Raw genomic sequence first — 230,606 nt, 5'->3', positions numbered from 1 at the left:
TTGGTGCACACTTTGAATCCCCATTGGTCTAATTTTAGAAGCTTCCCCTGAAGATGTCTTTCCAGTGCAAGGACGGAGTGTTATACATATTATTTGGAGATAATCAGACAATTTATCACCTCGCAGTGCTGTAAAAGTGGTCTATTATTTATGTAAACGGATACAATTAACATTTCTTTTTTTTAAAAATACATTCCTTTTTTTGGGAAGAATTATAATATTCTATCTTTTGAGAAACTGTAGTAATATCTGAGTCCACCGCTTGTAGTTCAATTCAGGACTATCATTGAACACTACAAGACAGTCAGTTACATGAGCTTTAAATAATGTTGCTTTGTCACAAGTGTGGCTTGTTCCAAAAATACTCCTCTGACTGGGTCCTGTGGATGGGGGCGTGTCTACATTATATAATTTATCAACAGTGGCTTTATTGTTCATGTCTGGTGGCATGCAAGCATTTCAGATAAGATTGAGGGTTGAACATTACCTTTTTAACATTTTCCTAAACAACACAGAGACACATGGTCAATGTGAATGGCTATTGAATGACATGCTTGTAGAGATGTACTACAACCCTCACATGCTGCCTGTGGTGTCAATAGATTTGCATTATTTCAGCGACGTTTTTCTTTTTCCACAAATCACTCATTATGCCATATATGTCCTCCGAGTACGCCAACACTTCTGGTCGGCATCCATGTCCCGGGAGACGAGAGCTGAAACCTGTGATAATATCATCAAGATGTTTTGTCAGAATCAAAGAGGAGCACTTGCGTTTTTATTTGTCTGAACATAAAACAGTGCGTAGCATCGAGAGAACATACCATAACATGAACATGCATTCATTGTCTTTGGTATCATGCACTGTTGTTGTATGAGCTTTGTCACAAATTAGATCTTTACAATCAAATCAATATCACCTTTGTTCATGGTGCCTTGCTTTTCATTTCCCAAGGTTGTAGTAATCTCCAGAGGGACAAGTATTCAGAAAATGTACGATATTGACACGTTAGGTTCACGTTAGCGGTGAAAACTTGAATGCAATCTTATTTTCTTACCACTTCAGAGTTACATATAGGCAATCTAATTCAATTCATTCTGTCTTTTAAAGTCTGATTAGTATAACGTTGTATTCCTCCTCTCTCGAGAGAACAATGTTCTTGAATGAACCACTTCCACAAATCACCAGCAACTATGAAATGAACTGTTCTCCCTTTAGGCTCAATTTGGAAGCCGTTGGTAACCACTCAATGCAACATCAAAATAATCAAAACTTTCTCTCCAGTTTTGGGTCTGTGTGTTTTTTTTAATCTTTCAACCGTCTCTTTTGGTGTGCCTCTGTGTCATAGTGGAAAAAAAACAGCAATTAGTGACACCATATGGCAGAGAACGCGGAGTCCGCTTTGAACACCTCCCAGCTTGAACTCCTCCATATGCTGTGGAATTCGCCTGTTTGTTGTCTCTCATTAATGAGAAAAGCAATGCACCGTTTTTGCCTATTTTCAATTTCTCACCTGTTTTCTCAGTCATGGGCGGCAGAGGCACGCGTTCCCTCCTACGCCTCCGGGTGTTACCGTCTGCTAGCTTATCAAGCAGACAACTTTGCTAAGTCCCATTGTGTTTGGGACACCTGGTTGAGTTTTCTGCGTGGAGGCTATGTGTTATTCTGTAATTGCAATTTGCTTTTGATCAAATAATTCGGAAGGAGATTGCAGCAGATTGAGTTTCTCAGTTAAGGCTGTGCATATTCAGTTGTTCCTGTCAAAGTGACTGCATTTAAGGAAATTCTGCACTATGGTAAATCATTTCTTAGAAGCACCTTTAATTTTTAATCCAGGAGGATGCCAGGCAGGAAGAAAGGTGAAAAAGAGGGTAAAGTAAAGAGCAAAGGCAACGTCAGTCAGCCGCATATTAGATGCATGAAATAGGGATGAGAGAGGCAGCCGGAAAAGCAAGAAAATGTCACTGGACAAGTGAGAGAGAGCCCACACACCCCTTTTTAAGCTTCTCGTTGCTGGTGGGACTGGCACAAATCCTCCGGTTGGCACAGATCCAAGGTGGCATCCTGTTGCCAGGGGCGACATTATGGTTCGGCCGCAGCCAAGGAAGGACCAAGCAGACGGTCACCTTGAGCCATGCCAGCCTCCTGTTTAGTTCTGACACCACCATTTATCGTCTGCGGCTCTGGGTACCACAGCATCACACACACACGTGCCCACGCTCACACAGAGACACTAAAACAAGCACTTGGTGTTAAAAATAGCAGCAATGCATCTCCACCCCTCCCTCCATCGGACTACTGGGAGTCAGCAGTTTAGCTAAATGGTTAACAGACATCTACGCGGCCGCTACCGTTCACATGAAGACATTGCTGTGTTGTGGCCTCAGAACGGTGGCAGAAGGACCGGTGTGGGATAGAGCTGCAGCATGAGTTATTCATTCTCTTGCTTCTTTCCGTCTTTCCAGATTGTGTTTTAGACGTGTTGCCATAGAAGCAGTCGCATGACCGCCAGCACAGGCTGTTTTTGCCCTGTGGGCTTATTGGCCATGTCTTGTCCAGCTTCTGTTACTGCAACAGGACAGTTTTGATGAAATGGTGTGTGTATTTGTGTGTGTGTCTATATACTAAGAGGTATTTAGTGTGTTAAGTCCATGCTGGTTTCTTGGTGACAGCTTCTATTGCAGATCAGATCAGTCAGTGAAGGTTTGAGTGACACATCACAAGATTAGGCCACTAGGGGGGTCTACCCATCCATTATGGAGGATGGACCCCCCCTTTATCTACTTTCAGCCCTCTTTTAAAGATCACACCTTCATGAAGGTCAAAGTGTATTCCAACAGTAGCTCAGCCAAGCAAAATATCAGTATTTTTAATTTCGCTGAACTTCACATGGCAGATTGACCAAAATGTTACGCTATACATGCAGTGTTTCAGATATAATGAAATACACTTTTACAGGCAATATAAGTTACTGTTGACCCAGTATGGACCACTATAGTGGAGCAAAAGTTACACCTTCAGGCCACACTGGTTCCATGATACACTTCTGCAGCATTTCTGTGACATCCCCGATTCTGTCAGATCGCGGCATCCGATAGTTTTGATGGACAAACAGAACAATGTCCTCACAGATAAAACCCTGACACCTCAGCCTGTGACCCCGAGACACCTTTTGCCTCTGTCTGTAATACTTTGAGTCTCATGCATGCTCTTTATCTTTCAACCACAGACACCTTTCTTTCTTTTTTTTCACTTGTCACAATGTGATTGGATAGTGGAAAATTCTGCCTCTGGCGGTCCATTTAGCGCTCAAAGATTTTTTAAATAGAGGTCAGATTGTGATGCCCTGACCTCTGAGAGGTCAGCTGGCCAGATAATGTGACGATATCAGCATACCTGAGTTAGTAGTGAAATCAGTCATTCCCAGCTTTTATTTAAATCAGCTTGAAGCACCAGATGGGTTTGGGATTATCACAGCTTTAAATAGTTTCAAATAATCTGTCTCTCAGTAGAGCATTTCCATTAAAAATACACTTAAGCTAGACTGAACCTTCCTTCAGTCATTTTAATATCCTTAATACAATCCAACTGTTGTTCTAAATATAGGTTTAAAATCAGGCATTTTCTCGAGCCTTTACTTATTTTGTGTCATTGTTTACTTCTACTGGATTCAGTTACAATGTCCCCAAGTTCCAGGAGGGAGGGAGGGAGTCTATAAAACCTTTTCATTTACCTTCAATGCGAAACAAAGCAATGGCGGTGCTCTGTCTATGAAATATGATTTCCTGTTGTGCTGCATGCAAACATCTTTCCCTCAGGGCCCTTTCTTACTCTGAGGCGTCCTGCTGCCGACACAAACAAAACCTGCCACCTGACACAACAAACCCTGTTTTCCTGCTTTTAATAATTCAAGAATGTTCTGTGAGAAAAAGTTAACATTCAGGCATTGTCAAGGGAATTTAAAGGAAATAAATAATGCCTCAACAGAATGGGATTACTTACTGGACAGGTGGTTGTTGTTAGAGTAAGAAAAAATGAATACATCTGCTGGTTGCAAAAATAATTCAAATTTACTTTCAGTAAAACAGAAAAATGGCCCCAGCTGGATACGAATAAATACACACAAGTGGTTGTGTGCAACAACAATTTGTAGATTAGTCTGGCTCTGTTCCAGTCAGTATTTTTTATTTCACAGCAAAGACAGGACTTCTAACTGAATTTACTGCTCCGGCCACAGGGATTTATTTAGTGTGCTGACGCCAGTCCTTTCACTTTCCTCGTCCCTGTGATGTGTGGCGGGCCACTGAACCTGGATAAAGAGCTTAGACTGTCTGACCCACTCCTGCACTCCCATGCACACAAAGCATCACATAGGCACACATGTACACACACACACACACACACACACACACACACACACACACACACACACACACACACATTCATAGAGAGAGCAGCAGAGAAACATCAAGCTGAAAATATTTTTTCAAAGCCAAATTGAGTCTCTGTAATGCTCTTAGTGCCACTGAGTGGCGTTTTGATATGACCCCTCGTACCTCCCGTTGAATAAATGCTTTGTATCAGCCGCATGTTCAGTCAGTTTTTGTATAGTATTAAAACGTGGTTTTGTTCAGCTGGATGTATTTACCTGATAAAAGAACCCCTGAAAGCATAGGATGAAAATTGCAAATCAAATCCAATAAGGCGCAATGTGATTTGCCACATCATAATATTTTATTTTCTGCAGCATCCCTGACAGAAATGAGTAAAATGTATCATTTAAATTTCTATATTCTTCAACCCGAGGTGATCATAGTTCATACGTTCAGATTTGATGTGGTATTTTTGTATTTTATTTAATGTTTTCTACAAATGTTTCTTTTTACATTATAAATACCTTTACTTTTTACACTTTCATTCATTGGCATGCTTATCTGTTTTATTGCTTTGTGTGTGCGTGCATGTCAGTACTGCAGGTGCTGAAATTACAGTATCAATGGCCTGGCTTTAATGAACACTGATATTTGGACATTTTTGTTGCTGACAATGTGCTTTCTATGCACATCTGGTGCTGAAAAGGGAGTAATGGTGCTTCAAAGAGGAAAGGGGTTGTTTTGATAATCACTTTGACTTGTTCCCCCCTTCTTACTCTCTTTAATGTGGTTCATTATTACTGAAATGTAATTAGCTATGCTAATAGGCTGGCATTTGGACTTCCGTCTCGGCACTTATGTTGGGACTGGTAAAAATGTGCTGTCAATGAAGTGGGATGGTGAATGGCGAGGCTGAATAGGCATGTATGGGTTGAGTGGATGTGCTGAGGGTGTGATAGAGGGTGTTATTGAGTGTTAGGGTGAAAGTACTCTGGCGGAAGTGCTGAGAAGGGTTTTTTAAATTAGGAATTGTTGGGGTGAAAGAGAAGAGCTGGAATCAGGAAGTGGATAAAGAAGCTTTTTTGGAGGAGTAGAGGGGCAGAAAAGCCACCAAAACCTGTTTAATCACTTTGTGTGTCAGTGCCGTGGACTTAAATGTGTTTCTGCATGTGTTGTGTTTGTGAATGTGTTTGTATGGAGCAATTACAAGCTACCTCTCTAGTACACAACAAAGACATCCATTTAGTGTATGATAGCTTTAACAGGCCTGTTCCATTACTGTTTTATTGCAAAAGAGAAGGCATTATGCCAAAAGATATATAACAGGCTCTTGTGTAGCAGCATGGTACCGATGCTGCCATTGTGTCTCTCTGCAGCTATTCATGCTTTCATGCTACTGCTTTTTGAATTTAAATGTCCACCAGCTTGAATAATATTAAGATCATCTAATTGAATTAATGCATTACTTAATTAATACTTGACAGCGGACTGTGTAACCTTGTCCGTGTGCAGTGCCAGTCTATTTCTGATAGATCAATCACGGCTGTTAGTTTTGGACTCATTAATAGATTAAAAGACATTGGAGATGTAGGAGGCTGCGTTGTAAAAGCGGAGTTAATGTTGAGTTTGTACATTATTTCTGTGTTGTCCGCTCGTCCCTTTGTACTGCAGACCAGAGACACTTACAAAGAGAACTTTACATACCTCAATCTTTACTTATCCACTAGGTGGTGCTGTGTCTCTGTAACCTCACAAGACTTGGCAGCTCAGAAAGAAAACCCAAATATCCTTGGGGTGAATAGATTACGATATGAGCAGAAACAGCGTTAGTCCACCCTCCAGTAGGCTGTTTGTTTTTTCTTTAACAGCTGAAAAGAGGCTGTTCCTCCTCTCCTCAGGAACCCCCACACCCCGCAGACATACCTGTGTGAGTGTCGGGCGCTGACCCACGTCCAACCTCGACAACCTCAGAGAGGGATCTGGTGCTTTGTTTGGCTGCCAGTGGCGCCATTAGGGATCAAGACCAGCTGAGGTTCAGTCTGTTTTAACCCTCCAACCAACCAACCAACCAACCCCCCTTTCTCTCTTGGAACACTCCTGAGGTCTGCAGCCTAAAGGAGTCTGTTGGTTTATTCTTGCACATACAGTAGACGAGAGAATGTTTCTGTTATCATTCAGCTTATTTTATTGTGTGTGTGCGTGTGTGTGTGTGTGTGTGTGTGTGCGCGTGTGTGTCTGTGAAGGAGAGAGAGTGCACCTGCCCGCCCTGCATTTCTTACAACTCCCATGGTGAAACCTAATAAGTCCCAAGATTCCTCACCATCTTGTCTTGATTTTGTCCCGGGGTTGTTTTTCTAAACAGTTTAGCTCACCAGGGAAGTTCAGCTTGCTAACTGGAAATAAATCTCTCAGCCGTACCGACAAAAACAGAAATGTTGTTTTTTATTCAACTATTTGGAGTCCCAGCATTTGTACAATTCATCTTAATTTTCTGTTGCTTCCATGTAAATTTACTGTATTAAACCAAATTCATTGTCACACTAAAATGATGCTCATTGACAGGTTCAGCACCTTGGATAGTTCCTTCTCCCAAAAGGAAGTGTAGCTCTTCAGAAATGATTTGTTAGATACAAAAACACCTTAAACGTGGAGACTTGTTGAGACTTTTTGCAAGGGATCATCGGTCAATAGAGCCTATTCCATTATTCAGAACATCGATATAGTGTGGGCTGCACAAACAACTACATAAAGAACATAGATTTCTGTCTATTTTTCTGGCTGTAGATTCACTCTTGCAGTAATATTATTGAGAAGGGATTGAGAGTGTGTGCCATGTGAATGTCCCATTGGATTCTGTTTGCTACCGGCATGAAATTCATTTTTCTAGTCTAGAGTGCGCAAATAACAGCTGTGTACTGTATATGTAAATATGAAAAACGGGACTGTGACTATTTCTTTGAACCCTTGCTCTGTCAATATATAATACCTGTACACACATACACACACTCAGGCACATACACAGTAATCATACTACACAGATATTTAAAACGGACAATCCTTTCAAAGACAGGTCGTTGGACTAGGCTCATGGTGGCGTTATGACGGCCAGTTTCAGGGCTGTTAACGGGAGGAGTGTCAGCAGAGTGATTATCAGCAGACAGATAGCAGATGACAGCTGCCATTGGTTATTGATGACTTTCATAATTAAAATCCCTTATGGGGGGAACCCAAAGAACAAAAGGGAAAATCACACAAATGATGAATGATCCTTTCATCTTTAAGGCTGATATAAGACCCATCAGGCTATTCGGCCTGAAAATTGCTTTTTCGAAAACTCTCTGAATATGGTTTCAAAGAAGAGCCAAATGTTTGTAACACTGCCATAGCTGTGTGTGTGTGTGTGTGTGTGTGTGTGTGTGTGTGTGTGTGTGTGTGATTGTGTGTGTGTGTGTGTGTGTGTGTGTGTGATTGTGTGTGGTGTGTGTGTGTGTGTGTGTGTGTGTGTGTGTGTGTGTGTGTGTGTGTGTGTGTGTGTGTGTGTGTGTGTGTGTTCAAGAATATAAGGACCAACATTTGAGAAAAAAAAGACAGAATAAGAGAGCTCATCGGTCAGACAGAAACAGTGGTAAAAATCAGACAGTGAAAAGAAGAAGAAGTCAGCGTACTGCAACACGTGCATTTTCTGATATAATTTTACTGCAGCAGTGAAGGGTGGGGGATTTTGGCCTGATCATTTCCTAGTAACAGAGCTTTAGTAAATATGTTGTTGTAGAGTGTCTCTTTCAAGGCTGAATTCAGAGTAGTTGGATGAACAATGCTGCCATTGTCTGCAGTGTATGATTTTCACTTGGTTTGATGCTGAAGTTTACAAGCAGCAGCACATTTTCCACTTCAATACAGATCACACATTCATAGCGAATAAAGGTTAAACCACTCTTAATATTGTTTTGTTTTATTCTGGACTTGCCTATAGTGTCTATAGACACTTAAAACACAGGCTTGTAGAGTATACAGTGTGTACTACCTTCTGTATATCACACAAACCTATCCTCAGATATTGTATTCACCTCTGTTGTATTCTGTTTAATACAGTACTCCCTCCCTGGGAGAAAACAAACAGATCGACTGTATGTGACTGTGGTTCGGATGAAAGCAGATCCTATTTGAAGAAGGTACAGTAGCAGATCAGACAGGAGGACTGCCGGCGGTGGTCTGCTCCTGCAGGCTCTAAAGAGTAGAGAACTGCAAGCCTCAAACACTGCATGGTGACTGTGTGGATGAGAGAGAGAGAGAGAGAGAGAGAGAGAGAGAGAGAGAGAGAGAGAGAGAGAGAGAGAGAGGAAGGGTAATAGAGTGCCAGTAACACTTAGGGAATTCCTGTATGTCTGTCCCAATATTGTGTTTGAACATATGTGTGCGATGATGTCAGAGTAGAGCTTGCACTTCCCTCCCTCCTAACCTGTTAAGTGATCCCCTTCAACCCACCCGCCACCCTCCTCACCAGTCAGTTCTCTCTCTCCACATCAGTACGGGGCTGCCGTGACATCATCCATTCCCACGCACTCTGATTGGCTGGCCAGTGGAGGGAAGTGGATCGTTCCCGCAGCCTACAGAAATTTAGAGCGAGAGAGAACGTGGGAGGGAAAGACAGCGATAGAGAGTGTGGAGAGAGGGAGAGAGGACGAGAGGGACTAAGCAAGAAAGATTGATGCGGAGGCAAGCCGACACCGCACTGCTCTCACTCACACACATACATACACACACACACACACAAACATCCTCACGCGTACACTCACATTACACTCCCAAGCTGCTTAACAGGCAGGAAAAGCACTGAGTCTGACTGAGTCGGCAGCCCGCTGCTGCAGGACAGGACAGCAAGACGAAAGGAGACCAGGAGGGTGAAACCTTCTTCACCGCTTTGCCTCAGAGCAAAACAGTTTCACCGCTGTCATCTCGGGAGGTCTAGTGCTCCAGGGAGCTCTTTCAAGACGCCTCCCCAAAAAAGGGGGAGAGGCAGCAAGGGCAGGAGCAAGGGCAAGTATTACCTCACCCGGAGGTTGCCCTGAATGTCCTCTCAACATCCTCATGAAAACAGGCAGGAATCGAGGTGTAGTCTGGGGTACAGGATGGCACGAAGAGTAGGGGGCGAGGGCTCCCCGAAAAAGAACACATCCCTCAACCTGGTGACGGGTTTCTTCCACTACCTCCGCGGTAAGTGGGACGAAGTGTGCATGAATGTGTGTCCCCTACGCTGAGATGGAGAGTGTGATCAAATTGTGCATAGTGTGTATGTTTTGAATCTGTGGTAAGGTATGCCGTGTGTGTGATTGAGCATGGCACTGCAGTATGGACTGGGACGTGCCTCTGCGAGGGTGTGCATTTTGCGGTGTAATTTCCTGACTAAATGTTCCCTGCAGGGGACATTTTTTTGGGGCTGTAGACGTGGTGTGCTGAGTAAAATGGGCAGAAATTCGAAGGGGGCGTTTCCACTTTGGTAGAGTGTGTGCGCAGAGGTTGCTGTGCTCGGAGCCTGCAGCAGGTGAAGCAAACATACCCAGCAGACGAGTAGCAGCTCACTGCATGTGTCATTGCACAGCGGGCAGACTGTCAAAATGTTTGATTTCTTATCTCTCTGTTTGACCCTGTGGTAGTCCGCCTGTCTGCTCATCTGTATTTGGATACCAGACCATGCATTCAGCATTCTGTCTCACTGTCTGATGGATTAGATTAGATTTCAAGAGACTTTATCAGAATAATCATACTAATAATAATTTTCTTTTGTATCTTTCCTTTTGGGAACTATAAAAGACTGTGTCGGACTGATTGCTTTACAATTTGTCTCTAGACACAGCCTATGAGAGAAAAAAAAATTGATTGTAATGATATTTCATTAAGGTCATCTTCACCGTGGGGGGTCAAAGTGGGAACTCAGGGGCTGCGGAAGAGACTAATGATGGTACAGACCAACACTAGCCGAGAAGGTAATCAAGTGTGTTAAAATGCTGCTGCGAGGCTTGGTTGCTGGGGACGGCTGTTTCCCTTTGTGATATTGAAAGAATGTGATTTGATGTGTGTGTGTGTGCGTGTGTGTGTGTGTGTGTGTGTGTGTGTGTGCTTAAGTGTGATTTTGTGTGCGTCAAGTTCAAAGTCACCTCGTCCCTGAGACTGAGCGGCGAGTACCCCGCTCGTGCAGACATGTTCTCTGTCACACATGTTCCTACTTCAGGATGAGAGGGGCTAAATCTTTCTTATTCTCATCCAATATTACCGCCCATCAATATTTGATTACTCCTGGACCCAATCAAAAGATTCATTTATAGAACGAGGACCTGCTCAGTGGCACGTATGACTTTGTGTGAATGTATCTGCATTATGTATGAACAGCCCACCCCTCCCTCCTTTCTGATGCACACACACCCCTTACTGTTCACGGCTGCACACACAGTACCTAGTGACACACTAACCAACTTGAGTGTAATCAAACCGTCAGCATATTTCATTAAGTAAAGCACTGTGTCAGACGTCTTCTCTCGCTGATAACATGCTTATCTGGAGGATATTGCTCTGCAGTGCAGACGGGACAGAAAAAAAGCATTGTCACATGTGTCAGTCACTGTACATGATTGGATCCTTAGAGTCCCAGGCAAACTATACATCTGGTTTGTGTACTTTATGATGAGATTCATGTGAGAGCTGCACATGAATTTGTCGATTACAGATGTAACCGTCAAAGCAGCCCCAATTATTATTGCATGGGCTTCAAGCAACAATGCATTTTGGAGTCAAAGGGGAATTGGGGAGGAAAGATTACAGCAGTAATACCTGCAGAATATAAGTATACAATTTTTGCTTGTGTGTGCGAGTTTGTATATGCACTATCACTATCATTTTGTTTGTGCACACGCGGTAAAGATAAGACTTGATTGATGTTGTCATTTAAGTTAAGTAGCTTTTTAGGGGACATTATCAGCCGACATCTATGCTATTGATTGTGCTTTTACTTAAGAGATTTGTATTACTGTAGCAGCCACAATGTCCTATCTTTATCTCTATATATATATCTATATATATATATATATATATATATAGGTAAATCAGTATGTTTCAAGTAGCTTTATGTGTGAGTATTGTAGCAACAGATTGCATGCTTGAACTGTGTTCAGAAATGAATAACACCTTCTTATAGATCATAGCAGAGATACATGTCATTGGATAGGAAGAACCATTGCCCTTTTATCATCGAAAAGGGCATTTTTGAGAGCAGGATTTCTATGAGGAGTCCAGCTACTGAAAATGTCATATTTAAATGTCAAATGCCTTTTCCTAAATCTTTCTTAAATCAGTGTGAGGTACGATGTGTTGCGAGTGCGTTCAGACACACGAGACAGACAGTAATAACATAAAAGTTAATTAGAGTTGCCATCCAGCTCTGCAAACCCAATCAACTCTCAAAACAATAGACAATGAGAAGATTGTGTTTTAATCCGCTCTTTGTTTAATTTTGCATGTGACTGATAGTGACGCTCTGGGCTCTGATTTACAGATGAGCAGGAGGCTGTGCAGAAAAGGACGTTCACAAAATGGATCAATTCCCACTTGGCAAAGGTAAGAAAATCCGGTTGATTCCAACTGCTGCCGCCAGCATTGTGTGTCTCCCACTTCTCAAACACTGGTGCTGGTGAGTGTGGGTTGAAAACTTATCCGTCTCATTGCTTTTCCACTTCCAATCACTTTGATCTTCTATACTCCATCCACTCTGCTCTCTGTGAACTTTGCTCCATTTCCAAATCACACTGTGGGATTGGTCATGGGACCTGCTGCGCTAGCTAAGACCACACTCACAGTCATTCTTACTTGCATGCCTTTCGTTTTCCTTTTTATTCCTTCAACCTCACATTGCTCGTAGCAAGGATTTACTCACACTCTAATTATGACTTTTACAATGCAGCATTTAATACAACTTATATCTATTTCCCCTGCAAGCTACTAAATAATTTAAGTCTTACTAACCTGTAAGCTCTATCTCAATATGGGCCAATTTAGATTGTTCAAGATAAGAGTTTCTCGTTAAGGACCGCCTGTCATTTGCCTCCTCAATGAGCTTGGACACCAGTATATCTGTCACTTATACTAAACAATTACACTTGGTGCAGCTGCATGCTGAGGGGCCATCGTATGCGTGTAATTTTTATATTATACTGCATTAGGTGCCACAATTTAACCCATCATTGCTTGAATAGTGTGTCGGTAACGGGTGGACAAGGTAAATATGGCACAGTGCAACACAATTACGCGTTATTTTAATCCGCAACGCTGCTTTCAGGGTTTCCTATTTGATTACGACAGCTGTGGAGGCCTTAAACCACGGTGACGTGGAGCAGAAAATTCATTTGAAAACCACTCAGGAGGGAATAAACCTTGACGTAATATTAAATATCATGTCTCAGGACTGTGCCAGCAGAAAATTACAAACAGCCAAATACTTAAATGCCTTACATTTTTTATAACATTTAGGTAAGCACATAGTTTATTTATTATTATACTTGAAGCAACAGATGCACAGTCCTTTTGCTATTTCATAGTCACTGAAAATGTTGGGTTTGAGTGATTAGGGAAAGATGATGAGGATTCAGAGGCCTATGAAGGAGAGAGATCCCCAACTCGTCTGGATTAAATAATGTCAAGGAGTAGTTCAACATTTTGCAAAATGCAATTATTCGCTATCTTGCTGAGCGTTAAATGAGAAGATTATTACCACTCTCACATCTGCATGGTAAACATGTAGATGGTTCCAGCATCTTAGCTGAGCCTATAGACTAAAAATGGGCGGGAAAGGACTTTTAATGCTTACTAATTAACACATTACATCTTGATAATTCATACAAAAATGACAATTTGTAGTTTGTTATGTGCCAAACTATTTCTTGGCTGGAGTCTCCTTTGTTTGCCCGGGAGTTGCTCCAAGCCGAGGAATAGTCTGGAACATCCGGTAAAACAGCAACATTTTCCCTTACGTTTTCGTGCCGATGAAACAAAGAAGATACAACATGCTAAATGGCGAGCTTTAGAAGTGCTGGCTGAAGGATTTGGTACTTTCAGACTAAGCCAGACAAATTCATTTCCACTGTTTCCATTGTTAATGCTAAAGTAAGCTAACCATCTGCTTGTCCCGGACTCCATATTTATCATGCAGCCATGGCATTGATCTTTTTATCTAACTTGCAGCAAGAAAGGAAAACAGCACACTAACTGAATCTCTAACTGTTTTAACTTAAGTTAGATGTGCTGAATTCAAAATTCCCAGGATATATATTGCCTCAACATGGGGCTGGCTTAGCTGGCAGGTCGCAGCTAACAGCGCTAACAGCGCTAACAGCTGCAACAATAGCAAAAGAGGAGGGTAGGTGCTTCGTATCTGCGTTGACTCCGGTCAGTGTTATGAGTTGTAACAGCTCAGTGCGATGGTCATGAGTTACCCAGTGGGGCACGCTCACATGCACTGTCATGCACTAAAAGCCATGTGCGCCGGCTCAGCTATGTCAACAGAGCTATGTCAAAAAGCTTGGATTATAACGCACACAGAAGGGGAGTGACGCCATTCTTTGCTCAAGTAGACATTGCTCCACTATATCTTAACATATCAAGTAGTTGTTTGATGCACAATAATGCTCTGAATATCGTGTGGAGAAACATTAACTTAAAGTGCGCTAATGTAATGCCTCATGGACCTTCAGTCCTGAAACTAAAGCCCAATTCTTGGTACAAAATCCCCAATAAACTGGTTGGCCAAAGATCCAGAAAATTTGACTAGAATTTAATTTAAACTCACTTTAATTAATTGAACAAATGAATAAATAAGTCATACTATCACACCTGTCCATCAGAAGAGATAGGGTGAGTATTTGCGCCCCATGCTTCTCTCTCTACGTTGTTGATCAAATTTCTTGCGCTCCTCCTCGACCAACTGCTTACCCTTTCACCTGATGCCTGACGTTTCCATAGTGACACTGATTGGCCTGTATTTGTCTTAAAAAATGTCTTCGTCGTCATGGCAGCTTGGTAAATGTTCAAGTCAAATCAGCAGGTGCAGAGGATCTGTTGTAATAAGGAGGTGCATTTCCTTCAAATGTCATTCTGTTAACTAGTAGGGGGAAAAAACGGCACCTTATGGGCTTGTCTCACAGGTGTAAATACTCCCATAGAGACCCATTTAAAAAGACCAAGATGTGTAAGAGAGACAGGAGGATAGAGAGAGCGAGGGAAGGAGCGTGGTCGAGCTTTGCTCTCAGAAGGATAGATCCTGCCCTTGGCTATGCAGATGATTAGGCCACTTCAGTTATCACAGGTCTTTAATTCAGCGCCTAAAGGTATGTGATTAATCGTTAGGTGAGTTGAAACGTAGCATGAGGGCTTCCTTTCACTATCACTCCCCTCCCCCTTACTTTTCCACTCCACAGGTATAACAAAAGAAGTCTTATGAGCTCTGACAAAGAGTTTCTAGGAGAAGAGGTATTGGTGCTAGTAATTTATACAGAAGATTAATGACTCTCATTACGAGAGGGTAGTTCACCAGATTAACTCACCAGTTATACACCAAAGGTCTCAACTAAAAGACAGCAGCAGCTCCTTTGTTGTTTCTTTACATAGGGAGGTATGTTGTTAAGATCTAGCGATTACGTTTATAGTGCATTGGAGGACATATTGCTAGAATTTGGCTTGAATGTTGGCTTTAAAGTTGCAGCCTGCACTGCAGTTGAGCAAAAAGGGAGGAGAATTCAGTGAGTGGGTCCCAAGTTTCCATTTTTACAAATCCTTTCTGAGAAGGTTAAAGCTTAATTATCAAATGACCAGTGGTGAGCGGCTAAGGTCTCATCGTCACTCAGGCGTTTTCCAAGCGAACCGTTTTAGTACAGTAATCAGTGGACCAAGTGTTTCTAGAGATTACACCAGCAGTAAAGTGAAGCTCCTCGCTACTCTTTTGAGATTTACTTCCCCTCCCCCTTTCCTTAGTGGGGCAAGAAGGGGATTGAGTGTATGACATACTCCATGCACACTAAATTCAAACCCAGCACACCATGATGCAGACGAGTATGTGCCTCAGCCAACTTAGCTGCAAAAATGTCTTCAAATTTTCAATTTGTCCAAGCTTATAGTTAAAAAATACCTGCAACTAGTGACATAACAACTAGCCTCAGCTGTACTTTGTGTTATCCACTTTTCCAGTATTCTATATTGTTCATATCTTAAGGACAATGTATTTATACTGTTTATTGTATTGACACATTGCAGTCCAGTCTTCCTTTGTTGCTGGGTTTGTCTGCATCCATTACATGTGAAGGTGTTCTCACTAACAGTCAAAAGTATTTAAAAGAGACATTCATCTCTCACCATTAGTTTCACTATGTTTTGCCAAAGTATAATCCACTTACTGTGATAAAAGTAATTTACACTGTTGCTTTAAACTTGCAAATAACTTTACCTTAGACAATAAGCATCTGGTGTCAATTATCCATTCAAACGGGATGTATTGCAATTCAAAATGAAACCTTTTCAGTCTTCTCTTCATCTCTGCCCCTCCTTCTGTCTTTCATGCTGTTGATCTTTTGGAATCCACTGAGTCAAGTGTACCAGGGGAATAACATGAGAGCACAGACAGACGCACATCCTGAAACTCCTCTTCACACAATCAATTATGGCCCAGACACTCATATGTAATTAGCTAATTAAGACCTTGATTCATTTTTTAGCTCATATGGCTGAGCAGAGGAAATGGATATTACTTTCTCATTTTGTAATTAGTCAGAAATTTACTCATTAGTATTTGAGATTATAATGAACAAATAGGTAAGTTTAACTTCAATTAGCTCATGGTTTAATCGATCCCTTTGAAGGATCTTTGTAAGTGTTTCTTCAGTCACTTTATGATAGAGGCACAAGTGCTGTCTAAAAATTCTAATATCCATGAAATGACATGAGAAGAGGAATTAGCAAGAAGAGCTGCTTTATTTGCTAATTAATTTTCAAAGACGTGAGGTTCTCTCTTTGCCTTCTATCATTTTTCTCGCTGCCACTCTCTCTACTCAATTATACCCCTCCCAGGAATCCACGATGTTGGGGGTTGTATAATTTTCTCGACCCCCCCCCCCCCCCCCCTCCACACACACACACACACACACACACACACACACACACAGACACTCCACTTGCACGTGCTACACAACCATACTCGTGCCTACATCTCTGCTTACGCGTTTCTCTCTTTCTCCTTCATTCCCTTTGCCGCTAATCTCCCTGTGAATGGCTCGCTCGTTTGAATACTCCCCCCCTCTAAACCTCTCCTCAGCCCCGGCATGTGACTGTGCTTTAAGAGAAATCCTTGATGTGGCGCTGGCAAGAAACAGAGATATGTGGATTTCTCCGAGTCTAGAAGTCTCTGTCGGGTCAGGGAAGAAGTCAATGGGAAGGATACAGTTTGAAATCATCAGCATATTTTAGGATTTGAGGACCCCATTCAGAGCCTGCTGAGCCTCTGCTTATGGCTGACTCTAGCTGTCAGTAATATTTGGGGCTTGAAGTACATTTTTTACGAGGATTTCCTTTTATCCAAGTTTCTCAAGTTGAAATTAACATCTTACAGTGTAATATATTTATCGTATTTTGGTTTATTTATGTGCCGTGCGACTTAGAGGAGGATAAAAACCGCCTCTTGCCTCATAGTTTCATGTACATTGCAAGCACTCTTAAGACCTAAATCCTGAGGTTTAGCATTCCGAGACAACTGAGAATTGTTTGTGTGAGTTTATGGCACTCAACATTTGCATGAACAGCAAGTTTATATAACTAATTATACCCATGGACCTAATTAGAGATGTCAGACTCTATTTAGAAATGTACTAAAAATTGCTCGTTGAAAGATTTGTTTTTGACAGGTTTAGGCATTCAGTTTTCAATATCAAAAGACGAAACCGTTTCATTTCCGTCGGGCACTACATCATTTCTACGTGGGCTTGTTTTAACATATTGTTTGAAAAAGTCACAAATGTTTTTCCAATAAAGTCTCTTGAACATGCTTGTTTTCTCGTGTAGCGTGTTCCACCGCTGGTGGTGACAGACCTGTTTGAGGACATCAAGGATGGCGTGATGCTCTTGGCCTTGCTGGAAGTCCTCTCTGGACAAAAACTGGTGAGTTTCAAAGGTCATTTCTACTGTGAGGGCTATAGAGCTCAAACACTTCATGTCTTTTAATCGCTTTGGATTTAATTTGTAATCATTCAATCATTTTTGGTTGTTTTTATTTACACAATAACAGACCGTGATGCTGCTTCTGCAAATCTCATAAGAGCTACAGACTTATTTGCAGTGCATGGGAACTGAGCCACAATTGCAATGGAAATGCATATTGATCTGCTTTTATTAGGATGTTTGAATTGAATGGAAAAGCCCAGATAACCATAGATGGATCATAGTTCACAACACAGACAAAGACAGTTTGAGGATTTGACTTGGCCCATGTTGCCTTAGGTCTAAGCTGTCTGTGTCCTATTGATCCAACTGTTTATAGTCAAACATGGCTCTGATTGGACCTCTTGGTGGTTCTCTCTTCATCAGCCAACACAAATACAGTTAAAAAGATTAAAGGAGAAAATCAGATATCTGAATCAAATGGTGTCCGTGTCGTACTGAGTGTGTGCTCTCCCACTATAATTCCCATACATGTGCAATATAACGTATCTTCTTTTCAACTGTACCATTTTGTTTTATCCACACTATCTTTCATCTTCTGGCTCTCTGTTTCTCTATTTCTTTCTTTCTATCTCCATTGTTCTTTTCCCCTCCAGCCATGTGAGCCAGGCAAGAAGCTGAAGAGGATCCACTGGGTCACCAACATCGGTACAGCTCTGAACTTCCTTGAGGGTAGGAAGGTAAGAGTTCAGGGCCTTCTTTTTATGTTTTTTCTTCTTTGTTTTACCCCTCCTGCTTCTCTCCCTGCTCAGCTGCTGCCCTGTGGTTGCAAACATTGAATCCTGACCTTGTGTGACCTGTTTCTCTCCACATCCCTCATTTATATCACACTAATGTGCTCTGTTTTGTCTTCATTGAATTAGCATTCATTTGTTTGTTTGCCTATAAATGATCAAAAAGTATATACAAATGTAGTGATTGGACCATGACCTTCATTTACACCGAAGCTGATCCACCGTATTTGCTGGTTCCACCACGCCACTTCGTGATATTATTACTCTCCAGTTTTCTTGCCTTTTCCCTGCTTCATTGGCAGAATTACAACCAAAAATACTTAATGTGGTTTTGGATGTAATCATTTAACTGCATCAACTGCCCCTCCGTGAGATTAGTTAAACATTCGAAAAGCTTCACCCAGCTCGTCCTTGGATATACATAAATAAAGCCATAAGTATGAGCTGGCGTCTGCAGGGACATTGATTTGTCTTCCTCAAGTGTGACAGGGTTAAAACCATAAACCCTACACCAGTAATCTGCAGTCTGGAGATGAGACGTCAGTGGGCGCTCTGCTGTCTGTGTGTGTGTGTGTGTGTGTGTGTGTGTGTGTGTGTGTGTATGAGACTATGTATGTAGAAAATTAAATGTAAATATGCTCTGTGTGTGAATCTGATTTATGTCTAGACCGTATTTACATTTTGCTTTAGAGGCCCAATCGCTTTATTGCCCGATGCGTGTTTCTCATAGAAAAGTGTGCAGTGTCATTATGATGTTTTACCATTTAATCTGTCATATTTGTTGAAACCCTGTATTATATGTATTTAGCTGGGAGTTTCAGACCCATAGCTGTAATGTCCACAAGGTTTGCAACTAAGAATTATTTGTATTATTGATAATTCTTTTGATATGTTTATTTAGTTTTTGATTGATCTATTAACCTCCTAATGACAGAACATATAGAAAACTCCATATTTCTTTGCAGCCAATGTGACGTTGTTAAAGTTAAGATGAAATTAAAAACTCTTCTGACTTCCGTTTCACCTGAACATTATTAAATGGCTTATTTTGTCTGAATAATTCCCCAAAACCTAAATATATTCACTGTTAAATTACATAAAACAAAACAAAAAACAGCAAATCTGCACTTTTAAGAAGCTTGAACTAGAAATGGTTGGCATTTTAGTTCGATAAATGACTGTTTGGAACTATACTGTGTTTTTTTATGCTGGCGTGTGCTGTCACACTGCATTCGCCGTGTTGAGTTGCTGGAAAGACCTGCTGTGTTTTCTAATATGAAACCGTGTCTTGCAAGTATTTTTATCAGCCACTATCACACGCTGCCCTTGCCTGCCCACAATCTCTTCTTCCATGCTTGTCCACATACGGAGCTGCTGATATTAACATGTCATAACCTGTTGTGCTGCAGCGCCTCCGTAATATAACCCTCTGTGTGATCATATAGAATACTTCCTCATATCAGAAGATACACACGTCCTTTTCATGCACCTCTCTCGCTCTCTCTCCCCGTATCACTATCCTTGTATCACTCTCTCTCTGCTGGATATAATCCCTGTTGCCTGTGTAGTGGTGATAGATCTCTCCTCTCAGCCAACCACTCAGGTTATCTCACCTCAGAGATGCTTTAGTATGTGATATCTCGCAGTCAATGAGGTGTCCTCCTTCAATCAAACGTATCAAAATGCTCTCTTGCTCTCATTCTCTTTCTTCCTCTTTTCTTATCTGCCCTCCAGTCTGCCTACAGAGGATCTCCGGTTAGTATTTACACCATTACTGCACTGTTTGTTCAGGACATAAGATAGATAGGGTCAGAATTATCTGCATCCAGTAGTACTGTGGATTATACTCACACTGTTACTTGTTCATTTTTGTACTAGACAGAATGATGGAAATTGTGTGTAGTTAATCCATAAAAATGAGATTATAGCAAATTGTAAGCAAATTAACTGGAATTGATTCCCATCTAGAATGATTCAGTCCTGTTATGGGATTAATTATTGGATATTGTGTTTTGACACAGATCAAGCTTGTGAACATCAACTCCACAGACATTGTTGATGGACGGCCGTCAATTGTATTGGGGTTGATGTGGACCATCATCCTTTATTTCCAGGTAACAGTTGCTTTAAATTGATTCACAGAAGTGCTATTTTTCAGATTAGAAAATGCAACGTACAGGATATTACTTTTTTTTAAATTAAACAATCAGAGAAGACAAGGAGTACTTCTTCACACTGATATTACTGAATTTCAGAGTTGTCAGCAGCCTCAGTTTCTTGGTAGTAGATTCTTGGTAGTAAATTAAAAAGTAGATTTTGTGTGTGCGTTGCAAAACATCCTAAATAACTGACCATATGGCTAGGCCAGAAATATATAAGTTAGATATTTATGCATTCACAAGACCTGTGTATAACTGAAGGACGTCGTCTTTATCCGTTGCAGAAAACAAACCCAAAAGACAATCATTACGTACCATTAAGTACTACTACAATGATTTAACAATAGAAGATAAAAAATAACGCTGGAGTAAATGTGTCGGTGTGATGTCCTGATTCCTTTCCTGGTGTCCTGCTCTCTCCAGATTGAAGAGTTAACGTGTAGCCTACCAGCACTTCAGGCCTTGTCCAGCAGCACTTCTTCCCTGGACAGCTCAACCAGCAGCACTGAGACCGCCAGCCCACCTGTCAAAAGAAAACCCCTCCCACCTCTGCAGGGCGGAGTCAGAAAGGCCCTACTAAGATGGGTCCAGCAGACAGCCACTAAGTATGTCGTCTCCCTTCCAAAAAGTATTGTTCTTCAAAACTAAATATGCAAAATGCATCACACCATTATTATCTGTACTGACACTGTGATGCTCTGTTCTTTGTAGACGTCTGGGGATTGAGGTAAAGGACTTTGGTCCCAGTTGGCGCACAGGGTTAGCATTCTTTGCAGTGATCCATGCCCTCCGGCCCAACCTAGTTGACATGGAGCGTGTATGGAGGAGGCCCAATCAAGAAAATCTGAAAGAAGCTTTCATATTGGCTGAGACAGAGCTCGGCGTTCCACAACTTCTGGACCCAGAGGGTAAATTACATTTTGACTTAAGTTGATAAAAACTGAACTGAAAAACTAAACATATATCTACAACATCATGTGATCAAATTCATTCTACATTAATTTGCCTTTTGTGACCTCTTCTTTTTCTCTTGGCTTTATTATTGTTCATAGAAAACAATACAACTTACAAAATGACTTATCTATTATTACCTAATATTTTTTTAATCCATAGATTTTGATCATATTGAGCTGTGAGTATTGATAGTGGGCATCTATCACGGCATCAGATGTGCACCTCAGTGTCACTTCCAAGCACCAGCTGTGCCCCTTCACGCCTGCCCTTCAGAATGAACTCTGACAAATCAAGCTTGACATCGATATAATTAAGGTCCATTAGGCCATGAGATTCAGCATGGTGGAACCTCCAAACAATACTTGGACACTGATCTGAGAGCTGAAGGTTGTTTTCGTTTAAGGTGGCAGTTGTCTGTTTCTGAATTGATCTGAATAGATAGTCAGTCAAACATTTAAAAAATAATTATTCTTCTCTATGAGAGAAACTGTGGTAGAGTTATCAGCTGGCCTCGACCTGATATGACTTCTGATTACATTCATTTTACTTCCTCAGATGTCGATGTAGACAAGCCAGATGAGAAATCTATCATGACATACATAGCCCAGTTCCTGAAGCATCATCCTGATCTAAAGCAGAGCGACTCAGGCGGACAGCAAGAAGAAGAGGTAAGAATCTGTCCAATTAACCACAGTCTGGATACGCCATTCATTCTCTTCTTTCAATCTGCATCCTTCTCTTCAGATGTCACAGTTAGTGTGTCAAACTTCTTCTGTGACATTTACATAATTTGTATTTGGTCTTTGTTAAGTCAGTGGCATGTGCACAGTTGGGTCTTTCTAAATAAATTGATACATTTATTTATTTAATATAAATGGGATGCTTGTTTTAACCAAAGTGCAAGGTGGGAGAGGCTTTTTTCCATGGCCAAGTTACTTCGCGCTGTTTAAAATGTTCTGATGCAGTAAGCACCAGCAATCTGCGATCCAACATAGGTTAAAACAAACATTCATAAATTCACTCGTCATGTGACTCAGGTCTGGCAGCGTCTTTCCTGTTTTTTTGTGTTTCCTTGTTGCACATCTTTCTCTTTACATCTCCTGTTTCTAGTGTTTTTGTGTGGTGACTTCTTGTCTGTGGTTGTTGTGCTGGCCTCTCTCCCACAGCATAGTCTTGCTCCTCTTGATATAGAGGAATTGTTGGAGGGTTATAGAGGAGCTTAAAAGTCCCAGGGGCAGGTTTCCCATCATTTTCCGCTGCTCAATGCAATTAGCACCCATGCACATTCATGGTTTCCATATAAATGTGATTGATGCTTATTTTCTTGTCTCTACTATTGGATTACAGTATCACTGCCGATTGTACAGCATATGAGTGAGATTAAACATTGTTTTCCCATGTAAAAATAAAGCCTATATTCTAATATTGGCTCTTTATCTTACCTGATGTGATGTTCCTGCTGCAGGGTTTCTGAGCCATGCTAACAAAAGGAAGTCCAGTATCATAAGACGTGATATTACCATTTATTAACGTTACCTCCCGCTATGGCTCCTGGTTCCATTAGCATGACAATGAAAGCCTCTGGCATTGGGAGTGTGCATTGATACAGCTTATTTGATGGAAAGCTTGTGAATTGAAGTTGCCTGTTTTTAAGGTTAACAGTGGCAAGAACAATGAGGTTCTTGAAAGCCACGCTAACCACTTGCTCTGTGTTTTGTTTTCTTACAACGCTGAGGAGGCTTTTGGTGGTGTAAATATTCTCTTACAATGAATGAAGGTCTATAGGCTGTGGTGTGTTCACAGTAAAAAACAAAAGCGTTATTTTATCAAATAAATAGCAAATGAAATGCTGGTTGTATAATTATTTTCAGTTGATGACAATATAACGGATACAAATCCGATTCAGCATTAGCTGAATTAATTTTAACTCTGTCATAACAAATAAAGTTTGAAATCCGTACAGGAGCTGAAGTGAAAAAACTGAAAAGACAATCTCACAAGCTTTTGCAGCAGCATAGTATTATCGTCATGGTTACTTAAAATCCAATGATATGTCAGCAGGGGGTCTCATACAAAGTACCCTGTTTAAGCTGAGTGGTTTTGGCAGCTGTGGGTTTTTTGACGTTTTGTCCAACAGGGAGACACAGAGGATTAAGAGAACACATGTTTAACAGTACATGGCCTCTCTTTCACCCTCTTCCTTTCATCCATCCCTCAAACATTCATTTGGTTAATCACTTCTTCTCTCTGTCTTTCTGTTTTCCCCCTCTCCATTACACTTCTCCGTCTTCTCTTTTACTCTCTTTTTCATTTCCCCATCGCGCTTCCCAATTTCCATGTCCATCTTTCCACCCGTTGTTCACCCCATCACCCCTCACCCAACCCGGCCTCCTAGAGAGAGCAGCGAAAGAGCCTGAGGGAGCTCAAAATGTGGCTCAACCAGCTGGAGAGAGACGCAATACAGGCTCAGGAGACAGAGGGCAATCTCGCTCAACAGTACCAGGTTAGTGTGTGTGTGTGTGTGTGTGTGTGTGTGTGTGTGTGTGTGTGTGTGTGTGTGTGTGTGTGTGTGTGTGTGTGTGCTTGTGTGTGCCTGGTTGCTTGTGTGTCTGGATGTTTGTGCAGTTTAAACTGGGAACACTGGGCACAGACGCTCTTATTATTAGCCTAATCAGTGGCATTACACTGTGGGGATCAGACAGCAGCCGTCATATTCTCAGTCAATCTGGCTTATTCCACCAAGCCTCGGGATACTTTCCATATTCAACAGCATGTGGGATATTCTCATTTCTTGCACATTATACGACAAACCTGTAACCAGAGAGAATAGCATTCAGAGGCAGTTAGCCACAGATTTGATGACGAGGTCTGATTGGGTATCATTGGGAAGACGGTGCGCTAGTTTTGACGTCTGCATCCTGTAACTTGAACATTTTTGGAGCTTTGAATTATGACCATATTAAACTTCTCTCTTTTTTTAGTTGTTCAAGAGTCTGCGTGTCCAGTTGGAGATGAAGAGGAAGCAGGTGGAGGGAGCTTTGCAGTCCACTCAGAAGGATGGGATGCTAACTGTGGATCAGGCTCTGGTCAAGCAGGCCTGGGAAAGAGTCTCTAACAAGGTGAGAGAAATGAGAAATGGGAGAAAGAGAAATGGGATTTCCAGACAGATTTGAACCAAGGATGTGATGGTTGCATGGTTGTTTTAGAGTGCCAGGGCAGCAGTCTGTCATAGCTTTAGCTGTTTGAAAAATAAATAATTGAATGACATTTTGTCTCCTCCTTGTTAATAATGTATGTGTGATAATGTAATGCTTACACATACAATGTACACAAATAGAAGCTAAATCAGTTTAATTGCCTGTTTATTTTTAGCTTGGGATTTCTATTGTGATTGTTTTATCTGTAGTGTACTTTAACTTTTTAATTGGCGTGATAAGGGGATTTTTTTTTCTGTTATTGTGCCGCGCAATGAGTTAGGCAATCACAATCACAGTGTTTCTCTGTCTCCTCAACTGTGTTTCTTATTTTAGCTCCTGGACTGGCATCTGCAGCTGGACAGGTGTCTGCCAGCTCCTCTGGATATTGTGGGGGCGTGGCTGCATGAGGCCGAAGGAGCCTTGCGACAAGAGATCGTCATACATCAGGCACACGACATGACAGCTAACGTTGTCCACAGGGCTCTTGAGCAGCACAAGGTTAGCATGAAGGCCGAGAGAGAGGAGGAAAAATGCAGAAGAAAAGGCGCTGGAGAGGGCGATGGCTTTGTTCAGTGAATATTTAATATGAAATCAGTACTATTTCCTGAACTAAGCAGAATCTAAGTTTTAAATATCCTCCTAACATTTAAAGATCTACAGTCATTGTCGTTATTTTAATTTGTTTTAAAATGTTCTCATTAGAAACCTTGTATTAAGTATTCATTATTTTTCTGTGTCCATGTGTATTTACACTTGCAGGATGTGTTGAAAAGCCTTGAAAGTCACCAGCAGGTCTTTCAGAGGATCCATAAAGACAGAAGTGTCGATGGAGTCTCTGTTCCCCCTGACCAGCTCCAAGACATGGCCGAGAGGTAATCAAATCAAACTCACAGAGCATGAATTAACATTCTGCTTTCAGAGGAGAAGCTGAATGTGCGGGTCAAGCTGTGACACGTCTGATATCCTTTGTAAACTTTGTGTTTTTTAGGATGAACTTTGTCTCTACATCTTCGAGCATCCACTTGTGTAGAATGGAATACCTGGAGAACAAACACCACATGCAGGCCTTCCTCTCTCTAGCCGAGTCCAAGCTCAAGTCCTGGATCATAAAATACGGCCGACAAGAGTCGGTGGAACTGATGCTCCACAACTACGTGGTAAGCTCAGTTTTCAATTCACTCTGTACATGATGTACTGAACTGTTAATTGGATCTTTACGGTTTGACTGCATATACTATATTGTATGCCTGCTGTATTTGCTTTATGATTCAAATGTGTTTATATTTTCCTCTTTGATTCTGTCTTCAACAGTTATTTGTGGAGAAGCAACATTTTTTTGAGAACTACGACGCATTGTTTCGGTCCTTGAAACAGTCAGCTGAGGCCTATGTCAATGCTGACAGCTCAGGTGAGAAATACAAATATTTATTATAAATGTATTATTTGATATGTAACACACAGTATAACTTTCTTGGATCAGGGGCGAGCTACTGATAAACGTTAAATAATTGTATTTAGCAGCCGCTCGTCCAGATAAAAATCCTCTGTGAAGGAAGTAATCTTACATTATAAGATACAGGACTGTCTGTTTTTGTCTATTCCAGCAAATTAAATACTTCGCTAATTAAGGTTATTTCAATGTCAAAATTACATACAAATATAAAACTGCAGCAGTCCTGCTCAGTGATGCAGTGATGTTATGCCATGTAATTGCCCACAATGGTCTCATACAATTAGAGAGATATTACAGGGATAAATATCTCTGTATACATGTTATGGTTGTTGTATACATTGTACACATAGCTCACCTTTATTGCGCCTTGTCAATAACTTATCAACCAATGAGACTTTCTCCTTCACTAGCTCAGTTTTTCCCCTGTCTGGTTTTACAGCTGGGTAGAAGGGGAGAGTCTGCAGGCTACAGCTAAATGAGGTTCCTCCATTCCCAGCTCTCAGTGGGGAATACAACCCCATTTGCTAGTTAGGCGCTGCTCCACTTCTGCAGGTCTCTGGGCGCAAACTGAGCTAGCTTGTTGGTTCCATTAAGTTTCAGGGTCGTGCTGCTTTAGGGTATGCAGAGCGGGGAAGTGAGGTATAGCGAGAAATCAGGACATTTGAGATTTGATTGGCCGCCCCCCACAAATGTATTACCCCCCGCTGTCACGATCATACCCACCGGAGGCTCGCTGTTAGTTAGCACCCCAGGGCTGTGATTGGCTGGATGAGAGATCCTTCAGATCTGTATAAAGGCCCACTTTATAAAGGTTACACTAAACTGAGTCCAAAGAGGAAAATAACCGGGTTGAAATGTAATGATCCACTATTTAAAGGCATGATACTATCTGATTGATGTCTATTTGAAACTTGATATTTGCTTTTGGTGGAACGATTGATCAGCTCGACACTGGCTGACAATAATTTGTGGTACAGGACTTGTGAGACCAGAGCGTTTGCACCAAAGAAATGGAACACACAAGCAAAGATACCACGTCTCCCTGTAGTGAGAGTTTTGAGGTCAGAGAGTTGTATTTGTAGCTTATCTGTCATGTGCCTTTCGTCTGGTGTCTGTATGAATATGTGCACCATATGTGCAGTGCCTCAAAAAGAACCTATGTAACTTTTGCTCAGCAGTGTTCATAAGTAACAATTATATAGTAACAGCCTAAATGTACATGCTAATAGTGGTATAAGTTAAACAAAGGGAGAGAAGAGTCCACAAGTCATCAAACAGACTTAATAAGTTAATAGTAAAAGTTACATGGCAATAGCTATCTGAACATTAGCTCACATTGTGTGCTCACATGTGCCAAAACAGACCAAGTGCGTAATCTCACTTAAACCGCAATAAAAATGCATATAAATTGACAAGGAATTCAATAATTAGTTTTAATTTTGAAGTAAGTTGACGGTACCTCCTACTAGTATAACTAGTATTGTTAGTAGCAGTTATTAGGAATAGTCGTAGCGGTTGCAGCAGTGCAAGCCAGTACTACTGCTCTTGTCGTTGTAGTTGTTGTTGTTAAAGTTGATGTGTCACTCCTCCAGTGGACGAGGGTGAGATGGGAGTGCGCAGGTTCATGCGGGAGGTGGTGACCCAGTGGAGGAGTCTGTCCATGGAGGTGCGCAGCGTGAAGAGCATGCTGGAGGAGGTGCTGTCCAACTGGGAGAGGCACAGCTCAACGGTGGCCTCCTTACAGGCCTGGCTGGAGGATGCAGAGGAAGCCCTGAGGCAGCCGGAAAACACTAAACGGGTTTGAGATTTAACTCTTAATATTGTCGGACACTCTAAGTTTTTATGTGAACAGATTAAGAGATTCTTCATACATGCGTTTATTTGATGGACTCAAATGCCTTCAGAGTAGTAGCAGTTAAATCCACGTCAGCCCAATTTCAAGCATTTGGTTTTTTAAGTGGAATCCTATTAGCGGTCTCCACTCGAGTATCAAATGATCTTCTTGACTTACAACAAGCCACGGAGGATATTACAGTTGTCACATCGCCATGGTTACCTCAGAGTCACATCCCCACCAAGGATTAGACAGCTAATTACCCCAGTTTCTTATTGTCCTTTCTTTGTTTCTTTCTTTGAATTCCTTTCTTTGTCTCTTTTTTGATTCGCTTTCTTTCTTCTTTTCTTTGGCACTCATTCTGTGTGTTCTTTGTTTCTCTTAATTTGTCTCTCATCCAGGAGTTTTTCAGGAATCTCAGCCACTGGATGGATCAGCATGCAGCCATGAACGACGCAGGGAATTTTCTCATTGAAACATGTGACGAGACCGTGTCGCTTGATCTCAAGCAGCAGCTGCTTCTTTTGAATGGACGATGGAGAGACCTCTTCCTCAAAGTTAAACAAGTAAGTCAAACAAATACGACTGTATGTCAGAGACAAGCCTGAAATGTACCTATTGTCTACCTAGGTGTGTATCTCAGTGCATTTTTTGTTTTTAGATGATTTAGTAACCAGATGGCAGTTTTAAGAAAGTTTCAGGTTTGGTACTATTTGACCTAAGCCTGATGAAAATACATCTCTCCATATTTCTCCAAATCAATCCTAATCTTTGTACCAACTTTTCTTTACTGCAGTATGCCTGTGCAGATGAGCTGGAGAAGTGGAGGAAAGACTATCTGAAGGCTGTATCTGCCCTTAAAGAGCTGCTGGACATAGCAGAGGCAAAGCTCAATGTTCCTGTCCAGGTGTCTTTCCTCAATGTTAGAGCCTTTCTGCAGGACGTGGAGGTGAGAAAATCAAACCTCTATTCTGTGTTTAAATCATTGGTGAAGGTTTTTGGATGATAAACCCTATTTTAAGATCTTTTAACAATAAACTAGAAACATAAAGACCAAAATATAATTGTCTGTCATGGGGATCACGTCAAGGAACTCCTCGGTGATCGGCTAGTTGACCAATATGTCGCGTAATATCAGTCTAATCGATTGCGAGTGTGTCTCAGTGGTTAGTATGCTCGTCTTTCAATCAAAGGATCGATGGTTTGAACCCCAGCTCTGCTAGTTTTAATTTTTTTTAAAAAGAGAGTTTTTTCCTGGTGAACTTGCACTCCCTAAACTTTTGATGAACATTCACTAAAAGCTTTTGTCACTGCTGTTTTGAAGTAAGAGCTGCACACAACCTTGTTTTGTTGTTGCCAAAAGCAGTTTTGATAGAAGTACGTTCAGTTTAAGGATGCTCAAGATGACCCTTCGCCTCCACGTCTCATCTCAGAATACCAAGCAAAAGGTTGTTGCCATGGAGACACAATACAAGTTGGCCGCCCGCAGTGCTCAGCTCCTCGCCAAGGACGCGCCGCATGACGAGGCTGCCAGGGTCATGGCGACTATGGCAGCAGCCAAAGGTCAGCTGAGTAAGGTACGTATCATTCAAGTCAGAAACACAAGAAGTTTTATGACATCAATCTCAAGTCTTTCTTTGAAAGCGAAAATAATTATATTTACTCTCCAGAAAGACTTTTTTAACAATATCCTCACATTGTTATTTACTATTTAATGGCCTCTGTTGTTTGTCTCCAGGTGAGAGAGCGCTGTCCCTCCCTTGTGAGGGAGTGTCATGTCCTTCTGCCGCTGCTGGAAGAGATGGAGAAACACATCACTGCTTTCTACCAAGCCCTGGAGCGGGCCAGTCGCATCACCTCGGCTGCCAGAGACCCAGACACACAGACCCAGACCCAGCAAAAACTAAAGTGGCAGGTTAGATATGATGACAGTGAACAGATTGAACTTAAATGGTTACAAAGTAGAAGCCTGACTAGTTAAAGGAAAAAATAATAACATTTTTTTTTTACAGCAAGGTGTCTGATTGTAGTAGAGTTCATTCTTAGTCTGCACACAATTAGTTTTACAGTACAATTAATATATATCATAGGTAGAATATCTGATGTTTAAATTAATATGTTATCATAAGCAAAAGCAATCTGGCAAAATCTACAAATATAAGACTTAAGGATATACCCACATCTGCTCTGTGGTGGGTCTATTATTTCATCTACACTATCCACAGCTCCTTGGAATCATATTAATCTACTTACAACATATTTGTACTATAACCTTTTTGTCGTATGGGAAGGGAATTGCTGATATATAAAAAAGAAATGTTGACATACTGGAATGCACCAATATGAACACTCTTTCATAACAAGTTGTCTTTGTTTCCTCAATCTCCTCAGGATTTGTTAAACCAGCAGCAAAGCTGTAAACGCTGTCTGTCAGTGATCGAGAGGAATCACCACACATTGCAGAAGGCTCTCTCCACGAGTAAGGTGCTTCGAAACGTTGACATGTCCCTGCTACAAAAGAGAGTGGCTGAAATACAGGGCTCGGCACAGGTTAGTGTTAAACTACCTGTACACGTTTACATACCGCATCGCTGATTGTATTAATTAGGTTACAAGAACATCAGAAGACCCAGGAGGCAAAAGTGTGCGTGCGCCTCATAAATAATGTAATTACACTCTATTACCGATGAGACCAGTTACAATCACCGCTGCCTACTGTCCGTCCTCTCAGGTTTTGCTGAAGGAGGTTGGGGAATGGAGAAGGCAGGAAGAGGCCAACAACTGTCTCAGGAGGAGGTTTGAGGAGTCAAGACAAGAGCTGGAGAGAGTGTTGAAAAAAGCCCACGGCTGTTTGAGAGAGACTGGAGATGCTGAGGAGTTACTGAAGAAACACCATGTAAGATTAAACCCATAACCTTCTGCTGGAGCTCATCCGTTGAAAAAGAACATGGCTGCTGAAGCTTTTCCTGACCGCAAAGACAAACAGTTACAGCGTGTAAACAGTAGCAAACAGAACTCAAAATACATCTGTATGTCATTCTGTTGTTTGGTCAAATCATACATTTTTATTCTGCACAGGATTTCTTTGGCCAACTGGACCAGCGGTTGCTGAGCGTGTTCTTGAAGGCATGTGACGAACTTACTGACATCCTACCACAGGAGGAGCAACAGGGGCTGCAAGAAACTGTCCGCAGACTCCACAAACACTGGAAGGTCAGGGGTTACTGCGCGTTAATACTCTCACTAATTACTATACATCCCTGGATGCGCTTAGCTGATACTTCATTAACGAAACCAGGAGGACCTATGGCTTTGGTTTAGTTCCCTCCAGTGTGTTTCTAATGAACTTGTACTAGCTATATTAAAATGTAACCCTCTTCAGTGTTTACTCACAGTCTCCTGAGAGGATATTTTTTGCCTTTGACAGTTTTGGGGATGATATAATGTGACACTGTTACTTATTTATGTCATAGTATATCTAATCTACTCTGTTCCTTCTGACTCTTTTCTACAGGACATCCAGAGCGAGATACCGTCTCACTTGCTTTGTCTGAAAGTGGAGGTGGAACAAAGTCGGGTAGCTGTGATCCTACAGGACTGCAGAGCAGAGCTGGACAGAGAAATACAAGCCCTCTCCGGTACCTGCACCAGTGAGCGCGTGATCAAAGAGCACAGAGTGAGCATCGGATTTGGTAGAGACTTAAAACAGATTAAACCAAGAGTGAGAGAAGGAGGAAGATAAAATCACTTAACGTCATCATCTTTCTTGAGCATTTTAAATTCAACATTTCCTTCTCTTTTATCTCCAGACTTTTTTCAGGGAACGTAAACCTTTGACTTTGTGTGAGAAGAGGATTAGAAATATGGAAGATCTGTGTCATAAATTGCCTGACAACGACCCGGCTTATCGAATGCTAGACTCCACAAGAAGGGCTGTAGAGGAGGTTACAGAGCAAATCAAAAGCACTCACCTCAAACTGGAGCATCACCCTGATAAGTGGAAAAAGTGGAATGAGAGGTAAAGGTTGATAAAAAATCAGTCCTCCAAAATGTCTCCAACTCCTTAAAGTCGGAAATCTTTTAATCACTGAAGAGGTTTCAAAGCAGTTGTTCCTTTTTCTAGGTTCTGTGAGATTTCTGATTGGCTCTCATCTCAGAGGAGGCAGGTGAGGCTCCTGAGAGAGACAGCAAGAAATTCCACCCATCAGGAGCAAGTTGATGCTGCTGTTCAGGTGAGCTAGCACATTATATTAGCTGCTGTCGGCACAAATAATAGCTGATGATTCAATGCAGCTTGGCCTCAGTAAACCTGCATTATCTTTTTTTGTGCTTCCACTATTTCCAGGCACTACAGGAAGCAGCAGATGCCCGAGAGGAGAGCCTGTTGTGGCTTAAGAGCCGTCTTGCTGGACTGTCTGAGGTTAGCTCTGAACTGGAGATCCAGAGACAGAGAACGGCCCTCGCCAAACTCTCAGCTGACCTGCGGGCACTCTTTTCTTCACTCTGTCAGGTATTCTGAGATAGTCCAAATGCTTTCAAATGTGTCTATGTCCTCTGTTATCTCAACAAAATCTGATCCATTGCCTTCCTCATTCACAGTGGGGTGAGGAGGGCTCTCCTATGTTCCAGTACGAGGAGCTGAGAGAGGAGGTGCATGGTGCTCTGGAAGAGGTTCTCAGAGTGCGAAGGGAGGCTGAGGAGCAGACCAGCAGGATCCTGGATGCTGAGGATCTGGAAGAGGCCAAGCAACTATATCTTATTCACCAGGTGTGTGTAGTGAGGCAGGAGAGAGGTGATGTCAACTCTGTGCAGGTATTTAATTAACAGAAGCTTGCATCAAAAGGAAACATCAGATGAAACTGCAATCAGTTGATGTTTCGTGTTCAAATAAAGCACTTTCTAGCCTCTTCAATCTCTCTATTCAAATGTCTTACCCTCAGTTTATTTTGTATCTTGTGAAGGAACACAAATTATTTTTGTTTGAGTTAATTGTTTTTCTAACTGGTTTAAGTAATATGAATCAAATGAAAGACATTTCACAAATATTTTGAAGAGTAACTTTGCCCCTCAAAGTCGTAGTTTTACTGACCTCCAGGGGTTTCACTTCTTTCAGTTATGTTCATGTACTCTAAGACCCTGCAACATCAATGTATACTTCCAATGTTACAAGATTTTTTTATTGTCATTGTACAATGGTTGCACAACAAAACGGTGTCGATAGATGCTACAAAGGACAGTCCCACTTCAATTATGCTAATTTTGCTGCAAAAAACACATTTGTCCTCTGACATGTTATTTTCTTTTCTATGTGTTTGTGATAGCACCACTTAAAGCGCCTTCACGCTAACAAGACGGAGGCGGAGCTTCTGGTGGCCCACTGCCACCAGCTGCAGAAAGGGGAGGGGCTCGACCAGTCTCTCCGGGAGCTGGAGGGAGCGTTCAGAGACGTCGACCACAAATCAGGAGCAAAAGAGCCCAACCTGCAGGTAGACCAAGTCACACATGTCAGTATGCTAATGTTTGCATGTGTAGTGGTCACACAGACCCCTGCAGACGTCATTGATTGGTCCATGTTAAACCTTAACAAGATATTGATTGTTATGCGGTATGTTTATTATGTTTGTGTCTGTTTTATTGGGATTTGGATACATCTATTATATCACTGTCTTCGAATTGATCAGAAAATCAACATGTGTCTGCATGAAAATTACAAAGATGTATGGAGTGAATAAGTAAATTATCAAGAGGAAAAACACTGCAAAATACCTTCAATCAAAACTCCAAGACATCAGAGATGAATGTTTAAGGTTTTGGTGTCTGTCCCTCTGAATAAATCAAAGTTAAAGATCCATTTTAGACAGATCTTATTACACCAGCATTAAATAATTAAAGAGAGAGAGAGAGAGAGAGAGAGAGAGAGAGAGAGAGAGAGAGAGAGAGAGAGAGAGAGAGAGAGAGAGAGAGAGAGAGAGAGAGAGAGAGAGATTGATGCAGTTGATCAGTATGCATTAAAAAAAGGCATTTTTGTTCTTTGTAATAATTTAGTTGGATAATCTAGAAAATTAAATGAGTATGAGGGAGTATTCTTTAAATGAAACCAAACTCGACCGTTCCCATTAACTCTGTGTGTACATATCTATTACATTTTCTGTATGAAACTTTATGCACTGACATTATATGTTGCTGTTTTTTCATCATCTCAAGGCAACTCTGAGCTCCTGGCAGAGTTTTGAAGCAGAAAGAGAAAAAATTTGGAGGTTTATCAGTCAAACCAGCAAAGAGCTGCACAAAGAACTTATTTTCAACACGCTGGACAGCCTAAAATCAGAACTGGAGCAGAACAAGGTGTGCATTTACAATAAGTGTGTGAGTACATGTATGTTGTGCATGCTCTGTGTTTGCTCAAACAATGTATTTATTTTTTTGTCTGTAGGAGCTCCTCACAAAGGTTGAGGATTGTTTTGTGCGGGCAGCTTTCCTCCTCGAGAAGGCAGAAGAAATTCAGCTCGGTCCGAAGAATCACACTCTTCTTCTCCAGCAGGCCGAGTCAACCAGGGAAGCCATCTCACAACTTCAAGACCACCTCAACAAGAAGTATGTCCCATCCTCATCCCAAGCTCCCCACCCAATTAAATCACACTGTAAAGTCCTCAAACTTCAAATCGTAATTTCCAGTTTGATAAAAAGTGTAGAAGCAGTTTTCATCATGTTAAATGGTATATTTGTTTCCCAGTTTGTTCTCATTCTTACTGAATATCTAGATATGCACGGAGTACAGTTAACACAATTGTTCTTGATTTAATCTTGTGTCTCCCAGTGTTGTCCAGCTGGAGATGATGTGTATGTGGTGGGAGCGCTTCGGCAGTGAATCAGAGACTTTCTCTCTATGGATCAGTGAAAAAGAGAAGGAGTTGGAGGCTGTCAACGCCACGTCGTCCATAGATCCTCTGGATAAACACATCAGCACAGTGGAAGTATGTTGTGTATCTCTTTACCTTGTTTTTTTAATATATAATACTGACTGCGTGCTGTATAGCTAAAAGAAATAACTCCACAGCTTCTTCAATCATCTTCAGATATTCATGAATAAATATACATCATCCACATGTTTCTTTAATCACTTCCAAGAAAAATCGTCAAATTGCCATCTGGCGTTTAGCCTGGAGTGTACAGTAGCCTGAGGGTTATTAAGATTAAGATGAAATAAGATTACATTTGAACGTCCCCCAAAGGGGAAATTGGGTCAGAGGAGCTGCAGCGGAGACTAGGATGTAGAAAATAAATTGATCATATTGAAAAAATATATAATCTTGGTTTTCCAGACCTCAGCCTTTAATCTCATGAAGGTAGAGAAGAAGAAAAAAACATGAGTTAAGAAATCCTGCGGCTGCCATTTGATTAGCTTTGAGTTTAAAAAAACATTTGCTTCTAGAAACAGCACAGTCAGTTTCCTTTTCAACCCAACAGCTGTGCTTGAATCTTTCTCGAACTTGTTAGCGTGTTTAAATTGGATGCTTGATGGAGCCCCCGGAAGAATTCAGCCGAACAACTTCTCTCGTTCTAGTAAATATATTATCTGATCACAAGCAAAGTATAAGCGCTGCATCTGCAAGAGCACTGAGGAATGAACAACTGCCCAACAACCGGAAGTTCGGGCCTTTCATACACAGGTTTCCATCACAGGTTTTGCACCATCCTGACATCTAATTGGCTGCCAGGGACAAGGAGGAGGAGAATCTTATCCCTCACCTTTTCTCACAAGACTGGGTCGTGCAATGGCCAGTCTGCTTCCCTTATGAAAACGTACTGATAACATGCAGGGGTGTTGTAGTGCGAGGCGTTTCCCAGACACAACTACAGCTTAATTATGTATAATTATATTATCAAACTCTATAAACATTAAGAGAGATTATTGTATCCATCATAGACAAATGAATTTATGGACAATAACACATAACATTGTCTGTTCTGTCTTATCTTATAGTTGCTTTTTTACAACTCATGCCTCCAATGTTTTTCCCTCTTGAATATTCCTCTGCTGTTACATCCTCACAGGCTGTGGCAGAAGGTTTAGAGGAGAGAAGGGCAGCCCTGGTCCACATGGAAGTGGACTGTGAAGCCCTGTCGGCGTTCGTGAGCCCTGGAGAGGCCGGACGTATCCGCACTCGATTTGCACAGATGAGACGCGACTGGGAAGCGTTGATGGGGAGAGTAGAGCAGCTGGGAGGACAGCTCAACCAGAGCGCCTCGTACCGGCAGAGATACAACGATAGCCTTGAACAGGTATACAGCAACACACAATAGTTTCATGCAGAAATTATTATTAAATTCTCGGCAGGGCCACTGGTTAAATATACTTTTAAATAATTGAAGCTGTTGTTATTATCAGGTCAAGAAAGCAATGGCTGACCTTAAAGAGAAGCTCGACTGTCCCGTCACATACTGCTCTTCTTCATCTGAGACCTACAAAAGCCTCCAGGATCATATGGTAAAAAAACAAAGAACACCATAATGCGACATCACTATGTGGATTTACAGTTTTAACTTTAAGGTTGACTACAAACTATAAACTCAGGACCTCTTCTTTGGGATTTTTCGTAAGTAAATGGTATTTTAATCAACTTATTCCTGATTCATTTTCAGGTTATACAGTCATATCAGTATGAGACTGTATGAAGTAATTTAGCACATTCTTACTTATCATTTTAGTCGGATTTATGTTCAAGAGTCAAGTTTTTAGCTATTGAGGTTGAACGTTCTCTGCAGAGCTGACAAGTACATATCCGTTTCCTCCAGGAGGTCTGCCAGGCTGTTGAGCAGCTGAACCCCAGGCTGATGTCTTTGTGCTCGGCCATGAAAAGGCTGGGAGAGGGCAGCCAGCTGCAGGAAGAGGTGGCTAACCTCCAGAAGCAACAGCGAGAACTTTTGGCAAAGGCAACAGAAAAGCAATCTACATTACAGAGCCTTCTAGCACTTTGGCAGAGGTAACGTTATATGTGTCTGTTTATTTTTTTTAAATTGGGGCATCAGCAAAAGAAGCTGTGGGAAAAAAATATGCATTTACATTTTTTTTGAAGAACATCAGTCTGTAATCTCATGTATCTCATGCTCTAGCTTTGCTCAGCAATTTTCTGAATATATTACTATTGAATACCCAGATATGAGCCATCCTATTCAGCTTTTAAGACCGAATAGTTGTCATAAGCTTGATTATATTTAGTATGTATTGCCAGCTGTTGTGATGCCCTGCTGGGCTGACGCTGTACATTTTAAGTGTGTCCCTGCAACAACTAGAAGAGGCGTGTTTGAATGTTTCAGGGATTTGCCTTATAAGACTGCTAAATTATTTTATTTTGAGTCAATGACTGCTGTCAGTTTTGGTCCGTGCGTCACACACATCTTATTCTGATCATAAAAATCATGCTGTTTCCCCTTTTATTTGTGCATATCTGTTATTTCTGCTGAATCCTCCTCTTTGTGCCAATTTCCTCTTTTATTCCTGGAATCATTCCCTCATACTAGTGTGATGAAGAGAAGCGAGATCTTGTCTTTCACTCAATCTGTCTGTCCTCCAGTCAGCCTGCGCCTTTCTATTCTCATAAAATGCTTTTCTTATCACTTGCTTTGATCACACAATAGACCTGGACAATAGACTGGAGCGATTGTTTCTCACTCTGTATTAGTCCCGTGGGAGCTGTTTATAGTCTCAACGCTTCTGTGCTTGTTTTATCGTGTTCATGCAGTCACTCACTCTTTTTAGTTTAATTACATTTTATTTTTGATAGTGACCTTCAACTGAGTTTACGTGTGTGTGTGTCAGTGTGTTTATGTGTGGCTCTCTGCAGTACAATCTTCTCCCCTGCAGGTGTATATACGAGGGATTACTTGGGTGCTCTGGCAAGATAGGTAGCCACATTATGACCCTGTCACTGATACTGCCGCTTGGTCAGATAATAACAAAATAATACACCGACTGTATCCCTGTGTGTGTGTGTGTGTGTGTGTGTGTGTGCGTGTGTGTGTGTGTGTGTGTGTGTGTGTGTGTGTGTGTGTGTCATCCCCTATGCTAATACTTTAAGATCACAGGTTACTAATACAGATATATTGTTCGATCAGTATTTATTCTATTTATTTTCAGAATAGTGCTGCATGAATTGTATTTTATTTGAATACTATTTTGTGCCCTTTGTATCTACAGATTTGAAAAGGAGAGTTCCTCTATGAAAAGCTGGCTGGGCAGGTGTGAGTCTGTTTGCTGTCCGGACTCAAACCTGCTTTCTGCAGACAAAATAAAGCTTAGGAATGAACTACTAAATGTACAGGTAAGTCATTTTAATATTATTGTTTCTCACTAACCTCCCCATTTGCATGTTGAATGTTTATATAAACTTCTCAGTTTTATTTTTTACCTCAACAGTTACTTGAGCTAATTGGCTATTTTTGTGTGGCATCATTTATAAAATATGTATTCACCTCACTAGGAAATGCAGAGGGAGACAGCATCCTATGAGGTTCTTCTGCAGGGCCTTGTGAATCTTGCGCTGTGTCTGTATCCCGCAACGACTGAAGCTCGTATCCAAGAGCTCAGCAATGATCTCGTACAACTGCAGGAAAGATGCACCTCTGTGAAGAACAGTGCATCACAAAGGCAATTCTCTTATTTGATGTATCATACAGATTATTCCACTTTATGTATCTCTCCATAAATGGCATCCGGAAATTGTGTGGTTCAGCTTTTGTTTGTTTTATTTAAATATACATCTGTCACAACAATAATCCATGTCCTGAATCCAAACTGCCTTTCCCCTCTCTTTTAGACTTGAGCTGCTGGAGTCACAGTTGTCACAGCTGGAGCAGTTTGATCAGGCATTGCTGACTCTGACCCAAAGTAGTGAAAAGTTCCTATCTGGTCTGAGAAGCTCTTCCCAGGTTGATATTGCTGATCTTGAGTCTGCAATTAGTCAGCTGAAGGTGAATAATCAGAATCAGCTTTAATGGCCATGTACATAATCAATACTTTGCTAACATTTATGTCCTTTACAGTTTTTTTGTACCTGGGATTTGTTATGTTAAGCACGCTTATATTGATTACTGTAGGAGCTTACATACATTTGTCTAATTGAACCATCGTATTGCAGGAGCATGAGGCGCAACTGGAGGGACATGCATCGCTGAGAGACACTCTTCATCAGAGAGAGTCCTCTCTGCTTCGCTGCTCCACCTCAGAGGCCCAACTGCAGCTCCAGGGCTGGAGAGAGGACTGCCTCCAGCCGCTCAATGAATCCCAGCGTCTCCTACTCCTCCGTACAGAGTGCCTAACTGAATTAAAAGCTTTTCTTCAGAAGTATGGAGCGGCAACTAGGGCTGTGCGCCACCTTCACGAGGCGGTGGAGGGCAGAGGGAGCTGGGACCGTTCAAAAGCTGAAGAGCTGCACCGTGGAATAGGGGAAGGGGCTAAAGACGTGGCCAGGCTTGAGGCTGAGGCAGTCGGGTTAGATGGGCAGCTAAGCAAAGCACACCTTAACCTGAGTGGTGCGGAGTGGCGGGGCTCCAAAGACGTGAGCCATCCTCAGGCGAGAACATCTTGCAGGGGGCAGGCAGTGGCCCTCACGATCGCTCTGGAGGAGGTGCAGAGGGGTGTGGGATGGAGGCAGAGTGAAGCAGACGCTCTGGGGGCATTATGGAGCTCCTTTAGGGAGAGAAGGGAAGAGGTGATGAAGAATTTAAAGAAACTGGAGGATGAAGCACGGACAGAGGGGGCCAGAGAGAGCTCTGTACAGGCTTTTCAAAACAGGTATGTAAATGGTAATCAGGCTCCCGGATCTATTTTTATGGTATATTTAATATCAGCATAGTTTGGATCAGCTGGTATGGAATTAATTGTTTGAAAAAGCAATATTGGTTTCAGCCTAAACTGAAGAATTACTTGATTTCCCTGCGCTGAAGTTCCCAGGCATTTTTTTAAATTACATTTAAATTACAATAAAACAATATCCCTGCATCTCCCTTATTTGAATTAAATTAAATTGACAAAACAAGATAACAGGCACGTGCTGTGTTATTGTTTTTGTGTAAGATATATGGTTGAATAAACTTTTAAATATGTGCACTGAGCTTTTCATTCAGAAACCTTCTGTGAGCCAAACTCTGAAAATATAATATATACAAAGGAAGCTAAACCATAGATTCAAATCCTTTTAAACTTGTTAATACTAGGAATTTTCATATATTATGTTTAAATCAGGCTAGTAATCCCCATTGTTTTCTTCTGCATCTATTTCTCCCAGGATGCGTTTTTTCGTCCAGCTGGATGATGAGCTCCAGTCCCTGCAGCATTCCCAGCAGTGGTTAGAGGAGAAGGGAAGCCAGCTGGCCCAAAGAGACAGTGAGCTGGCTGGGGAGGCTCTCAGGGAGGTAGCACTGGTGAAGACAGCCTGGGAGACCGTCAGGACTCTGATCTCCAACGGGTAGGGATGGATGACAACAAAGGGATTTTAACTTGTTTATCTCATTTAAATTCCTTAGCGCTGTTTGTTTTTGGTCCTATGTTGCAGAGGCAGGCAGTATAATGTCTTCACATTTGAATATAGAAACACAACAGTTGTACAGCGCTTGCACAGTGTTTTTTCATCATTTATTGTCGTGCCAAGTGATGTGCACAACAACAGTCTTGACTTTTTCACTTCTCTTTTCTCATGCAGTCAGGAACAGAGTGGAGTCGTGGTAGATCTTCTCCGTCAGTTCCACCACTTGAAGTCAACCCTCACCACTGTCGTTGAGAATGCTCAGGCGGTTGCTTACAATCTGCCCGACCACAACCACAACGCTCAGGAGGCCAAAAGGACTGTCACACGAGTCAGTACCTTTTTTGTTTTTCCCAGAAAATTACTAATAGTTACATTTTCTTTTCTTTTCAAATGATGCCCATGGCAAACACATGTTTGGGCTATGATTCATACATCAAAATACATACATTCTCCAGATTATTGGATATAATGTGTGTATATGCTGATATACCAGAGTTGAAGAGTCATAACTTTCACTGGGATGCTACAATGTTTTCCTTTTCGTAAAATGTCATTCTGCAGCTATATTTCTACATGTATCAGACAATGTGTATGTTTTTACAATAAACAATAAACTATCTCTTCCCCTCCTGTTTGTACAGTATCCCTCCCTCTAGTGGTGATCTGTTGTCATTCCCTCTGCACTCTTTTCTGTCCCTGCAGCATGACACGGTCCAAGCCGAGCTGAAAGAAAAACAGGAAGCGATGGACCAGCTCATCAGCACAGTGGAGGACTTGCAGAGAGAACTGACAAAGGTTCCCAACTCCGATGCAAGCTCCATCCAGAGAGACATGGAGATTTTGAGAGACCAGTGGCTGGAGGTGAGTGCTAGTTGATATACAGTAGCACATGCTGTGCCATGCCACTGTTTTGCTAAAGAAACCTTGGCAGCTGAAATGCGTGGGCTGTTTTTCTTTTAGATAAACGCACAATATATTGACATACTTGAACTAGCTGGTCAGACCTGGTGAAATAATACTTTTTGAGTGTTGTGACAGTAATGAATTGTTGTCATCCTGACACATGGCGCTTCATGGATTCTGTCTGAAGCTGAAACGTGATAACGACCATGAAGGGATTTGTGGTGTTGTTTTTTTGTGAAAATCAATTGTGAAGTCCACATTACAGCTCAGCCAAATACTTTTGCTGTTCCTCTTTTAATGATATTTATTTCTGCTTTTCCCTTTTCCCATTTTTTCCTCTTGAGAGGCTGTCACAAATGAGACAGAAATATAAACAAGTCTAGACACGTTATCTGCCCTTCTGTCTCTCTCACACTTCTCATCCTCAGATCTGTCAAACCAATTAAGTCTCGTTTTCCTTCCATCTCCCAGTAAAGAATACCGTCCCTTGTAACATAAAGAGAAAAGTAAACACAAAGAGGGAGAGAGATCCTACCTCCCCTCAGTCTCCTGTTGATTGAGACGTATCCTGTACTTAGATTGCTGCTCTGTGTTCCTTCAGGTCTCAGAGAGAATACAAACCAACACAGAGAGACTGAGCTACTGTGTCGCACTGTGGAACGACCTCAAGTCTATGGAGCAGGACATGAACCAATGGGCTGCCAACTCCATCGCTGATCTCACCGACAGTGTTACCAATCTTAGTGATAAAGAGCAGACAGAGGCCCTTCTTGCCACATTTCAGGTCAGAGCATGCTGGACAGTCTGCATGAAAAAGAAAAGTGCATGAATGATTATGGGGGTGTAATATTGAGAGTGAGTTCATAGTAGATGTGATTTAATTGAAATGTCCAGCGCTTTGACCTACAGGCTGAGGTTGAAAAGAGGGAGCAGAGGCTGGATACCCTGCAGGAGAGAGTAACAGAGCTGAAGGAGCGAGCCAAACTGCAAGAAACCCCAATACAAATGCAGGTGAATATGGTGGGGAGCAAAACTTGTCAGGATTTTGCTAAAATTATTACGACAAAAGATTATTTTTCCATTGACATTTAGGCCAATGATTTTAAATACTATTACAAAACTACTAATGGTGCAGAAATAAAACCACATACATGCACTTAAAAGGAACATGAAGAGAAATAAGCATTCAACGAAATATATAAAAGTACATAAAAAAAGTGGTTGATGAAATGCAAAACGTGTACAATTTATCACACATTTGTCAATTCACATATATGGATGGAATTATCTTTTTATTTGACTGATCGACTCATCGATTGAGATTGCAAGAGGCACAGATGAAAAATTATGAGAAAAGTGTAAGAAATGGACATTTTTCAGGACCCAAAATAGCAGCGAAGTAACAGTGGAAATTACACAATTTTGAGTCAAACGAAAACTTTGACTCCTAAACAGTTTTCTCAATCAGGTCCTGTATTTATTTCAATTTTAGTGTTGTTTGTTTACATGTTTATCTGTGATGTTTATACATGTTGAAATCATCACTATAGACTACAGTATAAAACTGATGAGGAGCACCTGAAAGTGCATGTGATTTTAGTTGTATGATGTTGTTTAATTTCTTTGTTGAACCAGGTTTTGGAGTCAGACTTGAGGAAAAAAATTGCCCAAGCGCAGGACGTGTACAACCAGGCCAAACACACTCTGACCTACTTCAGCTTCCAGAAGCAGCGATTGGAGGACCTCATGTCCCAGATGGCCGAGCGGCTGGTGGCAGTCGAGGGCTCCTTATCTGACCTCACTGAAGCTACTTCACCCGAAGACATGGGTACAGTTAAGGTATGACATTTTCCACAGTGTGATGCAAAAACACAATAATTTAATTCTCATACATATTTTACAGTGTATATAAACTAATACTAATGCCAAAAGTAACCAGACAGTCTTCCTCTACCTCCTCGTCAAAAGTTATCCCTGTTGCTTCATAGTTCTACCAACCATGCACTATATGACGACACACAATTACACAATATTTGATCGGTGATGCCTCAATTATTTAAATGGATTCCCTCAGAATTTATTTGTAAAGCACCTTTTAAACACAGAGGCTTTTTCATGTTCTTTACAATGTAATTCCGATAACTCACCTTGGGTATATTACTCTCCAAAGACCTATAAAGACACGCTGAGAGGCATAATGATGAGAACATTTTCGCTTGATACCTTATTGTTCCCCAAGGGTGAACGTCTGTCCTCATTTATGACCCTCTTTAGGAGATCAGAGGTCAGACTCCACATCAGAACATTCTCTAAGCTGGCAGTAATTCTAGCCGTGGCTCACATTTGCAAAGTGGATGCAGTACATGTCACCATCTCTGCCCTCTCCTCCACCCTGTAATCCCAATTATGAATATACATCCTCTTATTTCTCACTTTACATTTTCCAGGACCTGCAGAGCGTTGTGCAGCAACAGAGGGCAGACATGGACTCAGCTAGAGATGCGCTGAGTGCCCTGTGCAGGTCTCATCCCTCTCAGGAGCTGTCCTGCCTCTCCTCTGACCTCACCTCCATTGCCAAGCGAACAGAGGCTGTCGCCCAGCGCTGTGCCAAGACCAAGGGCAGCCTGCAGGATGGGCTACAGCTCCACTTCAACGGTAATAGATATTTATGTGCAGTTTGGATTTTGTGGAAGAACATTTTAATCTGGATCGTCTCTGTTTGATGCATTATTAAATTCTCTCCTGGATGACTTTTAGGTTATTTACCTCCATTAAATGCATAAAGTCAACAGTCTTTATAACTTCTTTCCTTATAAGGAGAAGTGTAGATTTTCATAGCATTTAAAATCTCATTATCACCCAATCAAACAGTGCACAACTACATGATGCAAAGTCATTTATTAGGTACAACAGATTTATTGTTGATTATCCTACATTTTTCCCCATGGAGCACTCAATCCGCCCACAACAGCCCACACGCCATTGACACACACTGTCTGGCACACTGGTGCGCTCTCATTGCTCAGACACACACCTGTGTCTCGGAGACTAATGTCGCTCTTGTCACATCTGGTCTCGAGGGAGTCATTTTGGGCTTGTTGCCAAGGCAACCCAGCACAGCGCAGCGTGGACACGCCCACTCCTACCATCTGCCTCCACACATCTCCTCTTCTTGCTCTCCTCCTTCGGATCCCTTCACCTTTACCTCTTCTGTGCCTTCATTTTAACACATCAGTGTTCCTCAACTTGTCACCATATATTTATTTAGCTTTTAGTTCACCTCTTCTTTCTGTTACTGTTGCAGAACTCGTCCAAGACTTTCACTCCCGGCTGACAGATCTGAAGTTGGAGCTGAAAGAATGTTCGAACCAATCGGGAGATGTTGCTGTCCTTGGAGCTAAGTTGCAGCGGTTAAAGGTATTGTTATTTGTCATGCTTCTGTCATGACTTTCTCTTGGTGCAGTTGTCAAAATTATGTTCAAGTCTCTCGGTCTTTAGTGGCTTCACTTGTTGATTCTAAAATGCTATCACACTTTGACACACCCAAATAGTTTTATATCGTAGTTAGAACAAAATTATTGGATTAAATAAGTTGTCATTATTTATAGTCACGATTAATTTTATATCTTCCATATAATTTACTCTATTATCTTCAACAAAATGGCATCATGAAAGACTGTACGTCATCATTAATGCTCTTTGAACCAAACTGAATCTGGGCTTGTGTTGAACAAACTACAGCGTCTTACTTGTAGGAATTGTGCTGTAAGTACAAATACCTCCCAGAGTTGATAACGTTTATACAGCTTCTTAGATTTCTTAAATTAGCAAGGATGTATAGCTTTTTATTGCCAACATGTTCCCTATACATCCACAGGTGTCAGTCGAGCGGGCATCTAAGGGTGAGGAGTGTTTTTCTAAGGTTTGTGAGGAAGCCGAGAGGCTTCAACTCCACCTGCCTAAAGCTGGAGCAGCACAGATCCGGGAGCATCTCTCCTCCTGCCAGAAAGAGTGGAGGAGCTACCTGGACTGCTGCTTTCAGAGCCAACGAGACTTGGAAGAGAGTATTGACCTTATGAAAAAGTAAGTACATTTTCTTGTTGTGTCTTGTGTTCATGCAAAGCAATTTGAATTAAATGGAAATGCACCTCCTCTCCAGCTTTAATGACTGTGTGGAGGGTGTAAGAGACTGCCTGAAGCAGATGGATCTCAGCCTCAAGAGAGAGCCTGTTCTTGGGGCAGAGTGCCAGCAAGGAGCCCTAGACACCACAGAAGAGCTGGAGAGGATAGAAAACCTCCACGAGGATCTGCTTGCAAGAAGGTGTGTGTTTGTGTTTGTGTGTGTGTGTGTGTGTGTGTGTGTGTGTGTGTGTGTGTGTGTGTGTGTGTGCGTGCGTGCGTGTGTGTGTGTGTGTGTGTGTGTGTGTGACGCCATATGTTATAGATGCCATAATGTGGGCTGTTAAATATTTGTAACAATAACATATCATTGTCTCTTGCAAGGGACTCCATCGAGCATCTTTGCCAGGAGGCGCAGTCTCTGTCTGAAGCAGGCCGGGGGTCAGGAGGGGAGGTCAGAGTGACAGGCCAGCTCCAGATGGAGCACCAGGCCCTGCTGAAGACAGCCAGGGAGAAGCTGCGAGGCTGCCAAGAGAGCCAGGCCTTTGGAGAGACCCTCCAAGGCGTTTGGGCCTGGCTGGAGGAGATCCAGGAGAGACTGGGTACAGTAGACAGCACCATGGGGACCAAAGAGCAGTTAGAGCAGAGGCTGGAGACTGTGCAGGTGAGAGGAGGTTTTGAGTAGTAGGCTATGTGTATCTGTAATTTACACAAATTATTTCACATGATAAAATAAAGGTGTGGAATCTTTAAGAACGCATACACTTATTTTGTTCTTTCGACACTTTGCATGTTTTTTTTCTATGACAGCCTACAGTCGTTTTGGTAAACACAAGAGGGAGCTGTTTGCTTGATAAAGTATTCATACACAATTGTGATGTCTAAATCAGTTCACTCTGACCCCTATCTGTCTGCACAGGACATCCTGCTTTTGAAGGGGGAGGGGGAGGTCAAGCTGAATATGGCGATGGGTAAGGGTGAGCTGGCCCTGCGCAGCTATGAAGCCACTGGACAGGAAGTGGTCCGCTCTCAGCTACAGGAAGTAGAGGATGCGTGGGCCACGCTTCTCGTGACTGCTATGAGCTGCCACAGGTAGACCGCTCACCTTGTTACATCACCTAACATATAATGTGATGGTGTAGTCCCCATGTGTGCAATTACAACCAAAAAAAACATTGCGTCATTATTTAATTGTATCATTGCATTGACAGAAACAAGACAAACTGCAGAACTGTGAACTGTAAACCATTCTGGATTTTTTTATTGTGACTATAAAACATTTAGCCCTGGATAGTTCGAGGGCATTTACCTGTGTGCCAAAAAAAGCCTCTCTTTGGACCAGGTTATTTTCACCATGATAGATTGATGTCTCCATGCCATTTATTACCATTAGGTTAAGTACATAATGAGCAGTATTTGTCTCATTTGGTAATTCTGATTGATGAATTTGATTTAGTGCAGGTTTTTTCGTGTCTGTACACGTGCATGGCCGCATGCAAATCCATCAGTTTTGTGCATGTTGGTGTTTAATTGAGTAATTATGGCCCCTCCAAAAAAAAAACCATCTCATTAGGGGATGGATGGTGGACGGCAAGCAGTGGGTCACACATGGGGTGTGTTTGTGTTTTAAGGTTAAGGGGATAACAGGAGGCATGGGGTAGCAGGTAAAACAGATGTGTGTGCGTGTGTGTGTGTGTGTGTGTGTGTGTGTGTGTGTGTGTGTGTGTGTGCGTGTGCATGTGCATGTGTGAGTGAGAGAGAGAGAGAGAGTGTACGGGTATTGGTGGTAATTGTAAATGCACCGATAACAGATGGCAAGGTAAATTGTGTGTATTTGCCCCCTGTGTGCACAAATACATTAAGAGGATAAAGGCATTAAGCCAGTATTAAAACCAGTATTTAGATTTCTTGGCCATATCATAAGTATGAAATATTTACTGTTCCTGTAGATGACAGTGAAAAGGTACACAGAAGAACATTATATGTTTAGCTTTTATGTCCCAAAATGATCTGAGTTTACAGCAACTAGACTACATACATATTTTTATATAATTAACTAATTTATTAATTAATCCAAAAAAGAAATACTATTATCACCAGCCGCAACAGTGAGGCTGGAATTGTATTCACTTTGTTAGTCTGTGAGTCGTCTACTGTACCAGGAAGATTTTGATTATTTTGCCAAGGTTTGAAGATGGATGTGGTTTGAGCAAGGGTGTCTGAAGAAGTGATGTAGGAAGTAGAGAAGGAGCCATTGGCCCCCCACCCCACTGTACAGCCCTGGTCCGATTTGGTATCGCAGCTGGTGGGACGCCATTGTCAGATGGTCCCTTGTTACTTTTTTCACAAAAAAAAGTTGTATACATCTGCATTTTGTATGCAAAATATCACTTACTGATCAAAGTATTTAAATAATTAAAAAATGTATAATCTTCTAAATTCTGTTATTGTTACAATTTAAAACATTTGTAATTCTTTGCAGTTTAAAAAATAAACTGCCAAAATATAGGATACCATCCGTGTTTGTTAAGATTCTCTCTGTTTATTCAAAATGTATATACCATACGGGCCAGTCACAAGCAATAACAAAATGATCTTATGTCGTTCCTGCAGTCGACTGGAGTGGACCGTGTCGCAGTGGGGAGGATACCTGGAGGGTGCTGCACAGCTGCGCTGCTGGATGGAGGCTGTAGAGAGAGAGGTGTGCGCCCCTCTCACGCCTCAGCCGGGGCCCCGAGAAAAGGCCTCCCAGCTCGAGAAACTCAGAGCTCTGCTGGCTGATCTGGAAGACCATCAGGTGGCTCTGTCCAGTCTCGAAGAAAAAGCCAGAGAACTGTTCAAGAAGACTGGCGATGCCAGCTTTAATCATGGTGCCCGCACCCAGCTGCAGGTGCAGTTTGATGACCTTACAGCCTTGGTGGAGGTATAACGTTACTTAATCTTTCATTATATTTGGTTAAAAACCTTGAAACCAATTTATTGTATTAATCTCACCAACTATTGTGAGTGCGTTGTTATTTTCGAGCCACTGTTGGCTGATTGTGTCCATTGTCTTTGTCTTTAGGAGAGAGTACGTCTAGCGCAGGCCGTTGTGTTGGAACACCAAGAATACCTGGAGGCTGTAAGGGAGCTCACTGATTGGCTGATGAGTACTGGAGAGGAGCTGCATCATTGGTCTGATACATCAGGAGACTCGGCCTCCATCAAAAAGAAGCTGTCAGAAGTGAGGGTAAGGCAGGAACAAATACAAAGAAATCCTTTTGTTGATGCCGGCTGACACTCCTTTTGTTTTCTTTGTTTACACTTTCGTCAAGAAATTTATTCCAAATTTGACAAATCCTGAAAACAAATTCTGCTCCATACGTTGACAGATAATAATGTGCCACATCCGACAGGTGACAAGCCTATTGTGCTGTAGGCATAGGTGTGCAGTCAACATAGTTTTTCATTATTTTAATCATCTTTAACTGAGGTAGAATTTTCCCAGTATCATGGGGATTGCAATAAAAACATTGTTTTGTATCACTTCCAAAGACGGAGTTTCAGCTGATTCATTCTACTTTAGACCTCATGTGTTGGCTAGCCCTTTTGTATGATGTATGATGTACTTGTATGATGTTATTAGGATGATTTTAATATTCACTAATTATTGTGTATTGAATTAGTAGCACACATCTGTATTCTGCACCATGGGTGTACTGTAATGCTGGATTACAGTATCTCTTTTTATATTGAATTCATATTCATATTCGTAAGCGATGTTTCTCTGAATTTACAACACAGCATGCCTTAAGGATGTGAATTGGTGAAACTACACCGAGTTGAAAAATGATATATATTATATATAACTGTTGCTAAGGTAACTGATTGCTTGAATTATCTGAACCTTAATGGCCTCCTGCTATAAAGGAGGGAAAACTATGTAGGGAATTGGAATTGGTTCTCAGTTTGTTCCCATATCACAGCCAAATATCTCGATCTCTCTTGGCATATTTTATCACCACTATGTTGGTCTATTACTGTGTTAAAAAGAAGGGAGAAGGGAAGAGATGTGCAATTAATGCTGGAGCTTTTCCCAATTCACTAATTCTGCAATTACAGAGAGAAAATATGTGAGGCGATATCGATTTGCATTTAAATTTCACACACGGGCCCTTATTATCACATTATGTTGTGTTGTGTTTGGAGAGTCATGGTGTGAATCATTTCAGTAGAGGGGGGAAGTGTAATTTGTTGTAGATACAAGCTAGTTGCTCCATTAAAATTCCCCATTCATGGTCTCAAGGTTAATGTTCATATCCTTCTACTCACACACAAAAATGATCAGCTGCCATTTCCCATCCCTTTTTAATCCTCCTAACTGCTCAGTGCTATTACATTACACTCAAGTGTTTTCTTTTCACACCCTCTGCTTTCCAAGTGCTACCTTTCTACACAGAATGAAAGATGGAGGGGGAGAGGGATGGAGGCGGAGAATGAAATCAGATGTAGTGAGAGAATACTGAGAGATCAAATGAAAATACAGGACATCATAACTGAAGCTTCAAAGACAGAATCAAAGAGATAACGTGATCGAGCAGGAGGCATAAGCTGCTTTAAATAGAATCGGAGGTTGCAGTTTCCGTAGCCACAGTTTCCGTAGCAACTTCGTCTCCTATCTACCTTCCCATCTCTTCAGGAGCGCGTGGAGTGTCAGCTACTGGAGGGCCGAGAGCGCCTCAGCAGGGTGCGGCGCAGTGCAGCGTCCACGGCGGAACACACGGCGGCGGGCGGCTGCGAGGCCATGGACCGACAGCTGGGGGCGCTGTCCCATGCTCTGGAGCAGTGGGAGGGGGCCGCCCTCAGGGCCAGGGACGACCTGGAGGGGGCCCTGGCTGCTGCTGCGGCCTCAGAGGAAGAATACCGCCGTCTGACCGCCCGGCTGGAGGAGGAGTTGAAGGAGTTGGATGGACGGCTGAGGGTGTGGAGCCAGGAGTTGATTAAAGCTGAAGGGCGGAGCAATGGCGAGGAAGCAGTGGAGGGATGGCAGCTGGCTAAGGTATGAGAGCACAACATTTCAATAAATGGCAGTTTACTGTCTAAATGATTCACTGTTCATCCGCTCACAATAGTTTATTTAAAAAATAATAGATAATAAAAACTCTGTTTGACTGAGATTTGGGTTGGCGAACTGTGAAACAAAACAGTGGCTGTGCAACACCTTGCAATGTTAATTTTAGAGAAGGTGATTAGCATTGTTTAATGGAAAGTACCCACTGCCATACATACACACACACACACACACACACACACACACACTCACACACACAAACACACACACACACACACCCTCCTTGTGCAGACATAGTCTATGTCCACTGCATTCAGCTACGTTTTCTCTGTCAGTAATTAACCATTCCATGTGTAAATCCTAAAAACAGATTAGTTTCTAAATCAGCTTTACTGGGATGAGGAAGGAGTGACAGCTACAATCCCATCAGTTTCTCTTGTTTTCTCCTCATTCTGTCTTCTGTCCCCTCTACCCCTCCCCTTTTTGTTGTTGTTTTAGCCATTATTTTCCCACTATCTCTCCTTTGCAAACATTCCCCTTTTCAATTCTTGCTCCTTTCCTCTTTCTGTACTCTGACGTGTTTGAACTCAAGTGTACAGTGATGTCTTTCCCGACTGCAGGGGTTGATTCCTCGATGCTCTTGCTCCTCACCTCCCCTGCTGCTCTGTTTCTAACATCCACAGGATGTTTACAGTGTGACAATTTCTCTGTATTGTCAAGGCCAATGCCAGCATGCACACCTTAATACTCCTCCCCTGCTTCTTCGTCCATGCCTTTCTCTGTTTTTTCTCAATTTGGGGCTGTCAAAGAACAGAGGAGGAGTCTTCCCCCTCCTCCGCTTCTCTCTCTCCTCCTCCTTCAGCCTGCTTCCTGTGTCCAGCCGTGTTTTCGTTACGCGCTCGTTTGTGTGCGTTTGAACCAATCCTGCATCTGTGAGGGCTGACAGCTGAATTCCACCGGGAGAGAGCGTGAGAGAGTGAGAAGGAGTGAAAATGTGTGAGAGGGAAAGAGTGCAAGGAGTGGGAGGAGGAAGAAAAAAAGAGGATAGAGGAGGGAAGAGAAAGTAGTAGAACATTGGGACGAGGGAAGGAGAAGAGAGCAACGAGTCCAGGAGAAGAGAGAAGGCGGGAGGGAGGGTTGTTTATAGGTAATACGTCAGAAAGAGAACAAGCAAGCGAGCGTCAGAGAGAGAGAGAGAGCGAGAGGGAGGGAGGGATTGGACCTGTACATATTTCATGGGACAGGATTTCATGACTGTGTAAGTGCAGAATGTGAGGCACGCTGAGGAAAGCGGGAGAACGCTATCCGCAGCTCCTTCCTGCCATAGCGCGAAGAACAGAAATGCTATTGTACAAGCAACACTGTGAGTATGTGTTGGAGTGAGTGTGTGTGTGTGTGTGTGTATGTGTGTGTGCGTGTATGTGTGAGAGAGAGGGGGGGAGGAGAGAGAGAGAGAGAGAGAGAGAGAGAGAGAGAGAGAGAGAGAGAGAGAAAGAGAGAGAGAGGGAGACTAGGAAGATGAAGCCAGGGTGTGAATAGGAATGTGAGTGCACTTATTGAAGGGTGTCATGCAGATCCATTGGGTGCTTGTTACTTGTTAACACACACACACACACACTCACACACACATACACACTGAGCCAGCTGGTGTCTGTTTTGTGTTGTTTAGGATACACTGGAGGGCTTGCAGAGCGCCGAGCCGATGGCGGAGAAGTTGAAAGGCCAACTTAACGACCTGGTGCGATACTCCAGGGACCTGGGCTCACAGTCAGACCGGGTCACCGCGCTTATCAAGCAGCACAACAGGTGAGAGAAGTCTTTCTGCTTTAGTAAACAGCGTGTGGTGGAAAATAATTTGGTGTTTATTTTCACTATGTGGATTTGGAGTCATACTGAACTCTGTTTGACCTCTGTGATGCATCATATTGTCATCCATGGATTTTGAACGGATTTATATCATTGTGATATGTTTTGACTCCTCGGGTTCAATAATTCAGATGAACTGTACTTCAAACCACCTTAATGTAAAGAAAAATAAGATTTTTGTTTCATCCTGGAAGAATTGTATGCTATATATATATATATATATATATATATATATATATATATATATATATATATATATGTATATATATATATATATATATATATATATATATCAATAGAACATTTCTGCTTTACATAATTCTGTAATTTATTTAGATGTTTATCCATATCCTAATATCAGACACTCTAAATATATATTTGCATAACATTAGGATAACGATTTTAACCATTTTGCCCAGCCCTGTTATAATCCTAATTGGGAGAGTGTCTTGCTCATAATAAGAAAATTGCACAAAACAGATCGTTAAGCGTGCATGTTTTCACAAGCTTATTTGTATTGTAGGCATGTGTTTGTGTGTGTGGCCATCTTTCACACTGAGTTGTGACATGTGTCAGCCGGGCTAAACGAAGTCTAAAGGTGACGGAGAGCACCAGATCCACTAGTTGCTATGCAACATTTAACTGCCTTCCCTTCATCTCTGCTTGTTCACTGTCTTTGTTTTGGTTTGTGTCTTTCTCCAGTTCAATTCTATGCAAGGCTGTGTGTGATTTGAGAGAAATCAGATACATTTGGATGCTCTTTTTTTCCTTGCACTCTTTTTGCCTGCTTTTGAGCCCATAAGTGAGCCTGTGTTCATGTAGTGGTTGTTTGTGAACATGCAATGCCTATTCACAAGAACACGCATGCATACAACAATAAAGTATGAGTATCTACAGTAACACAGATTATTCACTTAATTTGCATGGATGACATGTTGACTTTCTGCGACATTGCATGGTAGTGGGGGCGCAGTTTGTGAGGCACTGTGACCAACAATTATTGGCAGACAACCTGAGTGAGGTCAACTTGTTGGAGAGGCTTTGGCGGGTAATTGGCTTTGGCTGCTTATTGGCATAAACAGCACCCTTCCTCATTCCCTGGCTTTTTAGTCTGTAATAGACTTGGCCTGTGTGCTCTTTGCACCTGTCCCGCATTAAGCACTGCGTAAAAAAAGAGCAAGGAGCGAAAAAAAGAGCATCAGAGGAGTTGAGATGGGAGAGAAAAAGGTTGTTACTCCCCCATCCTTTTCATAGCACATGCCAGATTTTGTCTGGCACAGCAGAAAAAAGTGCCTCTTCCACTCTCATGCCATCCCCACTTTACTACCCTTTCATGCTCTCATCGCATCATTAAAACTCAAGGGTGTTTGTGTGCGTTAAAGTGTGTGTCGATAGATGGTTGTGTGTGCTTTTGCTTCGTTCATACATGGCTCCCTTTGGACAGTACCCCTTGCTTGAACAGCTGTGCACCTTGTTTCCCTGCTGTAATCCTTTCCATCCCTTCTTCCAATCAACCCTTTAACCTTCACCCACTGCCCGATATGTCTGAAACCCAATGGCTCTTTACCTTTGTTGCCCTCCCTCGTTTGAGTTGTGCGTTATGATTTTGCATACTAAATAAATGTTGTCTGTGCAATTAAGGTTCACATTTTGCCTGGGGTATTTTATCTCACTCATAAATTACACGGGCAGGTATCCCAAGACTGTCCTGTTCAGTTCTGAGCCAGTGCGGTGTGTCCTGTACAGCATCCAGTGAGGAAAAAAGAAAAGGTGTGAAGGTCGAGGTCGTGCATGTAATGTTTGACTTTTGACCTTATTCAGGAGACAGGGATTGGTGTCTCATCACAGACTTGCATTTAATAATGCTAATCTTTCCCTCAACGTGACCATTCTGAACCTGTAGTTGCCATGTGCAGATAATGTAGAAAGGCAGATTTTTTTTATAAACACAGCCATTAATACTTTAAAACATAAATACTTTTTTTCCAATTTCATTTTAGATTTGGCCAATATCAACACTGTTGTCTGTCAATTATTGATTGACCCTAAAATGTTGCTTACATTGTTGCAGTTCATCATTTTACGATCTTCCCTTATTCATTTATTCTGTCAGAAATGTTAGCTGTCACTAAAAGAATTGAACTTCAATATTTTAAATATCAGTTTCATTCAAGATGAAATGATTGTTATACTGTATATTAAATTGCCCTTCACTTTGATTCAAATCTCTCTTGTTGTCACACAGTCTGTATTGTTGCTGTAATCTGGGGTAGCAGATATAGATTGTGATGGATATATGAACAACACAAAGCATTTGATTAGTGCGTGGTGGTAAAATACAGCCTACTAAAATGTAAAATCATCCCTTTAATTTATCCCCCCTTACTGTAACCTCTCCTTAACAGACAGTATTTCTGCCAGATCCTTTCCATCTCACTCTTTTTCTTACAGCATCAATCTGTCAACCCTTGTTCTCTCCATCTTGTCGCCCCTGTGAACTCTTACCCCACTCATATGTTGCCTTTCAACCCCCTCCTAAGCAGTACCCCTTACCACCATCCCCCACTCCCCCTCGTTGCCCCAATGCTCATTCCTTCCACTTCACCCACTTTGCCATTTCTCCACCTGCCTGCTTCTCACTCCAGCTCATCTCCCAGGCTTCTCTTTCTCCTCCACATCATGTGACGACAGCATTTACAGTATCTGAGCATCTGCACACGCATCCTCTTTGTTTTGATGAGCACATGGACAGTAGACGGCAAACACTCCTCTGGTTGTAACTCCTCTCTTTCTTTGTTCATTTCTCAAGATGGATTTCAACCTGTAAACAACATGTTTAGTCAGTCCTACACTTGTCTTTCTGCCCCCCAGTCTCAGTCTTCGTGCGTCCAGGGAGTGTCAAAATAAGGAGCGATTGTTGGAGCAGAAGTTCCGTGCGGCCTTGAGAGACTTCCAGCAGTGGTCGGTCAATGCCAAAATCAGCACAGCCAAATGCTTTGATGTGCCACAGAGTGTCGCCGAGGCCTTCACCGCTCTGCAGAGGATCCAAGTAAGAGAATTATTTTTCTCAGCTCTTATTTAGAGTAGACATCTGTTAGATTCTTCCTATGTTCTTAAAACATTGGTGACATAAACTTGTGATCTTGTGCAGTCCTCACCATGGTGTTTTTGCACCATGGTGAGGACCATGTACGAGTGTTTCGCCTTTTCAGCTATTGCTGCTTACTTACCCATTTTTGATTATGTTTATTGCTTCTGTAAACATGAAGTGTATCACCTCCTGTGCTGCAGAGAAGCTTCCCTAGGGCAGAGCTACCAGACACCGAACAGTAAATAAACAGATTGAATCACATTTTGTGATGTTATTCAGGGATATAAAGTAGTATAATTTATATTTATTTGACTGAATATAACTTACAATTCTGCTTTTTTAGAAAGACATTACATTTCAAATATTTTTTGTTGCAGAATAGGTGGTGCTTCTCATGTCTGATTGCCACACAGAATGTCCTTATAGTTTCACGCTATTGCCCATTAACCAGCTGCAGTGAGACAGTAATGATGTCAGAGCAAGTAGCTGCTGATGGTGGAGTTACATGTGGGGAAAAGGGTAATATATTCACTTCCATAAACCAGAAATAATCAGCCTGTTGAGGAAAGGAAATCAACAATCTCCTTGTCATAAAAGTTATTGTTTTTGTTCTTCCACCTTTGGGCTTTAATGTATTTGCATGGACTGAGTAGGCTTCGCAATGACTGCTAACACAAAGTAATAGTTGAAAGGGAAATTGCGTAATTGTTGAAGAATCAATCCGCTTTCAATGGGAGATTACTCAAGGGGATGTCTGTATTGACATGCCGACTGTTGAGTGTCCTCTGTTGGGCTTGTTGGAGGGGACCTGCCGTTGGCTGCATCGGCTGAAAGTGGGCGTATAGCCACGAGGGATAAGAGAAAGCTCCACAGCGGGGTCTCTGTGCCACTCTCTTCAAAATAATCGGCATGTGTCTTTTTCTGAGAAGCTGGCATGTGTAACAGTCTGGCACTCGCTTTAGAGCACCCCAGGGCCCTGGCTAAGAGTGCTCTTCAGTTAAGGTAGTCCTCACATCTCTGCACCAGACAGTTAATTACCTGTCAGACACCTGACCATGTAAACCACTACTTTACCACCAAGGAACTGCGATACCATTATTGCTTAGCTGAGCTTATATAGTAAGAGGATAATTGTGCACCCATAAAGCACATGACTTATTATCTAATAATAATATGTGTTATCCAGTGCAAGTAAAACATGTGGAACTTAGATTATTTAATCAACAGTCACATGAAGAGTGTCAAATGCACATTATGTTACTTGAAGACATAATTTTCTAGAAGCATGTTAAAGAAGGGAAGTGCTGTGCTGGAGTTTTTCTGTGCTTTTTTGTGCATTAGAAGTTTCTAATGTAGCCGAGAGGATGAGCAGGAATGTCATAGAGAATATGGCAGTGAAGGAGAGATGAATAAAGAGGCAAAGCATGTTTTATTTATTATTGACTTGGTGAGGAATGTGGAACAATGTTTCCACATGGCTGACCTCTAGGAGGGCCAGGGAGGGGTGGGGGCATCCTTTGTGTCACGCTTAATTGGTGGTATATAGTAAGATTGGCAGGGAGAGAATGGTAGTAAGTGTGAAACAAAATATGAATGAACAAAGAAAAAAAAAAGAAAAGCAGAGATGAAGAAAGACTTTCTATGTTTGTGTGCGGTTTTACTTCACCAAATGTGTGTGTGTGCATGTGTGTTTTGAGGGGGCTGAAGCAGTAGTGTGTGTAAGTGATGTGCTGACTGCACAGATGGTGGAGCGGTCCCTGCTGCGCTACTGTCATCGACTCAGCTCTGAGGGAGGGTAGTGTGTGTGTGTGTATGTGTGTGTGTGTGTGTGTGTGTGTGTGTGTGTGTGTGTGTGTGTGTGTGTGTGTACACTTCTGTGAGCTATGTAAAAACCAACACATTTCAGCCTCCCTGTACTGTCCTTATCTGTGACTGCCTCCCCGGGTCAAGCCCTTCCTTCTGCCCACGCATATGGAATACATAATGGCTTGGTTTAATTACTGCTTTTGACAATGTAACTAGTTAGATCTGAAAATAAATATGTTCTCTACGAAGAGAATGGCAATATTGATTTCAGTTAACCATCAAGACAAAAATAAGTTTGGAATTGTCATTCAGCCGATTTCTTTTTGTTCTCTTCTGCTTTCACTTTCTCCTCCCTTTGTGTGGGTGCTGGTGTTAAATAGTCTGAGTTCCTTTGTCTTTGTCTGTGTATCCCCATAGGAGTTCTTGAGTGACAGGGAGCAGGGCCAGGCCAGGCTGAGTACAGTAGCAGCCAGTGGGGAGCTGCTGATGGCTGTGGTGTCCAAAGACAGAGTCGAGGGAATCAAGCCCAAGGTGGCAAACGCCAGAGAAGACTGGAAGAGTCTGATGAATAATCTGAAGATGAGGGAGGATGCACTCAAGGTTGGTCGACATTCACTTTTGTTTGGACGCTGTGAGTAAGGTTTCCATTGAAAGAGACCGGATCTCAGAGCGCTATATGTTGAATATAGATGAACTGTACAGTTTGGATTTAAGAATGAATGCAGACTATTTGTATGCAGTTCCCTGTTGTCTGCCTCTTTAACAGTTCACACAAATCTGTGTTATATACACAGTTATATTAACATGGATCTGATATGCATTTTAGACCTGGTGCCAGACGATATTAAATTCATTATTTAATTTTACTTTATCTAATAAACTGAGTTCTATCAGTTTGTGCAAATTAAATTTGAATGAAAACTTCTATAGTTGTATTAAATCTTGTATTTCCAGATCCTGCAGTCCCAGATGACGGAGTTTGAGGTCAGTGCCGAGCCTCTGCAGGACTGGCTGAACAGCACAGAGGTCAGAGTTCAGGAGAGCAGCGCTCGTCTCCACGACCTTCCAGCCAAGAAAAAGGAACTCAGCAAACTACAGGTATTGTAAAGTTATACACAGTTACACCAATCTACTCACCTCTCCTCCTCCATGTCTGTGTAAGTACTACATGTGCACATGATGTGAGCCTACACATGGCCCCCTCCCTTTCGGCCATTTAAGTCATAGCATTAGGTAGGTAGATTGTCTCTGAGACATAGCCTCTGAGAGGGTATGCAGGAATTATCTAGTGTATAGGAATTATCCATAGCCAAAAATAATACGAGTATGTTCCTACCGTCCACATGCAAATCTCTCTTAAAATTGAGTAACTCTATTTTTTACAGTGTTTAATAGCCATTCCTGAAGCAATAATATTTCACAATCTGGAATCCTTTTTCCGTTTAATTGCATTATGTCATACTGAGAGTGTGCCTTTTATAGTCCTCTTCTCGGCTGCTATCGCTGACATTCTCTTATTTCCTCTCCTAACTCAAGTAAGCCCCATCATTACACCATAAATTGAATATTAAGTTGATTTTCCAAGGATACTTAGTACTCGTAGCTCTCCATCAGATATGCATCCCTAAAGCACAATCTAAAATCAGCAAGGAAAAGAGAAGGAACTAATTACATTTGTGGAGCGCCACCGCATCAAAATAGAGCAGCGTCTTGACACAATAGTGAGAGGAAAAGTCCAGAAATCTAATTAATTCTCCTTCTGTCACAGCTGAAGCGCTGCGTGGCTAAAAGGCCCTTTTCAGGATGTGATAACAGCCTCTGCTGTGTCTGGCGGAGACAAAAAAGGGAGAGAGGCACTGAGCGTTAAAAAGATAAAACTGACAAAAGAGAAAAAATATATCAAGCCCATCTCAAAGCTCTGCTCTTATCGTTGTTGCTATTTTTGTATTTACTGTCGCCCACTGTTGCACCCCTCCTTGTTGCCTTTTGTCTGGCCCTGCAAGCAATTACATTTCTTCCCCCATCACCTGAAGTACCTACAATACATGCAGGCTTCAGTGTCTAAACCTGTGTGGAAAAAAAAAATCCTCTCTACCTTTTTACATACATATCCCTCTCCATTGCGCTTTTAAAGAGGCTTTTCTCCTTTTCCTGATCTGAACTGTGACGTCTAACCACATTTTTTTTTATAAAAAAGAACATCAAGAGAAATGATGCTGATGCTGTTTTTATGGTCCTTTCCCCCTGTCTTCATCCTTTTATTTTGATGTGCTGTTGTTGCACCGTCTCTTCTTGTGACATGTTAACCCAACTTCATTCCTCTGTTCCTCTCACACCTCCCTTTTCTGTCATCGTTGTCATGTGTTTTGTCATTTCATTTTCCCCTTGACTCAAAATGTGATGGTGCTTACATGCAATCATCCTCTCCATGTTACTTGAATTCTTCTCCTTCTCAACTGTGCTACTCTAATCCTCTTGCTCCTTTGTCTTAATTTATCCATCTCCATCTCCATCTCTTCCTCCTTCGTACTGGCCCAGTGTATACTGGAGGACAAGGCTAGTCGGGAAGCAGAGCTGGGCAGGCTGAGGGAAAGAGCTCATCGTCTCTGGGAGGGACAAGCAGCCGGCAAGGGCTTCGTCCACCGTGTATCCCAGCTGTCAGCACAGTACCTCGCCCTCAGCAACCTAACCAAGGTAACGCTGCCCGCCACCCTGTGCTCACCTTTCTTGTCCCTTTACTTCATCTCTGCTTCTGTCTGATAAATGCTGCAGCATGCAGCATTCAATCAAGCATGCCTTGCTTGATTCCTGTACTGTGTGAGCCTTGTCTCCAGCCATGTTATTTATTATTGTTCTCTTGTTATTTGCTGTGTCATGCATTTTTCTCCCAGTCGTAGTAATGGTTGCGGCAATCAGCTCTCGTCTTTGGTAAAATATGTTGTACAAAAGAGGCTCGGTATCAAGAGTAATTTGCCTGGGCATGAGCTATCTTTCTCCTCCAAAAGGACCACTCCCCTGCACTCTCATCAACAAAACAAATGGCCAATGGCTGTGGAGCTTTCCTTGTATACACTGAAGCACTTCTAAAATGCCAGAGCTGAGATGTGTCAGTGCTTGAGAATCTAACCTTTTTTGATGCTCTCATTAGACTGGTCACACTCCTATGATTAATGTGATGTACAGTGTAGAGCAAAGCACCATTCTCTTACCACAGGACAATGAGAGTGCCCCAAACAATGATGAATGAGATGTATGTACTTTGCACGCTAGCTAGTGGAGTTCTATTTTTAGGTCCTCTTCCCTACCAGACATGGAAACAGGAATAAAATCATTTAAAATTGCCACTAGAAGGTAGTTATTGTATCTCTGCCTCTCTTCACTCTACAGTTAAACAAAAGAGTTACGAGTGACGGGTGCTGTAATGTGGGGGCGGTATCGTCTCGAGAGATGTCTGTTAAGAAAAACAAGAATGTAATTTCAAACGCAAACAGAAATATATGAAGACACTGTTGTAACTGTTGACACTGTGCAACGGAAACATTTGTGTTCAACTCAGTACTGACCTGTTTCTCCCAACCAAAGGAGAGAGTGTTAACAGTGCTGTGCTCTGATCTCTGAAGGACAAGGCCTCCAGGATTGAACGTATTGTAGGGGAGCATCGCCTCTTCTCTCAGGGTCTTAAAGAGCTCCAGGATTGGGTGTGTGAAGCCCACAGGGTCCTCAAAACATGCATCTCCACCACCACTGACAAAAGTGTGTTAGAGGACCGGATGTTACAGCTGGAAGTAAGTAGTAACATGGTTGTGGCATCCCAAAAGGAATACACAACAATTTATTAGAGATTTGGCTATTGGTTGATTTTACTGGACAACTGTCGATGCTTCCTCAGCAAAACATTTCCTTCACTTCGTGCTGACATTTTCAGTGAAAGGGAACTAGAAGTGAAATAATCAGGTCTTGTAGAATATGGTAAACTATGGTTTTGTGTCCGATTTGAAGCCCAAACAAATTAAGTTAGGAGGGAAATCTGTCAGTAATAAACAGAGGAATAATTCAGTTAGGTTTTAGAGCGGTGCATCAGACCAAATGAACCTTGCTGGGAATACAACGATCTGGAAAACATTCTTTTAATTGTGTGGAAAACAGAAATATAGACATTTATTTCAGACTCCTGGCGATTATTTTCAGTCTGTCCCTTCACCTCTGTCTGTAGGCCTTACTGGCTGCTCGCCAGGAGAGGGAGATCCAGCTAAAGATGCTTCTGACGCGGGGAGAAGCGGTCCAGAGGAACACTTCAGCCGAGGGGGTCCCAGTAATTCGCAAACAGATCCAAGACCTCAAAGACTCATGGGACTCCTTGCTTTCTGCCTCCATTCAGTGTAAAAGGTTGTGATCATGAACCAATCAATCTGTCAGTCAGTTGATAAATGGGACTGGGAATTGTCTAGTTTAACTTGATGGATTTCAGTTGGTTGAAAGGTTACAGGGATAATTAGATTAAAATGTATGTGTGTCTTTTCGTGAAACGTTTGTTCACTGTGTGTTAACTTTGTAATGTTGATGTAACAGCCAGCTGGAGGGCGCATTGTCTCAATGGACCAGCTATCAGGAGGACGTGGGTCAGTTTGTGATGTGGATGGACCGGGTGGAGGAGACACTGAGCTGCTCAGACAGACAGTACTCTGAGATGAGAGACAAGACCGCCAACCTGGGAAAGACCCAGGTATCACATCTCACTCATGATGTCTAGCCTTGAAATGCCAGAATATGTTCTGTAAACTTACTTAAACAATACAAACCATACACTAAGTAATTAAGCATATGTTACTTTTGAAAAAACCTTTACCCTTTTTTTTTTACAGAATAACTGTGGTGTTTTCCATTTACTGCCACTTTTTGAATATCTACTTTTTTATTGAATGCCCTACTCAAAACACATGCAGTTACATACAGTAAATTCATACCCCAGAGCCTCCCAGTAGGGTTAGATGTACTACACTGAGTGTGTGTATGTGTTTTATTCCAGCTTCTCTATGAAGACGTACTAAGTCACAGCAGTCCTCTGGACACCATTGCCACAAAGGGGTCCAATATGCGGGAACACTACACTACCCAGCAGGAGGTGCAGCAGCTGCAGTGTAGATACAACACCCTCAAAGAAAAAACCAAGGTACTTAGAGAACACACAACATTTGGTGTAACTTTTTTCTCTGCAATATTGATATTCCCACAAACTATCTGTGAGTGACCTGTACTTTCAGCATTTTAGTCAATTATCTAATAATCATTTCAAATTCCTTACACATGTTTCACTGTTTATTTTAAAGATATAAAGACAAATACTGTATGTATAGTGTCAGAGTACATTACAAATGTGCTGCTCAGATAACATGTAGTTCAGTCGTTCCGTTTCAAACTGTTGTTTTAATTGTAATTTGGTTTTGTTCACTGCTCTTGGGATAGTGAATGAATACACGCCCCTTCTTTCCAGTAATATCTCCAAACCTTTGTTTTCAGAATGCAGTCAGTAAGGCCAAAGGGCTGGTGCTGGTCCATCAGGAATATCAAAGGGGGTTGCATGTGTTTGAGGACTGGCTGGAGCAGGAACAAGCCACTCTGGCTTCCTTGTCCCATCCAGAGGGAAACGTGGATACACTGGAGAAGACGCTGCAACAGCTACAGGTATTGATACTAAGGAGTCTTTTGCATAATGTCAATGTCATAAACAGAGAGTGTTCCTAGTAACATTGTTCACACATACACACAACTGACTTCACAGCCTGGATCAAGACTGGATTTAGGAATCTAAACCACTTCTAAACTCTTCAGTCACATAGTTTCTTTGTTCTTCCCTCTTTATTTCCCACACAGCTCCTGCAGGAAGGCTGCTCAAATGGCCAGTCTTTGCTCTCCTCTGTGCTGACCAGCAGAGAGAGAGTAATCCCGTGGGGTATACCTCAGATTGAGGACAGAGTGCTGGACACTGCTCAGCAGGAGTGGGGGGCCTACCAGGGCCGTCTGGAGGAGACTCAGACCCAGCTGAGCGCCACACTGAGCAGACTGAGGCAGATGGGCCAAAGGTTCCTGAGCCTGGCCCAGTGGCTGGAGGAGATGGAGAAGGTGGCAAGCATCAGAAGTCATCGGCGGTCAGACAGAGGCACCAAAGAGACTCAGCTGAAGAAACTCAAGGTCAGAGAAAGTTCACAGAAGATATGGGATTTCATTCAAGTGTCATTGATTTAAATTTCATAAGGAAGACAGCCCATTATTACATTTCTGCATCTGAAACACACATGTGCATGCACATTCTGAATTATTTATAATTTCTTTACTCATTATCCCCTTCTGTAATATTTTAAGCAAATATCCTTTTCTCTGTTCCTGCTATACAGTACCACATATATTCGGCCAGCAAACACCTGGTTAAACTGTAGATAACGTAAAATACTGTAGGCTTTAATTCAATATTGTGGACAACAGGAGAATACTAATTTTAAGCTCTTAGTAGCAAAGACCTACTTTAATCCTTTGAAAGAGCTTCTTTTTTTTTAAACAAAACAAAATCCAGCCACAATAATAGCAAAGCCAATAATAATATTGTGTCTTATGCAGCCCAGGGCCTTGTTCTACAATAAATCACACTTTTACAATCCACTCACAACATGTATTTGACAGAAAACAGCAGGGAACATGATATATCCCTACGGGATAACCTCCCTTTGGAGCAGGTTTCCTGCCAGTGTCAGAATGTCAGACATTCACAGTGTTTTCCCTGCCTGCATTTATAGGGATACACACACACACGCACGCGCACACGCACGCACGCACACACACGCACACACACGCACACACACACACGCACACACACACACACACACACACACACACACACACAAACACACACAAGAGACAGAACCCCTTGGCCCCATATGTTGTTTGCGAAGCAATTACAATTAAATCATCAATATCTTGACTGTATTGTTTGAGCATGTTGCTAATTATTCATTTCTCTGTGTCCCTTCTGAACAGGGGTGTCTTGAGGCAGTGCTTGCACGGCAGGGAGAAGTCGATGGTCTTTCCTCTTTGGCCCAACAGGTTCTGGAGGAAACCTACATCAGTAGTCGTGTCAGTGTTACTGCCACCCAGCTCACTGCCCGCTACCATTCCCTGCTGCTCAACATACAGGTAAGGCACGCTCTATTGTCTGCTATTTAATGACTTATACATCATATGTTCATCTATCTTTACGCCTTAGAGTTATACAGATGTCTGATCATAGTATAGTGTCCATGCTGAACAATATATTAATTGTGAATGAATATCTGGGTTAAAAAGCATCTGCTGGCTGGAAGTCCGTACACATACAATACCTAATTTCCTGTCCACTAGAAGATTTACCTGGAAGGTACCTGCTTGTCATTATGAGTTGATAATAGCAAAACATAATGACTTAATTGACTGGGTATTGGTTTAATCCCTTTTGTGTTATCCTGTTTCAATGGTAGAGAAAGAAAATGTGACGCTGTGTGTGTTGTCATTGGGGTCTCTGCCCGCAGTGAGCTTCTCACACGTGCTTATCTCTCACCATAGAAATTGCTCCAGTGAGAGTTTGGACTTTGTTTCTGTAACACCCCATTGAAGTTGCTTTGAGAGTGATGCCCGTGAGCCCAGCCTGTGTTGCTTTGTATACTCCACTATATTTGACTGCTCCTCTGGGGGGGGGGCTAAAGGAAAATCAATGGGGCTCCTCTGGTCTGTGGCTAAGGCCATAATTAAACGCTACAGAAGGCAATCTCACACTTGGCACCCGGAGTGGAAAAGCTTTGCCTGCACTACATTGATTTTTACACCTTCAGAAACACATCTGAGTCTGTGTGTGCGTGTCTCCCCCTCACTTTGTTCTATACCCACACCCCTTCATTCCTCTCTCAAAATTGACTAAAGTATGCATATACTCATGCCGGTACATACACATGACATCCTGCTCATACCAAAGATGCTTGTAATTATACCGTGTGAAGTGGGGGCCATATGGGCTTGAGGTGGGAAGCTGTTACCTCCGTCTAGTCGGAAAAGGTGTGCACTCAGCAATATCTGCTAATTGGAGCTTCTCGCAACACCACAGGATTTTAAAGTTGAGTGAATAACGTGTCAAACCTGCAAGGGACCCTCTCCATCCGCATGGTGCTATTGACTCAAAATCTCACTCAAGTGGATAATGCGTCAAAAACATAAAAACCTCTCTCCACCCTGTAGTGAAGCTATGGACATTCTGCAGATGAATGGAGGGGCTGAGGGTGGGGATGGGGGGGCAGATATTTTCTGTTTTGATGGTTGATCAGAGAGCTTTTGGTCCTTAGTGGCCAAGGTAAGACAGCTGAGGCACGTCTCATAGCTTAAAAGAAAGAGATACAGACCGTGTTTTCTGAATTGTTTCCTGGCCAAATAGAGTCTGAAGAGTCTTTACAACAATTCTAAATAAAACACAACAAAAGGGCAGCAGTTGTTGAAGTGAGTATTATCTACCTTTCTGTTAAAATTATGAAATATATTGTAAATGTGAGAGGGTAGCACTAGCACCTATAGTTTATCGCCAAACAAACAAATGAAGAATTTATTGAGCCAAAACAAACATTCTATTAAATGTAATTTTACTGTCGATATTCAGTCTTGTGATGCACAGCCACGAGGACAAAACCCGGTTGGAAATTTGGTGTTCATTACACATTGTATTTATAGTCAATTGGTCCTCAAACACAAAAGCATATGAAGTGAATTTCAATGTCATATGATGAGCCATCATGTTTTTTAAGGGTATAGGAAGTATGAAGCGATCTTGTTAAACTTAACTTTTGATTTTTCATCCAATCATTTTTCAGGACACCATCAAGCAGCTTCAGGAGGAGCTGAAGAGCATCGAAGAGGCTGAGAATCTTTGCACGTCCTTCACCGACTGGTTCGGCTCCACTCAGAAGAGCTTCACAGCGTTAACTGACACTTCTGAACCTCTTGACCGAGTCGCCATGGAGAAGAAGATGAAAAAACTAGAGGTAAGGATTTATTTACCAAAATCTGTGCTGTACTTGTGTACTTACATGGTTTCCCAGCCACTACTCTGAATCTCATTTTGTCAGTAAGGCATTTAGATACAAGGTGCAGTGAGGCACTTAATACACCTCTATGAACAGGTTGCAATAAATCAGCTCAGACGTTAGGTATTACTATGGAAAACTGATGAGTTAGCAAACCTCTGTTCGTAGTGGAGAATTTGAGCACAAACTCATATGAATCAAATATCAAAGCCAGCAAAAAATTCCTTCTGCAATCTTTTTTTCTGCCAAGTGACGTACAAACTTGTTTGGAGCATCCGTGTACAGATTCATTTGGCAGCTACAATATGCTCAGCCAGTAAAATATGCGGTTTCAAACCATTCAGTGTATCTATAATATTTGTACACATATATATATATATATATATATATATATATATATATATATATATATATATATATATATATATATATATATATATATATATATATATGTCTTTGTCTTTACATTCTTTTTGTCAAATGGACATTGGAGGAACGCAGCCCTGCTCAAACATGTACAGGCCGCAATAAAATCCCAACGGCAACATTGTTTGCTTGGCATAGTTCATATCGAGAGGATCAGATGAGTATGTGTGTATCGATCCGCTCTTTATGAAGACAAAGTGGGTGCCGCTTTAGAGGAAGCGTGGTAGCAGGGAGAGACCTCCCACTGTGAAGTAGAGGATGAAGAAGCGCCGGTGTCAGGAGCCTGCTGGCCCAGACACTGTAATTGATGCAGTGCCCTTACCGCTTCACATCTCTCTCTCTCACACACACACACACACACACACACACACACACACACACACACACACACACACACACACACACTTCTCTTCTCTTTCACTCGCTTCATATCACAAGATCCCTTCCAAAGTACTAATAAGCTGCAGAAAACTTTCTAACCCATGATTTCTCTGTGGTTTCACACATTTTTTCACTCTCTTTCTTTACATATCACTACATCACATCTCTCTTTGTCTTCCTCACACACACACACACACACACACACACACACACACACACACACACACACACACATATCCAGAAGCACACATAGACAATCACAATACATCATCTGGTGTGGGCTTTGCAGTAATCCCTGACTGGGATCGATGCTCTGTCTCTGCATCGGGACTGAAGACATGCTGTCACCACATGAGTCCTTCCAGCACTGCAGATAATACGCCAGAGCTCCCTCACTTACTCATTCTCCCGTAGTGAGAGCTACAGGGCTTTTCAGCGAGCTGTGATGATTATGCATTGACACAAAGACCAGTAGTCAATAGCCGTGTCAAGGGCCATTAGTTGGATGTAGACTTCATTTGATTCTGAGTTGTAACTGTAAAAGCAGGACTCATACAGTAGGAGTGTGGGCCCCAGTCATCTAGAAAGGTGTTGTAACTTCATTAAGAGCTCTGAAAATGAAAGTATTGAGATAATGCACCAATGTGAGACAAATGCTTTTCTGAAGGCATTTATTTCCCCCGGAACTCGGGAATTTCAGTAGTTTCTTGTAATTTAAATAAGACTAATCCTCACATTTTACACCTTTCCCTACTCTGTCCCCATCCAGTGTATCTTCACATTTCCTTTTAGTTAGATGTTTAAAAAAAATAGTTTATTCAGTAGTTTGTCCCCCTGAGTGCTCATAAGCATCATCTGTTCGCTGGTTCCCTCAAAAAATTGAATACAGGGCAATATGCAAAAATAATGCAAAAAATAGAAACTGGTTTCTCCTGCTCCTAATTAAGCCCCCTCACTGCCTTCCTCTGCAATATTTCTTATTTCACTGGCATTTCATAAATGTTAAAGGGCATTTTTCCCCAAGATTTCTTTCTGCCTGTACAGAATACAATATGATGCTTCTGTGCTGCAGTTGTCTACGGCCCATAAATTCAAAGCAGAGAGACAATTACAGCAGAGCTAACTGCTGCTCACAGGGTCTCACCTTATTAATGTCTCACTTGTGTTAGTACAAAATGGAACTGATGAACATGGTTGTTAGTGACACAGATGTATAATATAGTATATAATGGAGCTTGAGAACTGATCCAGAATGAGTAAAACCAGTGTACATCATTGACACCGGGTGCACAAGACACTTGACATAGATAATTGGGGCTGACATGATACAAGACAGCTACAGCATAAAGAGCACCCTGTGTTCTGTCGACTGTGTCAAAGTGTTAGAACAACTCAATGAGGCCTCCTACTTTCCTTCAGTGGAAAAGACCACTGAAATATTATTTTGTCCTTCCTGGAACAATTACATGCTGAACTGAAATGTGAGATTTTTTTCATTGAAACAGAATTTGCTTTATTGGCCATGTCTGTGTACACATACATAGAATTTGACTTTGGTTACACATAGCTCTCTTCGTACATATATACATATTATATACAATAAACAAGATAAATATTTAAAAAGACATTAAAGACATCAGAGTAGTGCAAGTAGTGATTCAAGATTAAAGATCATTCAGAGGTTTGGATGGTTCCTCAGACGGTCTTGAATATAAAATACACAATTTGGACCAATTCCAGGAACACTGGTAATGAAATGGTAATCTTGCAAGTTTGATTCAACATGTGGACAACCTGACTCGATGCCAGGTGTGCAGAGGCAGCAGATGTTTTAATATGAAGTGGAGGTAATGAGTCATACATCACAAAATCTACTGCAAATGACAATTACCGCAGACTTCCTTGTTTTAACTCACATGGCCAACCACACAGACTTGTACGTAATTGAGATGTATTGAGTGTCAGCTATGAAGGTCCTGAGGTAGGCACATCGGTGACTGGAGTGATGATCACGATGGACGCTTTGTATTAAGCAGCAAACAAGAACGTGCACGCTCAGGCACAGGTCTTGTTATATTACGTTATCAGCAGCAGTAGCTGGAGGTCTGGGGTTGAAGCTTCTCTCTACTCAAGCAATAATAGACTGATGATGAAAGCTAGATGGCGTCCCATTGAGTGGAGGTCCGTGTGTGGTGTGTTGTGGTTGCCCTGGAAACCCCCCGCAGCTACTGCTGCCTGTTAAGGGTCCATATAATTGGGTCCTCCTTTCATATTATTCACTGTGGTTCCACCACAACATGACTTCCAGGTCTTCTCCACATCTCGCCATGCAGGTGTCAGCCTACCTGATGGGTTCAAAGCGTCTCAAACACAATGCCAGGCTGATCTGGGTGACTGAGGCAGCAGTGGAGGTGAAGGACAAAGAAATCAGTGATACTGTGTTTGAACATCAACCTCAAAGTCAATAAAAACTATGGTAGAAGGATTCCCTTCTACAGTTTTGGTAGCTCCAGAGCAGAGAAGCAGTATTGTTTTCTTTAACTGAGCAGTGTGTAAAATGCCTTGTTTGCAGGTCATTACGTATAAAGCAATGGTGATGAAACTGTAGCAGAAGCCTTGCTGACTTGTATTTCTGCTTTCTCTTTCCCCTAGACTCTTCAGTCTGAGCTCCAACGCGGTCACTGTTTCCTGAAATCCCTCAGGGAGCGGGCCGAGCGGGCGGCAGACTTCCTGGACGAGGCTAGAGCTGAGATTTTAGGAGGTGAGGTAGAGGCTCGTCTTGCCCAGCTGGAGGAGCTCGCAGGTGGGCTGAGGAAGGAGCACAGCTTTTTACAGCGGGCGTTACTGCTAGCGAAGGAGTTTCAGGACCGCTATAAGGCTCAGGCCCAGTGGCTGGTGGAGACCAAGACTTTGCTCAAATCCCCTCTGGAGCCCAAGGCTGAACTGTACCAACGGAGAGCGCTGTTGGCCAAATATAAGGTACAGCAGCAACTATAATCTTCCTCAAACAAACTGTATTTGAATTTAAATCGTGTGTATAATATGTACATTTGTGCTGGTGGGTACAAATTGCAGCAAGATCTTATTGAATATTATTAGCTTAATGGACCACATGAGTGTCCTTGCTTGTCTTTATCCATTAACTCCAAAAATAGACACGCTTTACATAACTGCAGAGCATTTTCCTGAGTACACCACTGCTTTTTTTTAGCAATGTGTGCTTTGTAAAATTGACACTATAGTAGAAACCATTGGTAGTAAATTAGCTAAAAAATGTTAAAAACACTTGGGTTATCCTTTAATTTTGAGCAATGATCTAATACGACAATAGTAACTCCACATAACAAACTCACATTGTTGAATATGGTCTCTAATCAATATAAGATAAAACTAAAAATACATGTTGACCGTGTCCCCAGGCTGTGCTGCAGATGGTTCAGTCCCATGATGAATCTGTCAGGTCAGTGGTGGAGAAAGGAGACGCTCTTCTGGCCTCTGTGCACTACCCCTCCATCAGAGAGAAAATGAACAGGATGCAAAGGGACTACGCTGAACTCTGTCATACTGCCGCGGTGAGAACTGTGCTCGTATTACAGTAGTTTTGATACGCAGGGAGGAAAAAAATAATGTCCCTTTCCATGTAGGAGTTTGAAGATGAGTTGAGGCAAACATAAATATAGGGCATGTGATTCTGCTTCAGAAATGTGGTTTTAATACTTTGTTGCATATGCTGTTTCTAAATAGTATAATTAGGTATTATCCATATTGCCTGTGGATACTCACATTTTGTGAATTATGCGGCCCAGGCCCACGTGGAGAATCTGGAAGGCCAGGTGAAGGAGCAGGAAGCTTACCACAACGAGCTTCAGGAAGTGGAGCGCTGGCTGCTCCAGATGTCCAGCAGGATGGTGACTCCTGATCCCACTGTGGGCGGCAACCTGGAGGCAGCCACTCAACAGCTGTCCAGGCACAAGGTGAACAATCGCATCTCTGGATTTTTTGCCGTTTGACAGAGCTTGAGCAATAAGCTTTGATTAGACCACCTCCGCCTACGCAGAAACTTAAATTATTCAGACTGACGTTGTTATGATAATTGTTGATAACTGTTGCTGTAATTATATTGTATAAACAATCCTTTCAATCGAGTCAAACTTGTTACCGTAGCAGCATGTTTTAGCAAATCTACTCAAGCTCTAATGACATGCGATGTTGTTGTTTTTTGTCCTAATTAACTGAGGCCTTTATTAACACTTGTAAATGGCTGTGGCCATTCACAAATGTTCTTTGTCTTTAAAGTTCATCCCTTCGGTTCTGTGTAAAACCATAAGACATCACTGTTTGCTATCAGCCTGCTCTGACCTCCTGTGTCATTGTCAAGTGGACAGGCTCATTCTGTAATACGTCTCCACTGGAGACTCTTTCATACATGATTCTACGTTGGTACTTTGTCCTCCACAGGCCATCATGGAGGAAATAGCGGGCTTTGAGGATCGCTTGGCAGGCCTAAGGAAGCGCGGAGACCACCTGGTACAAGGCTGCAGTGACCGTGTGCAGAGCAGGCTGAGACAGCAGGTCCAGGCTCACCAGCAAGGCACCAGAGACAGCTACTCAGCCATCTGTAGCACAGCACAGAGAGTGAGTGAGGAGGAGGAGATGGAAAGAGGGAGGGAGGGGATGCAGAGGAGGAGTAGATGGAAAGAAGGAGGGAGGGGATGCGGAGCAGGAGGAGGAGGAGGGATGGATGGGGAACGGAGATGTATTTTGTATTTGAAGTAGTGAAATGGTTCTCACATATTTATAATGTAAGACATATCGGACTTATTGGTGCATTGGATACACACATTTGATTATGCATCAATGAATGTGACCACACACACATGCACAGTCACACAGTTCTACAAATCGGTGCTATTAATATTCCAACAGCCTCGGCATCCACTTAATCCTTACCCATTTTGACACGTAAACCCATTTCTCAAGACACCCTTTCACTGCCTGGGTAGAGGGCACGACCAATTAAGGCTGCCAAAGTGGAGCTCAACAGCAGCCATACTCCGACAGACCCCACCCGCCAAAATCACTAACTCAATCTACCCATATTAATCTCTGCATATCCCCTGTCAAGTCCACTATTTCATGACTGAGCCAAAAGTGGTCACACACCACTATTCAGTAGCTCTGGCGAGCCCTCTAATCCAGGCCCACTCTGTCATTTTGGCAACCTCTACTCTGTCATCATAGCTCACCTCCCAAGACACCACCTCTACCAGCACTCGCACATCCAATCTGGCATTGTGTGATCCAGCCACAATTTACCACTACGTTGCTGGCTTCTCTACAACTGCGCCTCCAGTGTTACGATGGCTGCCAACTGTGTCCCAGCACAACACTGCTCTAATATCCTGCCTGCCACTTGCCACCATGCCAACCTTCAAGCCTTCGCCAAATACACCGGGCCATCTGCCAATACATGCGCCCCTTCTTTCCCTCTTTTGGGCTTTCATATTAACACTGTCAATCAGACCTTTCTGTTTCGCGCTCTCCTGGAGGGCATGGACGCCTCCACATTCAACACCTGTCAAATACAACACTGCATAACTGCCTACTTGTTCAGGTTATAGACTTTAATGCCTCTTTATGTTTGGTCATGCTATACTGGCTTCAAAGCTATGCGTCAAGCTGTTTTTACCTATAGCATTTCTGCTTTCCTTCACTTTATATTTGTGCTCTGCTGTTTAAAAAAAAAGTTATTCTCCCTCCTATTTCCCTATGTATTGCACTGAAATATATCTATTTGTCTCTTATAGGTGTATCAGAGTCTGGACCATGAGTTACAGAGACATGTGAGTCTCCAAGACACACTGCTGCAGTGCCAGACATGGTTGACTTCTGTCTCAGAGGAACCAGAGCCTCCTGCACATCCTCCTCTCAGCCTGGAGGAGGCGCTACACCAGGTACAGCATTGCTTGCATTAATTTCTTTTTAACATGTTGTTGCCCACTGAAATTATGAATTGTTTAGTTAATAGTATTCATATAAATGGCATGTCATTTGGCAAACTCAGAGACAGTTTGCGTCATTGCATGTTTTTTGAGGGGGACTGAATTGCAGGCAATGATGTGTTGCAGATTGTTCTCAAGGGATAATATGATGAGACAATAAAACCATAGGACCGTTAACCAACTCTTTTTCGACAGGTGAAGCAGGAACGGGCTCTCCAGGAACAGGCCAACACTTACCTCCAGCTTGTGTGCTCAACATGTGACTTGTCCGAGCTGAGGGTCAGGGGGACCGGAGCAGCTATCCAGCAGGTCAAACTGCAGGTCAGTCAGCTTTAACACGCCTTTCTTTTGAAAATGTTGTTTGACAAAATGCTTGCGCAATAATTGTATCCATTGTGTTCTTGTGTCCAGATTGAGGAGCGCATGCTGCTCTGTGAGGAGGTCGCAGACAGCTGGAGGGACATTGAGGAGCAGAAGGCAGATTTGGAGGTCCAGCTGAGAGAGACAGAGCAGCAACTTCAGAACCTCATCAGAAGACCGGCGGAGCTGGAGCCTAAGATTGCACAGAACCAGCTGGACAAGGCACAGGTCTGTGTTTGGTAGACAATGCTGTATTGTTGAAAACAATGTGTGTGTCATGGTTGAGGCAAACTTTTAGACTACTTGACTAGAATTGAAAATCCATTATCTTTCCCACAGGAGTTCCTTCAGCAGATTAGGGAGAGGCAGACTGAGGTATCCCATTTAAATGACACCGTTGGTAAGATGACAGATGGACAGGTCTCTCCTGCCCTGGAGGAGATAAGGAGACTGAGGAGAAGCTGGATGGATCTGGGCCAGCGGGCAGAAGACCTGGAGTCTCAGCGGGGGGAGGACATGCAGCGAAGTGGAGAGTACCAGGAGATTGTTGTTGCTGTGGAGGAACTCTTCCACCAAGTATCAAGGGAATGGGACTACCTCGCAAGGTATCAATCTTTTCTGTCGGATTTTAAACATGCTGCCCATTTACAAGTGGATTTATTTATTTATTGACATGGCTATATATACTGTATTTGTTATATTTCCTCTGGTATCAGTCTTTTCTTTCTATTTATCTTGGCTAAGACAATTCCTATAGCTGAATTTCTATATCACTGTATGGACCTGATATCACAACCCGTGCCTGTGTGTACCTAGGGCTGACACAGAGAGTACTAGTGAGCATCTAGAGGCTCTGAGGAAGCTCTCCATTGACCTAGAAGAGCAGAAAGCAACTCTGGAAGACCTCAGAGAACAGAGACTAGCTATCCTGCCGCGACTCAGCCTGCTAGACAAGGATCTGATCAAGCAACAGGTGGAGCTTCATTCTTGTAGTTCTTCAGCTGCTTCTTAAGATGGAAAGTTGTGAACTTTAAGTATACAAGTATTGTGTGTATTTTAACCGGTGTTCTGCCTGTCACTAGGTTGGTCATCTGGAGCAGCGCTGGGCCCAGCTTGAAACCCTGATTCAACAAAAGATCCAGGACTCCTCACGGACACTAGAGGATTTAGCTCGAGTTGAAACCCAGCTAAAGGATGCCCGGGAGTGGGTGGAGGAGCAGCGGCCTGCTTTTACCTCTGCGCTGAAAACCAGCCCACCACCCGGTCTGGCCCAAAGTTTCTTGTTCGACCATCTGAGTGTGTGCGTCGAACTGGAGGCCCGTCAGCAGCTGCTGGGTCAGGCGGTGAGCGAGGCCCAGGCTGTGGCTTCCAGACTGGGGCTGAGTGAGAAGAGATTCTTACAGGAGCTCGTTGAACAAGCCCAGACTGAAGTGGAGAATCTGGGAGCTCGAGTGACGCAGAGAAGGAAGTACCTCAGTAAGGTAAACAGTTTGATTTTTGTATTGGATGCAAGAGGAATTTTAATCATCTCTTAAAGGACCTAAGTTTCATCAAAGCTGTTGGTCTGTGAAAAACCAGAAAATAGTTGGTCCAAGAAATAAACTGTAAAATAATAATACAATATTTAAGCTGTTACAACTTTATACATAATGAAATCTTTAATTCCATCTCTCTAGGCCTTCACAGAGAGGACACAGTTCCTTCATGGCCTGGGAAGAGCACTGTCTTGGATACAGCAACAGGAGAGGAGGGCTTTGATAGATGACCACATAGCCCTTCTACCTGATGACCTAGCCAAACAGGTTGCTGCTTGTCGAGGCGTCCAGTGTGGTTTGCGAGTGTACCAGAGGGAGCTGGCATCTCTCTGGATACAAGGGCGAGAAATAGAAAGAGATGCCACTGACAAAGAGAGAGCAGAAACTGTGGCGAGACTTGAGAAGCTGCAGGCAGTGTTTGAAACTGCTCTCCAGAAGACAAGCCAGCGTCTCACAGACTTAGAGAAAGCCTTGACCTCCAGAAAGTACTTCCAGGTCGACCTGGATAAGACTTGCCACTGGTTGAGACGAGCAGATGCCATCACTTTCCCTGAAATCAATTTCAGCAACATTGACGATAGCTCGGAGTTGCAAACACAACTGTCTAACTTTCAGAATGTCCTAGAACAAGCTTCAGAGTACGAGAACCTTCTTCTTATTGTCCAAAGAATAGGTCAGGAAATCCTCCCTACTCTGAACGAGATTGATCATTGCTACCTAGATGAGCGGCTCAATGCCTTGCCTCAGCAGTACAATGCCATCCTAGCTCTAGCCAAAGAGAAAAAGGACAGAGTCCAACAAGTAATCTTAGAGCGAAAAGAGTTCAGCACTTTCTTTGATATCACTCGTAATGCACTGGAGGAGCTTCAGGAACAGTTTGACAATCTGGAAAAGCAGACTATCAGTATAAGTGAGGAGGAACTCATTTTTTGTCTGATAAATGAATACAAAAATATTAAGGGTAGTTTATTCCATATCAGCCCCGCTGTGAGAGAACTTCACGGCAAAACGGAGGGGTTTCTCAGTTGGGGTCAGCAATTCAGAGCTGCAGAGACACTGCAGCTGGTCAATCTCCATAACACACTGAAAAGGATGAATGATCAGAAAATAAAACACTTAGAGGATTGCTTGAAACCACTACTTGAACACACCAAAATATCAACCAAGTTGGACTCAGAGTTTAAGTCTGTGGAAGAGAAGCTGGTCAGACTTAAGTCAGACACAGAGCAGGGTGCCATGGATAGAATCACAAGTCTTCACTCACTGCTTGAAAGGATGGATTGTGTTAGCTCTCAGGCTCAAGAATGTAACCAACAAACTAAAGGCCTCGGTCTGAAGTTTGACCCCAATGCCTTTAAGGAAACTAACCTGCAGCTGGAATCATTGCAGTCCTTACGGTGTGAAGTGAAACGTGTTATGGATGAAAGTGAAACAATCACAAAGAATGAGGATTTCACAGAAGAAACTGAGAAAATGTTGGAATGGCTCCGGACTATCAAGGATAAAGTGGAAGAACCGTTGATTCTTTCAGAGGTCAGAATTGAGAGGGTACATGAGGAAAAGCGCAAACTGAAGATCGTAGAGGAGGAAGAGAAAAGTAGATGTAGGATAGGAGATGCTTTAGGGAGCAGAGAAAAGCAAAAGTATGTTAGTCGGAAAAAAATGGTTCCTGCAAACATTGAAGCGAAACTACTGGAGCTGACAAAGCTGGGAGCTGAAGTTCAACAAGGAATTAGCAGAAAACAGGTATGTGTATATATTATTCAGAAATTACAGTCATTTTGTATTTCTTTATTTTTCTAATTGATACCCTGAACTCATCATTCAAGACTCTAACTTACTGAATATTATTTTCCATCTCTTGTTCTATTAATATTAATGGGCTTAGGGAAGCTGAAATATTTAAAAGACAGTTCAAGAGATCCGATGAAGTTTGAATAAGTACTTAAGATATTATTATTCTATAACTGTGGTTAAATAGCATATCCCAAAGATTCCATGTATTATGTGGAATAATAAGTGAAAGTTAGAATGACATAGCAGAGCAATTTCTAATCAGCAAAGTTTTACAAAAAAAATAAATTAATAACAATTTTGACCTTTGACATTTTGAGAGGAAGCTTGAATTCTAAAATTAGTTCCCTCAACATGTGACAACCCTTTTTATTGTGCATCATACACACAGTTAAAACTACTGAAGTTAAATTACTAAAACTTAAAGTAAAGCTCCGGAACAGGACATTTTCACACACAGATATAATGTACTGGCTGACAGGACCATGCTTGTTGAAAAGATTTCTTCAGGCATTTGTAAGAAATGAATGTGGGAAGAAGCAAAAAGGTTAATGAAATCACCTTCTGCATATTCTAGCTGGCTGTGGATCAAGTGCTTCCCCTGGTCCAGAGACACCACTTATCTCTGCAGTCCATGCAGAAATGTCTGGACTCTGCTGCAGCTTTACTCCAGAGGGCCAGCTCGGGGGTGGATCTTGAGAACCAAACAGATTGTGTGTGGGACGTTGAAGATATTTCAGCCCAAGAAAAGAACTTTACAACTGGTTTAGCGGAGCTGAGGACTTTGGATCCTCTGCTCGAGAATTTTATGAATGCAGAAGCGATGGGTGAATTCAGAGAAAAGGTTGGGGCAATGCTGCTGAGAAATACAGAAGTCAAACAGCAACTGGATGCTTACAGAGAGACACTGCAGAGGTGTGTATTACTGTTACTAGGGATCAAAGGAATGTTTTAATAATACACAGAAGAAATGGCATCAATGGCAGTCATAATTTGTATAATTTTCTCAGTTGCACAGCTCTATGGACCTCCTTCCAACATGAGAAAGAGACACTCGTTGAACAGATGAATGACGCAGAGGCCAAGATGGCCATGTTCACTACGGCCAAAGCCGTCAGTATCCAGCAAGCTGAGGAAAAGTGTCAGAGATATAAGGTGGGACACCATCTTACGCTCATGAAACAGAGATACTGTAGAAAAGGGTTATCTGATGTTCAAAGAAATTGTCTAAATTGCATGTGTTGTGTCCCGTGTGGCTGTCGTTTTAAATTCCAACATTTGTTCTTGTCATGGCAGCAGATGCACATTCATATTGAAACAGTCTTTCTGCATTATTCCTTGTACACTTGTGCGTCTGCCAAGTTGTTTCTTTTAAGGGGATCATTTTAGTTTTCCATTGTATAAATTGTTTCCTTACGCTGTATTTATGAAATAACTTGTATGTATCTGTTGTCCTCTTTTTGCTGTAGTCTCTCGTGGCTCACATCAATCTGCTCGAGGTGCCTCTAAATGCTTTGAAAGAGAATACAACAGAGTTGGAGCAGATCGTCTCTGAGTCCAGCAAAGCTGTCACCAGCCACTCAGTGTCATCACTGTGGCAACGGTGGACCCGGCTCCGCAGTGTGGCGCGAGCCCAGGAGAGGGCACTGGAGGACACCACGAGGGAGTGGAGGAACTTCACTGACAAGGTCTGAGGAGATACTGCACGTGTTGGTCATACTGTGCACGGTTCCCTGTGTGCTTGTGCACACACTGAAGTCCATATTGCCTGTATAGCGCATGTACAGTGTAAAACTATACGTGTGCCTGCAGTCCACAGCAGCTGTTTATACCCACATTTGCAGTTGACGAACATCTGGAATATTGTTCTTCCTCTCACAGATTTAGGTCAAACACAGCGACAACTCGATACCAGTTGGTGTGCTGTGATGTAACTACAGGCCCCAGGCCAGTTGGTTTCTGCTGCCAAAACACTGTCATGAAGCGTTTTCCCGCCTTTTGATCTATTTCAAATGTGTACACTGTCAGTAACTAAGTATTCCCACAAGGCAATGCTTCTAAAAGGGAAATTAGGTCAAACTGTAAGGAATGATGGCCACTTCCTCATTCTGTATATGGCACGTTTCCTGTTGTTCACCAATTTTCTATGGCTTCTTTGTTCAACTGGACATGATGTCATTCACTGCACTCTCTCTAGACTAATCTCTAGACTCTTGTTTCTCCCATTGAGTATCAGATTATCATAGTAATTACTATATAGTATAGATACGACTTTGAAGATTATTTGTAAAATTAAGTGACACATGGCGTCACAAGATATACAGTATATATACTGTATTTATACACAGATACATATTCAGGCCTCTCCATTTATCTCATCCCTTTAATCACGATGTGTACCTTTTAGATATATGTTTCACAGTACAACCAGAAGGCTAAAAAATAACCATTCTTTGACTTTTTATACTAAAATTCATAAACTCTATCTTTCAAATTGTCTCTTGGTTCCACAGAATAAGTTATTTTTCCCCCTCTACAACCATCTGCCCAAAACCACTAAGATTTATGGTGTTTACTTTTTCATTCAGCTGTTCCAATTCAACATTGAAAACATCCATGTTTACTAGCTGTAAAGAGTAAATAATTTACCCTAAATCTGCAGCATCAACTATTAAAGGCTTTATTTGATAAGGGGACAGTACCCATTAGTAAAAACATTTCAGCAAACTGTAGTCACCTGTTGTCCCGAGATGGCCTCAAGAACTGAACCTCAATCTTTGCACATAAACTTCCCTCAGATGGAGAAGGTGCGCTCCGTGTCCCAAGACCTTCACAGTCGTGTCCCAGACAGCACAGTTGAGAAGGCTGCCACCAGGGCAGCGCTCCAGAGCCTCCTGGAGTACCATGACTCTTTCGGCCTGGAGGTGGAGAGGGAGCAGTCCATCTTGGCCCTGCTGGGGCAACACACTCGCTGCCTCAGAGGAGAGGAGGAGGAGGCCACGGAGAAAAAGGCAGAGAATGGACTTGAAGAGACGCCTTGCCTACAACAGATTAGAAGCATGCAGGAGCAATACGACAGGTGAGTGACCCAGTGCTGTGGCTGCTCCAGCAAACCAGAACCAGGATCGACAGCATGACTTTGTATAAACTTAAAATGTACACTGTATTAACGGCTTCTAAAATGTTAAATGTTTTGCTTGTATTTTGTCTAGTCTTGTGTTGCGGGTGCGAGCCAGCAGGGCTCAGGTACACCAGGAGTTGAGGGAGAGAGAGGAGGTTGAGAAGGAGCTTGGCTTGGTCAAAGGCTGGATCCAAGATACGCGTGGTTTACTGTTGAGTCCCACTGCAGACCTGGAATCACTGCTGCAAGATCTAGAGGTAGGCCACTATATGCACGCACACACACAGCTAACACATACGGACAAACTGACATGTCCTCAGCGACTCGCTACAGAACTTCTCTGGCTTTTTTGGTCATAAATATAGTATCAGGTCATAAAAGAAAGGAAAAGTGATTTGCAGTCCTGTCATGTGACGATGTTTGTGTTGTAGACGGCACATGGTGAGGTCATCAGCAGGCGTCAGAGTGTGGAGCGCATGACAGAGCTGCAGCAGTCCAAGTACCAGGACCTCCAGGCCGGCCTCCCTTCTGAGCTCAGCATGCAGCTGGCTGAGGTGGCTCTGGCTCTGGGATCCGCTGAAGACCAGGTGACCTTTCGGCAGAAGTTTAACACTTTCTTATATGTAGTAGTTGTTTCATGAACTAATTAGGGCTGTCAAATGGGAACTTAGTAAAAAAAACTCTTAGTGAAATGCATCAAAAACACTGAACAGAAAATGAACCTTATGACAGTATGTACCATTGTAAACCCGTAACCACATAGCATTGTTAAAATGCGCATGTTAGTTTTTGAAATGTAGTATAATGTGTGTTTTTCTGCTTTAGGTCCAGGCGAGAGAAAGGGAGGTGCAGCAGACCAGAGATGTGAAAGAGGACTTCGGCTTTAGAGTCCAGGACATTGAGGCAAAGCTGAAGACCATCACTCTGAAATTGGAAGACAAGGGTGCCGACCTGGAGCAGGCAAAAGAAGAGACCAAAGTAATCAACTAGACAGATTGACTAATTAGCAAGCAATTAACCCCCGTTAAATTGGCTATTCATTTTGCAGATGTTGAGGTTAATGAATGTGGGAGAGTTGGAATGGCATGAACTGAATTCTGCCTTTAACGACCCACTTCTGAGAGGAGTGTCACAGATGGGAGACACGGCCCCTTCCTCCTGTTCTCCTTCTTGTCGACCCAACTTTTTTCCCTCTTTCCCTCCTTTCCATCTGTAGACCCACAAGGGATGGAGGGTGTGTAGTTAAAGACATTTATTTAACTATTCCGTCTACCAGCGCCTCTGTAGCTCTATAATTACTCACTGGTGTCCTGTAAAAACACAACTTGTTCCCTTTACAATTAGTTTTTCGTACAGATTAATTAAAAAATGTATAATGTATTAGATTAGTAAGCTTTAGAGGTACTGTTTGGATGATTTTGTGATCTTAAGACAGAGCCAGGTTAGCGGTTCCTCCTGTTTCCAGTCTTTATGCTAAGATCGGTTGCTGCTGACTGCAGATTAATGTTAATCATACAAACATATAAGTGCTATACATTTTCTTTTCTAAGACTGGGATTGAGCAAATATATTATTAATTTATAATTGAATTGTTTTGGTTAAACAAACATCTGCCACCTGTAAGATTCATTGATCACTTTTTAGTATAAGGACACTTACACTCCTCCTCTGTCCTCTCTTCTTGCCTCACCTTTATACTCACCTCTCCTCTCTTGCAGGCTCTTTGTGAAGAATGTCAATGCTGTGGTCGCTCTGTGGCAGAGTTAGGAATAGCAGTGCAGGAGTTTGGAGAGCAGAACCCTCTGCTGTGTAAGCAGCTGGGCGATGCTGTGGCCAAACTGACAGAGGTGCAACGGCACACCACGCAGCAGGTCCAGGACAGAGCCGACAGACTGAAGAAGGTGAGCTTTCCATTCAGTTCAGCATGTCATGAAGAGTTTCCTAAGTTCCCAATATTGCTTGCGTGAACAAACCTAAAATACATACATCTTTTTATATCATTGTCAGAATTCTGTGGCCAAAATCAGGGGAATGCATTGAGTTTTATTCATTTTCACGATTAAATTCTTCTGTCTTTCTCGTGTGCACAGGCAGAGAGACAGGTGGAGGAATATCGGGGTATGAAGGCATTCATTTTGGGCTGGACAGAAAAGGCAGAAGCTCTGGTCACTGGTTGTATCATCTGGGGGTCTGCGTCGCAGCTGCAGGAGCAAATCCGAGCACACCAGGTGAGTCTTAATGAGTCACACAGTGGGGATGGCTTTAAGATGTCTGAAAACTGCAAAAAAAAAGTATTGTTTTATTTTTGTGTGTCTGCAAAATTAAATATGAATATTCCCTGTATTAACCAAGTAAGTTTAAAGACGCCCCACAAATGAACCGCTAATTGGATTCCCTCACTGTTCAGTGTGTTTGCTGGCCTCAATTAGTATAATTGCACAACACAAAAGGCTCCTCTCTCTGATTTGTAATTCATGTTCCTATGCTGACAGGCACTGCTTCGGGAGTGTCGGGGTCTCCATGGTGACTTGGAGGCCATGGGGGAGAGGGAGGGGCAGCTGGGGGAGGTGTTGCAGACGGAAGGGTGGATCCAGCAGGTGAAACACCTCAGCAGACACACAGAGGAGCTGCAGCAAACTGCCAAGACTCGCCTCCAGAGTCTGCAGGATGCAGCCAAGGTAAACAACGGTTGCGTTCAGACAAGCAGTGAAGGAATCAGACATCCGTACTACGTCACCTCTAAATTGTTTTAGGTCTCTCTGATCCAATTATCTTCATTAAGAAACGGAGCTAATTTGATTTCTTTAATCAAAACATTTTGGTGGACAGCAAGACGTGCACATCCCTTTGGAGCTCCAACAGTGCCCCCCTATGGTCATTCATCCAGTACTACACCATCACACTGTTTTAGGTTGTGGCGCTGCAGTAAACTTTTACGGTAATCTGATTGTCAAACACCTGGTTCCCAGATGACAGTCTAGTGCTGATTGTCGCTACTAACATTATGTGTGAGTGTGAGTTTGGATTTCTGGATATGTAGAGTAGACATAGCACAACCTTTCTAACAACTAGTTATATCATGTATTTTCATATGGAAAATTTTGTTCAATTAGAAATTGCAAATTAAGACATTTGTGTTTTATTTATTGCACAAATGTAATTGAAAAAATACTTTTGCAGTCTGGCGTTTAAATATCTATTAATGTAAGCAGGTCCACATCTGAAATATGTGTTTTTGAAAAAACGTCTTTACTTTCTATGGAAAGAAGCTACTTCCTTAAATTGTTTTGTATCTGTCTGTTGTCTCTCCTCAGGACATGCTGCTTTTGGAGGCAGAGGTAAAGATCCTCCATGCTGCTGTGGACCAGATCCAGATCACACTTGCCTCACCAGACCTCAACAGGCTCAGCCTCAGAGAGCAGCTCACGCAGAGACAGGTGAACACACACATTTAAAATGGCAGAATTTAAACTTGGAGAAAACACTGCACATACACACAGTGCGCGTAGACAATTACAATTCATGAATTTATGTATTGCAACAATTTAAAAGCAACTATTCTCAACACAGCATTGCTTTATCACCCACCCACCAATTCCTCCATACTCTCTAACTACCCTGCATTCCCTCATCAGCGTCTGCTGGTGGAAATGGAGGGCTTCAAGCAGCAGGTGGCGGCAGTACAGCAGTGTCAGAGCGCCCTCCGGCTACCATTGGAGGTAGTGGCGGGCCTGCAGATCTGTCGCACAGCTCAGATTCTGCAGCAAGAAGCCAGCCAACTGCAGCACACCACCATCCAGCAGTGCAACATCCTGCAGGTAGAGGGCAGTCCTCATATTGCAAATATGTTAGAAGCATTTCTTTGTTTGTTTTTAGTTTTTTCCTAAAACTACCAAATTATCTGTCAAGGTACAAACTGTAGTATTGAAAACTGTAATGCCTCGAAGCAGTTCGGTGTATAATTTGTCACCCTGTTGGAGAAGTTGTAGGTCTACATCTACATTGTCTTGTCACTAGTTGCTCAAAATCCTGCTGCAGTGTCCCAACAGACCATGTCAGGAATGTTTGTGTTTTGGCTGAGCCCCCATCAGACCACTGTTATCCTCCTATCCTTTGGTTCTGGGCTGAATTTGCTTTTAAGCTAATTGTAGTGAAGATTATCCTTTGGCCCAAGAAGCAGGTGACCTTCTGTGACAATCTGGAGCACAAACAACTAAAGCATCTTAGCCATTTGACCAAACTAAAGATTTGGAACAATGAATCTGTCTGTCTGTATGAGATTAACTGCTTATATACATACTAACACAATAACTGCAATATTATAAATCGTATTTTCAAGGTTTTGCTTACATACATGTTAGAATCCCACAATGAACAGAATAAGTGTTTGAAACACTTCTTAGCTCTAATACCAGCAGATCTCAGATGACTTGATTTAGTATATTTGAAATAATGTGTTCATCCCTTTCTGTTCAATGTCACACTGGAATATACATGTTTTTACACGTAGTGATACTGTGCATATCCAAATCAATATCATAGAGGCATAGAGAGTGGATTACATTTCATCTAGAGGTGACACTAACCTTTAACCTCTCTGGCGGGTGAAAACCCAGTAATATCTGTCACATTTTATAATTGTTTGACAAAATATGCTGCTTCAACCTTTCTTTGTTCTGATTTCTCTTGCGCAGGAGGCTGTGGTGCAGTATGAACAGTATGAACAGGAAGTAAAGAACCTCCAGAGATTAATAGAAGAGGCTCACCGCATCATCCAGGACCGGCCCGTCTCCACGAATAACATACAGGAACTTCAGGCTCAAATACACCACCATGAGGTCAGAGAAAACATACCTCCTCTCCCTCATATATTTATTTAAATATAAGTCAAATACCCATATGTGATTTTTGTCATTCTAAACTATAATTAGCTGCTGTACCAGCCTTCGCTCTTCAAAGGACTTTCCCTAAACTGTTGCCACAAAGTTAAAAACTATTGTTTATAATATCATTGTATGCTGAAGCATGAGGATTTCCTTCAGTGGAAGTTAAGGCGCTTCAACTGAACCATGAATTATGAATAACACTTTTGCCCGTGGAGTGTACTTTAAGATTAGTCTTTATTCACATAATACACAGCTTGTTATGAAAAAATAATGTGTTAAATAACAGCAAAGCAACAAGGACAGAAAGAGCTTTTGGAGATTGACTGTACTGTAGAAGAGCATTACATCTTCAAAGAAGATATAGAAGAAGATATATATCGATAAGAATCTTACAAACCAGGATATTAGAGCAGAGGCCACGAGCCATTCAACATTCAAAGACGATAATATGCTGACGTCTAAACATTTTGTTTCTATTGAGGCCGACGTCAACATCAAAGAGCAGAAGTTTGAGTCATTATGTATTTCCTGTACTTTGTGACAGTGTGAGACATCGCAAAAAAGAAAAGTTGAGGCAACAGGAAATATTCTGTGTATCTTAAAGTAGTTGTGGTGCCCTTCTGCAATGTATTTATTATTTTATTTGCTATCCTTGCTCTACATATTGATTTGTTCCCCAATGTCTTGATTCGAAATTCAAATAATAGGGAATTATTTGATGCTTCTATAAAACCATTAATTCTGGAATAAATCACATGTCATCAGAGCAGTGCCATCACATACTCTGGTCTAGGAAAACATTGTGTTGGGCTCCTACAAGCCCAACACAATGCCCAAATCTGCATAGATTCATATTTGATGCAGTGTAGATGTTATCTTGTATCTGTTTTAGTCAGCCCTGTACTTTTTGTTGTGGTTTTGCTTTGCTGAGTAAGTGCATTTGATCTCCAATGCGGGAGAGAGAGATCGAAAAGGAGGGGGGGGGGTGGCAGCCTGAGAGAGGCAAAGACCTGCAGAGAAACAGAAAAAATCTGTCCAGAGCCAACACATTTATTATCACATTTTTACTTTCCTCGCTCGGTTCTGGCAGATTTTGTATCTACTTCTACAACTTGACGGGGAACATATGAACCCAGCTGTTTGTAGATATTTTCTTGTTACTGCAATCTCTCCGGTGCTGCACAGTGACTTGGCATGGCAGTGTGTTTATGTCTGAGTTTGATCTCTAAGCTGAGCAGAAAGCTGCAACTCCACTGGCCCAGTTAGTCACATGACCTGATTATCAGCGCATTGACCATCTGCGGGACAGGGAGGTTGGAGGGGGGGAGGAGTTGGACCCGGCCTGCCCGGCTCATGCCATAGCTGTAATTTGACACCCTCTCTGTCCTCCTCCTCCTCCCTTAACACTCCCTCTCTCCTTACGACTCTCTTTTGTTGAAAGGAATCTGTCTCAAGGATTGGTGGAGAAGGGAAGCGGCAGGCAGAGGAAGGGGGGGGCGCAGTCAATGAGATCACTTCCTGTTTTTCGTTGCCAATTGTGTATGTGTACAAGAGGGAGTGTCTGAGGGATTTTGAACTATTTCTGCGAGGGTCTCTCTCTCAACCAAACTTCCTGTCTGTTGGCTTCACCGCTGCTCTGAGTCACCCGCCTCTGTGCTGCTCTGATTGGCTAAGAGATACAGAAGCAAGAGAGAGAGAGAGAGAGAGAGAGAGAGAGAGAGAGAGAGAGAGAGAGAGAGAGGGAGAGGGGGGGGCAGTGCTATTTTCTTTCTAGTCCCACACACTGTGAAGCCAAAAGCAAGAGACTGGAGAGAGGAGAATGCGTCAACTCCACTTACTCCTCTCTAACCGGCATCACATTCAACGCTGAATCAGCTCTACCACCCCCCTTTTTTTCAGGATCCTTTCTAACCAGGAACTATTGATCTTCCACTGTGGACTGAACCACACTCTCCTGACCCTGGGGGTGCTGGTGTTTTCTTTTTGGGGTGGGATGTTTTGACAGGAGCTGGCCCAGAAGATCCGCGGCTACCAGGAGCAAATCGCCTCGCTCCACTCCAAGTGTAAGATGCTGACAGTCAAAGCCAAACACGCCACCATGCTGCTGACGGTCAACGAGGTGGACGGCCTCTCGGACGGCATGGACGAGCTGAGTGATGAGGAGCTGCCCGGTTCTGTGGCGACCACGAACGCCGCCGGCAACCAGCAGCTCCCAGCACACCCCTCTGTCGTCATGGTGAGTGGTGAAGCCTTTTTTGGGACACACACAATCACCCAGAAACTAACACATGATACACGGCATGGCTGTGTGCCTGTCAGCCCACTGTTTGTTTGTGTGTGTGCCTGTCAGTGTGTGTGTGTGTGTGTGTGTGTGTGTGTGTGTGTGTGTGTGTGTGTGTGTGTGTGTGTGTGTGTGTGTGTGTGTGTGTGTGTGTGTGTGTGTTTGCATGTGTAACTTCTATCCCTTCTCCCATTCTGTCCAGACCACTGCTTCTCAAAATTGCAAATCAGGGAACCTCAGGGACCTTTTAGGAGTTTCTAGATGGTGTTTACGGTTCATTTCACAATAATTGTAATTGGCTTAAAGTTATCCCAAATTAGAGGATGACAGTTATGATAATGTGTTACTATTTCCCAGTAACTGTGTACAAAGTTATGTTGGTGCAATTAAATTCCAAGTTAACGCGATGTGTACCCCCTGAGATGACATTTACGCTTAAATTGGGCAATAGGGCCTCATTTGTATCTATTCAGTGGTCCATGACCCGTAGATATCAAATGATTCATATTCATAATAGGCTTTTTCACTCTATTATTGTGTTCCTTATCTTTTCATTATATTTTTCGTTTTGTATTGCAAGAGTGATAAGTGAATTATTATTATAAATAATTATATTAATTAGTATTACTGCACTGATATTGTGCTGAGTCACTTCACTTCATATTACCCTGATTCTGTTTTCATATGTGGTCCCATCTAAATACATTCTCTTACTCTGTCTTTTGTTCGGAGTCATATTTCTTCTCCTTGCTCTGTTACTGCTGTTTGTGGTGTGCTTGGTCTCAACAGATCAGGAAACAGGATATCACTGCATGTGTGTGTGTGTTAGTATGTGAGCAGAGCCTGATAAGTTTGTGTGTGTGTGTGGCATAGATGGATTGCTTAGGACTGCTGATATCCTTGATTTGGTATAACATGAATAGTACTGTGTCACCGTTACCACAGTGTTGGCACTGCACTGCTCAGCTTCTAAGTAATCTCACTTTGTTAAACCACAAAGTTTTCCACTCGTGTTGGTGTGCTGATGCTCTTCGTTGCGTTGCATTGCATCATAAAGCCCGGGAAAAAAGTCTACCAAATAAAACAAGGTCCTGAGTCAGTTGGCCAAGTTCTGCATTAACTGCCAAATAGCAGCCCAGTAGGGCTTGGCTCACATTTCTGCTCTGCCTCTCTACTGAAGCATGCAGGCCCACAGATAACTGTGCCACTTCTAGGACAGCTGCTGCTGCTGTATTCTCGGTTAGCTCTGCGATGCTTTAGCTATACTTTACTTAAGTTTGGGCCTTCATATTCCTTTCGATTTCTCGTGTCTTCTTCTTACTGTTAATATAGTGTCACTAATGCCTATGCTCATGCATACAAGTGTATAAGTGGTTCTTTTCTAGTTCTCAAAGGAAAATAGCCTGCCATATACAGTAGATGTCTGTGTGCCATTTACAAGAGAGTTGTGTCTGCGATGGAAAGGAAATGACTGTGGTTTTGAAAAGGCATATATACAGTTTTTATGTGTGTGGTGCGACCGGTGTCAGTGTGTGTGTTTTTTGTGTCCTACTTACTGAATATGTGATTTTCAACTTCCTGGTAATAGTCATTCCTTTCCCCTGATGTATCCTGTATGGCTCATTCATTGCCAGAGAAATCTCGTGGCTTCAATACAGTGAAATATGTCTGAAAAATGCAGTGCTACGGCAAAAGTATTGCAGTGTTTGATGTCAATGGCAGTAATGTGGTCTGGTCTCCTCTCCGTATTATTTGATTCCTCACTGTCTAATTAATCATCAATGTACTCACTGCAATCTGGCTAATCTGCACTCCCCCATTAATTTTTCTTCTCTCTCTCTCTCTCTCTCTCTCTCTGTCTCCTCACTCCTCAAATCTGGGCGTTTTCTGTTTGATTCGCCTCCCGTTTCCTACACCTGCTTCTTTTGATGTGCGCGTTTGATGTGCGGTGTGTATGTGTGGTCAGATGACAGCCGGCCGCTGCCACACACTTCTCTCCCCTGTGACGGAGGAGTCAGGGGAGGAGGGCACCAACAGTGAGGTCTCCTCTCCCCCTGCCTGCCGCTCCCCTTCCCCAGGGGCTAATGCTGACGCTCCTCTTAGCCAGGTACTGCAAACCTCACCCTGGTTTCATTATCTGACCCGCCCAGCGCCCATACCACCACTGTCTTTTTTCAATTTTACACCTCAAATTCTCAGTCATTAGAAACCTTTCACCTTCGCAGCAACAACATCTCCATCTTAATGAGTCGCCAACCAAATATTTATTCTCAACATCTTCTGCTTCAATTGAAACAACAATGTGTCACTAGGGTGAGATTATTATACTGTTTTTCAATGCAGAAGAACATGTCTCAAAGAAGTTTTTTATCTAATTACAGTGCTGGATGCAAAGGTTTGCATTACGTATTTAATTTCAAGACACTGAAGATTTATGCAGCAAGTGAGCCTGCATTGGAATTATGAACTTTTGTCAGACTTTTTAGTTTTTGTTTCAATTGATATAAGATTTTAAGACAGAATATTAAACATGTGACTCTACGACTTGTTAAGATGGACATGCTCACTCATCCCATCACTCCCGTCTGATTCCACCACCAAACAATGACCTCCCCATCATCTCCACTATCAACTCAGTGGATGTTTGAAACAGCTGGAGAGTTGCTGTGATGTCCCTGCTTTCCCTTTTTTAATTAAGTTTGCAGATTTATCTTGCTAAAGAACATTTGTTTGCCGCATGCTTTTTTTGCTGAGAGTAAATGAGTGAATGAAAAAGTTGTCATTTTATCAACAGAGCTACTTTAGCATAACGTTACCTTTTTGTGTAATCGATGACTTGTAATGATGCAGCAGTGAAACCGAAGCTCTTTGTTGTTCTGAGAGAAACAGCAAAAGGTTTTCCATTGCGTGATGTAAATGCAGTGTTTGTCTTGTGATATGTCATGTGAGCCTAACTGTTGAAAGTAAACTAAAAGCAATGAGGCAGTTGGAAAGTGATTGAAGGAAATTATCATGGGAGACATTTTAAACTAATCTGATCGGCCTTCAGCCAACCAGAGCTTCTAATTCACCTTGTACTGGAACTGCCATGACCATGACCCCCTGGCATACAGAGAGTGTAGTTACTAATTTAATTAACTGCAAACCTTTCAATAAGAGAACTACAACAGGTTGGAGATGTTTTGATTTAACGCTGTGTGTTCTTCTACTCTACGTACCGCAGATGTGGGCATATTTCCTCCAAATGTGGCAATTCAAATTCATTGTTGCCAGTATGTTTGAGAGCATTTGAGAACCAGCACACCCTCTTCAACCACATATTTGACATCGCTCTCACACACTAGTGAGGCCTACACTCACTGTGTTGTTGTGCCACAGGGTCGAGGTGCCTTAAGTCGAGCGCCCCTCCGCGAGCTGTACGACCCGTCTATGGAGACCAGTGCTGCTAACCTGGATGACCTGCAGAGATCCTGGGAAACACTCAAGAACGTGGTACATCACATCATCAGCTACTATGAACTAAATGAATTAATCAAGAAATATATATATATATATATATATATATATATATATATATATATATATATATATATATATATATATATATATATATATATATATATGTTATGTTCCAATATGCCAACGGCTAGAAAAGTATGATGTAGATAGGAAAAAAACTGCTTTAAGAGATTTAAGAAACCCTTGTGGCTTACAGTGAACAATTCACAGGTAAAGTTTTAAGATTTTGGACACTTTTATCACAAAATCGGATCAGATCTTAAGCAAGAGTACATTGTTTAAAAGTATATTATTCCTCCTCGACCACACATCATAAGATAAATTATGATACAGTGGACTTCTTCTCCAGTTTACAATATTGATTTTGCTCTCTTTCATGAATTTCTTTCTCTTTGATCATAGATAAGCGAGAAGCAGAAGAGTCTGTACGAGGCTCTTGAGCGGCAGCAACACTATCAGGAGTCCCTCCAGTCCATTTCCACGAAGATGGAATCCATCGAGGGATCGCTCGGTGAGGGCCTGGAGCCGAGCAAGAGCCCCGAGAGCCAGATGGCTGCACACCAGGTGAGAGAGAGGCGGGACAGAGAGGTCTGGAGGAATTGGGGTTGTTGTGTTTGTGTATGTGTGATAGAGAAAGAGAGAAGAGGAGGTGAGTGCAGTATTGATAACGTTGAAAGTAGCAGTGCACGTTTAGACAGCCTGAAGAAAAAAACTCAAAGCCGACAAAAGACAAGCCTGCTCTGAGCAAACAGAGAATGATTGAGGGGTTTGATATTGCACCGGCCAGTGCGATGCACAGACTGTATGGCACTGTTCTCCGTTGCTATGCCAACTTCTCAGTGAAAGCAGTTACAGTCCCTTTTCGTCACGCCACTGTCATGTAATTTGGACAAACCCTATTTTAATGCCGCCTCTCATCATCTACTATTCCTTTTTCTAATTGCTTCTTCTTTAAAGTTCTTTTTTTTCCAAATCACGCTTTTTATTCCACCGCTCACACTTAAATAAATTAAATGTAGAGGGAGGGACGAAGGAGTATGACACACAACAACGTTCCTACTCAGAATTGGACCTAGGACGTTGCCGTTATATGTCCTCTCCCCTCTTGGCTACAGCACACTTCCTTTATCTCCACCAGGCTGTGATGGATGAGATCCTGATGCTGCAGGAAGAGATTGGTGAGCTGCAGACGTGTTTCTCTGAGGAGCTAGCGGACAGCGACAGCGATGGGGAGGCCGGTGACCAACTGGCCCTCCAGTCTACTCTCACTGTGCTGGGAGAGAGGATGGCCACCATTCGAATGAAGGCTTCTGGGAAAAGGCAGCTGCTGGAGGTGAGGCCCTTCTTAAAGATGGCATTCATTTACATCTCCCCAATTTGCATACTTTCATTCTTATTTATCAGAATAGTTTCACCTGTGGAATCTAAAATGTCTGTCTGCGTCCATTACAGGAAAAACTAAGTGAACAGCTGGAAGAGCAGCGACAGGAACAGGCGCTGCAGCGTTACCACAGTGAGGCCGAGGAGCTCGACCATTGGTTGCTCAGCACTCGTGCCACTTTAAGCTCTGCCCTTCAGCCCCAAAACGAGGACTTGGACATGGAGGAGCAGCTCATCGACTGTCAGGTGAGAATGACATTTCTGCTTTCATCAAAGGCTGGACTGACCGGTTGAAAGATATTGAGCTTGGTTTGTTTGGATTCCTAAGAATAACAACTGACACAGTCAAGAAAAACCTACCACTGCCTCAGGCACGCTTTGAAGAGTTTTATCAAGAGGGAGTTATCAAAGGCTAAAGTGAAGTATAAGGCTGCTTCACTCTGCCAGAAATAATGACTATCCATGGATTCATCCCCTCAGTATTACATTGCTGTTACTATTTTAGTCACACATAAACTGTTCACTTCATGCTTAAAACCCAAAGTAACTTGACAGAACCTGCTGTGAATATGTTTTAAAACAGAGCCGGATAAAAGTGCCCTGTTGTGCAATATAGTGACACTTTTTTTAGGATTAGGACATTGGTATTAAGATCGGGGGCTGACCCTTCGATCACCCTTCAACACTTCTTCCTCCAGGAACAAATGTTGTTCCCCCACTCATCCTGTTTGTTGGTAACATCTTTAAACTGAGGGGTAGTTAACATCCATGGCTTAATGGTCACAGGTCAAGGATCCACAACCAAAAACCTTCTGAAGGTTTTTCAGTGACCGTCTTCAACTTGTAGTGTCATCAGAAAAGTGAAGTGCTTTTTATTGCCTTAGCTGACGGTTATTTTGCGGAAGTGCACCGTGTCTTTTTGTGAAAGCGTATGACTTTTTGAAAGCAAAACTGATTTAAATAAATGTTTAAACATTCACCCTGTGATGCACCATAATTGGCTTCGCAGTAGTAATAATGTTAGTCATGTTACTCAGGCAAAGGAAATCAGTGTTGCGAGACAGCTGGGAGACAGTAAGCTGATTAATTCTCACATATGGCCCCTGTGGAGCTACGGATCGTCATCCTCAAGGGGTAAAAACTGTCTGCAAGCGTCTATTATCAGAGTATTGATTTACTAGATTGGTTATAGAAATGAAGTGATGGGAAGAAATAAAAACTCAGGACCAACTCAGGAAGAAGAGGAGCAGAACATCAACGAATGAAAGAACATATATAAAAGGCTTTGGTGAAAAATTATTTGTTTTTCAAATGTTTTATCGGATGAATTGGGTTTCTGCATTAGGATAGTATTGTTCTTTAGGTATTTTTGTTCCACAGTTTTGTGTGGCTGATTTACCTTTGCAGTAAACTCTTCACTGAACAGCCACAGTCTGTTCAGTCTTACACTACAAGAAAATCACCACACAGTAAGCAGCTCAGAAACCACTTAAGCGTAGCCTCTTACGGGTCAGTGCTTAATGAAATACTTTGCTGAGTCTAAACTTTCTGCCACACATTGTATCTCACCAGACTATATAAAACAACTCCCTTTGTCTTTTAACTGTATTAATCGCAGCAAAACTGCTCTCTGATTCTGGGCCAAACGGGAGGAATTTGAATTAGAATACCATAAAGAGGCTTTTTTTGTGGTAAGAAAATGTAGAGAGAACAGAGGTTCCCCACTTTCCCAGTGAAGGACACAATGACAGCACCGGATAGAGTGAAAAGAGTTGTATGACGGCACTCTGTTTTGTTGGGAATGATTCTGTGTGGGGAATTGGCTCTCTGTCTCTGTCAAGGGCTTTTGTATCCTCGTGTGAAGGATAGGAATTAGAGTTGTACCTCCCTTCTTGCATACACATTCACCACTTTTCACACAAAACCTGGGCAGCGAAAAAGGAGGGTCTCGTTTTTTGTTGTTTCCCTTGTTAGGAAATGTAAGAGGGATATCATGAAAAGGATTTAGTGGGAAACAACTTGAAAAGGTGATTGATAATGTATGTGATAATAACTGTATCTTATAAGGACAAGAAGAGGCAGAAAAACTAAGCATGCTGAAGGATGCTTCATGTGTACAGTGCATGTTTTGAAAAGCTTATAGGGTCTTTCATCATGTTTAGTGCAAGCTACTAAACCACTGGAATTATTGTATGATTTTACCTTTTTTTGGATTTAAAAATAGAATAAAGAAAAACTCTTTACTTTTACTGGTCTCATCTGGTGTTGAGGGGCAACAAGTAAAACTTAATTTTCATTAAGAAATGTTCAAGAAAAGCTCTTTTATCATGAACCGTAACTCGTCTTTCCAGAATATGCTGTTTGAGATCGAGCAGAAGGTGTCGTGTCTGTCAGAGCTGTCCGTGCACAGCGAGAGCTTACTGTTGGAGGGTCGAGCCGAGACCAAGGGAGAGGCGGAGCAACTCACCTTCAAGCTGCACTCCCTCAAAGACAGCCTGATGGAGCTGCAGAAGATGCTGCAGGACAAACAAGTTGGCATACAGGTGAGATCGGAGGTCATTTGTGGTCAATGGGCCTCGACGGTTCCACGCCTGCAGTCCCCTTCCCCTCCACATTACCACACATTTTTTCAATTGTCCACCTTTTCCTTCCTCCCTGCCTCTGTGTGACTTGTGTTGTGCTGTGTTGCATTATGTGACACTGTGCAACAGTATCAATGGTAGTATTGTGCAAATACTAAAGGTCGTGTCGCGCTCCTTCATAAAAGTCCACTGTTTTCCACTGTGGGACAATAAGAGCCTGTGTGTCTCACAATGGGGCTCAAACAACAGACAAAAAGATGCCATCTCATCACATGCTCACACTACTGTACTGCTGCAGGTGTGGTTCTGATGACACCACATTTTGTCTTTGGCCCCTTTGGAAAAAAAACTATTTTCTTTGTATGGTAAAAAAATATCTGAATTTTCACTGACAAATATTTTCCCCTAAAAGAAAAATCCCCTGTTGCTGACCTCCCTTAATGTTCTCTTTTAGTAAATACTGGTATCCATTCATTCACAAAATGACTCTACAATGCATAGGAACTACAATAGCTTAGTTATCTGAGTCTCAAAACGAAAGTGAAACGCTGGTTTGCAATCTTAACTGTAATACTTCAAAATACAGATTTATTGTTGAAGAGTCTCCTCTGGTACTGGTGCTTTATTCCGTTTCCTGTTCTACAAACTCACAAACCTTATCACCCTGCCTCAGAAAGAAAACTATTTTTCGTGTCCCTTTCTTTCCTGTTTAAGTTTTTGAGCATTTAAAAAGTGTTGACGTCCGTCTGTCTTTCCCCCAGGGTTCACTGCAGGAGCAGGAGGACAGTGAACCGGACTCATCTCTCTCCCAGAGTCCCAATGTCCAGGATTGGCTTTCGCAGGCCAGATCCACACGCACACAGCAGTACCATGACAACCTTCTTCGACAGAGGGTAAGGAAGATGAACTTTTATGTAGATTTCATCTTGATTGCCTGGAAGGCCAAACGGCTGTCATGTTTGGGGCAAATCAATTGAATTGAAGTGGATCTTCTAGATACATTTGCGATATAACTCTGACTCTTAATGACCTAAATGCTGTATGTTGACCTCTAAGGAGCTGCAGGAGCAAGTAGCTGAACAGAAAAGGCTGCTGCAGTCTTTAGCCAGCGTTGGAGAGGAGTTACTCAGCCAGCAGACCACACCCAATGGGGACAGGTACCTCCTCCCTCTATTCTTCTCACACTTACTTTGTTATTCCTTACACAGGTGGAACAAACATTACTGTGTTCTGCATTAATGAGATGCTTCTGGGATTCATTTTTTGTGTGATTTTTAATTTATGTTTATTTGGAATAGCAGGGTAAACCTTAAATTGCAGTGGAACTTAGAGGTAAAATACCACTTTAGAGGCCAATCTCTTACCACGACTCACCCCTCTACCTCCCACAGTGAGCTGTCCATCCCAGGAGGAGTGTTGCTGGAGTCTGAGACCTTGTCTCCTTGGGACCAGATGAGACAGCGCTGGGAAAACCTGAACAAAGATCAGAGCACAAAGCTGCAGCTCTCCCTCAACGCCATGGAACAGGATCAGCTCAGCCCGGTACACATGCCATACATCATGGAGTGGGATGTTTTTAATAAATAGTGTGAAGTCGACCCATGTTTTGAGTTGTCTAAAACTCCTTACTCAAGGCTGATTGCATTTTGAAGGTAATTTCACTTTGCTGCCAGTCAGACTTTCATATGTCTCTTGTGTCTCTTTTGTCATTCTTGTCACCAGGTCCTCCACCGGTCCCGCTTGTCCAGCCCCAGCGTGGTGTTTAGAGGCATCTCTGCCAGCCAAGACTCTCGCACTCCCAAAGCTTTATTTGAGGCCTGCAGTCAGACTCTTGAAAGAATGGCCAGCGAGGTAAAGCACAGATTTTCCACCTTTTTTTAAAATTCTTTTATTACTTTGTGTTTCCCTGTGAGAATGGTTTAGGTGTCTTTATTAAGAAACAAAAACATTGTTACTGACAGCTTCAGAGTAAATATTCTTTGTTCTTCTCCACAGACGGCGGATGGTGACAGCAAACTAGCAGCGTCTTTAGGAGGGACAGCAGTCCAGCAGGACCTGTACGCTGCAGTTTCAGCAGCTTCCTCCTGGTTGGATGCTGCTGAGAATCAGCTGCTCGCTGGTCCTGTGCTGCTGTCTGAAGACACAGAGACACAACTTTCCAATCTAGAGGTATTAACGACACGTGTATTGTTGTAATAGACACAAAATTAGGAAATAAACAGACAACACAATTAAAACTCTACTGGAAGGAACATGTTTGCCATGTTACTGACTTTTGCTCCTCTGTTCAGGGTCTGACTAAACAGCTGAAGGCGATGAGCTGGGAGGTAAACCAGTGCAGAGACCTTCTGGGTGGAGGAGCCGGCCGGCTGTGTGGAGGAGAGGAGCAAGCCCTGATGGAGGACACACTGGAGGGTCTGCAGGAGAGGATGGGGCTGCTAGACTCCACCCTGGACCAGCACTGTGATGCTATGAGGGACAGGCTGCAGGAATACTCAACCTTCCAGGTACAATGTCGATCCACCAGTCGGATTTTTATAAAACTTGTAAGTGTAAGAAGCATGTTTTTTTTGTGAATAAGAAACTTAACATTTCTTAACATTGTTTATGTTGTCCTTGACAGAATGAACTGAGAATGCTGTTTACTGCATTGAGTGAAAGTAAACACCTGCTGCTCCAGAAGATGGCTGGAACTGTGGACAGACCTGCGGCCAAACAAATAGAGGTATGATACCGACCATAGGCAGCTACACACATAATACAAAATTATAGAAATCCCACAGATGCAGTAAATTAGCAGTAGCTTCTGAGAAGGTGTGTTTATTAAATGTGTTGCATCTTTTGTAGACGTTAACAGAAGTAGAGGAGAGTCTGAGAGAGTTTGAGCAGAGAGTGACTGAGCTGAAAACAAGAGCAGAGGGACTACAATCTGACCAAATCTCCAACCAGGAACTTCTCAAACTACAGGTAATATCACATTCCCTATGAAGATCATTTATTTGTTCTTACACTTGCCCCTGTTGTGATAACATGTTGATGGTTTTGTGAAGGATGCCTATGAGGAGCTGGTTCTGATGGTGGGTTCCAGACGTAGCAGCCTGAACCACGGCTTGTCTCTCAAGTCTCAGTATGAAGCTGCACTTCATGACCTCACAGACCTGGTGGACACCGCCCAGGACAAGATGGCTGCCGATCAGAAGATGACGGTGGCTTCTGTCATCGAGGTCCAGATGTTACTAGACAAACACAAAGTAAGGAGGGTGGTAAAAATGGGTTGCAGTATATTTGTTGTTCACCTAGAGACATATTTCTTTCTTTTCTAACATGGTCTTTCCTTAAATACAGGAGTTTTTCCAGGGCCTTGAATGCCATATGATCCTCACCCAGGCCTTCTACAGTAAAGTGTCTGGTCTTGTGGCGCAGAGGGAAAGCCAGGTCCTGGAAGAGACTATGGCCTTAGCCCACAGTGTGCTCAAACAGGCACACAGGAGGGGAGTGGAGCTGGAGGGCATACTGGAGGTGGGAATGAGTGACGAAAGAAATTATAGCAAATAGGAATAGTTCAATTGAATGAAACATGTAGAATGAATTAACTTAGCCACTATCTTCTTCTTCTTCATTAACAGTCATGGAGTAGGCTTGTGGAAAACTACCAGGCTGTGTGTAGACAACTGGAGGCTGTTGAATGTAGCATCCCTACTGTCGGCCTGGTAGAAGAGACGGAGGAAAGACTTGTTGAAAGGATCAGTCTCTTCCAGGTTAGTACTTTAAACAGACTGGACACACATAGATGCACAAATACATGCATCTTGATACTGCATGACACTATCAAGACGTCATCCGACGTCCCCTGAAAGCTTAAACATGCTTGTTGTTATAGTATCAATTATCCCTCTGTCCTACAGCGTCTGAAGGCCAGCCTGACGGAGCATCAGTCCCAGCTGTACCAGGTCCTGGAGGAGGGCAAGAGGCTTCTTCTGTCTATTGGCTGCTCAGACTTGGAGAACCAGCTGACCCAGCTGGGAGATCACTGGCTCTCCTCCACTACCAAGGTCAACAAGGAGCTGCACCGCCTTGATTCCACGCTTAAACACTGGAGCAGGTCAGGAAGTTTGTTTTGTTTGGCAGTGTGCCAAGAATCAAATCAATGATGTAGCTTTGTGAGTCAGCGGTCCTGTTTGTGATACCATGAGTCTAGATACAGTAATAAATGTTTCTGTAATCGTTCAGAAGCTTTCAGAACAAAAAGATCATATTTGACCTGAGTATAAACTTCAGGTACCAGAGTGAGTCGGCAGAGTTGAGCCACTGGTTGCATTCGGCTCTGGATCAGCTGGAGTTCTGGACGACCCAGTCAGTGACAGTCCCTCAGGAGCTGGAGACCGTCAGAGACCACCTCTATGCCTTCCTGGTTAGTTTGGGCAGTGCACATTTAAAATAATAATATCTATATTATACATGAACGCATGCTCAGATACCAAGTTAACTCACTGTCATTTTGTTTCTAGGAGTTTTCCAAGGAAGTGGATGCAAAGTCGTCTTTGCGTTCATCTGTGCTCAGTACAGGAAACCAGCTTCTGCGATTGAAAAGAGTAGATACAGCTGGTCTCAGGACGGCATTGGGCCACATTGACACTCAGTGGGCTGAACTGTTGACCCGTATTCCTGTTGTACAAGAGAAGCTCCACCAGGTCTGAAAACAGCAGCTGTTGAACTTTAATTGTTACACATTTCTTTTCCAAGAGGTTTTGTCCTCGCTGGTACTGTATTTCGGCTACATGGTAATCCTTCTGTTCTTGCTCCTTAGTTGCAGATGGAGAAGCTGGCATCCCGCCACGCCATCACAGAGCTAATGAGCTGGATCTCTCTTTTGGAAAACCTCATACAGGAGGACCAGCACAAAATCATGGGAGCTGTGGGCTCAGTGTTGGTCCAGGACTTCTTACAGAAGTATAAGGTAAACAACTATTCAGGAGTTATGTATTTTATCTTTCCTCTGAGTCCCTCGTCCTCATCACAGTCGCATCATGTCTCATTTATGTTTCACAGGGTTTCCGCATAGATCTGACCTGTAAACAGTTGACTGTAGACTTTGTAAACCAGTCAGTGCTGCAGATCAGCAGTCAAGATGTGGAGGGGAAACGCAGTGACAAAACAGACTTTGCTGAGAAGCTGGGAGCTATGAACAGACGATGGCAGATACTACAGGGCCTCATTGGTGAAAAGGTAATGTTTCCGTTACAGTGCCACAGACCTGACTGTTTTCTTCTCATATTTTTAGTTTGCAGTTTCTGAGTTCCAAAATTGTTTATATTTTAGATTCAGCTGTTGGAAGGACTTTTGGAAGGTTGGTTGGAGCATGAAAATGGAGTTCAGGCCTTGAATACCTGGCTCACACTACAGGAGGATAAACTGAAGAAGAGACACAGGATAGAGGATGTATCATCTGTGCAGAATGCACTTAAAGACTGTCAGGTACATATACACACACCAATGCTGTGGATGCAGCACACAGTTTGAGTTTGATTTTTGAAGAAAGTTAAAACAATGGAGCTGTTTGTTGCAGGAGTTGGAGGAAATAGTGAAGGAAAAAGAGAAGGATCTAGAGAAAGCAGAGGAACGAGGAAATGCTCTCATCCAGGATAAGACAGGAGCAGCATGCTCTGTTTTCAAGGAGACCCTTAAAGGACTGAACCAATCCTGGGCTCATTTGGACCACATGGTGACTTTCTTAGAACTCTTACCCTCATGATTGTTGCCTAAAATTCCCCATTGTGCTTTAAGATACTTACACGTTTTGTCTCCCAACCTTCCCAACAGATAAGCCAGATGAAGGTGAGCCTGCGGTCGATGCTGGAGCAGTGGACGCTGTACCGGCGAGCTTCAGAGGAGATTAATGGTTACCTGATGGAGGGGAGGTACTCTGTGTCCAGGCTGCGTCTCCTAAACGGGTCTCTAGAGGCAGTACAGCAACAGGTGGAGAGTCTGGAGGTGAGCAGATGTGTCTAGAGTGGCACACCAATGAAAATACTTTGCATCGGTTATTAGTGCATAAAGTCTTGCTAGAGATAGTACTATAACTATTGCAGATCGTTGTGTGAATAAAAGCATTTCTGACCGAAAGACAGTTGGCAATGGTGTCTCATTTTGAGATAATAAATAGACTGTGTGAAGGACATTTTGCAAACTTTGAAGATGAAATACACTTTTCGTGTGCCTCTGTGTTCGTAAGAACCTGCAGTATGAGATGGATAAACAGGAGAGCAGCCTGAAGAAGTTTGGCTCTGTAACACACCAGCTACTTACAGAGTGCCACCCGTCTGTCGCTGAAACACTCAACACAGCCCTCCAGGACGTCAACATTAGGTAGGGATAACAAAAGCTTGTCCCTCGAGCGACTTCAAATCAAATTGCAGCAACTTCTGAGCTGAGGTCAACATGTAGCAATGTGTTTCTCCTCCTCTGCTATAGGTGGAACAGTCTGCTAGAGCAGATCTCAGAACAGCTAAGGAGCAGCAAGGCCCTGCTGGGCCTGTGGCAGCGCTACAGGTCATTAGGTGGCCAGTGTGTGACATTCGTTCAGAAACAAGAAGAACGTGCTGATCGCCTGCTGAAGAGCGCCACCGACAGGGAGATCACAGAGGAGGAGAGCAGCGCCTGGATAATGGACTGTGATGTGAGTAGAGATGGGACGGTGTAACACAGTCCACTGGATGACGTGAAACAAATTCTGTTAGCAGTTGAAGCTTACCCTCCTCCTTTCTGATATTTTGTGAATAAGCTCCAAAGCGGCTTGTCAGCTCACTATAAGGATTCACAAAGCCTCTATCCCCTCTGCAGAATACCAAATTGCACCCTGCTCTATTGTCTGCTTGAATGTAGATTCACAGCACAATGTAACAAAAGCCCTTTGAAAAGGAGATCGCAAAGGGAAAGACAGGGAGGCCCCTGATTTACACTGCAGGGGTCCCCCAATGTCACGCTGGGCCATGCTGAGCGAGGTCTGGAGACGGACTGTCCTAATAATGTATGCAGACCATTATTTTGACTGAGAATCTCTTATTTAAACTATTTTTATAGTAAACAATTAGAGGTGGATAACTGTTGTTTGTTTATGAGCTGTCCTTTCTGGAAAGCTTTTTCAAAGAAAGCTTTACACAAAGCCTTCAGCAAAAGGATCACTTGACCCTCTTTGGGACTAAAGCTCTTTAAAAACCCACTGAATAAACACCTAAATATAAGAACATGCAGCAATTTATTTTAAATTCAGACATTTTGGATATGTCATGGGGTCCTTGACTAAATCTTTTATTGCCTTTGCATTAAGAATACAGTCCTGTGGACCCTGTGTTATTAGTCTACACGTAAATACTATGTATATTTCCAACTTCTCAAAACATTTAGTCATTCTGTTCTTTCTGATGACATTACTGTTGCAGGCGTGCCTTGGTGACCAGGCCTCAGCGCAACAATCCCTCAAGCAGCTGCAGGCATTTGGCGAGCAGCTGAAGAGCCAAGTTGACGCCTCTTCTTCTGCGGCACTGCAGTCCGACCACCTGTCACTCACACAACGTCTAGCAACACTGGAGCATGCCCTTCACAGGCAGCAGGAAGTACTGCAGGTGGGATAGCAGGGATGTGTGGGCATAAAAAGAATGACATATACATCATGATTTTCTTTGTGAAACCTCATTATATGAATGTTAAGCCATCACTTCTGTTTGCAGGCTGGATCTCAGGCCTGTGAGGGTTTCAGAGAGCAGTTGGACACACTGATCCGTGAGGCAGAGGAGGCTGAGGAGGTGCTGAAGGAGTCGGACCCAGTTGGCTCACCAGGGCTCATTGTGGTCCAGACACGTATGGAAAAACTGAAGGTATAACAAATGTTGCTTACTTAGTTGTTGTGTTATTTGTGTTTAAACATCTGATGCATTTTTACAAAAAGGTCTGCGTACATCGATCATATAATACAAGTTTTTACTGTAAAACTTTACTGTAAATTCAATTTATTAGGTTATCTTTACCTTAATGGACAAATAGTTGTATGTTCCTTAGGTTGTCTGATTAAAAATGTGTCATATTGTCTTCCCAGGTTCATCTGTTGAAGCTGAGCAGTCTCTCTCCAGACCTGGAGCGTGTGAACGAGTCGGTGTACAGACTGCCAGTCAGCGACAGAGATGTTAAACGGCTGCAAGTTCTCAACAGAGCCTGGGCCACTCACTCCGCTCACCTCACTGAGAGGTTCAGGTACCTAAAACATTCAAATGTCACATGTTTTAAATAAGCTTTTAATATTTATATTGTTGAAACGTTTAAAAAAAACACTTAATTTTTACCTTCAGTCTATGAACAAAACTAGTAATGTGAGCTTTAGAGCTTTTTCTTGTCTGTATTTTTTTTTTTGTATAATTATAATGCTCAACGCTCAATTGTTGGCTAATAGTCTAGGCTTTAATCTAAAAACTTATCTTGTGTGATTTATAATATAGAGCTAATTTATTTAACAGACCATGATGAGCAGAAAAGTGTTTAGAACAAAGGATAGCACACAATGTCAGAAACACGCACATTTGAACATAAATATATTTTTACAAATACATGAATAAATCTGAATGAAGTCTGCAAACAACAAGTAGCCTGCAGATTGGATCTAACAGGATGTAGCTGTTTCTTTGACTTCCTGTCTATTCTTTGATGGCGGCTAGAAACATCCGACTTGACCGCAGTTTTTTTTTTAAACACCTGCTGCCGTTGCCGCCTGCTCTCGTCCTCTTTCCAGGCGAAGCGCAGCTGTACTTAAACGAGCCTTTAGTCACACTTGGCCTAGGCATCCGAAGAAATGTCATATGACATCCAACTCATGTAGTGATAATATCATGTAGACTACAGTGAGGGAGGGATTGAGGAAGGGCTCATTTCATTGGTCAACACTATGCCATGGTATTATTTTGGCAGGGTTTTTACCAACAACAAAAAAAAAAACAGCAGAGGAGACATCTTTAAGCACACATAGGCAGCCTGAGTGTGACGAGAAGGAGAAAAAAGCTGTAGCACAGGAAAGTTTGTGGAGAAGCACAGAAAAATCAAAATGCAAGCCGTGGGTCTTTGAATAAGAGGCTTAAAGGGGAACATTACAATTATATCAAAAAGTCATCATGTTCTCAAATAAAAAAAAAACATGCTCTTGAATATAGATAGGAAAAAGATAACTGTTTTTTTTTTACATTATTATATACAGTCCTGTATTTACAGGCCTGGGAGTCTTTGAAATTCAATGTTCGGACAATTTGTTTTTTGTATTTTGTAACTTTACAATGACATACATTTAAAAAAAAAGTGTAATTTGTCACTAAACCTTTTTTCCAAACGACTTCCCTCTGTCCCCGTCCAGTAAACTGCAGGCAGTGTTGCTCCAACAGCAGAGTTTCCTCCAGAAGTGTGAGGTGTGGATGGAGTTCCTGTCTCAGACCGAACAGAAGCTCGCCGCTGAGGTTTCAGGAAACTACCTGAATCTGCTGGAGCAGCAGAGAGACCACGAGGTCAGAGCAGCATTAAAAGAACATGTGTGCATCTAATGCTGTCTTTGTAGGTAGTGTATGCGCTATTTATATATGTATCTAAGCATGTTTGTGTACTGGCAGTTGTTCCAGGCAGAGATGTTTAGCAGGCAACAGATTCTCTACTCCATCATCAATGATGGCCATCATATGTTGGACCAGGGACAAGTAGATGACAGGTAAAGACACACATAGATACACACAATCCTATTTATATGAAAATGCCAATCTCATTCAAATGTATCCAGTGGGGAGGAGCTTACACGCTGCTCTCGCTCTCGTCCCCCGAACAGAGATGACTTCAGTGTGAAGCTGGCCTTGTTGGGCAATCAGTGGCAAGGTGTAGTGAGACGGGCTCAGCAACGAAGGGGCATTATTGATAGCCTGGTCCGTCAGTGGCAGAAGTACCAGGAGATGTCAGAGAAGCTGCTTCAATGGCTTCAGGAAGTGACGCGTGATCCAGATGAACATCAGCCAGGAGAACCAGTCGCCTTGCAGCAGGCCAGAAACCTATTAGATCAGATTCAGGTAAGTCCTTCACTTATCACCTAATCAAATTTCTAATCTTCTCTGAAATGACTTTTTCTAAAATATGTATGCTTTATTATCTCTGCAAGTTTTAATTCTAATTAATATTAATTTAAAGTACTCACTGACTCTCCCAACTAATTATTTCCCCTTAAAGCTTATTTAAGAAATGTTCTTTATTTATGAGGTCAATTGAAGAGGATTTTAAGATAATTGAAAGTTTTCTTTTTTCATCTACCTTTTCCACCTTTACAAACATGTATTCTATTTGAAAAAATAGTGTGAATAAAATGTGTTTTTGATTAATCAAAGATGATTAAAACCTGCTTTTATTCGAAAGCTGTGCTAAAAATATATTTTTCTGTCCGCTTGAAAAAAACTTCATATTTAACTTAGCACTAAATATCCTCTTCTCACTAACAAACCCTCACCTCTTCTCCAACCTTAGACTCCCTTAGTTAACCGTTATCCACTCTGCCCACTGTCCCTGTCTCTGCTCCTCCAGTTGAGGGAGCGGGTGCTGCAGAGGCAGCATGGAGGCTACATCCTGACGGTGGAGGCCGGCAGGAGCCTGCTGCTGACGGCCGATGCCAGGGCCGAGTCGACCCTGCAGACGGAGCTGATGGACATTCAGGAAAGGTGGAGGCACGCCCACCATCGGCTGGACCAGCAGAGAAGGGAGCTACACGGCCTGCTCAAGGTAAGAAAAAACTACAGCTGGAATAATAATGAACATCTTTTCATACTTTTTTTGGGGGGGGTCTTTTGCTTTCTTGATCTTTTCATGTCTAAACTACAGTAAAACATCACATAAATACGTCTTTTTTTAATGTAATCTTACCCTCATTTGTTCCACTTTCTGTTCTATATTTTGGTTTCTACACTCGATGTTAGAAAAGTTGATATATTTGTCATTATACAGACAGTAGATTGCAGCAAATGAAGAGAGAACAGTTCAGTGATGTATTGTGGGACATCCTGTACTATTGCAGGTTTTCATTTGAGCACAGTCTGTGTTGAAGGCAAGCACGGCTGTCTCTACCGTGCTGCTGTGAAGGGTGCTGAAGGGCATCTGAGCCCTTAATGAGCCGCTCGGTTGGACTTGCAGGACACTGGAACCAGGTCACCACATGAATTATGCAACGCTGTGTCTTCACTCCTGAAGAAGGACAGAGATGGAGCACACTTAATCCTGTCTTCAGATAAATTTGCATCTGCGCACATGTCAAAGCATGTGGCACAATACAGCCCAACATTGTCAGGCCAGAGCACACATCCACATAAACACAACCTGCCACACACACATGCACATGCAGAGTGCAGACACTGCACAGTGAGATGTAATGATTTGAACTTTGCGAGGTAAATTGCAGACTGTGATAGTGTCCTGTTTTGAATGGGACTGAGTGACGCACTATAAAAGATGTATCTGGAAATCTGGCTTTTTTGTTGAACATGGTTCTTTCCTTTCGTCTTCTTAATCTTATTCTCTTACGATCTCAGTTACTCTGTCTCTCCTCCTGGGATTACACTTAGAGAGCAGCAGGTACTTCCTTTACTTCCTGACTCTTGCTTCAGGTGTGCCACTCTGCTGCAGCATTTCTGACCCTGTTTCATCCTGAATTGAACCGTTCCTCAGGTTCTAAAAATAGCTTTAATCCGCCCTTTCGGAGCAAAACCTCTGAATGAAACTGTGTTAATTCTCATCTTTTGCCGTTGGATTTTTGCTGTATCACTCTTTTCATGGGGTTGCTACGGAGGTTCAGGGCTCCATGAGCTGTATACAGCATGACAGGTGATGTGACCTGACTCAAACCTTGTGAGTGAGTGTGTGTGTGCCTGTCTATTCTGCAGCTGCAGGAATAATTTAGCTCTCACAATGTGTGTGTGTTTTATGCTCTAATTCTTGCTGTGTGTGTTTGTGTGTGTCTATAGAACTGGGAGCGATGTGAGAAGGGCATAAATGCGTCACTGGAGAAGCTGAGGGCCTTTAAGAGGAAGCTGTCTGTGCCACTGCCTGACCACCATGAGGAGCTGCACTCAGAGCAGATCAGATGCAAGGTGAGAGAGTCTAATATACACATATTCAAATTGTGTTTTCTGTCTCGCTCTCTTTCACACATCCCCTTTGCTCTGAGGACAAACATGTAAACAGACAAACCAGAAGCAATCAAACACATGACTATCTATCCGCTGCTGTCACACTGTGTGACCTTGGTTGTCCTGTTTTTATACATTAAGTTATTTTTTCCTGCAGGGGGAAATCATTTTGAATCTTCAGCACATTTTAATGCACAATACTTGTTTTTTGTTGTCTTGTATCTGATCTGTTTCTCATAATATTTTTTCAAGCATTAGCCTGTCTTGGGTCAAGAAATATTATATTATATTATTATTCTGTCTGATGATGCGAAAATTCACATTCTGGTGATTTTCAGTTTGTCGTTAACCGCACACAGTCATGCTTCATGCTTGACATGTCCTGAGCTCCTCAGGGAGGAGGAGGAGGAGGGCTGTGAGAATAGCTGCATATAGTTAGCATCAGCTGAAAGAAAAGAGGGGGTGGGGCAAAAGAGAGAGAGGGAGAGAGAGGGAGAGAGAGGGAGAGAGAGAGAGGGAGAGAGAGAGAGAGAGAGAGAGAGAGAGAGCATGCGCATGAGAGTGAGAGAGAGACACAGCATCCCTGCTTGCAGTGGGGGTATATTTTTGTATGTGTGTGTGCTTCCTTTTGTGCGTATTGCATAATGGAGACATTCTCCAGGTCAACAAATGATTACACCGCTGCAAAACCGTCACAATGACGGAAGAGGAGGCGACACAAGGTTTGATGCGTCCGTTACTTTATATTGCGCTTTAGTCTTCAATGGATCTGATTTGTATTAATATGTGACTCTAACATGTTACTCTTTTTTATTTTAATTTTCTGAAAAACTAAATCATTTAGTAGGAATTGTGTATCTTTCTGAGGAACGTTTTGCTGTACTATTTATAGACAGTTTTCTGTTTTGCTTCTCTTCATCACTATTTATGAGGGTGCAGCCGCTGCAGTTCAGCTTCAGTTATTCTGTTTTGTGGTTTTCCTGCTTTAGACTTTGGCTGTTGGTGAGCAGGCTAATCTGAGTGTCACACGTTTAAGATTATGGGTCACCACTTTTGTAAATCATTTCTTTTCATGTGGATGCAGGAGTTGGAAAGCAGTGTGGAGGGCTGGACCGATGACCTCACTTCCTTGTTCCTGCTGAGGGACTCCTTGGAGGGCGTGGTCAGTGCAGATGACATCACAGTCCTACAGGAACGCCTCCAGCTGCTCCAGCGCCAGTGGGGGGAGGTTTGCCACCAGGTAGATTCACACAGACGCATGGATCATATCTTAGACCAGGATATTATTTTCATTTTTTTGTTGGGTGTTTTGAAAGGCTGATACTGGTCTATTTTAAATTTTCTCTGTGTAATCTCAGACTTATTTGTGTTACAATCTGCAGTGTCTTCCTCAATTTGTGGATTTAATTACCAGAACTGGGCATAGTCTCGTTGATGCTTAAGTATTTTTTTGTGCATAAAATGTTTAATCATCTATTTTATTAATTATTTCTTTAAGTTTATCTTGCGTCAATTCTGTGCTTTCCGTTTAATCTTTGTTAACCACCAAAGCGTCACGTGTTTTTCATATTTTGACTCTTTTTGCCCCTTCAGCTTTCTCTACGCAGGCAGCAAGTGAGCGAGAAGTTGAACGAGTGGGCGGTGTTCAATGAGAAAAACAAGGAGCTATGCGAGTGGCTCACGCAGATGGAGAGCAAGGTCTCTCAGAATGGAGACATCAGCATTGAAGAGATGATCGAAAAGCTCCGCAAGGTGATTTAACGCAACAGAAAACATACCTCAAATGTACAAATTAATGAAACGCAACACTATTCATGAAGACGTTCACTCGGCACAACAAACTGAGCCCAGATAGTTTTGACATTCCCAAATCTTGGCCACTGTTATGGACAGATGGATTTATGTACTATGTACTATGTTTACTGCCCAAATTATACCTAAATGTTAATTATTTGCTATGATTTTACAACAATTAGAGCAATAAATTAACTTGAGACCACTATAGCTTGCAGACAAGGGTTATCAACATGTGTACTTTTTAAAAGGTTCCTTAAAAAAAGGGCAAATGTATTGAGATTTCTTTAAAAACAAACCTTGATTTACTAACGTGGTCTCATCTGTACTTCTAATGCACAGTTGCATAGACACACAAACACTATACACCACACTCGCACCTCCCAGTGGTGACCGACTGCATGTCTCTCTACCAGGACTACCAGGAGGAGATCGGTGTAGCTCAGGAGAACAAGCAGCAGCTGCAGATTATGGGCGCGCGCCTGGCCAGGTCCAGCCAGGACAGCAAGGCGGCCGAGATCCAACACAAACTCAGCAAAGTCAGCGAGCGCTGGCAACACCTGCTGGACCTCATCGCCGCCAGGTGGGTGTCCAAGACTCTGAAGAGCCGGTTCAGAGGGTTGTTTGATGGTTGAAGCTACTCATGGTCTTATATTGCATGATTCATGGATAATATCAGTCAGATGGACACAATTATTATTTAAAAAGGTTAAAAACAAAATGTGTGTACAAGAACAATTGTACACAGGTTTATTTAATCACCATCTATTTTGGCTGTAGCTTGTGGTCTGATCAATGAATATATATATATATATATATATATATATATATATATATATATATATATATATATATATATATATATATATATATATATATGTATATATATATATATATATGTATATATATATCGCATCACTCCTCCGAGTGGAGTATTTATTTATTTTTTTATCAATGAAGGTTTGCTTTGGCCTCTCTTTGTTACTATGGTATCTTCATGACATTTTCCCTCCACTTACCAGAGTTGGCATTACAGAGTAGTTGGCAACATGGTATTCTTTTTAATTTTTTGTGTTAATTTAATCTTGAAACTATGTAAAACATAAACTCCTCCTTTCTGTGTGTTGTGAATTGAAAGTGACATGACCCCAAACATTGACTCTAACTACCCAGCTGCCCCATCGCCCCTCCCCCCCTGCAGTCCTCCGGCTGTTGTCCTCTGAGATTGTAGTGGATGAAGGAAGAAAGGGGAGGACGGTGTCCGACCTCATGCAGACAGCTGCACTCTCTTTGTCTCTTTATAAAGTCTTTTGCTTAAAAACAACAGGACAAACAGTTTGTAGAGTCTTAGAGTGCAGAGCACTTTACATGCAAGTGTTTTCTTGAGATTTCTTTTTCTGGTGGGTTCATTTATTGACAGATTTTGGAGGTTTTATTTTACGAAGAAACAAGGATCTATTATTCTCCAGCGGATATGGTTTAGTGGAAATGTTCTCTTCTCGTTGTGCACTATCCGTTGAGGTTTGCTCTCGTGCATGGAGCCTCCAGCTGTTGCGTCTGTTCACAGTCCCATTTGTGTGTGTTTGGTGTATGATACTCAGACACAGGCCAGCTCTGTGTCACATGCCTCTGACTGTACGTCTCTTTTTAGAAACAGCAGCACTTGTCACTCTCAGGCACTCCCTCCTCCCTCCTCCCCCGCCCCTATACACGCACACTCACACCCACACCCACACACCCACACACAACTGTTGGGGTTCTCTTTTTTTAACCTTGGAGAGCAGTTGAGTCGTCACAGTTGTGCCACCACTACCTGCTCGCCCCCTCCCCTTCCGCACAGAGTTCAGAGACACTTCCATGTGGAGCACACAGACAAAAGTCAGAAGAGTGTTTGGATCGGCAACGTTACGCTTCCTGACTTTAACGTCACCTTTGGAAATTCTGCACCCCCATGGTTTTGGACTTAGGCACGGATAATATGGCAGGATGCCCGAGTGAGGATCTGCCGGATTGTGACTGTGATGTCAACAGGCAGGAGAAACTTGAGAATTTTTGTTTTCCTAAGACCGCTTTGTACACAACAAGAGTTTACAGTCTTGAAAGAGCTCCATGTGCTTTCTTCATGCAAAGTTTATTTTTCTCATTCTCTTAAAATAGATCATGTTATATGTTATTATCCAGCTCCCGCTATGTAGCATAATCTTTCTCAAGGATTATTTATGATAAGTGCTTCACACAGATAGGAAAGTTTTAAATATGTTTCTGCGCTACAAAGAGCTACATCTTCTTTTTGCAATGTTTATTTTACTTATTTTGTCGTAGTTTTATGGTTAACTGGAGATCTGGTATAACCGTGTAAAAATATTTTCTTAAATGTTATTTAAACAAGTCTGGGTTTCTGGAGTACAGTCGGGGTTACAGGACTGTACAGTACAGTGAGTTCCTGATAGTTCAGACAACAGCAGGATGGTACTGTCATTGTTAGTGACGGTGGAGATAGAAGCATTGTTTGATTGAAATCAAAATAAACCAGTGAAGCTGAGCAACCGTATATAACAAGTTAAAACAAATGCTGCTTATACCTTAATTATTTGCAGTTTGCGTTTGACCAAAGAGTAGTGTGTGCAGTAGATTATGTGTGACAGTTATGCAATATATCATCCCGTAATGTGAACGGGGAAATTAAATTACGACAGCATGTTGTGAGACGCCTTAAAGCAGGTTTCGGCACGCTAAATGTGTCTATTGTTACCAGATAATGGTCTTTGGTTTGTTTATGTTATATAATGTGGCCAACTCCTTCACTCTTATCAAAACTATATGACAAATGGTTCCCAGTTGTTATGTCAGGTCACGTAAGGATTCATCACTTCCGACATATTTATCTATGCAGTTCAGAAATACTCCTCCTCAACCTCATGTTTCTCTTCTGCTCTGGCATCTGTTTGTCTACCAGGGTGAAGAAGTTGAGGGAGACCCTTGTGGCCGTGCAGCAGTTGGATAAAAACATGAGCAGCCTGCGTTCATGGCTGGCTCACATCGAGACAGAGCTGTCCAGGCCCATCGTCTACGACACCTGTGACGACCAGGAGATTCAGAGGAAACTCAACCAGCAGCAGGCAAGTGGGACCACACGCATTCCCAAGCAGAATACTTTATTGATATTTTCTTTTTTAAGCCTTCTAAGAATGCAAAATTAATCAACACATTCTCTGTTTGAAAAAATATTTGCTAAGTGGAAATTACATCACGTCTTGCACGCACACTACGAGACAAACGCACACTCAAATGTACAAGCACCTTCACAGACACAGACAAGCTCATCTACTTTGTCAGTATGTCCTTTTTATGTAAAAACTGTAGAAACAGCAGCACTTTATGACTCAACCTGCGTTGGTGGAAAATGAGTGTTGCTGAATCACAGGAGGAAATCCCAGCATGAATACATGTCTGGCTGTTTGCTTAAAGCTCGCCTTCAGTCAGTGTCAGTATCCTTCTTTTTGCCAAGATGCAGCTCTAAACGCGAGACCCCACTGACCTCCTTCCTCTTCAGAGCTGCAGACTTAGCTAACACATACATTTACTGTTAATGTATGGCATAGAATCCACATGTGGAGCAAAAGCAAGTAGGGTCAGGAGACATCAAGCAACATTTTTCCAGCATTGCGAGAAATGCTAAAAGACACACAAACAACATGAAAAATCAAGTTATCATTCTGGCTTGCAGGAGCTGCAGAGGGACATAGAGAAACACAGCACAGGAGTGGCGTCAGTGCTGAACCTGTGTGAAGTCCTCCTCCACGACTGCGACGCCTGCTCCACCGAGACGGAGTGCGACTCCATCCAGCACGCCACCAGAGGGCTGGACAGGCGCTGGAGGAACATCTGTGCAATGTCCATGGAGAGGAGGCTCAAGTCAGTGCCACTTTCATCAATTCTTTTATACATATGCATTCATATTCATGCCCAGGGGACATCTTTTGTGTGGTTTAAGAGTTTTATAAGTTATATTTGAGCAGACATAGCAGACAGGTTTCTTTCTATAACTATGCCTTGATTGGGCAATTCAGTGTTTTTGATCTATGAGAATACATCAACATGCACTTGATACCGACAAGATCCCACTGCCTTTTATAGTATACTATAATATTCTTGCTTTTAATACTAATCATAGAACCATGTGTTTATATTTAAGACGTTTAAAACGACATCACTGAGCAGTTTCATCTGTGCAGGATTGAGGAGACGTGGAGGTTGTGGCAGAGGTTTCTGGATGATTACTCCAGATTTGAAGATTGGCTGAAGACCTCAGAAAGAACAGCAGCCCTGCCGAACTCCTCTGGAGTTCTGTATACTGTCGCTAAAGAAGAGCTCAAAAAGTTTGAGGTTTGTCTATTTCATGTTTGTTAACACAGTTGCACAGTGTTTGCATGTATACATGCTGAATTGGTAGCTTGATTTAAATGTTGTGTTTTTATATCTGCATGCTATGATGTTTTTAAAGTTTCACGTCAGTCATTTACATTTTCCATGTGAGCGATAGATCATAGAAAAAAGAGAAGAGTGTGATCTTGCTTAAACTCGTCTGCTCTGGTCTGCTCAGCTGCTGCAGTCTATCTTTGTGCACGTGCACATTCCTGCTCTACGGCCTGTAACCACCATTTGGATCTGCTTTGTGCCCGATTGGAAATTTAAAGTTTAGTTACAGATTGATATTTCAGGATTTTAAGCTTCTACACCTCTTATTAGTGTGATATTTTTTGTTTATATATTATATCTGTTTGTTTTTAGCATTTTCTTTCTCACTGCAGAACAGAAAACATGTTTACAGATTCGGGGGCATCGTAGTCCTTGTTTATTGTTTGTATTCACTGTGCATGCACATAAAAACACTTAGAGTCAAATGTAATATTGCATGTGTATTTCCAAATGTGTGTGTCCTATTCAGATCTTTAACTTGTGTGTGTTTGGATATGTGTGTCTGTTTTTTTTTGTTGCAGGCCTTCCAGCGACAGGTGCAGGAGTGCCTGACCCAGCTGGAGCTCATCAACAAACAGTACCGTCGCCTGGCCCGGGAGAACCGCACTGACTCGTCCTGCCAACTCAGGAAAATGGTGCATGATGGGAACAGGCGATGGGATAACCTGCAGAGGAGGGTGGCCGCCATTCTACGCAGACTCAAGGTAACATTTGTTTTCGCTTGTTGGCTCACTGACTGACGTTTGCAAGAGTTAGTTGTAATATATATGTAATATTTCAGTGCTGACCAACTCTTCTATTATTCTCGTATCAATGAACCATGTCCATATCCAATTGTATTACCTTATCTTATGAACTACTTCAGTTAAAGAGATAAAGAGAAGCATTAAAGTATATTTGTTTGTTTGTCTGTGTTTATGCAGCACTTCATCAGCCAGAGGGAGGAGTTTGAGACGGCACGAGACATTATCCTGGTGTGGCTCACTGAGATGGACCTCCAACTGACCAACATAGAGCACTTCTCTGAGTGTGACGTACAGGCCAAGATAAAACAGCTCAGGGTAAGACGGGAGTGTTGGTTCTTGACTCAACAAGCCAACTTGATACAGAACCCAAACATTGCAAGAACAGTGCATTTAGTTTAAAATGAAGACTCCACGAATCAGTACGAAACATATAATATATACCATGTTTTTGTTGCGGAGAAAAAAGGAAGAGGCTACAAATCATATTAAATGTAGTCATGTAAGTGGAGTTTAAAAAGTCTTGCTGCGCTCAATTGCTGAAACCAATATTTGGTTAATTGATTATTAAGAAAGAGTTCAAAATGTTTGCTGGTTAAAGTTTCTCAAATACAAAGATGTGATTGCTTTCCTCCTCTTTGCGTCATTGTAAAGTGAAGTCTTAGTTTTTTAACAGGTTTGAGGCCTTCATTTTAAATTGGCTTAACTGTGATTTTCTGAAATTCAAACATTTAATTGAATACATGACACTAAATATTAAATGCTAAATACAGTGTTAGATAATCTGCATTATTGTTAGATGCAGTTATCTGACCTGTGCTCTGTGTTTGTGCTTCTCAGGCCTTCCAGCAGGAGATCTACCTGAACACGGGGAAGATTGAGCTGGTGTTCAGACAGGGGGAAGCTCTGATTGAGAAGAGTGAACCTCTGGACGCCGCCGTCATCGAGGAGGAGCTGGAGGAGCTGCAGAGATACTGCCAGGAGGTTTTTGGACGAGTCGACAGATACTACAAGAAGCTCACACGACTGCCTGTGAGTAAAGACTATGACACGTACACGACAGCTGTCCTCCTACACGCTGAAAACGTGTCAAACATAGTCTCACGCTGACAGCTTGTAGGGATCAGAATACACACTCAGGTGACATATGTTAACAGCACACACACACTCGCATCACTAACTGCTCTCTCACAGAGTTGAAGATATGTAATACATCATTATTTAACCTCAAAAGTGGCTGACTCTATTTTCTGTGTGTTATTTGGCATTGTCTCTCATGCTTGCATTTTTCTGTGCCTCTTATCACCTTGCTTTCTTTCTTTCTACGAATGTTTTCCCGTCTTCCAGCTGGCCGATGATGAGCTCGACGGTTCAGACAGGGAGCTGGACATGGAGGAAGGTGGCGAGCTCTCCGAGCTGCAGTGGGGCGACTCCTCTCTGCCCCGGACGTCCAGCCGTCCAGCCTCGGGTACGACCGCCCTCATCCGGGCGGACCGCTCGGGACGCGACACCCCGGCTAGCGTGGACTCCATCCCGTTGGAGTGGGACCACGACTACGACCTGAGCAGAGGCCTGGACAGCCCTGGAGGACGAGGCCCAGGGGAAAGGAGCCAAGGCCAAGAGGAAGAAGATGAGTATCTGAGGACGGCTGTCGCAGTGCTGTCAGGTTGGTGAATTCAAACCAAGTATATGAATGAATGCTGATGAGCAGTTTGAATCAAATATTAAATGTATTATTAGTTGTAGAGCAACAACAGTTATGTGCTCATTTAGTGTATTTTTGAAATAAATATTATTTAAGTGATGTGTTTTTAAAAGAAAGAGTTATGTTTAGTAGAGTTGATCACGTGTAAATGGTTTAAGGGTTGAGTAAATAATCATTGTTTCCTCAAGTATGAGAAACGACAAGACATTCAGTATGCCATCAAATAAAAACTAAATCATGAAGTAATAAATTATGACACAAACATGTGTTTCCATTATTGTAATGTGTTCACATGTTGCTGTAGAAGCTGTCTTTAAAACGAGACACCTGGGGACTCTCAACCAAAAAGTCTTCAGATGAGGTCCCGTCATTTCTAAAGATTTCAAATCGAGAGCTCTGAGCTGAACATCCAGATCAATGCAAACTCATTAACAATTCTTTAGAAATTAGCACAGATATCACATTCGATCATGCCCACATTGTAAGTAGTGTATGTTGTATGTCTCTCTTCCCAGATGTAGTTATCCCAGAGAGCCCAGAGGCCTATATAAAACTGACTGAGAAAACATTGAAATCGTCCTCTGGTAGGAAACAGCAATCCCCGGTTCTGATAAGGAATGCTGCAGCATGACATATTAAAGCATGCCATAAACATCCACTAAAACACAACCACACGAGGAAGCACCATCCAGACTGCATGTCCCACCATCCAGAAAAACGCTGGCATATTAAAAGTGACATTATTGCATGCTGAAGTCCAGATCACTAAATGCTAATGTCATTGCATTTATACTTGCGCGTGTGCTCTTTGTTTTTGTTTTTCTTTCACAGCTAATATTGTCATTAATATGAATAAAAACCTGCCTTGTGTGTTTCTTTGTTATTTAGCAATTCAGACTAATGCATGCCACCACAGAGTCTCCTCACCAACAGCACGCGCATGAAAAGTCATGGATACATTTGCCCTCCTACTTTTTTTGACCTTGTTGTGACCTTTGTGCAGGTGAGGCGGGCCAACTGGAGGCCAGTCTCAGACAGCTGGATCAGGCTCTGGATGCAGGGCGATACCACCTCCAGCAGAGAGAGGCCACCGTCCACAGCTCCAGCCCCGACATGGACTCCACATACATGGGCTACGTGAGTCCGGCACATTCTGACATGCACGTGGGATTGTATTCACTTTTATTTCAAGCCAAAACGTATGACATTGACTTGATCACTCCAGATGCGCCTGATGGGAGAGTGTCGAGGCAGTATAGATGCCGTGAAGAGAGCGGAGGGAGAGCTGACTGAAGATGAGGATGACATGCCAGGACTCATCAACCCCACCAGCACAGACGCTCAAAGTGCAGGTCAGTTGTGTACAAACGTACACAATTCATGATAGATTATCCCTTCCAGCCATGTTTAATATATGTGGTCTGGTTTCCTTCAGGTGTGATCGAGCGCTGGGAGCTGATCCAGGCTCAGACTCTGAGTGAGAAGCACAAGCACAAGCAGAACCTGCAGCAGTGGCAGCAACTGATCTCAGATCTGCAGGCCATGCAGGACTGGTTGGGTCAGTCGGAGGCCGAACTCAACCAGCTGCGAGAGCTCGATCTCAGCACCGACATACACACCATCCAGCAGAGAATCAAGAAGCTCAAGGTGCGTTTCCTTCGTGTCTCTTTCAGAGACAGCAGAATAATCAAAGTCTCTGGACGCTGTTATGAGCTCCTTTTGTTTGCATTTGGAAATTGGAACCATCCGTTCTGCAGCATCAGCATTCTTGGCACTTTTATCTGTCAGTCCCTGAACAGTATAATTTTAAGAACTGTACATGAAATACAGTTTGTCTGCAGTAATTTGCCTCCACTGGCCTTGGTCATAATGTCCTCTTTTGCATGCAGGGTGCTGACAAGTATGTCCTCTCACTTACATACACATTCACTCCTCAATACCTAGTCCCGCTGTTGCTGCTGTAAAACATCTGCAAAATATCACTGTTCTATAAAACCCTAATGACAAACATCAAACGCAGCCTAATCTTGCTGCACTGATGTCTGTTCGTACCTCGTGTTTTCTCAGCTTACTCTACCTTGTAGCCAGTCAGTCTGGCCCCATTCATGGTTCAGTGTCATTATAAATAATCTACCAGATGTAGATGCTGTTTTGATTACTTTCCCCTTTGACTCGCCTCCTCAGGAGCTGCTGAAAGGGGTCGATGCCCACAAGTCAGAGGTCCTGTCCATCAATCTGAGCAGTGCAGAGTTCCTCCAATCCGAGGCTGACACCGAGGAGGCGTGGGAGTTGAGGGACAAGCTGAAGGAGATGAACACACGCTGGGATCGGCTAGGTACCTCCCTGGAGGGCTGGAGGGAAGAGCTACAGAGGGCGCTCATGCAGTGCCAGGTACGGAAAGAATACCATTTCATTGGCAACCTTTTCTCTGATTGTGTTACACCTTCTTTTGTACAAAAATACATTTCATTTTTATAACTTTCAGCCTGTATCTATATGAATAGAACTTTGCAAAAAAAAGTTTTAAAATGTTGTACACAAACAAAACATTGTATGTTTTGAGGAATGAACTTCAAATCAGCTCCTTGTATTTTAAATTTATGAAACAATAATCAAGAGACAGTCGTATTACATTCTGACTTTTTGCATTACTCTATATGACATTCTGTAACGTGTATGACTGACTATAATGTGACTTTATGTCATAGCCATGCTAAAACACATAGCTAATGCCAATTATGCCATTTCAGGAGTTCCATGAGATGAGCCACGGCCTGCTGCTGTGGCTGGAGAACATCGACCGCAGGAGGAATGAGGTGGTGCCGATCCCGCCCAGACTGGACCGGGAAACACTACGAGCTCATCACAAAACACTGACGGTATGTCTTTTGAATGTGCAGCAGGCTCGTGCTTTTTAAATATTAATCTCACCGTTAAACAGCAGCATTAATACAATGTCTGATAACAAATACTAATGAATTAAAATATGTTCAGAAATAACTTAGCAGATGAACATGAGAGCCAAAGCGCTCTTTATTTTCTCTTAAAAATTGGAGACAAAGATGTCGACCACATTGCTGACTCCGCTATCTCTTCTTTTCGTGTGTGTTTTTTTTCCTGCAGAAAATCAAGCGCGAGCTGCTGGACTCGCAGCAGAAGGTGTCGTCTCTTCAGGAGCTGTCGGCTCAGCTGCTGGTCAACACTAAACCGCTGACGCTGCTGCTGCAGCCGCCGGCCTCGGAGCAGGTCCAAGCTCAGGGCAGCGAGTGTCTGGAGGCCCAGGAGAAGGTGCACGTGATCTTGAACAGGCTGAGGCTGCTCCTCAGGGAGGTCAGCGCAGACCTGGACGGGCTGGAGAGGAGACTGGAGACCACGGGCTCGCGGCAGGTCAGAGAAATGCTGAATATAAAGCGAATGAGCGAGGGCTCGCTAGATGTTGAAGGAGCGGCCGCTGCCTCTCCATCTGCAGCAGCTTTATGTCGAACATTGTAGTGACGGTTGTTGTTTTGCTTTATTTCTCAGGATTGCTTATCGTTGCCTGTTGGCAAATCAGAAATCTGTGGGTCAGCTGGTCCCGAGTCAAGGGTGACTGTCCAAAGTCGCAAACGATCGGTAATGTTTTACCCTCATGATGTTCAATAAGAAACCGCAAAATACTTACTTATTCTCACTTGACTCCCCCTTTTATTTTTATTGATATGGATGTTTTCCCTTTTTCAATTGTTCTACTAACGTGCATATGAACATATTGTGTGCTGCCCCTCCCCCAACCCTCATTTTTTAAGATGTTTGTGCTGCCCACACCATGTTGATCTGCCAAAAATGTACAAGAAAACCTGGCTTTTCGTTTCACTTGTTAAAACTGTTCTGCAATAGTTTAGTTTAGGTCTCATTTTTGGAATTAATTTATGAAATAACTTACTTTTTTCCTTCTTTACAACTATGTAACTAATGGTTAAGCATATTTAATTCTGTCAGTTTCTTTTGACTTGAACTAATTTAGTCCAGAGAAGCCAGATTTCTTGGTTCTGAAAGTCAATCACCGTCATTGATTATGTTGCTGCTCTTTCGTTGTTGATGATTCCTTCTCTAGCGATGTTATGGCTCTTTATGTTATTTGTTTTTTCTCTCATCTAAAGCTTTGTCTTTATTTGCCCTTGACTGAAACATTCTTTTCTTTCTTTTACCCCTCCCTGCTCATTACGTGGTACAGCCTCGAGGCAAAAGTAGTCAGGCCCACCCAGGACACCCTAAGAGCGGCCCGCGCCACAGGTACCTCTCTCCCGGACTCTAGAAACATGGGATGATGATGGAACCACAGCCATGCCTAGAAACGTGATTTATAGTCATTCAATCCATGAGAAAATCAATTAATCACAATACGATATGTTTTACTAATTGTAAAATATATGAGCTTGTTGGATGATATATGATGTTAGCTGCTTTAGTTGATTGGTTTTATGGCTTTAACCATGCGTTCCATGATCCTCCCTCATTCTAGAGACCATGTTATCAGCTCTTAAACGAGTGGGGAATCGCCTACATCAGGCCGCTCCCTTTCTCCTTTAAATGTTTTGTTTCACTGCTTCTCTTTGCCCGGCTGCTTTTTGAATGGCATCATGAGATATTGCCTGGTCATACTTTTTGCCGTTCCTCTCTGAGTGATGCAGCGCTCTCCTCCACTAGATGTCATTATCTGAATCCCGGTGGCCCCTCAGCCCTGGTTCTTGTAGCTCTGTTTTTCTTTCTTCACCTTTTCCTTCCTGTTTTATTCTCTTCGTAGTTGAAAGGAGGATATGATGCAATAACTCCTGCTTTTTTTTTTTCCTTCTACCTTAACTCCCACCTTGTTTCCTATGTTTCCTTTCCAGACAATCTTAACTTACCCACCTCTGACTCTCTGTCATTTCTGATCTAACTTTCTATGATTTCCATTAAATGCCAACAACATTAACACAAATGCCTGGTGACAACTCAGCCTAGACAAGTCTTGCCATAAGTGTTGTCCTGTATATACCAAGCAAGTACTCTATCTCACATGAATGGGCTTTTGGAAACTGAAATCCAACAAGGCAGGAGGGGTCGCCATGAACTACATATATGAACACACACACACACACACACACACACACACACACAATGATGTTCCTCTTGCTGACAGCAGCCGTATTGTAGCATCCAGGAGGACTAAATATAAGAGGGAGGCTATAGAGTGAGGGAGCCTCCTCGAGGATGAGTCGCAGTAAGAACATGCCGTTATTTCCCTTGAGTCTTGGCTCTCACTGTGGAAATCTGCAGCGAGGCATTTGGCATTTCTCCTGCCCGTTTGGAATGAGACGTGGCATTGAACTCTTACACACTCGGCTCTAAAGCCAGAGCGGTTCCCCCAGTGAGACACAGCCGGCGTTCTCCGAGTGTTTGTGGTTTTTGCCTGTCATGTGTGCGTGTATGCAGGTCCACTGGACACGTGTGTCTCGGTGTTCAACTTTTGTCACTTTCTCGATCTCTCCGGCGGTTGAATTTGAGTCTTTTTGCTGCTTTTTCACTTTTCTTCCTGTTGAGTGTTTGTTGAATCTTCATTCATTTGTCAGACTTGGGTAAAGTAGTATTTGCAAACACGTTTTTTTAGACTATTTGAAATGACAGAATTGCCAGATTTATTGCGTCTCCTGATTATTTCTGTCTATACGCTACGTATGACGTACCATTCTTTGAAATTTGTTTTAAAAAATAATTGACAATATTATGACTTTCTAATGGGTATTTTTAAGACATGCTTGAGTATGACATTTTTAAGACGTGTGATGAATTACTTTATGACTTTTTTATGACTTTTTTTCATAGCTTTTTTTAAGACAATTACGCTTTACGACATTTCATGACATACTATACAATTACTTTTTATGGCATACTATTACCTTTTTAACAAAGCTCAATCAAAAGAACTTCTTGCCTTCATACTTCTCGAACATGAATTATGTATTGTTTTAGTTTTGACACTTAACCTGATTTGCAAATACTAGTGAACTCCGGTCTGTTCTCTGCTGTCTTTAACTGAACTCTGTCTTCTGGCAGCCGGAGCAGATCACCAGGCGCCGCTGGCTGCGTTTCCTCCCGTTCTGACCTTCCGGATGACGTCTCCTCCTCTTCCTCTTCCTCCTCCTCCTCCTCATCCTCCTCAAAAGGCCAGTCCTTCCTGCTGCGGGTCCTCAGGGCTGCGCTTCCCGTCCAGCTGCTCCTTCTGCTCCTGATCGGCCTGGCCTGCCTGGTGCCCATGAGCGAGGAGGACTACAGCTGCCACTACGCCAACAACTTTGCCCGCTCCTTCCACCCCATGTTGCGCTACACCAATGGACCTCCGCCCATATGAGGAGCAGCGGACTATCTACCTGCTGCTTTGCCAAGGACTTCACTGAATGTTTCCTCTTCACCCAGTGCCCTAAAGCAACAAACTCTCCCCCTGCTGGGGTGCTTTTATGCTTTATGAAGTGATTCAGAGGTGATATGTTATATTGCACACCCACTCTCCTGAGATCACCTCAACCCTTTAAGTCCACTCTCCAGATTAAATGGACCTTCATTTGGAGAACCCCTCCCTTTAGTCTAGATATTTCCTGTTTTAACCTAAATGTGTATATTATTTTTTAAGGGTCATGAAGAAACCTGAGAAATCAATGAAAACAAAGCACTATTTATATACTGTATGTTGGGAGCCAAAGTCGACCGTGCTTTTTGTCCATGATATCCAGTGCTGCTATTATTTATTCAGCGTTCAATCAGTTTATAGATTGTTAGTATTGATTAAGCTAAAGAACCACCTCGAGTGGGCTATTGTACCCGTAAATTGTACAGTAGACTTGCAGTTGTAGTAGCAATCATTCAGTCTCAGATGTGAAGAACTATTCAAACCTAACGACTGAAGCGGCACAGAAATCAGCTCAGCAGGAGTATTTTCTGAAGGACGAACTTGAAACATTTTATTGGAGATCATGTATTCACATGGCGCTAAAGCTCAAATTGGACCGTATAGCACTGCCGGAGGTACTGCTCTGAAGCCGTCCGGCCAAGATGGCCGACTTCTCTCCCCAATAGCCAAGGCATTTATTTCTGTTTAATTTCAGTATTTGGGGCAAATATGAAATGAGATGGAGAAAAAAACAACTGTTCTCAACTGATAAGTATGTTTGTTGAAATGCCTTTGAATACAGGCACTTATTTTTTTATCTTTCTGTTTGAGCATGCACTTGAAAGTCCCCTGCTTTTAAGAAAGCCAAACGATCACTGGTAGTGCTCTAGTAGACGACTGCGACATGAAATAGTGAGCTTTGTATTAACTGCGATAAGTATTCTGCAGAATCTGTAAAAAATGATGAAATATGAAAATGTTATTTATGTATGTACAGTTTGCTAATGCCCACTTCATGAAGAATACTCTTTGCAAATAATAAAAACATAAAATATTTACGTGTGTCCTACGTGTGTGACTTTAGGATAAAAACACTGAACAATATTTTCCCCATGAATGCTTTTATTTTTATGCACAGTAAACATATGACATGTCAGTTCAGGTTTGACTGGATGTACACTTCACAACTCAAGTGGCTAAATAATTTATTTTTACTTTATGATAACTTTCCAGACTTCATTGGCACAGACTCCAGATTTCATGACTTGAAACTTCACTAACTTTTTGTTTTGAATTTCTTTCCTGGCAACATACATTTTAATTTCCTGCTTTTTTTTGTGCTAAAGAGTACAGCTTCAACTATTTGTGTCATTGGAGAGGAAGATGTTCAAGATCTATTTGGTAATTTTCCGTATCAGAAATGTTCTTAATTTGATCAAATTCCGTCTTATTTAAACACAATTAAAAATAAAACGCATGTGTACACGGATTACGATACATTTTCTGGAGGCGTAAATCCAGTCAAACTTGACATGTAATCACCAAAATAGTGGATGAACAATAACTTCTTGTAGCTTTGAAGTGTTTGAAATGTTGAACGACTGCATCAAGTCAAACATCTTGGCATAAAATACGATTGGAGCCCCTCATAGCTCATTCTCTCTGCCACACAAACAAATATTTAAGACTAAGTCAGGGAAAAACAAACTTTGGCGCAGGTAAGCATAAAGAACAAACCAACTACACACGAAAAGCTGTGGAAAGGGGCACGTTTCCTAACAATAAAGCTTGGCTTCCTTTATGTATTCAGTGTTCTAGGATTTGATCGTGCAAATTTTTTTTAGTTATTTAAAACTCAACAGATATCCTGAGGCACTGATCATTTCCCAATTTCATCATTAGAATGACTTTCTTCCAAAATATATTTAATTTTTTTTATTGTATGTGGACAGAAAATACAATTATTAACAATATTGGAATTTAAACAAAGTAGATTACAGTTGTATCATAGTGAAGTGCATAATCATCCTTATTATGTAAAAAGTAAAAATAAAGCCCGATAGCCCCTTAAAGCCCAGAGGAAGTGCACTTTGGTCTCTGCAAACAGAAAGAAAAATGAGCTGCTCGTCATTTCAAAGCTACCAGAGTGCCACGATATGACCCAACACCTGCCGCTTTGATAATGAGCTGTACTTGTAGAGTTGTTGAAGGCTGACTCAAAATCACAGATATTATGAAAGGCAGCATAAAAGATTAACTGCATTGACGCTCATTGTAGTGAATTGGAGTAGTGCAAAGGAAAAATATACAACTACAACTATAAAATCACTTAATTTATAAATAATTATCTCATGAAATTAATTCAAATACAACCATTTTGTGTCATTCCCACACGCCCTCCTGTACTACACATGTCTATCACCTTCAGATGCTGCGCTCTGTGCTCGGTCTCATAGGACGTGGGTGCAGTCAGAAGGGGATCCTCCATACTGCAGGACTGTCGGGACTCTGCTCGGGCTCTCCAGGCTGACTCGGGGTCCTGAACTGGAACCGCCCGAAAAGCCGACACTGCTGCAGTTGTTGTTGTCGTTGCTGGTGGCGGAGAGAGGCTCTCCGTCAGCGTGGAACCACGCCTCACCTGGTTTGTCCGGGCGGTGGAGGCGGTGAGCGTCCAGCATCTCCAGCAGCAGGTCGTACAGAGGCACTTTGTTCTTGCACTTCATGCTGTAGAGATGCTCCATGCCTTTGTTGCTGCAGAGAAAGTCATTTTAAAAATGGGAGATGAGGAAATGTGCAGTTTATGACTGAATCAGTTCATGGGGTGACACGATACTAACCATGAAGGCTAGTATCGTGTCATAAATATATCATGAAAAAGTCTTAGTATAGTACATCATAAAAATGAAAAGGTTTGGTGTTTTTTTTAAATACAAATGTCAGAGTATATATGTCATATAAATGTCAGAGAAAATGTCATAGTATGTCATATAAATGTCAGGAAAAATGTCACAGTATAGTATGTCATATAAATGTAAAAAAGTCATACAAAAGTATGTCATGAAGACGAAGAAAAATGTCATGAGAAATGTCATAGTATAGTTTGTCATACAAAGGTCATTAAAAATGTCATAGTATATAGTATGTCATAAAAACTGCAGAAGGAATAATAGTATGTCATGAATGTCATTAAAAAGGTCAAACAATTTTCAACAAAAAAAAGAATTTTGAAAAAATGTCATATAATAGAAATAATGACATACTCATTATTTATGAGCATGTCATGAAGACATGATTAAAAAGGTCATGGTACTGTATGTCATACAAATGAAATACAGTGAATGAATGACAACGTATATTAAATCACTTTAATAATGGCATAGTATATTATGGCATAAAAAAAATTATAGTATATTGTAAAAAAAAAAAAGTTTTTTTTTTTTTTTTAAGAAATCACAAATAGCATGTCATGAAAACGTGACTTAAAGGTTATAGTGTAGTATATTATAAAATTGTCATAGAAAGCTTTGCTAGTGTGTGTTAGCTTTGTGCAGACAGAAACTAATTCACATTGATTAACAAACCTGTGTGAGTAAAACATTGTGAGCGAGCAGCATGCACAGTCAGTGACCACGCCCAACTCCACTGGACAAACCACAGATACACATCGTGGCTGCTGAAGGTTTCAAGGTCCCTCGACCTTCCTGAGGAGCTTAGCCCAACCCACACCTTTTGCGTACCTGTTATTTCCTGTAACCTTGTATATAACTGCATACAACTGTATATAACTGTACATAACTGTATTATATATCTGTATATATATACATCTGTATATGACTATGCCCAGAACTCTCTCTGGTTGCAGAGAACGTCGGTCTCTACTGCACAGTGAATAAAACTCATCTGAACAACGGAGAATTCGACCTGAAACACATTTTTCAACAACATAAAACTGTCATAGAATAAATAGTGTAAATGAAAATATATGTGTGATTAAAAAAAACATACAAACATAGTATGTCATAGAAAAATTATGAAAAAAGTCAAAGTATGTGGAAAAAAAACATTATAGCATAGTTTCTCATAAAGATGTCATGATTAAAGTCAGAATAGTATAAAAATATAAAATGATACAAATGCCTCCACATTGACAACCTCAGCGAACCCTCAGCATATATACGCTGCATCACTGCTTACCAGAGGAACTTCAATTCACTCAAACATTTTGAAAGGAGGCAACTCAACAAAATAGCTTACATTTTTATTTTTTACGGATGGTCCCATCGTCAGCGGCGAGAGGAAATGACGCCAGTAGTGTCAAGAGTGTTTTTACCATTTTGCCGTAAAACTCTCGACCTCCCCCAAGCACTCCTCTACACAGAACTCTCTGGACGAGTGAGTGATTTCAGACACAACCATAGTTAAATCGAGACGGAGCATCGAAAATGAGCCAAAACCCTTTTTAAGCTTCATCTTTTAAGCTCCTCCTACTTCTAAGAACTACTGTGGTATTAATGAAGCGTGATTCTCAGCCGAATATGTTAAAAAACATATTCTGGTAAAAACAAAAAGAGAAATTTTACAATTGAATTTCACCTCATGTGTCTGATGTGGGAGAGCAGGAGGAGCAGCTGGGCCTGCCGTCTCGACTGCTGCTGAACCGGGCCTCCCGATTGGCCGATATGATGTATGAGAGTGTCTGTGATGGTGTCCAGCATGTGCTGAACGGCTGCGGTGTCGTGGAGCGGCTCCATGGTGCCTGTGCAGAAAGAGAAGGCACCTGACCGAGGAAACACATAGGCCAACATTAAATTTGACCTTTCTGGTCTTAAAAAAAAAAGACTTCCGTCGGAGTAATACATCTCATACAGACATGCTCATGTGACAATGTGATAAAACCTGCAAAAAAAAAGATTTCAACTTCGATAAAAGATCTGACTCACACATGGGAATAAGAGCAGGGCATTAATTAGAAAAGGTTTTGCCCACACAGCAATCAAACGTTCCTCCGGCTCCAGCAGCTGTGCCAGATGTGTCATCCCGTTGGTATTTCAGTGCACTCGGTTTCTAATGTAGAAGAGCTCAATCTCCGGGACAAACACAGGCCTCTTGTTGCCTCATGTTGTCATGGAGACAGTTATCGGGCATATGTACAGGCCTTTCTAATGTGCCCGAGCAGCGTCCAGGCTACACCTCTGTGGGTGTAGTTTGACACTGTTCAATATTTACTCTCAGGAACAAAAAACATAGACCTGCGACTCAGAAACTCGAGGTGGAGAGCGTTTGTATTCATGAGGGTAGTGTTCCTGCTGTCAGGGTTTCCAGGCTTCAGTTGACACTCGGTTTCCCCGACAATGTTTTCAAATGAGGTGACTCAAATTGTAAACAAACACACACTCACACACACACACACACACACACACATACACACACGTACGCGTTGCCTCACCGGAGTTAAGCAAGATGATAGCTTTGAGACAGACAAACTCTTCCGGTTTGAGTTTGAGCAAGCGGAAGCGGGACGCGGTGGCCAGCAGCATGTCAAAGATCTCCGCCATGCCTTCCACGCAGTCGCCTTCGTTCCTGGAGAGCAGAGTGAAAGAAAACAAAGTCAGAGTCAGCTTTATTGTCAATTCTGCCACGTGCAAACATACAGAAGAATTGAAAAAAAAAAACATTTCTCTCCTGTCCAACATATAAAGACAGATAATAATAATAAAGTGCAACATAGATTTTTTTTTTAAAAACATTAAGACACCATTTATAATATCCACTCCGCTGGGTGCGGGAGAAGATCCTGTTCCTTACTCGCTTTTTCAGAGAGATTCCAGGCCGTTCGTATATATCTTAGGGTGAGTTTCCCGTTCAATTCTATTTCACTGCTGATAATACAAAGTGTTGTATTGGTTTCCTGGTCTCCCTCTGAAGTGTCTCGCTTACAGTATTCTGTGCGATCTCCCCGTCACCCACGCGTCATTACCCCATGTCAGTTGACCCTGTGCCTCATATTTAAACTGCTAATTTATAGTGGTATGCTACCACTATAATACACAGACATAACTAATGGCTCCTACATATATATTAAGAAAAATGTCAGTCTGTATTATAGCAGCAGTCAGACAGAGGAGTCTAAAAGAGGAGGGAGTGGGAGAGAGTTCAGCAGAATGTTTTTTATTTCATCTTTTTCTTTTGTAGCATTCTGAAAGTCACACAAGCAGAGCCCGAGAGCTGAGCTGCAGAGCACCAACAGTAGAACGAAAAACCACCTGACTTCATCTGCAACCATGAAACTATCAAAAGAGCAGATAAACAACTAATGGACTGAATCACTGTAAAACAGTTGAAACAGTGACAGAAAAGGTAAATAATGTCCAGTGTTTAGAGGGAAAGATTGAACCGGACAACCCAGAGCCGAGGGAACCGTGACCCACAGTGTTTTAGTCATCATGTCCATCTGGTGAGGACAGAGACCAGGCTTTAGAGATAATACTCTGTAATACACATCTGAATCCAATGGGACCATCAGACACATCAGAAGGTAAAAGATGTCTGCCTGCATGCCTCCCTCATCCCCGTCTCTGTCTCCACCTCCCTCTCTTTCTCACTCTAGAGGGAGATACTGTGGTTTGGCTATCTTGTTTACTTTGAACACGGGGGGAAATGAAGGGAACAGGCTGTGCCTGCAGAGCAGAAATCCATGTCTGCATCTCTATGTTTTTGTCCTCTCCGTTTGTCATTTAGCTCTCTCTCTCTCTCCTCCTCCTGCTGCTGCTTCCCCGTCGTCTCTCGCTCTCTCCATCCTTCCTCCTTTTCCATCATTCCTTGCATTGAGTCCTTGATTAAATCTCGGCCCTGGTTGCCAGCTCAGCACAGTAATGATGAGGGGTATTTCAGGTGAGAGAGAGGCTGCTCTCCACTCCATGGGGGACATGTAATTAGTCTTTCACTCTCAGGCGGATGTGTTGCAGCAGCACAATGGATGGAAAGGTGTGAAATGGAAAATCTACAATGCTGATGTCTCACTCTTAAGATTTGAGAGTGAGAGATATAGAGAAATAGGGAGGAAAAGCTGGTACAGAGAAATTGGGAATGAGAAGAAAAAAAAAATCGGTGCATGTCGTAGAGAAGTGCGATGAGTCTTCCTGGCTACCGGTCTAGTATGAGGTCCTGTGCAAAGATAAGTTTGCCGGGGCAGTGGATGGACCTCCAGATGAGCCCGATCATCAGCACCTCCAGCCACGAGCTCTCCAGCAGTTGCACCTGGTCATGGAGGCCCAGCTGCAGGAAACCTAGAGAAGCACACACGCAAAGTGCATTCTTACAATCATTCCCAGCACACTCACAGTAGATTTAACACATCTTCATAGGATTGCAATGATTTGATTATTACAGTAGCGGGCTAAGCAATACCATTGGTCCATTGATCCCGATTAAGACTATCAAAACCGTTTGGATGATATTGCGTGCGTTCTGAACTTCTTACTGCTCCTCAATTCTTTATGATTTTCCTGTAACGCCAGTTGTGCCCACTGGAAAACCATGTTTACTTTGTGCAAGTTGATTTAACAGTACGTCGATATCCAAACTGATCAAGCTTGTCTTCTTCTTAAGTCCTTTTTGGTGCATTTCTCCAATTGTTGGGCATGTGTCAGTATTTACACACGGCACAATACCTCTACTTATATAGTGTATAATGGGCATAAATAATGATGATAATAAACTATCCGCCACACGTCTCCAGTTTATAATCAAGTCGGACTCATTCTGCACACTTGAGGGAAACCAGTCACGAATGTTTGATGCATCTTTTCTCTTAAAAAGAAATTCAGAGAAAATAGAAGATACATTTTTAGAGAATGTTGCTGCAATATTCGTTTCATCCTGAACACATATGCTATTTGAAATAAACACCATATGGTGTGTAGAATATACCAGAGTTAAATGTTTTCTTGTGAACCTTCATCCCGTCTATAAAAAATATGCACGCTCTTGTGTTCTGGCAGGGAACGGCTACTTAAATTAAACCACCTGCAATCTCTGCACTCTTGCGAAGCCTTATCGCTGGCACTCAGCTGTCTCAATTCATATGTAATTACAGCCAATTCCCTCCCATTGTCCCCCTCTGTACCCTGTTAGGACCCCTCGCAATTAAAACTGTGTGCCTTTGGGCTTTTAGTGACGCACAAGGTTGTAACACCTCAAAATCAGGATTTACTCACTAAGGGAGCGTGTGTGTGTGTGTGTGTGTGTGTGTGTGTGTGTGTGTGTGTGTGTGTGTGTGTGTGTGTGTGTATAAAAGGGTGATGTGTCCTATACTGACTGCATTTAGGCTCTATGGGGTGCTAGGAGATTGGCCAAACAATCCTCTCAAAGGTGATGACTGTAATAACCATTGCTGTAATGGCTTTGCGTTTGAGTGTGTGTGTGCGTGTGTGTGTGAGCGTGTGTGCGTGTGTGTGTGTGTCCATCTGTGCCTCCACAAGAAAGGTCTCCCTTATCTGTCAAAAGCTACAAGCATGAAGAGCTAAGGCTTGCAGAATCAGTAACTTCTCTTAAATTCCTTCTTAAAACCCCTTTTTATACAATTGCTTTTAAGTTATGTTGTCCTTTTATACAGTTCTTTTTTTCCCCCGGTGCTTATTTGTTTGTTTGATTTCTTTATTTGTTTTCCATTCGCTCTGTTGTATTCATGGCCTTTTTGCCTCCTGTTTTCTTAATTGTTTACCTGTGTTGATGTTATGTATGACTATGCTTTGCTGCTCAGTAGAGCACTTCCTAAACTCTGTTTTTAAAGGTGCTATACAAATAAGGTTATTATATTATTATATTCTAAGCAAGAATTTTACTTTGTTAAACTGAAGGTTCTGGTTTCAAAGCTTGATGTCAATGAACCTTGAGGAAATTAAGTTTGCACTGATGTTATAAACCTAATTTTCTGCTCTACAGTTTGTAAAGGGAAGACATTTATAAAAGTTATGTATTTTTTATGTTTTCAGTCATTGTATCCTGAATCCTTTAATGGACCATTTAAAAAAAACATTTTTGTTCCTTGTTGATAGCAACAGAAGGCAGTGTACCTGGAGGTCAGGTGCACCTCTGAAAGTGTTAAAGGTATAACATGCAATTTCATAGAAAACTATGTATATACTCATAATCCCTATCAGTCATCACTTATGACCTATCTAAAAATACAGCTGTCAACACAACATCACAACAAGCCTGACATAAAGAAATTAGATTGATTATTGAACTTTAAGCTTACATGTCATAATGTTATCCACTACATTGTGTACCATTCACTTTTAGGGAAATTTAATACATTTGCTATATCTAAAACCGTGGTGTAAGGACACTAGGTTTATTTTGGACAATGTCAAACTGTAATATTTCCTTACAGACCACAATGCAGACAGGATATCTTTCATTTTAATGGGCCATGAATGTCAACAGACTTCTGGCAAGTCTCAAGAAAGACATTGGAGTGCATTATGGGCTATAAAACAATAATGATCGGTACCTGGAAGCTTCTTGGCCCAGGTAATCATGTGGACCAGCTCCTTATCGGCCATGCTGGTGAGCAGGGTCATCATGGTGACCTCGGTGTAGGGTCGGCTCAGCTTCTGACGGGAGCACAGTATCGGGGGCTCGGCATACTGGAGCAGGAGGAGCACCTGTGGAAGCAGCAGAGAAACAGAAAGAAATGGAACCAGAAAAAAATCAATGCTGCTGTTCTTTAAATAGATTTAAAGCGACTACAAACATATCTCAACATCTACTAGTCACATTTAATGTAATTATGTGTAAATATATGGAATATGTTAGATGGTTATTGCTTCGTTCAGGTCCAAATGTCCTGTCCACATGGTTCTATAAGCACCTGGTCAGGAGGCATGCTGGTCAGCAATGATTTTCCTCCAGCAAAAGCGCTGCTGCTGCTGCTGCTGCTACTGCTGCGCTTCCTCCCGTCCTGAGAGGGCACTGTCCGGTGCTCCAGGTTCTTTGAGGCCTTGTTACTGGTGCCAGAACGCCGTTTGTCATGCCGTAAAACACGCCCGCGGTCCTTGCGCACACCTTAAACATCAAGTCGTGGTTTACTACATAATTCCACACAGAAAGCAATAAAAGCGCCACCAACATGCAAGCATACGGTACCACACTAACTCATCTGGCACATCGGTCACACATAACTTCATATCCTGTTTTTACCACAAAGTCCAGCAGTGCAGATTACATGGATGCCTGTGTGATTCCAGAAGTATGAAAACAAAATGTGGGTGTGTTTTAATCAGTAGTCGTACTCCTTAAGAGGAAATCCCTTCAAGGTCATGTTAAAGTTAGTCTCAAGCTTATCTGCATCCACCAGGACTCTCATATTTGTGCCAATCCTCTCAGCAAAATACATCAATTTTGAAACATATTAAGAAAAGAGCAATCAAATTATCTTGTTTTGCTGGCATTAAAACAATCTGTAGAAAAGCTATATTCTGCAAAAAGAAAACAACCCATAGAAGACTTATCAGACACTTTAACCAAAAAGAAACGGATAAAAACAACAGGATAACTAATAATAACTAAACTAAATTTAGTAAACAACACCAAATTGGTTTTACAAAAGTACATTTGTAAAATAAAAAAAGAGGTTGGTTTTCGAAAAAGATGGGAAATCTCCTAGTGCGTCTACCCACCTCCTTTCATCATGCCCACTTCGTAACACTTCCTAAGACGGCAAGCCTGGCAGCTCTTCCTCCGATTCCTGTCAATAGTACACTGATTGGTTGCTGGGCACATATAGTCATTGTGACCTGAAATAGAAGAAAATCTATTACTTCAAGACCTCAACTCCAGTGTTCAGTTCAGATTTATGTTATTTAGTAGCCAGGAACACTCTATTCCCATTTTAAATGGATTTGAGATGGAGAAAATTAAAACTTGTCTGTCATTGCCATGGAGACTATTGGTTTCTTTATGACCCGTCTTCTATTGCAAGACTTGTCAATATGCCAGAGCGCCATATCAGAGACATGGCTACAAGCCACTGACAACAGATGTTTTCTATCAGCACACAGAGGCAGCAGTACATCATGTAGTATCAAAGACATGAGATGCAAAGAAAGAGCGAACATTTATAAATTATGTGAGTGAAAATAGAAACAGAAAAAAAAACTTCAAATAAAAAATAAAGAACTTCAAATTTGAATTTTACCTTCTGAACTTAAACTCTCTCGTGTTCACAATATCACAATTTATGACACATATTTCCCCTCTTTTTTTAACATTTATCATGCTCTTAGCCTCACAATATCACAATTTAGGCTGTTGAGTTCACGGGTTACACTTGAATACGATGAGCCTGCTAAGCAGCTGGTGCACTAAACTGTTGTGGATGTTTTTAAGACTCCCAGATGTTCCTGATTAAATCACACTAAATTGTCTTTTGACGACGAACAGTAAAACTATCGTTCATGGGGCTCAGTGCTCCATTTGCGAAGTTGGCTATTGTCCTGGTAATTGTGTTCTTTTAAATGGTTACAATTCTCTAGACAAACACAGTGCTTCAGTCATGTCGTAGTGAGGAAGTTTCACAGACTTTTGGGACTATAACCCACAGATGACCTACCCTGGATGCTCCTCTTAAAGAAGGCCTTGCAGCCCTCACAGGACCACACCCCGTAGTGGTACCCAGAGGCATAGTCGCTGCACACGGCACAGAAACGCGTATCTTTGGCCATCTCAAAGCCCCCGGGCCCCGCTGCAGGCCCCGACTCCCGCAGACTGTAAGACTCGTCACTGGTGCCGCACTGGTCCTCTCTGGATACGGACTGCTGACTGGAGGGGACACTGGTCACAGGACGCAGGTTTCAGATCAGTTGAATTATCTCAGAAATTAGGGTGCAGATTAAATAATGTATACATTTCGTTTCTTGCCAAAAAATATAGTTGGACCTTTTTTCAAACATTGCTCTAATGAATATATTTTATCATAAAAAGTAAGAGCCAGCAATACTTATTCATCATTCTAACCTTTACCTCACCAACTTCAGTTTGCCAGTGGCAGAGACAAAAGCAGAATTCTATTTTCCACCTGAGCCAGGAAGCAATCTGTACGTGTACTTGAGTTGTTCTTACGTATTGTTCCTTTCTCAAGGTCTTTGACAAAGTCCTTAATCTCTGGAATTAGAAACCAGGGCAAAGCTTGATCCCTTCTACTGAGATAGCGGCATTGTTTTGTTTGCAGTAAAAGACAATGCAGTTATATAATTACGTTTTGTTTCTAACTGCATTGTGAGGACTGAACAGAATACCAATGCCAATTTGTGAGTGAAAGATATTAAATACAGTTATGTGGCAAAATGTCCCACAACCACTCATTACAAAACACCAAATCAGTAGAGACGATACAGTAGAAATGATGGGGATGATTCATTTCTTCATGGATATTATTCATTGTGCTGGAATCACGGCAAATTGGGAAAAAATAAATTGGGAAAAAAATCTCTGAGGTCGATGGATGTTTTTATAGTAATTCTCTTTTCAGTGAAATAATCATTAAAGCGTAACCAAAACTGACCAAACTATTAGATAATGGACAAAACTTCACCAACTTCACTTAATTATTTAAAAAAAAATGAAGGTAGTGATTCATATTTGTTGATGCAGAGTCTCTAAAAGTAACTTCTTTCCAAACACCTCTGTCGACTGTGGCGATAAAGACAAACTGTATTCCCTCACCTGTAGACGTGTGTTGAGGTGGTTTCCAAATAGTGGTGGCTGGGCGGGTGCAAAAAGGGGCTGAGTCGGGGGCTGGAGGGTACAAACACCAGAGGACTGGCAGGCCCACTGCCCAGGGACTGAAGGCTGCCATCCGAGGGGGGTCTGTGGGAGTCCAGAGGAGCCGAGTAGTAGCCAGGGGTGGAGTGGCTGTAAAGAGGAGTCGGGGCAGGGGTGGGAGCGGCATAGTCGTATGTCCCTTCCAGGAAGTCCACAGTGGCTACCCCTCCGGACCCCCGGCTCTCTTCAGGATACATGTCACTGAAGTGGGCACGTGGTGGAGGCGAGGGAGGTTGCGGGGAGAGGGTCTCCAGTTCTGAGAGGGCTGGGCTGATCCTGGATCCGAGTACTGGTCCACAAGGTTGTCTGCTCTGCGCCGGGCTCTGCCTGAACAACATCACAGCACAACAGCACTGATATGCAACATGATTTAGACTTGCTCTCCCAATTGCTGGGAGGGGGAGTGAAGACGAGTGCTGCTCTTCCTCTCTCTCTCTTTCTCTCTCTCTCCCTGTATCTCCTGTCTTTATTCCAACAAAACCCGTCAGGCAACTTGAAGGGTCCACTATTCTTCCAGTCCCTTTGCCCTATCTGCCTTGAGCTTCCGCCCACCAAGCTGCAAAAAAAAAAAAAAGATATCCAAAAAGGCTCCTCCCATGCTAGTGGGATAAAGAAAGAGGAAGATGGACAGGGAAATAGTGATTCCCAAATAACTTCCCTGTCCTCTCTAGCACGACAGACACCGCTATGAAAATGTTCTCTTCCAACTTCACCTTTTTCTTACATGGAAAAGCTTTTGCACCCACAGAATAAACATCCGTAAACTAGTAATGAGTTTACAGATATTCGGCAAGCTACCAGCATGACGTGTGACAGGCCTATTTTTGTAGCCATAATATTGAATATACCTGAGACTACAGTAAAGCAAACAAATCAAATGAGAAACATTCGGACAATGGTTTTAAACAGCGCTACTCATGTGCACTACTCACATCTCACACGAGAATCGTTCTCATACCAGCTTCTGTGGGTCTTCTCTCTGCCTCTTTGCTCGTCTCTCTCATCTCGCTGCTCTCAGAAACCCGGCTGGGATCATTGAACACAATGGTAACAGTGAAAAGGTTAAAAAGAGGATAAATAAATTAAAGTTGTGGCCAAATCGATAACTAAACCACGGTGTGTTTTAGTGCCAGGTCACCATAACACAGCAAACACAGTAGGAGGTCAAATCTCATTCCAACAGCCAATAATTACACAATCAATCCCAAATGAAGTAATTGATGGTCATTAAAATCAGATGCTTCACATAATTTAAATATTTTAACAAACATTACTGCAAAAATTACAGATATAAAAGTAAATTTTAAAAAAAAATGTAAAAAAGTGACATTTTATTGAAAGGAGGATATTATAAGACCATAACATGTACCAGTTAATCATTACTTTAACAGGTCAAGTCACAGATGAAATAGAACACTTTATATAAACAAATCAAAGCAAAGGGCAGAGTATTTATGTAAATATAGATTTAAGAAATCAATGTTCATGGTTACTGCACAAAAGTTCCAGGATTGGGATTGTCAGAAATCCTATTAGTCATTGCATATTTTGGGAGCAGGCATCAAGATAAAAATATAAGCTTAAATACTAAGAAACGTAATAAACTATTTACTAACATTCAAGACAAGTGTTAAAAGGAAAACTTACAAAAGTAGTTGCAAAAGTAGTTACATGTCAATTTTTAAAAAAAAGGATAAATATTAGAATTCAGATCCAATTATACAAATGATGATAAAGAAATCCTCATCTTGAAATGAATATACCTATTTCTGTGTGAAATTGTCAGCCAGAAATTCATAAAGATGATCACAGGAAACAACTTCCCCCACTGAGCACAACCTGAACATTTGTGACAGGGACTTCATTTTCCTTCTCTGTGCAACATCTTTCTTGAATAAACGGCCCAATTTTCAAGATGTCAGGTCAAGTGGAAAACAAGTAGACCTGATGGTACATATTTTTTTGTATTTCCACTGGAATAAACCAAAGACTCTGTTGAATGAGGAAGCAGAAAAATTAAAGGTTAGAAATGAAACTAAAGCTAAATCACATAAATGGCTCAAGATAGGCTGCAAATTGTCATGACTCATCTAATTTGAATGGCGGACCACATTAACAAAGCATGCCAGCAGCCTTAATGCTGCCAGCCAGCTTTCCCAGCTCATTCTGGAATTGTAATGCACATGTTTCTAGCTGTTTTTCTGGGTCCACACTGACCCTGAGTTCATGAAACGTCAACAACCGTTATACAATAAGGAAAATCAATGAACAATGTCACACAACTGGTAAACATTTAAGACAGCTACTGGTGGATTATCATCTGTGGTCACATGCATTTGCTCACATTTCTAAGTGAATAAGTTCACAATTTTTGGTTAAAAATACTGTTGCTGCACTTAAACAATATTGACTGAGATTAATAAACCATGCGGTTTCATATACTAGACAACAGTGCCAGGTGTTTACTTGTCTGACATCTATTATCTTTAATGTTTGTAAAGTAAAACACAAAAGGTGAAAAAAGACCAGTTCTGCAGTTCTTTATTAAATCAAACTCATATATGAAAATTAGATAATTTCACACAGCAGAAGAATCCAGTTATCACCTCCATGGTACTGATGGGGAAAATTTTGATGACATCACATCCACTTGCATCTTTGAAGGTCTGGGTTGCCACCAAAACAAGCACACATTGTCACTGTTACTGTTACGCTGCCCCAATAACAGTCTACCATCTTTTACACTAAGCAAAAAGGTTATCAAACAATGTTACGATCCACTTTAGCAGAATGTAAATGACTGTCTGCATGTTTTGATACATGCATATCAATGACAAGGAATGCAAAAATATTGCATACCAAAAAAATGTATTGCTGATCTAGGAAAGAGATTTATAAAGCCCAATTCTTACTCAAAAACAGTTAATATCTACATAACCTGTAAACAGTATGTCTTAATACATTGTGCACAACACTTGAGCTAGAGATCAAATTCACAACATATTAGCCATTTGCCAGAAAAAAAAGAAAAAAAAGATTTATTACCTCTGAGGATAACTTTGTCACCGTAAACAATTGCTTAAATTGTGAAGAAACATTAAGATCTAAAGTGCTAACATTTTACAACATAGTAAAAATAGTGTGAAAATAACTCAAATATGTCTGTTAATGTACATTTCTGTATCAAACATGACGCAGTGCTAACTGACCACGAGGAACAAAGACTTGGTCTTATGGCTTGAAAGGTAATTCCTTATGGTACTTCTTACTGTAATGTTCTTATGAATCCACGTCTTTCCAGTGAGATCAGCCTTTCTGTTCTGACTTTGAGCTGGAGAACTGAATGACAGCGTATTTGCCGCTAGTCATCCAATCAGGATCTTGGGAGCCGAGCTTCTCCCCTTGGCCCGGCTGCAGACCAACCTGAACGTTGGCCTTGAGAGTCCTTAGGCTACACAGTGGTGCAGGCCCAAAACCTCGTAGCGCAGTATTGAAGCCCACTGTGTGAGCCCACTCCCTGTCGCCCGTCAGCTTTCTGTAGTTGAGATCTCCCTTAAACAGCACCAGGTCTGCCCCCTGCAGGGTCGCATACAGATCAGGCGCATCGGCTTCCATGTCACAAAATTCGTGGGGCTGTGTCCAGAAAGGATGATCATGATAGGACCACACGCCCTCCTTCAGGTGATTCTTCCACTGGACACCACTCTTTGACATCCACTTATGATTGGCCGCCATGGTCTGCTGAATGGTCCACTGAAAATCGTTAGCCGTGACATCAGAGACAAACCATGGGAAGCATTTGCCATGAAAATGGACCTCACGAGCAAGGCGGGAGGAAATCAGGAAATCTGCTAAGACCAAGTCAGTGAATAACTCAAAGCCAGAATTGTCTAGAACAATGTCCACTCTGGCTGCAGTGGTTTTCTCGGACTGTCCTGGCTTCTGAGCTGCAAGAAGAGCTGACCATACCATGTTGGAGTCATTCACCAAGATGAAGGGTTGCAGGCTGTTCAGGGAATCTATTGGACTGGTCTTTTGTGAGTTGTCTTGGCCAGCAGAGATAGACAGATCACACTTGTTCCCCCATAGAGAAACCTAAGAAAAGTCAAATAAAAAAGTTAAACACAAACCAATTGTAATGTGTCCACTTATGACCCTGAAAAGAACAAATGAAAATGGAGAGATTTTTTTTAATGTAACTTTATACATTCATCACATACCAATTATCCTTTTAATAAAATTATCAGCAGCCAGAAAGGAGGTTAAAACATTGAAGTTACATGCAACAAAAAACTACCCGAAAAAAATGCTCAAAAAAAGATAAGGGGAACTGCAGATTAGGGTGAGGTACTAGGTGGTAACATGGTTTCATCAATACCAGCGCTATGGGTTCACATTACATATAATTTGAACCATTGTTTAAACAAAATGTTAAATACTGTAGCTTTTACCTTCACTTATGTGATTGTTATGCATTATGCTGATATAAAATATATTACCTGAAGCAGTTTGTTAAAATGATCAAGCAGATGATTCTTGGAGAGTTCCTCCATATTCTTGTTGACGCCCTCGAAGTACGTACATAAGGTCATCATAGCCTGCTGAGACTCAAAGAAGCTCTGAGTCTTTCCCTCATTAAAGACGTCATAGTCACTGATGGGAGGACTGAAATATAAATAGAAACAAATAGAATCATGACGAGAACAGAAAAAGGAACAACAAAAAAAGCATTTTAGGGGCTTAGAAGGTACAGTACATCGTTCCTCATTGCTTCCAAAGGCTGCGCCATCGGGGTGCGAATGTTTAGATAGACGCCGATGGGCGAGTGGCATCTTGCATGTTAGCCCCTGCCATCAGTGTATGAATGACATGTAGCGTAAAATCACTGAGGGGTCGGAAGACTGGAAAAGTGCTCTATAAGTACAAGTCCATTGACTATATTTACTTGAGAAATATACTCAAAAAGTGGTTAGTAGGGCGGCAAAAGATTCCATCATAAAATGGAAATACTTCTCACTTGAGCCAGAGAGCCTCTTGTACTCTGCGATACATGTAGCACTCCACATAGAGCCAGGGAGACGTGAACCAGCTGACTGACTCCTGGTCTCCTTGCAAGTCCTGTTGTCTCTGCAGGTACTGATTCCAGCACTCCGTGTCTTGCAGTTCGTCTGTTAGTGGAAGAACTGGCTTATCCGTTTGCAGCTCATTTCTCATCTTAGACAGCAGAGATATCGTTTGCTTCTCTGCCCGGATACCTTCCTGTATGAAAATAAAGAGGGAACACAGGCAAGGATACAATTTAGGTTTTCAAATGAGCTAAAGAAAACAAGTGGTCGATGAAAACAACTCGATTTCAATTCCTCAATAACAATTCTTACCTCCCCATATTCTTCAAAAAACTTGTTTTTGTTGCGATGTATTGTATCGATAACTTTAGTCAGGATGGTGGGCAATCTGTCTCTCACAGTCAAATAGGCAAATGACCTGCAGAGACACGGTACAGACACTGAAATTACACTGACACTCCATGTTATCGTTCTAACATTAGCAGGTGTATGCCGCCGTGAGCCAACAAGCTAATTTACCTCGTTAGTCGTAAAGTTAACGTTAGCCCTTACTTTGTAGACTGTTCTACTGCGAAACGATACTTGCTGGTACAACAAATAGATTAAAGTTAAACGAGTGCACGTTATATGCTTGCACGTGTATACTCAGTAAACGTTAATTACCAACTTCCTGGATGTATGTTAGCAATGAGCTAACTATTACTGCTGCTGGTTTGAACACGACAAGCGTGGCCGCTTCGATAAAGCAGTGTAATTTCGGTTAGCCACATTATTTAACACGGTGAAAGAGGTGTTAAGAGCAACTGTCAACGTACCCAACCACTTTAGCAGACAGTGAAGGGGGCACTCCGTGCACCGCCCGATTAGCCGCCATCATTGTAGCAGTGGGAGTCGGTTCAAAAATTCAAACTTTATCGATCAAATGTCCGGGGACAGGAACAAAGTTTCGGGGTTTGCTTGAGGCTCGGGTGCGACGTGTGACGGTGGATTTTATTAAGGTGAAACTAATTGTATCAAGCTTGACGCTTCCTCTGTTTCTGGGAACAAGTGTTTTAACATTTTAATATCTTTTCTGGTTCCTTGTATAGCTGAGTTTTATTTAGGGGGCGATGCCGCCATCTAGCGGTCAGTGCTTGGTTGGCACGTTGCGTGTGTCGGCCGCCAATATATTTTTAAGATGATACGTCGCACTTTGTTTAGTTGAGGGTAACTCACTGTTTTTAGCACACGTGAGCCGTCAGCGTTACAGACTTCAAAATGAATATTTCTGGGTTGGATTGTGGTACGAAAGAGAGCCACGCGCGCTGCCGCATTGCGCATGGCCCCTCTGTTGTTGCGGCAGCACCCCAAGCATCCCAGTCGTCCAGAGCAACGGTTGTCATGGAGACATTGATTCGCTCTATCAGAAAAAGGCTCGAATTCGACACTCCCACCCCCCACCCCCCGAGGCTTTTGGCGGGAAAAGAAGGCGGGGGTAGACTGATGATTCTGGTAAGAGGCAGACAGCTTTACTCTAGTAGTGAGTACCTGCTGGAGACGCTAAATTAAATACTGAGTTAGTATTTGTGAACATATGAAGTATTACAGTAATGTGCAACGTATAGTAAAAGAAACACATTAATCTAACCATAAACAAAATATCAAGAATATTTTTTTTTGTTGCTTATCACTTTTCACCAAAGTCTAAAAATAAAAGGATAAAAGACATTGGCGCTTCAAGTAGGTCCACCCATAAGGTTAACGCTCCATTTTATAGTTAGTATACGGGAAGGTCTCCCCACTCTTGGTATTTTTTCTGAAGAACATGACCAATTGATTTGCCGCACCCGCGACTACGGAGCTGGGAAAACACGCATATCAAATCATTCTGGCGGTGTTTTTTTCACTTGCAGACCAGCCCCGGTCTCTATGGGAACACGACGGGGCCGTTGTCAGGATGTGGGGTCCTTGGGAGTGGGAGTCCAGCTGCGTCCACCTCCGGTGTTCATCCACCGCCGGCCTCCCATCCCCCCACCGGGCCCCAGCCTGGCCGGATCTGTTTTTCTAAACCGAGAAAAGAGTGACTCACCACTCCGGTTTCAAAACAGGCCATGGGGGGTGGGGGGAGCTAACGTTAAAGGCGCTGTTTAAACAGGTGTTTCAGCTCACCACGCAGTCGTCTCATGCAACAGTAGGCCCGAGCAACTAAATGTCGTGTGCAAATTGTGCCCTGACGACAGGAAATCGCCAAATCTGAGTAAATCTCGCTATACTTTTACATTTTAAGCAATTTCATGCCGTCTTTGCTGTGTTTTTGGCATTATGCAAGAAGAATCGATTTAGTTTAAAATCAGTGGCAGGGCAGTCATGTGAAAGTCCAGTCCGCGTCTCTCTCCTCTGAGAAAAGGAAGCAGGAGAAGATTAATGAGGCATAAGGAAGCCATATGTACAGAAGCTGACCGGACAGACAGACGTCCCCTAATGGTGGACGAGTATTTTAAAAAACTATTGATGCAAATATATTGATCTTATTGATGAAAAAAAATGAGCCATGTGGTAACAGTTGATCTGCTTCTTTAAATAAACCCCTGCTGTGGGCCTTTCAGCAAAGTAAGCAGGCTTTTGTTCTGTAGTCATTACCCCTACTATCTACTATTACTCTACTAGTGGCCTCTATCAATATTTTGCTTGTGAAACACTTTGTTTCTATAGCTAATTAGTTTCAGGATCAGATCTAGATCTATTGTTTGTTGAGGGGACAGAGACTTTAAGGTCCTCAGGCCCTGCTTCAGAGATATTTCTGCCCCCTCTTATGTCTTCTGTCCTCCGTCACCTTGTCAAATAAACCTACCTTTTCTCTGACTGCCGAGTAAGGGTTTACAGAGTTACAATGAGCTTGATCTGGTCCTATTGTAGACTCCCTGTCCTAAGGCTGAAAACCAACTCTGTAATGACAGGTTCTGGAAAAATAATTGGTGTTTACACTATGGGGCAACATCTGATGTCAAAATATTGATGTGACTCCAAAGTGCGTTTGTGCGAAGGTCTTCACACTGTTTGTGCAGGCAATGTGTAGTTTGGTCTAAATCTATTTCCCAGACTTCCACCACTTCTTATGGTACTTCTTTCTATAAAAAAAAAAGAGCTTCCATTAACATTTGACTTGACCAATTCACAGGCAGGCAACCCTTTGTTGGGATCACAAAATAACAGCTGTAACTTAAGACCCCATTCTGAGTGTAGGCCACAGGAAGCGGCTATAATTACTATTTCCACACAAAAGAAACAACTCACAGAAATTCTGTTTGCTGTTGGTTGTGATTTTAAGGTTATTGAACTTACAGTGGTCAATGACACAGTTTACAACGCACATGCAGTTGTGACACTGCTTGGTTATGGTATGCAAGGGGGTACCCAGGTTACTATATGCGCAAATTTGTTAGATGCTGTTGTGCAGCTCATAACAGCAGCATTTGAGTAAAAGTATATTTTGTAGATCAGTTTAAAGATTTTGGCACTATTATCTGCACTCTTTTACACATAGGGTGCTTGGAAATGAGTGCATAGTCTGATATCAAAACATGATAATCCAATAGTGACATATATGCAAACTACAAACCAGTTGTTTACCAGTGACCAATATTGGCTAGTATGAACATTTGTTGAATCTGTATACAATATCTTGTGTCATACAACTAATACGTTTTGTGGAAATCACATTCTGCATTTATAAATAGGTCAATAGCCCTGTCCAGGGTGAATTCAGTCCTCTAAAAACAAATTGAGCTTGATAAGTTATACTTATAAATATTAAGTTGATATAAAAGCCTTTAGAACTGCCTCAGAGTATGAATTGGGCTGTATATGTAAACCTGCCTTGCCTTATGGCGTTTTCAAATTACATTGTTACCAAAATTATGCCTGATAGAAAAAATTACAAGGCTATATATATATATTTTAAAATAAAATCATAATTCCTGGTTTTCAGCAACAACAAAAAATACATTAACCATTATATTAATAATTCATATTTCATTAATTATGTTCTATGATTGTCAGACAGAAATTACTGTGGGCCTTCGCCCCACTATCACACTCTACACTTTAAACTGGCAACTCTAATTTGTATTGTCTGTTTTTCTCAGCCTCTAATACTAGTCTTTGAGATCAAAACTTTAGAGAAGAAATTAACAAAACATACTTATCAGAAAGAAAGAAATTTCCAGACAAATCTACGTTGATACCAACATTTGTTAGGGATAATATACTTTTTGCATGTAAGTTAATTCATTTTGTGATTATGTTGTAGAGACCTCATACTTTGTAGCATTTTGTTGTTTCATTCAAAATCATAATTGTGTTACTCCGTTATTAAAAAGGGGAAAAGTACTTTAATAATGGCCATATATAGATTTGGATATATAACTAGTCTATAAAAAATATCTTAATATTTGTCTTATTAATAAGGCTACAGTCTTGTTTTGATATTGCCATAACATCAACTAAAAATATTTAAAATGTGTCCGCTCACAATACGTGTATTCATACGTGTAACTTGTGGAAAATGTCAAATCTGGTGTTAGCTTAAGCTTAACTAAAAATACAAATGAGATACGACTGAATGTTGTTCGTTTTTCTCGGTGAGGGTCAAACAAACACCCGTATGTAAGCTACACTCAGAAGCCACGCTTGGGTTTTTATGTTTAACATGTCGTTAACGGCATTAACCACCACACGGTGAGTCGGCGTAGCTGTTAATGTTCAAACTCACCGGCTGTCAAAAAAAAAAAAAATGTGTAGCGGTGGTTGATCTCACGTCGGTTACACAGTGCGGAAAATTAACGTTAACTCAACCGCCCCCTTGCTCAACGGATTTTTACAACGGCTGTTTCTTGGCTGGCTTTTACCCACAGTCATGTGATTGTAACGTAAAACCCCTAACCGGAAAACAACGACGGACGACCCTCTCCGCCGCCAACGAATGCTGCGTTCGCTAGCAACAGTACAAGCCGCTGCGAGCCCAGAGAGGACGGTCGAGTCCCCGGTAACAAACAAACAACGGCGACACGGCAAACTCCGCGGGTCTAAACCGGAGAGCAGGTATGGCTGTTTTTGTATCTACACACTCATTCGCTCGTTTACCGGTTAGCGGTACGTTATTTGGTTACTTGTGTGCGCGCCTCGGACCAACTGTAATTGTCACGGAGGAAGTTAAAAGAAACGCGTTCGTGACCAACCCCATCCCCCTTGCGTTTCTCGCTCTCTTTCCCCGCGTTTGTGTGTGCGTGGTGTGCGCGTGCGCGTGCCTGTATGTCCGTTTTTCTCTCGCTAGCAATAGCAACCGAGAGAGACCCGAGGCAGGGGAAGGAGCAGTCTAGGCGCGCTCGTTTTATAGGCTATGTCCCCTGCTACAGGGCGTCGCGTACTTTGTTATTTTTTTGATTTTTACAATCGTTTCGTTTTATCCCCGCTGTATGTTTACGCTACATTCGTCGCGTGCTTTACTCACGAGCAGTTTTAACGTGTGTATATTCAGAATTACAGTAAATCTCTCTACGGAAGTAACTATTCCACGTGTCTACATCACATCAGGGGCGGTGCTTTATTGTTGCAAACAAGTCGGCGTTGATTACCACATGGCAGGCTATTGTGGCTAACTGACTGGATTGTGTGACTACAAGTTGAATTCATATGGTCAGTAGTTGTGCGGTTTATTAATAGTATTGCCAAGGAGTCACGTATTCATAATACTACTTTCAGGAAACCCTAAAAGATCTCCGGAGCCACCAACCAACACACATGTTGGCGGCTGAGCTGGAGGCAAACCGTACCGTTTCAAACTAAAGCCCTTTTGGGTCTATGTAAATCCTCCCATAAAAGATAGCAATATTGAGGCTTCCAAACAACTGGGATTAATCCAAATTACACCAGGAAGAAATACAGACTGCTGAAAAGGTTGAACAAAAAATAGTCTAAAGTTGAAAATGTATTAAATGGTATAAATTGATATTTTTGCAAGTTAAGTAACACGTTGCTATTTAGATGTGGATCTACTGGCAATGATAACGTGTATATGTATTTTACTACTGTCACACGTTGAATTCAGATCTAGGTCTGTGCAGCTCACTATAACTAACAATTATCTAAATTTCTGCAATAGCTAACAACTTGTAATAAAGATGTAAAAGCTGGGTCAGTGCAACCATGCATAAAATACGTCTTGTTTATTAAATGTATTGGAGAGCAGCAGAGAGGGTGAGCTACTTCTGTTTCAGTCTACTGAACTGACGAGATGAGTAAACTCAGTTTAAAGGTAATTAATGTACTTCTATATAAAACTAACGGCCCAATAAATTCTACAACAATGAACGTTATAATCAATTTTTAACTTTTTTCGACGGGTGTTGATTAAACTTCTGGAGTCTATAGTGCGTCTGAATTGTGGTATTTAGTCTATTCTCAATGACATGAATGGCATAGTTAGAGATGTTGTGCACTTATGGCAGGATTTAATGCAAGACTGGTAATAAACTGCGATATTAGCTAGGTGTACCTAATAACTTGCAACTGCAGTATATTGAAGTTATGTGTGACAAGCGCATGGTTGACACTGGGTATTTTGCATCTTAAGGGACTGCTGTTGCTGTATTCCCCTCACACAAGACACGGAAACCTAGCCTTTTCCTGGAGCGCTGTAGTGCCAATGTCTTTGCACTCTGACCTCTCTGATGAAATGCATATGTGAGAGGGCTTCATCAATGTTTTTGTCAACAGCAGGGAATATGCAGAGGTATTGATTCTGATTATTGGGGGTAAAATGGCTGATGAGGTATCCATCATCTTCTGTCCTTGTAGAGTCTTGCCTTAGGCTGTGTGGTGTGAAGGAAGGTCTGGAGAAGGGAGATTCGCCCTGCCCACAGGCTGTTTTCATTCTCCACTTGAAGGGGGGTAGAACCAGTTCTGCTTTAGGAATGTGTGTCAACACCCAAAACCCTGATCATGTGATGGCCTGGAGCCCTTGTAGTCTTCCAGTGACCTTTGAGGTCAACAACACCCATCTTATTGGTCAGCAGAACGCACATAGCTCTGAAATGTCCCTTGAGCTTGTGTTTGGTCGGCTTGGGCGCCGTATGAACCATGTCCTGCAAAAGGATGTTTCCTCACAGTCTTCAAAGAGTAAAGAGCCGTAGTGATAATAAACTATTTCATCTACTTGTTTTCAGTGTCTCTCGCTGACATTTGAGTGTAGAAACCTCTGGAGCTCAATTTCTGTAAAACCTGGTGTCAAAGTGGATCTAAATTAAAACACGATGAACATTAGAGGGGTGTATATATTAGATTAACCCGTTTGCACAGTAATTAGCTTGCATGTTTAGCGCTAACCATACCACCATCAAGGATTGATCAAAGGGATTATGTGAGACTGGTATTCTCATAATGAGAACTGGTTGTCATTGATTTTTACTCTTAATTATTAACATAGCAAAACATGTCCAAATACTTGTACAATACAGTGAAAAACAATGAGACTGGGATGTTTTTGTCCCCCTCATATCAGTCAGATCATTAATTAGCAAAAATGTCTGTGACATTAGTGCTTGATAAATCGTCTCCAACTTCACAAAATGACTCTTCGCTGTTGTGTTAAACTAGCCTATACAAGGTCGTTAGATCACCCTCGTCAGCTTGACACTTTGTGGTCACAATAAACTCTGGTCTCCTTCCAGACAGGAAACTCATTGCTGTGTGTGTGTGTGTTCGCCTTTTGTGCAGGTTGAAGAATGGAGTTGGCCAACCATGGTCTTATCCTGCTGCAGCAGCTTAACGCTCAGAGGGAGTTTGGCTTCCTGTGCGACTGCACTGTGGCTATCGGAGATGTCTTCTTCAAAGCCCACAAAGCTGTCCTTGCTGCCTTCTCAAACTACTTCCGAATGCTCTTCATTCATCAGGACAGGTACAGGAAGAATTTATTAATAGGTGTATTGGACACCAGCTCAATACAGAGCTAAGATATGTTTTTGTTGTCACATCAGAGAATAAACCTAATACCAAATTCTGCTGCCAAAACTAACAGATGCCATGTCAAAATAACACTCACTTCTCATGTTGTCACACCCTGAAGATTTTTTGTCTCTGTAGTTAAACACTGGAATGTATCTAAATCATTTTTAGTGTGATGACCCACAACTAATGCTATTGTTTGATCAATGAGGTGACAAATTGGAGGGTCTGTAAGGGCATTCAGATCTAAACCAGGTATCTTTGCTGCCCTGATAACTGAAAGACATACAGACCCAAACCCATTTATTCACATGGAAGATTTCAACAACCTGTGACCAATAACCTAATGCTACAATTGCTAATTTTAAGAAACTAGCAAGAGTACGCTACATTTTTAGACTTATCCAACTGAAAAGGGCTGTAAGCCTGAATTTATTGGATAGACATATTGCAGTCCTTTTTGTCACAAAATTAGATTTTTTATTTGTCTGTTTGGATGTAGAGGAAATTTTAACAAATATAACAAAAGCTATTTTGAAGAAGAATACCAACTCTGGCATTAAGCAGATTTTTCCTCAAATCGTAAATAAATGAGGAGCAGTCATTTCCATTTATAATGGACAACATGATCTAATATTATGGAGACCTCAGACATCATTAGTCACTATTTAACTGTAATGTCGTTGTGTTTCAGTGATTGCGTGCGCCTGAAGGCTGCTGACATACAGCCAGATATCTTCAGCTACCTCCTCAACCTGATGTACACAGGCAAGCTTGCACCCCAGTTGATAGACCCTGCACGGCTGGAGCAGGGGGTCAGATTCTTGCACGCTTATCCACTCTTGCAGGAGGCCAGTCAGTCAGTGTATTCCCACGCTGAGCAGCACAGCATCAACCTTTCCACCTCCCTCTACGGCATCCAGATCTCTGACCAACAGGTAGGGCTGTCACCTAGAGTGCCCTCTCGACGGCAGCTCTCTTCTCCTTTTGACATGGAGCAGCTGAGCTCAGAAGGGAAGTATCTATCTGCACCAGCTGCCACAGCTTCATACGCCAATTCCTTACTGTCCAAGCTAGCGGACTCACCCCCAGACGTGGAGGCCTCGACCAGCGGTACCAAGCCTACAGTTGATGAGGGAGGGGGGGACTTGCAAAGTGCAGATGCTTCCTCGGCCACTGCCATCCTTCATGTGAAGCCCAGCATCATGAAGAGGAACTCCTCCTTTAGGAAGCATTACTCGTGTCATCTGTGCAGGAGTCGATTTACCCAGAGAAGCCTACTGAGAGAGCATCTCCTCCAACATACCCATTCTCTACAGCAGGTGCCAGCTGAGCCTAGCAATGCAGTCTCACCTGTCATGAGTGCAGAACAAAGCATGCTAGAGTTAGACAGGGTCCTAAAGGGAAGCAAGGCGGGGTCAGGTGCCTTGCCTGCCACAAGAGCAGTAGAGGTAATCAGTGACAGCGAGCAAACGCCTGTTTCAGGAACCAACTCGGACTCTCCACGAGCAGAAGTGTCCACTTCCAGCTGGGGGGTGGGAGGGTTGAATTCCCAGGCAGACACGCCACCTCCGTCAGACATTGCGGACATCGACAACCTAGAGAGTGCCGACTTGGACAGGGAAGTGAAGCGGAGGAAGTACGAGTGCTCTACCTGTGGGCGCAAGTTCATTCAGAAGAGCCACTGGCGTGAACACATGTACATCCACACGGGCAAGCCCTTCAAATGCAGCGCCTGCGGCAAGAGCTTCTGCCGGGCCAACCAGGCAGCCCGCCACGTGTGCCTGAACCAGGGGGCCGACACCTACACCATGGTGGACCGGCAGAGCATGGAGCTGTGCGCCGCGGGCGACGACAGCAGCCAGATGGAGGCGATGTTCCTGGGCTCGTCAAAGCCTTACAAGTGCAACATTTGCGCGACCACCTTCTCCAGTCCCAATGAGGTGATCAAACACTTGTGCTTTACGCAAGGGGGATTAGTGGGGCTGCAGGGAAATGCAGGCGCGGGGATGCTGCTCCAGCGCGAAGAGTACTCCAAAGATGACGGCTCTGATTTGTCCAACTCTGGCACCCCACTGGAACCCATAAAGACTGAGGAAATCCTCGTAGAGTAGTGCCAAAACTGTCTCTTTGTCCTTTTTTAACATGTATGTTTACTTTTTAAATTATGGTTAATAGGTAAGCTAAAGGTGAAGTTAGTCAGGGTATGTATGTTTGAGCTCGTCAATCTACTAAAACAGTTTAGTGTTTTTTTTTTCTTTAGTTTAACGGGGTGGGGGGGTTACTGTATTTTGGACATACATGGTCCTGAGTATGACAAAAGTGGAAATTAAATAGTGAAGTAAATCCCCTATAGCTCTCTGGGGTTTAGTCCAACATCATTTAAAAAAAGCAAATAACTTTACCATTTGACTTGAGGCTAAGTTACCAATAAGGCAGATGAAGTAATTACTTTGTTTCATCTAATCATTCTATGGTTGGTGTAAATTGGTATTAGACTCTCGCATGTCAGGCTGTACCACTTTTTTTTTTTTTTTTTTTTTACTCAACAGCTAAAGTTGTGGTCAGGCTGCACAGGCAGACTTTGAGTATAAGAGGAAGAGGAAGCTGAGACATTTCCGGAGGCCGCACTATGTTGTGAGATGTGAGTTGCTTTGCTAGATTCGAGGAGGAGAAAGAGCTGCACAGAAGGGTTGTTTCTTCAAAGCCACAAATGAGCGACTTGTTCTGCAGATCAGGTATAGATTATGATTCAAGCTAAAAGCACCCAACATATTTAGACCTGAGACAATCTGTGCCCTTTTTTGAGTAGCTGCCTGATATGCAGGAAAGTACACATGTCTTCCATTCATGTTTTGGTTGTTTATGCTCAGCAGGATGAATAACTTGAATTGTAAAGTAATGACCATTATTTGCATCCTTCTCAGCAACCGTTTAGTTGTTAGTTTTCTTGACTGCTAAGTGTGAATATGGTTCCTGTGTCCTTAGATCTAATTAAAGCACAATTGCTCTTCATAATAGAGTTGGGCCACTAAAGAAATTGGTCACAACAAGCAAGAGTGTTTCTTGTGTTTACAGTTGAGCCCTTTTAATTCTATTTTACTTTCATTTTTTCATATGTTGTATAACTCTTGTTGTTTGTTCGAAGGAGCGACGTGTTTCTTCAGACACACAACCCTTGGTTGGAGGCTTTCTATACAACATTGTACATCTTTTGTTTATATCATTTGTTTCAATCTGCTCCTAAAAGCCCATCATTTCTGTTCAACATGCTTTTCTAATTTTAAATACAATTATATATTTTCAAAGATTACTTTATATTACAAAGGTTTATGTATATTATTAGACAAATAGCTTCCAAACTAGGATTACATTTGGTTTAGTAAAATGTTATGTATAAGGAATGGGCATGAACATTTCTTAAAGAAATAGGCTAAAATAGGTTAGAATAACAAAAGAATATTTGGCATTTTAAGTCTCTTCACTTTGCCAAATGTGTGCTTATTTCTAACCTTATTCATTGTTGTGTAAAGGGAAACATTTTCTCTGTAATGAGACCGTCATTAATATTTGTTCTTTAACAAATCGGTAAAGGAAGTAGTAGTTGCAGCAATAGTCATTTCTAGAAAACATTGTGGGAGAAATAATGCAGGTGAACATGTTGAAACTTCTATGATGCAGATGTGCTGATCCACCTGTCAGTATGGAGGTTGTATGAACTCGGGCAGGGATGACAGTGTGACAGAGGGACAGTTAGCTTTAATACGAAAAATGAATTGACAGGGTGATGTCTCTATTTACTCGACTGTTTGGACACGTGTGTTGTGTGAATATAAAACATGCCATTAATCCTAACTTGGAAGAAGATCCTTAGTTTGGGATAACAAACTTTTTAAGAACTACTGATGACTGGAAATTGTGAAAAAAAATCTTTACATCTTGAGTTAATGTGAAGCAGTTATATGAATTCTCATGCTGAAACATGTTAAGTGTAACAAGCATAATACAGGTTGTTCTGCAACAAAATTCTCAATTAAGCGCCTCTCGGGCTGAGACAGTCAGTTTTATTCAAGTTTGAAGTATCACTGTCTTCAGATCAGTTGTTTCTGTTTGTTTTTTTTACTTTACAGCCTGAATTTTAATATGATTTTTTTTTAAGGAGGCTTGTAAAACTGTTTTAATATTGCTATTGTTCCTTCTAGTGGAAAATACATTTTGCATTGTAATGTTATTGCAACAACATTGCCTTTTTTTTGTTGTTGCTGCAAATACTAACCGAGCCATTAGAATGCAAAAACCAAATTGATTTCTTAGTCTGACAATTGTCTTCCAAATTTCCTGACAGCAATAATAGCTTTTCATCCCAGAGACCAATTTAACAATTCAAAGGACAAAGTATATTTTGCTAAATAATTTTAAAGCATAGTTTTTAACTAAGCCACGCAGAAGTTCATCCATGTGTATTGTAGGAAGTATTATTAAATGTAGTCTTTGTTGATTTATTTACGAGTTTCCCTCTTTTTAGTATTTCTTTTCTGAACATATACAACAAAATGCCAATCCCGAGTATGTTTAACATGCATATTGTTTCTTTGAGCCAATTCCATCCAGCCTCAAGTCCAAGTTTGTGACATGGAGGATGAGGCCCAGTTCTAATTTGGTTTAACTGGGATTTTTGTACTTTGAATCGTATTTTGCTGCTTTGATGCAATGAGCCCAGTGATTCGCTAGATGGAGCTGTTTCCCTTATTTCTCTGGGAGAAGGCTGTCAAATTTGTAGTATTTTTGTGATGTGGTTTTCAACAATTAGACCATCTTTGCCATAAATCAATATGCCATCACATTATAGTAAAAAGAAAAGACCACAAATGCCGGCAAATGTATTCTTGCAAGTGTTAAGTTTTGACTAACGGAAGGATTCTTGTTTGTCTCCCATGTTTGTTTGTTTTTGGAGGCAACTGAAATGTTGTACTACTGACATTCATTTCTCAGAGCTCAATTGATGCACAGAAATATGCACAGCTTTATGAAAAGTCTAAATCCATCCTCATTTGAAGTTGTAATTGTTCTTCTGCCACACCAGTCTTGTAACCTATTGGTTTGTGTATGTGGGTGTTTAAATATCTCCGTATCTCAGGAAGATGAGAACTTCGTCATTTTCTGTCCTCTGTCCATTGTAAAAACAATTATTTCTTTTCCAACCCCTGATCGTCCTCCCCAATGCCCATCTGTGATCAATATGTGTTCTCAGGAATGTGAGTAATTTTCTGTATAAACTTGTTTTTTTCAATGAAGAATGAACAATAAAGACATGTCGTTGTTTTTTAAGATTGTGGTTGTTTTTGATTTTTTACCTCAACAAAATGGCTTTAGGAGGTTTGTCATTACTTGTCCATCCATTTATTAATGCATGGTTTATTACAGACTATAATATAGTTGTAAGCAGGAAAAGGTTAATTAAGTGTTAACTTTCAAAGTGAAGATATATTTCCAATTGTTTGCCATACTGTCATTGATTGTCTGTTTATACAGCCTCCACTTATGGCTGCGACACAAGAGGATGTATAGTTGACACATACAATACAGCATGATACACCATGTCTTAACACTGCTTATCATTTCTTAAATGGGGTGTGTGGAGTCATCTGTCAGCCTTAAGTTTTCTTTGCCCCAGTGGTTATTAATGTCTAGTGATTGATGTATTATTCAGCGATGAGTACAAGGCACACAGCAATTTTCTCTACCTTTATTGAATGAAATATAGACAGGTTTCTCTATCCTTACTATTAACAGCTTGGAAAATATAAAATACCATTAAGACCATGCTAATGAATATTATGCGAAATGGCTGCATGTTATTGGTTAATATTACAACAATATGATTTTAGGTACATACAGTAGGTATACAATCTGTACAAATGTTAACAGGTTCACAGTTAAGTGTTACAAAAAGCAGGCTGAGGTGGGCGGGTGCCCCAACTAAATGCTTTACATTATGCAACAATATAGCAAAAGTCTTTTAGCTCACTGTCTTTTTTAATCATTTATATTTTACATAAAGCATGAATTGATGTGACACGTTCTCTAGATTCAAAGTAAAGGAAGTGGTGACCCGACCAGTCCGTACTTCCTGATCCTTCTCTTGTTTGGTCATAAAGCTGAGTGAAATGTGAGCCTCTAAAGCTGCTTGTGTCAAATTTAAATCACTTTTACAGAAGCGCTCACAATTAATGCTCAAGATGCCTGAATGACTGATGCAGTACAACTTTCCCAAATGTGGAAGGACATAAACAAATGCCAGTGTAGCCCACGGTCACGTTTGCTTTGGTGGTAAAACTGGACCCCAGGAATGTTTCAGATATTCCTCCACCTGAAAACATCTCCCACTTTGCCAATGGACTGTCAACATACGCCCTGACCTTGTGACTTAGGTTTGATGTGTGACTCAAAGCAGCTGAGTAGATGCTTAGGAATTAAATTAGATGCAACTTATGCCTTATCCTGTGAGCAATGGCAAGACCATGACTCCCTGATTGATCCTAACTCGATTTGGCTTTTAGGAATGAGAGTTTATCTTTACTTCTGGCCCCATGCAGTCAGTGGCTGTGCCTCTCTACAGCCCCAACCAGTGCCAGTTTATTGAACCTGAGCCATCATGCTGAGTGAAGAACATGACATAAGAGCAGGTACCAGAAGACTGCATTAACATTTTCATACTTAATCACCCAGTCGAAGCTAAAATGTCACCGTCAACTAAAAACTAAAGGATGCACTACGTTTTGTAAGCAACAGGGGGCATCAACATACTGTCTTTAATTTAATTAAGACATTTAAACATAGTGTAGTAAGGATGTGTTAAATGTAAACTTGCCAGACAAATAATACGTACAGTATGTAACAGAGACATTACTTTTAAACACTGTGACACATGATAAGCTTTGTAAGTGTTTCTTATAGCACGTCTCTACCCATCGGACTCCTCCAGTGTCAACAAATGGCTAAAGTATCCTTTGAATGTCGCTGTTAACCAAATACCTCTGCAGTATTATCAAATGAGGGTGTTAAAATAGTATTTTATTGTATTATTTCCTGAAACAATATGTAACAATGTATTTTTCACAGTTTATCAGGCAGTGATTGTTGGTTTTATCTACATGAAGCTTATTAAATATGTTGCTGGGGTGCAGAGTGAAAACACATTGTGGCAACAGAATGTGTAAAAAGCATTTGTGGTGGATAGCATCATACCCTCTGCCCTCTTTTTGTTTTCTGCAGTCAGTGTCATCACCAACTGTCAGTGGAATCCCACTTGTACCATGGTTTAGTTAGAATTGCTACAGAGTCTTGAAATAATCATTGGATATGACTATTAGAAGCTGTGATACACTGGCCACTTACATGCAACAGTTTCACATTTGTTTTGTTGCATCAGCCGTTAAATTTACTGCCCTAATGTTGCTCAAAAGAAAACACGATGTATCACAGCTTAATGTGGGAATTTAAAAAAATATCAAGGCAACAAAAAAGCAAAAACTTACAGATGAATGAAAGAATACTCAAATATAAATACAATATACAAGATAATAATCCTCCATCTCTTCACCTTCTGACTTCTGATCTCAATCTCCCTATTATACACGGACAAACATACGCACACACACACACACACACACACACACACACACACATACACATAAGAACAGATACACACTCGACCAGAGGGAAGTCATATGCAGAAAGGGACCGAGACACTGAAAACATACATCACACTGATTACAAGCCAGATGGGATGGTTCTTACGTGTGTGTGTGTGTGTGTGTGTGTGTGTGTGTGTGTGTGTGGCGGTAGGATGACACGTTATGGTGACAGGGCAGCAGGATGGAGTGAGAGTACAGGTGGAAGGGGAGGTAGAGAGAATGATGCAGCTGTTGCTCAGTCACTCAGTCCTTATGGGCAGGATCCAGTCTCAGTGTGTTAACACAGAGCAGTCTCTTTTTCTTTTCTTTTTTTTTCTCTCTCTCTCTTCCTCATCACTCACTTCCTGGTACAGTGTGTCTCCCAGGCATCAGTCTTGTATCTTCAGCTGTGGGGGAGAGGAACAAAAACAAGATATTAGGGAAAAAAGGAAGAAAAGAAACTATCTGAGAAAAAAGGAGATTGACATTGTATGGGGAAACATCTTAGTCCATCTTTTTATTGTTGTAAAAGCAGAGTATAATTAAATAACTGTATTTTAATATTATATTATTCATTCTCCTGTCCATCCATCCAGGGACAGAAGTGGAGACATGCGTGACAGAAACATTAGTGGGATTGGATTATTATTATTATTATTATTATTATTATTATTATTATTATTACAGACTGCCATCAGTTCATATCTTAATTGTTTCGATATGTTGTGTGGCATTCTCAATACATGCAGATGGATAAACAAAGTATTTATATATATATTATATATATATATATAATATATATATATTATATATATATTATATTATTAGCACTGTGAAATGGCTGCTGTTCTACTGCTGCGATTAAGCTGCTGTAACTCATCCAACTCTTTCCTGCAGTTATCTCCCATTTCTTTCGCTCTCCAGACTTCCCTCTGCTGCAAAGCTGCATGACAGCTTCATAAATATCAAAGTGAACGACGCCCAGTTCCTCCCTCCTCCACATTGGTGAGAGCCGATAACAGCAGTGCGTCACTAAAACTTTGCTGCACATAAAAATGTACTGACCGTTACATAGTAAAGACATAATTCAGTCAAAATAACTGAAACACACTGCTTGAGCCCTTTGAGGCTTTTGTAATTGAGTCTAACAAATGCGTACTCCGACATGGTTTCTTGACTCCATACTGAGCCTGTGATAGAAGGAAAACAGGAGGAGGGAGCGGAGGATTCATAATCAGTCTTTCAGCACAAGTTCATCTGCCCCTCACACACCGCTTCCCTTTAAGACCCCGTCCTACAAAAAAGGGGTCAACGGCGGCATTCCTACTTTGATATCAAAGGTCCCCTGGTTACTCATACCCTGAACAAAAGCTTTTTCATCTGGTCAGTGGGCAAATACCCTCCCCTACTCCCTAATAAAAGTGGGGCCCATTGAAGTCTCAAAAAAGCCACTATACAAAGATTGTTTGATAGTCCAACAAAGGAATTTGAAAATAACTACCATTTTTCATGTGGTACTGGGCCATCTCTAATTTACAATACTGAAATACTAAAAAGCTCTTTTTTTCATTTACTTTACGCTTCGATTACCTGTATCTTGATATGTTAACATTAAAAAACGTTGACATAAATAAGTCACCTCCAATTGGATCAGTCTCACCTGCTCATGATGCAGCTGTGATCTCTGTGGACACCGGCTCGATCTCCTTCACGGCCTCCTCGATCACCTCGATCACCTGCGCCATCACCTCAGCGCACTTTCCCAACGGTGTTTCTGGCGTCTCTGCCTCTGTGACTTGGCTGGGGGCGGAAACATCTGCTTGGGGTTCTTCTGACACCGTTGAGAGTTTGCTTTCAGTTGCAGCCCGCTTCACCTTTACGTTGGTGTCTTCATCCACAGAACCGTTGCAGTTAAACTCTACCGCGGCCTCTTCTTCCACTGACGGCTCTTCAAACACCTGCGCTGTCTGCAGGACCACTTGGACTGGCATGTGCATCTCAACTTTCTCTTTGATCTGCTCTGATGAGGCCTCTGATTGTGGTTCCACTTCCTCAGTTGTTTCTTTTACATCTGATTCCTGAACCTCTGCGTCTTCTTTGCTCTGTTCTTCCTTCACCTGTTCAAGCTCCTCACCTGTCTGACTCTCTGCCTTTATCTCTTCAATTTCTTCCACAACTACACTTTCTTCACTTACTTTTACCTCCACAGCTTCCTGCAACCCTTTCACTGACTTTTTCTCCTCTACACAGTCATCAAGGCTCTTTGTGACCTCCACTGGGATTTGGTCAATGACCTCCATGGCAACATGGAGCAGCTGAGCTGACTTTGATGATTGTTCTTTGCAGGCAATAGCAACAGGAGTGTCAGTGATAACAACAGGGGTGATCTCAATCTCTTCCTCTATTGTTGCTACAGCCTTGACAGGTGTAGGGATGGTGGTCTTTTCCGACTCAGGCTCATCTTCTGAAACTTTATCCACGGCATCCTGAATGACGGCCTGGGCAATGATGATGCTCTGAGCCTCAATTTCACTGGTCTGCTGGTCGACATCTTTGCTGGACTGCTCAGTGACTGCACTGATCGCTGCCGTTGCTGTTTTTGTGGCATCCACATGCTCTTCAACTTGACCCTCCTCTGAAGTTTCCTGCGCCTGGATGGATTCATCGTCGACTGCCTCAGATGTATTTTCCATGGCAATCATGTCTGATGCTGCAGCACTGACCGGCGCCACAAGGACCACTGCTTCAGAGACAACAACCTCGTCACTTGGTACAACTCCAGGGATGATTGGCTCAGTCTCCTTTGTGATGTCGTTCATTGTGGATTCACACATGGCAGGGGCTATCTCTGCAGTCACATATTGATGTATCTCTTTTACAGTATTTTCTTCGGTGGCAGCAAGCTGCTCCACATCAATTGTCACCTCCTTGGTTTCTACAGATGACTCAGTGACTTCTACGCTCTGTGTGCAAACAGCTGTTTCACGTGTTGGTGTAATGGGATCACCTCTGGTGACATCCTTAAGAGAATTCATGGTGGGAGGCTGTATCATTTCAGACTCCACCTGAACAGAGCTGAAAGTTACAATATTCTCAATCTCGGGTTCATGGCTCTCGCTGGCTGCTTGAACGGCTGTCATGTCACTCTGTAAACTTTCAACAACAGACCCGAGCTCGGTGATTTCTACTTGGTGTGCTACGGCATTGATTATGGCATTTTCTTCAACGATGGCCTCTTCTGTACTTTCGGACTTCTCTTCTACTGACATCTCTGTGATCACACTATCACGGATCACAGCCACAGGCTCTACGATGGGCAGCACAGGTTTCTCCAAAGCCACTTTGGCAATCTCCTTGGTTCCAAGGCCAGTGCAGATAGCCATGGCTTCATCACGAGCATGTGGCTCCAGGATGCCACATGTCTTTGACTCTGCATTCTCAGTTGGTGGTTCATACTCTGTTTCATTCGAAGCTACCTCTACTGGTACATCTTCAACAGTCACATTTGTCTGGGGTGGAATTTCACTTATTTCGGCCTGCAAGCTCTCCATAGCCTCCTTTGCGTTCTCTGGCTTTGGTCCCTGAGGAACAGGAGTAGTTTCTGCAGATGGAGCTGGAGCAAAAGGCTTTACCTCAGCTGTGGACAGTCTGCGCCCTGTGCGTTTAGGAACTTCAAGAGACAGATTATCCTTGTCCTCAATTTCATCTTCTGCGATGTCAGTATCGATAGACTTTGGTGTGGCAGCATTCTCCGCTTCCTCTGGAATGTCACTCAGCTGATCATGTTTATCGTCACCATCTTCAACACCGGCTGGGATCCAGGAAGGAGCTCTATCTTCAGTGGATACCTGAATCTGGACTTCAGCGGGTTCTGCTGGTGCTTCCTGTTTAGCTTCAACCTGGTCTTCATACTCTGAGAGAGGAACCACAGCTGGGGTGTCAGAGTCCTCCTCACCCTGGTCAGTGGAAGCTTGTTTTTCCGCCTTCTTCTTTCTCCGTCCGGGGAAGAGCTTTCTCAATGAGAAAGACGACTCGTCTTTTGGCGCCTCACTGTCTGACTGGACTTGTTCGGCAGTCTCCTCAGGCTTTTCGTCAACTTTGGCCTTATTCTTTGGCATAACCATGCGTTTCAGTGTGTCCCAAGTGGACTCTCTCTCCGGATTGGGACTTAAAGGTTCAGAGGAGGAAACAACTTCGCCATCACTATCTATGGTTTGGGAACTAACAATGGCAGCCTCAGTTTTGCCAACCTGCTCCCCTTCTACTGCTGCTGCTGCTGCCGTTTCCTCTTCAACCTTGGTCTCCTCATCGTCAGAATCAGAGGTCTTTCTCATTCTCTTTTTGGGTCCACCCATACACATTAGAGCCTCCCAGGAGACCGATGTGTCCATTTTCTTTTTGGGCTCCTCTGTGCTGCTGACAAGTTTCTCAGTGTTTTCAGTCTTTGGTTCTTCCTCGGTTGGCTTATCCTCCTTGGTCTCCTCCTCAACACTCTTGTCTGCTAATGGGGCACTCTCAGAAGAGGACAGGGTGGCTGACTTTGCTGATTTCTCACCTGTGGCTTCATCTTCGCTTTCAGAAGACCTTTTTACACGCTTCTTGGGTGTAACTAGTTTCTTGAAGGAGGACCAGGCAATGATCCCCTCTTTTTTCTTCTCTCCATCAGAGGCAACTTCCCCATCAGTCTCTTGGCTAGACTCATTCTGAGTCATCTCCACAGCGATGACATGCTCTCCCGACTCCTCGGGAGATGAGGGCCCACTGTCAGCTTTTGGATTTTCTGCCGACTCAGTGGAGGATTGAAGCTGCTCAGCCGCCTGCTCCCCAGACTCAGTGAGCTTCGTCTCAGTGTCTTTCTTGGCCTTCTGCTTCTTAGTTGAGAGCTTCTTTAAGCCAGCTCCAGTGAAAAGCTTCTTCAGGGGGCTTCCCTGGGGCTTGACCTTCTCTTGTGATGATAGCAGCTCAGCCTCAGTAGTCACCTCCGCTGGAGTCTTCTCCTCTTCTGCACTGGGTTCTGCTTTTTCATCTTCTGGTTTGGTCTCATCAGTAGTTGCTGCAGCAGGGGTTTCAACAGTGACCTCTGGCTCTGGGGTACCCTCTGATTTCACTTCCTCTGGAGTTGCTGGTGCCTCCTCCTTAGTTTCTTGGGTGACCTCATCTTTCTCCTCCTTTTCTTCTGCAGCAGCAGCGTCTTCTGTCTTGGATGTCTCCTCAACACCTGCCTCCTTGTCTTCCTCCTCTTTTGTCTTCTTGATGCTGGCTTTTTTTCTCAGGTTAGAGAAAAGTCCTCCACTGAAGAGCTTCCTGAAGGGGGACATGGTGGTCTCTCCTTCCTTCTCAGCTCCTTCATCAGCGGCTTCAGTGGTTGTATCTTCAGCTGGGGTGTCAGTGATTTCAGCTTTGTCAGCTTCATTGGCTTCAGCCTCAGCAGTAGATGCCTCTGTATCAGCCTCCTTTTCTTCAGTTGAACTCTTCTCCTCGGCAGTGGCAGCTTCTTCCTCCTTTGTAGGTTCATCAGTCACACCAACCTCCTGTCCTTCTTCTTTATCTTTAACTGTCAATAGCTTCACAGGATCTTTTTCCTCACTTTTGTCTTTCTTCAGTGTGAACTTAAAGCCCACAAAGCGGAAAATCTTCTTGAAGCCCACTTCGCTGGCATCCTCGGGTTTCTCCTCTGCTGCTTTTTCCTCAACAGCCGAGATGTCATTGGCGTCAGGAGACTCTTTCTCCACTTTCTCGCCATTTACTTGAGGAGCCACTTCTCCCTGGATGGCGTCCATCGTCTCTGGAGCCTCCTCCTTCTGAGCCACACCATCAGGCTGGCCAACTGAAATGACAAAAAAAAGTATTTGATGAAGTTTGATAAAGATATTTATGAGTTGTCTCGCTTCAGTTTTACTACTTACAGCTCCTACTTTGTTACAGAAATATTACTTCATATTCACATCTAAAAAATGCTTTGCCCAAAGCTACAATTTGTAACTTGCAATGTATCATATTTCGGTAATGATTAGGACAGCAATAGAAAATAGCTGTGCTTAATGGACGAAAAACTCCATTAAAAACAGAAGTGTCTCATTGCCATCTGCATTTAATCAGAAATGATGTATAGAAAGGATTTGCTGTGATCCTGACCACCTGAGCAGATTAGTATTTGAGGACTCAATAGTTGATGATTATGAAACAATTAGATTGTAATTTTGCCCAGATAATCCTGTGCTATATTTTTTTTTAAAGTAAAAAAAAAATACAAGTTTACGCATTGAAATGAATAAAAGAAATCCCCAATAGGAGTTCTGTATTAAATATTACACAATTAATAAAATGCTTGAGGAAATATGTAGCCTATTGAACCAAAAGCAGACTTACAACACAACCAAGCCACCAACATTACTGTGGGTAATTCACAGGTAGTTGCACAACTCTAAGACAACAGAAGAGTTGTCTTATCAGCTGGGATTAAAGACAAATAGACACATATGACACACACACACAAGCCGTCTGCCTGCCATGTGTATCTGTGTTTTGACAGAGGAAGGCGTAGGGGGATGACGACCTGAAAGTGTTTAAAGCTTTTCTTCTTTCTTCCTCTGCCTTTCGACTACAGCCTGGAAAACCTCACATCTGATACCCCTGGACTCTCAAAACAAATTCCCAGGACTTTTAATACCTAGCTATCAGCTTACCCGATTACACACACACTGGGAAACACAAAGACGCACATGCACTCCCTAAAACCACAGACCTGTGGGAAGTACCTCTTTTACAAAAAAAAATGTCATGTAAAAACAAGGGATTTGATCCCATTTTCATCATGATGTCTGCTATTAAAATTGAATACGCTGTAAATAAATCTGGGAAAGATGACTCTTGGTTTCGGTCTCTCACAAAAATGTCAAACTATGCGCCCACATCTGTCCACATCCTTTTCCTAAATTATAGGCATGACGCTTCACTCAGTAGTTCTGCATTCCTAGAATATTTTACCTTTAAAATGAAAAGAATATTATTCCTAGGAATTAGGTAAGAACCTCACCAAACACAGCAGGCTTTCACACTTAATTTGTATGTTAAAATAAACACATGCTTGCATACCCTAATGTGATTAGTGAGGGCACGCCCATGTCTTATGTATAGATTTGACTTGAGTGGAATGTGAGCTATGCTGTTCACTCTGTGTTTGGGAAAATTATTTTCGGATGCTCTAAACCTGAATTTAAATACCAGAGGAATGTTTTTTGGGGTTTCGTTTGCCTGTGTCTCAGCTGTGCCCATGTAGTATTCAAACTAAACAATGCAGGCCTCTACTACTACCCCTCCTTAAAATAAAAAAGTCCCAATCTCCTTGACCCAAATTCCACAACAGCAGGATGGATGGGGACCCACCCCCATCCCAAGACTCACACTACTCATACAAACACAATAGCATTCAAACCCGCTCTGGCCTCTGAAAATAAAAGGAAGGGGGGTGGTCAACTTTCCTATTATCAAGACGCGCTGCAGCTTTGGAGAAGTTTGCTGACATTACCAAACTAGTGTTAACATACAAATAAAAAAAAGAAGCCTGTGTGATTTACAAAATACAACATTGTCACATGGCAGTGGGCTATCCCTCACATAGGTGTTATTTTCAGGGTCCTATCACACAAAGTATAACCGGAAGAACAACAAATGCCAGATCTATGTTTGTGTCATATAAAACATGAGCACAACAATTATTTAATCTCAAATATGCAAAAACAGCAAATTTGTGTGTGAATAATTAAACCAGCTCCTCTAAACTGGAGTCAATAAAGTTCTGATGCAGTAAAAAGCTTTCGAAGGAAGACGTCTGTGTGTGTGTGTGTGTGTGTGTGTGTGTGTGTGTGTGTGTGTGGTAGGGGTCCGGCTGTTAGAAAGCCAGACGAGGCCATGTGTATCTACATGGATAATAAAACAGGGACCATGTTGATTTAACAGACTACTGGCATCTCTGTCGTCTATTTGATCTTTGTTTCCCAGCCCAAGTTTTTTTTTTTTTTTACTGCAACAGAACTGGTTAACATCCCTAGCTTGATTTGGTTTGTGTGTGAGGGGGTCAGGGGGTTGATGTGTGGTGAAGGAGGGTGGGCGTTTTGAATAACAACTGTACTAGTCAGAATGTGAGTGTGAGGAGTGAGGCTACAGGGGGCGAGGAGGGGACAGTTAGGAGATGAAGGGATGGCGTTGAGGGGGCAGGGTCTCTGCCCTTGGGGCGAAGCCCTTTCTTACTTTGGGGGGTGTTACATATCTCTGACACACACATTCATAGTTGAAATCCTTATCCTCGCTGAATATACGCTTTGTTTATGTGTGCGTGTGAGAGCAACGCACCCAAAAAAACGATTTAAATCTGCTCCAGTCTCCAGTGAGATCGGATAATGTTTCTGTTGTGGCCGTTTTAGCACTAGTATGTGTTTGTGTGTTGTATGGGTGAGGGGGGGGGGGGTTGGGGTCAGTTGGGAAGCTGAATGGCAGCTATTGTTTCAAGACACTATTTACAAACTTTGCTCAATATATGCAAATCGTATTGTAATTAACCGTCTGGAGCAGAAGCTCTTTAAACAAAAGAAGTCAGTTAAAAAGAGGGCAAGGAGACTCCCCACACCTCCCCCAACAGACACCAGCGCTCCCTCTTTGGAGCAAAGGTGTGGTCAAAGTCTCTCCGGGGCTCCGTAGGGCTCCATCAACAGCACTAACAACACCCACTGTAGCACCACTTATCTCATTAACGTCAAGTAAAGGTTAAATGTGAATTAGTCCACAGCAAAATAAACAGAGATCTATCTTCGTATCAGTGCTTTGGTTTCCCATTTATAGGAAGAAACTAAAACCTGAGGTCACCACAAAGCAAAACATTGCAGATCTGTTCAATTTGAACCATCAATTCCAGATATGAACTTAAGAAGAATTGGTCTTGGAATTGGCATGCAACTCCTTTCATTCGCTCTTTTTCCTCCCTCCCAACCCTTCGTGGCTAAGCTGCTGAATAACCCCGCTGGGAATTAGGATCCCACTCTAATGAAATGCTTCACATGACGGGACACAGGGAGCTGGCTGAGACAGGGATGTGAGCTAAAAGCAGGCGTTCAAAAGGATCCTATAAATGCATCTTTTTGTTATCTGGCAGCTGTCACCTTGTGAAATGAATTTCCCATTAATACGTTTGGTGGTAGTAGAAGATGTATACTTCACACGGAGAAGGCACACTGGGATATCTCTCAGTCGATAAACAGGTTTTTACTACAGGGCCACTGGGAAAGGCAGTGAAAAAGGGGGATGTTTTCCTGCACACATGCTGAAAAGCTGCTAGTGATGCACAAGAATGATGAAAGAACACTTGATGATACACCTTTGAAGTTACGCTCAGAACAGGGTTAAATAAAAGTTGATCAAATTTTAAAAAAAACTACAGCACTCCAAAGACTTTCTACACAAGGAGGCTCTGCAGTGGCCACAGTAAAACCATCACCCACCCAAGCCAGAACAACTACAAACCACAATGCTAATTAACCACACCCTCAGCACAACAATGCCCTCAGCTCTACTCATTTGTGTGAGGAGAAACCAATGATTTTGGTTTCAGACACATCTTGCATAAACAACCAGTTTCAACCAAACAGATCCAACTGGCACAACAGAGCAGTCTTTTTTTCTGCAAAGTTAAAACTAAGTCTAAACTGTTAAAACATATAATTAATTAATGAGACCACATTGAATGATTTTTCTTACCCGTTAGTGTTATCGTTCCAAGCATTTGTAAAAGTCCAAAAAGCCTTTCTTCAAAAACTTACAAAACAAAAGTATTTTTAAAAAAATGTGATATTTAAAAATATATCTCTAAAATTGGTCCCTCTCTTGTCTTCCTTCACTTCTGTGCACACTCAGATAAGTCTGTGAGATTTGCTTCTTGGCTCCGTCTTCACTCGTCTGAAGGCAGGAGCTGTGTGTCTCCCTCTCTCTTGCAGCGCTGCTCAGCCAGTATGAACAGAAGAGAGGAATCCACACACATTTCAACAGACTGACACACATGTCATGTTAGGACCACCCCTGCCTCCCTCTTCCTCCCACCTCCCTCTCCTTTCTTCAGCTGTTCTGAATGAGCCTCCCCCTCCCTCCCACGCTCCCTCCCCCCCAACCCCTCAGACCTCACTGTCCAGCCTCGATGACTGGATCTCATCATGTGATTTATCTCGAATGCATTTGCCAACCATCCCTCCACAGCAACTATTGTCTCACGCTATTTCATACGCACAAACTCATACACATTGCTGCTACAGTCTCTTTCTCTGGCCTTAAAGCCCATGTGTTTCCTCAAATTTGTTGTTTTCTCACAGACTTTTTTTTGGAACACCAAATGAAAAACAGTGTTAAGCAGCCACCACACCCCTCTCCCCTGCACTCCCCCTTTGCAGGAGGCCACCAGGCTCTCCCCCGCATCACATGGCTCTTGTCACTGGACATGTGGAGGAATGTTGACAGAGGAAAAACCAGAGAGGATTTCAAGATGTTACTTTGTAATTTGGGATTTTTACATCTGAATTTTTTTTCAGACTCATTGTATGTACTATATGTGCACACTTCATATAATATATACTATATTCACACACTTCACATACTTTGCATTTTTGCACTTTTATGATTTCATTTTCTTAAATGTCTTCTATGTAACTGCTTGCTGCTGCCACAACCACATTGCGAGGATGAATAAAGTATATATCCTATACTAATTGAGTTCCCAAAGCAGGATTTAAAACAGAGTATTTGTTACTTCACGGTATAGTCCCCAATATATAGCCCTTTATGAGGCAAAGTTCAAACCCAGGGCCTAAACCCAACATGGACCGCGGTGCCATTGAGTTGCCGCCTGCCCCTTGTGAATGTTAATAGGCCCCTCTCAATTACGCCAATGCAGACACATTTAATTCGGCTTTTGTCTCGGGAGGGGGGACGAGAAGGAATGCAGATAAATCCTCAGGTAAATACCAGCATAATCAGATCTGTCACACTTCAGCATTGTCCCAGAGGAATGTGTGAATTCCATCCAGAAGGATCCCAAACGGGTGATAACAGCAGTAATCAAGTACTGTCTGCAAGCCCCCCTCAATAAAAGTGTGTTATACTTTTAACTTTGGGCAAAGTATTCATAGGGAAATTGTTGACAACAAGCATATAATCAAACAAGTATCAGCTCCAGATGTTAGATTATTGATAGGTTGGCAGTGTTTTTGGCAAACAACAGGACAACCAGCGGCATGTACAGCATCTTTTTCTTCATTTTCTTAGTTTATGAAACTCTTTGACTGCATATTTTCTCCATTTCTGTGGTGCAAAGACGACAACTTAAAAAACAATCAGTCCATAACAAGACAACAATCTGGGTGAAACAAATCGTTGCATTTTTTCTTTACACTAGATAGTTTCTTCAGAACCATTGAAATGCGAGTCGTTAATACAGAGACCCGTGCACATGAATGCAAGGCTGCATGGTTTTTATCTGAGCTGACAGAAGTGAGAAGGAGGGAGGAAGGAAAGAAAACAGCTTTAGAGATATAATATGGTCAATGCAAAGCTCCATAAAGTGAATCTTCATAACATAAGGAATAAACGTTTTCTTTACTTTTGCAAATTATATCCTAACATTGGTATGTTAAGAGTTACATCTCATGGGTATATCATGAAAGACCCCTTCATTTGATCACAGTCATCCACTTAGAATGTGATTCTGACACACCAGTGAGGCTTTTTGTTGTTGCGATGACTCATCTGGTGGGCATTTCACTTAGTGGACTATACTACATAATCACCAATATGACATTGCTGTAAATTACGCTGAGTGGACAGTGAGTCAGACCAAAGGGAATTCAAAGTTTGATGAGAGTACCTCTGTTGGGTCGGCCCACATCTTTCTTTCTCTCCCCAACTTCCTTCATATGACTCACTCACATCAGTCACATTCCTGGACTTCTATACATACGAAACTATTTTAATTTCGGCACAGCTTCAGGCTACACTGAGCTCTATGGGAAAGACATCCATATGGTTCAATGCGGAGTCAGAGGACAAGGCTGGCATTCTCTTTAAAATATTTATTGTCCACAAATCCTATGAGAATAAAAAACAGCTCTGACTTTATTCTGCTGAGAAAAAATGTCTTCATGCTGACTGAAAACTATAAACCAATAACGTAATTTTCTAATATAATTAACCCCAAACCCGCCAGGCCAGGATCATTTGAAACTTTAACCCACAATTCAAGTGAGCTGCAGCTAACATTTCATAAAACGCCCATCACAAGTTCCCAGAGCCCATTGGGACATAAATGCCAGAATGTATTCAATTCAATATCATATGAGACCAAGAAAGCAATAAAACAATCACATATGTGAAGCTGGAACCTCAGAGTTTTACAGTTTTGCTTTGAGAAATCACATAAATGGTTAATTGATTATTTCACGCAATGTGAACATTATAAAACTTAAATTAAGAGCTAAAACTAGCTGATGCATAATTACATATGACGCTGTCGGGCCGAGTGGGATTTTAACCTTGAAGTTACTTGAAGGAAATAATAATAAGGAATGACAAACAAAAAAAATAATTAAGGATAAAAGCTCATTTAATTCAATATATTTCCATCACAACAATCAAAGAATGAGAACTTATTTTGTATTTAAACCTTAGTCCAGTCAGGATAACACAGCGCCGCGTCTGGGACGGTGACGCCCTTCATATCTCAGTAAATCAGAAAACGTGTCTGCAGTTCAGGAATGTTTGAGGAGGGGTCTTCAATGGCCGGGCGAGTGGGGGGTTGAGGTGCGGGGCGGAGGGGCTTTCTGCAGCCTGTAAAGAAGTGAATGACATCATCGGACAGCAGAGAAGTAAACGCCCCGTACTCTTCCAAGAACTGGATAGGATGATGTTGAAATAATTGGAGGAAAGGGAAATGAGGGCCGTGAGTGTGTGAAACTGGCCGAGATCAGAGAGATTTTTCATTCACCACCTCTCCTTTCTTCTCCATTTTTATATCCCGTTTCGCTCCTTTCACAACTTGGTTTTTATCTCCAGAATCCAACCCCCAGTCGTCTTTAATCCTTCTCCAGAATCCACTACTTTCCCCGCTGTCTCTTCTATCCTCTTGAGACCCCACCCCAGCCCTGGTGTGCGCCGGAGGGATGGATAAGAATGTCGGGCAGGAAACGCAGTCATTTCTTGACATCACTGCTTCCTCTTCCTTTTTCCCGTTTCCTCGATCTTTACTTCATTCTTTCAACCCTTCCGTCTTTTTTTCTTGCTGACATTATTCCTGCACATAATGTGATGAGATGAACACTGCAGATGTGACGTCTCAAGTTTGAGAATTTCGTGACCATTTTTTTTTGTTTAGTTTTGCTGGAAAACAATGGAGAGTCATGTTTACAGCTTTCAGCATTCACGCAGAAGGTGTTCGTTGGATGAAATCAATCTAATCTTGCGCGCAACTGGAAACAAATGAACTTGAGCAAATACATGAGCTTCTGTTTCTGATGGTCTTCATGGCCGTCTATTTTAAATCCCACGACCAAAACTGTTATTTTATGTTTAAGTGGAGAGTAGCATTTCTTCTAGAGGGCTATGTTTAGCAAGTTTTACCATCTGTTATACTTGCATTCCTGAAATATCTGTACGCAATTTGGCATTCCAGTTGTTGTTATGCAAGGTCGAGTCATACAGTACAGACTGAATTGTGAGAACGGGGACGTGTAGATCTAAAGAAGTCCCTCCTGGTGTTGAAAAGGCTTTGGATCGAGTGTGACAGCAAAGAGATGAATGAAAAGGAATTATCAGTTTGTCAACTTGCTGGTTCCATGAGATCCAAACAAATGCACGTTTCAAAAGTTTGTGTGTTCATATGTAGTCCGGATGGAAGCATTTTATCAAATAGTAGAAACTGGCCGGCCCAAACAGTGGCTCATCTCATTCCCACTCCATCCCCAGCTGGGCTTCGTGAGAACAATTGCTCTTATCTTTCATGCTCTTCCTGGCTTCTTATCCATCTTCCTCACCGTAGTCATTTGTATGGCTCTGCTTAGGATTTGGCAGCGATCCAATAATGTGTGCTTCATCTACACTCAAAAATGGTTCATCTTAACAAGTCAATTAATCACAACAAAATGTTTATAAGATATTTTTCCTCCCTGGCAAAGGTCAGAGGATGTAAACCAACCGAGTAATTGAAGTTGTTTCCACAACAAAAGTACTTGTTTTGAGGCTTTTCTAGAAACAACTGTGGGTAACTTAAGACAGGGCGGAACAAGGAAGATCACTGAAGTATCCAGTATCAGCACCAAGACGTTTAGACTTAATCGTTGCATTGGAGACAAGTGAAACACCTCACCTCACTGACACATTCTTGGCACTTCTATAAAGAATATTTGATCCTTAGGTCCAAGGTAAAACTGAATGATAATAGTATTTGGATACTTGCTGCACTGTATCAGGGGCCATAACGGCATTAAAGGAGGAGGAGGAGGGGAAGGAGGTGTGTGTGTGTGTGTGTGGGGGGGGGGGGGGTCAGTGACATTCCTCATCCATTCTCTCAATCCACCGTGTGCCTGGGGGAGGTCAGGGTTTGAGGAGGGAGAGATTAGGTTCCCTGATGCCGGGAAAGATGAGAGAGGAGCGCCTGCAGAGACGAGAGGGTCCTGGGGGGTCTGAGAGCCCTGGTGGGAGCCTACCATGAGTTTGACCTTATTACTGTAATTTTAGGCCCACTGTACCTGAGGCACTCCTTCTGATACGCCAAAGACTTTTACATTTAGTTTAGTCATCCTAAATGATTTGGTTGCAACAGGGCCGCACTCCATATAAGATAAGTTAGCATTCTGACAGTAGCATTTAGCTCAAAACAGTGCTGTGCCCAAGTTTAACACACCAGAGCTGCAGGCTTGACTTGTATGACCAGAACCAACAGCACAAATATTTTTGGTAGGAGGGATCAGTTCAAACACATATATCATAATATATGTTACGAGGCTGTGTAAAAGCTACAACAATAAGCTGTAGAGCAAAACACAAGTGAATTAATGTTAAATTCATGACATGAACACTTACGCTGCCTGAGGTGGAGGGGAGGTGTATGTTTGGTAAAGAGACCATTCATTAGTATATGAGACAGTTGGCCGTCAGTGTTTTGGTGGGTGCAGTCAGCTGACTTGCCATCAGCTGCTCTGGTGATTTTCGATGTTGTGGTCAGACACAACTTACTCAAGCTTGATTTACAAAGCGAAAATGTCGTTGAGGTTGCTTGTATTACCAGAAACACTAAGAGCTGCCCATTGTGTTTGAGCAGGAGGGAAAAAAAGGTTTTCTGTCTGATCAGTTTAGAGGATGAGACAGCAGTTGACAAACGACAGCTTTCTAATAGAGTTCTTCTTTGCCCTCTTGCCCTGAAGTGTATCCTTCAAGCTGCCACTTCATAACAAAGGAATGAATAAAATATGCTGCACTAATGAGCATAATTGAACAACTGACTGGACAATGATGAATCTTGAGGGACTGCGGGCCTTTTAAGCACTCCAATCTAAAACTCTGCCTCCCTAACACTTTCCTCTGGGATCATCACTGAGGGGAGGAAACCATTCTGATGTCTCGCACCAAGTTGATGGATCAGCATCTGCACAAAATACAGTACAAACCAGGGACAAAGTAGTTCCTCCCACTAGTTTGACTACAGTAGAAAAAGACGCACATGAACATCCTAACAGGAGACCTGTAATGAGTATTGTCGGTTGGAATGTGAAAGAGGCAAAAACCCAAAAGGAACAATGCAGGCGGCTGGATCGCGTTATGATGACTGTACTTATTGGCAGAGACCCGACAGAGCTTAAGTGAAGGGAGAGGTCCCTTCCACAAGCATGATGAACGTTTTGGCAACATGGCTACAAATGTCCCACGAGCCTGAGTAAGTCTATCACGGGCACGCGCACACACAGGCACACACACAGGCACACACACAGGCACACACACAGGCACACACACAGGCACACACACAGGCACACACAGCCTGCAATATGTTCAACTTGTAAAAGTTAACACCTGTAACCAAAAAAGAAATAAAACTGTAGCAGACGGCGAATCATTTCTCACAACTCATGACACACCTGGGATCGGTCTGACTTTTTGACACACTTGGACTGCTGTAGTATGTAGTACAATTTGACACAGTACAAAACGTTTCAGCCACTCCGACTTGATTTCATTAATGATTAACACGTCTGCATTGAATAATATTATTGATTCATCTACAGAATGTGAACACAAGTTCCAGAGACTGAAAAAGCTAAAGGGATTCAGTTTCTAATAATATGACCGAGAAACTCAGTGTCAAGACGTTTTATTTGATGCACTAATGTGCTAAAGCTTGTGAAGTAAAGCGAGCAGCAGATGTTCTTTGTTCTTCTTTTGAAGCAACAACTTACAGTTCTGACACATTTTCAATGAATAAACTCAATAAATTCATTTAATATGGTGAATCACACACATCTGATCCCCTAAACAAAATGAAACAAGCAAAAAAACAGGATTGGACCTATGAAGGATATCCAGCGTTGCTCCGCACAAACACTAACTGCAGTGCGCACAGGAACACACCAACACAGTCAGCATTCTCTCTCACTCTCAAACCTTCCAGAAAACTTCATCTGTCCTCTCTTAAAGCCTGGGGGCCATCTGGGAGGGGCCGTCAACACTCCAGCCAGTGAGTTACATCAGCTATGATGTCAGTCTTTGGGCTCCCACTGCACCTCATGCGCCCACACCCCTAAAACTAGCAACCCAAAACACACATGCAGGCTGAGGTACGCACATCTACATGGATGCAAAACAGCAACACAACAAATCTTGCCGTTACGAATGAAACGGTCTTAAAAGATTACCATGGTTTCTTTAATAACACATGCTTTGCGTGTGTACACCAAAAAGTGACAATATGCCTCATTTTGATTTAAGGGTAGGAATGATGCACTTTGTTATAGACGGATGCCACATGGCTGTACCACTGAGTTAATGGCTTTCTCTCTATATCTTTCTCTATTTAAAAGCATCCTTTCTCCTGCTCTTTGCTTGCCTCTCTCTTGTCTTGATGAAAGAAACATTTCCTCTCAAACTCTGCTTCCATGTATTATTTACTCAATTTCTCTCTGTCTAATAACTCGCTGTAAACTCTGCATTCCTAAGCCTGAGCTTTCCTGCCTGGGCTTTCTCAGCCCATCTGGCACTGAAAGGATGTGAAGAAAAGTCTTAAAGAATGGGGTTCGAACAACATCTCAGCCAAATTGTTCGTCATTTTTATGCAAAACTGACAGCAAGCAGACTTACTGTTTGGATTCGCAAAAAGGATCGATTGCTGACGGACGCACTGGTGACCGTAACTCCACACCATCTACGTACTTTGATACCATTCTAAACAAATACTTTCTGTAATTGAATTAAACATTTCATGACAGATCATAGAGTCACAGATTTTAGCTGCAGCAAACCCGCGGTTCACTTTTTGCACAAACTGGATTTAAACTTATTGACTTTCCTTCTAGAAAATGGCCATTAAAGTCTGCAGCAGAGTCCACTATTATGAGTTTTTCCAGAACCTTTTACTTCCTTCCAATAAAATGTAGATCTAAAAAAAGCACCAAACCAACAGGTATTGTTTTTTTTAAGTAAATTGCAACACCCCTCTAAACAAGACCGTCATGTTAAGTTGGTGTGTGATGGGTCTGGGTGTGGCGTTTCACCATCGGGTTGCACTAAAACTGAAAACACTCTCGTATACCCGATAGAGCAAGATTATGGTTGTGTGTTTGTGTACGCCTGTGCATGCATGTGTGTGCGTGTGTGTTTGTGTATGCCTGTGTGTGCACGTCAGTGCGTGTTTGCTCATGCGTCAGTCTTTTGATGTGCAGCCTGTCTTTTGTTATTTTTCGTTGTTATCAGAGAGATTCCTCTTCCCTTCCTGTCTCCCACAATGCATTGCTGTCCTTATCAGGCTGAACAAGAGGTAGAGGAGTGCTGGGACCCCTCCATACCTTCCACTTCACTATCTTTTCTCTTTTTCTCGAAAGTGGATCTCCCTTCCTTTCACTCCCCTGCTTTCATTTAAACTCTAGCCTTGACATTATTTACACAACTTCAGTTGTTTTCTGTTATTTGTCTCCAGTTTTTAGTCCTTCTGCATATAATAGCGCCAGGTTCGATGCGTCAGCCGGCTGGTTCATTCGTAGGTCAGTTCAGACCACAAGGGTCCACTCAGTTCCCAGTTTGATCGGGTAGATTATCAAGTAGTCTGCATGTGACTATATGTGTTATAGCTAAACGGATCTCAGCAGATCCACAATCAGCTCTTATCATGAAGTGCCACATTATCAACTCAGAAGAAGAAAAATAAATGTTGAGGCAAGAAGAAGAGTGTGAACTGTGCAAGAAAAATGAGACGTATGTGTGTTCAAAAGGTTTGATAACATTGACTTGAAGACAATACGACTTGTTCTGCAGCCTTTACTTGAGTATCCGTCAGCGCACAAGTTCTGTGAATTCCTGACCCCCTCTATTCTGTTCGATATCCTTCCACGTTACTAATTAACTTACAGTATATGTCCACAGAAGCAACAATTTCAACAACCAAATTACTCTCCGTTAGTCCGCATGCCGCATCAACTCCCATGCTCCGTATCTCTGCTCTGAAGAAGGTATTGGGTTACTCTATAAACGGACAGAATCGCTTCATTAAATAGCTTATTAAATAGGTTACTTGACGGAGTGGTATGTGACATATCTCAGTGTTTTAAGTAGTGTTGGGTTACCCCTTCCCCTGGGCCATAACATATTATGAAATGTGCAGGTTGCTTTGTGCGGGGCTCGGGTCATGGCCTGCTAAATATTTAGGGAGGGTGTACAGGACCCTACAGCCCTGCCAGATTGAGGGAGACACTATAGAAAATAAACAAACGTAGCTCTGGAGGTAGGAGGGTGCTGCTGGGTGTGGACAGAGCAGCTTGATGCACATGTTTATTTAAGTCACAGAAAACCATTTTGGCCAGTTAATTTCTAGTTAATGATTATATCAGGTTACTGATTTAAAAACGTCATCGACAAGACCAAAGATAGCCGTCTTTAAATGTTTCCACTATAAAACAACAAAGTTTTGACTAGTCTACTAAACAACGAGACAAATGAGGCTAACGTTTGTGTTCATTAATTAGGATTATAATCTCTATGAACATTGTGCATCCATATGCAGAATCTGTAGGCAATGGGACAACATTTTGGGACTGGAAATGTTCTGTTTTATGTTTGTAGTTAAGTAGAATTCATCATTTATGTTCGAGCAGGCTTTAGTTGAATGCAGGTAAAAAGTCTGTGTGCAGAGCAAATGAGGCGGGACGCATTGACCGAAAAGCAATCAGGGAATCCACCGGCTATCGTCTGATGAGGAGTTCGCTTTTTATTGCTGTGAAATTTAAACTAGTTACTTGTGAAAAATCAACTCTAACTGCAGTCTTGCAGCTTTAGTTGCAAATTGGACCGTAAACAACAGCACAAGCACATGGAAAAGGAATTTTGTGATATTTCTGCAGATGTTTACATACAAAATCTAAATCTTTCTACATCTGTACTGAAGTGCAGCATCAAGACTAAGTACAAATAGAAAAAACAGGTTTATGTATGCAAGTAGAGATTTACATGCAATCACTTGATGAGTCAAGGAATAATGAGGAAAACAGGGCAATAAAAGTATGTTGGTATGTGTCTGTGTGTGTGTGTGTGTGTGTGTGTGTGTGTGTGTGTGTGTGTGTGTGTGTGTGTGTGTGTGTGCGTGTGAAAAGCCCATGTAGGTGTTCCCCATGTGTTGACAAAGGGCTTAGTTGAGGATCAAGTAAATCTTGCAAAGCCATCAAGACAACTGCAGACAAGAATCTGCACACACACAGACTGACAACCGACCCCACACAAACAAGCTTACCTTTGGCCACTGCTGAAGAAACAGTACACATTCCCAGACACAAACACACACAAACATCTCTTACCTACCTAACTACAGGAACATCACCCAAAGTCACACACTGTAAATAAACAGCCTTGACGGGACGCACGCACACACACACACACACACACACACACACACACACACACACACACACACACACACACACACACACACACACACACCTTCTGTCAGCGTGTTGTCCTCTGACTGTCCATTCAGACTGGTCATGCTGGAGATTTGTCCATTTTTCTCCAAAGTCTGAAAAAGACAGAGAGAAGAGAGAAGAGGAACTTAAAAAGCTATTTGGAATACAAGAAAATGCCTTAGCATACATGAGGGTACAATGGTGATCAGTTTTTTCCCTCTGAAGGAACAGTTTGACATTTCGACAAGTTTGGATTTCTACCACTCTCATAGTACAGATCTGGTGTCAGCCAGGAGGCAGTGAGTCCATCTTAAAAACTGACCCAGCATGTTTTATGCTCAGTGAAGCAGCCTGCCACAGTGCTATCAGATCCTTATATCGTGTGCCTCTACGATTTGCATCCCTTTCATTTAAAGATGAACTTTTTCCTTTTTAGTGGACAGATGAAGAGTGGAGTGGCAGACGGGAAACGGAGAGAGAGAGAGCAGGGTCAATGACATGCACATAGTTTCATCAGCAGGCCGTGAAGTTCATCTTTAAGAGACGATGATGTTAAGACCGCAAATAGGTAGATTCACATTTGGTCACATTGACAAACCCTCCCCAGTATATTGCATGTTGGCAAACAATTCTGAAAAAGAGTTACACGGAAATCCCTCAACAGACCGAGTTATATACCTACATCCCAGCAAAAAGGATTATTATAAGAATAATTATCAGAAAGTACAATTTCCCAGACATTTTTACATGATAGGAACGGTGTGTTAACAAGTAAATCACGCAGCGTCTGGCTCACAGCACCTTATCAGTCGGATCTGGGTCCTTTTTCTGGTCACAACCAGCTCCGACTGACAGCCGGACAATGGCAGGCGAGCCGGAGCTTTGTTTGTCCCGGCCAGGGGAGAGGGAACCAGAGCCTCCCCACAGAGCTGCTAATCTAACTAATGGACAACTCAGGCTCCATTCCCATCAGCCCAAACTCCTTCAGGAAAGCCCTGAAAGATGACACCACAGAGGAGACTCTCCCTGGGACAGGTTGGGCGGCTCGAAAAAAAAGAAAAAGAAGGTGAGGGCTGCTTTATGACGGGGGAGGGGCGGGCATCAAGTGGAGAGATGGGAGGGGTTTGGGGGGGAAAGCTACATTTTAACTCCAGTTTTCTCGGATGCCGACATGTTTGCTTTTATTTGCGATTGTAGATGTAATCAGAGACATTCACTTCAAAAATACAATACTACCACACCCTTTACCCCAGTTTGATCCCATCCAAGCGCTCCAGAATGTCAATGTTGCGTCACACTATAGTTCTGGACTGTTTCACCAGTTTTGCTGCGTGAGATCATTTCCATCTGCCTTTAATGTCGACACATTTTACGAATGCAAAGAAACACCACTTGTAGCCCATGCACGGCCACATGCCAGAGCCCTGCCAGAGACTCGCAAATTAGCTGCAATTTGTGAGTGACAGTTATTTGTGAAACGCGACACTGCCTCTATTTGAGATATGCATGTAAGGAGTGCTAGCAAATTACTTTTGGTAAACAAGCCCCTAAATTCTTTACAAGAAGTATAAGCAATCTAATTGAAGCCAGACGAGTAAAAAAAACCTCATTGGTTCAAATGTTTGAACACAGAGAAGAACGACGCTGTCATTTCTGTCCTTTTTAAGCCATCAGGACCTCTGATCAGACCCGTCGGCTGACCTCCAGGCCTACATCAACCCCGCCCAACCCTAGTCTACCTCATGACTGGCATTCCCAGCATTCTTTGCCGTCAGCCCACCTCCCCCACATGGTCAGCCTTTGACCACCTCTGTCCCTAAGTTACTACATAAACCCCCATTTGAAACCGTCATAATGCCACTCCTTCTTCTGGCCGGTCAAAAATGCTGCTGCTATTTTCTCACTCGGGTTAAATACAGCGATGGCAGAGAGTGCTTCAGGATGAAAATAAATGGGCCTGCGGGGTCATTATATAGTCCAGGAAACTCAGGATCCATCCATCTTAGACACAAGTCTGATGACTTGTCTCAGGTGATGTCACTTGCTGGGACTTGACTACGAGTCTGAAGATCTGGTAGTGGTGGCGCTCGCTCCTCATCTGTGTCGACGACGTAGACTGTATATAAGAAGTGGACGTAGTCGTCCTGACACCACCAATTGGTTTGTGGACTGCCGTTAAGAAGCCGAGAGCTCAGCGATTTGGCCGACACCATCATGGAGCCTTTGCCATCTCGGCTTTTGTCAACTGTTAAACTGAAGTGATCGTAGTTGGAATGCGGAGGAGAGACGCTAGCGGCTGCGACCTGTCAATCACAGTAAGCCCGCCCTAAGGCACACTCCATTTCTTTTACTCGAAATGGAACCACAATTTACGAAATGAACACCATGACATATCTATCTATCTATCTATCTATCTATCTATCTATCTATCTATCTATCTATCTATCTATCTATCTATCTATCTATCTATCTATCTATCTATCTATCTGTCTATCTATCTATCTATCTATCTATTCATCCATCCATTCATCCATCCATCCATCCATCCCTCCTTCCCTCCCTCCCTCCCTCTCTCCCTCCCCCCTCCCTCCCTCTAAATAAGTAGAAGTAGAGTAGAGTCTCATAGACTTCCAAACAATCTGCAATTATTTTTGCAACCAGACGAGTCCCATGAAAATAAAGAAGACAATGTCTCCAGTTCTGATGCTGTTTGTTTTTTGTTTTTCTTAACTAACCATTGTGAGTCTGCGTGAAGGCTGTGTTGGTATGAGTATTGCGTTGACTCAGCTGCTCTGAATTCCTTTTGCAAGTTCCCAGACTGAATATTTTGAAGTTTCACTGCCAGTTGTGCATTTTCTGATGTTTGCTTGGTCAACATGGTTTGCCACAAAGACCTAAAGACAGACTTGGTCACAAAGCAAAACATCTGCTCAACAAAACAACAGCAGGGGGAAAAACATTGTTGTGTGTTCTGTCTGGTTTTCAATGTAACGTGTTTTGCTTCATCCTATTGGAAAACATTTAAGCACTTCTTCGTATTCAGCAGCAACTGTTATTGCATTACTCAACACGTGTAGAGACAGAGACAGGTGAAAGGAGAGAGAGTTACCTTCCCTCCAGGAGGCACGTTCTGTATATGTGGATGTGTGTGTGTGCTTAGTGATGTGTATTTAGTACATGAATTATTCCCTTAACAGGCAGCACTGGAGTGTCAGGTATCTGTTTACACGTCTTGCTCCTGCCTCTCTTTTAACCTGTTTCAACTCTTTTATTACTTCTTGGTCTCATCTTTATTTTTCACAAGAGGCCTACATACTCACAAAGGATGGTTGTATCTCGCTCCTTCCCTCTTCGCAGCCTCTTTCACTGGAGTGTTTGCACATCTATTAGGCACTTGTCATCGTTCTACCAACAGACTTGTGTGACACTTATGGTAATTGCTCTGTCACCATTCAGACACAACTGCTTGTCTCATCACAATGAGTGGCAGACAGGTAAAGCTCAACTGGACAAAGACGTTCATTTTCAAGGGTTAAATCATAAATCCTTGCTATCAACATCAAATAATAAGGCTGGCGATGTACTATCATTTCGTTAGACCAAAGACCAAATGTTCGGTAACCAACAGGGCAACAAACCAACAATGTATTGATCCCACTAGCTGTGTTGCCAAAGCCTGATTCAGCTAATTCTGTGCCATCGAGCGCCATTGTTGTCCACAAACACATCAATGAGCCACATTGTTGCACTGGGTTAAAACCCAGGCATTGTCAGGTATGATCTTTCCTGGTATTTGTTGAATCATACACCTAGCTTCACAGAAAGTGAATGATCTTTTGTGCATTTTAATAACAAACAAAAAAAATCAAAATGAGTCAGTCCATATTGTGCAATAACGCCTTCAGATAAACCTACACTCCTTCCATGTGATTGTTCACAATGACAATGACCTGCAATTTCAGGATCAGCACATAAGGAAAGAGTCTCTTTTGCTATTTTTTTTAACAATATTTTCTCTCACTTTACCACTCTTTTTTGTTTTACTTTCTTCCTGAATGTATCTTTTATTCTCTTTCTCTCTCATACGTATCCCCCATTTCGGCTACTTCCTGGCTGCACCTCTACTCTCCAGGAGAGAGACGACCCACTGTCTCCTAAATCACTCCACAAAGGCCAGCGGAGGAGATTTATATCCCTTAAACCAAACACAGAACGCAGGAGGAGGGGGTTAATGGAAAAGAAGAGGGTGACTCAGCTGGCAAATTACATCTCAAGCTCAGGCCTCTTGTCTATAGGGATAGGCGGCGGGAAGAGGTGGAACTAATATGCAAAAACTGTTTTGTTGACCTTTGTTTAAATATGATCCACTCAAATAAAACAGAAGAGGATAGCTTTTTTTTGTGGGCGAAATTGACTTAGAAGCTCACATGGACAAAAACATTTGGTCGTTTTGGTTTGTAGCTCTTACTGCTAGCTTTTATTACTTCTATTTTGCATCTCTGAAGTGATTTACACAAGCTACTGTCAAGATGGTAAAGTCTTTACATATGGGGATTGAATATATTTGAGAGCCCTTGTAGAAATAAGCAGCTATCGGATACAGTAGGCAAATATATTCCTGCTCACCACGAAACTAACTGTGCTGTCAATCATAACACTGAGCACAATAACGATGAAGCGGAAACAGCGGTTATAAATTCACTCCATCTGGCCGACGTGGTTGTTGTATTACCGTTTTATTGACAATGACTCAGCGAGGTGCAGATGAAAACGCACGCATGGTGGAAACTTAACTGTTTGATGCTGATTTAAAATTGTATTTACTTTTAAACTTGCATACATGTAAAGAAAAGGAAGTGCAGTGTCACTCACATTGAATTCTGCTGTCTCATGAGCAATCACGGGAGGATCGCTCCCGAGTGAACATATGCACACACACGCAAACCCTCAGCGGGTGATAACAGGCTTAAAGACTCTTTGTGAGGTCGTAGTTTGTACGTGACAGTTAACCCAGCGACCTCTGACCTCTAAGGAGTAGACAGAGTCTCACAGCAGACGAAAGGAGGATGACGCCGATGGAGGGGGCGACCGGGTGAAGGGGAAGATAAAGGCAGAGAAGAGCAGGAGGGAGAGGAGGTGAGAGCAGAAATATGAAGATAGAAAGGGAGAAGGGATGGGAAACAGAGCAAGATGAGAGACAGAGCAAGAATGAGGAGAAATAGAGGGCAAGAAAATAGTCCAAGGAAAGTTCTTATTTGAATGGCATATGAATTCAAACCTCCTGTTGAGGTTTATTAACAAGGCTTATTGTTTATTGCTTGTTGTTTAACAATAAAGATCCTGTAGGCATCAGAGACAATCAAAGCACTTAGACATTTTGGTAATTTGGCTTTCTATTCTTGAGGGATGAGAAGATTGATCCCGCTTCTCCTGTGTCTGTATGATAAACATGAAGCTACAGCAGCCGCTTAGCTCATCTTCGCACATTTTTGGTCGACATTAAAATCTATTTTAACCTGCATTTTTGCATGGATATTAAAATGAAATACTAGGAACAGATTTGTGTCGTGAGCTCTAGAAGTAAGTTATGGAGAGTTAATCGTAACGTTAGCTTTACTTTCCCACGTGGATGATGTTTGGCCGATAGTGGCTAAGTACAAGGATCTCAACTTCACCGTCATCATCTGAACAATCCTGAAGAATTAAACTCCACCAATAAGCGCCTCTAAGCAGGTTCAAACAAACAGTGCGAGAGGTATTTACTTATACATATTTCACCGTCATCTAATGGGAGGTTTCAGGGGCCCGTGTGACCATCATGTCTGTCTCCCTCTCCCTTCATGTCTCTTCGCTCCTGCCAGCCCCCCCAATCTATTCTGCCTGACCCCCACATTCAGTACATACCAACGATCAAAGCCTGACAAGACCCCAAAGAGCACTCTCACTGTTTCCACAATCCTTTAACTCTGCTCAGGTGCTCAGACAGTAAGTACCTGTGCTTCTGTGTGTGTGTGTGTGTGTGTGTGTGTGTGTGTGTGTGTGTGTGTGTGTGTGTGTGTGTGTGCGTGCGTGTTTGTGCAGTCCAGTTGAAGCAAAATTTAAAAAAACCTCTGTATGATATAAACGAGTTCTGGATCACAAAAGCACGATCATACAGGCTGTTAGTCTGTTAAAGTCAAGCTGTAAACAAAAACAAACAGGCAGAGCAGAGTTGACGATGTGATTTTCTTTATGGGGGCTTTCAGGAGGCAACTGTGACAACATACCTGTCAACTCTTCACTCGCAAACACACAGACACAAGATTGATTTGGGGAAAAACTCCTTGTGTTTGTGTGAGGCTGCGATTGTTCTATTAGCTTATCTTTAAATGCATGAATGTTCTTACCGTCTGTTCTGCAATTATGACAAAAATATAACTACATGAGTTCAGGATTAGATGACTCAAACTAAGTATGACAGTTGTGAAATTGTTTTGGGTTTGGCCACCTTGAAAAGTCACAAGCACAAAAATGTCACTGGAATACATCAACATATTTTTAGATATTCCACCAACAGACGCTGGCATCCTGAGAGCCACACTGCTGCACAGCTTGAATATTTCATATTTCAGAATGATGCATTGAAAGTCCCCAGTCTGTTATATAAAACACTTTCAACACAGCACAGCTGTTCAGATACTGTGTTTTTTAGTGTACTCAAAGAGTAAAAATGAATAAATACAACACCATAGAGTTGAAAACTATGCAACGGTATATATGTTTCTTTGCAGTGATGAGTTTGTGACCCGTCACTGTACAGGCCTGGAAACAACATCAGCGTGTCTGCGTGACGGTCAGCTGTATTTGATTTCAGGCCGGTATACATACATGACGTGAGAAGACAACCAGAGGGAGTCTGAATCAGATAAATAAATCAGCAGAGGGATCAAAAAGCCTTGTGTACGTTTGTACGTGAGAAAGGAAGAGGTCGAGTAGAAAGAAAGAACTGGGTGAGCCCCAGCGAGTCACACACCTGTTCGCTGCCATGTTAGGATCAAAACCAGGTTGTCTCCTCTACCTACACCAGTGCATCACTAACCCCTCAACCCAAAGTCACGATACCTCCCACTATCCGTCTGTTTTTCATCACCCCCATCCCTTCATCTGTGCGGCTGCTACACTTGAACAGCAAATGGAGCCAAACAACAACAACGGCCTGCATGGTCGCAGGAAAGACCCCCCAGGACACGATCATAATCAGGCCACACAGGCCAGCGTTTGACCCCAGGGGCCTGCCTCTCTAACTGGGTTGAAATAACAAATCCACCCTCTTTGCTGACCCTCCTGCCATGAATCTCTAAATATCTCTGAGCCCCGATAAGCATCTGAGCTCCAGAGTCACACGTGAGAAAAGAAGATGACTAGTGCGAGAGTGTGTCTGGAACGCATGCAAAGGCTTTAAACATGGCTTTAATTAGTGAGACATTTGAACCAGACTGTTATTTCTGGCTTTAGGCTTCAAATTACTTTTAGATTATTGCCCTACTAATGTCTATATGTTCAAAGTATTGGCAAAGAAACAACATTCAGGGTCAAATGTGTCACTTTAACTTGGAGTTATCCAAATAGTTTGAAGATTGATGTATTTTGTGGCTGTGAATCCGAGGCAGGATTTACATGAAAGGAAGGAAAAAATACAATAAATACAGTGAGAAGCCATAACTTGAGCGTAAAAGGATTTGGACAGATTATTTTAAAGGAGCTGTTTAACGTTCAGAACATTATTATAGCAGCAAACAATTATTTGCTGCTATAATAATACTGACAAAGTGGAGTAATGTCCAACTGAGCAGAGAAGGAAGTCCCTCTTTAACTTTAATATTAATGTCAAACAGGTGAAACTTGAGAAGCTGATCAACTATTCTTAACAGCTGTGTTTTATGATACTTAACTTCACTGTGGGGCTTCACAATGACACCATATTGATATTTTCTTTGTCACCGCAGTGTAAACTTGGCGGCCGACGCTCCACTTTGCACTGCTCAAACCAGCAAACTCCTTTCACATAACGTGCAGCCGTTTGATCCATCCTTAGTATAAAACTTATGAAAAGTGCAGCTGCATTTAACACAAAGGCAGATTTCAGAAGAAATCTTAATCATGTTTTTTTTAAATTATTTTTACATTTTTATTAATTTTTTCTCACATGTTGCGGGTGCTATTTAATTGTAACACAGTTAAAAGACACATGTGAAAGAAATCAGCTTTAAATAGAAGTATGTTTTCTTGCCAGAATACAAGCAACTCCTCAGTGTTCCTCGTCTCAGTGCTTTGATTGGTCGGCTTAGCGGTTAACAGTCTGGACTTCAGTCCAGTAATGTCATTATCTAGTCTATACCATAATTTCCGCCTCATGGTTGTTTTCACTTCGCCAAGCAGTCAAGTTAAAGTTTACATCCACGTATGTACAAAATGTTACCGTTTCTTCAGTATATCCTTTATCAGCTATGGCAAAAATAATTCTCATGTGACAAATTTAGTTCATCCGTTAGTTCAAGTTTACGTTTGTGGCGAATTTCAAAGGATTCCTGAGATAAAACATTCACAACAAAGGGACAAAACAACAAACTCTCTCTCTCTCTCTCTCTCTCTCTCTCTCTCTCTCTCTCTCTCTCTCTCGCTCTCTCTCTCTCTCTCTCTCTCTCTCTCTCTCTCTCTCTCTCTCTCTCTCTCTATATATATATATTTTTTTTTTTTTAAAAAGCAAAGCGTTATGATACCTGTTGATGTCTGAGCAGCTGTACTGTCGGATTTGAGGAGAAGGTAGTTCATGGAAAATTAGCCCCTCAGTCCTTATTTTAATAAAACAGTGAGCTGTTGTTTTCAGTGTAAAACAAAAATTCCATTCATCTCAAATGGGTAAGCAGTGACCACCTGATTCACTTCAATGTTCCTAATTATCCTGAGACGACTGGGCAACAGTATACGGTAATGTATGTGTCTTTACTTTATGATCTCAGTCACAACTCCTCCAATTACTGTTGTAATCTGTTTTGTTGGTCGAGGAAGAGATCCGTAAACCATAAAATGTTTTTTCATCTGAATGAAATCAGTTTTATAAATTATATCCATAAATGTAAGTTCTGTGCGCAAAACTATATGTAAGTATGAATATTTCAATCTTATTAGCAAAACATACGATACTTAAAAGTTATCATATTATGCAGTGGAACGGCCCCTGTCAGTGTTATATTACTCTATATTATAAGGTTAGCATATCATGTTTTATGCATTTATGTATAAACCACATGTCAACCGCATTGTATCTGATTGAATTTAAAACTATATAATACTTTAAGTAACTTTAGCTCTCAGACAAATGTAGCAGTAAAAGTTACAACGTATTTCCTGGAATGTACATTAAACGTATAACGCAGTATAACATGGAAACACTGAAATACTTATCCTGTACTTGAGTACATACTTTCCTCCACCGTTGTGTGTTTTTCAGGTCAATGTGAAGGGGATTGTCATTTGAAGGGGATTGTGATATACAAGTGTTTGGTCAATACAATAAATCTCAACTCTCCACCGTCTCCAAGACTCCACCGTCTTGTATGAATATACGAACCAAGGAAGCAGCTGCACTGAGGCAATGATTCACAGTTTGTCCTTCAAATGCTCCGACCCCCACCAGCACTGTAAGCACACCGATCCAAAACACACACGCACGCACACACACACACACACACACACACACACACACACACACACACACACACACACACACACACACATACATATACACTGACCAAACACATCTTCCATCTTTAGTGCTGCATCAGGACCAGAGCTAATGAAAAATGGATGTCGAAAAAAAGGCAACAGAAGGCAGTCAGAGAGGTGAACGAGTTCCTCACAGAGTTTCCATGAAGCACAAAATAAATTACCTTATGTGAGCCAGAAACCTCAACATTGTAACTTAAAGGTGTTTAGCGGACAACATATAGAATCAACAGGATGACATGTTGGTTTGAATGTTTATGTTTTGCTGATATGTGAACACTGTCACAGGTTGGTGTAGGAGTTAGGACCTAAATGCCAACAACAGTGAAAAGTACATTTATTTATCAAAAACAAGACAAGGCTTCCAATCAATGCCGGATCAAATGCAGCGCCACACAGGCGTACACACAGGCGTACACACAGGACGAACCAACACTGGGGCAGGAGACAAACATGGGTTGAATACACAGGGAAGGTGCAGGTGATTAGACACAGAAGCAATCAGGGATGGGAGACAGTCACACGGGCAGGAAGTGCAGGGAAACACAAGAGACAAGGACTTCAGAATAAAAACAGAAAACTACCCAATACTGTGACAACCTCTTGTAGTCTTGAAAATTACATCTTATTTTTTCAACAGCAAAAGTAACATGACGTAAAATCTCGCTCCTTTAGCACTGTAAGTGATATCAAGTGTCTTTTTCACTGGTGCAATTCAACAGCAGTTTAATACACTTCTGGTCAAGTTGATTTTGGCTCCATGCTAAACAAGATAAGCCATACGCATATTGGTGGTCTTGCATGTGAAGCAGTTTGATGACAGCTAAAAAAACACTAGAAGATGGCAAATGACCATGTTGTTGTTTAGGTATGAAAGCTCGTTGGACTCTGTGTACATTAAACAGTTCAACGTGACTTACTGGAGCAACGTGGGATCATGAAAGAGCCATTTTTGTGTTTCTGCAGATGCAAGAAGTCATGTCAAACAAAATGGACAAACCTGGCGCATGGGAAGATAAAAAAAAGATGAATCATGAAGCTAAAATAGAAGAGGGTGAAAGAAAGTGGAGGCAAAATGAATGAGCAAGTCCATAGAGGCGTGTGATGTAACAGAGGTAAGAGATGCTATTTTGAGCACAGTGTCGCAGTGGACTCAGCACAGACTTAAAAGGACGGCGAGATCTTTTTTTTTAATTCTGCAAAAAACACAAAGACTCTTTGTGCCTCACAAACATCAATAAGTGAGTAAATATCTTTAAGTAAAACAACAATCCCCTGTTTCATGCACTGAGGATGGTACAGATAGGAGTAGTTATTATCTAAGACATTAGGAGGCGGAGTCTCTGAGAGAGAAGAACACAATAATTACACTGTGATTCGATTGTGTTCAAGATCACGTTTTAATTATGGAAGGAGACACATCGTCCTTCATCATTTGAATCTGAGAGCCTTCCAGCCATCTCTGCTGCACGAGGACACAAACACACTGTGATAAAGAAGCTGATGTGGCGAAAGCTCCCAATCATGATGATTGATCGGGACAGAGGAGCTGTAACAGTCCCCGTGGGGCGGCGAGCGGGCCGAGGCCGCTAGCCAGACCTCACTTATTCAATAGCACATTACAACAGGACAATGCTTCCCAGGGAGGAAATCCCCTCCACACACCTCCACCATCAATACTGAGGAGAAACACTGATACCACCTGGTCATGTGTGTTTGTGCACTGCGAAAGTAAATCTAACTTGTAACGTCTAAATTGAATAAAAGTGTTTTCCAATTTGTGTTAACGCAATTCAGCCTTAACATGAGCATGGCACCACAGGAAACACGTCAATATCTGAAACACTCACTTTAAGTCTCTCTTTCCCTTTGTCTATTTTAACAACATTAAACCAACCATGAAGCGTCTGTCCGGACAGGAAATAGCAAATGCAGAGTTAACCCTTTCGTGTCTCAGAAAAATGTCTTTTCTGTCCCGCGAGTCATCTCACAGTCCTCAGATTTATGCTTCTAGCATGACCCACAGGTTGAGACTCTCTGCCCTAAACCACACGGATTAGGAGGTAACGTGGTAAATTATAGTCTCACTGCACACATGCATACAGTATTTACTGCAGTCATGGGAAAACACTCAGAGTTTTCAGAGATCAAAGTTGAAACTAATAAGAAACAATCTTTGAAACAAAATCTATATAAATGTAATTAATACATAGAAGTTTATTACATTAGATGCTTTTTCAGTGAGGCCAGTATCATCTAACTTCTAACGTTTTTTTGGAAAGATGTCAAAACAATTTAATGGAGATGGAAAATTGAGCTGGGAGCACAGCACAGAGACCGTATAAACAAAAACAAGCACTGCAAACCCCAAAGAATGTGAAATATTATGTAACATTTTGATGTGGATGCCATTCGGGGGATTTTATATTGTCCCGTTATAAAATTATTAGATCAAATTATTGGGGTGAAATCTAATTTGTAGGAGAAAGGAACAAAAGAGCTCTTTTTTTTCCACAAACACACGTCTGTTCTTTACTGGCAGTAAATCTGAGAGATAGAAGATAGAAAGCTGGTTGAGGGACAGATTCATTAGCAGAGAGCTACTTCCTGTTGCAAGTAGGACAAAAGAGACAAAACAAACATCTTGGAAAGTACATTCTTCCATTTTCTTCTACAGTTTACAGAACAGTGGTAATGTATCTGTGGATGTATATTTCACAATGCGTTATACTATTGGAGTTGGCCATATTTGGAGCAGCAATCTGTAAATATTTTGGAACCTTTTTACACATTTTGTGACTTCAGATGTATAAGTTATCACAATGAGAGAAGCTCTAACACATTGTAAGTTTAGACAATACATTTCAGAGAGACACATGCATCATTACTTTGTACAAACACACCTGCTAAGTAACAGTGTGCACACTGACAGTACAGTTTGGAGGTTTAGTTTGCTCGCCCACCCCAAAAAAACAAACAAAACAGTTCCTTGCTTATTATAGACTTTATGATTGGACATAACTGATTGAAAGTAAACAAGGCAATTAGCAAAGACTGCATAGTGGAAAACAAGTTGACTTGTCTGCTAGTTGTCCTGATTCACGATCTGATTTGGGGAAGAGGAGTTCCTATACCTTGACCTTCACACACACAAACACTTCTCAAATCCGGCTGGAAGGAGGACGGAGCGAACAATTGGCTGATTCATCTGCCTTTATGTCACCGTGGTGGGTACCCCTCTAACTCCCCCTCGTATGGGCTCCACACCCCCATCCCCTCGTCCCCTGCCCACCCAAAACGTGCCCCGCCCCCCTCCCCGGTTGGTTCCTTCCTCTTGTTTTGGGCCGGTGCACACAGGGGCCCCTGGCTTGTCCCAGTCCCGGCCCATCCTCAATGGACTCTCTGTTTGACCCCTTCCGCCTCCTCCTCCACCCCCTGTCTCTCTCTGCTAAACAGGATAATCAGAGCCACAGCAGCATCTGATCAGCTGCAGCTCATTATCCAGGAACGTACCAGCCTTAATTAGCACACATGACATGACATTACATAACCTGATGTTGATCATTGGAGTCAGGTGGCTGTCGATGGGTTAGCTATTGTTCATACGCAAATCCGTAAAGGCCAATGAAGTAACATTATACCATAAGATCTTCGCTCTCATCTTCAGATTAAAAAGCAATTAAACACTTGCAGAGGATTTTTATTTCTGCCCACTCCGTCTTGTAACTTCTCCCATGGCTGCAGTGTGATGTAAGTCTACTCCAGCGTGTTGGCCTGTGACATCAGAGTTGGGTGCAGTTACAGATGCATAAGAGCACAAAGAGGTGTCAACAAGAGAGGTCAGTGAAACCTAGTCTAGTGTTAAATTACTCTTTAAGTGTCTATAAGATCAGATGCACTTGGAGAAAGGACATTTTAGCATATAGCAAGCAAACTGTTTCCGGGCTTATGATCACTCAGCTCAACATTTATTTATGTTGGACAATTACGCCAAACACCACCTTGAAGCCTCAGTTCTACTTTCCGCCAGGACGGTCGCAGAGACACGAGCTGGCATGAAGTCGTGTCGAGGAAACATGTGGATCTGATATACCCCATGCTGGTTTCCCCCGGCTGACAAACCAACATGCTCAAAAGCTCCTTGAAGTTCTCATTTTTTTAACTAGAAAATGTTAGATGGGCTCGGCAGTAGTCGTGATGTCGTGTCGTCACTTTGCACATGCAGACCTTCTTGGTGCAGCCAGCATATATCAGAGCCTAGACTGCTACATTCCTCTCCATCTGCATGTCATACACATGTGCATGGTTGATGTTTAGAGAGGTTTTGTGATGTGGTCTCTTACATATGAATTTTTGTTCCCCAAACTTTATCCACCGATCTGTTTTTTCGACACGTTGAGATTTAGTAGGAGAGTGCTTCTCTGAACATCTGCAGCCCACGGTTACCCAATAGCATCCTTCTCTTTGTATATCCAGAGAGATGTTTTTTGTGTGTCTTTGCACAATCGCAGAACTATAATTTCAGCCTGATACTTTTGTAAGAATTAGAGAGCTGAAGATAAGCAGCCTGTTGCAGTCAACATTCATACATTATAAGTAACGTCTCACATCAACCATCACGTAACAAATGCCAACTATCGCACGAGCTTGGCAGCTCTATCTTTAACGGGCCTGACATGTTTGAACAGAGTTTCAAAGATTTCCAAAACAGAAACCTACAACTTGTGATGAACACAACGCACGACACATGTCGCGCGTTGGAGCAGGTTTCTGAGAGACAACAGAGATCTGAGGTATTAATTTGTGATATTACACGTGTTAGAGATTTCCCCTCTGTGAAAAAAGTAACACATACATAGTTATGAACTGATGTAGCCATACTTGTAGATTTAAATTATTGTTTAGTATACATAACTAATTATGTAAAAAGTGGGATTGATAATTGAAATCCCTATATTCTGTCCAGGAAACACCAGTAAGAAAGACAAATACAGATTAAAAGTGGTATACATTATGTTTACATATAATCTAATAATTACATTAATAAACTTATTCCTACCTAATATTATTCAATATGCCTCTAAAATCCCTGTACGACCTTGTATTTTTATTGATTTGCAGAGCAAATCCCAGTGTGCGCAACAACTAACACACAATCTGACAGTGGCTGTTAATAAAGCTGGCAGCTGCCAAGGACATCGCAGCCATTGACTAACAACCTGTCTAGACACACAAACCCTCCACAGCTTGACTCTCAAAGCACAATAGACGCACTCAAGTCGGACCCTTACCCATGCATTTCAGTGTAACTGGTCAAATACCAGTGAAAACACTGCTGCTTGTTACTACGCCGCTTATTAGAACATCCAAGTGCCACACGGCTGAGGCCAATTCGCTGAAAAACACAACTACACAAACACGCCATGTAAAAAAAACGAGCTAACACATCCTACAGAAGAAAAAAATATCACGAACAAATGTCGCTCTGATTCTAATCTTGACCGAACGTTGAAGCATGTGCTTCCTGTCTCTCTTAATGTCTGCCTCAGTGTCATGTTGACCTTTCTTCTGACCTTTCACTGAAAGAGATGAGCCACGAAATCTGACCTCTTGACCTCCATCGCCCCCAAAAAGTCCATAAACACAATAAGTTATATGAGGCGTGAATAGAGCAGGTGGCGAAACAGGCTTAGTCGTTAGACGGCTCTTTCCAAATATTCAATCGCACAACGCTGAGCAAATTTACACTGAGGAACAGCGCAGAGTCTGCAAGATCCCTCAGATGAGGACATCTGGACCACACAAACTGCTCCACATGCAACTCTCATGATATAAGAGTTCAGTTTCTGTATTCCTTACAAAGAGCATGAAACAAGTTCATAATCTGGTATTCTCTATCAACAAAGTTTCAGTGTACTGTAATGGTACTGGGACTGATAAACAGCAATTTTTTTAACATCTATTATTCATGAGGTCAAAATACTCAACATGACTATCTTACGTGAGGGAAATGGGGATGAAAGGACACTTCAGCCATGTATGGATAAAAAAAAATACTGTTTAGCTCTAAAAAACTAAGTAAATGGGCGTTCAGATAAGATTTGTTTTAAGGTGTTATATTCTGTCTGAGGTTTTAAATTCTAGGTTTATTTTCATAACATCACATTGATATTATACATAATATCATTTTCTCATATTCATAGGATTTTTCAAGTGATTTTCTGTGTAGTTATCTATAAAAATGTTTTATACTTTTATGCAAATAAAAACACAGCCACTTTCAGATTGCTTTGTAACATATTCTCTCCTATTTTTAATCTCGTGATCAAAGATGAATTCTTAAAGAAACAAGCGCATGAAAAGTAAAAGGAGTGCAATCACGAGTCACACGTCGACCTGTTATTACATTAAACGTTAAATGCCTTGCAGTATATATTGCAAGCAATGGCTCTCACGTGCTTGGTTCAAAAGCTCCAACCCTCTTCGTGATAGCGGTACAGCATGTGATGCAAATTGTCTCTGGGCACCCTGGGCCCAGGTCTGCATGTAAACCTGGGCCGAGGTCTGCATGTAAACCTGGGCCCAGGTCTGCATGTAAACCTGGGCCCAGGTCTGCATGTAAACCTGGGCCGAGGTCTGCATGTAAACCTGGGCCCAGGTCTGCATCTAAACCTGGACCGAGCTGCGCAGCTTTCGTTTTATTACTGCGGGACTGCAGGCAGCTCGACCCATTCATTACTCAGCAAAAACACCGTCAGGCAGGCGCACATGGAGGCGGTGCTGCACCACGTTGTTGGTGCGCTCAACGTGGGACAGCGGGAATGTCGCGGGAGGTGGAGAAGGGGACGACGACAGGTATGTTAGTAAACACATAACTATGCATTAAAACAATACTTAATAACGCCACGGCAAACCACGAGGAAGCGACACACATACACCTCGGGCTCTCCCGGGTGTGCATCCTGCGCAGGGAGGTCTGATCCACAGCGGCGTGGGGCAGAAAGATGAAGAGTCGGCTGTACCTTGCTGTCGTGGACGCTGCTTCCCTCCTGGAGCACCTCCGCACTCAGCTCCCCGGCGGAGGCTGAGGCTGAGGCATCCTCCTGGCTCTTCCCGTCCCGCTGCACTGAGCTCTCTGCTCCCATGGCTAACAATCACAAAGATGAACTTCAGGCTAAAAACAAAAAACTAAGCCAAAACAACAACAACAACAACAACCCTCCAAGACTGTGTTAACAGCAAGAGAGTATCCAACGCGTCCAAACGACGAGCTCGACAGTGCAGCTCCGCCCCGGGATGACCTGGATCTGGAGTGATGTGGGGAGTGAGGACCAGCTCACTCTTGCAGGACACCCCCGCCTCCTCCACCCCCCTTTCGGTATCACATGGGGCTCCGGTGCGCCGCGGCACGCCTTGCAGCATCAGAGACGGTGCTGATGGAGGACAGGCAGTGAGAGAAGAGGAGGGCAATTGATGAGTAAAAGAAAAGCCTTGTACCGTCAAGCATCGTTTATCCGTCTTCAGCAGAAATTAGACCTCTCCTGAGGGGCTGGGCAATTGAATTAGAGCCGTTAAACCACTTACACATGCGTTTTTAAAGTAATCCACCTCACAACAAACATCAAAACCAAACACACACACACGCCCTGAGGACTTTAAAACCAGACCATTGGAGTTAAAAAGTATTAAACATACTGTATGAAATAAGAATTGTTTGAATAAGTAAGAATTACAAGCATTGTTAGACAACCAGCATTTGAAACATTATATGTTTACTATATATATTTCATTTAAAATTGGATTATTAGACTTTTCCTCCATTATTTGATCTTTGTATGTATTCTAAGTGAAAGAAGTTTTATGAGCAAAACACACACTAACAGCTAATGCCTAACAATGCATTGTTAGATTAATCTTGGGTGTGTGGAGTTGATAGACTGTCTACATTGAACATTCTTACACTATTAATTTACAGTAAAAATGCATCAGATTAAACAATTTTAACAGTAAAAACACTTTTTTTCTATTAAATAGGAAAGTAGTTACATCAAGACTAACTTAAACATATATGAAGAGAAAAATAAAGATTAGATTATGTTCATGTTTTGATATGCAAATACACTCGGTCAAGTTTTGCATGTTTAGGATTTTTCTGAGTGTGTTTGTGTGTGTGTTGGGTTTGCTCATGGAGAAATTATGTTCAGTTTTAAATGTAAATTGCACGTTGAGCCATATACTATTTTGTTTGGAATTTTAAAAACGCACAAATTACAACTCGAGTGCTCAAAGCCAAGTTCACACAGGCCGAGACTGAGGGTCCCATGATCCACCAAAAACAAAAACAAAACACACAGTGCAACAACACAAACACTTTGAATAGACAAACATGCTGATGAAATATTAAGGTAGAAGCAAGTTCACCCGAGAGTAACTCGAAAAGACATTTAATGTATCCTGTTAGGGGTACAAACAGTGCAAGACAGACTTGAAGAAGCATTTATTCATGTTTTGGCCACTTATGCATTATGCAGTCATTTTGGACAAATTATATGTTGATAAGTGCAGCTTTACCTTTTCCTTCTTTTACACTTGAGATTTGACTGCATGCCTGACTTGAGGTCATGTTTTCACCTATAGTTGTAGTGTTTGACCTTGTAAAAGCGCGGGAAAGTCGCCGTTTACCGCTGCAGGCATTGGGGAGCGCTAACGTTACAGCGTGATATGTGGAAAAAAACAAGCTTTCAGTGTCTTCAGAGAGAGCTTTACGAAATGTGATGACTTAGATTGTCATTTGGGTCTGAAGATAACAAAATGAAAAGGAAAAAGTTGACTGGGAGATATAAGTAAAGGAACAGCTTGAGGCACCTAGCTGCTACTAGCATAACACCGATCTCCAACCGAACCGTAACAAACCGTCGACGGCTGCGGTGCATTATGGGTAAAGTTGGCGGGGGATATTGATGGAGAAGAATGGATTATTAAACAGTCGAGGCGATAGGTCTGGTTCAACTACATTGATTTAGGTATATTTATAACTCTTAGTGGGTCTAACAATGTGACAACGCTAAGTGCTCTTCTAAATGCCTGAATTGATTTAGTCTGAATTGGCTTGACTTATAACAGGTGTTTGTCTTAAAAACATTATTTTATTTGAATCGATTGACATTTATACGAAGTAAATTATGGTCAGAGTTCATTTTAGTACTGTCTTCTTTTTTTTTTGCCGCAGCATCTGGCTCTTATTGTAAGCACAGCGTCTGGTTTCATGGCAGATGAAAATCTAATCGGATAAAAGTTAACACCATCAGAAACATCAGAGTGACCACAGACACGCGACGAGGAATGGCAGATGTATCCAATGTTAATCCAATATGAACTCTCTGTTCATCATTTCATTGTAACAGTTGGTCCTCTGACCTTTACGTGTGCAGTTCTCAGAGCCAGATAATAAAGCAGCATCGTCGTGGCTATATTGCATTCATTGTGGTTTCACTCAACATTATAGAAGAGATCAGTCCTGCTCTGTGATGGTCCTAGATTGTTTATTAAGACTCTTACCTCCAAAAATATGAGCAAATGATCTCAATTAACATGACAGGAAAAGAATACAAATCTTGAAGATGCAGGCAACACAACTCTTTATTATTACACACTCTTTACAATATTACACTGCTCTGCTCCCAGACGTTCACGTGTTCGAACGGTGAATGTTACTTACTCCTGAATCTACAAATCCTCATCACCTTTGTGGCACATGATCTCAAACATCTTAACTAACATAAAAAAGCAAACTGCTCTTCCTGAAAAATTATGATATAATTTCAAGCACATGTCTTGCAAGACAGGAAACCAAGACAGATAACCTCATTAGAGTTGCACAGTGTAGACGGATGCATTAATCAATGACCTTCAGCACGACAGGCCCATCAGCAGCAATGCTGACGTCACAGGGACGAGGAGGCGGCTGGAGGAGTGGACCGAGATGGGGGAAGGAGGTTCTCATTAAAGTGAAAGCATAACCGGATATGTCATGGTCTCCGCTCAATAAAACAGTAATGCAAGGGCACATTAAAGGCACAAAGCATACTATTGCACACACGCACACAGTCTTGTCCTTGTCTTGAGGGAAATGGAAATCCACTCGAGGACTTTGTTTAAATTACAACCAGCCTATTGTTTTCTGCTGACCACCTTAAAATAAAAAACATTTGGTAGAAAAAGATCCCAATTCCACTTAAATGTGAGGAGATGGTGGAGAGCGATGTGAGCAGGAACAGACATCCAAACCACAAGACACCTGGCTGCGGAGCAATAGTTGATGGTAATGCTGTGATAATCTCTAACTTTTTGACACAAAAGATATCACTACATCAGCTACCGCCTGCACGAAACCAGATGGATAGTGCGTGTCAATGTGGAAACATTCCCACAGGACCGCCACTTGATACATAGACTGCATATTTCTCTTTAAATGCAACTGTGAAATGGTGGGAAGTGCCATGTTTGTCAGACAGAGACAGGGTGAGTTGAAGAATGTGGCCCCGAGGGCCGATGTCTGTCTGGCGTGGGCACAGAGCGGACGCTCGCCCAGACACAGCAAGGGGCAGACGATACAAGCAGCAAATAAAGGCAGACGAGATGTGTAAAAATAAAATGTATTTAAAAAAGAACAGCTATTTTTGCAGGCCTTTAGTAAAAAAAAAGGTAACAGTCACAGTGAATCTGAGACTTCTGGGGCCCTGGAGGTCGGAGGCCCCGGGTCAGCGCCCTGTTCTGGTAATCCAGCTTTGGATCATCTGAGCCCTTTTCCAACAAACCCTTTGAGTTACACTACATCCAAAGGGACCTGTCCTTGGTACTGAAATTCACCAGTTTATTAAATAAGAGTTATAAAAGCAACTGGAGGCTTCAGCAGGTGAAGTCAGAAGCTCAACATGAACAACTCCAACGTTCCAAAACGGGGATTTTACAGCACATTACAAAGCAATGACGAACCGTTCTTCATCAACACCAGGTCTTCAGATCTGTCATCAGCTCAAACAAGAGGGTTCAGCCTCTCACACACACACTAAACACGACGTTGGAGCACCACTGTATGAATGACAACATTCCTGCAGCTTCGACTGTAGTTAAGAGCCAGATCCCGCCTGTTGAACACGCAGAACAGACTCAGCAGCTGTGGACTGCCAGCGATGATGACAGGTACACACATGCATATTGGTTCCTTGTTGCGAACCCAAAACGCCTCATAATGACAAGACGCTGCCCCGACCTTTGGCTTCCAACACCCGTGGAGGTATAAAGCTGTATTTGGGTATGAAATCAAGAATATATTTTAAAAAAATAATAATAAAAAAGGTTTAAAATGCAAGAGTAAGAGCGAAAGAGGAAATGTTGCCGCATCTCCGTGAATAACCACACAACTGCAGGAGCGAGGGCGTGGCCAACAGATGGGTCGAGCCACAAGTCCTCTGCTGCGTGTGAAAACAGAAACACACTTTTTGAGTAAATAAGAGGTTTATTTGAAAACCATTTGAACCATACGGGACACATCACATTTGCTAAAACAGCTTACATTTTTCGGCTTTCACAAAACACAAAATTTTACAATATCTCAAGCCTCTTGGAACCGATGGATCTAAGCTTGTGTAACTTGTGAGTTTTACAACAGCAGCAGCTCAGTCGTTCAGCACGTTTAGGAAAATAGAGGCTTTTTGTGCGTTCAAAAGCAATAGAGTTAAAAACAAAAAAAACAAGCTCTGCTCATTTCAATTGAAAAGTAATATGACATGTATAGCGAAAGCAGCACCATTTAAAGACATTTCAGTTGTTTATATTCCACAATAAAATAAAATTTGAAATTGATGAAAACACAATATCAAAGTAAACTTTAAGACTGGTTTAAGACTTAAACTGACCCTTTTATATTGAGGGAAAAACAACATACACTGAGGCCATAAACATAAACATACAGTGCATGTGATATGCATGATACAGTTGTAGAAGGTCATATTTAGCATATTACACATATGTGTGATTTATGATTTAAAGAGAGTTTGGGGTACTGGGACACATGAAAGCATTTCCTGTCAAATATATAGTGGATGGATGCGTCTGTTGGTGCACACATGGATGAGGATCGAAAGTGTGTATTAGTGAGAGTAGAGTGTAGCCTCACAGACTCGCGCCTTGGCACCAAATGAATGAGGTTGTAAACTAAAAACTCCAGGGAGGAAATAAAGTCTAGTGACAGAGACAATGGCTGCTTGTAAAATATTTGTAACGCTACAATGGATGCTCTTTCAGATGGCGGGATAGATATATTAGATGGAATATTTTATGTCGATGATGCGTCCTTTATCAGAAGAGTCCAGTGATCTCCTCTGTGACCGGGTCAAGGTCAATGTCGTAGAAGCAGGGTCGCGTTGGCAGGCCGGGCATGGTGCTCATCTGAGGGAGACCAAACAGAAGACAAGGGGAAACTTTACTGGCAGAAAAAAATGACTTACAATTGTCAAAACCAAAGTTGAAATCTTCATTTGTGTCCAACAGTTCATGTTTTTCTTGTCACAATAAAAGTTGGTAAAGAAACAAGATTTATTTGCCTCAACCAAATGTTTGCCGATTTAAGCTGTTATCTTGTTCAACTCATACATATCATAAAGACACAACAAGCACACAAGGACACAAATCCTATTCACACTTTTAAATGATTAGTATTCTACAACGTAGACCGAATGCTGTAAATACATAAACAGTGTGTGAGACAATGCGGCTACACTGAAATATGTTTCATAATAAATGCAACATGTACATGAAATAAATAAACCGATACATCTAAAATAAATCAATACCCAAAAGAGACTTGAATGCATATACTGTAACACGACTTGAGGGACTACAGATAGTGTTGTTTGAAAGAAAGACACCTTTTAAAGTTGCATCTTCACACCAAGACGTCTGCAATCAAGCATTCTTAATGAGAATAGAAATACGCACAAACTAATAAACTCATCAGTAAACCTTCAGCTTAATCACTGTAATATTAGCAGCTGGTTGATATGCTTAGTCTGTCTTTATGAAAATGTCTGTAACATCAGAACCAAATAAGATTTAAACCTATAATAAGTAAAACCTCATATTAAAGCCGGAGCCACAACACAGCTGTTACGCACCAGAAGACAACGCATTACGACTGCGTCCGACTTTGCGTAAATGGGACAGAATGAGACCAACCCCTTCAGGTTCAATGACTATAATCTAGACTCGTTTACGTCTGGGCAGACGGATGATCAATGTGTCGACAACCTACACTTTAGCACTGATGAACCTATCCACCGACAGTGGAGGCTTTGTTCGCACTGTCGTCAAACTTAAAGACGACAATAGGCTACCTTACAGACACGAGGCAAAGTTAAGAGCCGTGGTGGTAATAGGGGTTTTCGTACTGATGGAAAAGAACCACATTGAGTTTTTGATTTGTCCGATAAGTAGCTAAAAGAGATCGTAAGGTTAATTATAGAACAGAGTAACAATGTTACCACATTAATGAAATGTTCTTAAACAGAGTACACATGATCAACAGTGAGGGGGATTTTTATATTTGCCCCAGAGGTTTTGAGTCACCACACTTGTCTCAGTAAGTTTATTCAACTGACCATAATCAAAAGTGTCGCGCTTAGACGATCATCAACATAATGTTGACAATCAATTCTCAAAGTATTTCCCAATTGATAGATATGAAAATAGAAAGAAATTGCAGTGTTTGCAACAAATAGTAACAAAACATGCATCCACAGCACATTCAAAAGGCTCCTGGCGATGGCCCACCTCTAAAGTACGTGTGAGTGACGGTGATCATGCATGAAACATCCCTGTTGATCAGCTGATGGCAACCGTCTATCCGGGAGATTCATGTGGAGTTATATTGAGATGGATTTAATAAAAAGGGGGAAAAACAAGCGACCGACTAAGGACATTTTTCTTAATTAAATTTGTGACGTGAACAGCAGAGCGCATGTGAATGAAGGCTCACACGTACAGCCAAACAAGACCAATTAAAAGTTTCATTTCCATCTGGTTAAGTTGACAAAACTAATCTGAATCTATATTTTAAATCAATAAATGTGCAACTCCAGTGTTTAGGGGCAGATAAAAAGGTTGGTGAGTAGAGAACAAGTCATGCAGTCCTAAACCCTTTTCTCTCCAAAAACTCTGCCACATCATCCCGTCCAAGCTGAAAAGTAAATCATCTCTCTCATTAGACCGGAGCAACATTCTTTGCGTGCCTCCTTTCTTCTGACCCAGAGCCAGTTTTATGGGCCCATTACAGGAGGAAGTGACCGGCCAATTTCCTGTCTGAGGAAACGCGGCTCTGCATCTAAACGAAGGGACTCAATGAGGAGAACGTGCTTACATAATCCTACAGAGCGCAATGCTCACTGCTGACGCTCACTGGCCTAATGTAAACAGTCACCGCTGTTACACGACCCGGTTCTGACGGCATCCATCAATAAAGCTTTAACCACAGATGACTCAGACTACGAGCCCATTTGAAGGAATTCAATATCAATGTATCATCTTTTAATTTAATGGATGCATTAAGAACACTCGTACCTCATTTATCCTTTTAGTTGCGACATCACAATGTCCAAACACTATTGCGTGATGTCACAACAAAGTGCTCAGTGGGAGAAGCTATTGACTTAAATCTTTTCCCATAGATGATGTGTGATGACTCACAGGTGAAGCACAATCCACAGCTTGGATCAGCTGTAACTCTCCCTGATGAATCATCAGGGTAAAAGACTAAAACACCTCATCTGAGTACAAGGTGCTTTAGTCGCCACAATATCTGGGTTTTCAATGAAAAGTGAAAAAGGCACGAACATTCTGTAATGATCACTCCTAAAAAGGTGGATGGAAATCTTAAGAACAGTTTTGAAAAAAGTGTCAATACGGATTAAATCAATTTACATTGGGATTCTCGGTACTTTTGTTAACTATGGCTGACACATCATTACTTTATTATTTATAACAATAAGCAGCTTCCTGAAGAGGATAGAAGGGAAAGTGTATCTTATTTTACACTTCGGAAGAGGACTTCCGTCCACAGAAACGAGCCATAATTATGATACAATGTGGTCAGAAAGCGTGACAAAGTACCCTTTTTACCGTTCTAAATAGTAAAAGTATGACTGCAATAAGGAAGAATCTCCCATTGCCCTGACACCACAATTTAGTTCAATTAAAGTGATGTGGACTTTGAAGCTCAGATCACAGAAAGATACGACTCAAAACCTCTAAACTCATTTAAAAAAAAGTTAATAAAACCGCTTTAAAAGTAACTTTTTTTCGCTGTTTGGTTAAACATACCAGGCCGCAAATTTAAATATCAAAAGATGCTAAAATGTGAAGAGTAACTGTCTGACTGAAGAGGTTTTGAAAGCAACAAAGGATGTGCTGTTCTGCTGGTCGTCCTCGCCAGTCTGAGAACAAGTTGGCACTTGCGAAATGACACAACACTCCGTGGCTAAAGTTGGAAACTCCACTCAGCCAAATAAGTTCCTCTATTGTACCGAACACAATGCGTCTTTGTCCGAGGAAACCCTGGAGGAGACAATGTAGCTGGATCTCTACCCCCCACTGATTCTGGAGAAGGGTCTCGGTCAACAACAGCACAGTCGCTACACAAAAGGATTGAGGAGATTATGGAATTGTGCCATTTAAGATTAATAGACCGTTAGAGAGGGGAAACGTGGAAATGACAAGCGGTGTGAAAAAAGCTGAAGGAATGCTCCTTCTGTTGGGCTGCGTGTCCATCTGGAGAACTTGCTTTATTGGCTGCGAGACAAGTGTGAAAAACGAATGCATTAACTCACCCATTGACTAGAAAGGTGCTGTTACTTTGGTGAGATCGAAGAGTTCATGGGTGTACTTTGAATTCAGTGACAATTGCTTACTTCCCTAAAAGAGCAAAGTTGCAAACATTTACTCTGCAAGTCTCTTTTAGAAAAACTTAAAAATCCAGTTCCATAACTTTATCTCTGCATCAGTTTTACTGAACCTGAAGCTAAAGTACAGTTGAAGAACAGGTCAGTTTCGAAGATAAAAACATGGAGCCTGGATTTATTGACTCTTTGGGTCGTTTACATGGCCAACGTTACGACATATTAGGCCCACTTTCATCTCATGAGTGCATTCTCTTATAGATGTAATCACAGATCGACAACTTGTTGAACATTAACCAGCTGTGAGCATGTGGGGTATCCAGCCAGCGTTGCATGTGGAGGCAGCTCTAACGGGATATGAACTCTAAAAAGATCTATTGTTCTGCCTGCGACCCCTCCCTCACATATCTGGAGAATGACATCAGCCCCTTCCTGATTCTTCACCCTGTAAAGACCCTTAACCCGCCTGAAAACCTCCCCCTTCTCTCTCTCTCCCACTCCCACGGCCTCACCGCCTCAGGAGTTTATTTGGTGAGATCCATCTTCCTCTTGGAGTCTCGTGTGACCTGAGAGTTTCAAAGCTTCGTCAGATATATATTTAAAAATATAAGAAAAGTGAAACATACTGTAAAATAGCATTTACAAAACTTTTAATATTTTTTTTTACGAAAATGTAATGACTTCATTCAATGGGAGCATTCGGTCCCGTCCCCTTTACATGCTCGAGTCTCTTCCACTTGCCTCACCTTCTCTTGTTGAAGTTTTTTTTTGATATTTTTCAAACAATTCTAAAAATCGGAAACATGATACTCTTTCCAGACACTGCGATTTTAGAAGACAGTCACATTTGTAAACCCTGTCATTTTAACCAAATAACTATTTAATTGAGGTTTAAAGACGTCTACGGATCGGTCTGGCGGACGGAGGCTCAGCCCAGGAGTTCAAAGAACAATTTGGAGACTTCCTTTGGGTTAGGAGTCACAGTTCAAGGGTTGACAACGTGCCAGTGGCTCCGCGGGGCCACAGCAGATCAAAGGAAAGGTTGGGAGACTGGACAGACGCCACACCAAGACACTGCCGTGACTTCCCAGCATGCCCGGTGTTTGACACCTCTGCCTCGGCGTATCAAAGCGCATCACCTCAGGGCACTCTGGTGAAACAGCAGGAGGTCAAACGCTAAGGAAGCTGCGACCTTCCTGCCCGGCTCATCATCAACCAGGAGGCTCCGGCTAGCCCAGCGCACCGCTAACCAGCTCAGTGACGTGGTTGTCAAGAAAAAGCAGAAATAAACCTTGTTAAGGATGCACGTAATGTATCATAGTTCTATGAATTAATTAAGAAAAGTCTGCGTTTCAAACCACAACGTCAACATAAAAATATCACACGTTGTGACTTTCCAGAAGTACAGATTAGGACTTTAATTAGTTAAGTTAATTAGTAGAGTCAAATTTGAATCATGTTCACGACCCTGAGAGATCAAAGTGAGCCGCTGGAGTTATCAGTTACATCCCTGGATGTTACAGTAACGAGGAAAAGTAAGGGCACCATGTTGTACTATTAGATTCAAGGTCTTGTGCAGTAAATAGCCAAAATGTTTGCGCCTGTAGTCTGGTTTCAGAGCATTCCCACTGAAATGCACATGACAGACAAACACACATGGAACATACAAGCGGTCTGTGCACAGGGTCAGAACATAAGTCCATCATAAACACGTCGCTATGATTTCCTCTGGCGCAACGATGCAACAATCTTTGGTTCTAAGCCAAACACGCGTATTAAGACCTCATGCTGAAAACTTAACGTGTTCCAGATTTCACTTGAAACCTAAAAACAGTGTTTTGGCCACTTGAGACCAGTGAAAAAGCTTCGTGAACACAACATTGAAATATCATCACCTTTTAAGTTGAGACAGAACTCAACAAGCAGCTGCTTATTAACACATCCAGCTGTTACGGAGAGACGTTATCGGTCATTTGAGAGTTGCATGTGTCCATCTGGTCCAACAGTCACTGTCAGCGCTGCTTTTGGTCTTAATTGTCTCCTGAGGTAAATATTGGGCTCTTTCGCTGCTAAGTGCTCCACTGTGTTCACCAGCTAGTCTCTGTCAGATTGTTGGTGCTGAGCTGGGAGTGTCCAGTGGGTTTTTAGAGATGAGTTGACCTTGCTATGCTTTAAGAAGCTAAATATCTGTTCCATACAAATCTCTGCCGTACGGCCTGATATGAAGTTGGTCGAGGTACACTTTAATGTGTTGTACACAACAGTTTGTAGTCCGCAGCTTTTATTCTGTCATGACATTTTGGTTATTAACAATGAAAGCACAATCGTATTAGCCCCGAGTGTAAATTACAGTACATGCATTCATCACATCTATGCATGTTAGTGGATTCAGTCACTTTCAAAAAGCTCTGTGATTGTGAGGTTTGATAAGGCAAAAAGACTAAAGTTAGAATGAGCCGGCTTAAACTCGTGCAGACTACAGTTACGTACCGTTCCCACCAGTGGGTAGATGAAACCAGCTCCAATGCTAGCACGGACATCTCTGATGGGCAAAACAAATCCTGTGGGTGCCCCCTTCTTGTCAGGCATATGGGACAGGGACATGTGAGTCTTCGCCATGCAGATGGGCAATGAACCATAGCCCTGGTTATAGGAAAAAATAAACAAGAAACTTGGGTAATGTGTGTGTGTTTGTGTAAGTTAAGAGGTAAAGAAAAAAACACAGTGGAGGGACAGATAGAGATGATCTGCGAGTCAGTCATTGCAGCAGTGATCTCACCTGTTGATTGTAGTAATCTATCTTGGCCGAGGCCTCTGGAGACAGCTCAATGTCATCAGCTCCATACACTTTTTTCGCAATTGTTCTGATCTTCTCGACTATTGACATCTATGGGAAAACCAGTGTGTCAGAGAAAAGGTGGAAAGAAACAAACCCTCCAGCCAAAGGAAATAATTGAAGAAATTAGATTCAGTGAATACACAGCTGTGTGACATAAATGTTAATACGAGCGACTGTGAATGTGGCATGTTTGACTTTTACCGTTTGACACGTACTAAACACTGCATTACTTTCTTTACAGAGTGCCAAAACTGAGGATTGGGGAGATTTGAGCAAACCTAATTTTCTCTTTCCACGAAGACATGTTGAAGCCCATTCCCCCAGCAAAAGACAGGATCTGCTGAATACTAGAGTACAACCCGCTGGTCTGCTCCTGCTGGATCCTCCTTTTCAGACTGATTGGTCTCTGCTCCAAGACCTCGAGATTGTTCTTCTCTCTGGGGGTATTTGAGGGCCTCTTCATCTTTAAATTAGCCCGCCCCCCTGCTTCACCAAGAGTTCAATCCTGAGGCTGTCAGTCAAACCACAAACCCTCCAAGCTCCACTGAACTTCCATCATTATTACTCAACAGATTCCATTGGGAACTCTTAATAATGTGAAGAATCAAAAATTCAAGTGATTCAAGTCACTGGGCCTAATATATTGTACTTAAAATTGGATTCATCAACTTAAAACCGGGCCTATTGTAGTGACCTTGACCTTTGACCATCAGGTGGACATTTTTTTTCAGAAGAAAGAGGGACGGACAGACTACCTGAAGACTTATTGAATCCAGCTTTTACTGATGATCCATGTTTTCTAATGCCGGCGAGGAGGCAAACAAATATTTAATACAAATATTATAATAAGATCCATGATAACATCTTACACATGTCTGGAGGGGAACTTCAATTATGATCCGTTGAAAGGAATTGCAGATTTTCTATGGAGAGTATCTGCTCTCACCTCGATGTTGTACAGGAACTGGAAGTTGCTGGGTCTGCTGGCAGCCTCATTCACGGCTCGGGCCAAATCCAAAGAACCTCGGCCGCCCTGCGCCCAGTGGTGACACGGCACGGCATCCGATGCCCCGCAGTCTTTCGCTATCTGACACACAAGCTCGATCTCTGCCTGGGTGTCTGTCCTATAGGATCACCACGGGGGAAACATGGTTAGCGGTGCTCGTTGTCCATTGAGAGAAATGACTGATTCAGAGACAAAATGAATAGAATAAATAATGTGCTTTTGTGGGCCCAATGAATTGCATCTGTACCCATTGACTATTTTACGGATAACTTGGCGATTCAAGCTAGGTTATGTTTTTGAGGATGTGCATGTCAGCATGCATCTTACTTAAAGACATTGAGTGCCACCACGACTGGAACCCCGAACAGGTGTGCAATTTGGATCTGCTTCCTCAGATTGCTTCGACAACCGGCGGCAACTAGACTCAGATCCTATGGGAGAAACAGACAAAACAAAGCAATGGTCAGCGAATGTATTATTGTAATTCAACTGCCCAGCTTGCCGGTAACGACAAGCATCAGAGCAACTAGCAAGAGTGGAACTATCCTACTGTGTGTGTCGATATTCAGTCATCACTCTCACATTGCAATAATTGGACTTCTGCACATCATAGTATACAGAGTACATTAATAGCGTATTGTGCTACTCCCAAGTTTGACAGCAGTAATCCAATTATGCACTTTGTCTGTGTGTGTGTGTGTGTGTGTGTGTGTGTGTGTGTGTGTGTGTGTGTGTGTGTGTGTGTGTGTGTGTGTGTGTGTCTGTGTGTGTGTCGCCCCAGGCTCAGAGCAGTAAGGCCATACACGTCCCATAAATTAATTTCCATGGCTCTGTTTTTTCCCCAGTACTTCTGGTTTTCATTACAGGCTTCACAATTAACTTATACTGCTTCATTATTTACTCAGCTGAAGCCGCCCGAAAGCCCAGTGATTTGGGCCAGATATGAACACACACACCACTTTGCGAAGACCCACCTTCACGGAAACCACGTGCAAAGGTTGTATTTGTGAGGTTAGTGGAATAAGTGCTCGTAACCATGTTAGTGGACGAAGTATTTATGCATATAGGAATTAAATATCTGTGAGAACACAGACTGAAGCAGATTTATTATACATTTATTTATTGTATCCACACTTCATTTTATCGCACGCTCAAAAAACGGGATTTATGTGTGTTTTTACTTAAAAATATTCATGATTTTTCCATTACGGTTCCACATCTTTTCATGACCATACATGCTCTGAAACATCTGTGTATAGGCTACATGAAAAAAAAGAATAACATTCCTTGTCAAATGTACCAGTAACACTATATCTGAACAAAAATGTATGACAAGCTTTGGCTGCTAGGTAATATGACCTGAAAGGGTGGCTTGTGTCTTCACACTACATGCAGCCAGGACGTGACATTAACCTTTTTGTGCACGAAAGGGTCCCTTGTGTGATGATGGACGACAGGGAAGCGCTGCTGCTGCCAGCGGGCATTTTGCCCTCAGGGGAAATAGTTTAGCACCTTGTTTGTTCTGGCTCTCCCGCCTTCAAAACGTCTAACCTTTTACTACACAGTCCACGTCGTCCTCGGGCCAAGCCTTTTAATGACACGTCATAGCAAAGATGTTCTTAATCTGCATTTTCCTGTCACTGCTTGAATTTTACATTTTCTTTCAGAGTAAAAGCTGCAGTCGGGTTGACGACTTCATGACACAGAACTGATTTGCTCAGTTCAGATGTTTATTAAACGATGCATGTCGTTCAGTTTAGATGAAGGTTTTAGTGAAGTAAATTGCTATGGCTTTTCCAATTTTTGTGTTAATTTAATAGTATGCCTTTAAAAAGGATGTGTTGCACTAATGTGAAAGTAAGCCATAAGTCATCTCCATGCAACTACAGTCACCCTGATCTTTCACTTCTTTGCTGAAGAAACCAACAACCAGGCAGAATATTAGCACATGATTGATTTATAATTGGAGCCTTGTATTTGCCGCTGAGTTTAAATAGCTTTCATTTTCCTGTAAACATCCTGACCTTAACGACTAAATTGAATAAAAACAGGCTTGGGTAATCATTTTAACTTGATTGGAGCAATTGAACAGCTAAAAAATCCCCTGCTCAAATATGTCACAACCTGTGCACATGCAGAAATGTATCATCAAATAATAATTAATAAATAAATAAATAAATAAATAAATAAATATAATAATGTATATATATATACCTCATCAATGTACTCTTTGGCAAGAGGAGCCCCAGCTGACACCTGAAAACACACAAAGACACACACACACACAATGTATGAGAGAACATTCAGCAATATATTGTTTTATTTTCCATGTCGTTTTATGTATTTTCCCACACAGAAGAATTTACTGCATAGAAAGGTCACTGAAGTCTTAGTAGGATGCGGTGTGTCTATTGTCTGCACAAAGATAACATTTAGTGATTTGGTTAATTAATCAATTTCTACGAGATTACAGTTTAACAGCCCAGCAGTTTTTTTCATGACCATAAAACGTTTACAGGGTGATTGTGGCTGTGTACATAATAATGTCACATGCTAGTTTCGGTTGTTGAAAACATCAGTGCATCGATTGTTTAACAGAAGACATGTGTGGGTGAAAGCCTGGCGGACCGTGTTACGTTCTGTCAACTTACATTTGGTCCACCGCCGTGCATCTTCAACGCTCGGACAGTTGCAACCAGCACCACCACATCTGGCCTCAGCCCCGAAGTCCGACATTTGATGTTGAAGAACTTCTCCATCCCAATATCCGCTCCAAAACCAGCTTCTGTCACTGTGAGGGAACAAACATATTCATTTTTTAAAATGGAAATCGAACAATCTACCGAGATCTTCAAGTCAGCTTAAAGTCATAATTTGCTCTTTAGAAAAGACTTAATTGCCAAATATCTGCCCCATAACACAACTGTAGCAGCAGCACTTTGAAGAGACATCAAGGGGAGCGAGGTTCATGGTGATGGCCGACACACGCTGACCTGGTCACCGACCTCTTGTTCTATGTAATACCATTTTGACTTCAACCCAACTTTACACACACACAAGTTCAGTCCGGCAGCTTAAAAGAATCATGGGAACGAGAGGCGAGTCTGACTGGAACACTGTATTGAGTAATGGGTTCACTGTAAGGCCTCTCAAAGAGACAGAGCGCCTCTGATATGGACGGCCCTACACTCGGGCCTCTTGAACGGGATCCAAACAAAGCAAATAGTCCACCTGGAATTACGGCCTTGTTGAGATAAGGTTTCCGGTTACGTATTGTGTGTATGTGTGTGGCACCATTGTGGTGGAGCTAAGCTCGACATGCAGAGGAAGGCTGAGGTTGATTTCCAGGTTTCAACAAACTCGTGTTTTTTCTCATGACATTTAAACCGTAAAAAAGGGAATAAATGATTGCATGGACATCAGCAAAAAGGTGTCTGATTTCAGGCAAATACTCTTTAATGGTGGTTTACCAACTAATAGACATGACTGTACTCAAACAACAGTCAAGCACTAAAAGTGTTATCTAGGACTCATATAACATGACCAAAATCAACTGAAGATGCTCAGTCAGGAAACAAATTAAATTTAGTTGATAAATTACATTCACATACTTTTGTGTGTGCAAAGATTTATCCATGCAGTAAATGCTGCATATTTTATGAAGTGTGGTTAAGCAGTCATACAGAATTATTTGAAATCAGTTCCCTTAGGATGGAAAATATATTATGGTATCCATTCTAGAAGGGAAGAAAGGAAACAACATTTTAAACATTCATTGTTTGGTTAGAAGGGACATACATACGAGGCTTTCGGTAAGAAATTGAATTATTCACTGGAGCTTACAGGGCTTGTGTCTGACACATTTCTCGGAGGCTTCAGTGAGAAAACAAGTGTTTTTATAAAGAAATGCGTCACTCTGCGGTTCTCTGCATTGTTCAGGAAAATATGATTGATTTGACCAAGAATGAGCAAAAGCACTGCAAGGGGAAAACAAGTGGGAAAGAGCTGAAATAAATGAGATGAGAAAATTGCATAATTGCATTGCCCTGACTTAACGGCATCTATGAATATGACAATGTTGATGTTAAGCAGACATTGTGTCTCTCTCTCTCTGTCTCTCTGTCTCTCTCTCTTTCCGAGTGAAGGGCAACAAATTACGCCTGAGGGATGAGCACCAGACTGCCACTAGACTTTATGTGTCCTCGACCGCTGACAGAGTGTAGTGTTTCTCGTTAGCGCCACACTGGAGCTTTTGGCTCCTGAATCAGTCAATGAAAGTCTCATTCTTAGGTTCAGGATGTGTTGATATTTCCATAAATTGTGTGATAATCTCCAACCAACTGAGCACAGGAGTACACATGCACAACAATGCCGAGCAGAGAATTATGTGAGGGAGAGAAGTGGGAACGAAGGCTGCGAGTAGATAATGACAGCCAGTACAACGCGCTTTGACATTACACAAAGCAGGAGATTGACCCCAGGAGGATGTCACGCGGAAACACTTGCAAGCTTCCTGTTCTGTGTGACGACCTTCAACTGGCCAGAGAGCAAGAGGGGAAGAGGAGGTCGATGCTGTTGTGAGTGACAAGAGACCTGGACGGTGTTACGACCAGTCAAAGCATTAGTATCGGCACCGACGCCAGTAAAAACGGAGACGGCTGGAAAGTAGATCTACACAACCTTCTGTTTTCCAGTTGGAGTTGTTGCATTTAGTTGGGCTGCAACTAATGATTAATCAGTTTTTTTATTACTCGGTTTTCATTCAAATGTAAAAAAACTGAGATATATTCAATATATAACTATATTAAAATTAGACAAGCAGGACATCTCTGTATTTGGAAAGGCCTGCTTCCTCTAGTCTACCTTTTACTATCAAGAATCAGCGTTATTGGAATCTGACTCCGGTTTCACGTAGCGACACACACACCCACACACACACACACCCACACACGTAGTTGGTGAGCATGCCGACCGCCATCTACTTCAGGTAAAGTACCTGATACAATCTCACTTCAAAAACACCCAAATTACCCTTTTAAATGAACATTTGATCTTCAACATTGGTGTTTATCAAATATTTTTCGACTTATTAATCAATAAATCTACTAATAATTTCTGTTCTACTTCATGCGTACCATCAGACTATGAAAGCGCTACGTAAAGAGGACAGCTTGATGGCACGCCCCGAGTTAAAGCAGCAGGAGTGCAGACACGAGCACTGAAATGTACTGCTGGGGACAGGAACAGAAGAAAAACATTTTAACCACCTAAAATAAATACCATCTCTTTCAATTTAAGTGCACACTTTAAGAATATCTTCACCTTGTTTATATTTCACTAACCAGTTCATAAAAAAAAATGTATTTCGCATTCAGAAATCAAGGATGGAGAATTTAAAAAGGCAAAGCTTTTTTGTTTGTTTTTTAAAGTGGTGTCAAAAAGGTATTGGAGCTTTAAATATTCCACATGCCGAATATATCATATGGACCAAATGATTTGTTGCTTTAGTTTAGGGAGGCTCTGCCGTGAGGGAAATCTTGCAGTAAAAGAGTTTTAGGGGGTTATCTGCGTTCAATACTCCAGACTGTTAATGATACAGGAATCCCTCACATCTGGCAGGAGGAATTTGTCCCCCAGCACCGCCTCTCATCACAATAGCAGCATTTCTCCCAATTTTAAGTCCAGATCCCAAACTGACTTGTAAAAGCCACAATAATACAAAGCATGATGAAGTACGGCCAAGAGTAAGTTCACACACACCCCAACAGTCCTCGCCGGGTTCACAGTGAGTTCACCTACATCTTTTGCTCAAGAGCGGACTTTCCAGAGATTATCAAACTGGTCTGTAAATTACTTTACATTATTATATTATCTGATGTGGTTACATCCGTATCAACACATAACAAATAATTACAGTCTATTAGGGTTTCATTTTTGCGTCATGTTTAAATCGTCTGATCCATTCCTATAATAGAAGTAAACATCCATTTCAGGTTTAATATCAGATATAGGATTTATTAATTTGGGGAAATGTGTGGTTCGAAGATTTCTTAGCAAGACTAATGTGATTGCTCAAATTCATTTTTGACTTTATTTATTGTGCGTCACATTTTTGGCCAAATAAATGACATTGAAAAAACAAGTTCGTCAACATAACTGTATAGTTTACATTATTTAAGAGGAGCTGATTTTTTTTTTTACACAATATTATGTGTATTATCAACATGATTTAAATATTACAGTTATTGTCGTTATCAGTACATCTAACCGGGATCTTGGCATTTACTTTGCTGTCTACAATGCTTTCATAACCTTTAATAAAATTATCAAAATGGTTAAACCTGATGATCAAACGAGATTAAACAAAGAGCTGACTTGTCAGTTCAGACTGTATTTTGCAGATACGTATATTTCCTCAATTTCGCTGCGAATAATCTTTTCAAAAGGTGCCAGTTCAAATAAGGCAAAGTGTGTATTGTCAGAAGGTCCTGAGAGGGAGGGAGTGGGCGTGAGGGGGTTACAAGCAACCCAGCTGCAGAGGAAGATGAGGGCCGTTGAGATCCTGGCATACCTGGGAGTCAGGTAACAAACACACAGACAGAATGGTGAGGGGGGGGGGGGGGTGAGACTGACAGATGAAAAATCAGTGGGGTGGAGAGGTCGAGTATAAAACGCATACAAGCCTCTCTGCTCCAGTGTTGTGAAACCCAACTCTCTGCTCACGCTGCCGACACATTTGCCCAGCTCACAGCTTGTGCAAATGTTGTGTAAATGCCTAACAACTCCCCCATCTCCTTTTACCCTGTTAATGCTCTCGCAGAAAACTCTCACACACACACTCACACACTCACACACATAAGCCTCGACAAGATTGACATGCACATCAAATTCACCCGACAAGCTCAACAACGCACACAAGTACATTCCAAACATATTTCCGCAGCCAAAGTAAATGAGGACGGAAAGCGGGCAGTGGTATAGATAGACAGATAAAAATGGGAATACTCAAGTATGCTTTGACGTTGAAGGGATTAGTGTGGTTTACTCTGAAGCATTCCAGGGCCTCTTAAGATTATCAATCAGCTTCCTTCCTCTCTCCTGTATTTTTTTTTTTTAACGCAATCTTTCCACCTGTTTCCTAGAAAGTTACGCAGCAGCAAGACACCAGACCAGTCAACCAGAGGCAGCATGAACAGTCGCAGGACCAGAACCGGGATGAATGTAGGCCAAAGGTTGCAACAGCAGGGGAGCCAGCTGAAGTTCAAGACTGGTGTAATTGGTAGTTTAATCTGCCCAGCTAAGGAAGCTTAGGACTTAAATTCCTCCACATCTGGGGTTCCTAGACTCTGTAGTTAACCGCAGGTTGTCCGTCATCCCCGAAAGCGTTGTGGTTGTGCTGCTGCTTCCGCTTGTGCGTGATCTGTATGCACGGATTGTGCGTTCTTACCCACAAAGCCGTCCCGTCCAACCAACTTCAAAGCCAGCTTGTCTGCCAGCACAGAGGAGTTGCCATGGGCGATGTTGGCGAAGGGCCCAGCATGGACAAACACTGGCGTACCCTGCAACAATAAGAGGGGCACACAAACATGCAGGAGGAGTTGAGTAAACAGTGCGACCCACAGCGACTCACCCGACCAAGTTTAAATAAGGACTAACTCCTTCTTTCAAACTAAATCCAATATCTTCCAGAAACATCAATAAATGTTGACGTGTGGATGCACTTTGGCTGGTACTGTGATCTCTAAAGAGCAGGCACAAGTTAGGGAGTACTCAACTGGCAAGCCAGCCCGACTACGGGCCAAGCTTCCTTCTCAAAGACTGGACACACACACACACTAAGGGGCACTTTATGTATAAGGTACTGCCTCTGGCAGATACACAGGACACTGCAATAACTTTTAGTGAAGCAGTACAAAGTGCAACACATGTGACGAAGAGATCATTTCCGCAGCATTTACAGGACAAATATACGTGAAAAGTCTTATATTTTTTAAAAGTTTGACTGTTTGGATATCACAGTTTATACGTTTAGTTTTCCATAAATGCAAGAGACCCGTTTTCGATCAGAACTCAACCTTCCAAGTAACACAGGTTCATAAACATCGATCACATTGCCTGTACAAGGATTAGATTTGCCCAACACAACCAAGGAGAGTTCACAGGAACACAAAGCGGCAGACGACATGTCCTGAAGGGTTTGCAGGCAACAGCTCCGCAACATTCATCCAAAGATATTTTGCTGTGTGCATTCAGCTGAGACAAGGAAAGGCATGAGTGAATACAAGGAAAGTCATAAAGGAATACAAGGAAATGCACGAAGGAATACAAGGAAATGTCAACTGCTCAAGATAACAATCCTTCCACAGCACTCAGCACAGACTGTAAAAAAAGAGAAGAAATTACTGAAAAAAAACTGTTTAAGATGAAAACTGGGAAAAGCCAACTGACCAAAAGTTACGCTGCATGTGAATTCCTTAAGAGGGAGGAAAAAGGAAGGATGGGAAGGACTTGCATGATTTTTCTAAGCTTTTGTTTGCATACCTCTCCCTCTGCTTGCATAAACAGCCTCCCCCCAGAGGAGTAAATCAGCCATTTAACAAGGCTCTGACAAACACTGTCTATGAAAACTAGATGAACAGACCACAGCAGCATTTAACTAAGAAGAAAATAAGGTATACAAGGAAAAGAATATCGACTAAGAGGAAAAAGAAAGACAGAATACCAAAAAACTAAAACTCAACATTCTTTTATTACCCATTAAATAACATGATTCTTTCTTTATTCATAAGGAAAATCCACACACGTCATACATTACGTGAATGCCCATCTGTGTTTCAACTCCTGAACTTTAACAAGACCCAGTTCACGCTTTCCACATCCGGACACGAGGGAAAGAGATTCAGGCAATAAATACGCCAGAACAGGTTGATGAGAGTGGAAAGACATGAAAAGTTGGGTCACCTCTTCAACTCGTGGACAAGAGGAATATGAAGACAAGGGAAATGAACAAAAACAGGAAGGTGGAGATCATTTCACCGTTTCCTTTTCTTGTGCATCACAGACCACGACACCAGCTGCTCACCAGTGCTACACTCATGAACATGGTCCCAGTCTAGATGTTCAGACAGCACACGTATCCAAACCTGAGAGTCCACGCTACGTCTACTGCCTCTCACTAGAAAAGATGTATACAGTCGGTTCGAGGAAACGCCACGTAGACAGGATGTTTGATAAACTATCCCTTTTCTTCTTGTGCTTTGTCTCCGCCAAGCACCATCTGAACCAACACAGAAACATGTGCTCTAACACACGTACACACACACGTACGTACGTACGTACGTACGCACGCACGCACGCACATGCCATCTCCACTCTCATGTGTGCGTCTGTATTCAACACAAACACGCACAAGCCAAGAGGGCATGGAGGGCACAGGCGGCCATGCTGCATGGAAAATTCTCATGGAGCTCTGAGACCCGGTCGGTCCCGATACCAGTTCCCTTGACCAGAATCACAGGAAACACACACAGGAAACGGTTTCACACAACATGACCGCAATGCTTCCTTAAAAAAAAAGAAAAAGTAACCAAATATCTGCTGCTCGCAACGGTCCACCCCCTCACCAGGCTGTGTTTATTTTCCCCAATTGCCATGTGTAACCAAACTTTCTGTTAAAAAACAACAAACTAACGAAAGATAGTCCTGCAACAAAAACACAAACCCGTTAGCAGGAGCATGACTGCTAACATTGTTAACTTTAATGACTTAAATCAAATCGGACTGAAAAATACACTTTGGCCCACCGCCCAGTGTCTCAGACTCTCATCTAGAAAAGCGTACTATGAGAAGATCAAAATCAAAAGACAAGCAAAGAATACAATTACACTCTACAGATTTGATTTTGCAGCGATGATGTGAAAAGTGTCATCCTTAGTTAATGGGCCAGTCTTTTATAAACTTAGTGGTTCTTTCAAGTGAGCTTTTGCTGTGCCAGAGAGGCCAAAGATCAATACTAGATGTCTGATTTGTTATTGCTACATTGAATCTTTTAAACCTCTAACTCTACTATTCTCCATTTTGCCATTAATCACCTTGAGGGTTGGGCCTTTTTCCTCTAGAACAGTGATATATATGTTTATGTTCCTGTGTGATCACTTGTCCAGTCTAACTGTAACGTTTTCAAACGCTAAATGAAAGCCAGATGTTGTGAGAGGCAGGGTTATGGTTTAAGTCGTCACAGGGACAGAGGACACAATGAATTTGGATGGTATGGCCTGTCAGAGCTCCACCTGCCCTCTAAACTCTGCTAAACTGATATTAAGATAAAGTGCCATGGGAGGAAAAAGTCAATTTATCATTCTTTCTTAAAAGCTCTCAGTGGAGAGCCCTCTCTTTTCTCTGACAGCAGACATAGGTGTAGTGAACACTCAACATCCCTGTGGACTGCCCGCCTATTTATTCTACAAGATATTCACCTGAAAACACTCTGTTGAGGAGGATAATGACTATTTAAGTGGGGTTATGTGCATGTCTCACCTCGAGGGTCTGCATCAACGTGGGCTTGATGGCATCTTTCATTAACACCGCCAGTGCTCCACTCACTCCCTAAAAAGGCAAAAGAAAAGAAAGAAATGTGTGTGGGGGGAGACAAGAACAAGTTATAAGGTTTCAGAAAAATATTTAACCTCATATTTATGTACAGCAGGGTATAATGGTCGTCTCCTACTGATGATAAATGGCACTACAGTCTATTTGTAGGCCTCTATGCTCGCTTCCCAAAAGTATGCCTTGTCAGCACACACACACACACACACACACACACACACACACACACACACACACACACACACACACACACACACACACACACACACACACACACACACACACACACACTAAAGGTGTGGTGATGTTTTTGCAGCGAGCCTAATCAGAAGGCTAATGTAACTCGATAAGGGATCCTCGTCTACGGCTCTTCTGTGGGAAACCAGAACCAGCTGACCCCACATGAAGACCCGGTGAGAGGTGCGAAAACTCTGCTTAACATCTTAATAGCTGGTTACGCCTATATTAGACGTGTTGTTTTTAAAAAAAAAAATTAAAAAAAAGAGAAAGTGGTACTTTAAGTGAATCTGGGACAACTGGGAATTTGGAAAATGTTCATGCTGCAAGTTTGGTAGAAAATTATGATGATGATGAATTACGTTTAACATGTTTTGTACACATTTCAACAGAAACAACCACAAGGGCCCGATGCCACCGGTATCCCTACCAAAAATGTAGGACACACCTAACCTTCACACTTCTCTCTGCAAGGCAACGACACAAAGTCCCTTCATTTCATTCATTACTGAGATGAAGTGATGAAAAGCCAACTGTGAGATTGTCAGCGTTAACATTCTCACACTCGGAATGAAAAGACCACACAGCAACACACACCAGGTCCTCTGCGGTGACGGGCCGTCCAGAGCGACTGGTGCCCACCACCATGCGCGCCAGCCTGGTTCTCATGTCCTCCAGGCTGTCTGCCAGAGCCAGGATGGCCATGATCTCGCTGGCCACTGCAATGTCGAACCCAGTCTGGAGAGTGAGAAAAGAAATCATACACAATGTGAACTACGAGGGCAACAAACTGCAGTATTTGTTCACCGGCCTGAAGAACATCCAGATGCATTTACAAAGCATGAAACAGACGAGCAGAAATTCTGTAGTTTCATGGTTACTGGGCGAAATCATGTGAAAGTTCGCAGCTACGCTTTAACACTAGAATTCATTTGACTTTATATTAAAGTGTTGACTGCTTAGTGAAGAATACTAGTTTTGAGAGTGAATCAAATGTCTATAACCTGACAGACTCAAGAAAACCCAGCATGGAAAGACAAATATCCAGTGACTGGCAGAACAGAGATTATGTTGACGCTATAGTCACCAGCTTAATCACATGGGCAAGAGAATACAAGTCATATGATTATGGCCTAGGTTTTAAAGTAAAGACTTTGGGAAAGGAAATGACTATTAACATGTTTAACTATTCTTTAATGTGATTTTCTGTATGGATTTAGGTCAAGCTAAAACCACACAAACATATGGAATGAGGCATTTCCACAGGGAAGAGTATGGAAAAGCAAAGCAGTGTCCATTCCATGTCAAAAGAAAAAAAATATATAACTTAAACCACATCAATCCACCAAGGAACACATTTCTATTCCCAGTGATAATGCCCTGAGGGGCTATAGTGTATCCAGCGCTGGAGGACCAGAGGAATGAAAAAGGAAACAGAATGGATGAACCGATGGCGGTAAATGTAAACATGTGCTGAACTAGCTTAGAGGCCGTTCCAGGTGTGTGTGTGTGTGTGTGCGTGTGTGCGTGCGTGCATGGGTGGGTCACTCTCCTCCTTCTTCAAACATTTGCTTTCACTTAAGCCTGCTCACTTCCCATTGAGGTGAAGTGTTTATTTATAGGATTTCATTTAGCTGTCATTACTACAGACATATACGTGAAATACATCTGGCCTTTATCATGAACAGAGGAGGGAATATGGAGGGTAGTGTGTGTGTGAGAAAGTTTATATCTACTAATAGTTTTATTGTAAGAGTACATAAAACACAGGCATCTCATGCCACCTTCAAGGGATAGTTCAGATGTTTTGAGGTACTTATCCATGCATCAGCTACAGTAGATGACTTTTGTCTTATTGGGAGACTTTGGTTAGTACTGATTCACCAAAGTCTCACAGGAATACAAACTACCCATACGAGGCAGCGGTAGACCAGCCACCCGGCATTCTGCAAGTTAAAATGACTCTGGATTACAAATGGACTCTGGTGACTGTAGCGAGAACATAGACAGCTACAAATACTTCAGTTTCCTGTGAAACGGCAAAAAGATCTTCTAAATATACTATACATTTTAACAGATTTTCTCCAAACCACTGACTGTGGTTAAGTACATCACACAACCTCAATTCAAAACATCTGAACCATCCCTTCAATAACATTAGATCCAGGTTATCGACAGCCCCCAGCAAAGCCTCTGCAATGGAACAACTACGGTGATATCGCCGTCTGTTATACTGTGTGGGTGAAGGAGAAAATATTTACAATGAACTAAAATGTAACATAAAGGTCAGTGGATAATCTTCTGGTCATTCATAAAATATACAAAACAAAGCAGGTGGGTGAAAAATATTTCAAAAGGACGTCATATATTCAGAGGAGAGAAGATTGTGACGGCATGAGTGCCGCATACCTCTCTTATCTGTCCTTTTTCAGTGCTCGCTTGCCCGACCGTGATCTTCCTCAAGAAACGATCATTTGTGTCAACAACTGGAAAACAGATACCAAAAAAAAAAGTTTAATTTCCTCCAACATTTCTCATAAAACCCACAACTTTGAGCAGAAAAACTGGCACAACATCAATGACCGAACAAAGATGTATTTAAAGTGGATGCCTCAGACACAGACAAAAAAAATGTTTTTACAGCCTGAACCTGGCAGACTGTAAAAAATCCATTTCCACACATGTTAAAGAGACACAAATGCACATCCACTGGATCGCACACACAGAAACACATATGCGCACACACACACACGTAAATCCAATAATTGAGAAGACGAGAGATTCTTATCAGTTGTGAGTAGGTGATGACACCCTGAAAGTGCTTATGCTACGAGGGATTTGCTACTTCAAGTTTATTCACTCAGCACTCGCCCTCCTCTCTGATAATGTGTCTAGAAATCTGTGGTCTTACGGTTGTTACACCGAGCTAGATGACCACATTACTCAAACATTATCCTCAGGTTGGTTTGATGTATTGAAAGGGAAAGCGAAAAACATGGTTTGTTTCATGAACACACAGTTGCAACCGCATAACATTAGGTTGTAAATCTGTTTTTAATCTCCAGGGTCCGTCTTTTTAAGAGTGCCCTCTGGAGCCACTGGAGTAAATACCACATCAGTCATAGCTGCACCCAGCTGGTTGTTCTCACTGACAACTTCAAACCAAACGCAGCTACCACTGAGGTAGCTGTTCCCACTCCTTCCAACCACACCACTGATGACTTCAGAGCTTTCTCATTAGATGTGTTGAATCCGTACAAGCACAGAGGCCATACAGAGTTATCATGGACAATTTTCCATTGATGAGAACACCAACATGCTGCAGTGACAATTCATTTCAGAACAAACTTGACATTGCAGGAGATGGCGCTATGCCACCGTTGCTTCATATCAACATTTAAGTTGAGTTTTTTGAGAATTAAGTTTAAGTTTAAGAGTGAAGAGTAAACATCTGAAATTGTGGACATACCTACACAGTTCTCCAACTATGTTTTTTGTATGTATATATAGCTACATTATATCTGGTCATAACAAAGACCAACTGAAACTGAATACAAAAACTAAACCTGTTTTTAACCTGAAATTAGATTTACTTTTTTTGTGAAGATTTTACTTTAAACTAAAAGAATACAAAGTTTAGACTAAAATAAAACAAGAACTAAACTACCACAAACTTGCCAATCCCATATAACATCACCTTCTTTATTATTAATACATCACGTTTGTTGGTATGTCGGTAATGTAGTCAGACAAAAAGGATGACAGCCCACAGCACAGAGAAGAAAAAATAACAGATCCTACTGAATATTTCAGACAAAATGTTCTGTACTTCCATTAGATACCTCTCTGCCAGGTGATCTTCGAGGGGTCAAGGTCAAGACGAACGAAGGCGCTGACGTCCTGCGGCGTGAGAGATGCAGGATCTTGTTCATTGATCCCTAGACGCTGAAATTGAAGCGAGAAAGACGATTAGAGGATCATCTGTGAGTGAGATGTGACGCTTTGGTGATGATGTTGGCTTCGGTCCCAGCTGAGCCGCTACTGCTCGATACAGTAAAGCATTTGATATTTTAGAATAATCTCACATCGTTGGCCTTTTTCTTTTTTAGTGGGATCCTTCTTGTTACGTCTACATCAGCTGAACACGGTATCATCCCGGCATGTATAAACAAAACCAGAATAAATGGCGATCAACTCAATGCTAGGTTCAAAAGGTTCAGTGGGAGTGCTCCGTTTAAAAATAATCACATGACTCTTATCTCTCACTCTGTCCATTAAGGCTAATGAATATTTTATAGTCAGTTTAACTTCTATTCTAACGGGACAGAAACATTCAGTTGGCTTATGTTTGAAATTCCTCTCCATAACAGGCGCCATTAGTATTTTATCTATCAAGACTTTATATTTGGCATTCTTTATCAATACCACAAAAACAGCATTACCTGTAGACATATAACAGCTTCATGAGACATAAATAAATATTTGGAGATGAGCACATGGTAGAGGGAAGGAAGTGCACTTTTAAGAGGCTCACTGAGGTCCCCTATTGGTTGAAAGAGTCACTGATGTCCCTTATTGGACGAAAGTGTCTTTTTTTTAATATCAGAATTCAACATAACCTTCTGGCCAGAATGATTGATGACAGTTTTAGGCTTACTTGTAGCCTGGAGATTTGGATGGGTGAAAATCTTCTCACTCCATTTACTGAAGGAACCAGTCTACTGAACAGAGCCTTGAAGGAGCAAGAAGAAAAAAACATTTAATTACATAATCGGTGTTTATGCATATGAAGTACATTTAATTACAACTCAGAGGATTAAAATGTTTTCTTGAATAGAAAGCATCACTCCAAATACACAAACACACTATGGTTGTAACCGTTAAATGTAATTAGAACATAAAAACATGCTTTTACATAGATTAGTTCCCTGTGAATATTCAATGACATCACAAGGGAGCAGAACATACACATAATATATTGACATAATATATAATTGATCATTTCCTTTCTGAAAGATTTTGTCCACAATTCCAACTCTGCTATTGAGATGCGTTATACTTTTAGGTCAAAACAGTTTAAATTTTCTTGCTGGTGTAAGGACAAGTTATTACTGTCTGACCTTGTCTGACTGCGTCGCCTCGTGAAGCATCCTGGCATCGATGGCGGCTGCCACCAGGTTGTTGGCTGCTGTGATGGCATGAATGTCACCAGTCAGATGGAGGTTAAACTGAAGAAAAAGGAAAAACAAACAGAGAAAATGTGAAAGACAGTTGACATCAAGAAAATCGTACTATTCTTGTAATGTAATGGCACAAATTGTGGGTTCAGATGTTCCAGTGGAATTAAAACCTCCAACAATGGAGGTTAAAAGGTAATCACAAAATGTAGCTTCACTCGTGGTTTTGACTAAATCTTTCGAAATATTACAACAGTCTCTCTGTTTTGCATCAAACCTTTTATTTAAGTGAAACAAAACATTGTAAAGTAGGAAAAGTAAAGGGTGGTGGAAGGAAAAAGCTGAAAAAAAGCTGATGTTTTAGTATGAGAAAAGACGACTTGGGGTCTGCAGCTTAGAAAAATGTCTGCTTCCCTCTCAGCCCTCCTTCCCTTTACCGACAGTGATTTAGTCACAGACAATATTATGCCACAGCTCCAGGGGTTGTGTGTGTGTGTGAAAACTAGTGTGAGTCCCTGCATATCTTAGTTCTTTGAAGCCTGCATTAGTCCTGCCAGGGAGCAATGAGAGAGCCTGTGTGTCTTACCTCCTCCATCGGGATGACCTGGGCATATCCCCCTCCTGCAGCTCCCCCTAGGCACAGAGAAGAGGTAGCACAGTCAGAGGCAGACCAACAGGACAGGGACACACGAAGGAGGAATGCTGAGCAGTGTACTCCGAGTGAACTACTCCACCCCTGCACAAAATGTAGCGTGGTATAAAATGCTAGCCACACACTGACAAAGATAGCTTATCACACAGATACTTCAGACATTCCTCACTGCTGGCTTGGGCGCCTGTCTCTGACCTTGTCCAAATTCCACTAGATGTGCAGAAAAACAAAATTCTGAGTTGCATTCCAAAATACCATACAACTTTTTTTTAAATGAAAATACATCTCCGTACAGAGTGGATCGGAAGTTGTCGTTAGTTTTCTCTTGAACTTTGTTTCGTAAGAAAGCTGAGATTTTTGAAAAGATTAACTAACTTAAAATAAGAAGACATTACTGAACTGAAGCAAAACATAAATCATGTGCAATGAGCATAAGGACTTAAGTATTCATTACTGACCTTTAACCCCGAAGGTGGGTCCCTGGGAAGGCTGTCGGAGACAGGCAAATGAGTTGAGCTTCAGGTGGGCAGTGAAGGCCTGGACTAGACCAATGGTCACCGTGCTTTTACCTTCGCCCAGTGGAGTGGGAGTTATACTAGACAAACAGAACATACAAAAACATTTTAATATCTCATGTTTAATAAAACTGAAGATCCTTATCACATTTAGTCCGTAGCCATATAATTGATGCATTGCTTTACAGCGATACCTTAAAAAGGAAGCAGCGATTTGGTGATGGCTTGCCCTTGTTACCTTCCTGAGCACCAGTCGGGCTTAATTCTTTTACATCACAAATCTAAGCACTAGGGGGCACTGAAGGAAGATATAGTTAAGGAAAATAATTTTGTTGATCATCAAGACACACGCACCCAGCCACCAGTACATATTTCCCATCGGGCTGTTTGTGGAGGCGGTCTAACAGGGAGAGCCGGACCTTAGCTTTGCTCCTGCCATAGGCTTCAAGCTCTTCTGGCAGCAAACCAATCTCCTCAGCCAGCTGGTTCACTGGCTTGGGCGTCTGAGCTCTGGAAATCTCGATGTCACTAACAAAGACAGAAAGCATGACAAATCATTCACATGCATTTCATTTTAAAGTGTTAAACGAACATTGTCTTTCAAGAACAATGTGGCATTAAAGAAAAGATCCTGTGCCCAGGTGGATGTAGATACATTCCTAATAGCCTCACAGATATCAGGGTATACCTTGGTACGGGGGTCAGAGGCTGCAGTTTGAGGCTGTGCAAATGCCAGGGTTGGTACTGCTGCTGCTGGAGCAACCGACTGCAACTACGCACCACATTCTAGTAGACAAAGAGGAGAGACAACGAGGCAGGTAGGTAAGTAAAGAAGAAAGGTAGTAAGCACATAGAGCAAGAATGGACATAGAAAAAAAGGGGCCATACCTGTGTTCTGTAAGCGGCTGTGAGGTATTCTAACCCAGACTTTGAAGACATCTCAATGCCATGTTCATCTAAAACGAAACAAAAACTGCATGACAAAAGCACATGTTGCTTCTCTTTTTGGAGTGGGATAGAAAACAATAAAAATGTAACATGCTGTGTCCCATTATACGACATAAGGAGAACAGTAACACTTGCTAAGGATAAATACATGAAACTGCAAATCTATTCATTCTGAAATGCAGAAAATACACTTTTAATTTACATGCAAACTGGGTGATTACCATGTTCTTTTTTTTCTTGCCTTTAATCAAAAGACAAGTAACAAGTTTACTGACGGAGAGAAGACGACATGCAGCAAAGGGCGACAGGTCAGATTTGAACCCAGGCAGTAAGGATTCACACATACAGGGTGATTTTGATGACTATCACAATATATTCCACACTACCTGTCTCCAGGGTGGGCTCACAGCTGATGACAGCAGCTCCTGGTTTCACCCAGGTGGGTGGGAAATCCACATTTTCAGCTCCCAGTAGGACCACAGCATCAGCCTGCATCACCTTGGGGTCGAGGAAAAGATAATATATTACATTTGAAGAAATAAAAAAAGAAAAAACAAGAGTTTAGAAGACGCTGGTTTTAAGTGTTGCATTGTCCACGACAGGCTTCAATACATTTTAAGACAAATAAAATATCTTCAGAAAAATGTGTCCGTTATTAGAAAATGGCATTCAACTGGCAAAACTGTTCAGTGTTACCTCTGTTGCAACTGATCACATGTTTTGACATTGCATTTGGTAAAGCAGAGACTGACTCCTTGTGGTCGGCCACTATAACGGCACATACTGGAAATATGAATACGCAAATGAATAATGACTCTGGACATTTGAGGACATGGAGCATAAAAAGGCATTGCATTTATAAAGCCAGCTTCAGTGGTATGTTTTTTCAAACAAATTATACTCAAAAGAAAAACAAACAAACACACAAAATGTACCTGACTCTGGAGGTTCTTGGAGCACCAATGACTCTTGAGTGCTACAAGTCCACTTCTTTCCATCAGGCACTGCAGGGCCACCCCAAAGGGTCCCTCTCCTCCGACCAGCAACACAGTTTTCCCTTCCAAAGGAGCATCTGCAGAAATATTTCAATGCAACATTAGGACATAACTTTTTTAAATTAATTGCCTTATGTGCATGAGCAACCAAACTGTCAGGGTGGTCAATATTTTAGTAATAGTCAAGCGTCTTGAAATTAGGAACATCTGAACATTGATGGAAATGACATTGCACACCAATTAAAAAGTGGGCTTTTGTGTATTCTTAATTTTAATGTAAATGTAGCTTATTCAATTTATATTTAATTTGTCCTTGCTGTTAATTTTGACGAGCCATTTGCATTTATGTAGACTATTTATTGTTCGAAAAATGTATTTGATTACTTTTTTTAGATATACTTTTGTGAATATCTGTAATTAGATTGTCTTTTTCATGTATTTGAAAAGTCGTTTTTTTTAATAGCTTTGAGCAATACTGCAGTTAGAATTACCAATAAGGTATGCCGACATGTCGAAAAGAAATTGAGACAATAGTGTTCGGAAGTGGGAGGCAGAAATGGAAAACTCTTCCAAAGTGTTTCGATGGAGTGCAGATGATGATCTTGGGCTGCGAGGCGGTGAATGTTGCGTCGCCTGAGAAACTGACTGGGGCTCAGGGTCAAATAAATAAAATAAGAGTCCCATCAAGTACTGCACTAACATACCAATGGGATATTTCAAAGAAATTGGGGCAAAAGGGAGAGCATCCAGCAAGGACTTTAACCCAGAGGCAAGTCATTTGCATTAAGATCAAGGCTACATTAATGTTACATTATATTAATATTATACTATTTGTAGGATTAGATTTCAATCGTGGCTATGTTGTTTGACAGCTCCAAACACTTAAATGTGTACATTTTAGTTATTGTCTATTTGTCTAAGACATTAGTAAACTGTCTTAAATATTGTTGTTTATCAAAAGTCTGTTTTTAATGACTGTGGTTTTAATATGAGATGCATTTAAATTAAAAGCTGTGTGTTTACATGAAATATGTATAAATATTCTGAGGCAGATCTACATTTCAGAGTAGAAAAAAATAGTGATGATTTGTGTGTATAAATGTGTACACAGAGTTTAAGCACAGATGTGTGTGTACGTATCATTTGTGAATGAGGCTCAATGTTTGTACGAAAGAGTTTCTTTAGAAGGAAATACGAGCACCATTACATCTACATTCATCAAAGTGTGTACCATGTTTCTCCAGCAGATCCAGGACAGCGCTGGCTCTGGGTGGCACAAAGCCTTTACTTAGGTCTCCTCGCACTAGACGGCCCATATTCAAATCAGATATCCTGTAACAAGAAATAAATGGACATACATACAAATATAAATAAAGCATTATGACCCCTGGAAGCAAATGACTCTTGCTGGGCACTGCATTAAGGTTATTTTTGTAAAGTGCAATGACAGTGTTGAGGTCATTCAAAAGATTTAAAAATTGGAGTCACATGAGACACACATTTATGAGTCAATGCTAAAGCTTAACATTAAAAGCTTAACATTTTAAAGTATATAGTATACTTTTATTATGAAAGACAGATCTAGAATTGCAGATCAACATTTTCTTTTTTAATCAAACACTAAAAATATATCAAGCACCTGGCTGGAGTAAAGCAAAAGGAGAGTTTTTATCAGTTTCTTTTTTTTTTACACAATTTGCCCTCATTTCAACCAGTGCTGATTATGAAGGGTGCCTTGCAAATTATCCTTAATTCACTCATGTGCTGAAGTCACATGCTGCATTTAGTCCATCTTTATTCTGTGCAGCCCCTTTCTAATTGTGTGTTACATGTGAGTAAATACAATTATCTCTGTTTGGAACAGAGAAACACGCACAGCGGATACGAAGCAGACTGCTCCATAAAAATGTCTACTGCTGACACATTAAAACAAGATGTTGAGTCTTGTTAAGAATAAAATACAAAAACAACCAATATAAAACTCAATAGTTATAGATTTTTGAGTAACATGTGCTATGTGGAAGAGATATGCTCTTCACAATAATTATCTCTCTATGCGAGAACAGAAAAATCAGTAGTTATATGCTCTGATCCTACTTAGCCACTAGTTAGCCAGTGCTGGTGTTTTTACCCATCTACATCCTTCTCAGGTTTGAGTGTGTTCAACACTCGACTGGTGAGGGAAGCAGGGGGGAGGCGGAGGTGGACTCCATGCACCCTTGGGTCTTCATTCAGCTTCAACACCTCTTCTATGATCTACACGCATTCACACAAAGACAAAACACGCACAAAAACACAAGCAGTTGTTGCAATAGCAATTGCAGTAAATGTAACATGTTAAACTGTTAATATCGCATGTGCTGGGACCGTCTGTATTTTGCCTCCAGAAACTTCCACACTTAACATCTAAATAAAGTATCTTTGATCTTTGAGAATACAGAACTGATTAAGAACGAGTAAAACAGTCACACAACAAGTGAACCATCAAATTGAACCAGTTAGTAAAATTGGAATGGTAAATCATGCACTGAATTGCTAAATAATGGAGGCGGTGGGAAGAGATTTTCTTGTTTTATGCGCCGAGGGAAAATAACCAAATGTGTGAATCAGCTTCACTTACTTCATCTTCACTGCACTCCTTTGTCAAACAAATCTGGGTGATGTTTAAGCCAATCTGTGTGAAAATACAGTAAAAAACAAAAAGAGGCTCAACTGCTTGTATTATTGTGTAGATTTGTAAAAAAAAAAAAAAAAAAAGGACAAAACTGCAAAAATTGTCATATGGAAACAGCAAGACATGAATTTACCCTTCCTGCAATTTTCTTACTGATCTCCAACAAGTGGTCATCTTCACCTGCCTTTGAGATAAAAACAGTAGCATAATGACACAATGAAACACATACCTAATGACAAACATCTTTAATGAAACTGATATCCGCTACGAGCACAACCAAACTATATTCTAGCAAATGTGACAGTATTTCAAATCAACCTTCTACAAAATTGTAACTTGCACATTTTCATCCATCATCTTTCATTCACAAATCCGACACAGGTATTTTGTTTTTCTGCTTACAATACCTGTACTATAGCCAACAAAGGTTGGACTGTAGAATGTCTTCTGTGCAGAGCCAGCATTGCCTCCTTGGTGCTCTGAACCACCTCACTAGGAGAGAAAATATACTGGTAAGCAATATTCACTCATCTATTTTGGGTTTTCAAATAACATGAAACTTATACCTGAAGCCAAAGACACCCATAATGGAAGAGGTAACACCAACAGACAACTAGACTGCGATTGGGATGGTTAATTCTGTTTTTGTGGAAAAACTTAATTGGGAATTAGCCCTCAAATTCTCTCACTCGCCCAATTCAAATGAAACCATCCAATGGAGCCCCGAGAAACAAGTAACTCCAGGAAGTAAATTGGAAAGAGAGATTTGGATCCATTTGCTGTAGTTAAAGGAATACCACTTCAAACGAGAACAGCTATCATGAAAATAGAATAAAATACAAATTGTGAGGTTGCACCCATTGGCCAAGATTGTTACTGCGCTTGTAAAAAAGTGTGGGAGGGGCTACCTCATGTGTAAATGTCTCCCCAGTTAACACACTGACCTACTTTCTTGTCCAAAACGTAAACATTGTCAAAATCAAACTCACCTCCAGTTATCTCCGAGCAATAATTCAATGTACTTCACATTTAGATGATGGTATATTGTAACGTTAGTAAAAACAAGTATACATCGTTTAAACATTAAGAAACCGTAAACACATGATGTTGGTGATGTTTAAATGTTCAATAACGTGACAGTAAAACACCACTCAGACACCCAGACGTGGTTATTAGGTTTATTAAGACCATTAAAAAGACATTTTATACGTGGTGCGTTTGGCAACAACGGAGAAAAGTTACATCAGCTGGCTCGAGTCCATCTGATGCTACTGGAGACACGTGCGGAACAGACTGCTCACCGAGACCAAAAACATCCGCGAGACAGGAAATAGTTACAGTTCATCACTAAAACAGAGCACTATAGAGTAGCATTTAGCTAGTTTGAGGTTAAAAAAAAACAAACACTCATAACGAGTAGTAGCAGTGTTTTGTTTGCGCACACACACCAACTCACTTACCTCAAGGAACTGTGGCATTCAACCCCATCGCTCTTCCGGGACTGTTTCCCGAAATGTCCGGATACTTTGGGGTTGGTACCGCCGCTGCTAGCCGCGCTCGCTGCCCGGAGGATCAACCGGCTGCTGGGAAGACCCACCGGTTGGCATCTCCGCGAAAAGCCGCTGACCCTGCTCCCTGAGCGGGCTGGATGTATCCGAAAGCTGCCACAAGCACTTCGAATTAAAGACAACTTCATGGTCGTTTCTTTTAGGTTTAAAACAAATTAAAATGTAATTGTGTCCTGCAACTTTTTTCTTTGTTGGTCTTGAAGTGAGTAGCTGATGATTCAACATCCGGGGGGAACAAACATACAGTTGAAGAGTCAACAGGGTGTTGATGGAGGTATGCTGTCTTCAGGGGCAGTCGGAAATGTGAACACTCAGAAGTCTGCATGAACGAACAACCCTCAAATGTGACGCTGTATGTTAATAAGCTGACTTTGGGGCGCGGAAATGAGCATGCCACATTCTCTGTGTGTAGCCCAGGTATAGCTTGTTGTTCAGCAACGTTTTGATCATGTATTGATTTAAATATAAATCAGCCTAAATAATGTAATGTGTATTTGTCTTTTCTGTCTAAATGTCACTTCTAAAGTTCGGCTGTTGTTGGAAAACCGAAATAATTAAACAATGGCACATGTCCTATATTTTATTATCCACCAGGGACCCCAGAAAAAGTTTATTTGAATTTAAAGCTTCAGAAGAATGGACGTTCACTTGCTATATTGACACAGAAAGTGAGGTCAGTTTAGGTCACGTGGGTTTAAAAACTCTGTCCTGTAAATTTAATTAGGACCATTTGAAAAGGGAGATGTCTATGGACTCAGGGCACACAGCCTATTATAGTGACATTTCTGCATTTGACAATTTGTGCATGATGAATACAACCAAAGTAAATGATATTTCAGCTCATCTACCACCACAGAACTTTTATGGAAGACATGTTTGGAAACACTACTGTTCAAAGGTCATCAAGTCTTGTTGCTGTAAAGAAGAAAAGAGGATGCCTAACCATGGAAACAAATCTTAATTGCTGAGTGCAGCTTGCCAGGCCTACCTTTGTCAGTTTAAGTTTGTCTTAGGGAGTGTGTTTTTGTGCGTAACAAAGTAAGAAGCCATTTAACCCAATCATTAGTTCATTACACCAACCTGAAAGACTGCATGAGAGTACAACAATACAACAAGTTCACGAATGATAAACAGTTTGTGTTACTACATTCAATGTAGTAACACAAAGCACAGGCTCTACACAGGAGGAAGCACAGCAGGCACTCAATTGCTCTTCAGCGGGCCTAATTAACATGACCAGCAGTAGCTGAAAAAAAAGAAGCAGGAACTGCCTAAAAAGGGATAACCCATATTACCGTGTGACTTAACGTACTTGCAATTCAATGGATGCCCACAATAGTCAAAAACAAAGACTGTCACATGGGAATTAATATAATGTGATTGAACAGGCACCCTCTGACTGACTAGTGAGAGAACAAAAGGCATCCCCTGTATACTTATGATACACATCTTCCTTCAATCATTTGAAAAGGGTCCCACCCTGTCTGGCCATAACAGGCAACACCACTATTTGTTTAAATGATGGAATACTAATTTAGGCACCTTAACACGCGGGCTGCGTTGATTGACGTATTAATGAGAATGTGTTGGTATCACTCTCATCCAAAGTCGGATATAAATCCTTCCATGGCGGCTGTCGTTTCAGGGACAACGTTGACAAGTGTTGCATTTGCGACTCTCGTCAAAAAGAGTTGTCCTGGGCTTCCCTTTACATTTTATTAAATACAGCTTTATTAGAATAAATTAGGCCTGCGGGTTCAAACCGGCAGTCAGTTTTTATACACACTAGCTGCTCACACACCTCGTCCTATCCAGGTGACGCTCCTGAGACGCAGCGTCACACCAAAGGCCAAACCGACCGGGTTTCATTCCTGAAGTCCCAGCAGTACAGTCGTGTCGTGGCGCAATCCACCAACCTCACAGACCTACAGCTGAATACCAGTTCTGGCTCCTTACGGCCCT

At 41.9% G+C, this 230,606-nt stretch overlaps 5 protein-coding genes across 14 annotated transcripts; 2 read left to right on the top strand and 3 right to left on the bottom strand.

Moving 5' to 3' along the window:
- The first annotated feature begins 9,034 nt into the window (after positions 1 to 9,034).
- On the top strand, positions 9,035 to 123,017 carry syne1a (spectrin repeat containing, nuclear envelope 1a). The gene is made up of 145 exons (XM_068576618.1): positions 9,035 to 9,588; positions 11,921 to 11,982; positions 17,464 to 17,559; positions 18,216 to 18,299; positions 20,375 to 20,467; positions 20,936 to 21,117; positions 21,224 to 21,420; positions 22,022 to 22,134; positions 23,862 to 23,969; positions 24,448 to 24,585; positions 24,997 to 25,161; positions 25,423 to 25,535; positions 25,652 to 25,820; positions 25,975 to 26,071; positions 27,709 to 27,914; positions 28,352 to 28,516; positions 28,747 to 28,899; positions 29,384 to 29,527; positions 29,689 to 29,865; positions 30,342 to 30,500; positions 30,682 to 30,846; positions 31,029 to 31,163; positions 31,465 to 31,626; positions 31,760 to 31,968; positions 32,074 to 32,182; positions 32,296 to 32,460; positions 32,550 to 32,717; positions 33,272 to 33,436; positions 34,155 to 34,295; positions 34,384 to 34,544; positions 34,768 to 34,924; positions 36,006 to 36,233; positions 36,340 to 36,438; positions 36,747 to 36,934; positions 38,149 to 38,272; positions 38,432 to 38,598; positions 38,768 to 38,921; positions 39,089 to 39,744; positions 40,238 to 40,417; positions 40,652 to 40,805; positions 41,180 to 41,338; positions 41,982 to 42,164; positions 42,290 to 42,391; positions 43,016 to 43,219; positions 43,828 to 44,035; positions 44,685 to 44,797; positions 45,258 to 45,463; positions 45,540 to 45,701; positions 45,884 to 46,163; positions 46,419 to 46,591; positions 48,113 to 48,422; positions 48,564 to 48,728; positions 50,178 to 50,537; positions 52,219 to 52,355; positions 55,287 to 55,464; positions 57,730 to 57,912; positions 58,267 to 58,410; positions 59,851 to 60,006; positions 60,933 to 61,097; positions 61,526 to 61,698; positions 61,882 to 62,035; positions 62,339 to 62,482; positions 62,830 to 62,994; positions 63,184 to 63,501; positions 64,342 to 64,497; positions 66,192 to 66,362; positions 69,864 to 70,190; positions 70,631 to 70,783; positions 71,018 to 71,185; positions 71,670 to 71,846; positions 73,019 to 73,165; positions 73,409 to 73,534; positions 73,625 to 73,801; positions 73,913 to 74,178; positions 74,390 to 74,546; positions 74,656 to 75,054; positions 75,250 to 76,854; positions 77,480 to 77,817; positions 77,913 to 78,057; positions 78,372 to 78,590; positions 79,701 to 79,981; positions 80,115 to 80,280; positions 80,455 to 80,610; positions 80,849 to 81,001; positions 81,742 to 81,924; positions 82,114 to 82,251; positions 82,516 to 82,701; positions 83,338 to 83,460; positions 83,659 to 83,841; positions 84,718 to 84,861; positions 86,915 to 87,145; positions 89,157 to 89,297; positions 90,569 to 90,682; positions 91,112 to 91,273; positions 91,848 to 92,042; positions 92,162 to 92,335; positions 94,441 to 94,632; positions 95,433 to 95,564; positions 95,728 to 95,828; positions 96,063 to 96,213; positions 96,394 to 96,522; positions 96,667 to 96,840; positions 96,963 to 97,178; positions 97,295 to 97,396; positions 97,519 to 97,638; positions 97,722 to 97,922; positions 98,017 to 98,190; positions 98,298 to 98,429; positions 98,577 to 98,773; positions 98,950 to 99,082; positions 99,180 to 99,362; positions 99,479 to 99,628; positions 99,721 to 99,897; positions 99,991 to 100,146; positions 100,238 to 100,393; positions 100,492 to 100,662; positions 100,904 to 101,037; positions 101,143 to 101,347; positions 102,111 to 102,293; positions 102,399 to 102,545; positions 102,764 to 102,918; positions 104,063 to 104,210; positions 104,313 to 104,407; positions 104,522 to 104,756; positions 105,262 to 105,456; positions 106,692 to 106,817; positions 107,941 to 108,096; positions 108,450 to 108,608; positions 109,067 to 109,233; positions 111,607 to 111,769; positions 112,378 to 112,565; positions 112,886 to 113,036; positions 113,651 to 113,833; positions 114,053 to 114,190; positions 114,713 to 114,904; positions 115,220 to 115,538; positions 116,581 to 116,714; positions 116,803 to 116,929; positions 117,013 to 117,224; positions 117,762 to 117,968; positions 118,328 to 118,456; positions 118,701 to 118,964; positions 119,100 to 119,189; positions 119,791 to 119,849; positions 121,653 to 123,017. Exons 1-145 carry the CDS (start codon positions 9,444 to 9,446, stop codon positions 121,945 to 121,947), a joined length of 26,559 nt encoding a protein of 8,852 aa, XP_068432719.1. The 5' UTR covers positions 9,035 to 9,443; the 3' UTR covers positions 121,948 to 123,017.
- Positions 123,018 to 123,099: 82 nt separating this feature from the next.
- armt1 (acidic residue methyltransferase 1) lies at positions 123,100 to 145,024 on the bottom strand. Of its 5 annotated transcripts, XM_068576734.1 has the most exons (12): positions 144,625 to 145,024; positions 142,705 to 142,981; positions 135,741 to 135,834; positions 134,710 to 135,135; positions 133,598 to 133,818; positions 132,666 to 132,782; positions 131,858 to 132,051; positions 131,498 to 131,651; positions 129,131 to 129,269; positions 127,430 to 127,563; positions 126,577 to 126,760; positions 123,100 to 124,734 (listed from the first exon to the last, which is right to left on the bottom strand). In XM_068576734.1, coding segments are annotated over exons 3-12 (1,872 nt in total). In that variant the 5' UTR covers positions 135,743 to 135,834; positions 142,705 to 142,981; positions 144,625 to 145,024; the 3' UTR covers positions 123,100 to 124,433. The 5 variants fall into 5 exon arrangements, with proteins under 5 accessions (XP_068432835.1, XP_068432836.1, XP_068432834.1 ...); XM_068576735.1 differs by lacking the exon at positions 142,705 to 142,981; XM_068576733.1 differs by lacking the exons at positions 135,741 to 135,834; positions 142,705 to 142,981; positions 144,625 to 145,024 and having other exon boundaries at positions 134,710 to 135,146.
- On the top strand, positions 144,536 to 153,180 carry zbtb2b (zinc finger and BTB domain containing 2b). Its single transcript, XM_068576739.1, has 3 exons — positions 144,536 to 144,953; positions 147,627 to 147,807; positions 148,549 to 153,180. Exons 2-3 carry the CDS (start codon positions 147,635 to 147,637, stop codon positions 149,966 to 149,968), a joined length of 1,593 nt encoding a protein of 530 aa, XP_068432840.1. The 5' UTR covers positions 144,536 to 144,953; positions 147,627 to 147,634; the 3' UTR covers positions 149,969 to 153,180.
- A 406-nt stretch (positions 153,181 to 153,586) lies between these two features.
- akap12b (A kinase (PRKA) anchor protein 12b) lies at positions 153,587 to 192,777 on the bottom strand. 2 transcript variants are annotated; one of them, XM_068576769.1, is made up of 4 exons: positions 192,501 to 192,777; positions 175,751 to 175,826; positions 157,191 to 161,357; positions 153,587 to 155,937 (listed from the first exon to the last, which is right to left on the bottom strand). In XM_068576769.1, exons 1-3 carry the CDS (start codon positions 192,621 to 192,623, stop codon positions 157,195 to 157,197), a joined length of 4,362 nt encoding a protein of 1,453 aa, XP_068432870.1. In that variant the 5' UTR covers positions 192,624 to 192,777; the 3' UTR covers positions 153,587 to 155,937; positions 157,191 to 157,194. The 2 variants fall into 2 exon arrangements, with proteins under 2 accessions (XP_068432870.1, XP_068432871.1); XM_068576770.1 differs by lacking the exons at positions 175,751 to 175,826; positions 192,501 to 192,777 and adding an exon at positions 165,281 to 165,534.
- A 4,251-nt stretch (positions 192,778 to 197,028) lies between these two features.
- Positions 197,029 to 228,833, bottom strand: mthfd1l (methylenetetrahydrofolate dehydrogenase (NADP+ dependent) 1 like). Of its 5 annotated transcripts, XM_068576832.1 has the most exons (27): positions 228,537 to 228,833; positions 227,484 to 227,568; positions 227,210 to 227,260; positions 227,023 to 227,076; positions 226,534 to 226,658; positions 225,634 to 225,734; positions 224,343 to 224,479; positions 223,794 to 223,905; positions 223,348 to 223,415; positions 223,148 to 223,245; positions 222,814 to 222,987; positions 222,403 to 222,539; positions 221,879 to 221,925; positions 221,236 to 221,343; positions 220,773 to 220,847; positions 219,958 to 220,060; positions 218,525 to 218,601; positions 216,713 to 216,853; positions 215,810 to 215,878; positions 212,721 to 212,832; positions 207,925 to 208,064; positions 207,488 to 207,529; positions 205,601 to 205,704; positions 205,214 to 205,391; positions 204,208 to 204,315; positions 203,919 to 204,071; positions 197,029 to 197,928 (listed from the first exon to the last, which is right to left on the bottom strand). In XM_068576832.1, exons 1-27 carry the CDS (start codon positions 228,770 to 228,772, stop codon positions 197,839 to 197,841), a joined length of 2,925 nt encoding a protein of 974 aa, XP_068432933.1. In that variant the 5' UTR covers positions 228,773 to 228,833; the 3' UTR covers positions 197,029 to 197,838. The 5 variants fall into 5 exon arrangements, with proteins under 5 accessions (XP_068432933.1, XP_068432935.1, XP_068432934.1 ...); XM_068576834.1 differs by lacking the exons at positions 222,814 to 222,987; positions 223,148 to 223,245; positions 223,348 to 223,415; ... (6 more) ...; positions 227,484 to 227,568; positions 228,537 to 228,833 and adding an exon at positions 222,654 to 222,711; XM_068576833.1 differs by lacking the exons at positions 222,403 to 222,539; positions 222,814 to 222,987; positions 223,148 to 223,245; ... (7 more) ...; positions 227,484 to 227,568; positions 228,537 to 228,833 and adding an exon at positions 222,114 to 222,147 and having other exon boundaries at positions 221,879 to 222,028.
- Positions 228,834 to 230,606: the final 1,773 nt, after the last annotated feature.

Source organism: Clinocottus analis, unplaced genomic scaffold (genome assembly GCF_023055335.1).
Source record: "Clinocottus analis isolate CAN_PGR_092001 unplaced genomic scaffold, fCliAna1.0.p SCAF_15, whole genome shotgun sequence".
In the NCBI taxonomy this organism is placed as follows: domain Eukaryota; kingdom Metazoa; phylum Chordata; class Actinopteri; order Perciformes; family Cottidae; genus Clinocottus; species Clinocottus analis.
Note: the sequence above shows the minus strand (reverse complement) of the source record. Positions and strands in the feature narration are given on the sequence as shown.

Bases quoted from the DNA above. Each gene is read 5' to 3' on its own strand.
- syne1a (XM_068576618.1), top strand. From the start codon at position 9,444: ATGTCCTCTCAACATCCTCATGAAAACAGGCAGGAATCGAGGTGTAGT. The intron at 70,784-71,017 runs GTGAGAACTGTG...TATGCGGCCCAG, and splicing joins AACTCTGTCATACTGCCGCG to GCCCACGTGGAGAATCTGGA. The intron at 98,430-98,576 runs GTTAGTACTTTA...TCTGTCCTACAG, and splicing joins AAAGGATCAGTCTCTTCCAG to CGTCTGAAGGCCAGCCTGAC.
- armt1 (XM_068576733.1), bottom strand. From the start codon at position 135,146: ATGTTGTTCAGGCAGAGCCCGGCGCAGAGCAGACAACCTTGTGGACCA. The intron at 127,564-129,130 runs GTAGCCAGGAAG...TCTGCTCTCCAG, and splicing joins CAGGACCTCATACTAGACCG to GAACGAAGGCGACTGCGTGG. The intron at 124,735-126,576 runs GTGAAATTCAAT...CTTTCTCTGCAG, and splicing joins TCCCACATCAGACACATGAG to CAACAAAGGCATGGAGCATC.
- zbtb2b (XM_068576739.1), top strand. From the start codon at position 147,635: ATGGAGTTGGCCAACCATGGTCTTATCCTGCTGCAGCAGCTTAACGCT. The intron at 147,808-148,548 runs GTACAGGAAGAA...GTTGTGTTTCAG, and splicing joins CTCTTCATTCATCAGGACAG to TGATTGCGTGCGCCTGAAGG.
- akap12b (XM_068576769.1), bottom strand. From the start codon at position 192,623: ATGGGAGCAGAGAGCTCAGTGCAGCGGGACGGGAAGAGCCAGGAGGAT. The intron at 175,827-192,500 runs GTACAGCCGACT...TGTCTTTTTCAG, and splicing joins GCAGCGTCCACGACAGCAAG to ACTTTGGAGAAAAATGGACA. The intron at 161,358-175,750 runs GTGTGTGTGTGT...TTGTCATTTCAG, and splicing joins GGACAACACGCTGACAGAAG to TTGGCCAGCCTGATGGTGTG.
- mthfd1l (XM_068576832.1), bottom strand. From the start codon at position 228,772: ATGAAGTTGTCTTTAATTCGAAGTGCTTGTGGCAGCTTTCGGATACAT. The intron at 227,261-227,483 runs GTATTGTAAGCA...TTTATCTCAAAG, and splicing joins CTTTGTTGGCTATAGTACAG to GCAGGTGAAGATGACCACTT. The intron at 212,833-215,809 runs GTGAGACATGCA...TTATTGTTGCAG, and splicing joins CGTTGATGCAGACCCTCGAG to GGTACGCCAGTGTTTGTCCA.